Source organism: Silurus meridionalis, chromosome 8 (assembly GCF_014805685.1).
Source record: "Silurus meridionalis isolate SWU-2019-XX chromosome 8, ASM1480568v1, whole genome shotgun sequence".
Taxonomy (NCBI): domain Eukaryota; kingdom Metazoa; phylum Chordata; class Actinopteri; order Siluriformes; family Siluridae; genus Silurus; species Silurus meridionalis.
The window spans coordinates 17,842,026-18,130,383 of record NC_060891.1 but is presented as its reverse complement, the minus strand read 5'-3'; the positions used below and the strand labels follow the sequence as shown (position 1 = coordinate 18,130,383).

The 288,358-nt window shown below is 36.0% G+C and overlaps 8 protein-coding genes and 1 long non-coding RNA gene across 14 annotated transcripts; 4 read left to right on the top strand and 5 right to left on the bottom strand.

The window, feature by feature from the left end:
* Window positions 1–4,588: 4,588 nt before the first annotated feature.
* Window positions 4,589–18,544, bottom strand: LOC124389668 (uncharacterized protein C14orf132). The gene is made up of 2 exons (XM_046855080.1): window positions 18,194–18,544; window positions 4,589–6,010 (listed from the first exon to the last, which is right to left on the bottom strand). Exons 1-2 carry the CDS (start codon window positions 18,218–18,220, stop codon window positions 5,777–5,779), a joined length of 261 nt encoding a protein of 86 aa, XP_046711036.1. The 5' UTR covers window positions 18,221–18,544; the 3' UTR covers window positions 4,589–5,776.
* A 14,481-nt stretch (window positions 18,545–33,025) lies between these two features.
* LOC124389669 lies at window positions 33,026–37,763 on the bottom strand. Its single transcript, XR_006926607.1, has 2 exons — window positions 37,094–37,763; window positions 33,026–33,091 (listed from the first exon to the last, which is right to left on the bottom strand). It is a non-coding gene; the product is annotated as an uncharacterized LOC124389669 (long non-coding RNA).
* A 22,230-nt stretch (window positions 37,764–59,993) lies between these two features.
* Window positions 59,994–64,150, bottom strand: tmem151bb (transmembrane protein 151Bb). Its single transcript, XM_046855109.1, has 2 exons — window positions 63,478–64,150; window positions 59,994–62,991 (listed from the first exon to the last, which is right to left on the bottom strand). Exons 1-2 carry the CDS (start codon window positions 63,562–63,564, stop codon window positions 61,594–61,596), a joined length of 1,485 nt encoding a protein of 494 aa, XP_046711065.1. The 5' UTR covers window positions 63,565–64,150; the 3' UTR covers window positions 59,994–61,593.
* Window positions 64,151–65,381: 1,231 nt separating this feature from the next.
* sntg2 (syntrophin, gamma 2) lies at window positions 65,382–128,170 on the top strand. The gene is given in 19 exon segments (XM_046856230.1): window positions 65,382–65,482; window positions 89,037–90,779; window positions 98,706–98,843; window positions 99,743–99,799; window positions 102,238–102,295; window positions 103,228–103,271; window positions 104,818–104,859; window positions 108,113–108,200; window positions 108,564–108,655; window positions 112,549–112,676; window positions 115,492–115,621; window positions 117,392–117,430; window positions 118,205–118,321; window positions 119,063–119,134; window positions 119,264–119,473; window positions 125,038–125,130; window positions 126,078–126,188; window positions 127,222–127,325; window positions 127,327–128,170. Coding segments are annotated over 18 exon segments (1,617 nt in total). The 5' UTR covers window positions 65,382–65,482; window positions 89,037–90,710; the 3' UTR covers window positions 127,352–128,170.
* Window positions 128,171–129,785: 1,615 nt separating this feature from the next.
* tpo (thyroid peroxidase) lies at window positions 129,786–143,336 on the top strand. Its single transcript, XM_046855081.1, has 12 exons — window positions 129,786–129,938; window positions 130,232–130,320; window positions 130,912–131,002; window positions 131,084–131,244; window positions 132,456–132,588; window positions 133,418–133,547; window positions 134,869–135,072; window positions 136,862–137,374; window positions 139,628–139,886; window positions 141,388–141,558; window positions 141,696–141,933; window positions 142,219–143,336. Exons 1-12 carry the CDS (start codon window positions 129,934–129,936, stop codon window positions 142,433–142,435), a joined length of 2,211 nt encoding a protein of 736 aa, XP_046711037.1. The 5' UTR covers window positions 129,786–129,933; the 3' UTR covers window positions 142,436–143,336.
* A 17,338-nt stretch (window positions 143,337–160,674) lies between these two features.
* On the bottom strand, window positions 160,675–195,813 carry LOC124390133 (1-phosphatidylinositol 4,5-bisphosphate phosphodiesterase beta-4). 6 transcript variants are annotated; one of them, XM_046855870.1, is made up of 37 exons: window positions 195,739–195,813; window positions 188,882–188,970; window positions 186,996–187,076; window positions 186,792–186,851; window positions 185,317–185,460; window positions 183,704–183,783; window positions 183,414–183,467; window positions 183,166–183,247; window positions 182,887–182,987; window positions 182,533–182,590; window positions 182,104–182,212; window positions 181,655–181,865; window positions 180,896–180,989; window positions 180,629–180,708; window positions 179,494–179,578; window positions 179,311–179,401; window positions 179,050–179,139; window positions 178,698–178,795; window positions 178,061–178,205; window positions 176,987–177,071; window positions 174,258–174,382; window positions 173,352–173,403; window positions 172,025–172,127; window positions 171,479–171,643; window positions 170,867–171,071; window positions 170,567–170,655; window positions 168,431–168,575; window positions 166,676–166,734; window positions 166,493–166,558; window positions 166,193–166,308; window positions 165,933–166,005; window positions 165,655–165,830; window positions 162,393–162,494; window positions 161,893–161,950; window positions 161,695–161,781; window positions 161,542–161,578; window positions 160,675–160,846 (listed from the first exon to the last, which is right to left on the bottom strand). In XM_046855870.1, exons 2-37 carry the CDS (start codon window positions 188,963–188,965, stop codon window positions 160,764–160,766), a joined length of 3,573 nt encoding a protein of 1,190 aa, XP_046711826.1. In that variant the 5' UTR covers window positions 188,966–188,970; window positions 195,739–195,813; the 3' UTR covers window positions 160,675–160,763. The 6 variants fall into 6 exon arrangements, 4 of the variants coding, with proteins under 4 accessions (XP_046711826.1, XP_046711827.1, XP_046711828.1 ...); XM_046855871.1 differs by lacking the exon at window positions 195,739–195,813 and adding an exon at window positions 193,494–193,571; XM_046855872.1 differs by lacking the exon at window positions 195,739–195,813 and adding an exon at window positions 189,042–189,051.
* Window positions 195,814–199,856: 4,043 nt separating this feature from the next.
* Window positions 199,857–245,654, bottom strand: LOC124389665 (1-phosphatidylinositol 4,5-bisphosphate phosphodiesterase beta-1). Its single transcript, XM_046855076.1, has 32 exons — window positions 245,517–245,654; window positions 243,177–243,254; window positions 238,506–238,574; window positions 225,187–225,327; window positions 222,768–222,847; window positions 222,359–222,412; window positions 222,192–222,267; window positions 220,843–220,943; window positions 220,540–220,706; window positions 217,593–217,739; window positions 216,397–216,554; window positions 216,027–216,109; window positions 215,590–215,674; window positions 215,298–215,484; window positions 214,376–214,452; window positions 214,200–214,296; window positions 214,030–214,114; window positions 213,766–213,890; window positions 211,333–211,487; window positions 210,324–210,488; window positions 210,146–210,245; window positions 209,955–210,059; window positions 209,380–209,495; window positions 208,243–208,378; window positions 208,037–208,090; window positions 206,185–206,404; window positions 205,906–206,086; window positions 205,652–205,728; window positions 205,476–205,565; window positions 205,190–205,247; window positions 204,998–205,084; window positions 199,857–202,304 (listed from the first exon to the last, which is right to left on the bottom strand). Exons 1-32 carry the CDS (start codon window positions 245,613–245,615, stop codon window positions 202,104–202,106), a joined length of 3,654 nt encoding a protein of 1,217 aa, XP_046711032.1. The 5' UTR covers window positions 245,616–245,654; the 3' UTR covers window positions 199,857–202,103.
* A 3,586-nt stretch (window positions 245,655–249,240) lies between these two features.
* Window positions 249,241–260,464, top strand: tmx4 (thioredoxin-related transmembrane protein 4). The gene is made up of 8 exons (XM_046855079.1): window positions 249,241–249,657; window positions 250,049–250,164; window positions 252,898–252,943; window positions 253,597–253,725; window positions 253,909–253,954; window positions 254,654–254,755; window positions 255,143–255,206; window positions 257,524–260,464. Exons 1-8 carry the CDS (start codon window positions 249,476–249,478, stop codon window positions 257,748–257,750), a joined length of 912 nt encoding a protein of 303 aa, XP_046711035.1. The 5' UTR covers window positions 249,241–249,475; the 3' UTR covers window positions 257,751–260,464.
* A 764-nt stretch (window positions 260,465–261,228) lies between these two features.
* On the top strand, window positions 261,229–273,852 carry hao1 (hydroxyacid oxidase (glycolate oxidase) 1). The gene is made up of 8 exons (XM_046855078.1): window positions 261,229–261,407; window positions 265,217–265,368; window positions 267,806–268,061; window positions 269,438–269,613; window positions 272,745–272,836; window positions 273,263–273,421; window positions 273,514–273,582; window positions 273,717–273,852. The coding sequence occupies exons 1-7, from the start codon at window positions 261,247–261,249 to the stop codon at window positions 273,571–273,573; spliced, it is 1,056 nt and encodes a 351-aa protein (XP_046711034.1). The 5' UTR covers window positions 261,229–261,246; the 3' UTR covers window positions 273,574–273,582; window positions 273,717–273,852.
* The last annotated feature ends 14,506 nt before the right edge of the window (window positions 273,853–288,358 follow it).

Below are 288,358 nucleotides of genomic sequence, written 5' to 3'. Positions count from 1 at the left end.
TCAAGCAGAAAGACCTTCTTTGTCAAATGCACCTGTTTCCATTCAAGTATGCACAGAACTTTTTTCTTTGACTAGTTTATTGTTTTAGCTCTTGTATAACCTATTCATTAAATACTGGATACATAGAAAAATAAAACACTTTACTTTTATTATTCACACAAACATGTACCCTGTATTACAATGTCTTAACCGCATAGTTTTTAGTGGCACACATGAAGCCGTTGGGAATGGTGTGGGGCTTTTCATTTGGAAGTTGTGTGTGATATATCAGTGTATGATTGCTTTATTTGCTAAAATGAGCTTAAAAGAATTAATGAAATATTCATTAATTCATATTCACTAGTCATCTTACACTAATCATTGTTGTAGTACAGACTTGAGAACACTTGGTACAAGTTAAAAATACACCATGAATGAGATGCCAGTCTACCGCAAGGGCATAACACACATGTTGGCGGTAACAAATGTTTAAAGAGCAAACACACAGGAACAAGAAAAAGCTAAACTCCACAAAGCTTGTGACTAGAGTCTAACTAAGATGGAGCACTGAAAGTGTGAGGCTTCCCATTAATTGCCCATTAATGTAACAATGATACTATATACTGTTACTTTGTGAAAGCATAAGTGGTGCTAATGAAAGTTTTATTTTTCTCTTACAGAGGAAATGGCATGCACTCAGCTGGCTCATGTTATCTCTAAATGTGAAGAGAACATTATTAGCTGTTTCTTAGTGTTACATGCATTCGTTTAATTTGTATAAATGTTGTATGTTTTGCTAACAGCCATATGGTGCTTATGTGTAGTGTTTTCAGGCAAGTGACGTAGCAACCTTTACCAGGTCAATGAATTTTGTTTGCATTTGGTGATATGGGCTTTTATTTCAGAGTCAGGTAAGAAGTAAACACTTGACATAGTGACTCTTAGTCATAGTAAGACAAATATATGACAATGATACTACTCAAACAAAAAAAACATTTATTTTATTTGAAATGAAGGACACACACTGAGTATGTGTGCTTTCTGATAATTATATATATTTACTGTAGAACTTAAGTTTCCACACTAGTGATGTTTTTTTTACCTCTCAGAATGCAGAAATCAGCCAATTCTGCCATTCTTTCATTTATTTTTTTTTTTACCAAAAAAATTGTTATTTTTAAACAACTAGCAAATAATGGTTATTTACCGTTGGCAAACTTTGTGGGACACCAAAACTTTCCATTCCAAACACTGAACTGTCCCCATGTTTGCACAGGAAACCTCAGATGGGTGCACTTTCCAAGCACGCTGACACACAGGCACCTAATTATGGCTACTTAAAATAACCCTAAAAATACTAAAAAGAAGAATATGTAAGATGAAAAGCAATTTTAATTCTGCACTGAATCCGCATAAATCTGCATTTAAAGCTTAAAAACAGACAACTATAACTTTTAATGTTCCAATTATTTAATTCTGTCAACAGTATCAAAGAAAGCCTTTTTTTCCAGTATTTTGGGTCGAGCTGGTTGTAAATAGTTGTAACTGCATTGTGTTATTGTTTTTCCCAACACAAACTGTTTCCAATAAATCACACTAATATGTCTGTAAGCTTTCTAGGCGTCACCACAGGGGTAAGTTATGAGGCTCTGCCAACTTCCACAAGGGCAGGGAGAGCAAAAGTCAGCAAGATAGATTTAGCAACAAACAGAGGCAAAACACCTCTGGAGAACAGATTATCTTAACCCTATATGAGATATTTGCCAATTTTGCACTGTAAATCGGTTTTTGATATGACGTAGTGTATTAGCACTAGAATGTTATTTATATGTAAAAAATATATATAAATAATAAGTTAGATTCTTAATGTTTGGATAACTGCAACATTTCATTACAAATATTTGCCATGTACAGTAACTTATTTCCTTCCAAGTATTTAAAGGCTCTGTGATTAATCAAAAAGGAATGCCATCTGTGCAAAGAAGAATTTTGCATATGTACTAAAAACCAAGTATTAAAATGTGATGTTTAAACCCATATAAGTACAGGAACACATCATATGCGCTCATCTTTTAGGGTAACGACACTGTCTAAAGTGACATTCTGAAGTTATGTAAATAATGCTAATGTTATCATCATTTACAAAAATGATGCTCTATTAACCCAAAGTAGACACTTTGGATTAGGCCTGAATGACGTCAAATGCGTCTAAACAAAAACCGAGCCCAAATATTTGTGGCGTGATTAAAAAAAACTGTAGAAATTACTAATTTAACTTTGAGAGCTTCATCCTGTTTACATTCTTTATATTATAGTGCCCTCTGGTGGCTAGAAAAGGTGTCATTTCACACCATGTATGCAAAAGTAGATTAAAGGAGATTAAAATAACAAAAAATTACAAAACAATCAGAATAAAATTAATAAATAGGAGATTGCTGGGCAAAGTAGTCTTATTAAAGTAAAAAGTTATTTCACAAGAATAAATCATCTGCTACTTTACTTTTAAAATCAAAATGACTTTTTATATACAATTTGTATACTTTAAATTTTCTTTCGGCTTCTCCCGTTAGGGGTCGCCACAGCGGACCATACGCATGTTTGATTTGGCACGTTTTTACGCTGGATGCCCTTCCTAACGCAACCCTCCCCATTTATACATTTTTTAATTGATGTTTTATATTAGTATATGTATTTGTCACTCACAATGAAAAGAATAGTCCACAAAATTGTGTAAATTAGATTAAAACACATACTGATTACTTTATTAGCAACATTTATACACTTACTCAGTCACGTAATTTATTTATTTTTTTTTATTTCTTTTATTAGCCAATGGCGAAGCAGCAATTTAATGCATCAAATCGTGCAGATACAGGACAGCAGCTTTGGGAAATTAAATTGGGTAAAATGGTGAGCTAAATGATTTTGACCATGGCATGAATATTGGTGCCAGAGAAATGGATTTGGGTATTTCTATTACTCTTGATCTTTAATTTTCATGCACAACAGTCTCCCTCAGAGTTTACTCAAAATGGTGCAAAGAAGGAAAAACATTCGCTGAGTGGTTGCCCTGCAGATAAAACACCTTCTTGATGAGAAATGTCAACTGAGAATGGACAAAATGGTGAGTAGGAAAACATCATAGAATGTCGATTCTTGAGGGAGACAACCTTCAACGGTAAAGGACCACACAGGTTTCCACTTTTGTCAGCCGAGAACATAAACCACAGCAGTTTGCAAAAAAAAAAAAAACTAAACAGTTGATCACTAGAAAAGAAAAGCCTGGTCTGATCAATCTCAATTACTGGATACACATGGAATCAGAATTTTATGTCAACAGCAAGCATCCATGGACTCAACCTGCTTTGTGTCAACAGTCCATGTTGGTGGAGGTGGTGTAGAAATGTTTTTTTGCACACTTTGGGCTTACTGATTAATCATTGCTAGAATGCCACAGTCGATTTCTGTGGATCCCCTTATGGCCCGAATATTTGAATGCCTACTTCCAGCATTGTTCTTCAGTGATGTTTCCATCTTGCTGAATCAATTAAAAAACATTTTAAGCTATGTTGAGTGCAAAAGGAGACCCAATGTTAGTATAGAGACAATAAGTGCTCAATGAGTGTAAATATAATGCATTGTGTGCTGTTACAGATTACAGATCTATAACCAGGTTATGTAACATTTGTACATTTAAATAAAATATAAAATATGTAAAATATGTCTGTGTCAAGTTCAAAGATTCTCAAACTTTGTAATCATTACTGTTATTCAATTCACCACGCAAATGTGATTGTCTATAAATAACCTGCATTTACTGAAATTTTACATTGTAATATTAATATGAATATGTGCTGCATAGAAAGGGGAAGTTAAACATAAGTATTTTTGGTCACACTGTAAAACATCTTAATAAAAGTCAAATGGAATGTCTCCTTTGTTTCTGTCCAAATGAATTGTACCTTTGCCACTTCTCCAAATGTTGTATAATGTGTCACCAGCTGAGAAATAAGAGACTTTCTTTTGTGAAAAAGTACATAGAAGGTCGATTTTTAGTCTAAGCTCTGACAGATTGAGGCAGTGTGGGTGGCTGTCATTTGAGAGCAGCTGGGAAAAGATTCAGCTAAAAATTTTTAAAGAATCAACATTAATATTTAAATATTCATTTAATATTTATGACATAATTATGCAGGAATAATGATGACCAGTGTTAAGCACTGCCAAGATGTTTTCATGTCTAAAAATTTTTTTTTTTTACTTCATTCGAATCAGCTTGCAGGTAACCTACAGTAGTATGAACCACATTATGATGCAATAGATGTAAAGGATTGCTATGGTTCGAGAGAAATTCCTGTGTTATTACTGTAGGTCTGAGCTGACAGAATGTGTCCAAAAACACTGACCCACATTAGCATATGGAAACAAAAAACTGCCTGTACCTAGCTGTCAGACTGAAGACAGAAAGCAATGTAATGGTGCATTTCAGCAAGTTCCATGTTTTAGTGCACACTCTCTGCTTATCGGTATGAAAACTTTAGGGTTGTTTCTAACCAAAGCAGTCTATTAATTAATATGACTGATAATAAGAAGGAATTTCCACACCATGATCTGCATTTTAGGAACTTAGTGGCAATTTATTAAATGTGAAGTAAATCAATAACAACAGCAAGTGCATCATTTTGGCAAAAGAGGGCTGAGTAGAGGATGGCCTCCAGAAAAGAATTCCCAATAAATCACTTAAATCTTATAATCAATTACAATCATAATTTCCATTATGACTGAAGTCCATTACTATGTAAACAGTGTTGGAAGTGTTAAATTTCTTCTGTTACCAATAACGGTATATTACGATTTACCGTTTAACTGCATTTAAACCATTTCCCTTTGGGAGCCCATTAGAGAGCCAGAAGCCATTTAAGTGCCCTGTCTACATATCCCACCTAACCTTCTCCATGGCAACTCATTTTAAAATACCACTATAATTGAACATAATGCGCGTTTATGGCTTTTTTCCTGGGTGGTTCTCCTCATCGAGAAAAAGGAAACCAGCTGGATGAAAAATGAAAGGGTCAACAGCTAGGGCACCATCATCTGGAGTTTCCTTGGCTGAAGAAGAGTCATCAAATGTCCTTAATTAGACAGGCTTAATCACCATAGCAACAACTGGATTGCATAACAGATTTTGACTCACACAGAAATTGGATTCTAGAATAAGGAGCTTTGAATAATATTTACAAACAACTTGAAAAAAGGGTACCTGATGCAAAAATATTTAAATATCTACCTTTTAACATCAATCAAATAGCATTTTAAACATAAAGTGTTATACAAAGTAGCGTTGCAGGATTTTATACAGCAATAAATGTTTAACTGTTGAATTTTTTTTTAATATAGAACACATTCACCTTTTTATCATAATAACTAGACAAGTGTGGCTTTAGTGTTGTTAATTAATACACGAACCATTTTGTGTGTGTGTGTGTGTGTGTACACGCCCCCCTCTTCCCTTTAATGTGTAAAGATTTGCTGCCCTGTCATCCAAATAATTGAGGAACACTCCTCTTAATTGCTTCTAAGGTCTTCAGGGATACTGAAGTAGGTTCAACACATAAAGCCAGTTAATCCATATTCAGAATAAACAAACACTGCTCACTGAAGTGTAAGCTTCCAAATAATGTTGCAAAAAGTAAAAATGTTGTGTGCAAATTCTGATTATTATTGACCCAATGGATTTCATCACAACTAACCCCTCAGTCTGTACAGTTCAGTTCAAGTAAAATGTCTTCAAACGGACAGATCAGAAAGTGAACGCATAAACAACTCCCACTACCACAATGTTCCCAATGGTGGCAATGATCGCGATCCACAGCCAGATAGCATCAGTGGAGACCCGCTGGTGCTCATCATGTTGAGTCTGAACTAAGGTAATGGGAGCTGCATTGACACTGGCAGACGAGTTGAAGAGGGAATGTTCAGTGCTGTAGTCATCATTGGGTGATGAGTCCATAAATGCTCCTGTCATAACTGGGATCTGTATAAAAGAAATGTCAAAAAGGTTCAAATTGAACTCATGTTAGCTTGACTACTGGTACATAGAACATGCTTTTCATGCTTAAATAGTTAAACATAAATACACAGAATTTTAATCTACTAAATTCATTCATAGATCTGTGCTATGCTCACTGAGATAAAAGAGATACTTAATTGTCCATTTAGCTCAGTGTGTCATTAACAAGCAGAACACATTAAGTGAAGGACACATTTTGAGAACAAGTCATTTTATTGGCACAATCTCCATTTAGAAAAAAAAATACTATTCCATTAATTCTTCTTGAAAGACATTTGCATATCCTTATGAAACTGATTATTTAAGCTTACCTAAATCATATCAAAGAGCAGTTTGCAAATTGGAACACACCTTCTATATCAAGCATTTTATTTTCACACAGGCAGGGCCAGTGGTGTGAACTTATAAGTATTTATTGAGTAATTAATATTTCAAAAATAAATTTAAAGTAATTAATTCAAAACAATTACTGTCCTTAGGAAGGCTTAGTTCAATATCTCAAGCATGAGATATGATGGGACATGATGGGAAGAAGCACCTTAGGAAGGCTTAGTTCAATATCTCAAGCATGGGATATGATGGGACATGATGGGAGAAGCACAATCCTAACCTGGAAATAACTGGTTGACAGGATTAATTCGAAGTTATGGAAAGACTCTAAAAAGTTTTTTGGCATGAAATTGGATGACTCATCCTTACATTTAAATTCATGGCATGAAAAGATGTTAGTGTCCTTTGCAGGTTACTTGTAATCTTTTTTATAGTTTTATGACTTATGGCCAGCAACTACAGCAGTATGTTTTAAAAAAGTTAAAAGAAAAAAAAAAACAAGGAAAGAAAACAGAGGTGCCAAAGACAGAGAAATAACATTAGCAATACTGTACAGTTTATATTTTTTACATATCTGTACAACTAACACATTTCATGCTCATATTATAATGGCAAAAATAATCACAGTTTCACAGTGAAATGGGCTGATAGGCATTAGTCACTATAGGGGCTTCTTCAGCATAACCTTAACACAGAGTGAGTATGAAATAATTTTGATTATGTGAAGTATTTTTGAAAATGTAATTATGATTCAACTATTGTGTACAACAGGTAATGTGCCAAAAGACATGGTTTAACGTGCCTTAACCTTGACTAATGCATTGTAAGTTATTGATTTCTAACCTCAAAAATTGCTGCTGTATAGTTAGTAGTGTACAAGTACTGAAAGCTCACACCTTGCCCATGAATGCAATATAATTATTCTTATTTATTCGAAATCAGTATACAGTCATGCCATGTGTGGTGTTATTTTACAACATATTAAATTGTAACAGGTTGGTACTCAGCCTATGCAGTCTACATAATATAGCATAAAGTCTTTAAAAAGTGATCAAGTCATTTACTATGTTTGTTTAGGTTACTTCAATCTAAAAAGATATTTTAAGTTATCTTTTAGAGACTGAAAGTCAGAGTTTATGTAAACTGCTCTATCTGGGACTTGCATGATGTGGTTGTCTCAGTGGGCAAACAGTAATAGAAGTAATTACTATAAGTCCTGTGTGACCATCCGGAAGCACTTGAGAAATTATGTAAGAGTAAAGACTCAGACATTTACATTTTCAATACTTTTAAGACCCTCACAATGTTTAATTGGAAGTACTATACCACTGTTTTGCTTTTCGTTATCTCTGTTGTAACATGTATGACACTTGTTTAGGCAAAGGACTATTCGGTACACAGTATAAGCCATAAAACACATTTTACATTCTTCTTGTTGTTGTTGTTGCTGTTATTGTATTATTTGTTATTATTTATTATTTCACAGCTTAAATGAATTAATAATGACGGATATTATTCTAGGAGTTTAAGATGTTAAACATGGGATCAATAAAGAAGATATCAGGAGAGAACAAAATATTAACATGAAAATGTTAGTTCACTTTACTATTTTCACATAGCTACTACAACTAAGCTAATAAAGCTGCACATGGTTATTTGAAAAATGTAATAAAATTACTATATTCATCACACATACATAATGTTTTACATATTTTCAATATTTACTCATATAAACCCTGCTGTTAATTGATCAGGCAGATTTCCATTCATTCATTTATTTACATGATGTAACTGATTTAACTATTTTAACATGCTTTGAATGAGGCACAGCATTGCAAGCACCACTTCTAAAAAATTAAAATGCAATGGTAGCACAGTAAAAATTTCAGGAATGGAACAGGAAGAAAATTGGATGAGAGCCACTTTTTCTGATTCATTATGCCTTTTCAAATAATGCATGACAATATGGTTGAAGAAGTGTGCATGTATTAGATAGACCTCAGATGTGAAAGTGCTGCTTAGATTTATAGCCTGTCACTTTGATTATTTCATGCACATTGCCTACAGATTCAACCTTAAAATAACACAATGGTGGCATCCTACTACTGCCATTGTCACAACACATAAACTGAAGCACATTACTCCTTAGTCCTAAGTGTTCTACCTGCTCTGCATTATTCAGACACTTGTTCTTTCCCTAATATTAATTATCTGAGGAACTTAAATTAACAAAATTTCAGAACTATTTCTATATCAGCTGAATTAGTGGTGCTTTAGACACATGTGAAAGAGAAAAATGGGCATTTATTAAACTTTGGCTTAATTCAGTAATATTCCTAGCCCATTCTTCAAGGTATATTTGGTCAGTGTTATTTCTCAAAGGAAACATTTTATATGCCATTATGAATATTTAATATATGTTTTATAGGCTCTAAATTTATATCTATTTTAGCCTCTATTTTTTAAACCTGACACCACAATCATCCTTTTCACTTGTGAGCAACAAAACGTTACTTTGAATAGCATAATACTTTGAATAAACTGTAGTGTATAACCACATTCATGTAAATCTGTGAAAGCGCCTGTCGGTCCCTTTAAAAGTTCTCTTCACGTAGTCAGTTGTCTGAAGCCTGTTGCTAGGGTGACACGCTTAGCAGCAAAATAGATCTTACTGATAACTGAAGGAGGCAGACAAAAGAGAGTTGTGTGTTCTGCAGCACTTAGTCGATACTATTCTTTTGGATGCTAAGTCACAATGCCAGAACTGCAAATGCCCTTCTGAGTACTGAATACAAAAGAGATTTAGTGATGTTTGTTTAATATTACTGTTAGAATACATTACTTACATTTCATTTATTGTGTATTGAGTTTTTGATAAAAAATAATTACAAATAAATATACAAAATGAGAAAAAAAGTTTTAGTAAACATTGCCATACTTTTAAAGTAATACATATATTTATTGTTATAGTTTGCTTCATTGTAAATATTATTCTATGCTTTGGTAAGCTGCTGTGACCAAATTCTGGTACCAAATTATATTTGGGTTGAATTGTGACTGTTTTTATATATTTGGTTTGTATATCCCTCACAAGGTATTACTGCAGAACTCTGCAGAACACTGTAGCTCTGTCAAAAAATGAACACATGCAGGTATAAATTTAATGGGCTGGTATCTGACATGGTGAAACAATCTGGACCTGTTATTTAACAGAAAATGTGATTGTCTAATGTCCCCTCTGTAAATATTCTAAAATAAATGTTAATTCTTGTTTTTTGCTATTTTTGTTAATACATTTTGGGTTTGATATCAAAAGATAAATATGAATTATTAGATCAGAATTTTACAACAAGATGACATCTTTGAGCACGGTGCCTTCATTGGCAGCTCACCCAATTATTAGGTAAGCTAAGGTACCGGAAATGACATACTTAATATAAGTAAATCACACAATTTGGTCTCATATCCCTTACTTGCAATAACTACATCGCAATCCACTCACATATGCAAACCTTTTCTGAATTCTTCTATCATAATACCCTAAACATTGTCCTGCTGCATGATGAAGTTCCTTATAATTTGATTTAATGCACTTCATTGTAAATTGGTCACATAACATTTCTGTAGACTTCTGAATTTATTCTGCTGTTTTTTCATCAGTAAAGATTAGTGAGCCAGCAGCAGGCATTTCATCCCAAGCCATGACACTAACACCACTGTGCTTGACTAATGAGCTCATATGTTTTGGATCATGTGCAGATCCCTTTATCATTACTTTGACCTTTCCAACATTTGGTAGAATTAATCTTGGGTTTAGAGCTTTTGTGGCTCATCTGTCTATTTGTTTGTGACACATTGATCTTAATACTGATGGATTTTTGCATCTTGTGTTATGGTCTCCATATTCCTGCTCTTTTTTTAAAAGTACATTGTAATACCAATCACCAAACATATTTAAAAACTACATATCATGCATATTACTGTATAGAAGAATCTAATCCAGTCTAGTGAGTATTTCCCAACTGTGTTGAATGTTGTATTAAATGCTTGTTATGTGAATACTGATTAAGTCTCTAAAGGCTATGCAGGCAGAACAATTCTAAATGTGCTCTGATGGCATTATACTGTCAATGTCAAAGTCTTAACCACAATTCACCCAAGGCAAGCGCATACATTTTTCATGCAAATATGAAATGTGCGTGGGTGATCGTTATCTAAATGCACATCAACATGTATTTGAGGACAACCAGGTCATATAGCTGCTAGCTTAAAACTACAATAAGCACTAGGATTTCAAATTGCAAGGTCTAATGTAAAATTTTACATTATGATAGTGATTGCCTACAACATTAAATCGGGATCCATTTCATGTTATGTAAAGTGCACACACCAGTGGGGATAGAGGCAAGTCAGTGATATGCAGTAATGCAAGAGAAAATAATCAAAGTGTTTGACTTCCATTAAATAAATGTTAAGCTGTATGTTAATATTCAAAATACTGGTAATCAAATGATAATTTTAGCTTCTGCTGAAAATTGTTTGTTTCTTATAAAGCCTTGTACCCTACTCTAATCCAACATCTACATATCACTAAAAAATCACTAGAACTTTCTTTCTAACGGCATGGTTAGATTCATACAAACCATTTGTTATTAAAATAAAACTCTAGAAGCCTACAAAGGTAGTGTGGCTTTGTAGAGAGTCCTGTTGTACTGTAGAATATTTTACACTATTGAGCTTAAGGAAAATATATTATTTTTGGAGCTTTTGCTTTTGCTTTATTTTGACATTCCCTTCTAAGTGCAAACGTGGAAAAAAACTGTCAAAGCCAAATATAACATGCATTCTTTTTTTGGCCAAATGTTTTGCCCATCTGTCTATTTCTCAGTGTTTTTGTTTGAAGAGCCATGGAATATGATAAAAGAAACACAAAAATACAAGGCTATGCAGGCAGAACAATTCTAAATGTGCTCTGATGGCATTATACTGTCAATGTCAAAGTCTTAACCACAATTCACCCAAGGCAAGCGCATACATTTTTCATGCAAATATGAAATGTGCGTGGGTGATCGTTATCTAAATGCACATCAACATGTATTTGAGGACAACCAGGTCATATAGCTGCTAGCTTAAAACTACAATAAGCACTAGGATTTCAAATTGCAAGGTCTAATGTAAAATTTTACATTATGATAGTGATTGCCTACAACATTAAATCGGGATCCATTTCATGTTATGTAAAGTGCACACACCAGTGGGGATAGAGGCAAGTCAGTGATATGCAGTAATGCAAGAGAAAATAATCAAAGTGTTTGACTTCCATTAAATAAATGTTAAGCTGTATGTTAATATTCAAAATACTGGTAATCAAATGATAATTTTAGCTTCTGCTGAAAATTGTTTGTTTCTTATAAAGCCTTGTACCCTACTCTAATCCAACATCTACATATCACTAAAAAATCAATAGAACTTTCTTTCTAACGGCATGGTTAGATTCATACAAACCATTTGTTATTAAAATAAAACTCTAGAAGCCTACAAAGGTAGTGTGGCTTTGTAGAGAGTCCTGTTGTACTGTAGAATATTTTACACTATTGAGCTTAAGGAAAATATATGATTTTTTTATGGAGCTTTTGCATTATTTTGACATTCCCTTCTAAGTGCAAACGTGGAAAAAAACTGTCAAAGCCAAATATAACATGCATTCTTTTTTTGGCCAAATGTTTTGCCCATCTGTCTATTTCTCAGTGTTTTTGTTTGAAGAGCCATGGAATATGATAAAAGAAACACAAAAATACAAGACAATGAAGGCAAGCAATGAATCATATTTCTTCTGTCATAATCCAAACCACTCATGCTTAAGTGTTTTTTGACCTTATGTGTTGTGTTAAAAATCTTGCATCATGTTTTCCTATGTGAAAGCTTGCCTCTGATTGCATGTTCCTCAGTATTACATAATGCTTCAGTACTGTACCTTAAAGACTTTAGAGTCTACACAGTGCAGGAAATGCAAAACAACAGATTTCTCATTATGACTGTCATTTAACCAAATGTCATTAAAGTTCATTTTTCATTTCATTTAACACTTCAAAACTAATATGAATGTGACAATGGTTTATAGAAAAAGAGCTGCACAGACATTTGAGGACCATTACAGTGCACCATAATGTCATTCCTAGCACTTGGTTTAAAGGTTCAAGAAAAATAATTTAGTACTTGAGTTGAATGAAACATTTTCATTTTTGTATTTCATATTATTTTGATAATCGTTTAATCATAGGATTATATAGTTAATGCAGATTTCTGTTCTTCAGGTTTTATCGAGGAGATAACTGCACTTTCCAAATGAGCTTTGTAACTATGTCAGACAGCATCAACTTTAGACTGCATTAGACTGTTTACATTGAGGAGAAAGTGCTGTCCTTGGGTTCTGTGCCCAGTTAAGAACATTTGTTCTAAGGAAACACACATTGGTGGTGGGGGTTACATTTGGGCCTTTATCCAACATATGTACACTGAATTTTAGAACATATTAAAACACATTTAATATGGAATAACTTCTATTATTCACGTTTCAAGCAATAAACAACACAACAAAATACACATTGGCAAATTACCCCTGACTGTGTTATTCATAAACCTACATTTACAAATATTTTGAACCCCCCAGCCATGAATTTAAATGTTCAGCAAGCGTTACACAAAGTGTACACACACACTAAGAGTAAATTCAACACAATAACAAAACACAGTGGGGAGTTCATTTAATATTGCATGTAATCATTTGTGGGTATTGACAATACCAAATATGCAGTCAGATTTTTAAGGATTATGAAATGAAGGATTTGTTGCTTTTTTGTTTATTTTTTTATTAAAAATGCATACAGTGGAACGTAAAACAGGCAACGAATGATTAGGGTTGGATCGTTTGCCTTTAAATAATATTAATATATATATATATATATATATATATATATATATATATATATATATATATACCATAGATGTGGCATCGTATGAGGAAGTCAGGTGTGTCAGAGAAGTATGTGTTTGTGGTGCAGGACATGTATGTCAACAGTGCAAAGTAATGGAGAGTGTGTTAGAGAAGTGAAGAAAAGAGTGCAGGCAGGGTGGAGTGGGTGGAGAAGAGTGTCAGGGTTATTTGTGATAGAAGGGTATCTGCAAGAGTGAAAGGAAAAGTTTATAGGACTGTGGTGGGACCTGCGATGTTGTATGGTTTAAAGACAGTGGCATTGACTAAAAGACAGGAGGCGGAGCTGATGATAGCAGAGTTGAAGATGTTGAGATTTTCATTGGAAGTGATGGGGATGGACAGGATTAAAAATTAGTGTATTAGAGGGACAGTGCATGTAGGACGTTTTGGGGACAAAGTGAGAGAGGCCCGATTGAAACTGTTTGGACATGTGCAGAGTAGGGACATGGGCTATATCGGTAGAAGAATGCTGAGGATGGAGCCACTAGGAAGGAGGAAAAGAGGAAGACCAAATAGGAGGTTCATGGGTTGTAAAGTTGTGAATGTGGAAAGACATGCAGGTAGTTGGTTTGAAAGAGGCAGATGTAGAGGACAGAGTTTTATGGAGACGGATGAGTCGCTGTGGCGACCCCTAAAAGGAGCAGCCGAAAGAATACTATATATATATACAGGGAGTGCAGAATTATTAGGCAAGTTGTATTTTTGAGGATTAATTTTATTTGAGGATTAATTTGAACAACAACCATGTTCTCAATGAACACAAAAACTCATTAATATCAAAGCTGAATATTTTTGGAAGTAGTTTTAGTTTTAGCTATTTTAGGGGATATCTGTGTGTGCAGGTGACTATTACTGTGCATAATTATTAGGCAACAACAAAAACAAATTCATACCCATTTCAATTATTTATTTTTACCAGTGAAACCAATATAACATCTCAACATTCACAAATATACATTTCTGACATTCAAAACCAAACAAAACAAATCAGTGACCAATATAGCCACCTTTCTTTGCAAGGACACTCAAAAGCCTGCCATCCATGGATTCTGTCAGTGTTTTGATCTGTTCACCATCAACATTGCGTGCAGCAGCAACCACAGCCTCCCAGACACTGTTCAGAGAGGTGTACTGTTTTCCTCCTTGTAAATCGCACATTTGATGATGGACCACAGGTTCTCAATGGGGTTCAGATCAGGTGAACAAGGAGGCCATATCATTAGATTTTCTTCTTTTATACCCTTTCTTGCCAGCCACGCTGTGGAGTACTTGGGCGTGTGTGATGGAGCATTGTCCTGCATGAAAATCATGTTTTTCTTGAAGGATGCAGACTTCTTCCTGTACCACTGCTTGAAGAAGGTGTCTTCCAGAAACTGGCAGTAGGACTGGGAGTTCAGCTTGACTCCATCCTCAACCCGAAAAGGCCCCACAAGCTCATCTTTGATGATACCAGCCCAAACCAGTACTCCACCTCCACCTTGCTGGCGTCTGAGTCGGACTGGAGCTCTCTGCCCTTTACCAATCCAGCCACGGGCCCATCCATCTGGCCCATCAAGACTCACTCTCATTTCATCAGTCCATAAAACCTTAGAAAAATCAGTCTTGAGATATTTCTTGGCCCAGTCTTGACGTTTCAGCTTGTGTGTCTTGTTCAGTGGTGGTCGACTTTCTGCCTTTCTTACCTTGGCCATGTCTCTGAGTATTGCACACCTTGTGCTTTTGGGCACTCAGTGATGTTGCAGCTCTGAAATATGGCCAAACTGGTGGCAAGTGGCATCTTGGCAGCTGCACGCTTGACTTTTCTCAGTTCACGGGCAGTTATTTTGCGCCTTGGTTTTTCCACACGCTTCTTGCGACCCTGTCGACTATTTTGAATGAAACGCTTGATTGTTCGATGATCACGCTTCAGAAGCTTGGCTATTTTAAGACTGCTGCATCCCTCTGCAATATATCTCACTATTTTTGACTTTTCTGAGCCTGTCAAGTCCTTCTTTTGACCCATTTTGCCAAAGGAAAGGAAGTTGCCTAATAATTATGCACACCTGATATAGGGTGTTGATGTCATTAGACCACACCCCTTCTCATTACAGAGATGCACATCACCTAATATGCTTAATTGGTAGTAGGCTTTCCAGCCTATACAGCTTGGAGTAAGACAACATGCATAACGAGGATGATGTGGTCAAAATACTCATTTGCCTAATAATTCTGCACTCCCTGTATATATATATATAAATAAAATGTGCAGAGGTGGAAAGTAACAAAGTACAAATACTTTAGGCAAGTATATTAAGTAATGAAGTAGATTTTTCTGGTATCACTACTTCACTATTTATTTAGATGACTTTTAACTTTCACTCATAAAATTTTTACGTAAATATCTGTACTTTCTACTTCTTACATTTTCAAAACAGGATTGTTACATTAGTTTTAATCTCATTGGACACATGCACAATATTTTTTCTTCTCATTGGGCACCGTTTTCAGCCCATCAACCTATTTCCTGTTATTGCGTGGTTTTAAAATCTACCACTGGTGTATCATTTCATGATTATCACACACCACAGACGGAGGCTAGTTTACGAAGCTAACAATTAGCGAGGCAGAAGTCAACAAGAAGCATAGTTAAGGTGGATGAGACAGAGGTAGTCAGTGGTGTAAACATGACTGAGAACAGAGACATTCCTGATCACTTGATCATCATCATCTTTGCTTTCTTAAATTAAACATTTATTGAATAGAAAAAGCCTCTTCAATTAATGTACTTGTTATCAAGTTTTGGTACCTGTGCCTACCTGTAGCCTAAACTACAGCTGGTTGAAGACTCACTAACAACACAGTTCCAAAAATGTACTCATTGTCTTTGCAAATGTTATTCTTATTATCGCCTCAAAAGCAGCATTGCATCTAACTAATAAAACATATAAGGCTAGATTAAGAAAGATTGAGATAAAGGTCAGCCGTCTGGACATTTCATTTTTTGTTTTTTTTGGTAGGTGGGGGGGTGTTTGAGTTTAGTTTTAAGTTTTTGTTCTGCATTGTTAAGCTCCATTTGTACAGCTGTTTTTCGGCTGATTCTGTACGTCATTTTGGCGGCGAAGCTCGTCAGTGAGAAAGAGAGCTCTTTTCAGTTTAGCAACTAAGCACAGGAAAAAAGACACGGAACACGCCTATTGTCATTCGTACTCTTTTCTTTCCAACTTAGTAAACATGACTGAAAAAAGCTAGTGAGTAATGATCATGTCAGGTGTAAACACTGCTTGCTTTATTTATTTACAGTTGGGGCGCTTCCGGTATCCCGGTTTGGATACTGCACACAGACTACTGCCACCTGCTGGTATGGGAGTGTTATGTGTCCGACGCGCCTGCCTAATAATCAGCTTAATTTGCAAAAATGCCAAAAATTGGCCTGATTAATCGGTAGACCTCTAATATTTTATATATTAAAAAGTATATATATATATATATATATATATATATATATATATATATATATATATATAAATTATATATGATAACTATGTCTATGTAGGTTCTCGCTGTGTTTATTTAAAATATATTGATGAGACGGCAATTACAACTGCCTAAATACCAAAACTACTTACACAGTACTTACATTCATCTGTCTCTACCTCCTAGAATTACTAGGATTCCTAATGTCAGTTAATGCAGATTTCTGTTCTTCAGGTTTTATCGAGGAGATAACTGCACTTTCCAAATGAGCTTTGTAACTAAGTCAGACAGCATCAACCTCAGACTGCATTAGACTGTTCACATTGAGGAGAAAGTGCTGTCCTTGGGTTCTGTGCCCAGTTAAGATATACATATGTTTTAAGGGAACACACATTGGTGGTGGCAGGGGGTTACATTTGGGCCTTTATCCAACATATGTACACTGAATTTTAGAACATATACACATTTAATATGGAATAACTTCTATTATTCAAGCAATGAACAACACAACAAAATACACATTGGCAAATTACCCCTGACTGTGTTATTCATAAACCTACATTTACAAATATTTTGAACCCCCCAGCCATGAATTGAAATGTTCAGCAAGCGTTAAACAAAGTGCACACACACACACTAAGAGTAAATTCAACACAATAACAAAATACAGTGGGAAGTTCATTTAATATTGCATGTAATCATTTGTGGGTTTTTACAATACCAAATATGTAGTCAGATTTTTAAGGATTATGAAATGAAGGATTTGTTGCTTTTTTTTTTTTATTAAAAATACATACAGTCGAACGTAAAACAGGCAACGAATGATTAGGGTTGGATCGTTTGCCTTTAAATAACTATATATATATATACACACACACACACACACACACACAAAAATAATGATTAATAACACGCTGCACGTGCAGAAGCTATGCGCTGAAAGAAGAAGGAGAACAATAAAGAAAATAAGCTAAAAAGAAAAGTGCATGTGTATCTAAAGTTCAGGAACATAGAGATTGTACACAACAGTGTACTTGTACTACACTAGAGGTTAGATGAGCTTTTGTATAGAGAGACTCCGGTCCAATGTGAACGAGACCTCTTTTTATCGCATTGTGTACATATGGTACATTGAGGTTTATTCGTCTATAATTAATTTCAACGTCAAATAAAACAAGACTATAACATTAGAAGTTTACACGCAATACACCTGTTTTTTGGTCATTGTGTGAACAGGCTATAAGTGTTTACGAGTGCATTCCGTGCCACGCCCTCTCTTCCCTGGACAAAGTTAGCAGGTAAGTATTAACAGCACCTGTTTGTGGTTTTTGGAGAAAAACATTTTTATAAAAAAAAAATGTTTTACATACCTGCGCAGCCATAAATGAAAGATCCATGCTGGTGACTTTTGTTGATCCGTGAGGAAGTAAAGCGAAGTAAATAGAATGCGCCTGAATGGCGCTGTGTATCCGAGTGCACACGGAACACCATGTGCGAGTTCACTGGAGAGATGTGACTCTTAAAAACGTAAACATATGAAGCATTACCATTACCATTCATACACCTGAACAAAGCAAAGAAAATGAAGCACACACGTGCGAGGATCTCTCTCTCTCTCTCTCTCTCTCACTCTCATTCTCCCCCACCCTTTCTTTGTCTCAGTCTCTCAGCCTATTGTCTCTCTTTACCCCTGGTTTTTGTTGCTTAATATTTCAAGTTAATGTCTTACAGTTTACGAAAAAAGTCTCTCTCTCTCTCTCTCTCTCTCTCTCTCTCTCTCTCTCTCTCTCTTTCCCTCGTTTCCACCCTGTATAATACCATCACATTTGTATGTCCTGGTAGTGTTTTGGTATCCTAGGGTTAGACATTTTTCTGCCCTCTGAATCACCTCAGTTCTAGACATATCGTATCACCCACTTTCATTCTGGTAATATTTGTCTGACAACATGTAACTGCTGCAGATTTATCATTTTAACATTCATGTTGTCCACTTTCTGTTCTGCCACATCTCACATGTGCTTTTGGCCCATTGAAGTCAGTGTTTGATGAGCCATTTTGGGAGGAATTGTGCTTTGGGACTTGGTAGATATTGGTAATAAAATGATGTACATGATGAGCAACACTAGTTAATTAATCTGTGTCATTCATCAATGCACAGTTTGTGCCAAAGAAATTCCTACAATATAACACCACCATCAGAATCCTGAAGTGTTGGCATAGGTTCAGTGTGAATCCTGTGGTGCTTTTCTTCTCACTATAGGAATAAGAGTTCATGATTTTTCTCCTGTCAGTATGCCCATTCTCCTGACCTTTTGCAGTAACAAGTAATTTCAGTCTGCAGCATTGCCTCTCGCTAAAGCTTTTCTGGTTTTCACACCCTCTGTGTAAACTCTAGAGGCTGCTAATATTACAGATGGGTAGTTTCTAAAATCCTCAATCAGCCCATCAGACACAAACAACCATGGCGCTGTCAATGTGACAGTTATAAGATCTTAGTCTTTTGATCTGCTACAAGATTGGGTTATTGAAGAAGTGCCAGTGTACAGGAGATCCAAATAAAGAGCATGGTGAATGTATGCTGTCTATAATATTCAAACTATTTTGACCAATCAAAACTGAGCCACAATTCAAAGTAAAAGAAACATACAAAAAAATACTGGTTTTAAATGAATTTATGTAGTTTTAGGGAGGACAGTGGATCATAATCTTAGTCTTTTTCTCTTTTTGCTTTGCATAGCTTTCCTGTTACTCACTCTTCACCTACATACTTGATGTCTTTGGGGTTTTTATGTATAAATTTGTTGTTCACACTTAAAAAAGCAAAGCAAAAATAAATGTTATACTACTTAGTAAAACATATGCAGGGCCTGTTTACATTTATACAGATTTTTAAAGCAAGAACTGAAATGGGCTTTAGATTAGCCAATAAGCCACAGCTCTTATTGTTTAGTCTTACCTGCTCCTGTATGACTTAGCCCTCCAGATCATGTGACAATGGTCTTAAGGCACACCACACAGTGTGAAAGGTTAGTGTTGAGAACATCAGGGAGTCTTCCTGTCATTTCTCATTAGAATGCCATCAGTGGAATGCATTATTGTTCCTTATATGAAGACTTTGAAGTATATGTAAATTCAGTGTATTTTTGAGTCTATGATATTTTCTATGATATGAATGAGGTAAAGACTTGTGCCATCTCTGGATACCCTCCAGGTATAAAAGCAGCAAACACAGCATAAGCTGACGGCTGAGTGCTTTGTCTGTCCTGCACAACTGCCCTGGAGGGCCATTTGTCATCATACAAGAAGAATTGCATGCTAAGGAATAACATAAGACACAGTGCACAGTTCCATCCATCTCCCATCTATCTCTTTCTTGGCTCCTGCTTTTAGCAGGATAAATGTGCCCTGCCACACAGCAAAAATTGTTCAGAAATCTTTTGATGAACATCACAAAGAGTTTAAGATGTTGACTTGGCCTTTGATTTCCTCAGATCTGAATCTGATTGTGCATCTCTTGTATCTGTCTATTGTAACTTATCAGTGTAGAATGACATCCTAGTACAATAACTGAGCTAAGTAGGTCCCCTGGTGGTCTAGTGGTTAGGATGTGGCGCTCTCACCGCTGCGGCCCGGGTTCGATCCCTGGTCAGGGAACCAACCCCAGCCATTAGGGTTGCACAAGCCTTAGTGCCGGTCCCAAGCCCAGATAAATGGGGAGGGTTGCGTTAGGAAGGGCATCCATTGTTTAAAAAAAAAAAAAAACATGTGCCAAATCAAACATGTGAATGGTCCGCTGTGGCGACTCCTAACAGGAGAAGCCGAAAGAAAGATTAGTTTTACAATAACTGAGCTAAGTACAAACAATATATTTCATGATGAGACTGAATTCTAACCTACAAACAATTTGTGCATGATAAATATAAATTTAAAAAATAAGGTATCTCTTTGGAAACGCTTCATGAAGCTTAAAATCATGTTGAAATTTCAGGCTTCATTCACCTTTTCCAGGCTTCATAGGTGCACCCGTTGTAAAACAAATAAAACAACTAAATACAGACTGATGAAGCCATGTTACAATTTTTCCCATAGCTTGAATATGCACATTAAAGAAACATTTTGTAAGATATCTCTCTACATGGTGATAGTGCTTCTATGGTGTGTTGCTTTAATAAACCATACTATAACGGTAAGCATGGAACTGTGAGTAAAATAATAATCTAAGCACTTATACAAAGCTTCACCTGAAAGTGCCATATCTTCTCGATACACTGGTTTATTCTTTGGTATCCAACATAACAGCACATTATGCACTTCCTGCCAATTGATTTTTATTTTTGTTTTGCCCTTTTGGATTTGTCTGCTTTGTTCAATACAACCTTACTGTTGCATCCAAAAGTCTGTCTGAAAGATAAATTTATTGCAGACCTACAAACCAGAGAAACCATCTGTATGGGTTACTTTTGGCTGATGTGGTTGATGACAGCGTGCCAGAAGTGGGAAGTAACGGAGTACATATACTTGAGTAGATTTTTTCGGTATCAGTAAATTTTTATACAAATATCTTTACTTTCTACCTCTTACATTTTTAAACCAGGCTTGTTACTAGTTTTCATCTATTTGGTGAAATGTAAATATTTTTCCTTCTCATTGCGTGCCATTTTCAGTCCCTCATAAAGCCAAAACGAACTCCAATTATTGTCTTTTTGAATCGTACTGTCAGGATGTTTTGTTCTCTGCCGTCTCGGTCATCTCTCTTCACAGGCACATAAATAAAACAGCCTAAATCTCAGTAAATACTTGCCTCACACACATGTTAATGAATAGAAATGTCTAGTTTCCACAGGGAATATCCTCTTATTATGTAATCTGTATGAAAATCAGAAGAGTTACAGTTTCTTTGGTATCACCCTATTAACCGTCCGTGTGGAAACATAGCAAAGGTTCCGTTTGGTGTCTTGACTATTAAGGTAATTTAAAACACCATAATTACTTAAAAACATTTACAAGATTATTTTGTCTTCATGTTCTATGTTGAGTGTGGTTTCACTGATAATAAACATATATTGATGCTTTGTGCAAATGTTTGTCCATGCCTATGTTGACTAGAATATTCAAAATTCGAAAAGTATTAATTTAAGGTGCATTTAGAACTAAAATATAAAAATTTGCAATTAAGTTGTGATTAATCGGGAGTTAACTCATGGCAATCATGTGATTAATTGTGATGAAACATTTAAATCGATTGACAGCCCTAATATTAATATGATATGAGGTCCAGTTACCAGCATGACACTAAAACAGGTAGTAGTAATGGTTACTTTTTACTTAGGTACATGTCGGCACCCAAACTTCTTTACTTTAACTTGAGTAAAAAATATAGTCAGTACTTCATCTTTCACCAGCATCTTTTAAAACATGAGTATCTGCAAGCATTTGTGTACTTTTGCCACCTCTGCAGTGTGCACAAATCTAGTGTGCTGGTTGTGCTTTGGCTTAAAACCAACATGCACTAACACAGGCTTCTTGTTCTCCATAACTTTTATAGTCATAGACCAATCGTAATATAACGTCTAATAATCATAACACTCCTGCAATTTGTGAATGAATTCTTCTTTCTGAAATATATATATATAACTTTTTTATATTCATTTTTTACAAAACTGCATTAACTATTGTTTCAAATTGGCCTCCATTGTAGTATAAAATATAGATGTGTATAGGTCAATTTTGATTCTGTGATTTCTTATCACTCAAAATCCTAATGCAGGTTGTGTAATTTAATCATGGTGTGATTAAGTAGCAGATCACATTTATTTAGAAGGAGTAATGGTAAGAGGCCCCTAAAAGACTGTCAGTATTTGTTTGAAAAGGTCATTTAGATAAGGTCAGCTTGCCTCATCCCTCAGTCCAGTAACCACTCAACACTGATGCACACTCCTACATGGACAGCATAAACATTTAGAATAATGCACTTTCATCTAAAAATAAAAAGATTTTAAAAACCCATGCAACAGGATGAATTCTTTGGTGATGGGATGTTTAGGTTATTAGACAAAACACTATAAGAGTACCATAAACCCTATAAGAGATCTTAAAATGAGTCCAGCTCAACTTAATTTTGATTATAAATAATCATATAAATTAATTACACATTTCTACAATCCCCAAAGCTAGGATGGACAATTAAGTAATATCTTGATGACATCAGTTGAGAAACTTTCAAAGAAAGCTACAGTTTACATGAATCGAAATTGAATTATTCCTTTTCCAAAAGCATGCAAGTTACCATAATAGCAGCGAAGCATATCTACAAATTTCTCCACTAGATGACAGCAGCAGGTCACTTAGCAAAACTTTAGGTTGAACACTGGTAATCTTTAGAATCCACTTTCAGAAGCTATCCGAAGAACGCTTAAGTGACTGTTAATACAGGAAAAGTACAAAAAACATACATTTAAAAGTGTAGCATCAATTATTAAACTATTTTGAATAAAAAAGAAACTAGATAAAGAGAAACAATTTTTACAGCTCAAATAAAGTTCATTATTATTATCCCTTCTATGAGAACTATTAACATATTTTTGGAGAACCACCACAACTTTTTTTTTTCTTGTCAGTGAGGGTTCTAGATAGAATGCTTTTGGGAGGTTAAAAACACATTTATTCTTAGAGTGCAGAGTTTATCAAATATCCAGAATTTTAAGCTACACTTCAAATACTCTTTTTAGATAGTAAACACATTAACACACAATAATAATAGACACAAAAAAATGCATTCTGCATATTTTTGAAAGTATATTTAGATAAGTAAATATCCTAAACTTCTAATTTTTAGATTTGCTTGTGACTCTTTCTAAAAAAAAACAACTTACTTTGTGGTTTGGGTTCTATAATTAACTCTTCTTGGGCAAACAAAAAATCATTCAGTGTTCACAAATTATTGAATCAAATTTACAGTAATTTTTGTCAGCTTCTTGTTTCCATCTTGATATTAACATAAATTCTACAAAAAGTCCACAATTGGCTACTGTGTATAATAATTCAGACAAACTAGGTTCACTGGTTATAAACAGTATTCCTAATTACTTTCAATTATGTCTTCCATTTAGCATTTTTTGCACACCTTTGCTAGCATTTCCCAAAGGTTTTTTTTTTTTTCCTAAACAAATATATTGTCCTTGGGCATAGTGCCATGCTTAACTTTTTTCAACAAATACTTCATCATAAACACTTCTGGATCATATTTGTTTTGCTTGAAATATCTTTGTGAGCAACACATTTATGTTTATGATGGAAGACATTTGGATGACCTTTGCATGAATGGAGATTTTTCTTATCCACATCAGTTAAGTTTTACGATAGGTTACATGCTACACATAGAAAATGCATGTCAAGCATAAAAAATATATATATTACCTGTTGACACGCAGCATACCTATATACATTACCTTTTAGTCAACTAAAAAAAAAAGAAAAATAAATATTGACTACTCCATAATCAACCAGAAACAGAAACGCTGTGGTAAATTATCCGGTAGAGGGCAGCAACTTACAAAATAGAATCCTTTAAAGAGGACATGTATTTTCCATTTCCTCTGAGTCAAAGTTAATTACGTGCATCAAAAAGGTTTGAGTGGACTGGCCTGTGAAATAGTTTAGAGGTTTTAACACATTCTCTTTCTCGGTTATTTGTCTTTCAGTTGTCAACATACATCCAAGTGCAACGCCATGAACAGGCTTTCATGCTGACAGCTTTTCATTTCTTGCTGATCTTTTTATTTGATCATCTCTTATAGTGAGAAAACAATTCTTTTTACTTTTTTTCTTTAATTTCTGCTTCTTTCGGCTTCTCCCATTAGGGGTCGCCAAAGCAGATCATCCGCATCCCAGGTACCTGAACTCCTCCACCTCTTCTCCCTGCAACCGCATCACTCCGCTGCCCTCCCTCTCATTCACACACATGTACTTTGTCTTACTCCTACTGACTTTCATTCCCCTTCTCTCTAGTGCAAACCTTCACTTGGGAAGTAATGCCACGCGTTGTTCTATTGCGTTTTTGTATTTTATTGATGGTTTCTATAATTGCGACGTGATAGTGGTGGTATTAAGAGGTGAATTAAGTCGGGTAAGTCCTCACTGAAGGCACATGTACCAAATGCACGGCCCGCCACTGACCTTGAAGCAGTCTGTCATTCCAACTCTTCTCTCGGCACCCTGTCTTACGCTTTCTCTAAATCCACAAACACACAATGCAACTCCTTCTGACCTTCTCTATACAATCATGCATCTGTAGTGCTCTTCCTCGGCATGAAACCATACTGTTGCTCACAGATGGTCACCTCCTCTCTCAGCCTGGCTTCCACTACTCTTTCCCATAACTTCATGGTGTGACCGATCAAATTTATTCCCATGTAGTTCTGCACATCTCCCTTATTCTTAAAGATCAGTACCAGCACACTCCTTCTCCATTCCTTAGGCATCCGCTCACCTTCCAAAATCTTGTTAAACAACCTGGTTAAAAACATCACTGCCATCTCTCCTAAATATCCCCACCGTTCTACCGTCTGGTCCAACCGACTTTCCACTCTTTATCTTCTTAATCGCTGCTCTCACTTCCTCCTTACTAATCCGATCCACTTCCTGCTTCACCATCTCATCAGCTGTTAAACATACTCCCTCCATCTTCTCAACACACTCTCCTCACTAGTCAACACATTTTCATCTCCATCCTTTAATGCTCTAACTTGCAGCACATCCTTCCCAGCTCAGTCCCTCTGCCTGGCCAAACGGTACAAATACTTTTCTCCTTCCTTAGTGTCCAACCTCTCATACAGCTCCTCATATGCCTTTTCCCTGGCTTGTGCCACATCCCTCTTTACCTGCTGCCGCATCTCCTTGTTCTCCTGCCTACTTTTCAAATCACTCTGTTGATCTGTTTTGCCAACCTCTTTCTCCTTATGCTCGCCTGCACTTCTCAAGACTCCTTGTCTTCCTTTCTATTTCCAGAAGTCACACCAAGTACCTTTCTAGCTGTCTCCCTTATCACTTCTGCAATAGTTACCCAATCATCCCGCACCTCTTCACCACCACCGTGCTCTTTTCTGACCTCTTTCCTGAACCTTACACTACAGTATTTCTCCTTCAGTTTCCACCATCTTATTCACCCCTGCCATTTCCATTCTTTTAGCAAAATCTACCACCATCTTCAAGTCCACATTCCTCTCCTTAAGGCCATACCCACCCATCACCTCCTCATTACCTCTGTTCCCTTCACCTACATGCCCATTAAAGTCTGTCCTAATCACCAATCGTTCTAATGGTCCCTAGGTACACCTTCTACCACTCCATCTAACTCACTCCAGAATTTTTCCTTCTCCTCCATCTCAGAACCCACTTTGATGACATTTATCATCACCCCTTCAATGTCCAAGGGTAATGTTCATTACCCTATCAGAAACTCTCTTCACCTTCACACTTTACTACACTCTTACTGTACTCTTCCTTCAGAATCAAACCTATACCATTTCTCTTTCCATCCACACCATGATAGAACAGTTTAAACCTCCACCTCCATTGTTCCTGGCTTTACTTCCTTTCCACTTGGTCTCCTGAACACACGTCTACCTTTCTTGTCTCCGTCATATCAGCTAACTCTCTCTCTTTACCAGTCATAGTGCCATCATTTAAAGTACCAACTCTAACCTACACTCTCCTACACTTTTCCTTTTCCTGCTGTCTCTGTAGACGTCTTACTCCTTTTCTTCTCCTCCTTCAACCCACTTAGATTTTTACACCCTGTGTTATGTTTGTTATGGGCTTTTTCCCAGCCATTGTTATGTTTTGATAGTTTTAGGCTAGGGTAAGTTGGCCTTTTTGTTTATTGTATCTTCTTCTCTTGGAGTGTTAGGGAAGTAAATTGTGTATTTATTTTTTTTTGTAGGCTTAATTTAGAGCTAGTGGTGTGTATGTCATTTTGTTGTTTGCTTACCCCTGGCCTTTTTGTGTTTTTTGTTTTAATTGTTATGTGACTATCCTTTAGTACACGTCTCTCTTAGTACACTTGCTATTTGAAGGAAATCTATTGTTGTAGATGGTTGGGATTTCTCTAGTTTCCTCTCTTGTCCACTGTTAGTGGAGCTTTGCCCTTTCAGAAACACAGATGCACTGAAATTTCTGAGTATACTATATGCAATCAACATATTTGAACTTGCAAAGATTTAAGCTCTGTATTGCAAGGCAAGTACATTCTTTCTTAGCTCTGTAACTGTGTAATTGAAGTATTCTGCAGGCCATGGACTTGGACTTGCTGTGTTTTCAGGGTAGATTAGGCTGTGATTGAGTTCTAAGAGAGAAAAACAGCAGTGCTTGTACAAGTAGACACTTACCCTCCATTGATTTTCCATTGTAGAGAAACTTTAGCTCAGGAGTATACGTGCTGAGAAATCAGCCCTCCTGTAGCCATTTCTTTCTTTTTTTTCCCTCACCAATCTGATTCTGTAGAGTAAAACAGATGTCCTCTGGTTTAAGTTTGTCATGGTTACCATCAGCTGTTGTCTGATCCTGTATATTTGTAGTGCTAAAGTAAAAGCCATTAAAATTACCAAATACAATTCCAAATGGTTACAAATAATAAAAAAAAACCCAAAACTAATAATAATAATTAAATGATTCATACATACAGGTGCCAAATTAACAGTAAAAACACTGACTCTGAAATTCTGTGGGGGGACATTTTGCAGCCATGAAATTAAGTCAACTTCTTGCGTATCATGAAGTCTTTGAAAAAGTTTTGCTTTGTTTGTACACCATTATCCAATCCAGTATAGTTGCAGATACTTCATATTTATGCCAAGATGCACTGAAGCTTTTCTGGCAGCTTGTTCGTGGCCCAAAACTCTAACACCAAAGATATTTTTTATTCTTAATTTTATTCTTAATTATTTTTGGTATTTTTAACCCTTATTTTTTTAAGGGCTCTGCTTAGCAGCATATATTTGTTTTATATGTTTGTAGCACACCTCAAAATCTTAGTTTGGTGGTGAAATACAAACCTTATAAAAGTCAATGTAAGCCAGTAAACTTTTAACTAAAAAAGAAAAAAGAAAAGAAAACAACTGTTAATCATCTTGTTGCACCATATCTTTGGAAAGATTATTAACTGCATTCCTTTGTTCCTTCTATCAAAGTTCCCTCTGATAATGTAAGCAGTTTTCACACACATTTTCTAAAGCCACCCCTTCCCACAAAGTGAAAGAGTACAATTTAGTCAAGGTTACTTGTTTCAGTTTTAATTGATCAGTCTTAGACTTAGGCAGATGTGCCCATGTGATGGGGCTGCCAGATCCTTTCACTGCTGTAGCTGTCATCATCAGTCAGAGCGTTTCTAGTTCTGTGTTGAGGGCATGTATGGTACCCACACAGATGTTCCCAAAGAGTTTCTTAATCCTAAAGGGAAGAATGTGATGCACTGCTGGATGTATTTCAGTGAATATACCATTATTTAATAAACACTGTGAATAAACCAACTACCATTTTTGTTAAATGCATTGTTATGTGGCTGAAACTTAAATAAAATACCCTAGAGATCTTTAATCCTATACAAAAATAGATTTGCTTGGTTCTTTAGTTTTCTATATAAAACTTATATAATGACCTTGTAAATTTAAACTCACTGAAATGATGAATGCAGTAACACAAATACATGGCCTAGCTGTCCTTTCACAGAGAATCTGATAAAAAAAAAAAGGATCAGTCTCTTTGTCTAGCAGTCATACTTATTATTGTCTTTGTTTTGCAGCAATGCACTAATCCACAGTTTGTATTGTAATATACCAATATATTTTAGTTATAACTGACATCAAATATGCCAAAATGTATATTGTTATTTATAAATATTGTTTAAAAAAAATCCTAGTTTTTCCTGTTACACATAGAAGTCATCAAATTGAAAAAATCAAGTCAAATTTTTAATAAAATGAATAAACACAAAAAGCAAGATAACTGTCAATGCAAACTTTAACATTCAATACATTTACTGTAATCGTTTGTTTGATTGTTTTATAATATTGAATGATTTTGAGTTTGTTTGTAGTCACACTGACTATAATAATTTTAATGTCAAGGGATGTGCTCTAATGTAATGTAATTGAATGAATTAGAAATGTATTCTTTTTGTTTCACCTACAACAACAAAAACTTTAGAACTTTTAGATTTCTTTAATGCTAAATATTTCACCCAAATGCCATCATCAAAAAAAGAAGCAAAAAGGCTGTGTAACATTCAGCCAAACTTGCTAATCAGATTTGCTTCATCCTCGTCCCTTCATTTTCTTTTTTTCTATATGTTAGAGTTAGGATTTGTCATGGGTGTCAGCATCGCTCTAGTTTAGATCACAGGATTTATTGCAACGCTTGAATAGATGTTGAGGCCAGTAGAAATGTGTGCACTCCCTGTGAAATTTATGAGAGGTGCTTGACGCTGGGAGAAACCATTTCACTCTGTTAACTCTGCCAGAGAAAGTCATCGCCCATACTGTAATGTGCTTCAGAAGGGCCTGGCTGTACTGTTGGACAGGTAGAAAGCACACTGTAAAAACATCTACAAAAACAAATTAAACTTGCAGCACATTCGAGCTCTAATTATGTGCCTGATACAATGAGAGAAGCAGCTTCTATAAATAAAAATATGTACATTATATATGTATATATGCAGTTTTCTTTGAAATTGTCTGTCTAATCTAGTTGTTAATTAAATCATCCAAAATATCATTCGAATAGTAGACGTCTGTGGAATCTGTAAACATCTGCATAATGGATCTGGTCGAGGAAGATTTAAGTACAGATATGTATAGAAACTTGTATTTGCATTTTGATAGTTATGTGCTTAATTACAAGAAGCAGCTTACTGAGCTAAGCTGTGAATGAGAACTGAAATACAAAGAAGACTCTCTGAAACCCTAATTGCTCATCAGATGGAATAAACAAGCAGATTTTGTATTGTTTTTGTGATGTGACATATGGTTTTAAAAAACTCAACAGCAAATTTTTTCCATTTCTATAGTGGTTAAGCAAACTATAATTCCCAAATATATATTTATTTCTCTGGGAATAAACAACAAAAAACTACTTTAAAGTGCTGAGAAGTATCACAACAACCTTTCCATTAACTACAATTTTCATGATACACTTGATACACACACTTATGTTCATTTCAACAATATAGATTCAGACAGTGTAAAAAAAAGAAGCTCTAGCCATCCAGGAAAACGTATCGCATGAATTTTTATATAAATGCTGTGCTGTGAAAATTCTAGCACAACAAAAAGCTGCTAGGTCCTGTTTATTCATAAATGCCTCACTAAAAGATCACAAGTTTAAATCCAAATTTTCCCTTTCTGTTTTATTTATGCCGAGCAGGCAAGATTGGATTTAACTTCATATAATACTACAATAAATAAGCTTAATAACCTTTTGGTGTTTTTGAAGCATATCGTATTCTTATAAGTCTCAATTTAAAATCTATCATTAGTACATAATAGACCACATGCAAAAAACTGACAGATTCGAAAAGATGCTTCAGCCAAAGTTCTTCAAAACTACATGAAAATATTGTCACATCAGATACTACCTTATTATTTTATTATTTTAGACTCTTCATAGTGGATTCCTTTATGAAGAAATGCTCACAGTGATTGTTTTTAATGCCACTTTAGCTTTGCACTAATTTTCTACAAGATTTTAACACTTTTGTGCAGAATTGCAATAGGTGCTGTATCCAGGTGCTGGACCCTGAGTGGTATAAACTGGTTTTTAAGGATAAATAAATATATGATTAAATTAAAAACTAAACTAAATATGATTATTTAGACTGACAGATATTCGAGAAGGCTTATATTGCATAATGAATGGTGGGTTCATATTTGTTATTTCTATGCACTGAACAAATGCTATACATCTGCATACTCCAGTAAAACTGACAGAATGCCCACTCAACTCGATTTATTCAGCTGGGAAATATTCAAATAACAGTGTTTGTTTGGTTTACTGCCTAATCTCTGGAACTCACATACACGAGTTAAGCTGTTTTTAGTATGCCACTTTCCCCATCTCTCTCCATCTCTGTCATTTTGTCCAAACAGGATTATTCCACTTGGCCACAGATAGCAGGGAATTCTAATAGTACAAAATTATTTTGACACATGTGTGACCTAAATGATAAGAGAAAAGTAGTTTTCTATTGTTGGCCCTACTTTACCAAGAATACATTCCTATATCGTTTTCTATATTTCATATTGGACAAAAATTTGATTATAGAATGTTAAATTCGTATCAGTATACAATGGATTATGTCATGGCTTTTATTAGACCTTTTTAATATGGAAATATATAATGGAAATTAATGGAAAACATTCATAAAAACAGTCATAACTGAAGACTAAGTACATGTTTACTAAATTGTAGTTGCCTTTTAATGTTTTTACATGAACAGATCAGATATATCGATCAGAAAACGTTTCTGTGTCCTTTCCCAGGTAACATGAAAGTAGAAGCAAACTCATGGGTATTTGAAACTGATGAATACTTTCATGAAAAAAATTACATGATCTGAAATGTTAAATCCAAATTTAAACACAAATGGCTAATGACATTATACCATTTTTGCAGTTTAAGTACAGTCAACTGTATGCTGAATAAGCATTTGTATAAAAAATGTGAAATATAACTTTATGTTTGAAAGATTTACAAAGTACAATGTGTTCTTGCTTTTACGACGCTCAACTGCTATCAATGCTACATTGGTAAATTAACTTTATACTACAGACATATATATGTGGATTAATCAGTAGAATAGGCTATAACTGAGCAAATATCCATTAAATTTAATAGATTTTGGAGATGAGTAAATGAGTAGGTGTTCTGACTGTCGTACTAAAACACAGGCACTTCATTGAGTGACAAATGAGATTCTTACAAGAAGAACATGCATACATATATACTGGACATTCATTTTGCAAAGATGTTCTAAAGCATTGTGATTTTTTATCAATGCATGTTATACACTAATACTGTGTATTAACTGGTGTCAATGTAAACTTATTTCTATTACACATGTTTATTGAGTAGAGGTTTCTATGTCTTTCACTGAAATGGTTTATTCATCACAGTTCTGTGGAAATATGTGTAAGTATGAATGGAATGCAGGATTATTTTCCTAAGTAAAGGTATGCCTTGCCAAGGAGAACAATATATTGTCCACATAGGAAGTGGTTATGATGCAGACAAGGAAATGGAATTTATTATTTTTTTTTTTTACTTAAGGCAAGTAAAAAAGTTAGGTAGAGTAACATATATTAGTGTGTTAGCCAGGGCTGTATAGTTAAACATTAAGAGTGCAGTTCAATGTTTACACACACATTTAAAAAAAAAATTTGCCACTAGACTTTTTTTCTGCAGAAAATGTAGCTAAATTCAGTTGTAGAATTAAGATTTGTTTCTGATCACAGATCATCTATAATGTGACACATACTGCAATATATTATCATCACAAACAAATTGTTATAAATAGTGTAGCAAATATTCTGAATGATTCTTTGAAACTTTCATTAAAACTGCCAAGTGAGAGGATTTAATGAAGGTTCTTAACATACGTGTAAAAAACAACCCAAGCAATGTAAAATCTTAAAATTTCTGAAAAGTAGTATGTGGAAAAAGTCCTGTACATCAGCTTACTTTCAGCTTCCAATAATGTCACATCCATTTTTCTGATAATCATTTTGTGAACTGTTCTATATACAGAAATTCTAGTACCCACCATGGCTTGCAGACGTTGGAATGCTGATTACAAATTGAAGAAAGTAGTAAATATTTTACAAATAATAAAGTTCTCATCGATATCCTCTGATGCAGACCACAAGGGAATTGCTGTCCCACGATTTACTCTTGAGCCTCTGGGGGATGCTAGCATGGTGTTGTCTGTACTGTCTGTGATTATTCTGAGAGTCATTAACGTACGTTTCCAGACTGAACATTTTGGCATACATCATTATGATGTTCTGTATAGGTCCCCCACACAGCACTGTAGTTTACAGTGTTGTGTAGATGTACACAAAGATGATAACAACTAAGTTGAGGATAGTCCCAATAATGCCTAGCATGGCCAAAATGCTTTCCTCCTTGCTTTCCTTGTCTTGAATTCCTTTTTCTTCATCACCATGAGAAGTGTTTACCATTTTCTCTGAAGTAGTCTGCAGTTGCCTTCGTAGACCAGTCTGTTAAAGAAAAAACACAAAAACACAAACTGTGCATCAGTAAACCATGTTGGAACTGCAGAATGCTAACCCATTGATGATATTGAACTTATTAAATGAATTGAATAATAGTTAACAGTTAAAACCAATTTTATCTAACTATATTGTTTTGTTAATGTTGCTTATGCTGAAGTCAAGTAGTGCAGTAAATAATGCTGTGTTGGTTAATGTTGCATTGTAACTGACTATTATGTTTAGCACAATTAATATTGCTTATTTATAATCTTTTTTAATATTATTTTTCTTATTCTTAAATGGACATTTAGTGCCACCCAGATGAGTATGTGTTTTCTCTTGAGTCTGGTTCCTCTCAAGATTTTTTCCTTATGCCATTTCAGGGAGTTTTTCTTTTCCATAGTCGCCACCAGCTAACTCATTAGGGACAAACTTATACTTATAAAGAACATTATTATTCATTTTTCATCAGCACATTATCTGTGTAAAGCTGCTTTGAAACAATGTTCATTGTTGTGCTATACAAATAAAACTGAATTGAATTGAATTTCTATTATTTGTAGCATTGTAATATATCACAACTGTTATTCCATCATATTCTTATAATGGGTGATTTTGATTTGGGATATTTGAACAGAATAAATCAATAAAATGAATAAATAAACTGTGCTGTAACTGCATATCAATGCAGCAAGGCATGATATTTATTTCATAATTCATGATGCAGGTTTTAAAAGTGGTACAGTAAATTTGTCATTGTTGGTGCTGCACAGAAACAGATATATTTTTTACATGAACAATTAGCAAAGAAAGAAATTTATTCAGTCTCAGAAATCAGTTAAGTATTGCTTGTGCTCCGATGTATCATGCATGCTGCTCAGGTTTTCTTCCAGCTTTTTATAGATGATTTATTCAAGGCCAAGGAAAAGATTTTTCATCAAAAATATATTAATTTACATTGTCCACTGAATAATATATGCTCAGTAGCTGAATATATTTTGGAACCAAAGCAAATATGTTGAATATGCATTTGCTGTAACATTATCTTGGGGTGAAAAGTAACCAAGTGAACTTGCCTTTATTGTAACCTTTTGGCCTTTGACTGTCATAGCAGCTTCCTGGCAGAAAGACTTTTATATAAAATATTTTGACTGATTCAGAAAGGTTTGTGCTTAACATGGTGAATCTAAGTATAATCATTGTCTTTAATGCTATAATTCTACAGATCCAGCACCACTTAAGAACTTGTTTTTTTTTATGCTTATGTTCTTAACATGGATTGTAAACAAACAAAAAACACACCTAAGTTCCAACAGTACTTGGTAACATTTTGAAAAACAGTATAAATGTTCATGAGTGCTTTCATCCTGAGTTACCCATAACTGTGTATTTAACATTCAGTTTGCATTTCATGTATCATCCATCAAAGTGTCAGTTCAAAATGTAGTTTATTTTGTGCTTTGTGATGACTGCATTTGTTACCTATAATTAACACACACACACACACACACACACACACACACACACACACACACACACACACACACACACACACACTGATTGCCAAGGCTCATTTGCAATTGCAAAAGTGGTACAATTTAATTGATGCCTTGATCAATCTATGGTGGGAATTTGCCATGTTTGTTAACCACATCCTAGAGCTTTTGATCAAAGTCATAGAGCTGTTTGCAAAAATATATAGCCTTTGACCATCGCAAGCATCAATAATACAAATGTTTATGAACCATTAAATGTCATCCTTTTTATTTTAGTAAAGTAATGACAAACTGATGTACCCTTTTCTGTATTGTATGACTATAATATTTATGTAGGCAAAATCTGGGGTATTAATGTAATAAAACTAAACTATGTATTTATTAATTAGCCAGAGAATTATTTTGGTGTGAAATTGTCGTTTTGATAGCTAACTGAAGAGTTTTTTGTTGTACATATTTATCATCAAGCAAGTGGAGAGTATTTCCACTTGGTATCTATAGCAGTGCTCTGCCCTCAAACACTTCTAGGATGATGGACTGGTCTGTCCATAAGGGTAATGGTCTATTTTGTCTACAACAATAGATCTGCTGCTATGTATATGAAGACATGTAACCTATGTTCATAAAAAAATGGGTTCAGAGGAGAGCTACAGTACGTCAGTCTTCCCAAATTGTGAGTAGGGAAACTTCATTAGTCAGAGCAGCTGTTCAGTTATTAAAAAGCCAACATATAGTGTCCACAGGCTATATAATTAGTTCCTGTGTGCACAAAACTGTATTTATTTATTTATTTACTTATTTATTTCTATTACCTTTTTATTAAAACAAAGAAATAAGCTGATCCTCATAGAGACGAGCAAGAATGGACAGTCGACTCAACAGTGATGACATTTCAAAGGAAATACAGAGATTGAATTCAACAATTAATGTATCGATCTGTGTTAATCAATAATTGATACAGAGTTCTCAAACTTTACTGTGGCTTACATATTAAATTGGGATACACCTTGATCATAATCAAGTGAAATGTATCGCTAAGTATACAAGAAAAATAAAATGCTGATTTCTATAATACCAATATTCTGTTCAAACTGTACAGCTTTCTATAACTAGCTTTCCATAATATTGTACATACTATATAAGTAAAAAAAACAACAAAAAAACATTTTCAAAATCGTTGTACCAATCTGCACAATGGCATATTTTGCAATTCCATTATGACAAAAGTCAGATAGCAAAGCTTCAGACAAATAAGATTATAATAAAGCACCATTTGTTTTATCCAACACAGGCTTAATGAAGTGAATAGAATTAATACATACGCTGCATGCATGTGCTAAATCATGTTTCTGGAAAGAGTCTGTTTAACATGCATAGAGCAGAACCATTTGCAGTTGTGGTCAATATTTATGTACTAATCCGGCTTCTTTTTTTATGCACTAGGAAATTTCTTATATCAACCAATAAATAATAATAATAAAATCTACCAACTAATATTTTAAATATTATTTCAAATCAGATGACACTATGGACAAAAGAGACACCTTAGGCAAGAAGAGCACAGTATATACAGTGTATATACAGTACGTGTGTGTGTATATATATATATATATATATATATATATATATATATATATATATATATATATATATATATATACACACACACATATACAGTAGCTTTGATAAAAGTCACAGCTTAGAATAAACTTGATTGCCTCACCTTTAAGAGTGGTATGACATGCTTCAAGAGTGGCTGAACCTGTAAAGCAATTCCCACTGAAAGAGGAACAGATCTGTGATACTATCACAGCTGCAAAATATTGGGGGCAAAAGAAGCATGAGGGGAAAAAAAAAAAAAACTACAAATCTACAAAAAACGGTTTAAACATGGGCAGAATGGATTTTTCTGGAGCACTGAGGTGTAACATTTTTTGCCTCTTGGATATTTCAAAGCATATCAAATGTCTCAGTACAATAACCTGCTCTGACAGGAAAAGTTATTCTCGGCATTGGTGTTAAATGGAATGAAAATAAAGAACACCTAATATGTTTAGTTGTGCTTGCATGTATGTCACTCACACACACATGTACACAAAAGCTCACACAGTATTCCGCAGTTATAAAATATGGATCTGTATACAGAAGTTTTCTGCTATATAAAAATGCAGTTAAATGATGGATTTCAGAACACTTTTCAATCTAGTGTATATACATGTGAAATACTGTGGTAGAAACATCTGACAACTTCATTTGATTTTAAACTAAATGTGCAACTGTAATATTGCTTCACTCAAATGAAACCTGCTTAATCATATCTTTTATTTTTGTTTAATTTTATACATAGTTTATATTGATTTATGTTTTACACAAGATATTTCTCAACAAGATAAGCAGAACAAGATATTGTACATTTAGCTACCATTCATCACTTTGGCTTGATTGCACTTGTCCTGTAATGTGCCCAGTCCCCCAGGATAAACATGTTGTTACAGAATACATTCACTCTTACCTTGCACAGCATCAGGAGGAACATAGCATTGTGCATGCTGGGTGGGATTGCCTTCTTGGCTTTAGAAGGCATCCCAGGCAACTAACACACAAGTTAACTCCACTCATTCTGGATCTGTGAAGACTTTCCAGTGTGAAAGAGGTTTTTCAGGTTCAGAATCCCTTTGTTTGGTAGCCTCCCAATGTAGATCAGTAATATATGCTCTGTTTCATTTCACTTGTGCCTGTGTTGAGCTGTCACCAGTTTCTTTAGCACATCCTTCTTACCATCACTACTACTTCTTCTTCTTCTTCTTTGTTGTGAAATAAAGCTGAGTTAAGGATAATTAAAAGCGAGTGAAGGAGTGGAAAGGATGAAAGAGAACAATCTCTTTTGTTTTACTCCACCCTGTTTCCATTAACAAGGCAGAAAAAAGTATTTTTTTCCTCCACAGCACTGACACATCGTTTAAACTTAAATCCAAATTTCTTTCCTCTCACTGAACTAAAAGAGTTTCAGACGGCACTCAGTATCCATGACTAGAGCATCAAAAATAATTCACTTTAAGGAGAGAGGAAGAGGATGAAGAGAGTAAAGAAGAGTGATAGAGTAAATCGCCCTCCTGCGTGATGTACCGTGAGCTGTGTGAAGAGTGTGTGTTGTTGAGGGAAGTGTAGCTCAGGCGCTGACGCTCCTGCTGCTACACTCCAAAGGCAGCCGGCATCCCCAGCTCCCTCTGCTGTGCATATCAATGCAGCCCAGGGTTGCCTGGCAACGGGCGCAGGAGAGCCACGGAAAACCCGGGATACGAAGTGTGTGTGACAGCGGGGTGTGTGATGAGGAGGAGGGACTCCTAAATTGCTCTTCCTGAATTTCCCTATTCCCTCAGAATTATCTCAGCCACTAGGGCAAGACAACCATTAGTGGACATCTTAATTGGAATAAAAAGAAGTGGTGCTGGAGCTGGAACTCCTGTCTACAACCATCAAGTCTAAGTGAGACTGGAGGTTATAATGGATATAATGAGTCAAATTTTTATAGGAGCAACATTATCCCCAGCACAATTTATTCTCTTTCACAGGGATAGAACAAAATAGGTGTATTCTGTAAGGGAATCTCAGTGAAAAGCCTGTCTCTGGATTTTAAACAGCCACATTACTATGGTTAAGAATAGCATGTTTTATCCTCTACAAACAACACAAATTCAGATGTTTTCTCCCATTTGAATGTTATTCACCTCAACTGGGCTACATTAATGAAAACAGAATCTGTAAAAGAGAGAAGTTTTTTATTTTGTCTATATTGAATAAAAGGCCTCAAGTGCCTATATCAGTGTTTAAAATAAATATTATTTTTTTGGGTGCTTTCTTCAGAAATTAGGCAAAGCACAAAGCAGGAAAAATCACAAAACAACAATAACACACACACACACACACACACACACACACACACACACAAACTCACCAAACCCCTCCAAATTATTCCCAGAAACTCATGTGTTTACTTATGTTTACTGTAGATAAATGCTAAGAATTTAGAGCAACATTAATGGATGTTTTTTGATTAATGCTGTCTGCACATCACTGATCAAATTGAGGTTTCTGCCCCATAAAGTTTATACAAGTTAGATAACTTTGTAGTAAATGCTTAGTGACCCTTCATTAGATTACTGCCCTGATGCGATTACACAAGATTGTATGTCCACCATTTTTACATGGACAATATGTCATTCTGTGGGTGGGATATTTAGTCGAGGAAAAAAAGATCAATTGACTTGTTTGATGTTATTTCGAACACGAAGTGGCCCGGAATGGACAGCAATTAAAATAGAAGCATTTGCCAGGCTAAAATCACTTCCATGCATAATTTTATTGCTTGCTCTCAACCATGCCCTGCCTCAAATTAACTTACAGAGCTGGCTTTTCACGGACAGCACTTTTATTTTTTGCCAATTAAACAGACAGAACAGTCAATTTATTTCTGTTGTCTATTAACCAGGTCACTTACAGCTTCCTGTGTACAGCAATGAGCAAGCTCTCTCTGCTCTTTCTGTCAGACTAGCACAACTAATTGATGCATTAAGTAAATATGCAAGGCTTATGGATTCAATTTTGTACAAACAGTGCATGTCAGAAAAAGTTGCTGAAAATATAATAATATGACTCCTTTGAGATCTGTAGTAGAGAACAGGGAGACTCACCTGACAGTGCGTTTGATGACCCACACTGGGAAGACGAGTTTGCACGTGTTTGCAAAATAAAGACAACAAGACCTTGCGATGGTTCGAAGTGATGCGATTAGTCCTTTCCAACCAAGTTGAAAAGGGCATTGCAGACATTAAGTATTAGCTCAGGAAAGGAGGGGGGGACACCTCTAGTTCTACCATCCACAGCACAATTTTCAGTTGACCAAGGATAAAAACACTGACCTTGCTGTAAAAAGCTACTATAGCGGTTTTAGGCCCTCCTGTGCATCGATGAGAACCTACACACACAAGCAGTAGTTTTTATTTAGTGCAATTGTTTTACCTAATCACAAAAACCTGGTGAAATTTTAGTGCTTTGTTCATTTTTTAACTCTGATTTGCAAATTTTCTCTCCAGAAAGTGCCCAAATCTTGTGTGTGTTTGTTTGTGTGAGTGAAAGAGAGAGTGAGGGAGACAAAATATAAGGAAAACCAAGCCCCCATTTCCTGTCTCCTTCTCAGCTGACCTTGGCAAAAATGTCTGGCAGTAATGCATTGAAATGATCTACAAGAATTTATATGAATTCTGACACAAGCATTGCAAGTAGACAGGTCCTAGAGTGAATGTACACTTTAGAGTAATTGATATGCTTCTCTTCAAATGTTAGGAATCATTTAGGGTAAGAGTACCCATCACATCAGACTACTGAATTTTTGACAAAAAGTTTTTATGTATGTATTTCAGTGATATTGGCTTAGAATACAAATCAAAACCTCTGTCCATTACGAGTAAAAAAAAAAAAAAAAAAATTATAATAAAAAAACGAAGAACTTAAGACCCATTGTCTTTACCGGAAATCTTGCTCAGTGTTAAAATGAAGGACTACTGTTTTTGGCAAATCTGAAACACTGTATGACTCATTAGCTGTAATGTCTTTTTATCTACCTTGATCCTTCTATGTAAATAGCCATTGATGATGGCATGGCATTTAATGAAAAACAAACATACAAACCAACCGACAAACAAGGCAGAGTGTCTGCAAAAGCCTTTTGAAGAACAGCAAAAAGCTTTTACATTTTGACTTTTAGATTTTGAATTATTTGACTTGACCATATGACAGTTAGTTTCTAATAATCTTTTTTTTATTTATTTTTTTGCTTTCAGTTCAACCAATTATTTTAAATTTGACAGCAGAACTACTTTCGTTGTCATTCATTTCATGGCCTCTAGACCGAAAGTGAATTTCACTGGGTAACCCTGGATAACATCCTGTCTCCTCTTTACTCTTGGAAAAATTTACCTGACACTCTACCACATACTTAAAAAAAAAACATCTGTATGCCACTGCAATAAAAAACCCTGCTGTATGCTGCATTCTGTCATCATTCAATTTTTATGTAATTAATTAGACATTTAGTTCACCAAATACATGTATGAGTCTTATATAAATATAACCATATAGATTCAGTACACCAACTGAATGTTGAAGTTTATCTTCTTCAGCTTTATGCCTCATTAAAATGCCAGGCCATATTTCAGTTTGTTTTAGTTCAATGTTGCCCTGCGATGGACTCGAAGTCCAGCCAGGGTAAATACTCTTATCCTGTGCACAGTAGGATCCATACTGTATTGACTGAGACTTATAAACACTTATGAATTATTGTCAGTCTCTATTAATTGTTAATCTGTAGATGTATTTTTTGTAGCTACTTCTCATAGGACCATTTTTTATTTAAAGAATTGGTTCTTCATTTACATTTAAACTATTATGAAGCACTATTTCAATATGATTTAATTTATTCATGAAGCCTATGTGTTAGCCAAATGGATGGTTTTAAATCTCTTGACTTGACATTTGTAACACAGTTATGAAGCGTTACATTTACCTTCTACATCCTTTTCAATGTGGAACAAACAAATCGCGGCAACGCTGTTGTGTAAAAAACGCCTCCAAAAAACACGTGCATGCACATTCTCATTTATTAACGCACATCATGTACATTAAGAAATTTCAAGCATGTTAATATATTGCCGCCATATTGATTTTCGTTTATCTCGATCATCGGTTATCGCGATGCTTTTTGGGAACCCCCTAGGACATCGACATAACCGGGTTCCACTGAATATATATATATATATATATATATATATATATATATATATATATATATATATATATATATATATATATATATATATATTATAAAAATAAAGTACTGTGCAAACATTTTAGACACTTGTTTTAAAGAATGCTTTTAAAATTAAAAATGTTAAGAGTGCATTTTCATTAATGGAAAGTAAATAAACAGATAAGAAATCCAAATTATATTAATATTTCATTACATACATAAAGACATCAATTCTTCTAAATACTGTACACTTGCACACATTTTCTGAAGAAATTCAGCAGGAATGTTGTTCCAAACATCTTGGAGAATTAAACACGGATTAGGCTAGATGGATGTAGGCTGCCTCAAATCATTGTCTCTTTATGAAATCCCAGACAGACTCAATGATGGTGAGATCACAGTTCTATTGCAGCCAAAACTATTACTTTCAGGACTCCTTGTTTCTCTCTATGCTGAAGATGGTTTTTAATGACATTGGCTGTATGTTTGGAGACTTACATTTACAGCATTTGGCAGACACCCAGTTAAGCACATCTTACATCTGCTGTAAGTTTCCTTGGCTGACCACTGCATCTAAGGGCTGTAGTATTGCCTGTTTCTTTGTGCTTTTTTCAAATAGCTTGAACAGCACATCTTGAAACCCCAGTCTGCTTTGAAATCTTTGCCTGGGAGAGACTTTGCTGATGCAGTATAACTACCTTGTGTCTTATTGCTGTGCTCAGTCTTGCCATGGTGTATGACCTGTGACACGAAACACACCTTAGTAGCTGAGTTTGGCTGTTCCTCACCCAGTTTTAAGCCTCATGTACAGTATCTCAATAAAGTGAGTACATTCTTCCCATTTCAGCAACCATTTTAGTATCTTCTTAAGGGACAATACCATATAAATAAAACTTGAAAATATTTTAGTTAATGTGCAGCTTGTAGAGCAGTACAGATTAACTGTCGTCTAAAAATAACTCAACATACAGCCATTATTGTCAAAATAGCTGGCAACAAAAGTATATACACCCTAAGTGATAACAGTTGTACATCATGTAATCATGCAAAGCCACATGTCCTATTCATCATGTTCATGTTTTTGTCTGCCTGACAGGAACATACAAATTTGTTTATCTTGTATTAGAGCAGTTAAAATTTGGTGCTTTGAGTACAATTCTCTCATACTGACCACTGGATATTCAACATGACACACTAATGGGAAAAAAAACTTTGCGGATATGATATTGATAAGGATATGATAATTGGAATTGTTTCTCAAAAAAGATGGCCTAGGCCATACAAAGATTGGGAACACCCTGAAACTGAGTTACAGTACAGTGGCCAGGGTCATTCAGAGGTTTCTCAAGATGGGTTCCACTCGGAAACAGGCCTCGCAAGGGTTGATCAAAGAAGTCAAGTTCTCGTGCTGTGCATCAGGAGCAGAAGCTGGTTTAAAAGAAATCAGACCAGCATTGCTTTAGAGGTTGCAGAAGCATAAGGTTCGCTTGTCTATGCTCAGACCATACGCCACAAACTGCAACAAGTCGGTTTGCATTTGTCCCAAAAGAAAGCCACTTCTGAAGCCGGCTCACAAGAAAGCCCACAAACAGTTTGCTGAGGACGACCTGTCCAAGAGCACAAATTACTGAAAACATGTCCTGTGGTCTAATGAGACTAAGAAACTTGTTTGGCTCAGATGGTGTCTAGCATGTGTGGTTACCCCCTGGTGAGGAGTGCCAAGAAAATTGTTCCTTGCCTAAACTCAAGCATGATGGTGGCCGCATCATGTTCTATGTCTGCATGACTGTTGCTGGTACTGGGGAGCTGTGGTTAATTAAGAGAAACATTCCAACGTGTACTGTGACATTCTGAAGCACAACATGATGTGCTTTTTGAAGAAACTGGGCCGAAAGGCAGTATTCCAACATAACAACCCCAATACAAGGTGATGGAGTGACCAGGCATGTCTCCAGACCTGAAGCCTCTTGAGCACCTGTGGTGTATCCTCAAGTGGAAGGTGGAGAAGTGCCATGTGTCTAACATCCAGCAGCTAAGTGATGTCATTATGGGGGAGTGGAAGAGGATCCCAGCAACAACCCATGCAGCTCTGGTGAATTTTATGACCAGGAGGATTAAAGCAGTGCTAGATATCAGGGGTGTGTGTGTGTGTGTGTGTGTCTGTGTGTGTGTGTGTGTCATAATTCAATTTACAAGTTATGTGCAACACTGTAATGTTATGTGTAAATGTTTGTGTAAATGTGCTGTCTGCATCTTTTTTTGTGTGAGCTCAGTTATAGTTGTATGAGACCTAAAGTTTGTGTCAGAATGAAAGTGTTGTTGGAGATGGAACGGCATGCTTATGACCTTTTCTATATTTGGTCTACTGGGTAATAAACATGCACAGTTCACCATCTGCCACACAGCGCCTTTTATATGGCAGCTAAATAATCATTTCTGAAATGATTTTACCTTCTCTCTGCTCTTCCCTCAGCTTCAACTATGCAACTTTAATGCATCCTGTCATTGCATGTCGAATAAAGAAGCAATGCTGTTTGTACAGGCTCAAAAATAGGAAATAAAAAATATTTGCATATCAATCTGTCATGGTCAAAATAGCTGTACAGTAATCTGCCAGGTTCTAAATGAATAACACTTGTTAGAGATGAGGCATTCACACTCAAAATCTACCTTCTAATGGGATTTGTAAAAGATCCATGGTATTAAAATGCAATAAAAAAATCTGAGCTGTGCTAAAAGGATGTCTCTAAATATGGTCAGAATCTGGCAGCTCAACAATAGTCCTTTCCAGGAGAGGAAATGCATAAAATCCCTCACTTGTGGATTAGAGATTCTGACTTTAGCAGCGGTTCAAACTCCATTGTGTCAATAGCTCTGTTGGTGGAGTATTGACCTACAGATGAGACACGGCTACTCTGCTTTTTGTTGGAGGATATTTGAGGATGTGGGATACAACATGGTAGTTTTTCTCCCATTACCAAATCTCCAGCATAGATGCACAAAAGCACCACACTAGCCTGTCAGGGACTAGAGAGGCCTATGAGCAAGAAGCTTACTTTTGATCTGAATTTCAGTGCTTCTCAAATGAAAGGACTGAGCTTTGAGGTGAATTCACATAAAAAAAGACTTTTCAATCAATGATGATATTCATGAAAGTCAATGTGTTGCCTATAGAATGTCAGTGTGAAATGCATAAAAAAAAGGACAAGCTCTTTCTTGATGCCAGATATCGCTTTTCAGGTTATAGTGCTCAGCGGTATTTACATTTGCGGCATTTGGCAGACGCCCTTATCCAGAGCGACGTACAAAAGTGCTTTGAGTCTCTAGCAATGAATACATTTACACTGGTACGCTAGATTACAAACTTAAAATAAATATAACTCTTGAATTCTACAAAGCAAACTTTGAAAGTGCTAATTTAAGTGTTTCAGGAAGAGGTAGGTCTTCAATCGTCGTTTAAAGGACATCTAGGGGAAGTTCATTCCACCATCCCCGGTGCCAGAACAGAGCCTTGAAGTATACTTACCTGCAGCCTATGTCTAATTGTGCTAATTTCTGGGCCTCACATGTGACATTCAACAACTTTTCCAAGATTGTCACGTCACCAAAATCGTATCCTGTTCATTCAGAAGTTCTCTGCAAACAGTAACATTTGTTAAAATTCAAAGGGTACATTTGTTGTATGGGTGCACTTGTGTCTGTTCACTGCAGATGGGTATAAATATAAATTGTTCTGTTATATATAAAATTATTTCTTATAGTTGATAGAGTAAAAGGTATCATTATGTTCTTAAGAACATGTTGCTGATTGCAGTGTATCTCTGCACAGCCCTGTTAATTACAGATGTATGACAAAAGGGATATTCAAAAACTAGAGTCTTGCTGCTCATATGAGTATTAGCCTAAAAAAATACAATTATATAGTTCAGGAAGCAGCATTAACATATAGTTCAGTATTGAAGCATAACATAAAATGTGTCATGTTTAATGTGATGCAGTGGTTTAATTCATTCCTAGAGTTATTCTGGCAATACACATGATTAAATGTACATTATTAAGAGAACCCATTTGAAACATTATAGTGTTAAAAAGCACTATAAAAATTAAAATAATTTAAATTTCTGCTTGTCTGACCATAGTGCAATAAAAAAATTTAGACATTCATGTCTTACTTAGATATACTATCCATAGTAATTTATCCTAAATGTACTATCACTCATGGTTACTGACAAATATTACATCCATGATAACGTTACAAAATCTTCTCAAGTACAGTATGTGCAAGTCTTACACAGTGTTGGTGTGTATTTGTTTGCTTTAAATGAAATGCTGCAACAACAGTAGATATAGATAGAATATATTATACAAAGTCTGCTTTACCCAAGCCTTATTTTAAGTTTAAAACCAATGCATTATTTAAGAGCCTGGAATTACAGTCTGCATCAGCATTAACACCTTTGGCCCAATTATAATATAAATGGCATAGACAGTGTTTGGGAATAAAATTCAAACAATAGTGGCATCTTAATAGGAGACATACATTGAGACATCTGTAAATGTCAGTAAAACTATCATTGGGAGAAATTGTAGAAAATACAGTGGAGTATTTTGTGAACACATTGACAGGATGCTTTACAAGTCAGATTCCTTCCAGTTATTTCAGATTCCAGATTCCTACAGAATAATTATTTGTTTCAATATTCACGAAACCCTGAAAAATATTTGCAGACTGATTTTAAAGAGAGTTGAAATTTTGAACATACCTCTTCTCCTTCCCTTAATAGAAAGCCTTTGCAACTCTAGACACTCAGCAAAAATGTTTTCATCAGCACTTTTAAAAAGAATTCATTAACGTCTATGGGTTGTGATGAAAGTCATATCCTAAACCTATAATTTTACAATTTTACTGAATTCCATTAAAATGTTTATCTATATGAAACTCAGTCTGGAAGAGCTACAGTACTATGTTTCCTCTCAGCATACTAGATTAGAGTCAGCATTACTGTCATTCAGCATATACGATCCTCCCTGGGAATTGTTTTTTTAGAGAACATTAATGCCCTGGGTTACCTGATTAATGTCATACATGGTCTGGGCAAACGAAAGAATTAGACATAATGAACTGGTCTAATGAATTAGTGACTGTTTGTTTTCTCTCTGTCTACACTGACCCAAGAGCATTGCAACAGAGGAGTACTAAGTGAAGACACGAGCATTAATCAATAACACTAAGCCAATTAAAATCACTCTTCATTTAAGTTTTGATCTTTACTGATTTTCTTGCAATTCTCATCCATCAAGTTGGTAGACTGCATCCAAGGCTTCAGGCTTAAGCCACTAACCAATTCTGGTGCTCATCTGCAGCCATTTACACATTGCATTCATGTCTCAAGGTTACTTGGTACTCAGATCAGAGCATTCCTGTTCATTCCTGTTAAATTTCTAACTGCTGTTTGTGAAACTATAAAGTAATGGATCACATAATTCAAACTATAATAAAACATTGGGTCAAGCATAATTACTGTTTGAAATCCTGGTTAGCAGATAAGCATGCAAGCATACTGGAAAAGATAGGAAAGATAGACTACAAACGCCGAAGACTATATTTTGTTTTAACTCTGTCAGACAATAACTAGACAGTTGAAGATTTGGAAAAAAAAAAAATCTCCTGTACTTTTTCCGGTCTACAATTGTACAATTTGGTGAGTCTGTGGCCATGACAGGCTTAGTTGACAAGAAAGGAACCTGATAATCTTTCACTGTTGTCCCCCATGCACAGGTTAATGTGTCATGTGTTTTGAGATGCTGTTCTGTTTACCATTATTGTGAAGAGTATATTTGAATTCCTGTCTTATATATACTTACTTATATTTAGACTTCCTGTCAACTAACCCAATATAATTACTCTTCTCTGATATCTCATCAAGTTGTTTCAGCCTACAAAAGGTCTGCACACACGATGGTCTTTGTTTTTGCACCATTTGGAATAATATCTAGTAAATGTTGTATGTGTAATTCCCCAGAGATCAGCAGATTCTGAAATATATAAACATATAAACCTATCTGGCACTAACAAGCATTCAGCTGCACATGACTGAATGACTAGATAACTGCAAGAATGATCAGATGTGCTTGTTTTATAGGCAAAACAATGGGGCACTCTGAGGAACATCTGATTACAAAAAGGCAACAAAGCAATATGCTGTATGCTAGAAATACAAAGTGGTATCTCTTAAAAATATATTGTATTGACCCAAGCAACACAGAATTATTAAAATAATTAAAAGGAAGGCAGACGATGAGCGCTAAACTATCAAAGAAGAGAATCCACAGATCATCTAAATTGCTATAGGAAATAATTTTACTAAGCTGTCTCAGTATAGTGCTGACAAAAAACATGTTCAAACACAGATTTCAACTGATGGTATTGATGGTTTAAACAATTTGACTATAAAGGGATTAGAAGGGTTGGAAATTTAACAAGGATGACAGGGGAACGTTTAAGACGACTAGAAATAGAACCAGCACAAGGGACATGTTGGAAAAAGGGATAAAAAAAGACCAGAGATGAATGAAAGACACTTGCTAGTGAAGTAGGAAGTGGATCATGCTGACAGGTTGCCGAATTAGATTTGGCTGCGAGTTTAATAGAAGACTCAATGAGAGAAAAGTCAGAGGTTTGAAATAGAGTTTAGAGAGGTTTTAGTATAATCAAGTGTTGATTGAAGTAAGGGGAAATTGCATATCTTGCTTATCTTAGCAGAAATGAATGAAGTATATGACAAAAGTTTGTGAACACCTCACTATCACACCCATATACTGTATATATACTGGCAAAACATTCACTGATATTCAGGTTGTTTTATTTATGTAATGAGATGACTGAGATGACAGCGAGCGCACCCTGTATGTTTTCTTTATTTTACAAAAGCAGTGTTTAGCTGTTGTTATGAGTGTATACAAAAAGTAGACCCTTTACAGATTCAACTGAGTAATTTAAGTTCGTTTCGGCATTATGAGAAAAAAATGGCACAAAATGCGTGTTTGTCGACCTCAGAGGGTTAATTGTTGTGTGCACCATGGCGGTGCTTCATTTGAGATTTGGATCGTCAGTAAAACAAATGTTTAGTGATTTAAAAATTATTTTTCAATGTAGTTTAAAAAAAAACTATATGTATATATATATATATATATATATATATATATATATATATATATATATATATATATATATATATTAGTTTAAATTGTTTTTATTTTTAAGCTACACACAGTACCACATAATGACAAAGTAAAAACAGAATTCCAGAAATTTCTTTAAATCTTTTAAAAACAAAAAACTTAAATATCACGTACATAATTATTCAAACCCTTTGCAACAACAGGTGCCTACCAATTCTCTTGATTGTTGCTGAGATGTTTCTACACCTTCATTGGAGTCCACCTGTAGAACGGTTTATTGATTGGACATGATTTGGAAAGGCACACACCTCTCTATAGAAGACCTCACAGCTGACGATGCATATCAGAACCAAGCCAAGAGGTCAAAGGAACTGCCTGCAGAGATCTGAGACAGGTCAGATCTGTGGAAGGGTACAAAATGAGAGAGTCAAAAAAAATTCAAGTCAAATATTTGATTTGAACATGTTTTATAGATATATCATTATATATTAGACATATTCTCTATGTTTGAACTACTGAACCTTGCTAAAATATACAATTTGGTATCAGTGAGCACAGAACATCTAGAGGGGATTACTGAGAACTACGGACACAAATATTTAGCTTATATAAAGATATTTGAAGTCATTCATTAAGGTCTGTATGTATGACTGCAGAAATAATCATTATATTGGTTGTAATCTTAAAAGGAAAACACTTTTAAGTGTTTATGAAATTTTTAAAAATGGTGTCTATAAAAGCTCAGCAATGTGTCCCTGAATCAACTCATGTGCTGCTTTACCCATTATAACGATGCTTTACAGTAAATAAATGGTGTAATTAATTAATGCTAATTTTGCTGCATGTTCCTGTTGACAGTTTTGAGAGCTTTCTCACAAATAATAGTCAACTTAACAAATAACATGCTTACGTTTAAACTGTGCTGTATATTTGCAATAACTTGTCTGAGGTTTGTGAATTGCTATTTGTGAAATCAGAAAGTCAGTTAAAAAGAGTAAAATGTTGTTGTAATGACCAAAGTAATTGCTGACCATTTTACTATAAAGACATAAATAAAGTAATAGAGCAAAATCTTTATGCATTGTAGCTCTTTTTTATGTTTGCAGCATACTTGTTTTATGTGCATGGCGAAAATGTTGGTAATATCAATGCTTACAGCGGCATTTCTAACCCTCTTTGTCAACGTCAAGGCCTCCAACTTCCACTATCTTCCCCTTCAGGCACAAAATCAAGTTTCTGGTTCAGCAATTCTGATAATAATCTGACCTCGGCTGGTTAAGGTGGCTGAGTGTGTCCATACTTTCAGAGGGCAGGTCATGAATTCTCCGTCATTTTAATGCACTTCACATATGCCTCCCACTTGGATCGTATGAACTCTCTCCATCTGTCCTCATAAAACGTTAGGCAAGCGCTTAACCCATCCAAAGTGTCTGAGAAAGAAATAGATACTGGTCATCAGAGGAAAATCTGAGTACTGCCAATATTCACTGGCAATTAATTAACCTCAAAATATGATGTTGATGAATAACAGTTTATTTTTTATTATATGATACCTTATCCTAAGGCATTCATGTTTCTTGCCCAAGTAGGCCTTTTATTAGGAGATGTTGCTGTTCCCATTTTTACCACTAGGCACAATAATAATCTTATAGAGTTTAATGAGATGACCACTCTGTGCTCTGCCTCTACCTGTATGGATAGGCCACTACTCAATAATTAAATCAAAATAATAATAAGAGTTGCTGTATATGGCTATGTATTTTTGTGATACATGTTGGATTTTATCAAGCCCTGGTGCATTTCATTTCTTATTTTGGACAAAAGTGTAGGGGCATTTTTAACATTTCTGGGCTGATGTTTGCTCCTAGTCAGTCCCTGTCTAACATGTCCTTAGGCGACAAGCTTTCTCGGCTACAGAAACTCCAGTCCCAACAAACATTAAGTGACAGACGTTTTGACACTAATAGCTTTGTGGATGTTGATACAAGCAGGCACAGTGGCTTCATTATGCATCTGAATGGAACACCTGAAAAGGGCACAATGACAGTGTTGCGAGGCAGCAAGGAAATGTCTGAAATTTTTCACAAAAAAAAAAAAAAAAATTTACATCTAATTCTTCTAGAATGAAAGTGAAACAGTGAAACAGATTAAATACTAATCATTGTAATCACACAAGCATGTATATTAAGGCATTGTAATGAATCAAAAAAGTACCCAGATCAGTGGGTAAGACAAGCAATCTGTAGAATATTTTGATCTAAAATTGAAATTGTATTTATTGTTATTATTCATTTTTGCAACATTACTTACTTGAGATGGGAAAAGGGAGCATGAGTAAGAAAGGAATCAAATGTAGACTGCTAGCTGGGTCACAATGGGAACATGTTTAATGTACAGTAAATCTAAGGATGGTGAACTGTAGCTGAGCTGTGGTGAGATTAAGCTAGGTTTAGCGAGTTCCATGTTGGAGCAAGGCCTGGGAGAGCATGTACTTTTCCAGTCACAGCAGCCTGACTGGCTCAGACCAGCTCAATGATAGAGGGATGATTAATTATGGTGGTGATGAAATGTGATAGCTGTGGAAATGTCAACGAGATGACACCACTCATCAGTGTGATGCAGCGGGGAGGACAGATCACACGCAGACATCTGGAAGGATGCGGAGCAGCAGGCGCTCTCTGCCTCCGCACAGTCACTGTTTCTGTCCTGCGTTGCCTGTGCTTTTCTCTCCTTTCTGCTCATGCTCCTGAGAGAAAGCTATTTATACAGCTAATACCACAGCAGTCACTGTAATGACATTCTTAAGGCTGGCTCATCTGGCTAAATCAAAATCCATTTGTTGCAATGTGGACTTTAAATAATTCCTATATAGGCTCATTTACTGCATTTTTTCTTGACATTCTCTTACTCATTTGTGAAAAGAGAACTGTCTATAGCACACAGTGGTAATACTGTATATTTGCAACAAATACAAGCTCACTGAGCCTTGGAAAATCTATTTTTAGATTCGTAACATGGGCAAATCTTTGAAAAAACAGAACAAAACAAAAAGGGGAAACACACAGGCTGTCCCCAATGCATTGCTTTTCTTACCAGAATAAATTAAATCAATGTGATAGATCCCAGAGGAGCTGAGATTTGTCCCATCCTGTATTTGAGCTTACTGTGTGCCACTAGAGCGGTGTACTGCCTGTTTGTTTTAAACACAGTCTTGTTTTCACTGCACTTCTCTTTCCTCTGCTCAATTTCTGAAACACAGCTGTGTTCAAAGTCTATAAAACATCATCAAACATCTGTGGATAAAGCAATTTATTTGCTTGAAGCATATAAGGGCTGCTTAATTTAGCATGTCAATGCTCATAAGACCTGTGAACAGCCAGGGAGAGAACACAATAATGGCTGAGCAAGATAACTGAGTAAATAAATATTCAATTTACTTTGCTTGTATACATTTGGAAAACTGAATGTCAATGAAGCAGGTGTCCATATGGACTTACCTTCTGCTGCAAAGTTTCAGGAGTAATTTTTTGTAACACATCAGCAGGATTTTTTATGTCACTAAAAGTTTGAAAGGTTCAGTCTCAGAGATGGACGTGTTATGGATTTGTAAAAGTTTCTAGCTTAATGAGAGAGCTATAATTGAATATAAAGCATGTCTGTGTAGACAGAACAGAACTAAATCTTCATGTATAATTTTAGTAGCTTTATTTTTTTAGGCGAGATTTTTCATGAAGCATGCAACATTCAATTTATCATTTTGGAGATGTGGAGGGGGAAAAAAAGACTGCAGTCATTAGAATATAGCTGGTGTAAAAAGTAGAAGGCTGCCTACACACACAGTGGAGCTAAACCTGGCATTCCTGAAAAAGCAGTACTGTAGCTCTCAATCTGCTACATTTTACAGCACTTAGTTAGCCTAATACATTCTGATAAATCTTCTGCTCAACAGCTTTTTCCGCTGAATAACTTAATTGAATAACTGAATATTTTTTATTTTTGTTTCTGTACCTCCTTTAATTTAATGGGATGCAAGCAGATGTTGTCTTTTGATTGTTATCTTATTGATTGTAAAGTTATATACTGCATATAACAGTTGGTAACATTTAATTATTGTGTGTCTAAATGAAGCACATGTTTTTTAAATTGTTGCTGTATTTCCGTTGACATTGTGTGTAAACACATTTTTGATACCTGGCCAAGAATAGAAGCTCTCATGAAACGTGTCATCCCCGGAGTCCACACACCAATTTATAACAGGAATCGTGAACAATATACAAGGTAATGAACAAATCCACAGAATTTTTGCTATATAATGCTTTCATTCCTTTAATTATTAATTAATTAATTATTTATTTAATTAATATTTTAATACAAAATCTAAGGTAAGTTAAGACTAAAATCCAGACACATTTCAGACAAATGTTTTGAGCCTAAATGTAAAAAAAATAACTGTTCAGTTAACTGACTTCATAAGGTGAGCAGTCAACCTTTATTAAGCCACTGTTATAAGAATCCATCAAACTGCAAGCCATGCTTTTATTTATAGCTGAATATCTATTTAGCTATCTCATATCTCATGAAGATGTGCTGACTGTGAAATGCTTGTGTTGAGTAACAATTGTATACCTAGTGACTGATTAGTAATCAGGTGATTGCAATTGTGACCTCTGCTGGTGGGGTGAAGAATTTCTGGAAACCATATGTAAAATTTGTTGCATTACAAATGTAACTCAACTGACTCTGCAAACAAGTACAAGATTGCAGAAATGAAATTTGTGTGCAGATAGATAGAAAGATCATTGTGCAGACTAGAAATGAACATGAAACAATATAAGCATGCTGCCTTTCATGCTATTCAAGGTCAGAGCAAAATGCATAATTTTGATATTTTTCAAAGCCTTCAATTTCTTCTTTTTTGTTAAATAAGTCACCTTGGAAAAGACCACACCACTCAGGTGATCATGGAGGTGATCATAATTTTGTGTTGATTTGCATCACTCATGGAGCAAAGGACACAAACCAATTTTCCTTACAGCGTAACCATACCACTGGATTTCTCTTTAATTTGTCAGCCACCTGTATATTTATTTATTGCTGATGATTTTATTCTATGTAATGTGTTTAGTACATAAGAAGCCATGGATAGTGCTGTTTATATGGAATTAATTAGATTGTTTTAGCTTTTGTGAAAAGATGACCAGTTGTAGGGTGCAGTTTCTGTGGTCGTAGTAAAGTATCGATGTTCATTAATCATGCTGTAAAGCCACCAGATGCAGTTCTGTGAGCAGGAGCGCTGACCAGGGCATAGGACTTTTCCTCATCGTCTGACCCAGCACAGGGTTTGTCCAACACAGCACATTTTTAGACATTAGATGGGGATGCCCAGTAACTGGAGCACAGAGCACATGCGCCATGGAAGGCTAACCAGACAACTTGCTTACCGAACTTGGTACAGCGTCAGCAGACAGATGTGTGCTGAATAAATCAAACATCGTAACTGTCACGCTGATGCACTTGGGTGTTTAGCAAGCTGTAGCATCACAAAGAAAAATGACTTCTTAAAACTGAAATCTCTCAGTGGCAGTTTAACTTTACGGTGTATCTGCTAAAGCAAAGCATCTGTTCTGAGCTTTTATTGCACTGTAATGTACTGACTATAGACATAAACAATGCCAGCCTCACTTTTCCAGTAGTGCAAAATGATTTGCACCTAATATAACTTGACTCATTTGTGATCCGCACATTTGATTTGGCACATGTAGGATGTTTTGGTGACAAGGTGAGGGAGGCGAGATTGAGATGGTTTGGACATGTGCAGAGGAGGGACATGAATTATATTGGTAGAAGAATGCTGAGGATGGAGCCACCAGGTAGGAGGAAAAGAGGAAGGCCAAAGAGGAGGTTCATGGATGTGGTGAGGGAAGACATGCAGGTAGTTGGTATGAAAGAGGCAGATTTAGAGGACAGGGTGGTATGGAGACGGATGATCCGCTGTGGCGACCCCTAATGGGAGCAGCCGAAAGAAGAAGAAGAAGAAGATAACTTGACTATATACTGTAATAAATGTCGTGTTTAATAGTGAATTTAAATGAATACAGAAAGTTGTGATGAGAGTTGTGTTTTCGATTGTATTATATTTCAAGGATATATAGCATCAGCATTAATTCAGGATATTTCTACGATGCACAATCTTATATGTTATACAGAGGATTGGAATGAGCATATTATACTTATGTGTCTGAGAACAAACCACATGAACACTTTTTATCTTCTGTTTTTGTCTCTTATCTCCCTCATAAACTCTTTTTCTGTAAATACAATAAGAAACAAATACGGCAAAGAACACCTGGAAATATCACCAGTGTCCCCAGCCAGCAAGCAAAAGCAAGGATGCAAGAAAGCAAACACACTCTTCACTCTTTTTATTTTGATGCCAGAGCAGTGGTGTGCTCAGATCTAGAATTAAGCTTTATTAACAATAACAAAGAGGCAAAAAGTACAAATATAACAAGAAAATATCCTCCACATATCAGACACAAAATCCATCAGTGTTTGTAACCATAGATTTTGGCAGGAATGGTAGCCCATAGCATGACATAGCTTCAAACTAAATATTCATCAAATCATTGCATTATATCTTATACTGTATCCTATAAAAATGGTTCTGTACACAATAGTCTGCACTTTGCAGGTTTGTATTACATTTACTTCTGATTACGTGCTATAAAACACTATTTTAGCAGCCATGGGCCATTTTAGTCTAGCCCAGTCATGCAACACCATCATTAACTGTGCTTCTTCTTCATTGACAATGTTCATGGGGCGAACATGTGGATCATGCTCAGAGAAAAGCATTATCCATCCCCTTTGGATTGCATGATCTCACACATGCCTATGATTGTTGCACAATCATCTACTACTTTCAGCTTCTCCCATTAGGGGTCGCCACAGCAGATCATCCATCTCCATACCCCCCCTGTCCTCTACATCTGCCTCTTTTAAACCAACTACCATCCATAAACCTCCTCCTTGGCCTTTCTCTTTTCCTCATTCCTGGCAGTTCTTTTATCGATATACCCCATGTCCTACCTTCAACCAGTCTGTCATTCATACTGCACACTTCACTGCTATCACACTGTCCTCATACATGTCCTGCACCACCCTCACATACTTCTCTGATACACCTGACTTCCTCATACAATACCACAACTCTTCTCTTGGCACCCTGTTGTACGCTTTCTCTAAATCCACAAACACATAATGCAACTCCTTCTGACCCTCTCTATACTTCTCCATCAACATTCTCAAAGCAAATAATGCATCTCTAGTACTCTTCCTCAACATGAAACCATACTGCTGCTCACAGATAGTCACGTCTTCTCTTAGCCTGGCTTCCACTACTCTTTCCCATAACTTTATGGTGTGACTGATCAGCTTAATTCCCCTGTAGTTACTGCAGGTCTGCACATCTCCCTAATACTTAAAAACTGGTACCAGCACACTCCTTCTCCATTCCTCAGGCATCCTTTCACCTTTCATAATCTTGTTAAACAATCTGGTTAAAAACGCCAGTGCTATCTCTCCTGAAAATCTCCACGGTTCTACCGGTATGCCATCTGGTCCTACTCTTCATCCTCTTAATCTCTGCTCTCACTTTCTCCTTAATAATCCTATCCACTTCCTGCTTCACCATCTCCACATCATACAACCCTCTCTCTCTAATTTTCCTCGTTCATCAGCTGCTCAAAATACCACCTCCTTCCACCTTCTTGATAGTCAACACATTTTTATCTCCTTCCTTTATTGCTCCTACTTGCAGCACATCCTTCTGCCTGACCAATCGGTACAAATCCTTTTCTCCTTCCTTGGTGTCCAACTTTTTATACAGCTCCTCATATGCCTTTTTTTGTTCACCACTGCCATTTCCATCCTTTTAGCAAAATCTACCACCAACTGCTCTTCCATATTCCTCTCCTTAAGGCCATACCTACCCATCACCTTTTATTACCTCTGTTCCCTTCACCTACATGCCCGTTAAAGTCTGCCCCAATCACCAATCTTTCTTAACTATGTACACCCTCTACCACTTCATCTCACTCCAGATTTTTTCTTACAACCCACTTGTGGAGCATAGGCACTGATAACTTCACCTGGTCACTCAACACCAGCTCTATCACCAAGAAAGACCAGCAGTGTCTCTATCAGGTAGGCCATAGCATGACATGTGGTTTGGGAACTGCACCGTCTTGGATTGCAAGACCCTACAGAGGGTAGTGAAGACAGCTGAGAAGATCACCGCAGGCTCTCTCCCCTCCATCACAGACATTTACACCACACGCTGTGTCCGCAAAGCCAACAGCATTGTGGACGACCCCACACACCCCTCACACACACTCTTCACCCTCCTGCCATCAGGGAATCGGTTCTGAAGCATTCGGGCCTCACATCCAGACTGTGCAAAAGCTTTTTCCCGCAAGCCATCAGGCTTCTCAACACAGAACTAAACTGAAACTCACACACACATACACTCACTCAACTGTGTGTTACTGAAGTGTTTCTGTAGTCCTCCTTCAGGATCACACCTACACCATTCTCTTTCCACCCACACCATGGTAGAACAGTTTACACCCACCTTCAATGTTTCTGGCCTTACTCCCTTTCCACTTTGTCTCCTGAACACACAACATATCTACCTTTCTCCTCTCCATCAAATCAGCTAACTATCTCCCTTTACCAGTCATAGTACCAACATTTAAAGTTCCCACTCTAACCTCCACTCTCCTCCACTTCTTCTTTTCCTGCTGTCTATGTAAACGTCTTTCTCCTTTCCTTCTCCTTCTTTGGCCAACAGTAGCCCAATTTCCACCGGTACCCTGTCGGCTAACGATACCTGTGGCGGTCAGTGTTAACCCGGGCCTCGACCGATCCGGTATGAAATTCTTATTTGTGATCCGCATATTCGATTTGGCACATGTTTTACGCTGGATGCCCTTCCTAACGCAACCTTCCCCATTTATCCGGCCTTGGGACCAGCACTAAGAGTGCACTGGCTTGTGCCTCCCTAATGGCTGGGTAAGTAGTAGTAGTACTAAATGTAGCCTTTGCTTTCTTAATCATGGCTGTAAACATTCATAATAATAATCTTTTGTAGGCTGACCTCGATAATGGCTTCTGTCAACACAAATCTTTCATTAACCTTGCATGATTTTATTTGGCTTTTAGGGAATCTTTGCACATACCGCCACCTGCTGGAGATGTGTTGGAGCTACAATAAAGGGAAATACAGAGTGCTACACTTGAACTAGTATTATCTTTTATTAAAGCCCCTTACTATTCTTTTTTCTTTTTAATATAATGCAGTGGTAACATTTCACACAAATAATATTGAGTAACACCCGAACAAACATCTCTCTAAATAGTATTAAAAAAACTATCTGAAAATATTAATGCATAACAAACAAGACAATTATTATTAAAAAAACAAACAAACAAAAATAAAACTTATCTAAAGCTACTGTTCACATTCTGTATTTGTTTTTAGGTAGGCCTAACTGCAACTGTCCTAAACTACAATCAACATCTTAGTAAACAACCTTTCACGTTATAAAGGAGCATGCAACCATCTCTTCTGTTTGTTTCACTTCTTGCTGGGACCACACAGTGATATTAGGCTGCATATAGGGCCAAGCTCTGTCCTCAAATATGTTTTGGTCTAAAGCAGTTTGGGCACTGATCATTGACCATCATCCAACTCCATTGGGGCTTGGCAGAACAAGCAGCTCACCAATCTGCCCTATAAAACAAGAGTTTGTCAAGGTTCAATAATTCAAATGAATTAAGAAATTAGAAATGAGTTACTCTACACCTGCCATGTCCTCACTGCTAAAACATAAATACAAACAAAAGATGATGTGCCAAATGTGGTAATATAATAATAATAATAATAATAATAATAATAATAATAATAATAATAATAATAATATAGATGATTGATTTAGTTCTCTTAAATGAAATCTCTTACATAAATCTTCAGATAATTAACTTTTTAAAATGTACGTCTGTATTTACAGTATATAGCATTTATGATAATTGGCATGGTATCTCTTTATTAGTTAAATTAAATTTAACCTACTATTTAATAACACTGCCCAGTTCTAGGAAAAACTCAAATCTTTATTAAGTGATGCTTTCAAGGTCACTCAGTTGTTTTAAATCTCTATTGATTTTTCACTTTATTCTCTTGAGATATTATTACACTAGATTTAAACCTTTTGCTCTACACTTTGCTGTTGTAAGTGGGTTGACAGAATGAACAAAATTTTTACCAATCACCTAAAAAGGTTGAATGAATGATGAATGATATTTCTCTGCTGATTTCTCTTCAACAGAAAGATATTTAATGTGACCAGTGTGAGCACTAGAACTGCACAGTATGAGAATCCTTAACCCAGATGAAAGGTTGTTTTGAAGTGCAAGACTAAGTTTGAAAGATTTAAACTGATGTTTGCATATAAATAAAACATAAGGATTCTCATTATTCTCTACTGTGTTTATGCAATTAAATAAATGCTATAGATGGTTACGATTTTATAGTCAGCTTTTAATAAGCTATAATACATTTTACTAAGTCAATAAATTGCTGATTTGACAGTTACGTTGATAAAAATGTCATGTAACAATTTTCCCTATATTATCACATTCATTATTCATTGTTTGTGTTCAACCTAAACAATGTATGTAAAATGATAAACAGGTCAGTATATAAGAAACATTAAATCCATGTAATGTTGGTAACAAGGTATGAGTAATAATAAATACACAATATTTTTGGCATTAAAATTATTAGTAGCTAATTTAGATATGGTGCAAAAACGAATAAAGGTTTTCTAACATTCAGTTACGGTTTGCCCAATTCAATCTTTATTGCCTAATTATATCTTTATTCAATTTTTCATAACTCTTCTTCCTTGCCAGTAGGGGGTGCTGCAGCAACACAGGAGCAGTGTTATTTTTTGCAGAAAAGTCATGCCAATATCATACTAAACATGTTAGTATCTGGTAGAGTATTCGCTAATGTTGGAGTTATTTAATACTCAGCTGTCAAAATTTAATATAATTCTTACTAACATTCTAACTTTATCCTAATTCTATATAACATCCTAATTTGCTCATTCACTGTATATTCAATTTGTGTTTGAAAGTAGTTAAAAACAGTCTCATGCAAACAGACCAATACCTTATTGTTAGTGATATTGTACATTTGTTACATATATAACACTCATTTCATTTATTTTTTCAACATGAACATTTTCTACTACTACTAATCCCCAACCCCCCCACCCCCCACCCCATCTGATTCAGAAAATTGAGATGTTACTTTATTGCTATATGCCATGTTGAGCATTTATTTCTTCTAACACACAACTTGGTTTTACACAAGTGATTTATTGAGTGTTTTTACTGTCACCTTGATGTCATATTGGTATTTGATTATATTGTGTATTGTGTTTGTGCTACATAAAGGCAACATTGTGTGATTCCCACAGACCCAATCAGTGATATGTTCCCAGCCAGCACTTGTAGCTAGAAGACACTTTTCTGAAGGGTTCTTATAAAGCTAACTTTGTAAAGCAAATCATTATAACATCACACTTTCAAAAATTTCAAAAATGTAACCATTACTGAATGTTGTAGATAGATGTTTAGATTAAAGTATTCAGGCAATATAAAATGTAGCATATAACTAGTGTTAACAGTTTCCTTCTAAACACAACAGTCAAAGCACCGATGATACATCTGAATCTGGTATTTCAATTTGGGCAAATGTTTTTGTCAGCAGGTTTGATGTACCCCATCCATTTACCATGGACCTGATACAACTAGTAAAGTCTTAATAAAATTCAACCCTTAAGTAAATGACATTGGTTGAGACTGGGTACTCCAAATGATTAGCTGTTTGAAGTTCAGGAAGTTGGAAGTGCCCATCCCATTCCCCCATTGTGCCATGCTTTGTAATGCACTTATGTCCAACAACACATTACTATCCAATGGATTCAACCATTGCCCAAGTTCTCACTTTATGAATGTACCACAAGTTCCAGTCCAGCGTGTGATTTCAGTCCTCAACCTGGGTTGGTCTGTTACTTACAAGCAATTAAAAAAGGTACAACAGTCATACATTCCATTTAAAGTTGTGTGTGTGTGTGTGTGTGTGTGTGTGTGTGTTGAATGGCATAATATACTGGAGGTTAATTGTTGCATAGCCCAAAATGTCAATTCTGCAGATTTAGATATCCTGTGTATTATACTTACTATAGATGACAGGTGGGTACTAGCATACCATAGCATATTATCAAGTTACATCACACCGAAATTACACACAACAGATACCTCTTGTATACAATACATTGTCTTACATGAGTGTAAACCATAAATGTCTTATATGGTAATATACTGTACATCACTTTAACTTTCAAAGTAACTTGATCTTTCAAAGTAATTTGTTCGATACACATAATTTGGTTTTTACATGATCTAGAGTGCAATATGATTATGAAGAAAGGTTGTCCAGTAAAACATAACTTTGTGATCAAAGTTAAAAGCACACTGAGAGGATATTTGCTTTGTAAAGGATGATGCCTCTGTATTTAACAAGACAAAGAAACACTTGTCTTGCAACATTACATAAGAATCTTGCAGCTATAATTAGAACCATGTAATAGAAAAATTATTACTTCTCACATAGGACACTGATTATTGCTGTGAATGCGATGATGATGTAGACAAATTGCCGAATATTTGATTACATTTTGGTAAATATAGTGCTGTGGACATTCTTAGTTCAACATAAACACAAAGTCTGTCTTATAACAATGCACCAATCCCAAAACAGCCTCTGGCCTGTAAATGTTGGGTCATGGACACTGATTCCTGAGTGACAGGTCAATTTTGAGTTTAGTGTTGGTTCGTTCATATCTATTTGTTCTATCCATTATTAATATCCCTCAATGGTGCATCAGTGTGCCTCATAAGGAGGTCTCTACACATGAGCTGTTTCTGTGGAAAGATCTGTGATTGGGGCAGCTCTCACTGCAGTGGACAATGAGAACTGGGAAGTAGAGAGCATCTTGGTAGGCTGGAGGGTCATCCTCAGTTGTGGTTATGTGTCCAGAAAGACAGCGCGTGTTCTCACTGGGACTCTCGGGTTCATCCAGACTGCCGCTCCTCCAGAAGCAGCTGCGGCGTGAGCCATACAGACGACCGAGTGAGAAACGGCTGCTGCTAAACGGAAGGCGAGGGCTTGCATTGCAGATGCTCAGAGCACTACGAGAGAAGACTGAAGAGCTGCTGATGGCTCGGTGGCATCGTTCACAGTTCTGCCTAAAACCTCCTGGGCGCTGGGCTAGATCCATCAGACCCGCCTCTGAGTAACTGGGCACAAGCTGTTGGTTGGAGCGGATGTGCCATTCTAGCTCAGTGCTGTCAATGGTATTGACCCTAGGAATGTGCCTGCAGTATGGATGCTCTTCACATGGTGTCATTGGGATGTACTCTGTTCCAAAGAGCTTTTCCACTCGGTAGTGAACGTAAGCTGTGCGGTACTCTGTTAGCACCCTCAAAGGCCAAGAGAATGTGAGGAAGGCAGCTGTCCAGAAGACATAGTTAGAGATGTACCAGGGGTGGTTGTCTGGATTTGAGAAGGCAATCATATACTCTTTGAAGTCTACATTCTTCAGGTGCATTCCTTCCCGGGCCTCCATGTAATCATCAAGACCTTCATTGTCAGTAAAGAATCTGGCCCGCTGAGTAAGATAGGAGTTCTCAGACTCCACATTAGCAAAGCTAAAGCACTTAGTGAACCTTAATTTGGTGATAGGTGATTTATCCAGGCCAACTAAATGCTTGGAAACATCCTTTACCCCGCAATGAACATAGTCAAATTCTGCTTCAGCCACATGGGTGTTCACCCTCTCATGATACACTTGAGTGGTGGTGTAGGCATCGCCGTTGCGGTAGCGCGTTACTTGTCTTGTTCGCCGGACATAATGGTAGCTGATGGCTTTCCACCAAATACAAGGCTTGGCCTGTTGCATTTTCTGCACCCTTTCATAGATACCTTCTGCGTCCACTTTGTACTGCAGCTCGTTACGTGCATGGCAGTGCCAACACTCCACCAAGTAAACCACATAGAGCATGACAAGGAATGCTAAAGGGATGTAAATGTAACCATCAGAGCATGGACTGTCATGGTATATCATGGACTTTCCTTTGTAGGCACTGTCGAAGCTTAGCCGAGTCACCTTGGTAACATGGCACCACACCATAGCTCCCATGCACCCGTACATGAGCATGGACAGCAAGAGGCATTTCCAGAACACTTCTCTGCACAGGGACTTGCTCAGTGACTGTTTCAAAGGCCTTTGCTGCATGAAAACACAGGGGCAGAAAACAGCACACATTGATTTGCATAGTTGAAAACAGATAATCACTGAGCTCACTAAGCGAGCTGTAAAAAGCAAATGCCTCAAGGTTCAATGCTGATATTAAACAATCAATAAATTGTAATCGTTAATAATATATTTTCGCATGGCAGATTCAGAATAATGCTGCAAGATTAACATAAATTGTGGCATACATTCGATGCAATAAAGGATTATCACATCAACTATTACACAAACACAGGTGTACTGAAGGATGGAGCCTAAATCATGCATTTATGCAAAGATCATGTATTTGCTCATGTGTTTACAGTAGTGGCTTTAGCATGAATCAGCCAACCATGCAGGCTGACTGGCCAATTTCTTAATCTTGCATGAATGAAACTGGTTCAGGTGTGTGTAATAGTAAATCGTGCTATTTGCTTACTACTGGTGCAGCATGATGGTGGTGCATGAGTCTTGTTTTCCTACCTCCTCTCTCGGGCTGTCTGCCTCCTCCTCTATCGCGGTCGCAGTGCTGCTCTCACTGCCTGTCGCAGCCGAACCTGGCGGGGACATGATGCAGGGATGCGCCGGGGAGCACCGATTACAGATCACACACAAAAAATGTATAAAAAATAAACAAAAAATCCGAAGTGCTTAAGTGTTTCTTGTAAATGCCACCCGGTTCCTTATTAATAAATTAAAAAAGGTTATATGCTTCCTTTTGCGTCGCGTGCCGCCCTCCAGCAGTGTCAGATCTTCGCCTGATCTTGATTTACCAGTTCATCTCCAAACGAATAACTGGTACAAATGAAATAAGAGGAAGCCCATTAAAGGGCATTACTGCACAGACAGACCTTAGCCATGCGTGTTTCGGCTGGAGGATGCGTTGGATTCAGGATGCAGCATTAGTGCGCCGCCATGCCTCCGGTGTGCCAGAGAAGACGCGTTAAGACGGATTTCAGACGCCATTAAAGAAACGACGGACAAAAGATTACCCTATTAACCGACTTGTATTCATTTACTAGGATTGATACGTACCAAGCGAAGGTTATTCGGGTTATAAGATACTTAGGTGCTCGGATGTTGGTGGAGGATGGGGAGCGCGACCTTGTGCATGGAGGGTGGAGGACTCACTCTTCTCGTTCAGCCGACAGCAGATGTCGACAATTGGGCCAAATTCAATTAAAGGAATTGCTGGGTATAATCAAGCAGCCGTTATGTTATTGAACTCAAATGAAAAAAAAAACGCTTCATTATCGCCACCAAATCCCCATCTATCTTACCCCATCATACCTATTATAAAACTTTGTCTATTGTTTGCATTCAAAGTTAGTAATTATCTAAATGCATTATGATTAAAGGATATCTAAACAAAACTAAACCTTGCCAACGTTTCAACGTTTAACATAGTGTGCAAGGTCAATATACTGTAAAATATACTGTAAAATATGCCTTTAAAATAAGGCAATTACACATTTTCTTTATAATTACCTATAATGCCTTCAAAATGCATCAATTGTAATCAGAATTACAGTTCGTACAGTTTTATGAAAATAATTTCTAGTTATACAAGAAAACGAAACAAATGTACTTTTTGTGCCACAATTTTCTCATTTACTTTTGCTGTATTTTTCAACTCTCCTTGGTTTAAATGACAGTAAATGTCACTTGACTTTCAGTGAATTTAACCTTGGCGTGGGGTGGGGTGGCGTGGCGTGGGGTGGGGGGTAGAAACAGGCAAATTTAAGTATATTATTGATGTGGATTTATGACTGTTTATCTGCTACACGTGATGAAGCCCATCGACGGGCCTAATGACAACCTCATTCTTGTCGAGCAAGTTAATATTTCGTACGTTTTTAAAGATTTAAAACCCAAAATCTTATTCACATTTGCACATTTGATATACGTGTATACTTGTATAACAATTAATTTAAGATTTAAAAAATGTTTGGTACTCAAGTATGTTTAGCGAATAAATAAATGTAAATGTACATTTCAAAGTTAAACATCTCACTTCTTGCTCAACTACTTTTTGCTAAATCAGCCGTTTCTTTGTATTTAGGAGCGGATAAAATGTAACTGGTCAATCACACGGCAAGCCACCAATCAGAGTAGAGCGCGCGCTGTTTTGAACTTGCTTTGATTGGCGGTTTCAGGCGACGTGGGCAGCCGCCCAGAGGGACGCTGCAAGATTTTCTTTTCTTTTTTCTTTTTTCTTTTACTGCTCATTTGCACGGTCGCGTGGATTATTATATCTTTGCAAGGTCAATGAACCCGGAGTGTGCACCCACCGCCCAGAGAAGACCCCTCACTCATACACTCAGAGAGAGAGAGAGAGAGAGAGAGAGAGAGGGAGGGGCGGGGGGTTAGGTGACGTCATGTCAGTAAGAATAGCTGAATCCAAATGCAAAATAATGGTCTAAACCCTCAGGAGCCCAATTCAGAGAATAAGAGGAAAGGAATAGGGGGAAACATGCGAAAGATGAAGGTGTGTATGCAGCTCAATCACTCATCTTTTGTTATGATGATAGTATATGCGAACGCATTTAATGAAATTGGCTAATAACTAGCACAAACATATAGTTTAGCATAAGTTCAACAGAAAGCAAAAGATTTTCAGAGGAATAAATGATGGAAGAAACTCCTGACTTTAATTTTCCACAACACCCTTTGTATAATGTTTTTTTTTAAAGTTGTTGAAAAGATTTTGGGCTCATATAATTTATTAGATATCAACTAGTGTTTAATTTATTAATATCATTCTATTAAAAGATCGGTGTGCTAAGAGTAACATTACAGTCTTTTTACATAAACTGAGTTAATTAAGCAACAGTCTTATGAAAAAAAAATGATAACAGGACATGATAGCCAAAATAATTAATAGAACTTGGATACTTCAATACATTTAAAGGGAGAACTTTTACTGGTGTAATATTTTACGTACTGTGTCTTTACTTTTATTCAAGTACATGCTTTGTGTACTTTGTCCACCACTGATTATAAATCAAAAAATTAATAAAATAACACAAAACTAAGAAGGAACAAACAGGTGCAAAAAAAGTGCAAAAACACAGCACAATAACACTATCAAATCAGCACAGACTAGGAATATGTCAACAGCAAACATTTGTAGAATCTATCACAGTTTATTCAGCAAGTCTGCTTGGTCACTAAGAATTTAATTATAAAAATAAAATGTTCAGCACATATTTATGACTAAAACAAATGCCAGAAAAAAAATTGTAAAGAAAGAAAAAAAGAGTATTGAGAGATGTATTTAGAAGTTTTGTTTTCACATACAAATAGCTACAATCAGTAACAATCTGTTACTTCTGTTTCATGAGTCAATTAAAAACCTTGGGGGCCAAAGCCATATGCTGAAGTTATACTAATAAATTATACTATAATTGTCCACTAGGTGGCAGCATCACTTCATTTTTATTTGTATCCCTCTATAACAGCCGTCGTCAGTTATTCAGCCCTTAAATATATAATTTGGTACCACAGGAACTAAAGGTACATAGAGGATAAATAAGCAAGATAAATATATAATGTATTTCATTAAGCACAATTTGAGGCTATTGTGCAAATAAAAGTACACATTTAATTCATTTGATAATTTTAAATTCTTAAAGTTACAATGATGTTTCTGTCACCGAAATATTAGACTGTGGTATGACTTCACCAGTGGTGGGCCGTAAGGGTGCAAAGCGGGCTCTGCTGGCCTAAACACTATCAGAAGCACTGACCTACATTTACAACCTAAACTATAATATTTGTTTAATGAAATTGTATTAATTTATTCCCAACAGTCTTTTCTCTTCATTTTAGCATTTTTCTTGGCTGCACTGCTTCCAGTACGTGTATGTGGATGTTAGATTTTTTGTTCAATCAGATTTTAGCCTCTATGTGCTGCCATGTCAATCTTATCTGCCCAGGGCCTTCAGAATCAGTAGTGCTGGCCAATGTACCTGAGACTATATTAGCAACGGGTCTGTTTGTTTAACCAATCAGATTTCAAATTCGCCTCACAGGGCCAGCTAGCATCCAGAATAGTGTCAGTATTATTCTGTCCTCTGATTGGTTGGTCAGAGCGAAACTGTTACAGCCAAATTCGACTGGCAAAACATGTCTGTAGCGATCTGCACACAACTATTCATCAGATTTAGAGTTTTTTACACCCACAATGTCTGACGGTAGAAGATCAATTGATTTAGTCTCGGACGTACTTAAAAATAAATTTTCAAGAAAAGCTATGCATCGTGAGGAGAGGTCGGCCAACCCTGAAGCTAGCTAGCTCGTCTCAGCCTGGGAAAGTGTTTGCCACTTCCAGACCAGTGCCTAAGAGCCGTACCTCTTGCTTACAGCCTCTGAGGAGCGTTGCAAATTATGTGAGTTTGCATTACGAGTATGCATCTCTGGTGAGTAGTTTGAATTTTATTAAAATGTATTATGTTTTTGTCATGTTATTAGACAAATATTGATTCTGAACTGCTCCAGATGATGTAGGTGGTACAGTTGTGGTTATCGTTTAGAGGTTTGAAGCTTGTTTTAGTAAAAATGGTATTAACACCCCCCCCCCATATGCTAAATGTCTCTCTATGTAATGCTACGCGTTGTTATATTGCGCTTTTGTATAGTATTGATGATTACTATAAGTGCGACATGATAGTGGTGGTATTAAGAGGTGGATTAAGTTGGGTAAATCACCACTGAAGGCCCAGGTACCAAATGCACTGCCCGCCAATGGACTTTACCATATTAATTTTGAGGTAAAGCATACACCTTTGTGGATGGCAGGCTTTTGCTGGACATAAACATTTGCTTGAGTAATCATCTTTTTCAACAATGTTACAGGGTGAGTTTGCTGTAGATCAAGATTTTCATGAAGTTTAAGCAAATCTGTTTGCACAGAAACAGTATTGGCTGACTGGCAGACTGTCTGTGGTTTCACTGAACTTTCTGTCACATTATTGGCGAAGAAATTTTAACTAGGATTATTTTTTGAATAGATGTGGCTTTTTTTTAATCAATACCTTTCTAAAACAGAAGCTGCATTTTGGATTCATAAAGGAATCTCCCCTCTTGTGTGACCACGGAGGTTAATAAGCCTTAAAACATCTTTACAAAACTCACTTTTTTTATTATAAAACTGACCAAAGATTAGATTAAAATAAGCTTTAATTAAACTGTGGTAGCTTTTATTATAGTATGGCTATAGTATGTTGTTCATAAGTCTCAGCCAGGCTCCAGTTCACACTGCAGTGAAATCTGAATGGAGATTTAGACGTATTTTCTCTGCCATTGCATCTTTTTTATTTTCCATCAAACATGGCATCTATCACTTTACTCATACAATCTTTTATTATTTCATTTGCAGAGAAAGCTTTCTTGTATTTACCCAAGACCAGGGCCTCTCTAAGTGAATTCTCAATTGCTGGCTTTTGCTTATATTTTAGTTCATTTATTTCTGTGGACCTTACCATGTCCTGTGAGGATTTATTTGTCAAAATTTGCATGCTTGATCTCATCACCGTGCTTGACGTTATTATTAAAGCTATTAAACTTACCGCCTATTCACATATGTTTGTTGTCATATAAACTGTTTTCCAGGCCCTGTGATTGGACGATAACACATTGCACAAATTTTCACACAAATTGGAAGCGTTTTCCCCCATTCTTAGATTTTTGTAGTCCATAATCAAATCAAAGGTTTAGACTATTGTCACTTTCATTTTTCATGAGTAATATTAAATTGCTGGTCCCTTGGATTTAGGGAGACTGATTTTTATAAGTATGGCTATAGCTCCAATACAGTGCCGTTCTCAAATGTCGGCAGCCTTCATGTAAAATGAACAAAAAAATTCATTCATTATTCATTATCCTGGTCAGGGTCATGGCAAATTTGCAATCGATCCTGACAACACTGGGTGCGAAGCCAGTTTTCACTCAGATGGGATGTCAATCATGAGCCATCATGCACACACACTTTCACACAAACATTCAGACATATTTTGATACTTGGGCCAATTTAGCATGACCAGTCCCACCAGCTGTATATTTTTTAATAGTTGGAGGAAACCTAGAAAAGGCAGAGGAACAAAAATACAATGTTTCCAGATTACTGACACTTTTACAAATAGTATTTTGTGATCCCTGCTTAGGACAGAAGTGTAGCATTGTATTTTCTGCCTGTAATGTCTAGCAAATTTGTTGGCATCTATAGAGGAATTGGGTTCCACTCTTTCATGTAGAACATGGTAGCTACGGGTCTACATAAGATTCTGAGTTTAATTCCCAGTACCACCAAGCTGATAATGTTGGGTCCTTAAATTAAATCATAAGAAAATTGGCCTGAGGATATCTAAGATAAACATTAACATTTTTATGATAACCTTAAAGGTGGAATTCTGGGTGGGATGTTCAGATCTTGAGTCTTTCTATGACCAATATTTATAGCTACCTATTTTTTGTAATTCAACTATGAATAGCAATCTGTTACACATGCAGGAACTAAATGTTCAGAGAGATCAAATCTCAAGAAGAATATTGTTCAAAGAAAACCCATTTCTGAAGTCCATGTTAAGGGAAGAGGCATGAATTCATGGTATAAAATGGCAGTTCTTCAAAAATAACTTTTCAAGCATATGGCAATCTGGTCCAATTTAAAATGGTTTACTTCTTGGAATTCGATATATACAGGTAGTCCAATACTTACGATCGAGAAACGTTACGAGGACCCCATCGTAAGTAAAATAAAATCGTAAGTTGAAGATGGTACTATGACTGTGACAGCCTTTCTGCTTCATGCTGATTTATAATTTGTTTTTCTGCTCTAAACTAAAATTTCAGGTTGTAATTTTTTGTTTCATAATGATTTTTTTCAATACCTTTTTAGCAAGCAGAAACAAGCAGAAACTAAACATGTGCGAGCACAGACTTGAATATATTGAGCATGTTCTGATAATATTTTTTAGATTGAGGTATTATGGATTTAATGATTCATGGAGTGTTTGTTCTTTGCAAAAATTACATTCAGAACTCACTTTTCATATGAGAGAAAAATTCAAATTGAATTCCTGCATTTGCATAAATTTTTTTATAAATATTTTGTTTAATATCTATAAAAAAATAAATCCAGTTATTATTATTTCTTCTCCTTGACACTATAAAATAATGATCTTGAAAGGTGATGGCATCCCCCAGTGAGAAAAATGACTATAGAAACAACAAGGAAGGAAAATGCCACACAGTGACATTTTCTGCAGTGAAAAACACTGTACATACTGTATGGATATAGGTCTAGGTCTTTTACAGCAATAACACCTTTCTCATGTGATTTCTACAGCAAACTATAGCTTACAACTAGTTTTCAGCTAATTGTAGAATATATTATTGAGCTGTCAGGGAAAGTTCTTTATACAGACGCTGAGCCTAATCTTTGACTAACTTGCAGTGACAGAGAATTTCTCAGTGAAAGGCCATTTTTGCTGCAGAATGATGGTTTTTCAGTATACAGCAAGCCAAGCCTTAGTCTATTCCTCTTCACACAGTTTTAATTGCTATGCCAGGCAGCTAATCAATACAACTATACTAAATGCAACAATACTGACTCACTCTCAGCAGTGAGTTTTCATTATTTACTGCCTGCTCACTCGTGTAATAAGAACCACTGATATTGGTTGAGTCTTTCAGTTCCCAGCTATTGTGCAGCTGCCATAAGTCTTAACTCGTACCAATTTCAGAATGTTTTTTTTTTTTGGAATCCAAGTTCAAATAGCACTCCGTCACCCCTTTCTGCGTGAGCCTCTTTCTTTGTTTGGTGTGAAATTGAACTGCAGTGTCATTTATGTGTATTTGATGTAATTCCACCTATAAGAAAAAACCTTCAGATACAAACAAAGAAGAAAAAAAAAACACAATCCAGGAAAAGAGATTAATAATCAGTGTATGTTTAAAATGTAATCAGTGGCATAGTATATATATATATATATATATATATATATATATATATATATATATATATATATATATATATATATATACATACACTATACATAATAATGTGTTAAATGCCATTGTGCTATCTCTATACATCTGGAGTTAAAACATCCCTTTATGTCTTTTTTATGAATTGGATGTTTCCATGTCAATCTATAAGGGATGGTAAGTTCTACATTGGAGCATATTTGCATATTTGCCATGCAATGCTAAAAGGGGGGTTGATGGGTAAGGATGGCATCTAGATGTGTAGTGACAGAATGATGAGCAGTTCTCTAAAAAGCTCATCATGCATATCTGTATTGCTGTGCGTCAACTATTCTTCTGCCGGATGCCAACTGATTTCAGATTAATTTTGTGAATATAATTCTTTAATATAACTGCAAATGTGGCATTGTGCAAATGCAGCATTATAATGAGCACAAAGCATCCCAAAAGTGCTGATATGCAGTGCAATAAGGAAAAAAATGTTCAACTGCAGCTCTTCTTGTGAGAAGGAAATGCATGCTCCCACGTAAGGATGTGTATATGTGTGTGTGTGTATATATATATATATATATATATATATATATATATATATATATATATATATATATATATATATATGGAGAGATAGAAAGGAGAGATCTTTATAAATTCATTAAAAACTAAAACAACTATTTTTTTCTGTTTGTTAGTTAATTAGCTAAACTGTTCATGTAGATAATGTGACAATTACTGAAATTTTATTAAAGAGGCAGTAATGGATTATTATACTGTATATTGTTTTAAAAAACATAACAGCTACACCTGTTTTTAAACCATATTTTTTGTTGTTTTTTTTGAGAAAATCCTTAAAAAAACATTTGCACAATCACATTGTTACTCTACAGTACACAAACATTTAGTCAGTGATCTGCCTGCTCACTTCCTCACTGGAAACAGGGCTGGGCTGGATATAGCACATATTCATCTGCGAATAGGTTGATAGGTTTATTGATATACCATGGTGTCAACATTTTGATAGGAATGCCACTGCATGACAGCTTCAACCACAGCTTGACATGTTTGAACTCTGTGACTACTGATAATGCATGTCATTTGCTGGCTGAGATGATGGCCAGGAAAAAATGCTGTTTCGTGAAATCCACTTTCTGTCTGCAACTTCCACTTGTTCCTTTTACAAGTTGCACATGCTACTAGCTTCTTTGAGATCACTGTTCTGCAAGAAGTCTGATCCTCTAAATAATATTAGCAAGACTTATATATCCTTCTTCTTCTTCCACTTCTTTCGGCTTCTCCCTTTAGGGGTCGCCACAGCGGATCATCCGTCTCCATACCCCCCCTGTCCTCTGCATCTGCCTCTTTCAACCCAACTACCAGCATGTCTTCCTTCACCACATCCATAAACCTCCTCCTTGGCCTTCCTCTTTTCATCCTTCCTGGTCTCTCCATCCTCAGCATTCTCCTACCGATATACCCCATGTCCCTCCTCTGCACATGTCCAAACCGACTTAATCTCGCCTCCCTCACCTTGTCTCCAAAACGTAAGACTCCTATATCCTATATAGGGTTTATGTTATCATATTATTGGGGGAAACCTGTTTCCTCAGGTGTCATACCCATAATTTCAAGGTGAGTAGCTTGCTGTTTAACAGACAATAGTTCTAACCTGATTCCCTGGTTATGGCAATAAAGCTCCAGGTTGTCAGAGACAAAACCATGGCCAGAATGAGGGCAATTGGCAAAGAATTCTGCATATTTGAACATGATGCAGTGTCATCCATAATAGTGACAGTGGTGGAAATGCGTACATCTGTCGTGCACCAATGAAAAAACTAAAGAATTCTGGTCCAAAACCTTAAACCAAACTAGGCGAGTTGTTTGTTTGTAAACAGACTGAGTTCGCTTTGCTGTAAATGTTCCAAATTAACTGAGGCACTTTTTTATGGATTTGCCAATCTCTGACTATAGGTGTGCTGAAAGATAGCACATTTATTGTCTGATTATATACATATATGCAGCATTTATTTTCATTTTACATTCAGCTTTTTCTAAACCCAACCCACTTTTACCACTGGGATTACTCGTGTTAACTAACATCCATGAGAAAGGTCTATATACAGTATGTGTGATTTGTTGCTACTCATAATATTTTGACTGCCTTGATGATCAAGACCATTATCTTTTCTGTTAGAGTTGTTTATTTTAAAATTGAATTACACTGTAAGTGCATTGATTTGTGAGATCAGGAACTCTTTCTGGCTCATTACTTGCTGTTGGCATAGCGGAGTATACTCAGACCTCAGGTATTTCAAGGACTCCAGGGCAACTTTTTGCACAGTTGCTCTAGATAGTTAATCACCATAGATGACATTTTGTTAGCATATGGGTGTAAGGTTTGCCCAACAGGAAGGACCCTGAAATGATTTGTCAGTCTGTTTAAGTGGGGTCATGTGCCCAGTGTCCACAGTCTATGGAAGCAGAAAAATGCTAGTAAAGCAAAACTTTATTGTTTATACCAGTGGTCCCCAACCGGTACGTGGGTCAATTGGTACCGGGCCGCACAGAATGAATACATAATTTACATAATTTCCATTTTATTTATTTTCTGATTCTGAACGATGTTTTATTTTGGAAAATTACCTGATTCTCTTCACCACATCTGTCTATGACTCACTCTTGACGCATGTCAAGATGCTCGCCTCGGTTACATGTCTTACCTACATCCGCTACCTTTTTGAAGGGATTGCTCCGGCCGCTAACACATAATACATTACCGCTAAATTAAAACCCCCAAGCTAGCAAAATTAACAAAAAACAACACAGTAGATTCATGTTTATTATTATATTTAAAAAATACCAGTTTTTATCCCGGTCGTATCATTTTATTTTGTTGTATTTATCCGCCACACCTTAAAGGCCGGTCCGTGAAAATATTGTCTGACATTAAACCGGTCCGTGGTGCAAAAAAGTTTGGGGACCGCTGGTTTATACTTCCCTGTCTCCAACAAATGCCAGCATTTACATTCACCTGAACATTAATGCAAATTGTTTACCCATATACCAAAAATTATATGTCAGTATATACTTGTCAGACTATACTGTGCATATTCACCTTATTCACAGGAAATTGATTTGGCTTTATTCTTAGCCAGAGATACACAATATTAAGCTTGTCAGTTTAATGAAAAGACACTAAGCACATGTTCAGTATTCTAAATCATCAGTCATAAAGATATTTATCATTTTTTGGAAGAATGTGCTCATTAAAGAAGGTGCAGCCAACCAGCAACAAGTGATGGTGTTCAGGCACACCTCCAGTAAGGCACAAAATTGGTCTCTTGGCAGCAGAGCACAAAGCTGCAAATGGACAGTAAGACTAAGGCATGGGTGAGACCTGAGGTAGCAAGGTGCTCCAGCTGAGATAGGACTAACTCGAACAGCCTGCTGCAGCTGATAAACTGCACATGCTCCTACACCAATCAAATCCCAATCACTGCTAATGGCCACACAGCCCACTGTTGAAAACTGCTCTGAGTTTATTTCAGACTGAGGACTAATCTGTTGGATTTACAGACCCTGGTTTAGATGATGCAGTCCATTTGCATTCTCTGTCACATAAGCAGCTCTGGACACAAAGTATAAAATGTACTAAACAGCCACCTTCATCCTATAACAGAATGTCAGTTATGTCAGAAAAAAAATATCAATTTGATTCAGGATAATTTGATTCAGGATTTAAAAATAATAAATGTATGGTGATTGCAATGTGATACTCTCCTGCTTTAGTGAGCTCTGCAGAATGGTCAATTTGTTGACCATTCAATGGTAACAATTCATAAGATCTTATTTAAATGTGGAAAAACCCTGCTTGCTATAAATGCAACAATATTCCAAATACAAAGTCGCAGTGGAGCTGCAGTAGTGCTGCTGCACTGTTGCACATACAAGTAATTTCAAATAATTAAAATTAAAAGAAAACTGTAGTGTAAGGTAGATAAAGACCTTTTAAAAATAAAAAAAGACAAAGATAGACAGGCTGTGACAAAAGAAAAGGAACTAGGTGCAGACCTGCACAGACACATTTTAATAGGTGTTCCATTTGGCAGGGTGTCCTTTTTGCAGCCTTTTTGCCTTAGCAGATTTATATTTTTCCTGTCAGACCCTGTGAAAAGGCTAACAATGCTCAGCATATTGCTTCAGCTTCAGACAGTCTGAGTCCATCTTTGGTTTTGTACCATTATATTTCTATTCAGTTAAAAGCTCTGTTACATGTTACAAAGCAGACATCCACTTAAAAAGAGTAAAGGCAGACTACAGTGCTTTTTTAAAGCGCATTCATGGGCCTTTAAAATCCCCCTAAAATAAATAAATAAAAAACCCTGTCAACCATAATCAAGCACCACTTTTTAGCCACTTGTTAATAACCACATCATCTATTCCACAGTGTTATATAGAGTGTTGTATTAGTGAACTAAAGAAAATCAGATGATGAAATGAACAATGTTCATTTAAACTGACTGCCAACATTTACGAATCCGGTCTGCATAGTGTTTGATAGCAGGAGCAGCAATAGAGGGAATAGTAATGCACACAATGGACCATGATGAGGTGCCTGAGGTAGAGGAAGAAAGTGATTAGTCTTCGCACAGCTCTACTGAATTACAGAGGGAATAAATACCTCCCTGAGAAGCATAAATGCAATGAAATAAAGAAGAACAGGAGAGGAGAACCCACCTTGTAATTTTAAGGGGAAAGAAAAGCTGTCTTGCTGATGCTGGAAATTATCATGATGCTTGGCACAATTCGCATGAGTAATTGCACGATTTCATATTGGCATTTATTTACAGTCTTTTAATAACCAATAATTTGTTTTGAATGATGCACTGAATTAATTCCAGTCCAGTCTTCCAGGATTTCCCTGTGCTTACTCTTTTGTTTTTTCGTGCATGACTGATTTAATGAGGGTTTGTAGAATGAAGGTGACGTGGGGAAGATCTGTAACAAGATCTGAATTAGGAGCTTCTTAATGAGCTAACTGAAAATTACCATTAGCCACAAGTCTTATATGCCAGAACAATTCTTGTAAAACATCTCAACACGTTTTATATTATGGGAACAGTCTCAGGGTATAATGCTTTCTGGTAGTAAAGCCAGATAGTCACAAGCATCATGAAATGAATAATAGAACTAATAGCTTTTGTGCTGAGTTGATCAATCATTAAACACAAGGAGCACGGTTGTGAAATAATTTACTAAATCTTTACTTGAAATTTGTAGAATAGTAGGATTTTGTGACACCTTCCTTATGTATCGGTTATATTGTTATTTTTATACTTGCTGGTTTTTATACTATACTATGGTAGGTATAAACATCATAGTGGCTGTTTTCGCATTTTGTGCTGTATATTAGGACATTTTTGAGCTCTATGAAATTTTAACTCATTGATGAAATAGAGTTACCTGAAATGTACACTTCAAAATATGTGACAGATTGGCCATATGTATAGTCCAGGTTCGAATGGTTTGCATTCTATGCACAGATTGCGAATTATAATGCTTCCATGACCTAAAAATCAAATATTATACTCTTGAAAGCAATGCCTCTTTATAGTTATGGTACAGTGGATGGTGCAGTTGGTCTCATAGCTACCATGAATGCATTACCTCTGGCAAAGTTTTCAACAACCTTTATGCTTTTTGACACCTCAGATTTCTCACCAGACTGTGAGAGTTTCCTGGACGCTCCAGCCCCCATTTGAACACGCTCCTAACCAGGAACGACATCTATTTACAGCTGCTCAGGTGCAAGCCAAACAGGGTGGCACTGTTGGATAGGATGCCCAATTGGGTGCTAAAAACTTGTGCCCAGAAGCTTTCACTCATCCTTCACTTTATCTTCTTCAACTGTCTCCTCTGCAGCAATTGCAGTTTAATGAAAACCATCAATTACCATCAATGTTGCAAGGAAATTCAACTAATCTGACTTGTTTAAATAACCTGTATTCATTGCTCTAAGCATTAAGAACTTTCTGGAGAAATGAACATGAAACAACCTGTTTATTGTTTTTTTCTTTCACATTTGGATCCCTACCATTTTTCAATCAAATCTCAAACAGAGACACAGATGACACTGTGACCCAACTTTGTATATTCATGGCAGTACTAAAATTACTGACCAAATCAGTAAAAGTTAATAACCTACTGACTCACATTTATCTCCAGCATTGGAGCACAGCAGTTTTTTGTTGTTTTATTATTAATATTATTTTTTATTTTTTTACAAATTGTACACAAATAACCAATCATCTCTATGTATTTAAATAGATGGACTCATCAGTAACTTTCTCTTGGCCTAGCAAAAAATTCACATGGTTGCACCACATGGCATAAAATTCTTTTTTCTTTATTCTCACTGTAATGGGAAGGCAAAAGGCAAGAAGTGTGCACCAACAATTTTATAATACTGGATGCATCTATCATTGCTATCATGTAAGGACAGAAAGTAGTGACAGAGAAGGAAAGACTAGAGAAAACAAATCATTTCACTTTTAACAAATGTGTCACATGAATTTGGTGAAAGAGATGCAGAACTGTCTTTTACCCCCACGGTTCATTTCAATGTTTGACCAACATTTTTTTACCTTTATGTTTTTACAGGGTTCAGCAAAAATTTGAAGTAACATAGTATAAACATTAGATAATGTAAATTTGACTACTGTAATTTCCGGACTATAAAGCGCACCCGTATATATGAATTTTACAAAAATTTTATTTTTAACATAAATAAGCCGCACCTGTCTATAAGTCTATAAGTATGTCTACTTTACACAGGCTTTACTGAAAGACACGTTACACACGGTGTAACGGGTAAAATATGTTGTGCTTCCTTTAGGAGCATAGCGGTATTTTGGGAATAGCCTGCCACTTCATTCTTCCGGTATTACTGCGTGTGTCCAAGACGAGGATTATGTCCTTATTATTTTCTGATGCTCATTTCAAGTTTCTCTGACTAACCCTTAATGCTGTTGCCAAGAAAAATGAAAAAGCACAAGTTTTGGAAAGCTGTCTGTGCTTATATGATTTCTGTTGCAATTGGAGTTAGCGAGCTCTCCCTTCACCCAGACTCAACGCTTTCAGCGGCTTGTATCTACACAGTAGCCTACCAAAAAAGTCATTGTTCACTGTCTTCCTCCTTCCTTTCACAACTATTTCTCTCGGGAGTTTATCTTTTGGCATCGCCGTGCATTTAAAAAGCACCCGATGGAAGTTTTTTCTCCCGATGCCGTGCAGCTCAGAACACAGGTGAGGTGCGTTTTTTTGTTTCCGTTTGGAAATTTTATTGGTCTAATGTTATGGGGTTCAGTTTTTGACTTGAAGTTTGTGAAAACGGGAAAAACCCAGGAAAAATTCATAAATTAGCCGCTCCGTTGATTAAGCCGCGGGGTTCAAAACGTGGAAAAAGTAGCGGCTTATAGTCCGAAAAATACGGTACATTACATGACACCTTTTATTTGTTAGTTTTCTAATTCCATTGGCAACATGATTAGTTTTGGTCTTATTGAGTATCTTTGGTAGCACTCACTTTTGCCATCAAACTACAAATTTGCCATGGCAGCCAAAAGACCTTGTCAACAAATGCAAAAAGTTGCTGTATCGACATTCCTCCTCATCCTGCACTAGACACATTCAGCTAGTCTTATTATATTGAATTATTTGGTTTTTAGAAAATGCTTTTTTCTTCACAACCTAAAAAGCTCCTAAAATTCACTTTGAATTGATGTTGAGGTTTTTCCATCTAAACAATTTATCTGACCTAATTCTTGTAGCAATAATAAGACAAGCTTATGCTATTGTAAATGGCCCAATAGCTGCATTTACTTAGGGCTCCTCTTTTTGGCTCCAGTTAAAGGATTTGTGGAAAATGACTTGTCTGTACAAGGGAATAGGCTTTGTACCTTATATTTTATGTGCTCTGTACAGCTCTTCCCCATTAAAGCTAAAATATCTGCCTCTGTAATATGAGGAAAGGTAAAGAAACCCTTCACTGAAATTATAATTTACTCATTTCTGTGATATTTGTCTTCCCATTGTGCTGAAAAGTAGTCTGCTCTTTGATGGGGCAAGTATTTAAATGTATTAAATAATATGCACATATCCAATACAATTTTAGTTTATTTAGAACAAATGTGACCCATGGACAGATGTTACCTGGCTTGAGATTTTGTCTAACGATTAATATATACTTGTACTCCAAAGCATGGAAAAATATTAAGCTTTTAATTTTCTTTTTTTAAACAACAAATCATTAGTTAGAAAATTAAACAATTGCAATCCTGAGCCATCCTGTTTGTGTAAAAGCTAGAAGCAGGGAAATTAACTGATATACGTAGTTTTCTTGTACTTAAAAGTAGAATTATGAAGATTAATAAAATGTTTGATGTAATTTTCCAAAAATATCTTGTTTGTTTTTTTATTAAGAGATTAGTCATTATTTGGTTACCTGCCATAACTGAGCTCACTCCTCTAGGGCCTGATAACAAACACAAATAAAACTAGGATTGATCGAGCTGGAGTCCATTTGACCATTTAAAGAGTTCTGTTTTTCCATTTTGGGCAAAATAGACAAAACAATATGTTTGTTTATTAGATATCTAGTAGTGTGTTAATTGTCCTAATTATAATTATGAATTATGGTTGTTAGTGTTTTGCAATTACTTTTGGCCCCTGAAATAGGGGGAGTGCATGTGTCATATGCTCTAACCACTACATCATTCATTTAGTGTAGGTGTAAATACCCTAAAATTAAAGTTGATTAACTCTGAGTTAGGAATACAAGTGCACTTATAATGCTCTCAATAATGAAACCAGCCAATTAAAAATAACCTTAAAGGGCATGGTGCACTACAGCCCCTGTTCCCTGCTGACCCACTGTCTAACACAGTTTTCTTTTTTCTCACCATACCAGATGCAACCCACGACAGGTGGATAATTAGCTCCCAAACTGTCTCTATGAAAAACTGCACTGCTTTACTGAACTGGTCAGGGTCACAATGTACTCAAAGTCTCAGTACCACTGGGCTCAATATGGGAATACACCCAGGGTGGGCTGTCTATTGCAGGGCACCATTTACACACACACATCCTAGCATGTTTTGGGAGGTGGGAGGAAACCAAAGCACCTGGAGGTCACAAGAAACAATAAAAAAAAAAAAGAAAAGAAAACCAGGCTCTGGATCAAACCAGGCACCTTTTGCTTATTATGGCAATTCTTATAAGTTTTTTATTAATTGTGTATTATATACGCACTATATTGTAATGACTGCCGTAGGCCCACTGATCACACATTGATCTTTTTTCAATCCAGCCATGTGGGGTATATTGATCCTACAAAGGCATTCATGTGGAATAGCGCAGAAAATAAAACACATTTAGTGAATGAAAAAGCACACCTCCATTTCTTGTAAACTCTCACACAAAAACCTGACCCCCCTCCCCTTCATAACAACAGCTCTATTAATACTCGAATTTCCTATAGTGCTCAAACAACTGAACAAGCTGTTTAGTAGTACAAAGCTCTAAAAATGTTTGTGTTCTGTAAGAAGGGAGTCTTTTTAAAAGTGTAATGAAAATAATGTAGTCTGTCCCCATTTTGGACAGGAATAAGGTACAGACACAGAATAAATTAGTCCTGTCTACAAAACAAATACACTTATTTTTAGTCTGTGAAATGTCATACTCCATATGCGAGCAAAGGTGTAGCTTTCTATTGCAAAAGCTCTCTTGGAAGAGGCTACCCATTTGTGACCTGTCACATTAAGGGCATGTAGAGCAGTAATAGAAACAGAAGATCTAAACAGAGCATATTTTGGGTTCTGTACACATTCAGATGTTATGTTTCAGGCAATAACGCAGTCTGTTCGAAGCTGCCCTGTGCGCAAGACATATACTGTATGAATGACATATTAAAGAGTTTCTGTTTTTCATCAAGCCCATATGAGAATTTAGACTAATTTAAATTCAGCTCTTTAGGGTCAGTTCCTTTCAGCTAATATTCTCTAAAATTCAGTGAATGAAATTTCACAGTGGATACCCTGACTAACGCTACAATGGCAGCAAATGCCAGCCTGATGCACAATGATTTCCCATGGCTGTATAGATGTGTGGTTTCCTTCATCCATAATAAATAAGTTCAGGATCTAAGCTTTTGCCTTTTTTGAAAGAATTTTCTCTTTACCCCTACTCACTGCTGTTTGATGCTACATACTGTATGTACAGGGTGTTACCACCATGCACAGAGGAAGTTTCAGATGCGAAGGCTCCATTATCAGCAAGGTGTACTAATTAAGGAGTCGCTGCAAGGGAATTTGCATTTGCCTTTATTCTTTCTGTTCTCTCAGAGGTAAGCACAGTTCTCTGGGTAGGCCAATACTGGAATTTAATACACTTTCTAGCTTCTTTCTGGAAATATTGTGTATAGTCTCCTGTGCATGGGAATTATGGTTAGTTTTTGTTATTGTTTTGCAAGAATTCTATAATATTTACAAAGTTAACAAGAGGTTGTGTTTGGGGTGTTAGATTAGATTAGATAGATTAGTTGGATTTATTTTAAACCATGTTGTAGGTAATATTCAGATATTCTTTTTAACAAACATGACAGTCGGAATTGTTTTATACCACTTATACTATAGCAGTTTGCCAATTTTAACTAATAAACAATGGCATAATTTAAACCACTTGTAATTCCATTTATTATTGTAAAACATTCACAAGACTAGTTAGTTCTTGTTATCACTTATGTTATAGCAGCTTTAAACCGTCTTTACTTCACCAACCTTTATTATCTCTAATATACTGTAAAAAGCCCACAAACATAAAAACACTGCTTGCCATGTTAAAAATCTTCTGCCCTACACAGAAAGTTTTTTGCACTTTCTTTAGAAAGCACTGACACAGCATTGTTGTAGTCAATTCATAAATATTAAATAAGTGACACTTCTTTGTTACATAACGTTTTCATGATTTTTTAAAATTATCATTATAATTTCTTTTTATATATACACAGTGTATATATATATATATATATATATATATATATATATATATATAAAATCCTTATTTGCAAAAAGAGATTATGTAGTGCATCCCTGTGAATGAGCAGTTATTACCCTAATATAGAGTATGAGTATGCATATTTAAATAAACTAGCATCAGGCCACCAGGGCCAGCAAGGTCTTCTCTGATGCCCAGAAATGTATCAGAATCACTGACTTACGTATAATATATCTTTTTTTTTCATGAATATGTATTACATTTTTTCCAGCATTCCACTGTCTTTATTTTATAGCGTTCCTCTCAGGGGTTTTAAGTTACATTTTTTAGACTTTAAAGTCTGCCTTGAGCTTACACTGTGAACACTGTGGGCATCCTGTATCCTACAATCCATGTTGCTTGAAGCTGTTGCTTTAACCAATCAGATTTCGATTTGCTGACTCCAAGGCTGATAGAGGAGAAGAAATGTATTCTGTCACAGATATCCTTACGGAGACATTTACAAGACTGAATTTCAAGAAAAGATGGACATCTTGGGACAAGGTCTGCTTTTATTTAAAATCTCCAGGAAAACTGTAATTCACAGAAAGAATGGGGTAATTTTGGAGTTTAATGTCCATGTTTGCAGGCGGTGCAGTTGTGGCTGCAGTGAAAAGAGGCTTTTTGAATTGTATTAATTGTGTTTCTTGGTTTAGCAATGTCATTCATTCTCGCTGCACTCCTGTCTTTGATGCAGTGCTCTGTTATACTGCATTGCTGTATAATATTGATGCTTTCTAAAGCCATGGAGTGATAATGATGGTATTAAGAGGTGGATTGCCTCATTTAGAACACCACTAAATGCCTGCTTACTGCATGGCTCGCAACTTATATAAACCACTAATTTGAATTACTGTTAACAAAATGTTTTTTAATCTATTTATTTGCCTTAGAGGACATAGTGCATCCACCATGCAGGTCCCTGTCAATAAACTCCTGACCAGCCACATTTGAGAATTTAACACTGTTGTTGTATGTAGATTAAAGAGTATGGTGCAGTATAGTCAAATAAAATGTAATAATATATATTTATCATATATTATATATTTAAGTATTATTGTTTAAGGTTCCCTGGTGGTCTAGTGGTTAGGATCATCCGCATGTTTGATTTGGCACATTTTTACACTGGATGCCCTTCCTAACGCAACCCTCCCCATTTATCGGGGCTTGGGACCAGCACTAAGCACCCTCACTGCTGAGGCCCGGGTTCGATCCCCGGTCAGGGAACCAACCCCAGCCATTAGGGTTTCACAAGCCTTAGTGCTGGTCCCAAGCCCCGATAAATGGGAAGGGTTGCGTTAGGAAGGGCATCCAGCGTAAAAACGTGCCAAATCAAACATGCGGATGATCCGCTGTGGCGACCCCTAATGGGAGAAGCCGAAAGAAAGAAAGTGTTATTGTTTTATTATTATTATTTAAGTATTATTGTATTATAAGTTGTTTTTTTTACATTCACCATTTCATCATTGTTATGTAAGAGCAGCTTATATCAGGCCTTGACTTTTTATTTCACAGAGAATTCTCTTTTTTATTTAACAAAAGTTCCAGATTGTGATCAGTCAGGAAAAAACATATAGAGCATTGAAAGCAATGAAAGAACTGAGATAATGTTCACCACAATAGAGAAAAGTTGCCTCAAGTAAATATAAAACTTGCAGAAATGCCTGACATGGTGAAAGAAGATCACAGAGGTTTCACTTCCACATAAATACAAGCTAGAGCCTTTTGGAACAAATTAAGCTTTCATAACTGTGTACAATAAAACATTGGTTTATTTATATTGTCAGTTTTTTGCAGCTCTTCACGCCTGTCTAAAATGCAGAAATCACCTCCCACATGTAATGCAATACAGAGTAAAGTGGTATATTACTATTCCCTCATAGTGTGACTGAACATTTAAAATCAAAACAAAAACAAACACTGATATGGAACCATGACTGAAGACCTAACAGCTGCCTTTAGAAAAAATGGGCACAACTGTACAGGAAAAGCCAAACTGTTCTAAATAATGTAGTTTACATTTTTAATGGGAGAGACATGATATAAAAAATTAACTGGACATTTCTGACCTTTAAAATATATAAAATACTTTGATACATTAAAAAATAAATAAATAAAAATAAAATCTTGAATTGGCCATTGAAGTAAAATGTTGCACAATAAAAAAAGAGAAATCAAGATATAATTTTAAACTGATCGACTGTAGAGATTTCAATTCAGATGATGCAACAAAAAATGCTGTTTAACTGTAAACTAGTAAATATGCTATGATTAACTAAATGTGGTCCAGTTGTAATAAAAATAATACAAATAATAGTTTAATATGATTTGTATTATGCTGAAGTATACAATTAAACATTGAGAATTGCCATACTGAAAGTATACAGACGAGCTTATAAATGACTGTGTTGTGTAGTGAACACTCTAAAAACAGTCTGCAAAAAGCAAGATGTTGATTAGCCATTGTAGATTGGACAATGTTCCCTTTGTGATGAATCAGTGAAATTGCTGTCTCTTTTTGAAAATCAAATGAACCATTTTCAAATTATAGCATGCTGGTCCAACTATCCTGATCATATATATTAGGTATTCTTTGTATTCCTCTGAGGCCTTGCTTACATGCATGAAAATGCAGTAATACTCAAGGATCATTGGGTTACACATCCATGTATTTCTTAATGACATTTTAGGAGTAAATCATGCATGAAGAATGGTTCTCTTTGCAGAATGGATGTCACCATTAAAAAAAAAAGTGTAGGACAGGGTTTAAGATGAAAAGGACATCATACACCATGACTAAAATATTTTACCAAGTCCCCCCACATCTTACAGGAGTCCAGAGTGTGCAGCTGCACACAGATTCATTTGTATTTTATCCTAGTCTCTGGGACTAAAATTTAAGGAAGTAATAAGACTGCAAGGGTTCCAATTTTTCACCAACTACTGTGTTTCATATAGTGTACTGTTTTAGCCTTGTGCAAAAGAATGCTAGAACACAGGGAAATATTATTATAAACTTTTTATATGTTCTTCCTTGCAGATTAAAATGTGTTTCATGATAATTACTGCCACATTTAAAAGAAAGAAAATCCTCCTGCTCAGTCAGTTTGATATTATTTAGACCAATAATATTAGGCAATTATCTCATAATTGTACATTTGTAATTTCAAATGTCATTTCATGTGATCCAAGTCACATAAAAAAGCTTTTAAATGGTAAAGTAAGCAAGTTAATATACCCTATCGGTTCAATAATAAATTTTACGTTTTTTTTGGCTGCTGTAGTACCTCAATACAGTTCCAAGTTGAACCTCTTTAGGATAAATATTTTTTCTTTTCAAAAAGCCCAAACAGAATATTGAGCTCCCAAATAAACAATAAGAAAAGACTTTCACAATTATGTTTTAATATGAAACAATATTTTGTAATGTGCTTTGTATTATGTAACAACTTAAAATATTCTACACATATAGGTAAATAAGTAGTTAATAAATCAGCAGCTTGTTGTTGTGATGTAACCCATTGAAAATCATAGCATTTGTTACAATCCTGATTGGTAACATGCATCTATACCGATACTTACAGAACTATTTTCTTTTACTTATACCTTATACATTCTTATACCTTATAATAATCAGTTAATAATTGACAATAGCCAGGCAATAGCATGCTTTAATTTTTTTTAGATATATTTAATGTTCTGGAAGATCTAGAAAGAAATATTAGAAAAACATATTTGAATAGGAAATAATATAAACCAATGCTTTGTCTTGCAGGCAGAACTACTATGGTGTTATCATACAGAGTAGCAATCCTTGCACAACTTTCAATCGATCAACTTTAAGTACCTGAGTGATGTTCTGTTTTTCAGTTTGAGGCAGATAAAACTTAAACCTGAATCAATAGCTATGATTCTTTAAAGGTAAAGATAGAGGAAAGAATATTTTTTTCTATAGACACATTAGTATGCTATGACAAATATTTCCTACAATTTATACATGTATATAAATAAATGTACAGGTTTGTATTTGACAGACACTAATAGAAAGGATGAACCACAGTATCCTCCTATAGCTGAGTACAGACGAAAGCATTATTTATCTAGCAGTGTCGGCGTTTGCATCTTTCTTTGTTTGCCATGACAGCCCCAGATATGTCTGTGGATTATGAAAGACAGTGTACGATCACAGCAGCATTCCAGTAATGATCTCTAAACCTTTAAACCATAGAAGATCTCTGTCTTCCTGTATTCCTTCACCCTGTGTTTTCTTTACTCAATAAACTCTCACAACATTGATGTGGTATTGTTTAAAAATGAGTAAAAGGAAGGCCTGTTCACTCAAAGAGCATAAGCAAGTCTGTTTGCTCATCTAATCAACAGTATGCTATGACAAATTCTTTTTTTATTTATTTTTTATTAGTGCAGAGGTGTACTTATTTAGTCTTGTTATTGCCTGTCACTTTCTAAAGTTTTTTGTTTTTTTGTGGGTGGGATGCCGTCTGGGCACATCCATGCAATTGATACTGAATTTTGATTCAATCATTAAACGAGTGACTTTCTTTCCTGCTCTGTAATCCCTTGAGATCAGCTGCATTGAGACCTCTTGGTACAAAATGTCTGTACTAACAAGGAATAATTGAATGGTGAATAATAAGTTGAATAAATAATCCAGGAACAATTACAGAAAATGTGTTGTTTCATGTAAACACTGCTTGAATGCCTCATATTAATACTGCTTTCAGATGATGCTTTTCTTTTTTTTTTCTTTTTTTTATTATCAGTATAGACACCTTAATAGACTCATTAAACAAACTAATTTAAATGCTGTGGCAACTCTGACACTTTATATAAGCATGACAATAAGGTTACAGGGGCTTTTTAATTAAGAGAGCACTGTGCATGTACATAAAAGCTCTTCATGAAGTTTCTCATTGCTCATTATAAAGTCTCACATTCTCATGCATACATTAGGAAGCATCATTATAATACACAATGACTAATCATAATGCACTTTTCTGCCTTAGCACACAATACTAGAATTAAATTAATTACAGACTTGTGAAGAGGACAGGTTTGCTGCATTCATTTTATGTCACTAGTAAGCCAAACCAATATGTACTTTATAGTCTGTGGACGCCTGATTATAACATTTATATGTGCTTTATTAACAACCCATTCCACTTTTAATTCCTATTTGCTGTTATAATAACCTCCACTCATCTTGGAAAATGTAACACTGAATTTTGGACTGTGGATGTTGATATTTGTGTACATTTAGTCACAAGGACAAAATGATATCTAAAGGTCCTGATGTAGGGTGTTCAGTGGAATTGAGGTCAAAGCTCTATAGCAGGCCAGTCAAGATCTTCCTATTCAAACCATGTAAACCATTTCTTCAGGGGGTTTTCTTTCTGCACAGAAGCATTGTCATGCTGAAATAGATTTTGGTCTCTTAGTTCATTGTAATGAGTCAAAAGACGTCCTATATATTTGTTTGCCTCCAAATTTGTGGTAACAGTTTTTTGAAAGAAGCACATATGACTGGGAAAAGTCAGGTGTCCCAATTGTATATTTTGTCTATATAGTACATCTTAGTTAAAATATGTAGGGCTTTTTTCAGTTTGATTATATAAAATGTAAACAAAGGTAAGTACCTACTTAATGTTTAAATCACTGTTTGCACAGAGACTTACTTTGAAAATAAAGCCAGACTGAGGAAACTGTATACTGAATATACCAGAATAAACTCCTTTATTACCTCTTTGGCATGCTGATCAGGTGTGGCATTGCATTGTATTCAATATTTTAGTGGCCAGACATTAAAGGGTATAGTATTTCATTCATCTGTCAAGTGATTGCTAATTAGCATATTGCTAAGCCAACCAAGGCTGTGTCTTATGACCCAAATGAAATGTGATGAATAAAACTTTTCTTGACTGTGAGTTGTTATTTGGATACAAATATTCTTAATTGTCTGCCACACCCCACTGATCATACAGAACAAAAAGATAATTTACTTGAAAACACACTTCTGATTTTTTTTTTTTTACTGATTGTTTATTTGTTTCCTTTATCAGGAATGCTCTTGGCAATTTCTCCTTTATTCTTACAGACCCAAAACAAGAGCCACAGTCCGCTAAATATTAAATGCACACAACCCTTCCTCCCCAAGCAACAATATTTTTTATCCCAGATGAAATTGGTGGTCTTTCACAAACAGACCCCTGCTGACAGTGTAAATGAGAACCTGCTTGGCAAAGCCCAGGTCACATCCCACAGCCCCTGGTTTTGAGAGGCTGTTCTGAATCCCCACCAAGCCACATCTATATTGCTTGAAATAAGCACAATATATAAAAGACAACAATGAGGCCAGAAGAAATGGAGAAAAAAATCAGCATTTGAAGAAAACGTGAAAAGAGTATTAAGTTTCTCTGCTGCATTTCACAAGCTTTAACCTCAGGGGTATGTTGCAAACTCTACAAAGATCTACAGGAGAGTTTGAAAGCAAGAATATGCTCTCCAAGTGAAATGATGCACATTTTTAGAAAGTACTCCTTGGCACTGGTAAAGCTTTTTCAAGGTTTTGAGGTCAGATTTATGATATGTCCTGCTCTTTACAGAAGGAAAAAATAAGCTAATAAATGTGTAAAAATAAGTTTTACATTCTATAAAATGTTTCATAGATATAAAAAAGCCAAATAGCAATCTTAATTATTGAATTGTAATATGCATCTTAATAAAACACTTTTTTGAGTCTTTAAGAGCAAAGCAATGTTGCTTGATATTTTCACTGCTGTTAAAGACATAAATATTCTATTGATGTCCATCTCTCTATGCGAGTCAAGTGTTTTTATCAGTGTAAATGAGTTGGGAGCAAGAGACAGGGTTTGGAGGGAGGAAAAAAAATTATGCTTTCATGCTAAACTGTTGATGCGGCGTTCCCTAAAAATGTGAAATATCTTCCCCAGGGTGACTCGCATCCTGACATGCAAGGAATAACAACCATTGCGGAGGAGGTGAACAAAGCTGCCTCACAGGCTCAAGCGAAGGTGTCTCCCACCATTTCAGTTAACCGCTCTGTCATGCTGCATTCCACCGAGCATATCAGGATGAGCGTGGTGCAAATTTAGACCCCGCATGCCTCCTTCGCCCTTGCCAAACTTGAGCCTGTGTGGTGTGCACAGGCCCTTCTGTTAGTCAGCCCATGTGAAATGAATGTTTATCAGCCAGGCTGTCTAAGCAGCAGTGACCGGCTCTTTCTGAAGCCAGGGCCGCTGGATCTGCCTTTGGCCTTGTTCCCAGCCACGCTTTGCATCCCACTTCACATCACACACAGAAGGCGCTGAAATGCACTTTTACAGCAAAGCATGTACATTGCAACATTTGACACTTGTTAAAGGTCTTCAGAGAAATGAGGTGGATGGCGAGCTTTGATTTTTTATTTATTTTTTTCAATCAACAGTAAAACTTGGACACCCGTATTATTATTTATTTTACACAGAGCAGTAACCAATTATGCTGGAATTAGATTAAGCTGAATGAGCTTGAAGTAGGTAAATTGTCTCATTGTCTGCGTTAAGATTCTGCCAGCTACTGTATAAAGTGTAAAGAATTAAAAGAAATGGCCACTTGTACTCGATTTGACCTTGCAATATAGCAAAACCTTGCTGAAAAGTTGGCTCCCATCATTTATTATTTGCAATTATCATCATGTTGAAGGTCATTGCCATAATTCATCCAAACATGAATTACTACAGACACTTACAGAACATCTGAATTTGTTTAGGATGGTCACAGTGCACTATAAATCGTGGATGCCTCATTTACGCACAGCATCTCTCTGTGTTAGTTTTACAATAGTAAAAAAAAAAAAAAACAGCACTGTTGTATCGTGCGGCTTCATCACACAGCATTTAACGCACTTCATTTGATAGCTGTCTGGTATAGAGATTGCTTGTGTTCTCTAGCAATACCCGTCATTCTCTTCGCTCATTCACTGCCTTCTTAAAGGGCATCGCGTCACGAGACCTGATGCACCACCTCAGAAAGCATCCAAACCGACGAGACGACTCAACGAATTACTCCGGCTATAAAGAAGAACAGGCTACGACTCCAGTATGCAGCCCAAATTCGCGGCTTGGTAATGCTTCCAGGGAAATGTTCCACTTACGACGAGTTTCGACTTACAGGGCAGTTCGACGTCACGCACGCGTTTTGAGCGCGCGCTGAGAGTCGCAGCGTTGTGAAACGAGCTGCCATATCCTCCTCGTGCCCCCTGTATCCATCTCGAACTCTGTTACGCGCGCGCAACTAAGGACACAGACGCCTCGTCTCAAACTTCCTGTCTTCTCGGAACTATGTCTCTGTCTCTCGCTCTGTCATTAAAGGTGGAAGTTCTGGTTTCGGTCTAGGCTATGCCACTACTTCTGGCTGGAGCAGGAACTGTACAGACCGCGCTGTGAGAGGATATTTCTCAACCTGTGCCCAACTTGGACGAGGCTGAATCGTTTATAAATGAGTGCGATGCTCGGCTCCGGGGGAAAGTGAGCGAGCCCGTGTTTCCTCTCGCCGTGTCTCCGTCCTTCATCTGGATAGATGTGTGAGCGACGTGCTTTCGGCTCGGTGCAGCGGCTGCGCGGGAAATGAACGCGGCCGGCAAACGGCGAGCCGATCCGCTCGAGCGCCCCGGCAGCCTCTGGCTCCCCACATGGGTGAGGAAACCTGGGCTCTGTTCCTTCAAACACGCTGAAGCAAGAGCTACTGATCAATCAGCATGCTCGTTGATGAGGCTGATGTAAGGGCTCGGTAAACATGAGAGAAATATAGGATCGGTATTGCAGGTCCCTGTACTCACACATAATGCAACTTTGTAATGCAGAGGGAACCGAAACGCGTTCATACCTTCATGCCATTCGTTTTATTCGCGTTATAAAAAAAAGCGCAATGCAAAGCGTTGCTTTTAAGTGATTATTTGTGCAACATATAACCACATTCAGTCCATGCCTTGTACACTTTTGCACTTCTTATGCACTTAATGCAATTATCTAGAATGACCTAGAAGGCAAAATGATTTTTTATAATGTAGAAGTTTCATCATGTAATTAAAAAGTAAAAAGCAATGACTGTTCTATCAGTTATTATTTGTTACACAGTATGATTAGGACTAGTGTACAGCAATTTGTTTGTTTTTTAATCAGCCTGGTATTTCTGTTGCTAGTTCTGTGGGTGTTTAATCATGATCCACTATATATATATATATATATATATATATATATATATATATATATATATATATATATATAAAATGTGTGTGTAATCTGGATATGTAATTTCACACCTCGCTCTCATGCAGAATAGATGCAGAGCACAGCATTTTGTGTTGGATTGCTCTTTGGTTTTCATTTTCATCTCTTTTTTCAAAAGATCAGATGTGAGTATTGACTATTTCTCTCCTAAAGTCATTATATAGCGTAACGTTTGTAGTAATCATGAAGTTTCCCTACAAAGAAGAAAACCACATCATAATAATTGTCTTAGTCATATTATGGAATCGGATTGTCTGTGTTAGGGATGATTTTTTTGCTGATCAGGTATGCTGTTAGTGTTGAGCAGGTAAGTGAGTATTGAAGATTTCATAATTTTGTCATAGCTTGTATAATTTCCTATATTCTTTAAAAACATCCTCAATGTTCATTATTTTTTTGTTTTTTTGTCAGTTTTTTGTTAGCTTATAATACATCTGACAGTGGTGATAATAAGCTCTGAGCTTTAACATTTAAATGTCAGAAACTTCAGAAAAAGACAAAGCAGCTAATTGCTCATGAACCTTATCTGTGCTAATTTCTCCTGACAGCTGTGCATGGAAAGGAAGTGAGATGTTGCAGAGGTTTACATGAATATGTCATAGGATCTAACAAGATACCTTTATAGGCCTTGACCCAGGAAGAACAGAAACCATTAATGTGTAAAAATGTCAAACTCATTGTATAGACCTTTATGTGTAATGCTTCTCTCATATGTATGTTCTTAAAACATTGCAATGTTAATTAATTAAAAATACACAGCCATAAATATACCTATTTTCTCATGGTGCTACTGCTCAGGAAAAACTCAGATAGATGTTCCAAAACTCAGAAATGTGTTACTTTCAGGTCATGTTAATGTAGCAATCGCTCAGATTAGACTCGCTAATTACACACATTTCTCACGATGCCATTTCTCCATAAACCCTTACTAGTTTATGAGATCTGTACTGTTTGATGACACTTATTGAACAAGTTAGTGTTGCTATACAGACTTTTCTGTAAATGGCTATTCAGTTTATAATGGAGATGTCTAATATGTGTCTGAAATGCTAAAAGGTTTGAGTAATGGACTTCTGTCATATTCATTTTTTATCTGAGCTAAGGTTTTAGCTCTTGTGTAAAGGGTGACTCATTGTTATTTACAATGTGGCTGAAACAGCAAGATATTGCAAGACAGCAATTCATAAGACTAGTCCATAGATTCCATAAGAAAAAAAAAACTGTGAACATGAGTGAACTAGATTTGTGTTTTGTGATGTAGTCACATGGTTTATATTTCAGTTTTTCAGCTTTTTTTATCTACCATGCTGATTAAAACACAAGCATCTGTGTAATGGGCAGCAACGTGTAATAACACATCAGAAATCATCTTTCTATGAACATTTTATTCAAGCAAATTTTACATCTGTCACATACTGTTCTTCCAGGAAAACATGCACATTTTTTATTTTCAGATATTAATCATATGATGGCATATATCTTCAGCAAAATTTTGATTATGCCATGCAAGTCTGATGCATATAATAAATATACAAAGATACAGAAGCATGACAAATATAACAGTAGATGAGCAACCAATATGGATAGGATTGTACATTCTATCGTTTGTTGATCTTTTTTTATAATAGTGGCCTTTGTGGTCCTAAAACTGCAACAGCTTGTAATATGCAAAATGGCACACATCCAAACTATAATTTTTGTATTGTGTTCTGTGAGCACTGTAACCTCATCTCAGAGGTTCTAGACAAGTTTTCTGTGAGCAGTTTGATGAATCATACCACTGGCAAAAAAAATAAAAATAAAACAATATCAACTGATTGTACCTCCTGTAGTCTCAGAAGCACTTTGCTTGCACAGCTTATGCAGGACTTCTGCCTGAAAATGTTTCTACTTATTTGAGCTTCTATCTCTTTTACAATCTGCCGGATTGTAGAAAATGTGAAGCATCTACTGGTACTCCATAAAAATAGAACAGAACACTCTCTGGCTTTATTCACAAGCAAATTTTAGGTTTGCAGAAGTATAAAAACCAACAGACTATACTAAATGATTTACATAAATAGAAATAACATTGCTTCTTAATATGAATTTCTTTACTTTCACTATAAATGTTTGGATGGATTGTGTATTGCATTAGTCTTATTTGAGATTCAATTTTATCACCATGGTCTTGGACAGTGTTTGAGCAAATGAAACAAGATTATTTTTCAATGTTATTTTATCATCATTTCAACACAGCTGCCTTTTCACCAATTTAAATACTGACTAATATTTAATCACGACTTTATTCCATTTTTTTTGTCTTTTTTTGTCTGAAATTACATTTTATAAATCAAAGGTCTTAAGTATTGTACTGGCCTTATTTTGATATTAGAATCAAACCACAGATTATGACTTGTGCATGCACATCTTGCCAGAAATAGAGCCAGGATTGAAAGTTATGTAGTAATCAGTGCCAGGGTGGTGTGTCTTTACATTTACATTTGTGGCATTTAGCAGATGACCTTGTCCAGATCGTCTTTACCTTCACAGAGGTGATAATTTTCCTTTAGCTTGTCCTAAAATGATATATTCCTTGTATAACACATGCGTTTCCCAAAATTGCACTCAATCATTTCATCACACTTTTACTAACCCTAATTATAACTTTTTTTTTATCCTGGTCAGGGTTGCAGTGAATTTGAAGCCTGAGGTGGGAAAATACAGGCAGGCTATCACAGAGCACCATGCACACACATTCACACACTTATTCACACATTGAGGCAATTTATTTTGGCTATTACTTGTTTTGGGAGCATGTTTTGGAGGTGGGAGAAAACCAGATAAGCTAGATGATGGGATCATGGGATAGGTACTCTTTGAGACAGCACCACTCACCATTATCCAGAGCTTAGGTACTGTATGCTTTGCTATGTTGCTACTCCGCAGTGATTGTTTTGGACACATGGCACATTTAATTTTATTATCTGTCCATAATTATATTAAATATGTTCCTCTTATCAATTTATAAGAGTTGTAAACAATCTTTCCTTTTCATCTTTTTTTCTCTCTTTTGAATTTTAATAAGGCAAGAAATGTAGTTTGTCAACTGACTGATAAACACAAAGCTAAACATTCTCTGCCCTGAAGCCACTCCTACAGCTAAAATCTTAAAGGAATTGCTTTGCTTCAAAGGCACTTATACAGTCTCCTTGAATAAATGTTAAATAAATGTTTTTCATATACAATGTTTTTACCATATAACATCCATAGAAAAGATCAATGTACTATTTGCTTTAGATTATGTGTATCATCTGTGATGATCATGGTGACATGGTTCTTCGAACCAAGCATTTTTTTTTTAAGATAGAAAAGCTATACATCTCTGGATACTATACACTATTTAAGTGAGTTTGAATCTTTTAAGATTACTATTGTCAGATCCCTACTGTTACTGAAAATTAATTGAGAATTAAACAGTGATGTGGTATGCATTATGCTAATATTAACTTGCTGCTGGTGTATTGGTATATCTCGAAACATACTGATATAGTCTTAGATACTAGCAAATTAGCTCCCTAAATAAAGCTGGTCAACACTTACCCTGCAACAGGGCTAAGAAATAAAAAAGGAATTGGTTTCCTTCAAGCAGAACCAAGCTGAGAAGAAGAGTCCAATGCCAAAATGACATTTCTGAACCAGATAGAAAAAAAAAAACAAGTTGATTATAGTAGTTTTTACATGCATTATAACAGGTTATAACATTATAATATGTTCATTTGGGGACATGTTTACAGATAGAACATAACATAAACTATGAAATATTATCAAAAACATAAAACTATGACATATTTATTCATTAAATAATTTATTCATTAATTAACTCATCCCATAATCATGGGTGAGAAGCAGCACAGTTTATCATGCATATATACACATTCACACCCTTTTTCACAGCTAGGGCCTAGTCGATATACTTGATTTTGGAAGGTGGGTGGAAACCTTAGAGGAATCTTACACATGCACTGGAAAAAACATGCAAAAGTGCACACAGTTTGAGCTCAGGATCAAACTTGAGACCCTAGAGCTTGTTCGTAACTTGACGTACACATATTATTGTTTGTCAAACAGTAATGATATTTGGAAGTTCACATTATAATAAATTGTCTAGCAGATTAATAGCCCATGCCAAATGTAAACAGTAGATCATTAAGTGTGCTGTTTCACTGGTTTGCCCAAATTATCTTCAGTGACTGTTAATTTGACAATTTCAGATGCAGACTTGTCACAGTACTTTCTAAGCTTGCTAATATTTCAGATGATAAAAATCAGCTCTATTAATGTAGTTTACAGACCCAATGCAAAGGCTCCACTTCTGCATCATTTTTCCCCAACTCACTATTTTATTTTATCCGTGTTTGAAATTGTAATACCCACTGATATATTTTAAGCTTTATTGTGCCATCTCTTTAGAAAAAGTTTTAAATGAAAGAATATTTTTTTAATTAAGAAAAACAATAGTGAAAGGTGAGAATGCTGGTGATTAATATGACATTTATTTGTTATGTTTCTGAGGCTGATATTATGAAAATGGCGATGATGCCATTTAATTATGTGAAGTATGCATATCATTTGTCTTTGTCAGGATATCATTTGGATAGCGCCGAGTCTTGGATGATTAGGTTTTGCACATGAGGCAGGATGGCTAGATACTTTTCTGTTGTCTTTAATTCAGTATATTGGATTAGGAAGAAAGTTCTTTTAACTTACAAACTGATTCAGTGCTAATTACTGATGTATCATCTCTGACAACTTTGCAAAGTTAAAGATGGGTTATGTTTCTCATAAGCAATGTAGCATGTCTTAAATGACAGTTCTATTGAAATCACATTAGGAATAATGCTTTTGGGAAAACTTGTAAATTCTAGTTTGTTATATAGCCAATTTTAAGTGTTTCAATATTCTAACTTCATTCAGGTGATTACTGTGCTTCAAAACCATTTGCCACAAGGTTTTTTTAGATTGTAAATGATCTCTATTTGCTGACTATTTTTTTTATTAGAATTAGACCAGAATGGAAGAGTTGAGATAGATCAATTCCTTTTCCCATCACTTTGAAAAATCTCTACTGCAGTTTTCCTAGAAAGCCCACCATCTAATTCCAAGTTCAAGCTGATTTCTCTTCATTCTGTGATTAACATCTTGTTGTACAGTTGTACAGCAGATGCTGAACAGATTTACACCAACTAGTTTTAAGTGACTGTATCTTTTATCTGTGAAAGAAATCAAGTTTAAAAACGGTGAAGTAGGTGCGATGCACTTCATCCTGAAACTACCTTTCACTACCAGTGACTTTATGGATTAAAAGGAGGGTTTTTAATCTTGCAGTACATGTTATATTGACTATTTATCATCTGTCCCTGCTGTTAGAAAAAGGCAATATTTTGGCTAAGGATCTGTGAGAAGCCGACTTGGAGGAGTAGAAAATTATCAGTGTTGATCTCCAGGCAGCAGCTGACCTCCAGTCTCCTTCGCAGTAATGCTTTAATTGAGGTAGCCCTGCCATCAGATCTCTCTCTCTCTCTCTCTCTCTCTCTCTCTCTCTCTCTCTCTCTCTCTTTTGGAAGAGAACCACTTTTGACAAACCTGAAAGAAACTTTCCTACAAAAGTCAAAGGGATGTGTTTTGTTTTCATTTTTTTAAGCAGGTCAGACCTTCTACTTTTCAGTAATGAAATCATGAAACCCTCAGGCAGGACTACAGAGATAAAAGCAGGAGCAGAAAATGTCAATAGATGCATGCATTTTTCGCTTGGTTGATTTTACCACATCCACCCCTCATCAACTCTCATGCTTCCCATGCTGCATTTCACAGCTATTGAAATGTGTAGTAATGAAAAATAGTGTGCACGCTATGCATCAGCACAGAGAACACAGCATGGTCTTTTCTCTTGGGTCCTGATCCTGCATTTTTTATACTTTATAAACTTTTAAGTGAAACATAGATATATCAAACCTGACCAATGCTGCAAAATGTTCCATTCGCAACCTGCATTTGCAGCTTGGCAAATCTTCTGATATCATTACTAAAATTAATACAGCCTGTTAATTAGACACATTTCTTAGTTGTGATACGTGTGTATGGGTCAGCGGGGCAGAAGGGTACCGGTAGTTCATCATCATTGAATCATGCACTAATGTACTGTACTCGTGTCTTAGTTACGCTAGCCATACAATGTAAATCTCAGGAGGCTGATGAAGTCTGGTGCAGATCCCAAAGCACATAATATTTCAGGGTACTCATAGATTCAGGCTCAGATTCTAAACATTGATTAATTATCTTGTCCCGCTGGAATTAGAGGTGAAGGTACTCGACCTAAATGTGCGAGTCTCTTGGGAGAAAAGGCCCGAGTGCTGGGCAGAGAACTAGGCCAGGACAGTGTAACTGTAGACCTACACCAATTAATGTCACCCTCACATGGGTCAAAAATATGCACACAATGTGTCTGCTAATAGTTAATCCCTTATTGTTTACTTTGCACACTACTTTTTAATAACAGACATTTTGTATTGTATTTTTTAAGCAAGGTCACTAAAGAAGAAGAGGAAATCAATGACAGAACATGATTTTGTATATTGAGCCATATATTTCTATACATAGTCATATTCATCTATACAGACTCTATTTGCTTTTGACATTGTACTCCCTAAATTTACCCTCATAAATATTGTAGATTCAGGACTGAAAATCTACTTTCATGACCAGTACAGACCTGTTTGGTACAGACTTGTTTGTATTTTGCTCACGTATTGAGGAATATTTTTCAATTTACCAGCTACAGGAATGTGCGCTTGGGATTAATTTCTGAGTCTAAGTAAATTAACTCGAAAGCTTTATGCTATCTATCCTTAGCACCTTCTTTTTCTTTAAGTGGTAAAGACCTGAAAGCATTTTTTATTTAGTATATGTTCAGTTAATCCTTCGAAAGAGCTGTTTCTTATCAGAAACATAAAATCAATCCCGAGGCTGGAACTTTTCCAGAGACAAAACTTGTAAACATGTTTGTTTTATGGAAGATATTCTTATTTACAAATGCCATTCTCACTGAATTAAGACATATTTCAGAGTCGATTGAGGCGTTGCGGCTGTCAAATGTCCTTTGTTTGCTTCTGAAATCCGAAAAATACCGCTGCTGAAAAATGTGGGATCAGCAGCTATTGAGACTAATACAATTTAGAATGTTGCAAGGCGGTTTCAGATATGAGAAAAGCCCATTTAAAACACAGTTATACACACAGACTCATTTAAAATCATTCAACTAACATTGAGTTTTCCTTTCCTTTCTGTTTACAGACAAAAACTGGACTCGCCCTTTTGTATGATGAAAAGACCAGTAATACCTATGACATCCGTTTAAAGTTAACTAAAGAGATATTGACCATACAGAAACAGGATGTGGTCTGCATAGGTGGTGGTGCACATCACTTAAATGTAAGTACTGAGGCCTTGAACTAAACAAAAAGATTTAATTTCACAGATGCTTGAGCTGATTTCAAATTATTTCTCCGGGCAACTTTCACATTTTCAGCTTTTTAAACACTTTTCAGGACCAGTACAGTTTAATGGCAGGATGATTGTGCTATAGACAGATTACAGAAGATCAGCAGAAGAGGAGGCATTAGAATTTTTCTGTCAAAAATATTCCTATGTGTGCGTTTGTAAGCATGGCTCACACTGTCTTTTTAAACCACACACCAGTTGGTTTATTCTGTATGCCATTCTCCCTGTATATGTAAGGTGACAGAAACACAATTTATTATGCAGTTTGTATACTGAGTTAGTAACAAAAAGTCAAACCTCACCACTTCTACAGTATTTACATCCACACAATTATATATAGCAATCTCTTCAAAGATTATTAATGTACTTTTTTCTTTCTAAAATTTGCTGCCACTTAGGATGGTTCATGGCCTGAAATCTGTCTTGTTTTGTTCTGCTGTGCAGGCCATTTTTTTATACTTGCCCCCCTCACAATACTGTGGTTGTGCTGTATATTGGGAATGGACTGTAGTGCTGTCCTGTTATGTTCTGTGCTGAGTTTTTATTTATTGTACACATTTGGCTTATATTTGTTACACACTGCACAGTATATAGTCCTATCAGTAGTGCTGTTATTGCTATTGCACCACGGACCTAGAGGAACAAGCTTCTCTTTTCACTGTATATTTGTATGGGATGACAGCAATATACTTAAAAAAAGTATTATTAGTTTGAGATTGTGAATAGGATGTGCATAACCTGCTACAGTTATTGAAGCCTTTGTTAAACATTACATTCTGAATATCATGTTACCTTTATAATCCTACCAACTAAATTCCCCTTTTTTAAAGCACAGAACTGTTGTACTCCGAAGACAGGCAACTGGAGGCCTTGGTTTGAGTATCAAAGTAGGTTCACTTCTGTCTGTTTTTAGAATAAATAGTTATATAAAAAAAATTTTTACTTTGGGCTGTATTCACAGTTGCAAATACATAGTGTGGGGTTGATATTGAAATTGTGCACTGTAGTATCTGAACTCAAGACATACAAGTACAGTAGATTCTGACCTTAAAATTTTTCTTGGATTTTATATGCTCAATTGAGCAGTCCATCACAACTCTTTTACTCTTTTACAATTGAAATGTATGTTTTGGGATATACAGTACAGACCAAAAGTTTGGACACACCTTGTGTGTCCAAACTTTTGGTCTGTACTGTATATATATTATATATACAGTACAGACCAAAAGTTTATATGTATTATATATACAGTACAGACCACAAGTTTGGACACACCTGCTCATTCAAAGAGTTTTCTTTATTTTCATGACTATGAAAATTGTAGAGTCACACTGAAGGCATCAAAACTATGAATTAACACATGTGGAATTATATATGAAATTATATACATAACAAAAAAGTGAACTGAAAATATGTCATATTGTAGGTTCTTCAAAGTAGGCATCAAGAGAATGCCAAGAGTGTGCAAATCAGTAATCTAAGCAAAAGGTGGCTACTTTGAAGAACCTACAATATGACATATTTTCAGTTGTTTCACACTTTTTTGTTATGTATATAATTCCACATGTGTTAATTCATAGTTTTGATGCCTTCAGTGTGACTCTACAATTTTCATAGTCATGAAAATAAAGAAAACTCTTTGAATGAGAAGGTGTGTCCAAACTTTTGGTCTGTTCTGTAAATGCACTCCAAATATATGGAAATGATAAAATCGAATTTATATTAAATATATAAATAACAATAATGTATTGTATTGCTGTATTCACTTGAATATTAAATGAGATGCATCTTTTATTTTTTTGAGGAATGAAATGTATACGAATAAACCTATGATATAAACTTGAAAGCATTTATGCTTGATATGCTGAAATTATAGCATTTTCTAACTCAGAGGTTTGTATTTATTAGATTAACAATAAAAAAATCTAGATATAAAAGAAATCCTTTTTCGTTGCTTCCAAGTGGATCAGCAAAAAAAGTGTTCACCCTATAGGCAGTAGATCCTGAAATCAAATCACTGATGCCACAGCCATCCATGGCAGAGATGCAATAAAGTTGGCCATGCTTTTGGAGTGGGAGGGATGGCATACTTAGTTTCTCCTGTCAATCAAAGTGACATTCGTGGGCATCTGTGAGCTCATGTCTGTGGAAGAGGAGTGTGTTACAGCAGCTTGAAAAGATGTTTTTGATGCATTAACATGTCTCAGTTGATGCAACCTTTAACATGACATTTAGTGTTTTCAGCCTGCCTAAGCTTTTTACTTTCTGGGGGATGTACTGGATCAAGGGCTGTTTTCTAATTTGAGGGGGAGGAATAACTAGTGGAAAATATTAAGACAAATTTCCAGTGTTTATTTGATAATCAACACCATTTGTGTATAACATATTGGCAATACTGTACACAAGACTCCTGTTGAATGTTAATTTGAATCCTTGCTATTTTAATATGTTCTATTATATTTCTATTATATCTTTCACTTTATGTATTTTTAATTTGTTACATTTACAGCAGTTAGAAACAAAAATGCGATATGTTTTACTCCACTGCATTTTAGGGGGATTTGAAATAGAGTGTTTTTTGTTTTTAGAGCTGGTGGCTTAGACTTTATTAAAAACCATGACTATTGACATTTCTACTCAAGAAATATTGGAGGCATGAAGTACATGCAGGCCTTTATATTCATAGAAATGTTTTAACATAAGCATCTGTGTAAGCTGCTTCTGAGTACAGAAAACTTTGTTCAACTTTTAACTTTTAACATTTTAACATTGTCCCGAAGTAAATATCAGTGTACATTTTAAATGCTGTTTTAAGTTTTTAAAAATGTTCAACTTTGAATACAGCCCTATATGTGTATATGTTTTTTTTTTTTTTTTTTTTTAAATGTTTAGTTTTAAAGCATAATTGTTTAACTGGGTCTGTATTTAGAACTGAGTTCACTTCATATTTTTAAATATGGTTGAATTGAAATTTGCCATAATAAGTATTAGAGATTTATAAGCTATAAGTGATTGGACATTGGTTATTTAGTGTATGACATAAACACTTTGTTTAGACCACATAATCTTTCATATGTTTAAAATGTTGAGATGAAATTTTGGAAATAATCACTAGTCACATACAAGACACATGGTGTTATGTATGCATGGATTTTTGAAGATGAAAGAGAATGCTGTAGTAGAGATTAAAATTCATTATTCCTTCCAGAAGAAACTTGGATACGTCAACAGAGTTGAATGATTCGCTCGGTTATGAAGTGTAGCTTGTATAATTAGTGGGTTGTAGGAATACTAAATCACCTGGAGGGAGTTTTATTTATTTCAGGGAGGAGCTGAGCATAAAGTGCCTGTGGTCATTTCGAAGATTTTCAAAGATCAAGTAGGTAAGACACTATTCTTCCAATTGTTGTACTGCTAAATTGGTTAATGTTTAAAAGTGATTACTATATGTTACCCTCCCACTATCAACACTGATTATCTCTTTTCGTGTATATAATTTCGAGAGTCTGCAGTCTAAAGCCAAAACCCATTTAATCTCTTGAGAGAGACTGTTTAATAAGTGTGTAATTAGAGTCCATATGCTTATACTGATGCATGTGCCAAGTTGTGGACCATATGATCTTTGAGCCATAAATTGCCTCATATATAAGCATGCAACATTAGTTTTCTCAACCCAGATATGATATTGTCCATGTCTTTTTCATTTATTTTCTGAGTCAGATCGGTCTAATACACAGAATCAAAAACTATCCGTGTGCCTTAATAGTTGATTGGGCGGGCATATATAAAGTATCATTTACAGTATGGCTCACAATCGGAACCCTATAGAGGGACTGAGTAAGCTGTTCAGACTCATCAATCAGAAGAAAGAATATAAAGCAATGAGCAAAACGATTACCCATAGCATCAGATCAGCATGACGCTGTATGCATTGTTTCAGTCATACAAACATGCCATTACTTAGTCACATTTGCAAACCTAACTCAAAGACTTGATGAGGATTTTTGAAACCTACACCTCAATGACTTCTGCTAAGATGATATAACCAGTCGTAATGTAGTCTAACTGAGCTGTGTATTTAATTTCAGAAAGCTCAAATGTATTTGTTATTCATGATGGAACAAAACGATACATTTCAGAGTTGTATGCATTTTGGATTAAAGCCTATTTTGTGCAGCACTCTGCTAAGGGCTACATTGGCAGACTTCTCAGTCACTGGGGCTGATTGGCATTTCCTTCACATTAGCACATTTGAAATGACTAATTGTATCCTAATGTCTCCATTAACCTTTGGCACCTTGTGTCTGGCCTGCAGCTGATCAGACGGGGATGCTGTTTATCGGCGACGCTGTGTTACAGGTTAGTGGAGCGAGTGTTAGCTTACTCTTATTCTCCACAATTCCCAGGGCCAAAGGTGCATGTCAGAGCAAGGTGCTCTCTGCATCCTGATGATGTTTCTCCCTGATTCATTTTCTCAAGGTCAGCTACAGGTTTAACCTTTGATCTCATTATATGAATCTGAAGAATAAAAGTAATGAGACTTTTGTCAAGTGCCCTCTTACTACCATAACAGAAAAAGAAGACATTAAATGAAATGTTATACCATTTTTTTCTTGTATCCATGTCCTATTTTGCTCTAGGCTAATCGTATTAAGCTGTGTTCTGTTATTAGATATGATATGTAGAGCTCTCTTAAATAAACAGTGATCTAATCTTACCTATCTGCAATCACTGAAAGGACATAAAAACACATAGAGGTTGTTTGAGGGTATTATGTACTTTACACATTTATGAACAAAAAGTATGAATTGTGTGTAGACAAACTTATTCATTGATTCTAATAAAATACTTGCATATACAGATACAGCTGTTATAGGTGGTTATAGATTCACATGGATTATTGTGGATGTAGCCCTAGAATAATAAATATATATGGACTTGTAATAAAGTGTATGCAATAAAATGGTTTATTTCAGGACTTTACAACTTCTAACAGCTAGAGATGTACTTTTACACCTCAATCCCTCAAACTCAAAGAGCAATTTGCAATTTTCAATACTAACTGAAGAAAGATAATGTCTCCTCTATGATAAAATGTCTCCACTATGATATTTCCGGTTTGTTGGATTATTGCATGTATTGTTGTAAGATTATTTTATCATGATATATTTATATTTAACTATGATGATTATGTAGCATATTTAAATAGAAAGCAGGAGACAATTTATTTAGGACCTCAATCTTTTATTTTTTCCTGTTCTAACATATTTATAGTAAAGATGTATAACATCTTTTTTATACATACTGTACATATGCTTAGCATAGCAAAGCAAATCAGATTTAAATAATTCTGATGCATTTATAATTTTTTGATTGCTCGAGCTGTGGATTTTGTACAGTTTTTGAAGTATTCTAATTCATGAATTGATACCATTCATAAAGTTAATACTGTTAAAACAAATAAGTGGAAACACTTTAGTAATGCTTTTGGCGAGAAGTCACCTGGCTTATAAGCAATCAGGAAAGGTTTCTTTTTTCACAGCACTTAAAAAAACAAAGTTATACCCACATTGTTTTATAATCCCCACAGTGAAACAGTGAACTCCCTTTAGTTTCTGGTTACAAGACTGCTTTTTTCTGCTTTTCCCTTTCCTGTAAATTTTGCTTTATCATATGGGCCATCGGCTCCTAACCTACAGACTCACATGCATCTGTTATTATTAATGTGGACTCTTAAATGAAAAATATATTTAAATAAAACACAGTGTTACACATTTATGGACTGTGAGAAAGATGAATTTCTACTCTTACTCTATATCATATTGTAGACTACAGTTTGCTGCTTTGACTATAACAATTAAAAAAAATTAAACTTTGTTTTTAATGAAAATGTTGTCTCATGCAGATCAATGGCATCAATGTGGAGAAGTGCACACATGAAGAGGTTGTAAGTATTCACTCATCATGTATCATTATTCCTGCCTGTGGTTCTGAAATGACAGTGATCCAGCATTGATTTGAGGTGCCTGACTAAACCATGTTCAATCTTTTAATATCTAAGAAATATTTATCTTTTTCAGTCTGAGCATATACCATATCTCCTTTAGGAAGAATGTAATACCTTAATCTCTCTCTCTCTCTCTCTCTCTCTCTCTCTCTCTCTCTCTCTCTCTCTCTCTCCTTTTTTTTTTTTTCTCTCTCTCTCTCTCACTACAAACAGCTGGTCTCTCTTTTCACATTCAGAAGTCAAAGACATGATTAATGATCTTATTCTCAGAAACCACAGGCTAACAAATTCAAGCTGTTTCAGCTCTTAACGATTTCTGTGTCATAGATTGACCACTGATATTTGAAGGATTAACAGCTGATTATTATGTGTGACTGTATGATAAAGGAGAGACAGTGTCAGATTCTAAACATTTATATTAAGTATATATTAAGCTTGAGGGAATCCATGATTGACACAATAAAATATAGTTTTGTGTTGTAAATAAATTAGTTGCCACTCAGATGTACAGACAGGCAACAAATTAAAGTTAAAAATGGTGGCTCAGTTATACTGAGGGAGGCACTTTTGCTGTCATGCTGTGGCTCCACTTGACTGCTTAAAGGGTAAAGTTACTGCAAATCAATAGAAAGTTATTCGGACTGATCACCTTTATCTTGTGATGATACAGTTTCATCCTGATGCCAGTAGTCTCTTCTAGACTCCACCTCCATCCACAGGCCATGAGAAGCCACTGATATATCTGTTAAAGATGAAAAGAATGTAAAACATATGCTATAGCCTTCACAGTCACAAGATCTTAAACTCTTTGAATATCTATGGGAGAGTTATAACTAAATTTGTGGACAGTGTTCTTCATTGCCATTAACATAACACTAATCAACGGTAAATCCTTTAGGAAGAATGGTGCCAAGTCTCAGGTACATTTCTTGAGTGTTGTTGAATCTATGCTCATTAAAATTGTTCTGGAGGATTGTGGCCCAACACCTTACTAAGACTCTGTAGGTACTTTTATTTCCAGTCTGTAAATTTATGGCTGAATGTATTTGGGTCTTCTCAAAACTGTTGCAAGCACACAGTTATTTAGAATGTTGTAGGTTTAAAATTTCTTTTGGAAAGGGACAAAACCAGTTCCAGCATGACAATGCCCTTGTGCACAAAGCGAGCTCACTGAATAAATAGATTTTTTAGGTGGATGTGAAAGATCTTATGTGAACTTACATAAAACTCAACCCCACTGAACATCTTTGGGAAGATTATGCATGCTGACTTTGTGTCAGGCCTGCTCGCAAGACATCAGTGTCTGACTTCCCTAAAGCTCAGTGGAAAAATCCTCACAGCTGCACTCCAAGATCTAGTTGAAAGCCTTCCCAGAAGAGTGATCATTATAACAAAAAGAAAATATTTAAATAACACATATACACCCATATGTGATATTTAAACATTCCGTTTCAAAATATTAAGTGTGTGTATACTTTATTCTCAACAGCTAATTCATAGCATTTCATGAATGAGAAATCTAATTGGTTAAAATTGTGGTTTTCCAGTCGTCAATTTTGTTTGGAAAAAAAAAAAAAAAGTACTCAAATAGCAGCATCAGTTTCCTTTTTTCCCCCCAAAACCCCGATTATGTAACAGAGGAGTCCAAGATGTTATAAGTAAGTAAGTGCAAAGGCAAAAAACCAAGATACAGTTCTATAGCCAGAGTCAAAATGCAGGAGAATCCATAAATCTTAATACAGTTAGACAGCACAGAGTGAAAAACCTGAAGACAGCAGAAACACATCTTGGAGAAAGTGGAACTAGAAAACAGATAGAAAACAAGAAGGACAAAAGTCATGGCTTAGAATTGCAGTAAACTTGTAAATATGAATTTGCAAGGATATATATATATATATATATATATATATATATATATATATATATATATATATATATATATATATATATATATATATATATTGAGGGCATGAGATATAGATAGATAGATAGATAGATAGATAGATAGATAGATAGATAGATAGATAGATAGATAGATAGATAGATAGATTGATAGATTGATAGATTCAAAGCATGAGCTTAGCAACTAATTATTATTTTATAAGCATTGAAAAAGGTTTTATGTACTTTTAAATTAGGTAAGGATGCCACATTAAGATTTTGACAAAGTTTTTAAATGAATCTATTATAAATTATCATTTGAAAACATTGAATTATTAAGTATGAAAATAAAAGTAACAGAATATCAGTAACAACCATGCAATCAAGCAACCTAAATAGGAATGAAGCATAGGCCTGGTCAAACATTAATTTTACAAACTCTAATAGAGGTTTTGGATTCCTAATATTCTCTGAAAAAAACCCAACACTTTTCTAGAGTTTAGGATTCATTCAAGAAAAAAGCTCTTCCACCAGGTTGAAAGTGATCCTAGGGATTAGCAGTAAGCCTGCATCAGCTGTGCAAAGTGGTTGGGAGCTGCTATAATGCTTCAAGATATCACAAGATATGCCGTAGCAATGCCATTAAGGGCTTTAAATGTCAAAAGCATGACTTTATAGTCAGTGTGATTTGGGGTGAGCCCTTTGTAAAACTGCTTGACAAACTACTTCTTATTAATCATTGACTGAAAAATTTACTTGACTAGATTTAATAATTTTTCTATGTTTTTGATCAAAGACTTAAGAAGTTTCGCCAAAGAGGACCAAGTGTATCGGCACATTCTGAAAAGCATTTGGGGGTTGTTTTGGATAAAAGGGAGCAGTGTGAACTACTCAAACTCAGACTTATCATATTTTTGGACAGTAGTTTTAAATCATGTGCATAGTGAAGCTACCAGAGACTGTGGGGGTAATTACATGTCTAAGCAGTTAACTCCCTCTCAGTTCACACGAGAGCTTAGCTGAGGGTACAGAACTCTGTAATTATTAAAATAAGTCATATTCAAATCTGAAACTTCATGAGAAAATTCATGAGGTTGCGTTTTGATTTTAATAAATGAATTTATTCAAATGTTGAAGTCCTTTTAAAAAAAAACAGTTCCATTTTATGCATTTCCTTCACCAATGTCAACCTTTTGTCATGTCCACTGTCCTGCAGTGTTAAGAGGATATTATTCTCTATATCCGTCTCCCATAGTGCTCTCATTGCCTCCCTTCTCTTTTCGTCTCTCACTTACTTTTGTTTCCTGGGCAGGTTCATCTCTTGCGAACTGCTGGAGATGAAGTTACAATCACTGTGAGGTACCTCAGGGAGGCACCAGCCTTTTTAAAGCTCCCATTAGGTGAGTTCATACTGTGTGCCTTCACAAGCATTCGCAAGCTCTGCAGGGGGTTACAACAGCTCTAAGCTGATGTACAGCAAAGTCCTTAAGGAAAATATAGTGCTGTTCTGGATTTGGCAACCAAATCAAACTGTGTTCACCTACAGTTTATACTAATGGGTCTTTTATAATAATTCAGAGCTGTTACAAAAATTTTGACATGCAAGAATGGTTTTATTGCTTACCCATTATTAAAAAAATAAAAATGTGTCCATTTGGGTAGATTTACTGGTTAAGCTGCTAGTTTACCAATCACAACTGATTACAGTAGTAAATCTAGATCATGCACACAAGCAGTGGGTTATGTATTGATTTTTTTTTTAGGCTCTCCAGGACCGTCCAGTGATCAGAGTAGCAGAGCATCCTCGCCACTTTTTGACAGTGGCTTACATTTAAATGGGAATTTGAGCAACACAGTAAGTGCATCTCTCTTTACAGTGTTCTGGCAGTAAGTTCTATATAATTGATCAAATGCAAAACAGTGAAAAGGTTGGAGAAATGTCAGGATGTAAATACAGCATTAAAAGAAAACTCCACCATTAGAAACTTGCATATTAATCAAGCATTTTCATATCATACTTAGTCTGATATTAGTTGAATGTCATTAACATTTAATGAAATTCTGACTCCTGGATTTTTGTCACATGTTGGTTTATTTTCAACCTTACTCACAATGTTGTTCAACTAGCTGTTGATAATAGTGCCAGTGAGAATTAGTTTAAGTTTTTAACTAAAGTGACCAATGCAACAGCGCTATAGATTTTTAATCTTTCCACTCCTAATCTGTACACTCTGCACAAACACAATATGATCCAAAGCTATGCTAATGCTGTTTCCACTGTCATTGTCCTTGTCATTTTCTAGATCTCTAACCAGCTGAGCAAAGTCTCTGACATAAATTAGTCTGACTGCACCGTCTAGCTACAGTACATTACTGAATTTCTCATTAATATGACACTAAATTCTGCTGGAGCTAGAAACTGATCATTATCTCTTGTGTTTCAGATCATTTAAGTATTTTCTCCTATTACACATAATATAAACATAATAATAACATAACTGCACTACCAGTGCAAGATGCCAGTATGGCAGACAAATGCTATAGAGCACCAAACAAACAAATTACCACCAGAATCACTAAACATATCATATATTTCATGTGCAGTCAGATTAGTCAATAAGAATTATTACCACTGCCATTATGCCATGTTCTATTTATACCATCTGACTTTTTTATGGCTTTAATAAATAGCAGTGAAAAATCATGGGCTGTTGTTGGCCAGCATTAGATGCATTATTTTTTTCCCCATTGTTGAGAGGTGTGAATATGATCGCTTGCTGAGATGCGAGAAGAATTATCACATGTACAGTATCTCAGAAGACTATAATCTACCAAGGCTCTTCAAGGCTTTAGCTGTGGGACCAGACACCTCATCTATCCCATAATGTCACATACTAATGTTATGTAAATCTCAGTGCTCTTACCATGTGAGTTCATTTCATCTTTGTTTGTTAAATGGAATTAGACAAGCGACCTACAATCGCCTAAAATCAGCAGGCCATAAGGATTGCTGTGTTGGCATTGCTATAGGGCAGGGCAAGTAGGTATCAAGCAGTTTATTATCAAACAAACAGTGTCACTTGAAGATGAACATGCCAAGCCTACATGACTCAGTGCCTCAAAGAAACAAACGATTCATCCACATGAGCAGGAACACATGAATGAACATGTTGAATATGTATTAATCAGCTCCATCAGCTCTGTTCTTTAGAGGTACTGTACGAGCATCCCTTTGAGAGCATGAGGGTGTGTGTTTTAATGAAGCCATCTGGATGAAATATGCTAGTTATGACAGATGAAGAAGAATGAATGGATGGCAAGCTTGTTTTCTTGTTTCTCTTTTCATACAAGACAAATGCTTAAAAAAATCTGCACAGCTGGGCTACACCATTATTAAACTGTCACTGTAGCCAGGTAGTGAGCCTGATGGGTATAGAGTCGAATGCATCTCTTCTATTGATGCTGCCTCTTTCCCTTTTTCTTGTTTTCACTAGTTTTGTGTTCAAAGAACAATTGTATTAAAACATGAGCTGTGGTTGTCTAATTGCTGAATCAACAAAAGCGTTCTCTAAATGAGGGTTTTTTGTTAATCCTGCTTTACTCTTGATGCTTGCTTCCCTGCAGGTGATTAGAATTCGCAGAGCTTGTCATTCCCAGTATGCGTCTCCGACATTGAGTTGATTGACACTGTTTTGCTTTCACAGCACCCGGGGATGAGCACTGATTCATTTACATGCCTTCCAATAATTAGTGTTACATCTCTCGTTGCCTCAGAAATATCTTGTGGTATGGCAGGCAGCCTGATATGAAGGACAACAATGTCAGTGGTGCTGGAATTTGGTCCATGCTAGAGAGCAGACACTGTCACCATAATTCATCATGACATGGTGACTATATTTTATTCCTTGTCATCTTGGACTTTAGCATAGCTCGACATGAAAGTCAAATCAGGTTTAATTATCAAGCCTTGGTGTTCATCAACAGTGTATCTCGCATGAAAATGCGCCTAAGATGTTTGCCTAATTGGCAATAGCACCAAACTTTTGATTTGATAACCAGTGTCGGAATTCACTTAGACATCCCTCATTAATGTAGTGATGTAAAGTGATGAAATGCTGCAAAGAACTTTCATTTATATACAACTGCATATATAATCACATTTCCTTACTAACATGTTTATATTTGAGTCTGGTGGAACTACAATCTGTAATCTATAACATTTAATTTCATGGTGTTGTTCAAATTAAAATACACCCATATGTATGGCCCACTAGTGGTATCCAATAAGAATGATCTACTTTGTTGGAGCATTTTTAATTCACAACACAATATTTTGTTCTATCGCAGTTTATGAATGTAACCATGCTCTATGCATAAGCCAGAGCAGAATTTAAGGTTTTTGGGTTCTGAATGTATTTTCTTAGACTTTAATTTGCAATTTATCGTCAATAGATTGTAGAACTGTTTTAACGTTTTTTTTTTTTTTTTTTTTTTTTTTAACCCTTTAAACTTTCTGAACCAATCAGAACCTCTGACTCATATTCCTCATTATATGCAGCACTGTGCAATAGAAAAGGTTGTCTGAAGCCAGAAGCAAATGTGACAGCCAGAACCTGCAGAACTGTGGCAGGCTCTTCAATATGCTTGGGGAAAAACTTACCAGCAAGAACTGTTCCACAATGTACCAGAGAGAAGTGATGGACTTTAAAGGCGTGTTTTTTTTTTACCGGTTTACCTTAATATACAGTACTTTCAAAACTTCTAAACGTTTTCATTTTGGCAACCAAATACCCCATTAGCATTAGTTTGTTTAGTTGCTCTATTCGCACAGTACTCTAGCACCGTTCAGCTGTTCTGGTAAATTTGTAGTAGTTACAATATGTTGCTACTTTGTAATCCACTATTTTATGGTTTTAAATTTGTTTTCTTTTCTTGTAGATGATTTCTAAAGTAATAGTACTTCAGCTTGAGAACAGCCCTTCTCTTCTCTTTCCTCCTCTGTGATTTAGTGTTGAAGCAGAGAATTGTGCTCTGTGGAAGTAATCATTCGAGGACTAGACAATCTCCGCTTTTGAGTCAAGTTAAAGTGCTAGAGGTTTGCACAGAGCCACAATTTATTGGTGGTTTTAAGAAAAATGTTAGTGATGTCTCAAAAAGCAAACACAAACCTTTTTCATGGAGGTAAACTACACTGGATGATTTACATCCAAATCATACAAACCAGCAAAACTAAATATGAACTTGCATATAATTACCTATAAAATAACCTGTGACTGTTATTAAGTGGCTGTCCATGAAGGTTTATTTTTTAACACAAATCCTGCATTTTTATGGCTTTAGTCATATTTTGATCATTTGTTATAGCTGTTTTAAATGGCTAGATATTTAAATAGCATAGCACATGCCAATTTGTACCAATCTTTCTTCTCTTATTTATCTTGAAATGCTTCAGAAAACTCATGCTATTAGCAAATTTGCAGTAAATATATAAAGTGCTGGCCTGCTTTCAAAGTGTCAAAAATGTTCTCATTTAGCAAATACTCTAAGATGGTGGTACAGAAAGAAGGCAAGGTTTATTATCTAAAGGCTGCATGCGGCTTCAGCGATGCTACTGGAGCGTGCGACCCAGTTGTTGTTTTGCACTGATCAAAGTGCACTGAAGAGGGGCGAAGATGAACTGCCCCTCCTCTCATGCTCATCCTTTTGCCTGTCTTTCCACTTCTTATTTCTCTCATTTATTCTATCTAGGCTCCGTCTTCACCCTCCTCACCCTCGGCTAATGAACCAAAGTACGAGAAGCGTTGGCTGGACGCCGTCTCCCTCCCCCTGTCCATGGCTCGAGTCTCTAAACACAAAGCTGGAAGCGATAAATTAAGGTGCGGTAATCCGTCGTGATGCAATTCCACATCTATCGTGTGGCACAACCTGGTCGGTTTGTTGGTTTTGCAGGCATTTTTCATCTAAGTGAGCAAGCGTTAAGTCCAATATCTATGCAGAGGCATGCTGTGTCTGAAAAGGTCACTGATGCAGATCACGAATAGAGGGGCACTGAGGTTTATAAAAAGTAGCTCTAACTTTGATAAACTGCTGTTGGATTTTATGAAAACACCATATTATTTCTATTGAAGTAGCTCTCCCAATTAATTAAGTAGAAAAATAAATATTTCAAAAGATTGCATTAATGTTTTAAGAGCATAGTGTCAATATATGCACTGTAAGCACCAATTATAATTAGGACTGAAGCCTCTGAGTATATTTATATTGTTATCATGAACTAATTTTATTTAGACCTCACTCCCTCCAAAAAGTAATCTCTTATTGTTATTGCTTTGCTCCAAGCATTTGGTGCGCTGGATGCCTTTGTCCCTACTGTTTGACACCAAAAAGTTAGCTTGAAATGAATGTGACTTGTGGGCTTCACAAACTTGCAAATATACAAGCGTATATAATCATAATCAATTATTTATGTAATGATTTACATTAGCAAGGGAATAACGCTCAATGCTTTCAATTATTTCTTATAAGAGGACATTTTTTCATTTTTTTTTTTATGACACTGGATACTAATCAGCAACCCCTCTTTTGAAAATCTTTTTTATATCCAAATCTAACACACACCTGCTCCTCATAATCAGACTACATAATTGCATGAATCTGGTCTGTTGGAATAGGTTGTTGATCATTGCCCCAGGCTGTATAATGCATATATTTCCTTTTTTTTTTTTTTGCCCCTAGCTAGATTTGGCTTAAATTCTAATATCCATGCAGATTCACTTCATCACTATTATGTTCAGTAGATCAGAAATACAGTAGATGTATTAGTTTGCTTTAGATCCTTCTCATACTTTCATTTCTAAACAGTGGCCTATCACCTGATAAGTGTGTTTTATTGATTTTTATCATTTGAAAACTCCTTTTCGAGGCTCCATAGAGAGTTCACATCTCCCTTTATTTTTTAGACCAGCATTCTTATGCCTTCCTACACCTATTCCCATCTTATTTGTTTCCACTCATTCTGTCATTCATTCCTCTGTTAGAGCCCTTTCACAATGCATGGCAAAGCCCAATAAAAATGCATTTCTCCTGACTAATGGATTTTTTATTGTGTTCTGTCACTCACACAGACAGTTTCTTGGTTTCAAAGGACTTGACTGCAGACTCCTGCTAGTTCAAGCAGAACATTACATTCTCCAGGCAATTTCTATCAGAACCAGACCAAGCAGAGAATCATTCTACTGTACTCATGACCAGTATTAATTTTGGCACATTGAACAACAATTTTCTGAAGAGCATATTAATGTATGAGTCCATTTTAATGACACATAATGGCATTTGGTTGTGGAAGTATGAAGTCTGGAAAAAACATTCCTTAAATGTATATATGTATGGAATTATGTGGTATTATGTTTTACTGAACCAAACAACAAATATAAACCTTATTTATTACAATATAAACATACTAACAAATGAGAAACATTAAACTCATCATTCTCAATTTCTTTGATTCTCTGACCAACAAATACTAAAAATAAATAACTTGTATGCTCTGTTTATTTAAAACGATCTAAACCTGCTCAAAAGGAGAAAAAATTTCTTAGAACTTATGTTCTAACTATTCTCATAGCTAGCAGCTCTAGTTTTGTGGATTATTTCTTATTTCTTAATGACCATAAGTTTCATTCCTGTTATTTTGTGGATAATGTCATTAGAACATTCTAAAAATAAACAGTAAGTGTTGCCACAGTCATTACACTGTAACATAACAAATTTTGATTATTATCTTATGTTTACTGTTTTAAATACTATATTACAAGAGGAAAATGCTATTGGATATGTGTATGACATAGAATTAAAAGTAAAACTCTTTACTTATTATTATATTAGCTTTTCCCATAAATTTGAATGGATATTGACATTATTATAATTTTTTTTTTTATCTTTGTAACTCTAATGCCAGGACTTTAGGGGCGAGTGTAAAGGAGGAAGAAGTCTTTGAAATAGAGGCAGCATTAGAGATTTCGAGCTGCTAAGCAACAAGGTGTACTTATTAGATCTAGAAATTATTTTAATTTATTATTAATTTTGGAATTTGACAGATTTTTGTCCTGGTGACTTTCAGTATCTTGCTTTGTTACACAATATTCTGTGGGGATTATGTATAATATGTTGTTATGTAAAAATGCTCAATCACAATACAGAGTATCATTAAAATCAATAGATTGAGAATAATTACAACTGAAAAGTTCTTTCACTAATTCCTTTATTCTCATTAACTGTTAGACTGATCATTGTTACTGTGGTGTACATTCATACACACCTACATATTTTTTGCCAATATACTTACTTCACTTATTTTGTTAAATACAACAGATATAACCACAATTTATTTTTTGACTATTCGATATGAGACCATCTGAGGACATTTATTTATATACATAGCATATATTATTCTTTTAATTTAATTATCTTAATTTCCTTAAAAAACTATTACTGTGGTATCTGTGCTCATCTCATATGCCACATTATCATCTGCCTACTTATGACTGTATCTCGGTTTGCTACAGAGACCTGCTCATCTGAGACTAGTGGATTTTTCTGTGCTTTATATCAGGAAATATATTCAATTTCACTCTTTTCCCCATGCTTTCTCTCTCCCTCTCATTCTCTCGTTCACTCTCTTTTTCCAACCAGGTCAAACAGTTTTGAAGTATTTGCCTTAGATGGAGCATGCACCAATGTTCTACAGTTTTGCACTGCAGCAGAAAGTACAGATTGGCTTCAAGCAATATCAACCAATATTAATGATCTGACCCAGGAGTGTGTGAGTATTCTGTAGCATATACAACACTGATGAGTATGCTTATTGGATAGAGAAAATCTGCACAAATATGCTTTCTCCTGAAAATATTAGTATTAGACAGTGGCAGCTCAGTGGGGTGAATATAACAGACATTCTCTCATACCAGACAATTACAGCTAATTCTCTTTTTCCACTCACTGGCATGTGGTAGAGGCTGGTGATGAGAGAAATTGTCGATTATAGCAGACAGAAAAGGTAAAAGCAGCCCATTATTCTGTTTGTGTCGAACCTTAGACACAGGAAGTGAGCAATAACATTGAAAGGGCAAAATTTCAACATTACAGCCATTTTTATGTGGTCCCCTTATAGTGCTACTAGACAGCAGAAATGCCTACAAATAATACACAGTTCCATGGCATACAAACTTTATTCTCTATGCCGTTTTTCACAATCTTGTGTGCTTGTGCCGAATTCCCCTGTTGCAGTGTTCAAAACCTAGAACTAAAATCCTACAAGAATGTTGCCTAATGATCTCATTTCCTGTGTAGCGTGTTAATTAGAGCACTGATGATCTAGTGGGCCTTTTCTATAGCTGCGCTCAAACATGTTCTGATTTACTGCCACACAGCTGCCTGGCTTACATGCAATTACTGCCCTTACGTCAGCTAATTATGGATCCAAACACTGATTGCTAAATGTTCAATTAAGTGATGATTGTATATGCAAGTGGGAAACGGAACTCTGACTTTGGTGACCTATAACCCATAAATAGAGTGTATGAAGATCGGCTTTTTACTTCTGGCTTTGTGGGATTAAAAAGAGGTTAGTGACCCTGACCAACAGTTCAATGATGCTTAAATTATTACATGAGAAATTAACTTTGTTAATATCTGCACAGTTTCCCATGAAAAAAAAATGGGATGGTGTTAATCAGACAGGTTTTCAGTTTTCAGTGGAATAATGTACAAGATTTTATGAAAATAGAAAGGTGCTGGGGTTTAACCCTTTTTGATTTTTTTGTAAAAATGACGTTTATTGTTTCCACCTAATTCCAAATTGTATCATTGTAGTGTACGCAAAATCTTCCGCAAAACTGGCTTTTAATCAAGTATCTTAAAATTGAGCCTTCTTTCTAACGGATCATCTAGAAAACATGGGCGTCACATGTGTGGCAGCAGTGCTTTATTCCACTTGTAACACTGCAACTTGCAAATGGTTACAATTTTGGATTCGGTAATAAATAATATGGCATAATATTTAATAATTTATCAGAACAAACACATTGATAGAGGGCTGCTGCTGCAGAAAATAACTGAATCAGAATCAGCATCACCTTCTGACCAATCAAAATTGAGAATTCAACACTGCTGTTGAATAAAGAGAGATATTGAAATGGTAGAAAATAGAGAAAAAATAGAGAAAAAATATTTAGCTGTCATCTCTGAGAAAACTCCCTTTGACTCCATGCTATTACAAATAATCTAGATTAATGGCTGATTTTCCTGATTATATGATTATTTAGGATGATTTATATGATTTATTATTATTAAATAATAAATAAAAATCATTTAATTAAATGAGCATGGTCAAACCTATGAGTAATATAAAAGTATATTTGCTCATAATATAACCGACCTCAATAAACTTTAAGGATTCTTTGTTACTGTATAATCTTTTCATATACATTTTATTTTAGTTAATGGATATTTTATAGTAGTTACTGATCAGTGTATCTGGTGTTGAGAATAGCTGTGTGAGTCAGAATAAATAGTAGACTATTTTTATTTTCAGATAAAAACTGCAAACAAGTACTATTCTGCTGATGAGCAGGTACGTGTTTTTACTTACTCAATACACATTCTGTGTCCAACATGTGGGTCAAAGTTAAAAAAACATTTTCATCCTTCACTATGGCACAACTAGAATTCATAAAAAATGCTTTCAAGTATAAAACACCTATTATGTTAGAACTGTAATGCATGCCATTATTCTGAACAATTTTGCTCCTTTGAACTTTCACTCTAATTGTATAATTTGTTCCTGTGAAGAGCATTGATAGAATGGCAAGTAAGAATAGGGTTATGTGTAATTCTCTTATATTAATATATTTATATACTGTATATATATTTACATTTATAGCATTCGGCAGATGCTCTTATCCAGAGCCACTTACATTTTCCCATTCATACAACACCTATGAGGTTAAGGGCCTTGTTTTAGGGGCACAGGAGTGGTAGCTTGGTGTGGCTGGGATTTGAGCTCGGATCCAAAGTCCAATACCTTAACCACTAAGCTACCACCTCCCCTATAATATATGTTTTCATGTAATCACAAAAGAAAATCACTTTTACATTGTAACATTATTTAAAAGTTTTAATTAAATAACTTTTTTTCCATTATGTTTATGGTGTTTAAGTTGTTTTTGTATATGTATCTGTGAATATGATATTATTTTCAGTTGCTGATAAAATATATAAAAAAATGATATATTATGTACAAAAGCTGATGGGGAAGATGTTGATGTGCCTGCAGTGCTCAATGTGCAAAAGTCTCTATGCTGTTTGTGGAGATTGATTTTCAGCCTGCAAATGTTTCTCTGTGCAGATCATCCATATGGGTTGGGTGTGTGAGCATCTTCACAGGAATGATGCCAACCGGGTTCAAAGCTACAAGTTCCTGGCATTGAAAGGCTCCTCTCTCTACATTCTCAGGGGCCCTCCTGTATGTCCAGAACTCTGTGAAGTAAAAGTCCAAACACTCACTGCACCAATTATAAATCATAAAGAGTACAGCCCCACCCAAGGACACTTTTAAGCCAAAGGGATAGGGCAGTCAATCATGTGTTTGGCACTGTTCCTTCTATAAACATCTTTTAGGCAGCTCTGGTCCTTTGCAGATCCTTCATAGTCATATATAATGAGTCCATTAGTTTTAATGGATTGTAGAGAAGAAAAGCTATTACCAACACTCATAATAGGACATAAGTTATTTGTGGCAAATGTTTTATCATTTCGTTTCTTCCCCTGAAATGCAATCTTGAATTGCTTTTGTGTTCTAAAACTCTACTTCAGTAATACAGTATAAAAAAGCTGGTTTGGCAAATAATTATTGTTCAGATTTATTATTAACAATGGTATAGATGATAAACATATGGATGGATTTGGATTATAAAAAAATAGTTAGTAATTTATTAAGTTTAATGATAAATCAGTATATCTGTGTCAGTTAAATTCTTAGTACACACTCAGAATAAATTGTTATGTAACTGTTTCAGCTCTGTGGGTCATGCAGAAAGATATTGAACCAAAATGCAAATTTGCAGATTTGCTGAGCTACAGTTCCACAGAATATCAAAAAGGTCTTAAACCTGAAACCGCTAAGCACCACAGTGCAGAATTTTATTTTACTGTACTGTGAATTTTGAATAAGAACAGTGCAATGTTGCTTTTTTTTCTTCCACAGGCTGGTGCGTCAGAATGGGCTCAAGCTGAGGCCACATTTAACCTCTGTGAGGTTCTCTTTAAAGTTCATAAGGTACAATGTTTATTATTAGCATTTTATGCCAGCAGTACTATGTGATAATAGCTGTTCTGTTCGTAAGCAACAGGATCACCATAAATTATCATGTAGTGTATAATAAATTGACCGTGTTTCTCTGTATAGCTGTGGATAGCGGAGGACTGCTGGATTCAACCGAAGCTGTGCGTGGGCCTGCAGCAGGACTGTGAGCTGCGGGACAGCGAGGGGTTCAGCTTTAGTGTGCTGGTGGGTCACGGACAGAGCTTCTGCTTCAGTGTGGAGCTGGGTACAGAGCTGGCACTCTGGGAAAAAGCCTTTCAGAGAGCCGTTTTCATGGAGGTGCAGAGAACAGGGGTAAGTGCCATGGAGTTTGTGCAAAGAAATCTCAAGCTGGTGTTTAATGATATGTATTTTATGTAAATGCTTGGGGGACTTTGGTGTAGAATGTCTGAAATAAACAGAGAACTATTAATAGACCTTCAACATAGAAAAGTCATGCTTCTATATAAAAAGAGTGTAGCTGCATACAAGGACAGTAAATAATACTGATTATTAGTATTTTGCCCTGAATGGATCTAAAGAATGTGTATGAGAGGGTGCCAAGAGAGCAGTTGTGGTATTGTATGAGGAATTCAAGTGTGGCAGAGAAGAGGAGAATGCCGAGGATGAAGTGCCAGGAAGAAGGAAAAGAAAGAGATTTGAAAGAAGAACATGTAGAGGACAGAGTAGTATGGAAACGGACGATCCGCTGCGGTGACCCCTAAAGGGAGCAGCCAAAAGAATAAGAAGAACTATTTTCCCCTAAAACAGTTTCATGCTGGAATTTTGTGATCTAAATTTTATTTAGTAATAGATTATGGTGAATGTCACAAAATAGATCTTGTGTGTGTACTTGAGTACAGGTAGCCCCTGACTTACAAAACAGATAGGGACCGGAAAAGTGTTTGTAAGTCGTTTATTCGTAAATCGAGAATAGTGAGACTCTATGATGCATTCCGAGGAACCCTGAGATAGGTATACCAAGTGATAAATTTTACATATTTTTTTTAAGATAAATGCAGTCAATTCTAAATCTATATTACAAAGATGTATATAATTATTTTACTGACCTTAATGTCCACCAGCTGGAGCAATATTTTTGTGTTTTTCTGCCATGGTAAAAATGAGCAAAAACTAAAATCACAACGCAAAAATCACAACACACTGTACAGAATACATCATACAATCAGAACTTTGTGCAGAAGAAAGAGGTACGCATGGCAGGGAGTACCTCTTTTTTCTGCACAAAGTTCTCATTGTATGATGTATTCCGTACAGTAATCTTACAGTGTGTTGTGATTTTTGCGTTGTGATTTTAGTTTTTGCTCATTTTTACCATGGCAGAATGGTTTTTCTGTGGCCGTGTTCGTATCTCCATTAGTAAGTTCGAATTCGTAAGTCGGGCATTCGTAGGTCAGGGGCTGACTGTATTTACAAAATAAAACAAAGACCAAATGATATAGAATTAACAAACAATAAATGCATCAATTCTTTGATTGCTTCAACAAATATACCAATAAACAAAATTTACATTCTTCCTCTTAAAGATTTTGACACAATTTATTTGTTTTGCAGTCTAGTTTTTTTTTTTATTATTATTTATTAACCAATACTGACTCAACAGAATACACCACACACATGACACCAACGAAAGGCCAACATTGATGATCAAAGCTCTGACTCTTTGATATTTTAGGTAGATATTTTGACATAATCACAATATTCAGATTCATTATAATTAATTCTAAGTTGTAAGCATATGTTTATTAAATGTGATATCAATTCTCAGTTTCTTGATATCAAATAATTTCACTCTCAGAGTTGATAGTGAACAATGAACCATTTTAATGGTTAATAAACATGATACAATTAGGAAACTTCAATGTGTTTTGGTAATGTTTATTATATTGATGTTACTATGTGTGAGGTTTTCTTTTTGCAGTGAGAAGCAGACAGAAAGCTTATTTACTTGGATGTCGATAAATGTCTGTGTACAGTATGTGTATATTTGTCAGTTGTGACAAATCTAATTAAAGTAAGGCCTTTGATTAACCTAGGCAATAATTACAGCTTTTTTCCTTTTGATTTATATGGTATGTCATGCTATTTTAGGTGCAACGACCTCATAACATAAAAAAACATTTGTATTACCAGTGCCACAACACAATCATTCAGAATAAATGATACAGTTAGTTTTTCCATTTACAAGTGAACCATTGCTTTTAATTATCCTGGCAGTCCAGAACAGAAGTCTGGAACTGGAGGCAAGCCTGCTTTCCCCTTGTGATTTGTTCCTTTTTGAACATTATTATTGCTTTAATTAAATTTCACTAAAGAAACTGTTTTGTAAGACTTACCCTCACTGAGCCGTTAAATTGCCTTTGCTGCACAATGGCTGGTGGTAGCGTCGGTTTACTGACAAACTCCAGCAGGATAACTTTTGTAAAGTGTGAGCTGCCTAGACTTCAGGAGGTGAAGGATGTAATCCTTAACCATTCATTAAGAACAGTGCTCTTTAAGGCCACTGAAGGGCAAACCCTGAACCTAAACAAAGACCTGCTTTAAAGGATAGACTGCACATTTAAAATTAATTGATGATGTTAAACATTCCACTATGTAAAGAACTTCTAGTAAAGACCTGTGCTAAATGGGTAATTGGCATTTCTTTCACATGACGGCACTTTACAAGATGTGAATAACTGAGCGTACAGAACTACAAGAACTACAAGGTTGTGTGAAGGAATATACGCCGGCTTTCTGGTGTTAATAGTCTTTTATTGAGATATCACAGGGCTCACGTGGACAGTAATGAATGGTCTTTTCTTTTTCAGGCTTCAGAGGAAAGCCACTTAAGCTGCCTACCAAACCAGCACATGGCAGTTAGAAAATTTTAACATCATAACGTGTTATGTGAACATAAATCGAAAAGATTTTTTTAACTAGTCAACCAAGTTGCATATTATCATAGTTTATTTTCATCCATTTTTATCCGGCATGCTTATTAAAGTACATCTTCAGATGTCAGGTCAAGGATTTAAAAAATGGCCAGCAGTGCATGATATAATATTCCTTATTCTTGGAATAGAAATAGAGGTTGAGAAAAGGCAGCTCGAAGCCTGAGGGCTATGATGCTCGGTACCCTTAACTAGAGACATTTATAAATAATACAAAGAAAATAAGCTGTCAGAAAATATTTAAATCCATATAATATAGCACAAACACAAATACAGCATGTGTAAACCCTTGCATATTCCTTACTGTGGCTTCGCACCAATGTGCTTTACAACCCCAAGAGATTGTCTGCCTCCTTCTCTGTAAAACAGTGTTTTTTGCAGCTTGCTACGTCTGTAAGAAGGTAGTACTAGAGGTTTGTGAAAAAGCATGACAGATATAATAATCACATTATGTTCTGTGGGGTTTTCAAGTTCCACAGTGAGTTCAGGAGCATGATCTCTTCAAGTTCTCTTTCCTTCCCCTTTAAATGTGTGAATAGATTGCAAGGCCAGCTCCAAAGTATTACAGTTGAAAAGTTCACATTAGAATTAAAAGTTGAATGAGGAAGAAGCTGCTCTTTCAGATTGTATTAATTGAGATTAAACACTTGGTGCCCTTAATCCAACCAACGAAATCCCTTTTATCAGTATGCAAAAGTGGAGTCTTCAGCGGCTCAGCTGCAAGTAGTGTCCCTATTTGGATATACATGTGTCTAAGGACATTGTTGAACAATGCATGAGGCTGCTTTTGTAAATCTACCACTTTCGTCATGTCACAAACATGTTACTCAGTGTAATTATTTCATTCCGCTTAATTTCATGGCTGACTTAAAAAACAAAATGCTGTTTGGTTTCTGATAGTCATCATAGATACTTGAGATGTTGATGAGTTTATTCTGCAAGTTTGAGCATGCCCAGTTTAAGGATTATCCCTAGGTATTTATTATATTTTTCAGAGAAGGCTTGTGGGTTTCTCAGTGCATTACACAAAATGAGAAACATTAAAGAAGGAAAAAGTATTCCAGGCTTATTGTTGCAAACTTGAGGCATTGCCCTGTGTGGGGCTAGTGAATGTGATGGAGAATTTCAATTAGTGGTTTATCCTCTGTTCTCTAGCCAATTAGTCAAACCTCCTGTGGTCTGTAATAAATGCTATGCAGTTCATACATATACAGCTTAGGCTGCAATACAAAAAGGTACAGTGTAAAATAAACATGAGCAGCAAGGAAATAAAAGACCACTGTGTTTCCATCCAGCTCATTTCAAACATGATGCGCTCTCTGGTTTTAAGGTCAGCACATTACACAAAAAGTCCATCAGTGCACTTTTTCTTGTTTCTCTGTCTCTAGCTGAAGTCAGATGAGGTTCAAGGAGGTTATTGCAGTTACAAACATGTATGGCTCTTAGTCTTCAGCATTAAGAATACAGTGTTTTTATACAGATCAGATCTAAGCCTCAGTCAAGCTGACGGGTAAATCCTAAAGCACTCCTCACTATGTGTTTTTTGAATTCCCAGAGGAAGCTCTGCAATTAGCTCTGTATAGTCTGCACTTTGCATGTCACACATGCTCACACAAGGCGACATCAGGCTTTTCCTGTCAGATGAATGTCTCTTGCCTTGTAAAGCATGGCAGTGGCATCTGGGAATGAAGCACGCTTCAGTTTTTGCTGACGGGCACAGCGATCAAGGCCATTAGCAGTCCATCCCTGTGCATAGGAAAACTTGAATATGAAGTGCACCCATATACAGCATGCAAAATAAGATGCTGGATTTCAGAATGCTAACATGCCTGTACTGATGGAGATGTAGGTGTTTTGACATTCATGATGATTGCTTTCCATTTGCAAGGGAATAAAACCATTGGGGTGGGGAGTGTCAAATATGCAGCAGAAGAGAGCTGAAAAGGTTTCAGTAGTGGACAAATGCTTTTAGAGACCTGCAACTATAATAGACTACTGCCAGTGTGGCATATGCTTTATTAGTTTTTATCTATGATATTAAAATGAAAAGTGACAGGAGTCCCGGTAAATGTGTAATAAAGCAACACAAATCCCATTAGTCAGTGAAATGAAGCAACATCAGGCTTGTACATTTTAAAGGCTTCACTTTAAATTTAACGGATTTGTTTCTGTTACCGGATGACCAGATCACTGAGAGACCATAGAAACTCCCCTACTGACACCTAATGGATTCTAACCACTGGCCACTAACACCATAGTCACAAATTTCATGCATACAAATGTTTCCTCTCAGTGAAGGATCTGATGTTTATTTACAACTGAAGTAGGACAGTTGGAGGTAATAAAACGTGCTTATAGAATTCTAGCACGATGCATATTAATCGTTTTGGCTAAACAAAAACTGTCCGTTTCTCTGACTACAGTATTTATGAAGTGAGATGTTACTAGTCAACAAAGAAAAAAACTAAATCAGGGTTTTTCCAGCTATATTGAGTCCGTTTCCTTCCATTGCCATTAGCATGTCATTGCTGGAATACAAGAGGAATGTCTCAAATAAAGCAACACCCTCTGGCAGTGTGTCCTCTAAGACAGATTATAACTAAATTGTTCAGTAAGAACAATAACTAAATCGCTCTCTATTGACTTCATAATATATTCATTAGATTTCAAACCCGTTGATTTTTCTCATTTCCCTCTCTGCTAAAGAGACAAGTTCTGGGCAGCTGTTGCCATAGCGACTAAAGTCTACCTGTCCTCCTCCTGGGGAAAGTGACAAATATTCACCTATTTACATCAGCATGAATGAAACACTTAGATAATATGGGCAGGCAGTAATGACCTAGTGACTGAAGTGCTTTTTTTGATATGCTGTGTTTCAAATCTTCAATGCTTAACATTAACTGCTAACTTTTTTTTACTTTACAGTCAAAAATCTACATGTGCAGTAGCCAAGGGAAAATACTGTGCTTTACAGTCGACTTTGAATCTGGCTTCTCCTGCTCTGAGAGCATTTCAAAGGTAATAAGGACTAAAAATATGCTGGTCTTGACTCCATCTATACTTCGGGTGACACAGGCCTATGTGCGACTTCAGGGTTTAACATGTGCTAATTTTGGCCAAAAAAAGAAAGAACCTTCAAAGTTTTCATATCCATCAGCTTGTGTTGAGAGTAATGTCTAATTAAAATACATTTCCAGGCAACATTACCCTTATTATCAAAACATGGTTGAATTAAATGACTTATATTAGATCTGGATTATTATAAGCTTTACTTATATACCAGTCTGACAGGCTGTTCTAAATCTGGCCTACATTGTTAATGGTTTGAAACTAATTTGCATAAGAGTAAGCGTGTGCTAGCTGATTGGTTTTGCTCTAAAAGGCGGCCACAAAGACTGGCGATGACGAATATGCAAACGAGGCCTGATCGGGCTTTTCAGCAGCTCTTAATGAGCTGCTTTCTCTACAGACTCCAGATGTCCATCTTTGTTTAGGACTTAGAAGAGATCTATGCTCATGGGCTGGTACATCAGTCCATTTGTAAAGTCCCTCTATATGAGCCAGGCGATTAATACAATCCATTTTGAATAATAAAACAAGGATGTAAAGGGAAAAATGTGAATACAGTTAGTATCCAGTGGCAGCTGAGGCAAGCATAAGTACATATTTATTTTGCATATAACATCGAAATATTACTGCCTGAAGAAACATCACCTTTATCCGTTTCAGCTGTTAATGGCTTCCACTTTTAGTTTTTTTACTGAATATACAATTCCACACAAGTCATAGACAGATTTCAGGAACTGGGGTCAGAATTGGGCCTTTGTGAGTTTATCAGTCTCAGAAATACAACAGCAATTCACGATCCAGCACACAAATTTATTTCAAGACATTTGACATCTTAATCTCAGCTTTATCATTTTTGGTCTGTTTTGTTTGATTTATTCTAGTCTTGTCATCCACAGAACGTCATTTGGAGATATAAATTTTCCCAACTGAAGGGTTCTTCAGATGATGGGAAGACAAGAGTAAAACTATTATTTAAAAATTCAGAAAACCAACAGATAGAAATGAAGGTAAGTCTTGTGTTTGCAGGCAGAATTGCTACTAGTGCCATAAGACCTACAGAATAAAATAATATGTGCAGAAAAAATGTGTAAAGATTCTGGTTATAAATGAAACAAAAAGTTGGTCATGTGGACCTTTTTTATTTTTGTTTTACTGTGCAATACTGGTGAATCATCTCAGATCTATAATCCAGCTGACTCTCTCACTCTCACACTCTCTCACTCTCTCACTTTTGCTACTGTCAAGCAGTTCCTGACCACACAGCTGATATTATTTCACCTTCACATACTCTCCCTAAGCCTGAAATTGGTAAAAAAAAAACGTTTTTCAGCTTTTGTTTTAGACAATTAAATAGTTCAATGTGTGCTTTATGGTAAAGTGCAAGCAGGGAAAAAAATCAATGTTGGACAAGCCTAGCATGTATGGGCCATGGCCAGCATTACAGACAAGCAACACTAATCCTGTGGCTGAAACAAGGCATTTATGATCATAACCTGCTGATGAAGCATATCACCGTTGTCTTAAGAGATCTGTAAGGTTCAAGCACTAGTTTTAGAGTTTTAAAGTTACATGGTTGCTGGCCCTGAGCAATAATAACCTAATACAAGACTTTATAGTATCCAAGTTTAAACCTCAGGTGCATTCAATTGAAGTAACAATAAAAAAAGGAATGTTTAGTTTCTGTGTTGATTATCTGATTTTGATGTCAATGATATTTGCTCATACTTTTTCCATTTCTAACTAATAATAAAGGTATTATGATTTTTCTACCTCATTTTGTTTGATTGGTGTTTTGTCCATTCAATGTTAATTTTTTGCAGAGCTTTATTTAATTTTTTTCTTTTTTCTGTTAAAGCAAGAATACTTGCTTCACCAGAAATTTTGCACACATAAGTAATATGGGAATATTGAGTATAATTAAAATATTTACTACAATTTGATTACATTGCATTGCTACATTGTAATTGATTCTTGATTTCATATATGCAATTGTATTTTTGAAGATCTGCTGACTTTCTTCTTTTTCGATGATCTAATCAGGAACTGGAGTTTGCTAACCTGACAGCTGTTCTTCACTGTATCCACTCCTTCATTGCTGCCAAGGTGGCCTCAGTGGATCCACTCTTTGTCAACAATCAAAGCATTACGAAAGTACATGTACAACAGCTAGAAACACAAATGTTGTAAGGAACATGTACCATCCTGTCTGTGGTTTCATCTACTATTTTATGCACAATATCTATGAATATATCTAGTTCTTGGTATTTTTGTATGACTCTTCTAAACTAAATATTGAGAGAAAAAGAACTTTTGGATTAGATGATATTTTGACATGCACTGATCAATGGTTTGGTACTTGATTATTCAATCTTCACTGGTCTGCTTAAAAAATTATGTTGATTCATGTAGCAAAGCAAATGTTCACATTTACTACATGGCATTATGGGTTTGTAAATGCATGCATTGCATTCAACACTTTACAGACCATTACGGGTGAACCTCGTAAGAGGTTAATACTGTAATATAAACTTCAGTCCTTGTGTTTTTATCTAAAACTATTGACCGATAGATAATTATCCCTAAATCAGTGTACAGATTTAACTGTTAAAATCTCTATATTTTTTTCATGATTGCAATCTTCATTATTATACTTTGATCTTGTTTTTATCAAACTGCTGCACAGTAACTGCAACAAAGCCTCAACTTCTATCAACTTTAGCATGAAGTGAAAGTCACATAATTTTGTATTGGAAGTGTCCATTATTTTCACCTTTTCAATTTAAAATTCCTTGATGAGGACACATTTCGCAGATTTGTAGTATAGGCATTTGATTAAAATAGAAATTAGATCTCGTAAGGTCGCCAACTACGTTCATACAAAAGTTTCTTTCTCTTTCTAATCTATGATCAAATTGAAGGCCCATAATTTGCCACATTGTTCTATATGGTGTTATTCAGTACCTTTCCAAATAAAGGAGCAGTTAATTAACTGTTGACAAAAAGGTGTATGATCTCTTTTGTGCTCGGATTTCTTTTGTGTCCAGAGAACTGATAAAACTTTTAGATGTTTAAAACTGACAGGTCTCTTTGTACCGTCTCTGCTCATTGTTCATTGCTATGCTGATAATTAGGGCAATTACAGACGATAAACAGTAATGTCCCATGCAACGTGAAATTAAAACTAGGCTACATTAATTGTTCTGCCTCTGAATTGCCTCTTGAACTGATTCAAAATTTCTGAGAAATAATGTGCATCATTAAAAAACAAATTCTGTGTAATTGATCCTATTTCTTAGATTTAAGTTGGCATTGCATGCTGAGAATAAAAGGATCATCTAAAGCATTTTAGTGTAAAGCAGATTCTTTACAGAGTGAATACTAAAGCAGCAGTACTTTAAGGAATTTAAGAAACTCCTGCAGACTACTAGGCAAAACTTGGAAGATTACTACAAAGTGAAATTTTTCTGAACAGAAGAAGGCTTAAATGAGATGTGTTAAAAAGAAAACTGCATTTTTCATTTGCATTTTAACCTCAAAAGAAATGACAAGACCATACTAGGTGGAGCACTTCAACACAAGTCCTTTACTGTTAAATTATGCACACACCTTCACACAGGAAATGCTTCTGACTGAAGAGCTTGCAATCCACTTCTCAGGCTTTATGTCATATGATGCAAGCTTTGTGATGTTAAAGTGTACAAACGACAGCAGTGGCACTGGTGCAGAGTAACCATAGTTCCGGTTGCCTTTAACAACAGCTGAAAAAGGATGTAAATACTTGGATTTTAAAGGGAAATCTTGTCAAAGTTTTAGATGAATGGATTGATTCATGCATAGGTGAAAAATATCTTGAAAGAACCCATTACAAGTCAAAGTCTCTTATTCTTGTATTCAGCAAGCAATTGCTACTGTATATATCAGTCAAATGATCTCACTTAGGAATCCAATCAAGTTCATGAGTGTAAAAAAAAAGACTTTCAAGAATTCAGACATCATCTGCAGTGATCTTTTCGTTCTAGTATTATAGATATCCATGTGCAGCCATAGGTTAATAAGTAACCAGACTATAGTGTTGACCTTGTCGATGAAAACCCCTCATCCCACCTCACTCTCAGTAAAATCCTTCAATATGCTTTTGTAAGCAAAGACTCCTTGGTATGAATGGCATCTAATTTTAAATAGCATGTTGAGCAAAGTTTTGCTGACATTATAATAATATTAACTGGTAATATTTAACTAATTAACCTGGCCATACTTATCTAGCTTGGTCTAGCCTAGCATGGACTAATATTGATAACCTGAATTTGGTACTCATGGATTTAAGTTGCTTTATGCTAAAAAAATCATCAACCATCTTTTAAAATAAAATTAACTTTTCCACATGCAAACACATGTGGCATAACATGTGGTTAACCTAGTGGCAAATGTGACGTGCATGACAGTGAAGTGTGTATACTGTACACACTACACTGTCATGCACGTCACATTTGCCACTAGGTTAACCACATGTTATGCCACATGTGGTTAACCTAGTGGCAAATGTGACGTGCATGACAGTGAAGTGTATACTGTACTTGTTAAGGCTTCTACCTACGTAAGCTGTACACTTGAAAAGCAACTGAAATGACTACAAAATCAAGTTGCTTTTGTATGGAGTCAGCAGGGTATGACTATGTCTGCTCAGGAGGAGAAACCTCTAGAACAGAGAGATGAGTGAGTACATACAGAGAGCAGGCTATCACACCAAGAGACATGCAGTAAGGAGAGCCTAATTTCTGCTTATTCATAACATGGTTTGTGTAGTCAAATATTCTGTGTTAGATTTTCATTGATGTTGAATAGTTTAGTCTACATGTGAGGCAAAAATTATTATTATAGATATTTTAATAACATTTCAAGTTTAGGAATTAGGTTTACCTGTGTGAATTGTAAAAACAATAGCAGAACTTTAGCAATAATCATAACATGCAGTATGCTCCCAGACTTTTTATTTATTTGTTTGTTTAGTCCAAATTTTAGTATAAGGTGTTTTTTGTTTGTTTTGTTTTAGCTCTCTACCAATGCTGAACTCTACACCCAGGCAGCTACTTTGCTGCATTTTGCTTTTATATATATCTGCAGATATAACTTCATCTGAACGTAGGTCATGTTTTATTCACCTCTTTGTATATACCTAATTTATTTCTATTATACATCTCTGTTTATTTTACATATTAACACTGCAGCTAATATGCAACAGCAGCATCATAAATAACCACATGGGGTACAGAAAAGTTCTCTGTAACCTGCGTGATAAAACGTGCTTGATGATTACTGCTGAGATTATTTATCTTCCACCTGATGTATTATGGATTATTTGGGCTTTGCACATTCACATTCTATAAGAGATTGAGTTAAAAATGATCTAAAAGAAATTCCTACCGGTTATTATTTATATACACTGGAACAGGCAGGACAAATTATATATATATATATATATATATATATATATATATATATATATATATATATATATATATATATATATATACACACACACACAGTTTCCATATACTTCTTAATATTTGATAGCAGGTATTGTACAGTATACATTTAACATTTTATATAAAAAAATACCTAAACAACTGAATTTCAGATTATTTATGTTTTATAATTAAATCATGATAACTGAGCCATTTCATTGTATGTAACTGGATTTGTATCTTCAGCATAAGTCTTTGCGTTTCTCAGAAAAACAACACAAGTCTGAAACTTTGCTACTATCCTCAATAAAAGAGAGTCTTCAGATGGTTGACAGTGCATTGCATCTGACAAGAGAAGGGTAAACAAACAGTGTGTTTTAAAGTAAATGCTTATTATAATTTGTGATTTATGAAATAAATTGATTTTTTTTTCTAAACAGCAGGAATCACTCCCAGCCATACTACATGCAGATGTTTGCTTTCTCCAGACAAGCAGCAGCAAGTTATGAGATATCAAATGCAGCAGAGGTCTTTCAAACCACTGTGTTACTTTTGAAGAAAAAGGAAAGTAGGAGGCAAAAAAGATCTGTTTCTGTTTCAGGTAAGATTCTGGTTTAAGAATACATAAAATCATTTTATGTGTTTATGTTGTAGGCTAAATTCAGCTATTATGGGAGACTTATAGATTTTTTACCTTTCTGTTTTGTTTTCTGAATTTCTGTGCCATATCCCATCACAATCCTATGATGATAATAAAGTTACTATAATGCATCCAATATCAACTGACTTCCCCCTGTGTCACTGTCATTCCTAATCCTACTACTTTATACAGAACAGTTTCTGCTGCTATTCCAACAGACCTGCTTTTTCTAATAAAGAGAACAAACTGTTGTTTTCGGATTAGGACTAAAAATAATTAGGAAAACAGATATCCAAGTTGGTCATCATTATATTCAGTTATATAGTATTTTGTTGCCATTGTTTTTGAATTTTTTAATTCAGTGTTTAATTCATGTAAGTAAGGAAAAAACATGACAGGGCTGACTGGAACAGAAAAAAATAGTGTGATAGTGTGATGTGAGACAGCACAATGGGGAAAGATTCAGTATTATAATGTCCTATAGTGTCTAATTTCACAGCAATTTGCCAGCGAATAAAATTTTCAATTTGTTAATAATGGACAGTTAATAATCACAGTTAATGTTATGTGAGACTAGATCCAGTTATTGCTTATAACAGCTATTCTTTCATCTTTTTAACTTGATTAGACAAAAGGCAGTTTGTCAAGTTTCTCTAACTGGAGAATCCTCTAGCCTTAAGAATTACACATGGCAAAAAATCTACTGACTGCTACAGAACATTGAAGATTCATTCTATAGATGTTAAGTCAATGTCTCCTTAATGAAAAGTTGACCAAATCAATAGTTAGATGATGATGTTTTTTTTTTTTTTTTTTAAATAATCTATAGTCTAAAAAAAAACATGTTTCTTATTTCACTAATATTATGTGACATGTCTGCTATAGAAGCCCCTGTCAAAGAGCTGTTACTGTAAAAATGATAATGTATAAAAACTTAAGAAAAATAAGATATGTGCATATAATATTTGAATTATTGCCAAAAGAGTCGTGTATAAGTGCAGCATTACATATTTATTGTACTAGCTTTATTTAGCAGAAGTGAAAGGTCAGATTTATGGAGTGTAACTTTAATTATTGAGCATACTAATGCATGTTGCTTAAATAAAAAAAGACCATTTACTCAGAAACAAATTGAATTTAAATGAGTTGATTAATTAACTCAATATTTTTAGAGCTTCTTTCCCTGGAGGATGTGGAACTAATAGCAAATCTGTCTGGATGTCCTCCACCCCTACAGCCAGCCAGCTGTCCCATAGGAGGAGATTCAGAGAAATACCGCACCATCTCCGGAGTGTGCAATAACAGGTAGCTGGCTACACTCTTAATAATTCATCCATAACACACTTCACAATGCTCGTCTCTCAGGCTGTTTTGAAACCATATTAATCAGCCCTGTGCTTGCTCTCACGATAACCGGACCCTGGCATTTTGCTGAAGCAACAGGGCCAAGTTGATAAGATGAGCCATGACAGATAGGATAGGTCAGGGCTTGTGGAGCAGATAGAGGGTATTCTATTTGCAGCGTGAATGTGAGAGCAGCTATAGCAAAACACTAAGCAGCATGAGAATCACCCATTTCTGCACCAAATATGTCCAGCTCACAGAGAAATGCTTGAAATCAATATTTAAAGCTGCTTCTTTGGTGTGTGGGATTACATAGTTCAGGCTTGGGTTCTCAATAATACAGAACACAATGTATGCATTGTATCATTATTTAAAAACTAGGTTTATTAGAGAAAATATGCCCCTTTCCCTTTTTCTTCACTTGATTAAAATGATCTATGAGAGTGCAAAGTGGTCCAGCTGTAATCACATACTTGTATGTATGATTATAATTATTATTTCTATACAAGCCCAAAATTAGGCCTCCAAATAGAATAATTACTCATCCCATCCTAGCAATGTGATTATACATAATTGCTGAAGTGGACTTCTACAAGTAAATATTAAATTGTTTTTACAAAAATACTTTAAAAAGCCTTATGTATATATGGAATTATATGTATGTTTTATGTCACTCACACTCTTTGCAGCACAATATGCAAATACATTTTGTTTCTCCTCAAAACAATGTTGTGCATGATATGTCATGAAGCATTTCGAATGTAACATACAAATGCACTATGTTATTCAGAAATAAACCTCTTTGGGGAGCAGCCAACACGGTTTTGGCCAGATGGCTCCCAGCAGAGTACGAGGATGGAGAAAGCCAACCAAAAGGCTGGAACATTGGGCACCAGTACAGCGGCTTCCATCTTCCGCCTGTAAGCTAGACACACTCATGCTTATTTAATCATGAAAAAGAAACATGAAAAAGTTTATTAATATTTAAGAGTATTCAAATATTTAAAAATATCACAAACAAATTTTAACAAAACATTTATAAGAGCTGTTGATTAAACTGTAATTGTAAGCCTCAGCATTTCACTTTGCTTTACCTTGTTGTCACTGACACCAATTTATCAACACAAGCATTTTACTCTTCTTTGGGTTTTCTGACACTTTATCCTTAAAGTTTCCACCCCAGCTGTTCTATCACTTTTGGCACCTGGCGTCTGCCATCAATTTTGTATAATGTGTCCCCCTGAGGAACACCCTGCAAACTAAAATTTAATATATCCCCGAAAATACATCCCACTGGGCCAATTGTATTACAATTTCAGACAGATTAGGTAGTAAAAAAAATACTCGGGTCTTGATGGCTGTTAATTAGACATTTCTTAGGTAGGGTGATCAAAAATAAAACAAAACAAAAATATTCAGAAGAAGATTTGCCCAGAACTTGTTCAGAGAGTTTAAGACTTGCCAAAAACTTGCTCTATATGTGGGTTTGTGAGATAAATTGTTCATATTATGATTATAATAGATAAACGTGGGTGTATGTCTGAAATGGATGACTCAGGAAGTCAAAAACGTGCTGCATTTTTTATGTGATGTGAGATTGTGTTGTGATGTGAGATTGGGGAATTACAGTATATATGTATATGGACTTTAATTAGAATAAAATCAAAACATTTTATTTGAATGAGTATTAGGATTTCTTGACACTGCTATAATAGAATGCAACTGTCTTCTGCCATGTGCTTAAGAAACATTAAACTTTGATCACATACAAAGAAGGACTATTTCTCATATGAACCCAGTGAAAAGTGCTGTCTGATTGCACTTTTTATTGTTATTTGTATTATTTAGTTATTATTTATTTATTTTTTACAAAAGTAAAACCTAAAATAGGAGGGTTTTGCCTCAATCCTGTAGAATATAGCATTAAGGATTACGGATTACACAAGATTTAATCTTCCTTACATTCATACATTTAAAGTGTTTCAGCCTCGAAAAAAAAAAAAAACCTCTCACTGGCTTTTCTTGGTCATCTCTTAACTTAATGGAAGTCTTAGTGTCCACATTAAAATGTATGAGACAGGAAGAATTATTTATTTAGATATGGGCAGAGGCCTGACAGCTGAACAGAGAGGCTAAAAAAACAACACAGAAAATTACTAAAGCATTTTTTGGTCTAGGAGCTGAGGGGATTAATCACATTAATCTTGTCTGATTTAAACATCACATCAATCATATTTTAAGGTTCGAGAAGTCAGCAACAAAATTATGCAAATCTCCAGTCAGTACCGCTTAGATGAGGCGTATTCCCAGATGCTGGTGGACTGGGGTCAATATATGGACCATGACATCTCCTTCACTCCTCAAAGCACAAGCAAAGCTGCCTTTTTGGAGGGACTCAACTGCTTACACACGTGTGGAAATTTCAATCCTTGCTTTCCGATTCAGGTAACAAGCACACACAAATGCCAGCAATCAGACAAGCAAAAAATGCCACAAGGTGGTTTAGCATCAATTTTCAAAATAAAGTACAATGTATTTTGGAGCAATAGTTCTCAAAGTGGTCTGTGAATTATAATAATGACTATCAAATAATTTAGAAATAAAACTTAGGTCACATGGTTTTAATGTAAAACCCAGAATACTTTTGGAGCATATTGAAATATAAAAAAAGCCAAATACCCTATATATATATATATATATATATATATATATATATATATATATATATATATATATATATATATATATATATAATCCTTATACAAACAGTTAAATGATCCTTATAATTTTAAAATTACAAAATGTAGAACAATGTTTATTGTCAATTCCAGCCTCCTACTGTGAGGTATGAATGTATATGCCACAGTTCAGGGAAGGTCATTTGAGATGTGCTTAGTTAGAGCATAATCAGTATTTGTAAAAGGGGCCACAAATTAAAAAGTATATATCTCATTGATTGCTTTTTTATCTCTGTCAAACCACAAACACTGGTGAAAATTGCAAGCTGCTGGGGTGACTCTTTTTAGACAGGGATACATTTCAGACTCCTTTAGGGCAATGACCGCTCATAAAAATAGAGTGGGAAATTACAGAGCAGTTTTATTTGTAACTAATCTCAGTATTCCCAGCCAGAGGCAAGAAGGGGGGAATATAAAGATACACCAAAAAGTAAAGTTTATTTGCATTCATGCTGACCTTGTGCACACACCAGTCTTCATAACACCAATTTTATGATATTCTTCACGATAAATGATCAATAAGAAGCAAATAAAAAACACATTGCTGATACATATGGTCATGAAGGGCACAGTAGGATGTAAGTCTCCTGCTGGTCCCCAGCAACGGCCATCCAAATAGTGCACAAAATTTGTAAACCAGTGGCACAGCTCAAAACAAATAATCAATCTACAGTATACTAGAATACTAAAACTCATTGTACATCACTGTAGATGTATTTCTCTGAGCATGCTGTTGAGATCAAAACCAAGCACATCCTCAGTGTGCTAGCCTACAGCACCGAGAACTGCCCTTGAGCAGCAGAGCTATTTTAAGAACTGTGCGCAAACTGTGTTCCAGAGAACGACTTCATAGCAAACTATAGAGTGAAAATGAAACAAATGTGACTGGCCAGTAATCTCTGACTGGAAATGACCCTTTGTCAGAAGTGTTGCCCTGAACCTCTAGGCTGGAGTTATGCTAACTTAGCTGTGAGTTGGGAGCTCATTTTCAGAATCCTCAGCTCTGAAACCAGAGAGGATTAAGCGTTTTAGAAGAATACAAAAAAGAGATTTAGTGAAAGCTGCATTTAAGGAGCTGATACTGTCAACACACAGTTTTACAGTGCTCTAAATTGGCACTAATAACACTGCTGTGTGGTGCTCATTGCATTTATTTATTTCTGGTCAAGCTACAGTACACCTGCATCTTATTATAACCTTTGCAAGTACTTTTTTTATTTAAATAGCAGATTAAAAATATTTAAATGGCATGCTTCAGAGCACAATCCCTTAGCTGCCTCATTTAACAAGTGCAGATATAAGGGATATTTAATTCACTTCAAAGGATGATGAAGAATTAGATAAAGCATTGTTTACATAGTTGAAGGGCTAGGATGGACAGATGTTTAGTGACAAGAAAATTAGACACTAAGAAGGTTTCTTTAAAAACATTATGTATTCTCTGTGTCCTTGTATTTATCTGTGTGTGTGTGTGTGTGTGTGTGTGTGCATCACAGATTCCTCTGCATGATAAACTATTTGGAAGTAAGAGCTGTTTCCCATTTTTCCGCTCTGCACCAGCATGCCTAAATGGCCCGACACACACTCCGCTCCCACAACAGATGCTGCAAAGACAGCAGATGAATTCAATCACTTCCTTCCTCGACGCATCTACTGTCTACGGACATGATGTTGAATTAGAGAAAATGCTCAGAAACCTCTCAAGCTCTGAGGGCTTACTTGCAGTTAACAGTGAACACACTGATGCTGCAGGTCATGCTTACCTGCCGTTTGTCAATAACCCCACGTCTCCATGCTTCCAAGAGCCAGGTACAGGCCCAAGAAACCGCCTGGAGTGTTTTCTGGCTGGAGATAGCAGGGTAAACGAGATTCTGCCTCTTATTGCTCTTCACACACTCTGGGTGCGGGAGCACAATCGCATTGCCACACGACTGAAACAACTGAACACACACTGGAGCTCCAATACAATCTATCAAGAGAGCCGGAAAATTGTTGGAGCTTTGCATCAGGTATGAGAAATTTACAGCATTATCTTCCATTCATGTCAGCGAGGCAAACAGCTGGACTGGTGTTGAGAAAAAGTTTATCATATCTGCATCGTGCTGTGGCAGGCAGAGGGAAACTGCCTGTTTGTATGGTTGAACTGGCAAATCTTCAATACATTAATTATAGCAGAAATCACCAACATTAATATCAATTTAACATTGATTGAGTATTAATTTAAGATAGGGGTGAAGTTTAAGCACTATTGCTCAGAACAGGAAAAGCCCTGGGGTGTAATTAAATCTAAATTATCTCACTGCTGAAGTTGAACAATGACTGCAATGAAACATGACTTCTCAAGTTAATTTATGTAAAATATATTCCATAAATTACTTATGCTTCACAAACTTGACCTCTAACGACTGATTACTAATGATGAAGCTCTGCATATTTGGGTCCTATTCTAAAAGTACATGCCTTAGCTTTACAGAAAGAGGCAAACGAATTCATCCATATGCCTGGTACATTTCACATATCACTCAAATGCTAATTACAATTAACAACACATTTTTCAATAAGGCATTAGAGTATGGCATCATGCATTCATTCCAAAACACTTGAAAGTAACAGCTTGTTTACAGCTATAATACTGCACAAGCTGATAGATGAATGTAGTAGAAATCTCATTCTAGACAGTTGGCCAGCTTTATTGACAGCAGTTTGGGAGGAAAGTAGACCTAAAACTTTGGTTGTGCAGCTTTAAATCCTTTTTAGAGATTTTAACAGTCCTCACATGCTCTGTAACCCATCCTGAGACTGCAATATTGCTGCTTCTCTGCTGCCAGTGTTCTCATTCTTTTATATGTATTATAACAGTACCCAGGAAAATTAACGACCGTATAATTAGCAAAATCATTTCCATAATGGATGCTGAAGCTATTTTTCCTTTCTAAATGCATTGTTCCATTTAGACCACTGCAGAATTTCTAATGATTCAGAGTGCAAACAGCAGGGGCAGCTGGTATAAATGGACTAGCAGGGCTAAGCCCTTTCCCTCTCTTTTAAAGATAAAAATCAGTTTAATGATCCGTTTTTGGCATCCACATCAGAGTATTTGCCATTACATCTTAAAGCGTATTATTTCGGATCCTTTTTTGGACCCAAGCTCAACAGTACCACCAATGGTCATAAAAACATAAAGTGGCATTAGAAGCAAGACTGGGACTGATTCTTTCTAGCCCATGCAACATACCAGTAAAGTCGTGTAAGGTGATTACACAGAGTTTGGGATAACCGTATCAGCTCAGTTGCTGAAACAATCTTCAGCAATGAAAAAGCACAGATTATATTAGACCTAATATCACTACCAACCTTCCATGGCAAACAGAACGATGGTTCACCACACGCAGAAGAGAATACATTTATGGATTAAAGGCTGTAAGCCACAAATCTAATGTCCTTTTGAGCAGTCTGTGCTGGATCGAAGAAATATTTCATTGCCTACAGAAGGATCTATAAGGTTGAATGCTGCTCATGCCCCTTAAATTAAAGTGGCAGAGAAAAAGACTCCTGAAGTGCTATGAGACAGAAGTAGATGAGATGCATCAAGCAGAGTGTGCACTGTTTTAACAAAGTCCCAGAAGTCCCAGAGGGACTGACTTCAGAAAAAAAAAAGTTTCCGGTTGCCTGGTGGTGAGGTAGTTACATTATAGCTTAATGAACAGTAAGTTTCAATATACCCAACCCTGCTGCTAAAGAGACAGTGAAGGGAAAAGCTTCAGGACAGACATAGTAGACTCCATTTAAACATCTGCAGCAAGGATTGTGGAGGTCAGCTTAGCTATTTGGTTTTTCTTTTTCTTTCCTTTTTTTTAAGTAAACTTGCATAAAGTGTGATAAGGCCAGATGAATTTCGTTGTGTGATGGCACAGGGGAAAGAAATACACAATCTTATCTAATCTCACACTTCAGCATGTCCCAAATTGCCATCTTATACACAGATTTCCAGTTGAGCACATACATAGCATCCTAGATAGCAAAGTATTCTGATGACTTCAGTGAGCATACCCAGACCTGAACTACTCAAATGAATCACTATAAGGTCATCTGGAATTTTTGCCTTTTTTTTTTCATTTATCTCATGTCACTTGGAACACCTATACATTTTAAAACCTGGGAAGACTTAGGTCTTATCGATTAAAGTGTATTATCGCTTTTCTCAACTTCTGCCAAAGTATACCTTAGATCTGAATCTAAGGCTGTGTGCTCTCTCTTTACAGATCATCACCATGAGGGATTATATTCCAAAAATCATAGGAGAAAAAGCATTTGATCAAATCATTGGACCTTATGAGGGTTACGATGATACTATAAATCCTTCCATCTCCAATGTGTTTGCGACTGCTGCATTCCGCTTTGGTCATGCTACCATCTCGACACACATTAGGAGACTGAATGAGAGCTTCCAAGACCATGAACTTTTTCCTTCCTTAAAACTGCATCAAACATTTTTCAGTCCATGGAGAATAATCAGAGAAGGTACATATTCGTATTGTTTGCTGATTCTTTGACATAGGGTTATCCCTGTCACTGGGATTTTTTTTTATTCAGAAAACCAAATCTACTTCAAAGAAAAGTCAGAAAATAAAAAGTAGAAAGGCACTCTCTTCATTTATTATCATGTTGATTCAAACAAATAAAGTAGAAAACTATTTTTTTATATAATAAAGTCAAATATTTATTGCTCACATGCTCATAAACAGCCAACCTTCAAGTCGTAGTAGACAATTAGAGGAAGTACTGTATGATGTGTCTCCACTCTGGAAAGTGACTCATGGATGTATTTTCAGAAGAAGATATATTTCTCACTTCCATATAGAAGGTTTTTTTCTGACTACAGAAGTATTACAGTATATAACATTGAGAACTCTGAAGGTTCTCCTATAGAAGTTGATAGAGGCCATTTGGAATGCAGTTTAATGAATATGGTAAGAATCGCAGTTTAATAATGAACAGACCTACTGAGCTCACAAAAACTTCCCTGGGCTACCATGCAAAATTTAGAAGGTACAGTTCATGTGACATGATTCTGAAAATTTAAAAAGAAAATAAATGTAAGTTAATAAGCTATGGGCTGGTCCCTGAAGTATTGATAAAACATAAAACAAATGTTTAAGTTTAACATTTATTGTTACTAATCTCAGGGGTGAAAAATACTTGTGTGAATGTGCATCATTAGAATTATTATTTTACTTGAGGATTTTCATCCTAATTGGAAAAATGGAAGCATGTTTCACTATTTAGCTCATATTAAACACATACATAATTTATCCTGTTTTATAATGTGCTAGACTAGAACATATTATATTGGCTAGGCAGCAAGTTGAAGTCTAGCAAAATATTGGTCATTTTATACATTAAATATATTTTCTTCTGATGATCAAACTGTGCAGTCTTAGACATACACAGGCATACAACCAGTCAAGACATTTGAAAACTTGACCAACTTTCCTTGAGAAATTATAATTTTGATGGGCACTTCACAGTAAATGCCTATCACTTAGTTTAGAATGACCCTACAGTGGGTGTGTTTCCAAATTTTGGGGGGAAATCAGAGGAAACCAGACAGGGAGAAAACAGAAAAATCAATAGCGACCTGAGGTCAGCTGGGACCCTGGAGCTGTGAGCTCCATTGCAATTACAGAGACTATAAAACAGTAAATAGAAAAATGCTGTTCCATTTGCTGGTTTAATAAATTATATATATATATATATATATATATATATATATATATATATATATATATATATATATATATATATATATATATTATTAAAGTAATGTATTTAATTAGAAAGGGCATTAGTATTACAGGTTTTGGTGTGGAAGTATAATGGTGTGTTGGTGTGGAAGTGTTTTACTTATATTTTGAGTAGATGAATATAAAACAGTTTAGGCTAATTTAGCTGAACATATATCTTGCTTATAACTGCATGTAAAATTTCAAGTATAAACTCTCTGACCAATTCCTTACTACAGGAGGCTTGGATCCAATATTGAGAGGTCTCATAAGCCAACCAGCTACCAGACAAAACCAACATCGTCTGATGAATGAGGAGCTGAGGGAGAAACTCATGGTGCTCACTATTCCAGAGGCACTCGATCTGGCAGCTCTAAACCTCCAAAGAGGACGAGATCATGGCCTGCCAGGTGACTGAACTAAAAAATGAAAGTATACAAGCTGTAAATTACAGTCTGTTGTATTGTTAGATAAATGACAGTGACTGTACAGACATGCTACAAACAATACTTAAGGCCAAATATCTACCTTTTTAAATGCGTTTCAGGTTACAATGACTGGAGGGTGTTCTGTGGATATGACAGAGTACAAACTGAAGCAGATCTGAAGGATGTGATACATGACAATGCTTTGGTGGAAAAGATAATGGATCTGTATGGGCATCCTGATAATATTGATGTGTGGCTGGCAGGTATGGTAGAGGATTTAGTGCCTGGCACCAGGACAGGCCCTCTATTTACATGCTTGATCGGAAAACAGATGAAGATGCTTCGAGAAGGTGACAGGTAACTTGTTTAGTCCATTGTTGTTGTAACCAGTGAATAGGTCAGTCTGGAAGCCTTGTCAAATCATCATGAGAAAAGAAAAACTCTCAAAAGTGTTGTCATAGATAAAGTTCCCTTTTTTATAGATCAATTCAAACGAAAAAACATTTTATTTTTCTTTATGCAGCAAAATATAGAAATCTATCATTCAATTAAGACTTAGAATTAGAAATTGCCTTTGGTAAAGTTGTCACAAAAATGATGTGATGGTCTAAATCACAAACAGACACACTGTATGTGTTTCAGGTTTTGGTGGGAAAGGCCAGATGTGTTTTCCCAGCAGCAGAGACAAGAGCTACAGAGACATTCACTGTCTCGAGTCTTATGTGACAACAGTGGGCTGACAGAGGTTCCCAATGATCCCTTCAGTATAGGAATGTATCCTGAACACTTTCTTCCATGCACAAGTATAACTTCAATGAAACTGGACGCATGGAGGGAGGACCCTGACAAAGTTAACTGAGAAATTAAATAGTACAAGAGTTTTAAAAAAATCTGATGTATATACATGAGGAGATTGAAACAGGTATGAGGACTATTTTCTCAACACAAGGTCAAAATAAACATTAGGATTCAAGCTTACAGTCACCTCTATTAGATACATTGATTTAGGTCTGTAAAGCTAAGAGTGAGGTTTTAATATAATGCAACTATGGTTTATCAATACAGTACAAGTCATCACTTTTATTGTTCAGTGTTTGACTGAATGTAGGGTCAACTTATTGTTGAATAAAAACTAGTTTTATTTGTCTTAATGTACTCAAGTTTTAATTAGAGACAACCTTTTTAGCTACAACTCTGTCATCTTGAGTCTGATATGCATAGCTTTCAGATTTCCAATATTTGAAAAAGGAATATTGCATTGTATATGTATAAAGGCCTGTACGAAGCTCAGCAATGTGTTTCAAGGCAAGTGTGAGATAAACACATGCATATTCATACATTGTTAAACTGGTTGTGCATTTTTTTTTATACCCAGATCTTTATGACTGATTAGAGTATATATGATTATGATTAGAGCATATGATTGGTCCATTGTAGTCTAAAGTAATCAAGTGTTTTGTCTACCTCACAGTCTTTGTCCACCTCTATTTTAAGAATATTTTCAATGTTTATTTGAAGTGCATATGTTAATGTTATTTAAAAAAGTTATGACACAATAAAGATTGCCTCCAAAAATTACCAGCTGGGAAATTATTGTTCTGTAATACTTTTGAAATGAGCCATAGCTACAGAACCAGTGAGACACTCATTTGTGCAACCATGCAATGATTTAAATTATATTTGTTGTTATTTTATGTGGCTATATTCTGCACAAAGGATGAAGTAAAGCTTGTTAATAGTAACCTAACAGCAGGAATTAAGCAATGTAGCTTATATATTTTAGTTTTTTTAACATGTCCTTGACAATGAAAAGTCTCTGATGATAATTATCTTCAGTAGTAGTAGTAGTAGTAGTCAATCACTTATGATTAGCTCTGATGTAAAAACAACATAGATAAAGTAACTAAACGTTTTCTTCGACTGAAAAGCAGAAAGTTGACAAAAATATTAAATTATAGTTTATATAGAAGTGGTTCATCTAACATTTTTTATATCTTGTATTGGCTCTGTGGATGCTTGAATTTTTAATGCTGTATTTGATATTGTTGTTTGTAATATATTGTATATTTCTGCATCAGTGAGTTGACTGTTATTGACATTTGTTGTCCTGATGATTCCCTTATCCGTATAGCTATAATGTTAAACTAAGGAGGCGAACACCAAACATGTCCTGGATGATGGACTGCATTTGGCAGGAAAGAGATAAATTGGATAATTAAATTTTTTGTCTGAACTGTAGAGGATGACTTCAATCAGCAGTGTTAAAAATCTTGCCAGCTCTCAGGTGAGATAGAGAATGAGCAGTTAATTGCAAATCAACACACAGAGTGTTACTTTGTTTGGACTTTAAGCAGGTTTGTTAATCCTGAACACTGACTGAGCCAGAAACAATTATGAAACCAAGATGGAACTTTTGCTTAACAGCCCTGAAACAGAACAAAACCAAAAGCTGAAATAAGGCAAACTGAGGATTATACCAGCACCAATTCATGAATCCTAGCTTACAATGTGTCAAATATCATGATCAATAATATTTGTACACAATAATGGAAGGTTGTCAGAGGCTTTCTGGATGAACAAAGTCTACAGCTTTCGAGTATGACCTTGACAAGTTCTTATAATCCGTACACTAGATCGTTATTGAGCAGCTCGATTACAAACAGTTCCCAAGATTCTCAGTGTGCACTCTAAATGAGTTTTTCATGGGCTGGCAATCTTTTCAACTATGGAGTTCTGCCTGATGACAAATATTGATCCATTAGAGAAATGTAGCTCTGCCAGAACAATGAACATATTCACACTTGTTGCACACAGAAATGAATCTTTATAATGAGTAAATAAACAGTTATCTGCAAATAGATTATAATTTAAAGCCTAGAGCACTATGCAGGCATTTTCCTATGAAGCATTTGCTTTATAAGATCTGAATCTCAGTTTAGTCTGTATTTTGTTTGTACAAGCTGCAGCACTTGTCATTCCCCTTAGTTCCAGATATGAAATGAGAGACAGGTTTACTTTAGGCTGGTGCTGGGACCTTAAAGGTCATGACATGCTCTAGCCATATCTCTAGTGTTTATTCAATCTACCTCTAAAACCAGGCTATGAAATAGGCTGCCACTGCGATGCTGAGAAGTGAGATATTGTCCTTGGGGAAAAAAGAGAGGGAGGAAATGGATGTCACTGCACACAGCATTGCAGTCCTCAGGCCACTAAAGGCACACATACAAATCTCCCAAAAATGAAGGGCTCTTCACTGACAAAATATCTCTTTCCTCCTGTGTGATTGCCAGCAAAAGGTATCCAGCAAATATCATGGCATATCACACCCAGAGAGCCTTTTCTTACCAACATTCTGTTCAGTCATTTCATCTTTTTTGGGAGGCTTAACCACTGAATAGAAGTGCATCTGTTGAATTCAGAACTAAGAGAAAATTCGTTGTATGCCTGTGAATCCAAATACCAGGGTTTAACTGCTTACTGTGCTCTAAAATGAATTTAAAAAAGCTCCAAGCAGAAGTTTCAAATATATTACATAAAGCATTATGTATTAGTCATTCTTGAGTCTTTTGTCCCTTTAAGGATGAATTTTTCTGACCCTGACCAGTGTGGATATTTTCTTATATGTGTCTAGGTGCTGCATTCCAATTAATATTGATTATTGTATTAGAATTTATAATTTTAACAGTATTGTTTTGTTGTTATTAAATTATTATACAATTATGTGTATGTACAAGTATTATCAAATTGTTTACTTCTGTTCTTTGCTTTGCAGATATATTCTCACCCTCTTGTAGTTAGAACCTCTGCATAATTATTACTTATATAAAGTGATATTTTGACATCACTTTCAAAAACTGACATCTCATTCTATTGCTATCCTGGTGAAATCTCAAAATATGTGTTCTTTTTTCTGCATTATCATGGCGCTCTATAGAGTCCACTTTGCTAAATCAATAAAAAAATATTATGCTAGTTTGTTATATAGCTATTTAAGTTATTCATTATCTGGACACAATTTAGAATACTGTATCTAAACATGAATGAGACAAATTACCCTTAAATCCTATTACCTAATTCTGGAGAAAAATTTGGCTCTACTTCCCAGTGATTGATGCAGCAGTTTAAAACTGTAAGTATCTCACTGAGTCTGGCTCCATGGCCCCCGAAAATACTGCTTGCAGCTTTAATCTTTCGTTTCCACTCTGCTGTGTTTCATCCTTGCTTCCCTAAGGAGAAATGGACACATAAGCATAACATGGAAAATGTTCTCATCTGTCATTTACATAAAGTTTTATCACAGTGCGAATTTTACAAAATGTAGGAATTTATAAAAAAAAAAAAATACGAAATGTTGAATATACTGAAAATGTTATGTTTAAGATTTCTAAGTAACTGTTAAATGTACGCAATATTTGTGTTATCAACCATATTAAGTTAAAGGTCAGATTGCTTGAGTCTCATCTCTACCACTGAAACGTGTTCACAAAGCACTCACACGGATGTATTTAATGTAAAAGTGATCATCAGATTTTAAACAAATGTTCATGCCAGCTTGAGTGCATGCTGTCATTAAAGCAAATGTGTTACAAACCAAATACAGAGAAATTCTGAAATTCATCTTATTCATAGTAAATTGGTAAAGAATTTTGGACCCCGCTGTATATACTCCATATAAATACATTCTATATAAATTCATATTATAGGTTTAACGTATTGAATGTAAATCTACATGCTTCAATAGACGGCTGAGAAATGTGTTTTAAGATTCTGCCTTAGCAAACTAAATACACCCAATTACAAGATCACAGTCTGTACAGTTAATGTAATTAAGTAATAGAAAGTGTATTTGGCTTAAACTGATTACTCCTTAGAAGACTCTAAATTTGTTTAGTATAATTGGTGGGTGTTGTTTGTGTGATTTTTCCCTCCTTTCTGCAGACATAAATGATTTAGACAGCACAGAAAGGCATGCATGATGGGGTTTATCTGACTGTCCAATGGTGTCATCATCACAGAGAACTGAGGATGCCTCAGCTGTGTTTACTCAGGGCTGATGTCAGAGTAAAGACATGCAACAACCAAAGTTTAAAATAATAATAATAATAAATAAATAGTGTAAGTGTAAAAAGTGTAAGAATTCTAAAGACTTATTTTTATTTATTGGATTTTTTTTTTCTTCACAAAATACACTTCCCTGGAATTTGACAATTGAGAACAAATCTCTATTAGAGATGGCTGAATTGTCTTTATGAGTGACTGCTCCTTGTTCTCCTTCATGGTCTATGCCTAGATACTCAAATCTGCAGCAGATGCACAGCGGTACAGAATTTTCACAGCTCTATACTCCGATGAGTGAGCATGAGTCCAAATGGATCAAATCATCTAAATACAAAACATTGCCTTTTCTCATTGCTAGCTGAAAATTCTGCATGGATATATTCAAAGATATGCAGGCTACATTTACATCGCGACCTAGAAACAAGTCATGTTAAAATGCAAAGTCTCAAGTTTTGTCAAATGGACACAACAGGCTTATATACAAAAAGTAATATCTTAATGTTTTTTTTTTGTCAGATTCTAAGATAATGCTATAATAGGATGCAGTTGAAGTAAAGTATCTGACAGTTTCTTTTAGGATTCTCTGAATTACGTGGAATTTTGCACTAGCTGGACTAATTCCATGTATGATACGCTATACAAATACAAGCCTCTTACCTGACAAGAAAATTGTCAGTGCTGCACAGTTCATGTAAACTTTGAAAATGCATTATTTATTTACACATTTCGTAGTGAGATTTATTAATGAATTAATTTATGTTTTAAGATAGATGACAAATAAACTTTTACCACAAATCACTGAAACTTAGTATTAAAACTCATTCTCATGTCTGCATATAATTTAACAGCGGCATAGAAATGTACTCGAAGGTATTTTCCATATATATGGAAAATATTTAAACTTCATATCTTTTATTATTTATATCTCATAATTATTTACACAAAGCTACAGTATGAATAAGTTTGAAAGCAATAAACTCAAAGGAAAAATGCTCAGTTGCTTATATCCCTCTACAGTATACAAATACTACTTAGCAGTCTGCCTTTATGAAGTGTAATATTTTTTCATAGCTTACTACATCATTATCAAGGACAAATTCATGTCATGTCTCCTTTGACTTCTCATATTGTCTGTTCTATATACAATACAAATCTGTAAAAGGCAAACATAAAACTGTGTGCGCTCAACAATCTGCTGTTTAAATGAAAAAGGAGATTTCTGTGAAACCTTTCTGTATAGTTTATAAAGGGTAATTGTTTATGAAAGACTCTAAGTGAGAAGGTATGATAATGAATAAAGCAATACTGAAAGCCATAAATCATCACAGTCTATGTATGTAGTAAATAGAGCAGATCTGTTGCTTCTTAAGGAGAACACAAGCACAAAAAAGTAGCAAAAACCCTCAGTGAGACATTTTAGGCACTTGTGGTGCATATGGTGTATATACATCCTAAAGTTTGGATATAAACATTTTTTTTTAGTTCTGTATTTTTTTTTTAAGAGCCATATGTAGAGGAGTAAGAATCTCATGCTCTCCACATGTCCTTTGGTTTGGTCCCAAAACATGCCAGAAGGTGAATTGAGTATTCTACAGTATATAGCCCCTAGGTTTGAATTAGTGTGTGAATGTGTGTTTGCATGGCCCCTGGCAATAGACTAACATCTAATCCTGTGTTTACCTGCCTTACGGCTAAGGTTTCTGGTATAGTCGCTGGATCTACTATGACCCTGACCAAAATAAAGCAACTTCTGCAAATAAATGAAGAAATATCCAACCAGAGCAACGATCTAAACAACCCACAATGATTTACTTTAGAAGATGTTATTCTAAGTGTATTATTGACATACTGTAGAACTCATGAACATATGCATACATGCATCATGCATGATAATGTCATGAATTAATCCCGAGTGTATCTGGTATTTGCAGGTCTTAATACATTAATTACTTTTAAGCAAGATTTGCAAGATTTGTTACAATTAGATGCCTAGCTGTAAAATATATTTAGTGCCTTCTGCCAGAACCTACAGTGTTTTAATTATAGTTAGTCTTAGCAAGGACCATCATGACAGATTTTCACCATTTTGAACTGCCAAGTTACATTATAAGACTTTAAAAAGTAGAAAAATATATACAGAATTATGAGATATATTATCTTTATCATATACACTATTTGGCCAAATGTATTTGGACACCCACCCTTAACCCACATACAGTATATGGCTCTTTCCTAAATTTTCCAATAAATGTTAGAAGCACATAATTATTTAAAATGACTCTGAATGCTCTTACAATAAAAATTCTTTAGAATTTTAGGGCCCAAACCTCCAGCATGATGGTGCCCCTGTGCACAAATCAAGGTCCATAGAGACCTAGTTTACCAAGGTTGATTTGGAAGCACTGAACTGGCCTGCAAAGAGTTCTGACCACAACCCCGCAAAGCACCTTTGAGATGATTTGGAACACTTACTGCACTCCCAACCACCTTCCCTGACATAAGTGCCCAAGCTCACTAACACTGTTGTGGCTGAATTGGCACAAATCCCTACGGTAATATTCCAAAATGTAGTAGAAAGCCTTCCCAGGAGAGTTAAGGCCGTTACAGTAGCAAAGAAAGTGTAACAAGGGCAACTCCATATTAATGCCATGCTTTTGAAATAAAATGCTTACTCATATATAGGTGTTGTGCTCAGGTACCCACATATATTTGGCTATATAGTGTAAATGTTTATTCTGGTTTTATTGGATTTTGTGTTGTTATGTTTCATCAAAGCACATCAATATTTTTGCTTTCAAAAGAATAATCTGGCTGTGCTGGCCTGTCTAAACTAAATTCAGAAGTCATGTATCAGCTCATGTATGCAGAACAGCCCAGGGCTTTATGAACGTTTAAAATAAAATTCATTATTATTTTCTAATGTGATGTCCGTGTATAATGATCTTATCACAGCTTGTGCATGTGAAGTAAAGAGGCTTATGTCACAAGGTTGTTTAGATCATTGCTTTGAAAGTTTTTCTTCAAGGGTTTCTGTCATTTGTTCAGACATTCATTCAGTTTCTGTAAGCACATATTCTTGTTCAGGGTTTTGGTGAATAAGGAGTCTATCACAAAAACACTGAGCTTGAGGCAATTATACACCCTGGATAATCATTTCTTTTGACCGAAAAGTTCTACTAAAATTTATAGCTGCACAAGAGATGTGTGCCACAGGTGAAAATTTCCTTGAAATAATGATTATAACAAGCACTCTCATTCCTTCAAAAGCACCCTAATGCCTGTCAAAGCACTTTATGACATTTGCATTTCACAATCATTCTGTGATCTTTTCTCATCCATTTCATCACCAATAGTGTTTCATTTTTAAAGCACATTATTTTTTATTCTACTTACAGAGGAGTCAAATTTATCTCACACAAAAAAAGAAAGAAAAAAGGTTCAACGCTTAAATGTGCCATAGCTGAAGTGATAATTGTACATTAGCCTGCCGCCTACCCCAAAGGGAACTGGCAGAATATATATCTTCATGTTTGCATGAGTTAAAATGTCAAACTTTAATCACCAGGCAAAAAGAAATAATGATGAAGTGCTTTGAACCTAACTGAAGTTTCTTTTCCTGTGAGTGGTGCGCATGCTGTAATTTTAGAGCACCTTAGTTCTTCAGTTCTGGCTCTTCCACCACCTTGCCTAGACAAATAAGTTCACTTCTCTTTTTTCTCCAAGCATACACCTCTGAGGGGCAAAGTGAGAGTAAGAGAGAGGGAGAGAACGAGACAGCCAAAAAAATGACATCAGGTCTCCACCATTCACCCTGCTGATTGCCTAAATAATCCCAATTCACACAGCATTAAGTGAAGAAGTGAATGGTTCAGAGCTCTCTCCTCTCAGTGATACTTCACACAGTCTTCCTGTTCCTTATCTATTTTATTATTCACAGTGATAATATTACTGACTTATAAAATATTTGCAGCACTCAGAGTGTGTGTCAGGGTAACCTACTTAACCTTAGGCACTGCTGGACAGATATGTTTTATTCAGGTAACCCAGACATACTCAAGTTGGAGTTCTATCAGTAAAGTTTAGAGTAAAGTAAAAAAAAAATGTTTTGTAAAATGTGATGATTAAAAATGCTCAGAACTTCAGTCTGTGTAAATTAATGAATGCACTAGAGTCAGGATAAAGAGTCAACTCTTCTTACCTGTCAGGGGGTGTGGCTTTAGAGGGAACACTGATGGCGGCATTTGAGTTTGAAAACCTAAATAGTAATAGTATGAATAATAATTGTTAAAAGAAATCAGATAGTCAAATACACAAATAAGAAATACATAGACATAGAAATAGTCTGCATCATTTATTATAAATGAGGAAGCTGTTGTGAGAAGCAATTTCGAAAGTTATTTTTAAAAACTAATATATTTTACTTTACTTCAGTTCGAAATTAGACAGCATGCAAGCACACCATTTTACATAATATGTTACATTATATAATCATGTTTATTAGTATTTCCAAAGGCACCAAATTAAGCATAAAAAATAGATATATTGCACAGTCTAACACCAGAAGCTGATGTTATTGCTAAATATAATATTATACTTTGAGGTCTGATAAAAGCTTTTTATTTACCTGCAAAATGACTGTATTTCGCTAGCATGCAACTATTTTTATATATTCATCTTCTGTAACTGAGAGGATCTGGTGCTGGTTTCTGAATCCTGAACACTGGGCATGAAGCTGTAAAAAACTTTACATGGGATGTACCTCCATCTCCAGTACACACATTGTTAAATGCAATTTTGCATAGTCCACATATGTGCAGGTTTTAGAAGAAATGAGGGGAAATAAACCTGGAGACATGAGTAGAAAATATGAAACTACACACAGAGTGACCTGAGCTCAGTAGTAAACCATAGACCCCTCAGCTGTGAAGCTGCAATGCTGCTTACTGCACCAGTACCTCCCAGCCTGGAACCAATTTGCTCTGAAGCAATTAAAAGGAAGAAAAACCTTACCTGTACATAAAGGACATTTTGTTTTCACAGGCATTACAGCTGGAGGAAGAATCTGTCAGTTCTTCTGTTTGCAAAAATAAAAATTTTGTCAGTTTCATTTTCACATCCCTTTTAGATTGTTACCAGTTTTACTTACAGAGTGATTCAAATATCTTCGTTTTATAAGCTTTCTGGACAAACAACTAAGTCACATCCACAAATAGCGGCATTGTACAACATTAGGTTGTGCAATCAACAAATGCATCTTGGCATTAAAGCAGATGCTCAGGTGCTGGCCAGATTGATTGTGTTTTTATGTCCAAACAGAGCACAATGCTGACACTCCCAAATGTAAGGTGCACAGGGCCAAATCCGTGTGTTACTTATTCAGTCAGCATGATGAAACATGAAGACACATTGACTGGTCTGCAAAATTGCCAGACCGCAATTTCTTACAAAACCTGTGGGATTATACAGAACATACTGTAAAACTGACAAGACACCAAGGGAGTTGTTACCTGAGAGGATTAGCATAGCAATGGAAGGTGAATTGAAAAACAAAAGACACATGCAAAATAATGTTTTGTCTGGGGGGATTATCTATTGCCTGCTACTGCTGTTAGTTGCACATACACAAAATTGATTATTCTGAGAACATTTGAATTTTCTTAAAGTCTTTTTTTTTATTTTCTTAAAGTGCATTATATAATTTCATTGTTTTTGAGGTGCAAAGAATCAAAGATCTGTGCAAACTGTTTTAAAAACAGTTTTTTCCCTTGTAAATATTAATACAGGTTTACTTGATATTATAACTTGATTTAATATATAAATAAATCACTAATAAATAGATAAATAAATAGAAAAATTAAATAAAGAAATTGTGATTGTGAAACACTGATTACTAAAATCGGTATTTAGTAACAACCTCATCTGGCAGTTTGCCAACACATTTTACAGTGAGCTAGAGTTTTTCTATTGCTGTTTTAGGATAATTTCACCTTTCCCCTTTCTTGCAGAACAAATCCAATTCTAATCTATTATTAAGCCATCTTGCAAGTCAAGTAGCTGTGAGGGCCACTGTAAAAAAAACTTCAACTTCAGGATTTTTTGAGGTATGTTTTGAATAACTGACCTGTTTTACTAACCAATCTCTTTTCAGCTTTAGTTTCTTTAATGTCTGCATTATATTTGCTCCCAAAGTTTGCTCATATTTACTTAAAACCATCCTTCATCTACCTGTGCAATGTTTCCTGTGCCACACAAACATATCCCAACATTAAGGGTGGTGTTCTTTTTCTCAACACTACTACTTTATTTTTATCAAACACTTTTGGTGATTGTGGTCAAATGGTCCTATTTTTACTACATTTGTGGACAGCACTGGTTTACAAAATGCCTTAGGATCATCTATCATAACTATATTTTAAGTTTGTGATAGGTTCTAGGTAGGGTTTCTTTTTGATGACTCCATGCATACCATGTTTGTGCAAGCAATGCTGCACAGTACTATAGCACAACTCCAGCTAAGGTGTCAGTGAAAGCATCTGCATTATATTTCTAATGAAAAGTAATAAAGTTTAAGTTCAGGGAGATTTAGAAAGATATAAAGAACCCTTAGTATTATCTTTCGAGGATGTTATTTGATTAAAAAAAAATAATAATAAAAAAATTTTATATATATATATATATATATATATATATATATATATATATATATATATATATATATATATATATATATATATAAAACACGGACTTCTCTGTGCTGCAACCAGAAGATAAAGTCATTAGCTGTGGTATAATTAATTGCAATGTTGTAGGATTTCTGGCTGTAAAATGTTACATCTTCATAAAACAAACCATGAGGGAAGTGCAACTGATCACAGTCTGTCCATGAAACCCACACAGGATCAAGACTCACATTCTGTGCTGCTTAAAGTTTACTACAAACATTGCTTACTGTGGGAGACTGCATTATTTCCTTAGGAGGAATGGTAGACTCCTTAGGAGCAGTGGTGGACATAAATGGATTTCTTTCATGCCAGAATCCATTTTTTTCCCCCTTTTTTTCTGCAAGGATCAGGAATTTTTCACAAATTATCTTTCAGTTGCACACAACAGTATAGCTGCTAACCAAACATCTATAACCTTCACTGCTCAATACCAAAGAAACAAGTTCTGGCAGGAAGCCCAGTAATTCCTAAAAGCCTAGTTACACATACAGCATAACAATTATAGAGAATATGTGTAGTACTGCACTATAGACATCCTGTTGAGTACAATTACATCCCTGCTCTTTTCACTTTTCTCTGTAGTAGCGGAACATGTAGTTCAAAGAAGTTAAAAGAGCATATGTACAAAAGTTCTGAAGAGAAAAGTACCATTTAAGATGACCTGCTATTTAATAACAAAGATACCCAGAATTCACAAAGTGCTGGTGAAAACAAAAACACAATGTGCTTTTATTTTTTTATCCCCAAGGCACACAAAAAGAGAAGATTTTTACACACATGCCTACATGCTGTGAGAGAATAGTTTTTATTTATTATTATTAAGATTTTTAATGTTCAAGATATTGATGGGGTTCTGATATATTATCAGCTGGTGTTGGATAAGTAATTGTCAAATTACTAAATGTTTAAAAAAGCTTGTTTTTTTTTTTTTGGGGGGGGGGGGGAGTGTAATTGAATGTAATCTAATTTAATAAAAAAAATCCTAATGTATCCTTTAGTATAAACTTATTTACACTTCTTTTACCCTCATTTAATTAATTGTTATATATATATCAAATAATAGCAACAATCCTGTTATATTTCAAGCACTGTAATTGTTGAGTGAGTATTAAAAATTGATAGGCTACAGTGAAGGATCAGAGTTTGCCATTATAATTGAACATTATAATGTCTGGTTAAAAAGTTACCACACAAAGACCTAAGCTTCACCAGTCTTGCAAAGATTGGGTTATGCTATAGCGCAAAACATCTAATTTATAAACAGCAAAAGAGATCATGTGAAGGAAAATATAATTCGAGAAACTTACGATGAAAATAGAACAGTAACGATCATTGTGTGAGGGCACATGTGAGGTAGAACATTCTGATGGATGAAACAGGAAAAAAGAGTGTGGTGAAAAAGAATTAATTGACAAGAAAATTGGTGGATAGGAATAGTTTAGTAAGGGAGAACACAGTGAGATAAAACTGGATGAAGGAGAATGTGGTGTGTGGAGAAGAACAAGGTGAGGAAGAACATGTTTTGTGAGGGAGAAAATAAAGAGGGAGATCTTGGTGTGTAAGAGAGAACATGTTGGGTATGAACAGGATTAGAAGGAACACAGTGACGACAAGCTTAGCCTACTGGGCCTGAACACCTCCCTCTGCAACTGGATCCTGGACTTTCAGACAGGGAGATCTCAGTCAGTCCAGATCGTAAACAGCATCTCCAGCACCACCACACTGAGCATTAGGGCCCCTCAGGGCTGTGTGCTCAGCCCACTGCTGGTTACTCTGCTGGCTCACGACTGTGTAGCAATGCACAGCTTGAAACACATCAAGTTTGCCAATGACACAACCGTGGTGGGTCTCAGCAGCAAGAACGACAAGTCAGCATACAGAGAGGAGGTGAAACGGTTAACAGCCTGGTGTGGAGCGAACAACCTGTCTCTGAACATTGACAAAACCAAAGAGATGGTGGTGGACTTCAGGAGAGCACAAAATGGCAATTCTCCACTGATCATTGATGGATCCTCAGTGGAGATCGTCAAGAGCACCACATTTCTTGGTCTTCTATTTAACGGATAGCCTCACCTTGCCACTCAACACCAGCTCCATCACTAAGAAAGCCCAGCAGCATCTCTACTTACTGAGAAGGCTGAGAAAAGCACATCTCCCTTCCACAATCCTGATCATGTTCTACAGAGGGACCATCAAGAGTATTTTAAACAGATGCATTAATGCCTGGTTTGGGAACTGCACCGTCTCGGATCGCAAGACCCTACAGAGGGTAGTGAAGACGGCTGAGAAGATCATCGAAGGCTCTCTCCTCTCTATCACAGACATTTATACCATACACTGCATCCACAAATCCAACGGCATTGTGGACGACCACACACACCACACACACACACACAAGCATTCAGGCCTTCGCAACCAGACTGTGCACAAGCCATTTAAGCTCCTCAACATAAAGAACTAAACTGAAACTCACTCAATCATCTGTGTGTTACTGAACAGTACAACCTGAACTCAACACACACCCATTACTCATCTCAATTCTATTCCATTATTTACCGTATTTTGCGGAATATAAGCTACTTTTTCCCACTCTTTGAACCCTGCGGCTTAAACAACGAAGCGGCTAATTTATGGATTTTTCCTGGTTTCACAAGCTTCAAGCCAAAAAACTGAGCCCCAAAACATTAGACCAATCAAATTGCTGAACGGGTTCAGGTGAACCAATGAAACTCTTTATATTAAATCAGATGCGCTCCCACTGAATCGGGCCGCACCACATCATAAATATGGTTCAGGTTCCTCTGACGTTTGACCTGCCGCTCACTCGGACTGTCAACAGGAAATGCGAATCATTCGTCACTCTGAAAACAACCGAGCATGAAAAAACGCACTTCACCTGTCTTCTGAGCTGCACGGCATCGGGAGAAAAGCTTCACCGATGGCGATTTTAAAATGCACGACAATGCAAAAAGAAAAACTCCCTAGAGAAATTGTTGTGAAAGGAAGACAGTGAATAATGACTTTCTTGGTAGGCTACTGTTTAGATACAAGCCGTGTAACAGACACTGTCTTTCATTAAAGCCTGTGTAAAGTTCATTAGATTCAATGTAGACACCTGCGGCTTATAGACAGGTGCGGCGTATTTATGTTCAAAATAAACATCTTTGTAAAATTCAGTGGGTGCGCTTAATAGTCCGGAAATTACGGTATTTATTTATTATTTATACTTAAATATATTATACCGTTTACATGCTGTTTTTTTTGCGCCTCTCGACTGCTGCTACTGCTGTTTTTGCACTGCTTTGTGTTTGTTTACATATACTTTTTGTTCATAGTTCTGTGTATAGTAGAAATGACAATAAAAACCTCTTGACTTGACTTGAAGGAGAAGAGATTATGGGAGAAAGGTGTGAGTGAGCATACCGTATGAAGTGTAAGGGAGAACAAGTTCAGGGAGAACATAATGTGTGAAGAAGAACAGGGTAAGGGAGAACATGGCCTTTGAGGTTGAACATGGTGTGTGAGGGAGAACATACAGTACAGTGAAGAACAAGAAAAAAGAAAACAGTGTGTGTGGGTGAGAGACAACTCTTTTTTTTCTTATACTCTCAACCCTGGAACACGACAGATGTAGAAATCCAACATCGTTAAATTTTGTGTCTTCAGATGCTCAGTCTAGACAAACTCATTAAGCTGAATGTGAGTTACTAAAAAACAAAAAAATGTTATCCAATAAAAACAGTGAATCAGACAAATTTGACCGGAACACAAGAAAAAATCAAGGGAAATTCGCATTTACAAATGAGCAGAGAAACGTCAAAAAAGAATCATAAAGAAAAGAAAAGCATATATTCAGATCTAAAGGAATGATGAAATTGAAGGCAATCAGCTGATTAGAATAAACCAAATGCCCTCGGGACAGAAGGCTGATTAGACCAACCGTAGAATGTTGAGTCCAAAAAATAGAAAGAAAAAAAAAAAAAGAAAAAAAATTTAAAAGAACAAAACACTTTTTGTTTCATGCTTTTAATTACCTGTAATGTAATATGGTTTAAAACTACTTTTTAATTACTTAAACATCTGAAAAATATATGCTAATATCACACTCAGTCTATCATGGAAAGATATAAAAGCAGCCTTTCTGAAAAGATGCATTAACTCATCCAATGGTAGTTTCATCATCCACAACACGACATCATCAGATTCACTGTTGCAATGTTTTGTCACCGAATTTCACTGCACATTACTTTTATTAAAAAACTGCTATTAAAAATATTCACTAAAATTTTTTATAATGCCTCATAAGTGGAGTTACATTATTTTAAAAGGTTACTTATGGGTTCATTGTGTTATGTGGTTGCTTGGGAAAAACCTTCAGATGTTGAAATTATGACATTTTTTACTATGTGCAATTTCCTCTAAATGAAGCATTTTACTTTTGGATGTATCTCAATCAAGAGTACATTTGTAGCTATTAAAGTCTGCATTATAAAGTCCCTTAAAAGTGAAATTGGAGAATTGCATTTAAATATTCAATTCCGGTTCCACTGACAGACAGCACACTTTCTGAAAAAAAAAAGGGTAATTTCATAGCTTGCATTTATATCAGTTACAAACTGAAGCTATTACACTTAAAAATGATCAAAAGCTTGGCTGGCAAGTTAGACTGAAAGCATAGGCAAGGCTATAAAGCAAAATAAACATCTACATCATTTTGGTTTTGTCATAAGCAAAAAAAGGCAGTATTGGTCAGAAAATACTTCTTTATCTATTGGTGGCTTTTGGATATTTCAATGGATAAAGCAATAAATTGAGCTAGACAATAACAAGATGAAATCATTCCAGCCATATGAACTAAATCAAAAACGTGAACAAATTAATTAAAAGATTGCAGAAATATAAACTAGCCTGGAAGCAGCGGCGGTTTGTCTGAGAAGGAACATATATTATCCAGTTATTATAGCAGTTCAACAAATATAAATTTTCACCAAGTACTCACTAAGACATGGATACAAACAAGGTAGTTTATGACTGGGTTGCCAGATAAGGCTAGTTTAAAATACCATCCAATTTACATCTTGCATTAATATGCATCCTGGGTGATCGATCTTTAAGTGGACTACATTAAGTATGGGAGAAAATGCGTCTCAGACTCTTGGGGATTTTTATTATTTATTATTAATGCATTATTAATGCAAATTCAAAAGCATTTCAATGTGTTAATGCCATCATTGTGATAGTGTTTGAAAATGGTGGTAACTTTCTTCACCACTAGACTAATGGCTAAAGGCAATGCTATAGAAGCAAAGGAAGCTGTTTTTGTTTGTGTAGCTTTTTTCTATTGCCTCATCTCCAGTGTTTTTAGAAGTTTTGTTGGAAGGTAAAGATGTTTGAAACAGCCTGTATCTGACATGAGAAAGGTTTCTCTGAACATTTTTGCCTGAAAACAAAAGTAGACTGATGTAATAAATCATGCATGATCTGATCACGAGTGGTCACTGGAGAGAGATTCAAAATGCCAGGTGTAAATAGCTATGCGTTTCAGCTGTCCACTAGACAAGCTCCATGATCGGATCACTGGGGATGTTAACACCAGGTGTGAACAGGGTCTGTGGCCACCAAGCTCCTGTTTTAGAGCAAGCATTGTTAAATCTAATACATTTCTTTTAAAAAAAGGCTTTGTGTAAGTACAGTACTGTATGCAGTAAAGTACAATTTCTACTAGATACTGTACATTGCAAAGATTGTGAAAGACAAAGGGGGATTATATGGATAATGTCCGTATGTAAAAACAAAAAAAAATGTGTGTACCACATTGACTTTGTTTCCCCAAACAGAAAAAGAAAGAAAGCACACAGATGAAAAAAGAGTAATGTGGCTCCCTGTGCCAATGCACATATAATTCAGGTCTTTTCATTTGCTGTAGTAAACACAGTTTACCAACAGTCTAAACTGCTCAAAACAAGTGCATTTTGAATGATTTTATGTTGTCAAATAATAACTTAAAACACGGTTACTCTAAATCAGGGGTGTCCAATATTTTCCAAAAAGGACCAGTGAGGGTGCAGGTTTTTATTCCAGGCAAGTCACACCAGATTCCACCTGTTTAGATCTTCACTTTCAATGGATTAACAGGTGTGGCCCTTGTTTGATTGAAATGAAAACCTGCACCAACTCTGGCCCTTTGTGGAAATGACTGGAGACCCCAGCTAAATATTGACTAGATAGTAGTCTATGGCATAAGGCCTCTTATGCTATTACTCTTTTATTGCCCATTTTTTATTAATGCTGTCCAACACAAAATATAATCACTACCTGCTCTGGTCTGGCAGCAAACTTTGTAATACACTCTAGGTACTCTCCAGTTTCAGTCTTTCAGCAACTGATGTTGGTCAGCAATAAATTCAAACTTAAATGACCAAAACAATTAATTCAACTCCAAGAACCTCTTGGTACCTCAAAGATCTTGGGTATTTCTGAACACATTTTTCTTCAAGAGCTCTTAAAATGCTGCAAGTGTTCTCATAAATATTCATAATCACTGCTGTGCCCCTCCCCCACACACATTTCGAAACACTTATTTTCAGATGTGCATGCTGAATCATTGTATTTAAAGAATGAGACATTGACAATGACATGTCGAACAATAGAAACCCACCAGACGCAAAACTGGGGAAACAGGATTCTAAAGGCAAAAAAAAAAATCTGTAATATTAAAGAAAAACTGAAGTGCATGTAGAAGAGTAAGGGTAGAGAAGTAGGCTGAAAATTTGGGTTATTATTAATAAAATAAATGTGGAACTAGGAATACATTTTCTTATTTGTTTTACATTTTCTAATGTACAATTAGAATTCTGAGTAGAATAGAGTAGATCACTGTACTGCCTGCGATTTTCCATTATAGTTTTTTTCCCCACTTTTTACTGGCCGATTCTCTGTCATTCATATTTATAATATTTGAATTGTATTATATACAATAATAAAATGAGACATTCAGCTAAAAACAAACAAAAAAAAAAAAACAATGCCCAGTGTCACCAATCCCTCACCCTAAGAGAATATTAGATCACCTATAAAAAAAAAATACAAAATAAAAAAAAAAGAAATCCAGAAATGAAAATAAAAAACAATCTTTCAAGTACAAGGGGTGCATATTAATAAAATGGTACACAACAAAAACATATAATTGCATTTAGATAATATACATTAGTAAAATATATTTATATAAAATGTATACAAAATGTTTTATGAAGTAAAAAGACCCACCCACCACAAACATGCTTATATGTAGAAAATATATGCAGAATACAATGCAGAATACAGAAAAAATATTTGTATGTTTATTTGTTTTACACATCTGCAGCTGTTTGTGCGTCATGTTTTTTTGTTTACAGAGCTACTGTTGTCTCATGTGTTTCGGGAGTTTAGGGCACTACTGGGACCTTTTTCACTTCTCGGTTCTTCTTGTGCATGTGCTGTGTAATTTTGGCCTAAAAAGGAACATCATGCAGCATTAGCACAAACAACAGATGTGCACATAACCCTATAAATTGTTTCAGTAGCCTTTGCATCATTCATATGACAAAATGTAATTTTTATTTAAAGCATTCAAAAGGAACCCAAGTCACTGGCCTTTTGATTTATATTAGTATCAGATTCCTACAAGTGTGAGTTTCTTAACACTTAATTCTCCACAAGTTTTTAATCAGGGGCTGCTTACACTAGGGCTGAAATGTCTAAAATGTGAAAAACACTTTAGCCAATTTGCTTAAACCAAAATGACTTTCCTTCAAAGAAACCACATTAAAAGATGCAAATGAATCACAGACGTTTGTCTTGGCAACAATTTAGCATGAGCATGACGGGTATGTCTGTGTAAACACAAAACCTGTGTAATTCTCTCCTCCTTACTGAACTCCTTTATGGCTGCACATTTCACAATATATTCACTGGGAGCCTTTTACTGATTGATTTTATGATTTCTGACACCTTCAATAATCACGACATTTACAGGAGAACCGCTTTCTCTCTATGATCAGCTTGATTGGTTCAGCAGTCTGAGAGAGTGTGAGGGATGCAGTAAAAACTTCATAGGCATGATGTATTGCACTTTTATAGACAGAAATAAAAGAATCATGAGCGAGGAGAAGTATTGTAAAATTGATTTGTGAATGCAAGTACCTACCGTGGCACGGAGATGTTGAAAGGTGAGACTTCAAGAGCTAGGGTGAAAAATAAAACAGTAATAAAACCAATGAAAGAATTGGTGAATAGATAATAGTGTCAATTAGTTGGGAATGATCAGCTAATTTTGGATGATCAACATAATCTGCAATACCTTAGCATGATATTTATCCAGCTGATCGAGCTGTTCATGCTGGACTGTCTGGAGCTGATCAAGTTCTTTGGACTGGCTCAAGGAGAGCTATTCATACACATTATAAATGTCATGTAAGACCATTTAAAACAAGCATTAAAAAATGTTAATATTTTATTTTAAAGATTCACCCATTTGACTCACAAAGCTAAAATATACCTTTTTTCTTTCTATAAGAAATTTTCTTGTGTTGTTGCTGTTCAGTTCTCGAACTCTCCTGCAGACACAAAATACCCCAAAACAAATCTAAGGCTGATAATAAACAAAATATATATTGCTAAAAAAATTTGTCATTGTTGAATTGCTGTCCAGAGATGTTTGAAATTTACAGAAGGAGTCTCCAATATTAGAACTATAATGGAAAATTTGAAAGAGGGAAAAAAAGAGAGTATGAATTAAAAAAGACTATAGTAACAGGAACTCATTTGCAAAACAGACATTATATTATACAATATTATAAGATAAGAAATAGTCTATTCTATAACTGATTATTTCAATACAATTCCTAACACATGCACTATGAATACATTTAAACAGCAGACATCTTGAATGCTAACCATTAATAGACATTGAAATGCACTAAATCACAAGTTTGGCACAAATGAACTTTTTGTGACTACACGTGACTGCTTGGGCTTTCTCATTACCAGGATCATTACCGTTCTCTCTCAGCCTTGTTTTTGATGCTTTTGTCTTGACTGATAGCTTTACTGTTCTCCATTGATGACTTTGCTTGGTTAGCTCTCATCTCCTTACTCTGTCTGAAAGAAAACATAAACAAGTAATGAATGGAGCCATTTGTTAGATCAGGAGTAATATCAAAATATAATACCAACTTGCTGCAGGACATCCAGTTTCCATTAACATCCCATGCTGCGTTTTATGGATAATATTTTCTACCCTGTCCCATAATAAACAAGTCTGCAGTGAGGGGGAAGAGGTGTATGGACCATAAAAGCTTAATATATTAAATTGGCAAGACAACTTAAGAAGATTCATACAACATGATAAATCAGAGCTGCCATCTATTTCAGTGTTGCAGCGTGATGTTTTAATGAACTACATCCCTAGAGAGAGAGAATAGCAAAATCCTGAGGTTTAGAGTCACCTTATAGACGACAGACTTGATTTGTGAAAAAAACACCCACAGGCAGCATGAACAGAAAAGGAACTCAAAGTAAAGAGGCTGACCTGAGGCTATTATCTGGAACTGTAGGAAGGCATGAGGCCATCGCCAAGTTTGTGAATAAATGAAGTAACCCAGGGACACATTGTACATGAGGTACATGCACAAATCTGCATTATCTTCAGACATTGATTAACTGAGGAATGTTGAATGGATAACTGAGTGTGTCAAAGAATTAAAAGATTGGATGACGTAACTTTCTATTATTAAATTCCGATAAGACAGGGATTTCGCTCATCGGCCCAAAAACCAGTACACAGAAGCTCTAGCATTCCAACATGCATTTAGAAAGATGTACTGTAACTACTAGTTCACCAGTAAAAGACCTGGGAGTTTTTTTCAGCAAATTGTCTTCCATCATATCAACCATGTTACAACAACAGCCTTCTTCCACTTTAAAAATATTGCTAAGCTAAGAAACATGCTTCAAGCTCGTCCACGCATTCCTGACCTCCAGACTGGACTATTGTAATGCATTAAAAAACAAGCTAGAGTTAGTCCAGAAGGAGCAGCCAGAGTTCTCACAAGGTCGAGAAAATATGACCATATAACCCCAACTTATCATCCCTACACTGGCTACCTGTTAAGTTTCAAATAAACTACAAACTACTGTTACTTACAAAACACTAAATGGTTAGGCTTCCATGTATCGTTCCAGCCTTCTAAAACGTTACAATCCATAATGGTCTCAAAACTCTGGACTTCTAGTAGTTCCTAGAATAGCAAAGTCCACTAAAGGTGGTAGAGCATTTTCACATTTAGCTCCTAAACTTTGGAATAGTCTTCCTGACAGTGTTCGGGGCTCAGACACACTCCCCCAGTTTAAGTGCAGATTAAAACTTATCTTTTTAGCACACATCACATCATTACCTTGTGCTCCAGTACATCCGATCAAATGAACATTATCATCTTGTGCTGTTAATATCATGAACAGCAGCTATGCTAATTCCTCTCCACTGCTTCTCTTTCTCTACCATCCTGAGGCATCCTGAGGTTGCTCCAGCCCCAGTCACGTCCCACCTCATGAAGATTGTGGACGTTTAAAGAAGTAGATGCCGAACTCACAAACATCCCGAACCATCTAGAGACATAGCAGCGCCAACTGGATCCCACTTCATGTGGAGTTTGGACACTGGACCTCCTTAAGTGTTTAAAGGCTCTGGCATGGAGAAGCTGGTGTTGGATCTATGATGATCGCAAATGTTGAGCTATTTTATGAGTTGCTCAGTAGCTCCTAGTTTTATAAGTACAAATGACTGTTCTACAGTCTTTTACATCACTCATAATCTTACATTCCAGTGCTCATGTTAGTTATCACTCTTAAGTGTTCTGTATTGTTTAAAGACTATAATCACACTCTTGATGTCACCCAAATGAGGATAGGTTCCCCTTTTAAGTCTGGTTCCTCTCACGGTTTCTTCCTCATAACAAAGGAGTTTTTCCTTGCCACAGTCACCATCAGGGATAAATGCACACCATTCACCTTAACTCTTAAAATTTTGTAAAGCTGCTTGTCTGTTGTGTTGTGTGTTGTGAATGTCTGCTGTGAAAAGTGCTATAGAAATAAACTTGACTTGACTATTATTATTATTAATTTGAGACCTTGAAAGTCTAAACACTACTCCTCCTAGAGTTTTTAAACTACATGAACCAAAGTCAGGCGTGTGCTTTGACTTTTCTGGCTGATCAGAGTGACAGTTTTCCCATTACAGGAGCTCAAGGGAGGTGGTAGCTCAGTGGTTAAGACTCTGGGTTAAGGACCAGGTCAGAGGTTCAATCCTAATCATTGCCAAGCTGCCATTCTTGGGCCCTTGCACAAGGCCCTTGTCCCTCTGTGCTTCAGAGGTGCTGTATCATGGCTGACCTGTGCTTTGACCCTAGATTCCTAACATCCCTGGTATATATGATAAAAGAATTTCACTGTGCTTTAATTTACATGTGACAAGTAAAAATCAACTTTACCTTAATTTGTAGGCTGTTATAATGCCTCAAACTTTGAACCTTTTTTTTTCTAGACAGAGACTTTTGGGTTTCCCATTGTGAACAATCGAGTATCCCCCCAACACACCCATAAACGTACATCAGAGCCTGACTGGAATGTGCAAGATTTCTCTCCAACTGTCAAAACTCTTGCACACCTTCATCCACAATTCCTGAAGCCCCTCTGCTCTCCCTCCTACTCTGTCAATGCACCTGTAACATTGACTCTCACTTCAACCATCTCTTCATTCACCTCTCTATCAACCTACCAGTAGTACAAACACACTCTTTTACTTTCTCTTCACATTTCTTTCTATCACTCTATATGCCTATATCACTTTTCAGTCCTCATATCATTCTAATAATAACCCTCTCTCCACCTACCTACTCTCTCACACCATCTGACATTCTAGCTGTATCACTCTGTCACCTTTCTTTTCACCAGTAACTGTCTGTTCCTCATCCTTTATTTTATGATTTCTTTTAACTTCAAGCTCCAAATCTCCAAGCTTACGAAACAGTTTTTAACTTTTAGGCTGACTTTGTTAAGCCAACATCAAAGTTTGTTGTGATGAACTTTTTCTAGTTCATCACAGCACTGATATTCAACTTGCATGAGAAACTTCAGTAAAAATCCACATTTATCTCAATACAGAATATCTCAAATGTTAAAGTTATCATAATGACCCTGGAATGGTACTTCTTTTGAAGAAGAATCCACAATCCAGGTAAACTTATTGACATGAATGGCTCACCGCTCATGGAGGTTCGCAAGCTGCTGTGTCTGCTTTTCCTGTGTTATAAGCATCAACTTTCTGAGCAGTTCACACTGCTGTAGCATATGCTGGTCACTGAGGTCCTGGTTCTCAGCATTGTGGGTTTTCGTCATCTCAGCTAGTTCCTCTGCTTGAGCAGCAATAATGTTCTTCACCTGTCACAGCAGGACAAACCACTAGCTCACTGAGCAGGCAAGTGCTTTGCAAAGCGAAGAGCAAACTGCTTTGGAAAGACAGGAATAAACAGAATTCAGCACCTTTGTTTTGTGGTCTGTGGTCACAATCTTTATCCTCTCCTCCAGTTCCCCTCTGGTTTCCCAGTTACATTCACTAAGGAAGTATGAAAAATGAAAAAGACTGCAGTTTTGTTTTGTGAACATACCATCATTAAAATACATTCTGTGCTGTCCTATTATAATAAATAATCAGACTGATTGGTTATTATCATATAACCCAAACTATATGCATCTAGGATAGTGTTGTCCAATGCAGGATGCTGCTGCTTATATAGATCTACCTGACTCTCTTGCTACTTTTTTCTAATTGCTTTTCCAGTGCCCTCTTTTCTTTTTCATGTTGTGTCGCCATCTTTTCCGTCTGAGTATAATGAGATCTCTGCAAGGCAGTGTATGCCTGCAACAGGTTAAAAAAAAAAAAAGAATCATCACATTTGAAACATTCAGGACTTTGTGTACTCATGTCCCTGATGGCACATTTAGTGAATAAATATTACAAATGAAAGTACAACGTGTCCGTAAAAGAACCCATAATCCAATTACTACAAGTGTTGGAAAAAGAAACCGAGGTCTTTAGTCACCTCTGCATGCTTTCTCTCCAACGCATTCACCTCCTTCAGCTGTTTCTTTTCTAGTTTCATATATGCCTGGAATTTAAAAGGTGGAATGCAAACATTAAATAAATTATAGGTTTCAGTTAAGTTAATTCAATAATTAACACAAACAAGAAGCAAACTGTCTAGAGGCAAGTACATTTTTTGTACCTTCATCTGTTTCAGGTCATCAATGGTAACTTGAGGCATGTTTAAAGGTTCAGAGGACACTGTTAAGATACAAGTAAATACAAGTGAATAGTTTTACATAAAAGTACACTCAATGTGTCAGCAAATACCTTTAGTTCACATTTACTTTACATTCACATTTACTTCACTATTCCTCTTAAAATTTTGCCCATAATTCACACCCCATTAAATTGTGTAAATGCAGAGAATAAAATAAAAAGTGAGCTTTGGTATCAAGAAGCCAGCTTTTATCCCACAGAAATGTATCTCTGGATTTACAAGCTGCAAAGCTGTCCCTGGGTTAGCATGGATACCTGACCTTGAGTCAGTGACCTGGATTATTCTGTGTATGCGCCGTCATGTCAAACTTCTCCAACACATTAAATGCTTTAAATCTGCCATTCAACCTTAACTTAGATAGAACCCTATAATAGTAAGGTCATGGATTAGATTTCTAAATAATTATGCAAATTGTTACAATAACAAAAAATACACAGATAGAAGAAAAGAAAGAGGTGGGAGATTGTGTGTATATGTGTTTTAGAGAGAAAACAGAGAGAAAACAACGACCGAGAAAGGACATGAGTAAAGGAGACAGACAATGTTTTTTTTAAAAACTAATTATATTGAAAAGAAAAGAAAAAAAAAAAAAATCAGGCAATGTTTTTCCAATTTCCAACTGTCCGGATTAGGTGAGCCTAGGTGTTCTTGGTAGTCAAGAGTTGAATTCGAAATTGTCTTTAGCTGTTGAAGCTCATCCTCCTCAACCCTACAGCTACATTTCCTCGACTAGCTTCTTGTAGCTGCCTGCATTAAATTTAAAACAGTGACTCTCAACTACAAAGCCAAAAAACAAAACCAGCACCCCTGCCTCACAGCTCTTACTGCACTACACTATTTTTGCTCCAATACTCAACCACTGCTCAACCATTCTCACCATTTCTCAGGGTACAGAAGAGACATGCTTCAAGACTCTTGTCTGTCCTGGCAACTAAGTAGTGGAACAAACTTTCACTTGATGTCCGAGCAGCTGAGAAACTTTAAACCTCCCTTATTGGTTCTTAAATTAGCACTTCTCCTTGATGTATGTAATTAATGTAAATGTAATGACTGGTGTATTATTAGTCTGTGTCCTAAAAAAACGTTTTAGAATGTGTGTAGTGATAGAGACTTCGGACCACTTTTGTATCTCTGGATAAGTGTGTCTGGCAAATGCCATAAATGTAAATGTTTTTTGCTCACCACACATGGCTCTTTGAAGTTTTTTCTTGTTTGTTTTAAACGACCCTGTTGTGTATAAAAGTCCCAAGAGATCAACTCTTTTTTACATACTCAAACCAGCCATCTGGCACCAACAACCATGCCACAAGCCACTGAGATCACATTTTCCTCATACTGCTGTTTGATGTGAGCATTAGCTGAAGCTTTTGACTTGTACCTGCATGATGTTATGATGTTATGGGTTGCCCTGCACTACTGCCAGATAAATGAATTCTTACATAAATGAACGAAAGAGCAAGAGTACAGGTGTCCCTAATAAAGTGGTCTATGACTGTATATTATTGCCCATAATCTGGAAAATGTATTTTTGGACCAATTGAACCACCTACAAACACCTAGTGCATTATAGAGTGAAACACATAAAAGGCAGCTCATGTATTTCTGAAAGTAATAATAAAAAGCAGTTAAAGAAATATGGATAAAAAAAAAATAATAATAAATGGGTATAAATTTTACCTATTCTTGGGGGAACGCTCGCATTCTGTCCTGATGATGTAGGGTGTCGCTCAGAAACTTTCTGAGGTGACATGGCCTTTAGATGATTTGTCTTTCCTCTCTTAGACTTTTTTGGGCTGTCATTTGGCACCTCAGCTATCTCCCACTGCACACACAAGTACAGGAATCAGTCTCATCAATGATTACACTTTGTAGCAAAGAAAGTTTTTAATGTCTATCACATCAACATAAACTAAATTCATTCAGAGCATTTTCTTAAACAGAATTCAGTGACAAATACTTTTTTGCATGACAAATGCTGCTTATGAATTGAGTGAGATTAAAATAAATGCACTATGAATAATATAGTCTCCATGGCTCTTATACTTATATAGTATTATTCTTACAGAGGATCATACACCTAATGAAATGAACAAAACACCTCGGCCTTGTAATGATCTTCTTTAGTGGTCAGTGAAGACCAACACAGAGAGAATATGTATAAAAAACAAGAAAAACAAACAAAGAAGACTTGCAATACTTAAACTAATCTAACAAGCTCATGTAGATTTCCTTTACAATAGAAATTTTTTGTTTCTGTCCACACAAACCAGTGTTCAGTCTGACCTACTGCAACTTCCTGGAAAAGTCTGCCATTAAAAAAACATTTGACTATGCAACTGATCCAGAATGCAGCCACAAAATTAGTTTTCAACCTTCCTATGTTCTGCAAAACCACCCCTCTGCTATGTTCCCAACATTAGCTTTCTGTATGTGCCAAAAACAGGCCAGCATCACGCACCCGCCGATCTTTATCCACTGCTCAATTGGTCCCTCCATAGAATTGAATAGAATAGAACAGCCTTTATTTGTCACATTTACATTACAGCACAGCAAAATTATTTTCTTCCCATATCCCAGCATGCTTGAAAGCTGGGGTCAAAGCGCAGAGTCAGTCATGATACGGTGGCCCTGGAGCACAGAGGGTTAAAGGCCTTGCTCAAGGGCCCAAGAGTGGCAGCTTGGTGATACTGATCAGTAACCCAGCACCTTACCCACTGAGCTTCCACTTACCCCATATCTCAAGGTACTAGAAGAAAAATGCTTCAATACTCTTCTCTGTTTTGCCACCAAGGTGGTGAAGCTGAGTCACTTGCAATCCTCAAAATTATGTCTAAATACATTTACATACTTCCAGAGTTTCTTAAATGAGCACTTTTTAAACTTTGCTTTCTAACCATTTTCTCTCCCAAAATAATTTTAAACAGATGGTATTCTTAGTCTGTGTCTTAATCAACCTGTATCAGAATGTATTTAATGATGGAGACTTTGTAAGTCTCTCTGCATAAGGGCTTCTGCCAAATGCCACAAACGTACATACTGTACAGTATAGTGTTGCTGCTGCATCACAGTGCCTAAAATGGGGGTCAGTCTAGACACTATACAAACATTATTAACCAAATGTTCCTCAACAGCAACAAAGAATAACTAGCTTAAAAACATGGCCTAAAATATGACCCAAATTTATTATTGCTATAGAAATGGAGATGAGCTGATACTGATTATGGTTTTATTATCTACATATGAACTTACAAATAAAGGGAAAGAACAGATGAGAGTAGGTTATAGATATATATCATATTACAGACACTTATTGTTTCATTTTAAATCCAATGTGCAAGAGTATTGAGGTAATAACAAACAAGTATCATTTTATAATTGAGCATGGCATTGTTGCTCAATTATTTACACATAATGTGAGAGCACAATGTGTACTGTCAGATAAATAAATTATTTCTCCTTGATTAGGATGGATATGTGCAAAAACAACATTGCGGTGAAAAAAAATCTAGGTTGTTTAATTCATTCTCACACCAATTGCCTCTATAGTTCAAACAATCAAAAAAAAAAAAAACAACAACAAAGCCTGGTTTTATTTTCTTCTGGTCCAATGTTATTTTTTAGTTAAATTAAATGTATTAATTTAATTAATTAAATTATTTTTCTATATTTAAAAATAATAACAAATGTGCTAAATATATTAATAATGAGGAAATATAAATGCTTATAATGTAGAGTCAAAAAGTGCACCCTAAATGTAGAGTAATAATTAATAAGCATGGCTGAAATCCATGCAGTATTTATGGAGATGCTCACCGTCTCAATGCCCATAGCTCTCATTTGGTCTGTTCTCTTTTCACAAATGGATAAGAACTTTTTCGGGTCAGACAGGGCATCCACAATGGCTACAGAAGAAAAAGAATGAATGGAACTGCACACCTGACAATTTAATAAAATATATATATATATATATATATATATATATATATATATATATATATATATATATATATATAATTAAAGCTAACAAACAAAATATGGATTATATGAGGATGGTTAATTGTACTTTAGCAACAAGAACTGTTGAATATGCCTCCTACACCAACCCCAAATTACCTCCAAATCCATCAGGTACGTATGTTTTGAGGATAATGTTGCAGAAGATGGTGGGTAAGGAAAGAGGATTGTTGCCCTCATTTCTTAGGGAGATGTGTCTATAGCCAGCCTGTAGACCGTCCAGGGGGAGAATCCTCTGACCAATCAGCTTATTGTTGTCATCATACACCGCTATTCTGAGCACTGCGAGGTCCGGAAGGATTACCTTTGGGTTGGTGGAAAGTATATTATTCACTGGGTGGGTGTGATGGGAGTGTGTGTGTGTGTGTGTGTGTGTGTGTGTGTGTGTGTGTGTGTGTGTGTGTGTGTGTGTGTGTGTGTGTGTGTGTTGGCGCATGAGGAATTTCACTGATAAGCAGAAATTCAACGTGCAGTGGAGCAAAGATACGAGGACAGCAAGTCAGAGTGGCAGAGTAACTCACACAGTTGCTTTCCTGCCTGAAGTCTTAAAGCTTTCTGTAGATTAAGTTTAATGATACCGTAAAGATTTTAAAATGAAGCAATGCCCTGAAGCCTAGCTCAAGACTACAGTATGTGGAAAAGAGATGGCTGAAATAAATCCAGATATTACAGATATCTAAATTCATAAATCTGGACATAAACAGATATTACCTTTCTAAAAACGAATGGTTCTTCATTGTATACAGGGTTTAGGCCATTGTTCAGCACCATCCTCGTGCGAAACTCCTTGCGAATGGTATCTGTGGGCAGGCCATACATATCCACCTCCACATATGTGCCAATCTTTTTGTCAGACAAAAACTGGCCTGAAATTACCTACATCAAACATAAATGGTAAACAGGGAAGAATTATTCTCAGACATTTAATGAAGATGGTTCAGGCTTCACACCAGGAGCAAAATAATCTAACAAATGAAGCTAAAAGAACATGACACCTGGATGCAGAACCTGAGGAGAGCTGGTACTTTTATGTCTTTCCTATAAATTCAGATTCTTTCATGCCTTTCCTCTAAAATCTGACTCTTTCATGTCTTTTCTCCAAACTCTGTCATCATGAACCTACGCAGTTCAGCTCAAATATGTTCAGGATGTCTTGTCTTGCCTAGTCAAAACTTTTTGCCAACTTTTATTGGAGTTTTGTTAATCTGGTCTTGAATAAACTAAGATTTAAAAACACAATATTTTAAATAGATCAACCTGGACACTGCAAGTGGCTGCTATCACTCCATCCACAGGGGTTTCAGAGAAAGGGTCAAATGTGCGATCTGGCCGACGCATGAAATCTGGTTTCAGCAAATAACTGCAAGGACAAAACATTAAGTAACCTGTCAAAACCCAGTTTATTTCCATTATAGTTCAATTGAGCCATTAGCTCTTGTCCCCTTAAAGCAATGATCCGATTATTTAGTTCAGCCTTGTCTCATATTCAATATATAGTGCATACAGATGTGAAACACTTACTGATATTATACTACTTTGCCTTGATAAATGTGTTATGTTGAAGGTTACACAATACCATGACATTAAAACTTTTGTAATACTATTATTTTATGTAATGATCATATTATAACATGTATTCATATATTAATAGCACAATAATTAATTCACATTAATCGCTTGCCTGATAAAAAAAAATAAAACACACAACCAATGGTCACTACACAAAATATAGAGTATCCCAACGTATGTGGACGCCTGGATTCACACACATGATTCTTTCCTACAATTCCTACAACTGTGAACTTTTTTATTTTAATTTTTATGCAGTACTATAAAGAATTCTCATTCACTTAAACTAAAGGCCCATACTAAATGTTCATGCAGGATGATACCCCTGTGCACAAAGTGAGGTTTATAATGACATGATTTGCTAAGTTTGATGTGAAAGAATGGGAGTTGCCAGCACAGCGCCCTAAAGACTTTTAAAAGAAATTGGAACAGCAACTTCTTCCTACTGGCCAGCCATCAGTGCCAATGTGCTAATGTCTGACTTGGTACAAATCCACTCAGGTGCATTACAATGTTGTTAAAGGCATTCCTAGGAAAATAGAGGTAATTTTAACAGCAGAAAGACAATAAATATACAACGTGTCCAAAAAAATGATCATACATAAGAACTATGTTGTGTGTGGAGGTTCACTTAGTTTTCCATAATACTTTCAGTCTTTTGAATGACTTTCAGTCTGTTGAGAAGTCTGGTAGCAATTTTGTGGGTAAACATTTTCAGTCTTTTCAAATACTTCTTGGACAAAGTTTATAATGAGATGTTCAGCAAGCACATATGGGTACAATTGGTCAGGTGTCTACATACATTGGAGTTTTTATAATTGCACTGTGATAGTAAAACAGCAAAAAAAATACCTCACAATCAGACAGAAAACCCAACATTTCTGGTTTACAGGGCTTAATGCAATTAGTAAGTAAAGTAAATATTTTAGGCCCAGAATTAAAAGTAAGCAAAAGAAGAATTATGTTAACTTCCAGACAATTTTCTTTAAATTTGACAAATGACTTTGTCACATACCCACATGACCCATTGTACTCAAACTTTCCTTGGTTCAACTGCATTGCCAAATCTAAAAAAGAAAGGCAGAAATTTTGTCAGACACCTAACAGAACAGTAAAATCATTTTCTTTACATATCCTAGTTGCTAGAAGATTGCACTGAATGCAAATATATACAAATATACGAAGCTAAACTCTTGAAATCTGATACAATGCTTTAAAACAGTGGTCTTCTATGATGTATTTGGACATAAGACATTGCCTCAATGGGACTGGCTTCCTTTAGTTTAACAGTTTCAAAATTTGGTTTAGCTCAGGCTTCGTGACATTTCCAGTGATTTCCCAAACCCGATTACTTCCTGACTCTCAAACACAATCTGGCATATTAAGTCTCAGAAGACCACAGTAGTACAAACAGGTTTCTGATTGCAGAGGGCATTCATCTGGGCTTCAGCTCCGCACTGGGCTTCTGAAGAAACTCGGAAATGTGACCACTCCAGATGTCTTGGAATGACTACTGTGAGCATGTGTGAATATGCAAAAACATGGCTTCTCCACAAACTACTGTAGTCACTGACTAGTGATATGTTAAAAAACAAGTACACAGCAAAAGCACTCTGGTTGCACAAATTTGACCAAACAACAACCTCTTAATATTGCTATAGCGGTTAAGCTGATTAAACTAAAATCACATTCTGGAAAAACCTTCATGATTGGAAATATACCTGACTGTTAATAGCTTTGCCACTGGTTCTAGAAATAGAAGGTATAACAATGTTGTACAACTACAGCAAGCTTAAGGCACTGGAGCAGTCAGGCCCATTCTGGCATGCTGTGGAAAATAATGGAAGTGGTTTTACATCTCTGACAGTATGTGTACTGAGGGGGTTGTTACACCAAGTGACAGTGGTGCTATTCGCATTACCTGGGGTCTGGAAGTTCAGTGCAACCATCTGGCACCCGGCGTTCCAAAATATCTGAGGCATATAATTACTAGAGTCCACTCTGCCTCCTTTGGGGTAAATCCGACTCATCTGGCGCTTGTTGTAACTGTGGATCTCAGTCAGGGGAAAAACATGAAGGTTTTGCAGAATTAAAGTAGAATCTGTGGATTGTTTGTAGATCAAAACACTTTTGGAAAAAAGAGTAAATGCCACAGGGCACATTCACACTAAAGGCTTTTGTTTTATAGACCACAAGTATCCTCACTTTAAATTCTTATTTTTGAACACAAGTAGAAAGAACGATTCTGAACTTTTTTTAGTGATACTTTTTCAATTAATGCAGTCTCTCTTTTTTGTAAGCCATTCTTACATGTTTTAGAGGACAATGGGCATTTATTGTCATAACATTGTCATTGCTCTTCAATAATTTTAAATGCTTTAGATAGACAAACAACCCTTAAGGTAAATGACTTGTCTCATTTATATAACAAGCGAGCATTTACAATTCATTGAGCACTCGTGCCTCTTGGTGATAAGATAATATATTTTAAGTCACAAGCAAACTTTTGTAAACACACCAATGAGTAGATTTAAATCAAAGGAAACCCGAAGGAATATTTTCTTCACAGTACACTAATCCCAATTTACCATAGGACATGATATCTCTCTTGAGTTTCATAATCTGCAATGGGAACACAAGGTTCAGACAAACCAATAAGTCAGTCGCACACAACTGTCTTTTGAGAAACAGGCAACAGATCTCTAAAGTTGCCAATCTTCAAGCTGTTCCTCAAATAAAACATAATTTGCTGTAGCCTGTGTGAAAGGAATGACACAGATAAACTCGTATAGAACAACCATCACTAACAGATGGGCTACAATCTACACAGTCCAGCATCTGCATGGGGTTGACTTGAAAAATACTCACTAAAGTATAAGCAGAGTTGGCAAGAACCAGGGAGTAGAGGGTGCTGCTAAGCTCTTGCATATGTATGCTAACTGAATGTATGCCAGCACACAGTTCAGTGTATGAAGTACAAACTGGCAAATAATAGACTCAAACTAGCTTGCAGTTTGAAAAAACATACATTCAGTGATTACAGTGCTTGTGAATCTTTTGGGTGATTCAGATTATGTGTCAAGCACCCTGCTAGATTGTTTATGGTTAGCAAAAAATGTATGTAGGTGCATGTAAAACAAACATTCTATCATTAATTCTGTTAAAATTCTACTTAATTCACAACATCTCTGCTGAAAATGTATGAATACAGAACTGATGGCTACAATTAATACCCAAGGCAGTAATAAGTAAGTAATTTCTTTTTCCTAGAGTAAATATTAACTTATAATTATCCATTTCATTTGAAGTGCATTGTCAAACCTTGTTTATTAATGATTTAATAAAATAAAAATAAATAACATTTTAATTTGATAATTACACACACACACACACACACACACGCACACTAAATATATATAACAGTTTATATAAAAACCTACCATTTATACAACAGAAATATGCTCAAATTTGCACAAATTATGGTTTTCTCGCTAAACTATCGTGTTTTCTTCTAATACAACACTTTCCTCTGTAATTAAATGCCCCAAACATGTTAAATAAGAGTATTTTGCAGTGTTACAGAAGGAAAAAATGTGATATCTAAGATTCTTGTCTCTTTAGCAGATCAACTTGACTTATTATTTGGTGATATTCATACAATTCATATTTTACTATTAGTAATTCAATTATTCAGTTGCTGAAAAGTGCAACATGCTGCTGATCACTGATCACTGTAAGTACTTGCCTAATGAGAACTGACTTTCTGATTAATTGCTGAGCCAATTATAGTCAATGTTCTGGTTAGTTTTCTTGTCATGTGTGGACATCAATCTAACGCCATACTGGCCTATGTAAGACACACAATAATTCAGAAAAATGTAAGTTAACATGGCTTTCATTGTAATAAACCATTTGCTATACACAGTTCTCTTTGATTAGTAGTTTTCAATAAATTCTATACATGTTTTGAAATCCAAGACTCTCTTCCTCAAGTCTACTTTTCTGCTCTGTTGCTCAGCACCAGAGGCTGAAATGGACACTACTGGACTGTTACATTCTGTGCCACATCTTCAATATTGGCACATGTACCCTTGTTATAAGTGGAATGGTGCTCAGAATGTAACCACATCTGTGTTCAAATTTAAATTCTATTGAATGATTTTGCACAACTGGCAATACTGGATACTGTATATCATTAAGATACCTTCGTTATGCAGAAAGTAGTTGTTGTCATTAACTAAATGTTTTTGTTGCAATTCTTTGATTAAAATAATAGCTATGTGGTCTAATTATAAAAAAAAGACATATAATTAAAAACAGGTTTATAAGGTGTTTTTTTTGGCCAATTGCGCTGCAAAGGTTTTACCGAGTGATTATTTAGGAATGTTCTTAAATAAAACATTCTCAAAACTGTCTCCTGCTAACGGAATATTAAAGTGAGTCCTGAAATAAATAATTTATAAGCATGCTTTCAGCTGACCAATGGTAATTCATCTCATGTGGCATCGGGGATTGTCTATTTTGGTTTAAGAGCTTTAATTGAAAACGGGTTTTCATTATACACTTGAAACCACAATTTCCACAAATTATTACCCAGAGACTATCATTAGTGGACAAGCTGTTAGCAGGGGAAAAAAAAGGCAAGGATACTTGACAAATTCAATAGCGTTGGTCCGTAAGTATCCCAGTCCTACTGACTCATTGAAGGAAGACATGTTGTAGTAGATGTTCTTCTCTGCAGAAAATGATAAGAAATAGTATAGCTTTAGGGTACACTTTAAATACCAATAACAGTGTTAAAGAAATAAAAACATTCCACTTTTGCCATCTTATCGACCAGTTTCATGAGTGAATAACCGGAGGCTTTTCTTAAAGCTTTAACTATTTATCAAATGTGCACATTTTGATTCTGAAATAAGTCGTAAACTATGATGCATATTAAGCTCATAACATTTATCTTGAAATGTTAAGACATCATATATTAGTACATATATACATATACACACAAATAATTACAGTTCTTTTGTGGAAAACATTCCACAGATTACTCTTAAGAAGCAACCTTAAAATATTTCATGATATATAATTTTGTTGTCATTAGTCAAACAAGTAAGCAATGAGCTGCCTGCCTGGAGCTAAAAGCATGCTGGAGACCTAGCAAATATGTGTAACTATTTTTGGTCTTTTAAAATGAAAACTGAACTTTTTTTCACTGGCACCAAGTGCTACATTTGGCAGAAACCCAACACTACTTATCATCCTAAGTACACCATTCCTGCTGTAAAGCATGGTGTTAGTATCATAATATTGCAACTTGCAAAGGCTACTTTGTGTTAACAGGAGCTAGGAAACTATTTAGAGTGGGCGGACAAATACAGAACAATCCTAGAAGGAAACTGTTCCAGTCTGGATTAAATGATCTCCTTCTAACATGATGATAACACTAACCACATGGTCAAAACTTCACTAGATAAGTTCAGAACCAAACTGAAGGTGTTCGGCAAATTTGCCTATAAGATTGGACAAAGTGTTCAGGATCCAGATGTGCAAGCACAAAGCTAAGCACAAAGGTGGTAAAACAGTTTTGCATCTTTAAATGTTAACAGACATAGTGTGTTTAGCATTTTAGCCCATTTCAATTTCAGGTTGTAAACAACAAAAAAACAAGTTCCTGCCAAAATGCAGTAAATAATGCATATGCTTGTATAATAATGCAAAACTTGCCTTCAGCTTCCTCAAAACCTAGGAATTTCACAGCCTGAGCATAGTTTATAACACTAGAGAGGTAGGGGTGAATATTTGTGGTTGCTGCAACGTAAGTGTATGATTGGATCAATGCTTGCTCATCAGCCACATTTGTTTCACCAGCCTGCATGAGAGCATGGAATTCAGATTTAAGACAAGTAAAAATCATATATAATTTCAATGGCAAAATAAGAGCATGCGGAAATAAGAGCATGTTGGTAATACACAAAAAAAACAAAAGACACCAACAAAGCACATTTGGACTTCAGTGCATATCAAATCATATTAAATGTTGATATATATATATATATATATATATATATATATATATATATATATATATATATATATAGAGAGAGAGAGAGAGAGAGAGAGAGAGAGAGAGAGAGAGAGAGAGAGAGAGAGAGAGAGTTTGTGTGACTTTGAGAGAAAATCATGAACAATTTTAAAACTATTATATTAGACAATGACAATGTTTAAATGGAAATTTTGATTTATAGTGTGTAATGTTCATTACATGTAATAACTTTAGTCATTATTTGCAACAATTCTGAAGTTGGCTCTATGTAAGTCACAAATTGGAAGAAACAATATGCAGTAGAAAACAGAGAATAACCTTTCTAGCCCCAAGCATATTTCCTTCACTATTATTTGTCTGGTTAATGACAAGACTTCCACATATCCGTTCAGGATGAGCCTCATCCACAAGCTCTGCTGCACACATAAAAAGATAACAGAAATATTTTCTTCAGTAAATGAAGCCATCAAATACTATTATTCATTAGCACTACACAGGAGGCTTCATTTTTCTCAAAGTGGACCAACAGAGAGACTTAAAGTTTCAACATACCATTATATTTCCCTGCATTTGGCTAATGGTCTTACTGTATCTAGGGTAGTCTAGTGTACATTATAATGAGAGTATGTGCTGTGCATTTAAACAGCTGGAGAACCAGCAGTTTCCAGACCAGAGGCAGGATCTTCCTCATTCTCATCCTCTGACATAACAGTGTTTGTCTCTCCAGATTCCATATGCTTCCTGAAGTGCTCCAGTTGCTCTACCAAACAGCAATCATACATATTTAGAAATATTGTTGCAAGACATCAGTTAAAAAAAAAAATTACATTATACAAAATAAATAAAATATAATTCAATTAAATTAGACTATTAAGTGCATTTTCTGCAATGTATAAAAAACAAATATTGAAAACATAAAACAAAAACATACTCTTTTCAACTTCAGGCTTTAACCTTCTGTTCTTAATAAGGATTTTTCCTTTAAGATCATTCGGTGAAGGCAAAGGCTGTCCAGGCACCATCTAAAAATATATTATATAATTTTATATATATATAAAAAAGAAAGCTATTAGCTGTAATTACTAATCATCACTCTTCCCTCTAAAACACATACTGGGAAGTCTTCTAAGGGTTGCTTGAGGAGTATATCTCCAAAAATATCCTCACAGTATCGGGCCAACTTATATTGTTGATGCCTCCTATGAAACATAGAGGAAAAGTTTGCATTATAAATCAAACATGACTTACAAAACTATGTTTAAAGTATGCATGTGGATATGATGAGATTTTGGTATGCATTGGTATCTAAATGTAAATAGATTGAAATATACACTTTCTTTGATAGGAGCACTTATACCCCTGCTTATTCATGCAATTATCTAATCAGCCAAGAATGTGGAAGTAGTGCAATGCAACAAATAAAAATTATCCAGATGCAGGTCAAGAGCTTCAGTTTATGCTCAAACATCAACACAAAGTTTCAAATGTGATCTTAGTTACTGACTTAATATGTTTCATTCCAGAAACTGTTGATCTCTGGGGGATTTTTACACATAGAATCTTTAGTGTTTACACAGAATGATGCCAAAAACATTCAGTAAAAGGGCAATTCTGAGGGCAAAAACACCTTGATGATGAAAGAGGAAGGCTATGGTAACATAAATAACTCCTCTTTACAACTGTGGTGATCAGCATCCAGGAGCATAGGCTATAACAATGTAAGACCAAATGGATAAGGGTATATTTTAGTCAGCCAGAAAAAGGAATTTAAGGCAGTCCTAAACACAAGATCACCCAAACTGGACATCGTTCATCAACAGACAACTTTTGTGGTAAAGAGTAGTTTTTTGTTACCATAGCCTAGCTGTCAGCTATGACCAAAAAAACATGTCTGCAGATCTGCTACTCACTGAATGGGTTTTCTTACACATTCTGCATAAGCTCTAAATAATACTGTGTGCATAAAAAATACCATAAACTCAGCAGTTTCTGAAATACTCAAACCAGCCAATCTGCCACTCACAACCACCCCACAGTCAAAGTCACTGCAGCCACATAATTGTCTGATTATATAAATCTATGAATGTGCATGAAATACATAGTGTAAATGTACTGAAACTGAATATGTGGGTTATAAATATTTGATTAATTTGATTTATAGAATTTTTTTGTTATTAGTGTAACAAATATATTTTGAACGTAATATCTTTTAGCCTGTCTTTTTGGATATAAAAAAAAAACATACGTACGAGCAGTGGTTCTCAAATGAAAGAATCACAGGGTATTCGGAAGACACAAATGCAGTTTCTTTGATGGCCTGAATGACGTCCTGGAAAAAGTCATTCATATGCTTTTTTCATTATTAGAATGTAGCTCTATTCACATAATCTTAAGGCTTTTAAATAAGCAATGTCAAGCAATTTTTTTGGGGGGAAGCAATGTTGCTATGTCATAATCACTTGAGTACAATGAGCTTTTCGTAAGATGCCTTTGATGCACTTGGCATGATTATTCACCTTGAAAAGCACATCTGTACACATTGCCTTGCCATGAGTGATAATCGGCTCTTGATCCTCTCCTTTTCCATCCCAGCAGTCCAGCTCCACACACCTGCAGTGAAAAAGTAATATGAGTAATATAGACATTGGCACACACTAAGCGGTGCAGTACCTCCCAAATGCTGAGAGGACTGGAATCCATTTAATAAATATTTGAAAGCTGTACTATAAGAAACTGTATCAGTGTTAAACCAATACAGACCATACCATGCAATTATTTTTGTTACATGTGGTGTCCGATTTATTTTTTTTATCCTAATGCACTGAAATCTTTCTCATGGCTGGATCGGGAAGTTTTCAGAAGGTTGAGATGGAGTTCAAGAGGAAACATGGCAAGCACTTCAAACAATATGGTTGCCAAATTGGGAAAGAGGACCGTTTGTTTACAAAGCTAGGTCAATAAATAAAGTCTATAAATAAAGTTACATTTTGCATAAATAAGTATGAACACTTTTCGGACACCAAAAGCCATTATTCATAATATAGCCATAATTAAAATATAAAACATCTAAAACAAAGAACATTTTGCTGATAATAATTTTTACACACAATAAAAAATGTTTATAATGCAACACTTTTTTCTGTCTGTTAGTAAATCTATATATTGAGATACATAGTTGTGGATCACAGAAATATCATGTTATGTCAAGGTTACTTTTGTTATGTTGCCCAGCCCTATTTTGAAGGCAGACAATTAATTAATATTAGATTGTGCACCTGCAGCCAGAGAGCAGGACTTGCCGGTACATTTCCACAGAAGACTTTCCACCAAACTGCCTGCCAGTCAGGTATGTGTTGTGAGAGGAGCTAATGAAGTAGTGTGAAAGTGGGTGGTCCATCTCCTGATAATGCTCCAGTCGATCAAGAAACACTGGAGCATTCTCATCAGACATCAGATACCGGCAAAAGCCATCACATGACATCACTCCTAAAAAAAATAATAATAATAATAATAAATAAAAAGGGTAATATTTATGTGTACCAAAAACATTATTAAGATGCATGAAAATTCAAATGAGAAGGTCTACAGCCTAATAAGTACTAATGAACTTCACAAGGCAAGAGATACAAATATTTGCATCATCACTATCTGTAACTATAATGATATCAAAAGCTGGAAAAAAGCCTGGCATGTGCATACTGTACATGAGTCCAACATCCTTTACCTTTTATTCTAAGATTCTCGTCAGTCTCATAGGTTTCTATGATTTGCCGTGCACGTTTGGTGTCATAAAATGGAAAGAGTATCTCGTTAAGACAAGGGTCTCGTTGGTTCTGTGTGGAAATAACAAGGGTTTCTGTTTTTTTATTGAAGCTGCTACAGAGACTCTGGCTAGCTGTAAATGTCTATAGAAATGCCAGTTTGAAATAGAACCACATCAATCACACCACTTGCTTTGGAGAGCTTAAGAAAGTGAAAAATGCAACATAAAAAATGTGCAAAAATCAGTCAGCAGTGTGAAAAGGTTACATTTGTGTCAGAATAAGAGAATTCTTTTTTCATAGTAGGAATCTAAAGTGGAAGAAGTGTGATTTAACAACTAAGGGAAAAGGAAGCCAAGGTGGGAGTAAGTTAATATGCGAAAGCTTCTTACTTCATTTAAAAAGCTGACTAATTGCTCTATGTTTAAATAATCACTCTTATCTCCACAGCTGAAAAAAACAAAGACATTACATTACACAAAAAAATAACAGACATTGTTTCTGATAATGAATAATAATACAAAAATAAATAAATCAGTAACCTTGTCATAAAAGGTTTTTTTCATTACATTTAATTATTACAAGTTAATATTCCAAACTTTTGAGGCAGACAAGGGGACACTAGATATTGCAGAGATTTGTAACAATAAACAGCATTTGTTTGGCTACATTGTCCCTTTAATTAATTAAAAACATATGTGAATATGTTTGGGCTACAGTATAGCTTATTTAAGTGGCCTACTCACAGGTTTTTGAACAGTGCTTCAAGGTCAGTTCTGGGGCAAATCTTCTGAGTGAGAGAGTAAAACTTGTCAAAGGTGAAAACATCAGGCTCAATTTCATCATTCTGGAAAAAACAGGCAGAAGCTATCTGTTGCCAAATAGTTACGTCTGTACTTGTAAAATGGGTTAAACTGCATTACTGACCAAGTTACTGAAAATCAGTAGATTATGAAAATACCAAGTTTACTATACACACTTAAATACACAAAATACTGTTTTAGTGAACATTTTTTGAATTTCACCTTTCCACTAGGCAGACCAAGGTCTTTAAGTGCCTGGAATATAACCTTTTCAGTTTTGCCAGAAGCAAAAGTTCTTGTTATGCTGTAGAAGGGAAAAAAAACGATATTACATCCAAAAATAACTTTACCGGACTAATCACACTGACGCTTCTCAGCATGACCACTTCACAAGCAGCAGGACACACTCTACGCATGACTCATTTATTTGAAGCAGAAATCGCATTAATCAAATAGTTGAGCATGTGTACCTTCTCACTGGGATATTTCCACTCACATTGGTCAAAGATGACAGCTTCATCCAGCTACCAAAAGAAGAATGGCTTTAAATAACAATCCAAACACCATGTGAGCAAATAAATACTGAAGCAGCAGCGGAATCACATGTGATGATGTTTGATACAGAGTGGAGTGTTAAATCATAGCTCTAATTGTGATGCAGGCTTAAAGAAAATGTAATTAAATCATGAAAAACTATTAATTAAAAAAACTGTTTGGGTGGCTTAATTGATCTGTTTGCCACTGGAAGTCTGGTACTCACTGTTTCTTGAGACAGGTCATCGGGCACACATTGTTTGCACGAGTGTTATGAATCAGCAAGCGCAAGCTGTCAGTCCATTGCTGTGAACAGAGTGGAAATGGGTAGCTAAAATTAGCATATGGCAAGAGAAAACTTCTCCAGCAAGTGCAGCAGTGCAGTGAAAGTGACAAACATAAGCAAATAAATAAATACCCAGCCAATCAACCAAAAACTGAATGAACACACAAACAAACTGAAACCCATAGAAACAAACATGCAAATAAATAAAAGATGTCAGAATACCCTTGTTGTTTAAATATACAGTTTGTTTATGTTTTAATTATTTATTTTCAATATTATTTCAAGAAAATAAAATCAATATTTGGTGTGACTACACTTTGGCTTCATTCAATTGCCATTAATCAGCTGTAGGTGAACATGTCAAACCAGCAATCAAACGCTACAGATTTTATTTTAGGATTATAGGAATCTTTTTTTTATTTGTTTAGACGACCAAATCTAGGCCTGAAATCGCACAGTCATTTCACAGGTCTTACACCATGGCAAGCACAACTATACTCAACTATTCATGAAAACCATTGGAATTGCAGAAAAATAACAGTGGGTGCCCTAGACTAATGAGTTATAAAATCTGTCTCAAAATCAAAGTCAAAATAACAATAAGTGTCTGCATAAAACAGTGAAGCATGGTGGAGGTTCTTGCATGTTTGGGGCTGCATTTATGCAAATGGGTTGGACACTTGATCAGTATTAATTATGTCCTCAATGCTGAGAAACACAGGCAGATACTTATCCACAATGCAATACTAACAGGGAGGCATCTGATTGGCCTCAAATTTATTGTGCAGTAGGACAATGACCCCAAACATACAGCCAATATCATTTAGCATCTTCAGTAAAGATATAAACAAGGAGTCCTGGAAGTAATGTTTTGGCCACCACAGAACCCTGATCTCCACATCAAGTATGTCTGGGATTAGATAAAGAGACAAAAAGATCTTAACCTACCAGTCAAGTTCATTCAAAAACTGTGTGCAAGTGTAAGGAATTGATGCTGTTTTGCAGGCAAAGGGTGGTCACACCAAATATTGCTTTTTCTTCTGTTTATTTATTTTACATTTTGTTAAGTGATAAAAAAATAAAACAATTAACACTTCTATTTTGTTAAACATTCTTACTTTAAGGCATTTTTTTCACATCTGCATAAAACAATTTTGACAGTACTAGGTGGGTGGGTAATTTTGACAGTGGATGGATGGATGGATGGATGGATGGATGGATGGATGGATGGATGGATGGATGGATATGAAACTATAAAATGTACATTTGTGCTTTGATGTGAAAAACGATGCCAAAGACATTTCTAGATGGATATTTTTTCCTGCATTCTTCCCTCATTTCCTCCATCACATCATTGAGTTACTAGGCAGCTATTTTTGCCAAAAATACCAGGAAACAGATGATGCCTCTTATAGTGCTTTAGTGTAAGGTCTTTAAATGTACTGGTACTTCAGGTTAGTACTCGTCCTTCCTTGAAAATAATCTTAAGTGTAGAAGGGGACATCGTTTACTTCAGGATGAATTTTGTGACTTTTTCTGAGTGGTTAGGTTACCTTTGCAATGCTAATGGTGGGTGCCACTATGTACATGAAGCTTAGATTAACCAAATCTGTGCCACTGCATACGCAGATGATTCTGCCCTCTAAGTCACTCTCAGACTTCCCGATGGTCTCGAAAGCTGACAAAATCTTTGGATCCTACAGAGACAAAAAGCATAACTGAATACACAATGTGCAGTGCTATAGATAATAAATATTAAAATACAGTGAATATATGAAATAAAACAATTATGATTTAGATCAGGGATGTCAAACATGTGGCCCATGGCCATTATCATCCCAATGAAAGTTCTAATCTGGCCCACAAAATTAATTTAAAATCCATGCCAGCTGCCACCAGTTTCCACAATGCTACTTCCCAAAGGGATTCGCGTCTTAGAATGAATGTGAGTAGCAGGGCAAAATTCCTTTTAGATATCCACAGCAAGCAAGAGGTGAGATATTATGTATGACGTACATATATAAATATGAAGTCTGTTTTTGCACTGTGTTTTTGACAGTTTTGACCTTGCATGTGGGATTTGTATATACATTACATGTTGAATGTCAAACTTTGTATACAAAGTATCTACCCTCATACCTATCTACATGTCTACGCACCATCCTATCTACCCACCTACCTATCTACCTGTTTACCCACATACCTTCCTACCGGTCTACCCACCTACCTATCTACCTGTCTACCCACCTACATACCTACCTGTCTACCCAAATGTCTATTAACCACCTACCTATCTACCTCTCTACCCACCTACCTATCTACCCACCTACTCATCTACCTATCTGTGGCCAAGGCTTCAAAGGAAAAAAAGGGCATCTGGTCTGATCCCACAGAAGGGCTACTGTAGCACAGATCGCTGGCTATAACAGAAAATTGTAAGAACTGTGGATGCAGTCCAGTCCAGTCAGAGTGCCCCTGCTAACCCATGTCTACCACCAAGCATATGATCATGTGAATAGTGAGGTTAGTGTGGATCACTACATTATGGGATGGTACCAGAAAGTCACTGTGAGGTAAAAAAATGCTGGAAAAAAATGGTTGCAGACAAAGTACAAATCTTCATAGTAATAGCATTCCCTTATGGCAGTGGCCTCTTTCATTCATGTGCAGAAATAATAATTTAATGACAAGAATGGTCTGAGAAACATGACAGAGATGACTTGGCCTCATATTCCCCAGAACTCAAACTGATCCAGCATCAATGGGATGTACTGGACATGTACAAATTTGATCTTTGGAGATCCCAGCTCACAATTTACATCTTGGTGCTAGATACCACAGCACATCTTCAAAGGTCTTGTGGACTTCATGCCTCAATGGGTCAGAGCTGTTTTGACAATATTATGCATTTTAATGGTACAGCTGATTGGTGTTTGTGATATAGCCTGTTAACTAAAATGACTTTGACACCTCTGATTAAGATACTTTAGGCAATAACACCAAAAATCAGATACATTAATGATTTTACCTTAGGCACATTTGTGTTCCGTATACTGTTGATTAAAGAGCACTCCAGAACCTGGCCTTCCTATAGATAACATAACAAAACATCAATATATAATGAAAAAGCAAAAAGCAGTACACGAGAATTGTAGGCTCACACATTCAGTGTTTCTGCAAACCAGAGAAATTATCATCAAGTATTGTATTATTCTAAGAGTTGTGCTAATACCTTTCCTTCACTTTTCCATGTGATGAAAAATGCAAAGGCATCCACTCTAAAAAGACAGTGTGGCTCAAAGACAAATGGATCCTAAGAGAAAGATAAACACAGGACAAAAAACATTGTTTAGATAGTTATGGGCAAGTAATATATGCAATAAATCTCCATACTGTGTTCTAAGAGAAACAGAAATAATATAATAACACTAAAAGCAACAGTATTTCACCAGTATTTCACAAAAGATTATATAATGTACAAGACAGCAGACGAGAAGCATTTTAAAATCTAAAATAAATAAATAAATAAATAAATAAATAAATAAATAAATAAATAAATAAATAAATAAAAGAAGAATTTCTTAATTTCGTTCTAAATAAGTTGGTCCATATTTGCAAAATGTCATTTGTTAGCTTTAAATGACAACTTAGATATTTAATTCATCCATTTACAAAGCTTCAAAAGCAATATTTCTGCATTCTAAGCCTTTTAGCTGAAGAAAAGTCAGTGGGACTAAAAGACAGCACAATTTCTAAGACATCAATTTGAAATTCTCTGCGCATGTATCCTTCAGTGTTATCTTATTATTCTTCTCACCAGACAAAAACTTAATGGAAATCTAAATAAATGTTTAAAAACATCTTTCTACAAGACCTCCAAGAGGAAGATCATGCTTACAACTGTACAGGTCTTTTTCTTTAATTTTAACATTAACAGTCAGGTTCTTCTTTTTCAGATTTTATTCCAGTGTTTGAATTAACTAAATGTAATGCTACCTGCGAGGCACTGTATGAAACTTGTAAGTGATTTACATTACTGCATGATACAAAACTACTGCTATAAAAAAAACACTGAGCTGAGAAGCTAGTGAGTGGTTAAAAGTAAATAACACAAACAGTATGTCCTGACGCCTGCTGTCCTGATGCCTGCCAAGTTTGCTTTTTGTTTAATTTGTTTCCTAAAACGACTTACAGAGAAGAACATTTATAAACTGTTTTAATAATTGTTGCTTGTTTAATATTACAGTGTAATGTCAAACTATGTCAGGGTTCCATGAACATTTGATGCATGAAAAAATGCATCTTACTGGAAATTTGTACTGGATCCAGTGGCCTTTTATTGACCTTGTTTCTGAGGTACTGTGGGAAACTCTTAAACAGGCAATTTAAGATTATCTTGTAGTGCACCAACACAGTTTGGAAGATGTTTAGAGGATATTTTCTAACTAAACAAACACTGCTCAATTGCATTTTTTTATATATATCAGTTGAGAAAGAACTCCCAAAGTGATCCATGGTCCTCATGGGAAATCCATGCTCGGGTTTGACAGCTTTAGTCCGGTCACTCACACGCTGTACGTGAGAATAACAGCCTTCCAAAAATATTCAGGCCAAGATAAACTAACTTGGACTGACCAGGAATTCTCAAAGGACTTTTGAGAACACAGATGTCTTCAGCTATAGATGACTTTGAAGATGCAGAATGCACGAATGTCTGCTTTGGACTAAGGGCCTCAATATATTTGCATAGTTTCTTAGAGTCGATGTGTCAGAGTACAAAACAAAAACTGCTGGTATAGAATATCCACACAGAGCATTAATGTCCCTGGAGATTTAACAAACTCTGTTCAAATATTCAAGCTGACTATTTTTAGTACATGAATACCTTATTTTCACATAAGGTAAAAAAATTTAAAAAATAAATAAAAATAAAAAAAGCTTCTTAAGCAGTGCTGTTAAACCATTAAAGAATTAAGTAGGGTTCTGCTCCCCAGACATTGTGGACATTATGTTCTTAGAAAATAAGCATCATGCAGTTGAAACTTGTGTATATTAAATAAAAATTTGTCCAAACAAATCAGCATGATCCAAAGAAGAAAAAGCAAATAATTTCCTTACCTCATCGAATCGATCAAAATATTCCCCCTCCTGCATAATATGAGGCACCAGCCTCTGCCAGTTAAATTCATAAGCTTTGGCCATTCGTCCTATAAGACAGAAGAAGATTAGGCAACAAAAGAGACAGAAAAAGGAGCGACTAACATCACACAGGACGTACCAGCAGAGAATACAAACCAAGGCTAGCATCCGTAAATACAGGGAATGGGAGGTGCTATAATAAATTGCTGCTGTAATAAATAAATATGTATTTATTAATTATGAAAGAATAATTCAAACATATTTATATAATATATTTTTCTCTTAAACCTGCTTGAAAATACTTTTCTTACCTAAACTATTTTCAAACCAGCTTCTAAAATTTTATAATTGCTTTTTCTAACCAGAAACTAATGCTGCCTTTAACTAAATCATTTTCCTGTTGCACAAATGAGGCTGCACTCATGAATTACATTATATACAGTATAGATTATATACTGTATGCGTGGCATGTATGCACAACTCTGGTGCTCCATTTTCTCCACTTGTTAATGATAGCTTTTACAGGGTTTCTAACATTTTAAAAATGTTAAACATTTCTTTCCTAAACAATTGCTTTCCACATTAAAATCCTATACATTCTTTATATGCTGTGTTTAATCCAAAATGACCAAACTCTTTATTTTAGCAAGGCTATAGATTAAAGCTGTAATTCAAAAAGAACATGCTTAGAAAGGTTCAGATTTTCATAATATATAATTCACCAAGGACAGATCCTACACAAAAAAAAAATGTTTTAGGATATACATTTATCATAGGGCAGAACATACACCAAAAAAAACTAACTAACAAATGCACTAAACACAACAAATGGGAGGGAAAGAGATTTAAGCAGAAGACTATGTGTACAAAATTATTTAAATAACTAGAACACTCACAAACACCAAATTCAACTCAATTTGATGAGCTCTCTCATGACCTTAAATGACATGCCTTTTTTTTTTTGCTTGCAGATTTTATTGGCCAGGAAATAGTGTTGTTTCTTTAATAAACCCCACATTCTTTTTGCTCACTGAAAAAAAAAAACAGCTCCTTTGTGCTTACTAAATTTGGATGTGTGTTGTGGTCAGCTAGCAGCTAAAAAGCATATCGAAAAAATGGACCAAGTGGTGTCTATTACAAACATTTCAGACCGTTAAAATCATGAAAGCCTTCAGCACTGGAGAGTCAAGCTGATCATTATGGAACATGTATGCTGTTCAATCATGCGTGTGTACAAGTCCTCATTGGTATGGAATTAAGCTCCAAATAATGCATGCTGAAGAAGCAGCTGTGGCTCACTTTTGATAAGCTCCTGAAGAAAAGAGCACAGACTGAAGATTACTTCAATAACCTTCTTCTACTTATCCCCTCTGTCCTTTCTGTTTCACTGGCTTCTTAATTGTAATGGACATTGGTTTAGTACTTTTCTCTGACTGGACATCTTAAGTAGAACAAAAAACTGCAGACATGTGCTTAGAATTGAGGTACCTGGTTCCTTAATCAGCCAGCAACACTCTCTAGGGTCAGTACGGTTAAAAAGCAGTATTAAGCCAAGGTAAATGACAAAACAGTTTGCTGGTATACACTTACATCTTCTAGCTCTTACTTCTTAGGCCTGGACTGTAGCAGAGCTTCAAATGCTCAACTCACTTGTCACACTTCACTTTAAATGCCTTAAATCAATCTTGTAGACACTGGCTATGTTTCCTGTGTTCTAGTCAAAGTGAATGTCTCTTGGGAGAATATAAGAGGCCTGAAGTGACAATCTCAAGTAAAGAATTTGCTGACCTGGCTGAGGCTTGTTCAGAAAAGAAAGCAAAAATGCATTTAGCGATGTGAGAAAAGGTTAGAATAGCTCTCGTCTATTTTGGGTTTATCTGCAAGTAAAAAAAAATACAAATAAATGATACAAATGTATTATCTTCAGTGAAGGTATAATGATACTAGACCAAGATGGAGACATTTACATGTATGGCATTTGGCAGACACCCTTATCCAGAGCAACTTACAACTGAGCAGGGAGGGTTAAGGGACTTGCTCAAGGGCCCAGCAGTGGCAGCTTCGTGGTGGTGGAATTTGAAGTCATGACCTTCCAATCCAGCGTCCAATGCCTTAAATACTGAGCTACAACCTCCCACAGACTTTGACACAGATGTAGATTTTGGAGTTGTGTGGGTGTGAATATGTTTAGCAAAGTTAGTCATTTTTGACAAAGGCAGTCAGATAAGCAATCAGGGATGGGGTGTACTACAATAGGAAAAAAAACTGTAATAGTAACCCAGTTCCAGCACATCAAGAAATAGTTGATTCCTCCTATACTGCAGTAACTTGCAAATATAAACATTTTTATTTTTGTTTAAGAATGAGACCATCTTTTTGAGATAGATAGATAGATAGATAGATAGATAGATAGATAGATAGATAGATAGATAGATAGATAGATAGATAGATAGATAGATAGATAGATAGAATCAGAAAAATTATCTGACACTTTTTATTGAATATAATAATAAGATAACTGAATAACTGAATGTTGTCAAGTTTTATCCAGGTTACAAGGTGCATGGAAAAGCAGTATAGTATAGTGGGCAGTATATAATTTAAAAACCCAAACCACTGGTGATGATTTCAATTTTATTCAAGTTCTAAGACTAGCATTTTACCTGAAGGGTTCTTCATCTCATTTACAGAGCAATAGAACATATACAGTAATGAGCATAGAGAACTTGCTAATAGCCCATCTTTGGGAATTAGTAAAAGCCCCAAGAGCTAACTGCTGTTACAAAGCCTGCTTTGCAGAATGTATTAGCATTAGACTTGCCTCTAACTTCTAAGGGAGGCACTTATTCAGTTATTGGTGTTGAGTGCAATTTCTGAGTTTTTCCTAGCATGCAAGAGCTGAAACATGTAGATGCAAATCTATACATCTCCTCTCAAAAAGCACACAACCTCATTGGAAAAAGATGATTTGATTGGAAAGCTAGAGAATTAAAAGGTTTGGGGAAGACTATAATGGAATATACCGTCCTTTGATCATTCTTGCTCTCCTGATCAAAGCAATGTCTCACTGTCCTCTTACAGAAAGAAAGAAAATTGCAAACCATTATATGGTTCAAGACAAAAACATTAACAGTCTAGAATTTTTGATAGGTTTATTTTAACAGAACGAGGCAGAATAAAAAGAAATCCATAAAATAACATTAAAAGAAAGGTTATAAATTAATTTGTATTTGATCAAGTAAAATAGGTATTTGATCCAGTACCAACCAGCAAGAGTTCTGCTTCCACAGACTCAAATTAGTCCTGTCACTTTTAGAAAGAACTTCAAATATCAACTTATGTGTACAAATGACAACCGTCACAGAATCAACTCTTCTATTCAAACCTCTCTACCACCATGAGAAATACTAAAGAGCTGTCAAAGGATGTCAGGGATAAGATTGTAGACCTGTACAAGGCTGGAATGGGCTACAAGACCATCAGATTGTTGCCTTGGCTGTATGTTATTGATCATTGTCATGCTGGAAGACCCATCCACGACCCATTTTCAGTGTTCTGGCTGAAGCCAGGAGGTTCCCACCCAAGATTTAATCACATTCTCCCAAGCCTTCTCTGAATCATTCAGGTGTTCATTGGCAAACTTTAGACACGCCTGTTCACATGCATTCTTCAGCAGAGGGACCTTGGTGTTTTACCAATGGTTTTTATGGTGACTGTGGTCCCAGCTTCCTTGAGATCATTAACAAGCATCCTTCTGTGTAATTTTGGGCTGATCCCTCACCTTTCTCAAAATCATCCTCACCCAATGAGGTAAGATTTTGCATGGAGCTCCAGAGTTTAGCGATAATCCTATATTTCTTCCATTCTCAAATTATCATGACCACAGTGGTCTCTTTCACACAAAGCTTCTTGCTGATGGTCTTGTAGCCCTTTCCAGCCTTGTGAAGGTTTACAATCTTGTCCATGACATCGTTTGACAGCTCTTTGGTCTTGCCCATCGTGGTTGAGAGGTTTCAATGAAAGAGGGTGATTCTGTGACAGGTGTCTTTTATACAAATAATGAGTTGATATTAGGAGTTCTTTTCTTAATGTGTGTGTGTGTGTGTGTGTGTGTGTGTGTGTGTGTGTGTGTGTGTGTGTGTGTGTGTGTAATGAATCTATATAATAAGAGTTTCACTTCTTGTATTGAATTACTAAAATAAATCAACTTTTTAATGATATTCTAATTTATTGAGATGCACCTGTACATACAGTATACACACACACACACACACACATACACACACAGACACACAATTTTAATTTGTCTGTGGTTTTGCAAGGCACAAAACTCTTTCATGCTGTAAATAATGATAATTCATTTGCAGACATGTAATTTCTATCATTTTAGTTCAGCCAGTGGGTTAAAATAAAACTGGCATCACCTGATATCGCCTCTGTGACTGCTAAACATTTCAAGTCTACTGGTATGCAGTTCCCTCCCTCTCTCATAGACTCAAGGCCAAATGCAGTAAATACGCTGTACAGATTCATATTCTTCGTGCAGAATCTAAGAAGCTGTGAATAAAGAAAAAAACCCTGCACAGCTTACCCTTTGGGTGCTCCTTTAAAGATTCATAATCTAGAAAACAAAATTCAAGTTCATTTTTGCCATCAGAGAGTATGCATGAGTAACAGGTTGCTACAAGCAAGCAACTTCCTCTTGTGAGAGCCTGCACCTGAAATCTGTATGTGAGAGGGAAACTAAAACAGGGTGGAGCATGAATAGGTATGTTCCTGCTACAATGTCAATACTGACTATACAAATTTAATACTGTTATAATAAAGCCCAGCAGAAGTAGTCTTATATTATATATATATATAAATAAATATTTATAAATATTTATTTTTAATATTTTTTAAACGCTCTCAGGATAGTCTTGTTTTTTTTTTCCTAGTCTTTGCATTTAAGTACCTGACTAACATTAGCTGTCCTGATCTATTCCAATACACAAACAAACTAGGAGCTGTATGCACAGTATTTAAAATGATATAAAAGTATAACATAAACCATCTTTATATATTTTACATAGTTTATATGCTTTATTTATCTGCCTTCTTTTTTTCTTTGTTTTATTTTTCTCCCCATCCTATTTCCTCATGCCGAACAGTCTTATAAAGCACTTCACTGCATGTCGTACTCTGTATGTGTGTATGTGTATGTGACAAATAAAATTTAATTTAGATTTGAAATAATAATCATGAATATGAATATATAGATTATTTTCAGCAGTGTTGCCTTGCACTTCTACAGTCCCTGATCCTAAAACCTAAGGTCTTTTTCCTCCAAAATATGAAAGTACATGGATTTTTCTGTGTAACATTGCCCTTAGCTCTGTGTGTGTGTGTGTGTGTGTGTGTGTGTGTGTGTGTGTGTGTGTGTGTGTGTGTGTGTTGTGCTCTGAAATAAACTGGGATTAAATTTAGGCTATATTTTCTCCATATGTCTAGCAGTCTGACCAGAAAAAAGTGATAACCGGGGATGAACTAATCAATGTATTTACCTTTATTACACCAGACTCATTAAGATGAACATTTTCACACTCAAGAGAGACCTGTCTCTATATAGCAAAGATCCACTGCTTTTTCCCCCCAATGGTGTTTAGAGATTACTATTCTGGAGCTGTACTTAAAAAGTAGAAAAGTACTTGCTTCTGAATGAACTTAAGTATGGGCTCCTTATAAAGATTCTCCTGCATCTTTATAAGGAGAGAATGGTTTAATATTGAATGATGTACTTTCATTCAATATCGTTACAGGCACACTGGGAGAGTGTATTTTAATTTATTTTAAAATTAAGATATTACACCATAAAATGTAGTGATTCCCAAAATAAAAAAAAAACCTGATAAGTTCAGATACTTATAAAAATGTGCTTAACTACAATAAACCATTCAAAAATACTTACTGTTCACCATTACAATTTACACACAGGGGCATTTAATGTACAACAATTTCACTGCTTCTTTACCACACTCTTTATGAGAGACTTACATTTATCAGTGAATAAAAAAAGGCTCTAATTTCAAATCATTTTGGAAAAAAAGGAGCAGAATTAAACAAATAAATGAATGCAGATCTGTTGATGAATGGATTATGTTTATATATAACAAAATTAGATCACAATTTTAAATGGCTGCAAAAAAGTTTGAGAACTTTCCATATATACAGCATATTTCCACTCCAAAGCAGCACGAGAAACAAGAGCAATACAGGACAGGCTGAATTCTGTCTCCTCTGATAACACAAGCAGGAAACATTTGCATATCTTGGGTTCCTCTTGGTAATGGCTGGAACTGCTCTGCCAAGTTCACTTAGTAACACTAACCTGAATTACAGAATCACTTATCCTCATGAATGCTCTTTGGGGAAAACGTTCAAAAACTAGGCAAACCATCATGGACCATCATTAAATATTGTGATAGTGAAATAAACCAGATTTGCAGGTTGAAATAAAACTGGCTGGAAATTATATATATATATATATATATATATATATATATATATATATATATATATATATATATATATATATAATTATATTATAATATAAGGCTTGCCTCTTCATGAAGCTGAATACAGAAAACAAAAAACAAACAACATGCAGCCACAGCTCAAGTGGCTGTCAGCATGTACACTTTCTGTTGATGATGATGTAGGTGATGATGATGATGATGACATTTGCGTTAACATGTCCCAGATTTTAAGCAAGTTTGTGAAGTTTAATTATAGTCGGTGAAGGCTGAAGGCGTGTGTGTGTCACTCCAGTCTGAGCTGTGTGAGCAAAATGCACTCACCCGCCGCACCGCGCCGCTGCCTCAGAGGAAAACTCGCCCTGTGTGTGCGCCCGAGTGTGTCTACGGCCCTGTCCTCATTTCCACACTGGCGGCTTGCTAAAGTGCACTTACATTATGTGTTTTAAGAGCGACCCGGAAACAGCGCCACCCATCGGTAAATTGGTTTAATGCACGTGGTTTGGTGACCTTTAACGCAGAGGTTTTATAAACGACGGTGACTTTGTTTGTTTGTTTGTGTGTGTGTGTGTGTGTGTGTGTGTGTGTGTGTGTGTGTGTGTGTGTGTGTGTGTGTGTTAAACTTTAATAAAGTAAAAGCATAAATGCCTAATCCACTAGAAATCTTAACTCATCACAGATGTGTTGTTCTGAGATATCCCAGGAGATTCCTGTACACCAGCTGATGGCAATATTGAAACTAAATCATTGTATAAAATCACAAAAGTGTATATTAGAAGTGTGTGTAATACAGTTTTATGTGTGTGTGTGTGTGTGTGTGTGTGTGTGTGTGTGTGTGTGTGTGTGTGTGTGTGTGAGAGAGAGAGAGAGAGAGAGAGAGAGAGAGAGAGAGAGAGAGAGAGAGAGAGAGAGTGGAGCACAGGCAGGTAAGAGCAATATCACAATGTCAGTACTGGCTATATCAGTAGTGGCTATACAAATCTAATCCTGGTCTAATGAAGCACAGGCAGAGATGGAAAGTAATGAAGTATAAATTGTTTTTACACAAATGTGTGTACTTTCTACTTCTTACATTTTCAAAACATTCTCATTACTTTAGTTTTAATCTATTTGATGACATGATCAATATTTCTTCTTGTAATTGTGTGCCGTTTTAACCTCATCAACCTATTTCTTGTCATTGTGTGGCTTTTTCAATCTCCCACTAGTGTATCATTTCCTGGCCATCACACACCACAGATGTAGACTAGTTTACAAGCTAACAATGAGCAAGCCAGAAGGCAACAAGATGTTTGGCTAACGTGGATGAGACAGAGGGAGTCAGCAAATAAACAGAGACATTCCTGATCACCTGATCATCATCATCTATTCTCTGCTTGTGTTCTATATTGTGGTTGTACAGCCCTGAGAAATTCATTTGATAACAAAATTAGAATTTTCTTTCTTCTTTTTTTTTTTTTTTTAGTTTAATTAATACAAAGGTTTAGGAAAATATATAAAAGGTACTGAGAACATTTACTGAGATTATTTGTTTCAAGTGCTTTTTATTTATTCAGACAGGAGAAAGGAAGAAAGCTGGGGGGCAGCCAATATAGATTTTGTCTAGGGCTTTCACAACAGCCCTGAGTAATAGTTATGGCAACCTTTTACTTAAGTACATGTCAAAGCTCATACTTTACTTTTAATTAAGTTAAAACATGTAGTCAGTACTTTTACCAGAGTCCTTAAAAACATAAGTAATTAAGGACTAATTCCACCTGCTCCAGCACAAACTCTGACCAATCCCACCCACTCCTATAGAAAGTTTAGTTTAACATATCTCTTAATTCTTCCACACATCGGAAGTCTACACTGCTCCTGTGCATGTTTCCTCTGTATGAGATGAGATCAATCTGCCAAACCAATCCCATATCTGCTTTACACCCTAAGGGTGGAGCCTCCATTCTGTCACCAGACTGTTATCCCTGGAGATAAGGTCTGCTCACAGATTGAAGTGGCCTGAAACATAAGTTGCCAGGAGGGACAGCAGGTGAAGACTGCTCTGTGAAAATAGTGAAAGAAAGTGTCTGTTCTGCATGCTTGTGTGACACCACTGTGGTCCATCTTGATAGGGATGAGATGATCCTATAAGGAAGGCAGAAATGCCTGAGGGCCAACCAAAATGTCATCACCTCCAGATAAAGCATGTGGGATTTCTTTGTGTTGAGCATCGCTTTTACTCTACTGTTTTTCAGAGCCATGTAGAGGCAGGTGTTTGAAGTCATACAGTGGGGCATGAACCCAGATTGTTAAACACCAACGAGCCTTCTGAACCTGCTAAAATACAGCAAGTGCATATGGTACAGAACAGAGCAAACCGGACATATAATACATGATTATATGGTTTTAAATTTAATATAATGAAATGTAAAACACACACACACACACACACACACACACACACACACACACACACACACAAAGAAACAAAAGCAAATACATGTCTCAGTGGCATGTCCGCGCGCTACAATACAGCCACGTATCCCTTAGCAACCGTGCGCTCGAATCAGGAAAATATTGCGCATGCACCTCCATGTGAGACACGAGCAATTTTGGAGTAGGGTGTTGGCGCCCTCTGGAGGATGACGACCATGTTAAAAAAAAATCGAATTATGGTTAAAACAAAAGCCATCTTTTATCACGTTTTCCCTCAGAAATAAACCGCACTGATGCAAATTATAAGGACCCAATTTTATTTATAAGGATAAATGTTATGTTTGAATGATTTGGACTAAAATAACCAATGAACCTTACTGGCCATTATACACAAATCTGCAGCCCTGCTATTCAAAATACGAGTAATGCCTTTGTCAAACGTCACAGTTGCTACGTATTTATGCAGTTTGCCCAGCATTATTGGACAACACGTTTTAATTTAATACTTAAATACTGAATGATTGTAGTGTAGACTAATTAAACCACCTGCTTATAGGGTAACACATGGATGGATAGTGGGGGTTATTAACAGGTCATTGATCATTTAAAGTGTCTTAGGGTTTACTCAAGTTTGATCCAATAACAAACTTCAAATAACAATAGACAAAAAAATGATTTGTCAAACTGGTTCATGATCATGACTGTTTTTGCCAAATGATTTTATTTATATGATCCTTTTATAAGCTGAGCATGCATGTTCTCTGGGTTGAACAGCAGAAGAGATCTTTACTGGTTTCTATCTTTGTGAAATTGCTCTGAAAAACGAAGTTGCACTTTCATATCTTAAATCATGTTCATATATGTTGACATTTACATTTCCAACTTGATAGCCATCATGATAGCTGGAATCTTTCTTTGATTTCCAATATTACTGTCACGCATGTCAATTATGACATTATTATAGAGATACAATCTAGGACATGGATTTACCATGACATTGACCTGGATAAACCAGTTACTGAAGATGAATGAATGAATGAACAAATGAATGAACGAATGAATCAACAAATGAATGGATGAATGAATGAACACTAACTTGGTTCACTCTTTACTTTTTACCCCCACCCACCTCTCCCATAGAAAAAAAACCCCAAATATTCAAAGTAGGTGAGAGGAGATGGATGATAGAGAGGTCAGTTCAACTTTAATATAAATTGGTAATTTGTCACCTACTTACAGAACCCTGTTATCTTGACACTGCAGAACCTCCTGCATGCTGACTTTACATGGGATTTTTTTTTTGGCAAAGATCCTCTGTGAAGCATCTTCATAACTAAAATCTGCTATGATCAGAGGTGCAACACAACAAAGTTGTGACCCAAAATGCTCCGAGACTCAGAACCCAGACGACTCTCATCGTTTTATTTGTCTTATTATCTTGAGAGAAAATAAAGAGGCTGCTGATGGAATGACTGTTTATAGCTGCTATAATGGAAGTGACAACAGGAACTAATAATTTAAGGCACATTTAATATAACTGGATGAACAAAAAGTATGTTGTTCTTTAATAAAAAAAAATGAAATTATATAAAATATTAAATAAAAGAAAACTAATAATTCACCTAATTGTAGTAGTTATTTAGGCAAAATACAAGTTGAGGAATGGATATAAAATTGTGTTATGATCAACAGAATCTACAAATTTTAAATGTTAACACACAGTTAATATCTATTTCATGGCTACTTAGTTGGAAATATTTTGAAATATTGAAGAGAAACACAGAGGCCACTTTAGGTGCTGGAACACTACAATTAGATGGTTGTAGACACACACACACACACACACACACACACACACACACACACACACACACACACACACACACACACACACACACACTTTGGATTTGAGTTGTATACTTCATTATATGCTATTCATTGTGTACTGTATAAGTATAGATTCATACTTCATTGTATACTAAACACAACTACTTGGTGATTTAGACACTTATGTACTCTGCAACTTCCACATTTCACAAAAATGTTTTATTAAAACCATTGCACAGCACAAGCACAACTTACATTCATTATTCATCTTTTAAAGATGCAGATACTATAGTACCAATAATACAGTTCGATGAAATCAAATGTTAGTAAATATTTGCTTTCCAAATGATGTCTGTTTGTTGAATGGAATTGATGTTAGAAATAATTAAAGTGGCACTCAATAGAACACACAGTCAATAGTTTGCCATTTAAAGAATTTTAAAGTAAATCTTTAGTATAAACATTTAAAAAGTGCGTGCACAGTTTATACAAAAAGAAGAGCTCTATACATCAACATTTTACATTCCACATCTAACACTGAGAACATTCAAAGGCACAGAACATCACTTCAAAACGATCAAAAATTAGTCCAGTCATAAAAGTATTTCAAGTAATTTTACATTGCAAAAAAAAACAAAAACAAACAAAAAAACAGTTTGGTCAAATAAAATAAAACAACAGCACAGAGTCATTGTGTACAAAAAAATCATATGATGTAATCCAATAAAATGGTTCCTATGTGTAAACACATGGACAATAACTTAAATCAGATTTAAATACTGGTTTAATAGCATTTATAGATGCAGCAATACAACCATGGAGTTTTTTGCCATAGTTTTTAACATATTGCATTGCATCTAATGACAACTGAATGACAAATGAAACTGGATCATCATACTGTATACATTATGAAATTAAACTGTTAGTCAAGAGATCAAAATGGGTTTGAGGGTTCATGTTAGAACCTGTCTGTAATAGGCAATTGTTTGGCACTTTAATGTAGTGGTCCATAGCAGTCATATATTGCAATAAATACAGAGCATGGATATAATTAACACACATACATGATTGTAAGAATTAAGTCACCACTTAAATTAAAACCTAGCTCTAACCTTAATGTAACAAACCTATATAAATAGAGAGTGAAAAGGACAGACATGCTTTAATCAGAGCAACAGAGGAAGTATGGGGAAGCATATTTTGGAACAAAATCATCACAATACTTCACTTGGCATCACTGAATCCATGCTTCACATCCTATGGTCAACCGATGGAAATGGAAACATACTGAAAGAGGAATCTCCCTCTAGTAAAAAGATTGCATAATAATACAAATACCTCATGATCTCCAAAGTGCATTTCCATAGTTCTCCCCTTCTGCATTAAGATATCAATATCTTGACTTCATTACCTCATTACTAAATAGGTAAATCTGATATAATACTGTATATATTTAGCAAAAAAAAAAAGCACTATAATAATTTAGCATATAATGAAATAGAAAAGGAATGCATTAACAATAATTGGTCGTAAATTGGCTTCTTAGTAAAATAAATAATTGGGAAAAAAACAGTTAAATCTGTGTGAAATATGTAAAAAGACAACAACAAAAAAAAGAATGTCTTAACACTAATTACATCACATAATAAGTTATACAGTTGAATTTACAAAATGCACAAACTGATTGCAGATGCACCTTTTCATGCATTTCTGAAAAATGGTTACTTCTATACTCTTCTGCAGATTAATCTTAGATAAAATAAAATAAAACAATGTCAGCAGCAAATAATAAGAAAAAATATAACATTTTATTAATTGCAAGCCATCTGTGCTTACAATAATATTAATAATTAAATAATTAAATTCAAAATATTAATAATTAATAATATTTTAAATTAATTCCAGGTACTATAAAAAAAATGCTAAATTAAAGCTACAGTATATGGTACCTGCCCCTGCATGCCCATATCTCACACTCACACGCACGTACACGCACACGCACACACACACACACACACACACACACACACACACACACACACACAAACAAACAAACAAACATTATTCAAGATGATTATTTACTGGCCATAGACATATGCTAGGGATTGTGAATCATGTGCAACACACCATTAACCATAACTACAGCTAAACTAAATATCATGTAAAATGCATTTGACTCAAAAAAAATCCAATTAGTACTATTTTGAGAACTCAGTAAATTGCACACATAATAAACAAATGGTTGATGTGTTTCAATTGTTCTAAGTGATTTCTTGCCTGTTATCCCTTTTATCCTCCACCCACAGACATTCTTTGGAACGTGTTAGTGACAAAGATGTCAAAACTTAATAAATAAATAAATAAATAAATAAATAAACACTTATCGATGGCAAAATGAATTAGGAAGAGTGCCTGTAACATAGTGGAATTCTTAATGCGTCACTCTGTTAGTCTTTCTTCTCGTCCTCCATATCGTCCTCAGACTGCGCTCCCTTATGGCTGAGTTTCTCCAGTGTGCTAGAAGAAGGCAGGGACTCTTGATCGTTCCCGTCAGTCTTTCGCTTTGTGGTCTCCTGCACAAACTCCTGGATCTCCACTGGCAGCCGACGAAACTTGTCCTGATACTCCTGATCCAGTTCGTTCTGAAGCTGCGCATAGATCAAATCCATTACAAACTCAATATCTACATGCTGTTAAAGAGTTTCCATGGAAAATGCCAATGGCCTTCCACAACATTTACACCTGACCTAACATTTACTCAATAACGCATGAATCAAAATCATCGCTTCCAAGCTGACACCCTAATCACAAACTTTACAGTCTGTAAAAGGTCACAATAAACATGTCAAGTCGATAATACAGCCTTTTATAGGATCAGCGTTTGAGAGGGTGAACTGTTTACCAGATGAAACCATTACAAAGTGTTATGGAAATCAGTCATCGGAAATAATTAACATTATGAATGATGTCTGGTTAAAATGGCATAGAAATATAAAAAGAAATATAAGAACCATTTGGTTTATAAGACACTTTTTAAGAGTATACTATAGCACACTGTATTCTGTGTAGAGATGTTAGTATACTACAGTACTGACCAGTATTAGTGACTCTAGATAAATATGTAAAGAAAGCCTGAAAATCCCATTAGATGACAATAATGCTGAATTCAACTCAAAATGATAAAAAAAAGACTTTATGAGTAATTTCTTTTGCCAATAATATCCTTGGACATCCTCTTTTCTATTAAAATATTGAGGATTTGTACATAATTACAGATAAGTCACCAGACTGCAGTGTGGAACATGATGAGTGCTCCTGGCCTGGCCTAAGTAAAATGTTTTAACATGTTGGATTATGCAAACATTTGTATAAAATTATGCATTATAGGCTAAATTGTATTCTTAGACATCATGAAAATTTTATTTAAAATGTTAAAGCAAGGCTAGCTTATTTGCCTGTTAGATGTTTCCTCTACTAATGCCAGGTTAGAGTAGCGATTTCTGTAGCTAACATTGCCTCTCAGGAAGTCAGATTCTAGGAATGTAAATATTGACTGTTGGTTATCATCAGTAATTTATCTCATATACCCTGTATCTACACACCCTGCTGTTCATCAATCTACCGGTCAATGAATATGTATGTATGTATGTATGTATGTATGTATGCTATGCAGACAGCTTGAGACAGCTTGGTATCAGTGACTTGCAATTCGAATGACTAATCCATTTTCATTGGGTGGATAATGTCACTGTAAGGTGTATTTAACTAGCTGTAACTAGCATGCATTACTTGTTAAACAGTGGTCAGTGTGTGTTTTTTTGCTGTTATGATCCTAAATATTAGGTCAATGCAGTGCACTGCATTTGCCAATTCTCTTGTACCAGTTTTTCTTTACATAATTGCAGCCTTTAGGGTAAACCTAGTGGTGGAAGTTGTACAACAAGATGTATTTAAGATATTATAGATATGTCGATGTGTCAATATAACAGCTGTGTATAATTTCTAATTAAAATGCACCCTTGTTTTACTGTGTTTTTTTTTTTTTTTACAATAAAAAAATTACATTTACATTTATTGCATTGAGCAAATTCCATTTCCATGTTTATTTTTACAAATTAACAAATCGCACACCCTGATATATACAGCATACTGATACTTTTGAGCTACTTTTCAAAGGCAAAGCAATTTGTTCATTCTTAATGGCATCATTTGGTGAGAGCAGCACTGGGAGCAGATGTGCTTGTAGGTGCCCTGAGGCCTACAGGACCCTGGGGGGAAAGAGGTACATCCACAGAATACAAAATACAAAAGTACTGAACTCCTAAAATATTGGTGTGTAGGTTGTATTTAATTTAAATTCTTAATGTTTTTGTCATGTTATTAGACAAAAATTGATTCGGAACTGCAACAGATGATGTAGGTGGCACAGATGCAGTTGTAGTGTACAGGTTTGGAACTTGCTTTAGTAAAAATGTTATTCACCCTCCATATGTGAAATGCCTATCTATCTATCTATCTATCTATCTATCTATCTATCTATCTATCTATCTATCTATCTATCTATCTATCTATCTCTCTCTCTCTCTCTCTCTCTCTCTCTCTCTCTCTCTCTCTCAAATTAGCCACCTTTTGCTTAGATTACTGATTTGCACACTCTTGGCATTCTCTTGATGCCTACTTTGAAGAACCTACAATATGACATATTTTCAGTTCACTTTTTTGTTATGTATATAATTCCACATGTGTTAATTCATAGTTTTGATGCCTTCAGTGTGACTCTACAATTTTCATAGTCATGAAAATAAAGAAAACTCTTTGAATGAGAAGGTGTGTCCAAACTTTTGGTCTGTACTGTATATATAATATATATAAACTTTTGGTCTGTACTGTATATATAATATACTGTACTGTATATGAATCCCAGATGCTAACCTTCATCATACAATGATTTCTTCAATAGTTATGAAAGTAATATTGCTTCAGTGATTCTGGTGGATGTCAAAATCAGTGATTTTGGTGGATGTTTGCTGAAGCTAGCTGTTGTGAAGGCTAAAAACCACTAAAAATTAAACACACACAAACACATACACACACATAATAATACATTACACAAGCACAATCAAGTCTTTCATGCTAGTACAAAATAGGGCAATTTCTGAGGTCTCAGGTCTGAGGTTTTTTACCCACATCACTTATTTACAGCTATGTTTTCAAAAAGTGTCATAAAAGCCAGAGGTTTTCTTCTCTGAGCAGTAATTTTGTTTTGCCAAATATGACAACTTTAAAAAGTGCTTCAACAACCACACCTTATAACATATAGTTTCAAAAATGATGTGCATACCTTTGGTTTTTCTTCAATTATTTGTTGAAGAATGTTCTTATGGTTCTCTGCAAGCTTTTCATGTCGTTTGGTTTGAGCGTCTTCCAGCTGTCCAAAGAATATAAACCACAAAAACAAATCAGGTTGAGGGCATGACAGCTGTTTTTTTTGCCTATGAACTCAGCCACCTCTGTGTGAAATAATATTTCTTACCCTTTTAATATGTTGTACCACTTCATTAACATACGACCTGTTGATCTCCAACTTTTCCCTATAAGTATAGACATTTTATAAAAAAAATTAGCAATTTAGATTGAATTCTGTTTATACAGAAAATGTGTCAGCTTTTAACTGATATTAACAAATATGGACTTTCACTGCCACCTACAGGACACTATCTGCCTTACTAAAATTACCTCATATGTAATCCAAAATTTAGCATTTTGTTTTTTTTTTGAGATTCGACAAAAGAAAACAAACTCCTCTTCTTACTACTTACTCCTCTGTCAAGTGTTTCTCTTTTGATTTGGCTTCATTCAGCTTCTCCTGCCTTTTCTTGTCCATTCTCTTTTTCAGTTCTTTCTTTTCTCTGTAAACATTAAGACAACAGTAAGTCCTGTGCTGGGACTAAATGAGAGGCAGTGCTTTTTAATGTTTTATTCACATCAAGCTTACTTTTCACACAAGTCTTTTAGTTTCTTCATTTGGCTGCTTTGACTCTCCTCAGTAAGCAGGGTTAGTTTCTCCATTAGCTGTTCAATAGGTACGATAGAACATAGTACATTTTACGTTCAGATTTTAGAAGGTGTTTCCATATATACATCTATTTATACTTTATAAAAGAGATTTTACCAAAGTATGTTGTGTATCAATAAAGATCCTGATTTTGAATTGTTTTGCCTGTAGAAGATATTAGCGCATCACTGTACCTGCTTGATGTGTTCTTTTTTCAGGTACTTTTCACTGTAGTACTGTTCCTGACGGAGGTTCAGGAGCTGCTGCTGCTGCTGCTGTTTAAGCTCAGACAGTTTCTGCCCACTCTCCTGGTCCAGAGTTGCTAGCTCTTGCTCAAAAAACGAGGCTCCGTGCTCCGGACTGGAAGACAGACACCTGAGAAGCAGAGCTCAAATCTGTTCATCCATCTTCAAGCTACAGTATACATATTTGCATTTTTGAGAAGGAATCTTAAGCAGAGAATGGAGACCTACCTCTTCTTACCATCTCGTTTTGCAGATTTTTGCAGCACAGCTCGTCTGCGGAGGTAGTCATGCTGGAACTCGTTGTACTTGGCTGTATGCTCCTTGATCAGTTCTGTGGTTTTTTTGTGATGCTTCTTCACCAGCTCCTTCATTTCTTTGTAATGTCTTCTCTGCTCCCGGACAAACACCTTCTGTTGCTTTAGCTCCTCTAATGTGTGAGCTTCCATCTCTACGATGGGAAATGTTTAATTCAATTCAAATTTAAAGAAGTGTAGGAAACATCTATCAAACTGATTTTGTATGACTACCGTAATTTCCGGACTATAAAGCGCACCCTTATATAAGCCGCACCCACTGAATTTTACAAATATTTTTATTTTTAACATAAATAACATCAGTTGTCTACACTGAAACTAATGAACTTTACACAGGCTTTAAAGAAAGACAGTAAATGAAATATGTTGCGCTTCTATTAGGAGCATACTGGTATTTTGGGAAAAGCATGTCACTGCATTCTTCCGCTATTACTGCGTGTGTGTGCGTGTGAGACTGAGGATTATGTCCTTATTATTTTCTGATGCTCATTTCTAAGTTTCTTTGACTAACCCATAACGCTGTTGCCAAGAAAAATAAAAAAGCACGAGTTTTGGAAACCTCTCTGTGCTTATATGATTTGTGTTGCAACTGGAGTTTTAGTGAGCTCTCGCTTCACCCAGACTCAACGCTACAACGGCTTGTATCTAAACAGTAGCCGACCAAGTAAGTCATTGTTCACTGTCTCCCTCTTTCCTTTCACAACTACAGTGGTACCTTGACCTACAAGTGCATTAATGTACGAGTTTTCCGAGGTACAAGCGGTCACTCGGTCGATTTTTTTGCTTTGTTACGCAAGCAAAAAATTGAGGTACGAGCTCGAGACGCCGCTTCTAGATGGCGAAGCGAATCCAGAAAGCGAGAATTGTGACGAAAATTAAGATAAGCAAAGAAGAAAAAGTTACAATTTTAAAGTTTAGGGATACATAGTGTACAGGAGTGATAGTAAAAAACGAGTTTTTCCTCCGCCTATCGCCTCTACCCCCCTCCACACACATACACACACACACACACACACACACACACACACACACACACACCCCACCAGCGTTTTCGTTAGTTCAAGTCATCTCATCTCCAAGGAAAATACACTGAATAAAACCTTATTATATCTTTACATACTCTTTCTATTATGTTTTTATACAAGATTTGATATTTAGAAATGTATTTTCCAATTTAATAACATGAAACATAAAAACGGGGGTTTCATTTTGAGGGTTGGAACGGATTAATGCCATTTTAAGTATTTTCAATATGGAAAACTGATTTGATGTGCGAGCAAATAGAGATACGAGCTTGTCCACGGAACGAATTAAACTCGTAGGTCAAGGTACCACTGTATTTCTCTGGGGAGTTTATCTTTTGTCATCGTCGTGCTGGAATGGTGAGGTGTGTGCGTGGGGTGAGGTGCGTTTTTTCGTTTCCGTTCAGAAATTTAATTGGTCTAATGTTATGGGGTTCAGTTTTTTGGCTTGAAGTTTGTGAATCCGAGAAAAACCCAGGAAAAATCCATAAATAAGCTGCTTCGTTGTTTAAGACGCGGGGTTCAAAACGTGGGAAAAAAGTAGCGCCTTATAGTCCGAAAAATACGGTATGTAGATTATTTATTAGTCAGGTAAAAAATAAGGTAAATCTAAATCTATTTAATGAAAAGCAAAGATTTTATAGGGGTTCAGGCAAAATTCCTTGTAATTAAGTAATTTTCCTGAACAGTGGATGTAATAAGGAATAGCATGACATTTGAAAGCCATTGTGGTGTGTAACTGACCAGTGAGGACACTGTGTATAAGATCTTCAGCCTTCGCTGCAGACTTAGCTGTGCCTGAAACAGACAAACAACTGTACAGATCATGTTTGTGAATATGCAAACAGATTATTTTCACTCTCCTAATATCCATGTAATTTGGAAACTGAAAATGCCATCCCGCTTTCAGTTGTTTGAAGATGTGACAGTACTGCATTTGGTGCTGTTACCTGTGGACTGAGGCTGTGTATTGAGCTGTGACGCTGGTTTCGGCGTCGCACTCAGAGCGTGACTCAGGCCGTTCTCCACAGGTGCAGGCTTAGGCTCACTCTTTGCCTCTGAAGCCTGCTCAACACCTGACTCAGCCTAACAAACAAGAGTTGACAAAGATGACTCATGCTGAAAACATATATAAAGACTTTGGCCCTTGGTTTTTTTTTAACAATGCATTGCAATACTGTCAATCAGAAAAACATTTTACATAATAAAGTTTCATTAATATAAACAAGTAAAAATTATTTATCTTGTGTGTGTGTGTGTGTGTGTGTGTGTGTGTGTGTGTGTGTGGTGAGGTGTCAAAAAAGTGTCCACCCATGGACGTGAAAGTTAAAATCCTCATGATACCTCAGTCATCCATGGGTCAGGAAGCCCAAAAGGTTGTGCTGTCTAAGAGGAAGATATGAGATACATTCTTCCCCATTTCAATCATAGCAATAATAGGCATCATAGATATTTTTGTAAGCTTATATAAGCAAAAGAGTGTGCTTCTGTATGTGGATAAATTCACAAGTGCGTTATTCTGCCCTGTAACATGAACATGAGTTGCAGTTCTGAAAGTTGTGGTTGGCATATGGCTTGCCATATCTCAGAGGAAGCATGTGTTAACTTTCACACTCGTCACAAGGAAGCTGTTGTATGTCACTGGAGAAATATTGGGTGGGGTTTTTGCAGATGATCAATTAGGAATAAACTTGGGAAAAACAATGTCATTATTTGTAAGTAATGTAATTTACAAACATAATGCCATTTTGTTACAATCACTGACCACTAAACTGAGTGGGCACATATTACACCCTGACTGTAAATGTAAACACATAGGTCAAAGATAAATTGTGCATTTTTGCCTTGCTAAGGTTGTTTAATTTACCAGAAAGTATTATAAGTATTATTTTGGCCCACTCTTCCCTTTTTTATAATAGTTTGCATTACAGTTCTGACATTAAATAATTAAAAAAATATAAAAAAAGCAGTAAATTAAGAGCTTTAATTCCCCTTGATATTTTGTTAAACCACATGAGCACTGAGTGAACCTGCAGTGAACTATGTAAATCTGGGTGTAACAAGGTTCAGTTATACAGAGACCCCACCTCTTTGGCATCTTTCTCCTCCTCCCCTTCTTCTAATGTCAGTGCAGCCAGCTGCTTGGATCTCTGCTCCATTAAGTTGACGTATCTAATGGGGTTAGACAGGGCCTCTATGACATCTGTTCCAATAAGAAACGCACAGTCAGTCATCACAAGCATGGCAAATTTCATCCCAACTCTCAATTCATCATTATTTGCATCCACAATGGCATCACAATTTTTTTTTTCTGCTGTCTCAAGAATGTAATCTGCCTCGGAGCTGACGTCACTGGCGACTTCTGAGGGGCACAGAGCGCTCCTCGAAACAAGAGCGATAAATGCTTTTGAAAAGGCTAGACCCAATTGTACTTGTACGCCCCAATAGCATTAAACATCTGAAGAAAAGTCACATGTGCCGAACAGGAAGCACAAGTCCCGCTAGTCTCGGCATTTCACAGCTTTTGTATCACACATTTAGCTCAGGGCTGCATTGCTTAAACCCGAGACACTGTGATTATGGTGGAATTTCACATTTGCACAATAGGGGAAGAAAGAGGGCAGGTAATTATGATGTGCTAATTTGATACTACTCTACATACCTGCAAAGGTGTCTGGCACATAATCTTTCACTTCAATATACACAAATAGAGCAGGAAGATTGAGAGGCTGGTTTTTCTCATTTCTCAGTCCAATATACCGGTAACCTATAACAATAAAAAAACTTGTGTAAAAACAGTTTTAAAATATAATTGCATTGAACCATAAATCCAGTTTAGCGGCAAAACCAGACCTGGACGAATGGCCGATACTGGAATTATTCGATGACCTATGAACTTTCCACCCTCCTCAAATACAGCTATTCTAATTGAGGCAAGAGTAGGCAGAACCACCTGTAAAAAAAAAACAAAGAAAACATTGGTCTAATGGTTTACTTAAAGTTGCTTGGCCTTTATAAATGTTGAAACTACCTTTTTAAAAACAATCGGCTCTTCATCCCACACAGGATTGATCGCATTGTTCTGCGATGTCTTTGTCTTAAATGCTTTCCGTCTTGTGTCAACCGGGAGGCCAAACATGTCAATCTCCACATACACCCCCACCTTCTTATCGGTAAGGAACTGTCCTGATATGATCTGATTGGGCAAGACAGTAAAAGTTGCATTTATTCAATATATATTTATAATAATATAATACAATACATACACAATCCTGTAACTTTATCTGTTACCTTGTTACATTAAATACTGTATGTATGAACATGTAACTAGGACCTTCAAAAATTCAGTACGCATGTGCAGAACATGTTTCTTAGGTCTTTGTCTCATGTTATATTATATATCTTGGATAATATTCCAAATACTGACATTTTCACATTATATAGTCGGTCGCTTATGACACAAAAACACTTGCTTAAGAATTAGCAGTCATAGGGCAATAATAGAATTAATTAAAAAGCATGTTTGTTTGTTTTTGTACTTGATTTAATAATTCTTCTACCCATTCCTCAAAACGAAGTTAAGCTACTGTGTGAAACAATAAAAACAGACAAAAACTAATTAAAAAATAAAAGCAAATAGGAAACATTTATTAAAATAGGAATTCAGAGCCAGAACCAATAATAAGGCATATACATATTTTGCTGATCTCTCAGCATGTAGGTAATATTAGAATTACTAATCGAGTGTTGGCAATGTATGTTGACAGATTGTCAATCAACTCCGACTTCTGAAAGGACACAGTATCCCCTAGCTTGTGATGATGTCATGATCTGAGACTTAAGCCTCAGTATCAGTATCAGTATCAAGAAGACACTAAAAAAGCTTTGCTTTTGTCAAAACCCAGAAATCTACCTTTCTAAGCAATCTAATAATCTTTCAATTGTTAATTTTATAAAATTCACAAAGGGTCTTCATTTGTACTAAACAACAGTCACAAATGTTTCTTTTGAAATGTAAAATTAGTCCACATAACACTAACCTTTATTGATAAAGTATTGGCTACAATACCATCCACAGTGCTTTCTGTGAAGGGGTCAAAATGCTTATCTGGTCGCCTCATGAACTCGGGTTTAAGCCTGTAGCCACTCTTCCCATTATACTCATACATGCCCAAGTTCAGCTGCATGGACAGATCTAGGTAAGCAAAAGAACACACACAGGACATTCATGAAGACATATTTAAAACCTTTCAACAACAATGAATTGTTTAGGTGAAGGGGCTGTGGCAACACGGGCATGGTAAAGCATTAGCAGCTTTAGAAGCGAACTGGCAGGTGATGTGATGATTCTCAACTGTGTGTTATTTAGGTGAATTTACTTATGTGTTTCCTTTGTCTTTTTAAGAGAACTCAATAGAATAACAGCTAAGCTGAGCTGAACTGTTTTTACAAACAATAGAATTGCTGAAAAGCAATTATAGAGAAATAAAAGGAGGAAAAGGAAATCATAAAGCTCCATAAAAAAGGTTGCTAATCTTCCAAGTTCTCCTACCCACATACACCGTATTCTATAGTGATGCACAAACCCAGTAGGAGATACAAGATGCTGCCATGGAAACCTTCCTGCTCTAAAAGATAGTTAAATCCCTTGCTAGCCTCCACCAAATGCCATATCAGGCTCCCCTCAAACTGCATCATGACCAACAGCAGTGTTTTAAAGCCATTGTTCAGGAGCAGGCTGAGAAATGACGGATGATCCAGGTATTGCAGCATCCACCTGCTCCTCTAGCAGTAACTTCTCCATCCATGGCTGCTTTCATCTTTGTTTTATTATTATTATTCTAGGAATTTATAGGGTTGGTTTTTTTTAGCATTTCCGTCTCACAAACACAACCAGTTTCACTCTGCTGAATTCTCACTCTCTCAGTCACACACACACACACACACACACACACACACACACACACACACACACAAACCAGAACTATCATAATTCCTGCTAGTTCAACTTGCCCCCTCTTCTTTCACAGCCAACACTCTAACCTTAAAGCTACTTACTGGGAACTTTTATTGGGAATTCTATTAGGAACGGTTTAACGGTTTTTGATTACTGGACCCTATCTGAGGAGCCAGGCATGGGGCGTTTTAGAACAGGAGACTGTCTATAGAACTGATCAGAATTTGGTGGTGAATTTGTCTCAAAGGGCCTTCATGGTTGTTTGTAAATCTCTAACTAAAGCTTCTGTGACAGACAAAATAAACTCTCGCTTCAAAAAAGGATGAAGCACATACAGTCAAGAAGAGCGACTCTAAATTGACCATGTGCAAGTCCACAATTTTAGAGGCAACTTCAAGAAGCTGTGGCCAGGAGGCTGTCAGTGACTGAATGGTAATCCTAGAATATACAAGTAGACAGTAATGAGGGAAGCTATTAAACTGAAGAAGGAGATTTTCACATTAATCACAGAAATCGTTCCTGATTCAAGCTCTTTGAGCAATAATGGGGGAGCACTGACCATTTTATTTTGGAATAGTGGATCAGCTCATCACTGTGGTCTTTGCACATTTTTGAGGGAGTGTGGAGTATGCTTAACCAGTCTGCATGTTTTTCAGCCAATTTGGCAAAGGACTACGATCATGTGCCACAATTTGTCGTGGGAAATGTTTGGATCCCTGTTTCATGCAGTCTGGTCTTGTATGAGCACAGTGATAGTGGTATTTGCGTTCTTTGAATTAAGTAGATACCAGTTAATTTGGGTGTAATGCTTTTTCAAAGGTATATCTTCTCTTTATTCCTATTTGTAGTTTATAGTGACAAAATGTTAAAACACAGCCAAGGTTTGAAAAGGGTTTAGTGTCCGGGAATAAAAGTATTATCCCTGGTATTGATGTTGGTATCCTACAAACATCAGAAGTAAACTCACTTGAATTTTGCTGAGTGCAAAGCAGTAGGGATTGTAATCAATAACTCCTAGTCTATCCCAGAAATGGGTGGACAAGATCTTTTTTACAAGCAATAGAAAGTCGGGTCAGTGTAAACCTGTCAAATGGATTAGGTCAGCAATTTCACAATCGTTGTATTGGTTGTGGTGATAAGGAGAAGCTTGGAATTTACGCAATTTAATTTTCCAATCACTCCATGTTTCTATCTTGTGAGCGGTGGCTAACGAGCAATGTCATGGCCAGCAATGCAAGATAGCCTCAAAGAAATAGTGCTGCTTTTCCAAATTAACAAGAGCCAGATAATGTGCTTTGGGCACCTAATAAGAATATTAAAAGTCAGAGAAAGGGCTATACCTGTGTGAGAGACTATATTTAACAATTAGCTTGGGAACCTATTGGGACCACTGGAATCTGTGGCTGGGAATAGGACATCCAGACATCTGGAAGCCTGTTGCCACCTCGACCCCCTCCCAGAAAAACAAATGTAAAGATGTCCATATAGGATGACGTGAACCATAGACTGTTTTTACCTATTGTCTGAAAGTTTAGTGCCACCAGCTGGCAGCCTGCATTCCAAAACACTTGTGGCATGTAGTTGGAGGAATCGACTCGAGTGCCCTTGGGATAAATTCTGCTTAGCTGAAGCTTGTTGTATCTTAGAATCCAGTTAAGAATATATAGACATTCTTTTAACAGCTACAAACACCTCAATAGTAGGTTATTTATACTGTAATATTTATGTATAATTTATACTGTAACTTTTCATTGCAGAATTTATCGAATAGAAAAGATACTCCACAAACTCCACAGGAGTCTTGGTTAGCTGCTCCAGGGCCTTTGTCTCCACAAATGATGACATCTGATAACTACGGGAGACTTCTGAAAACACAGTGATGGAAAATACATCAAATACACTGGATTAGGCCAAATGAATGAGTCCAACATGACAAGTAATTCTGCTCACTTTTGGAAGTCTCAAAGGAGTGGAACTTAGTGGGTTGGATGTAATTAACTAGAGTGGACATTTCTTCAGTCGCAAAAGCCTCAGATCCTGCTGTGCCCTGTGAAGAATCCATACACAAACAAATTAGCTGCCAATTCTCCAGACTTGCTATAAATGTGATAACTAAGTCTACTTACCTCATCCATGGACTTCTTACAGTCATCATCGTCATCATCATCTTCTTCATCATCATCTGCTTCTACCTCTGCGGGAGCTAACGAACACCAGGGTTTTAGAACAGTAAAACATTATTGACTTAAATAAAAAGCCCTGAGTTATACTTCTGTGGGTGCCTATCTGCAATCATCATGTCTGAACGTTAATATGCATCATACTTAGATGCAACTTCAGTAAATGGAATAGGGAAAGAGGCACTACTCTCTTGGCTAAATGCAGTTAAAAAAATCTAATGAAGTCAGATATATTCATAAACATTCATACAGTCAGTGGTTGGAAATCATATCTTCATTCTAATGAATGTGACTGAAGCTACTGTAGTGTTAATAGAACTGTGTATTGAATTGATTATCAAATGGAAACCATGCCAAAAATCTCAGATTTTAATTCATGCACCTTCACGCATGCAACATTTTTACTTTGGTTGCCTTACTACTGTGTATAATTGCATTATAACACCTTATTATGTCTGTAATGTGATGCTGAGCTGTACCTAAGCATATTACATCATATACCGAGCCTATGTAAACACTTGCCTACTGTCAGGTTGTTTTTTTTATGCATTTCTGTCAAAATGCAAGTTACATCCCATGAACAATGTGTTCCTCCTAAAGATGAAATAAAGCCACCAATGGTTAATTGCATACACATCTGGTAGCATTGCATTAGCATACCTTGCAACCTTAGCTATGAAAGCAATAATATTTCATTAGCATAAAATAGCTATATACATTACAACCCACCAGATGGCACTGTAAGGATAACAAACATGGACACATTTTTGTGCTTTAAAAGTCACTTCTTAGATCAGTCTTCAGCATTCTTTTGCATCATCAAAATACTTTTAACAAAAAAATCAATAAAATAAAATATCATATTTACCTGCAGGTCCAGCGCTGGGTGAAGATGGCTCAAACACACTAGAGGAGTCACTGTTGGTGTTTGAAGCTTGCTCTGACAGCTTCTTCTTTGTGCTCCCGTCAGGTGGTTTGGGGTGAGACTTTTTGTTCTTGATAAGGATCTTTCCAATGAGTTCCTGTGGACTGGGCAGTGGAACCCCTGACTCAAGCTAAACAGACACAAAACCAAACATTTTCCTACATGCTTTAGCCTTATTGTAGACTTTGTGTACTACTGTACTGGTGTGAGAAGGATCATAACGCCAGTTACATACTGGATATTTCTCAAGAGGCTCAGTTAAAAGGGCATCTCCAAAAATCGATCTGCAATATTCTGCCATCTTGGCTTGTTGTTTCGGACTGTAATTATAAACACAATACAACACAAAATATATATATATATATGATTACATTTTTTTTTTGTATTAAATCAGCCAAGCAATGTCAGAGGCATTTACAAATTGTGATACTTTACATAAATGTTTAAATCAGCTACATTTTCTTGCATACAGCAAAAAAAGGAGCAGCAACAGCATGTGGCATTTCAGGAGGGACAAGTGAAAACAAATTGTGCATTACAGACTATGCTATAATCATTCTACTCCTTGTTGCCATAGTTGCACTCAGCTCTGTGTGTGCAGAACATTGGCACTCCAAGGCCAAAGGTAAGAGAGGCTTGTCACATGCAAGGTAGTGTGGAGCTTTCACTCACGAGTCCACATGATTCTCAAAAGACAGGATGATGGGGAAAGGAGACGTTTTAAAAGCACATTCAGCAATGGCCTCAATTACTTCCTGAAAGAGAATAGATTGAATATGAATAGGTTTTAGAAGGGAGAATATAATCACAAGCTAAGAGATAAAAATCTAACACACTTAAGTTCCGCTATCCAAATGCAGTTAATTTCCGGGTGATGAACTCATTCAACATTGCAATTACATTAAGAAAGGAATTAAGTTAATAGGACACCACTGAGCTAAAGACACTCTGGGGTAAAACCAATAGAAAACTTGCATCTTGATCAGTTTAAGATGAAACTAAGTGACAGTGCAAAGTTTATGGTTTCTACAGTGTGTATTACCTTAAAGGAGATCTCAGAGGTCATGGTGAAGCCATGTGTGATAACAGGCTCTTCTTCAGCGGTACGGCCTTTCCAGCAGTCCAGTTCCACACAGCGACAGCCAGACAGCAGCACCTGCCTATACATCTCCACTGAGGAGTTTCCTGCTAGCTGCCCCGCTGGAAAATACACACACGTACACACACACACACTCCATTCAGAGTTGATAATGACATGAAGAAAAAAACAACAGAAAAATGGAAGGACTACATAGAGTTTATGTATGACAGTACTTATGACTTAATTAAGACAGTACTACTGGGTTTTATTTTGTTTAACACACATGTTCTGTGACCAAACTGATTACTCAAACATTAGTGATATTGTCCCAAACCATTTACATTTTGTTAGAGAATTAGGATTTAATTATGAAAATTATTTGGGACAACCAATCTGCAAAGTCTGAAATGGTTGGCAATACAAAATATTTGTAGAAAATATTTATATAATTTGAAATGCAAGCTTTAACCTACTGTGGTCTAAAGTCATGTTCCTGGGAAGTGGTAGCTTATATATTTCTGATAATTGTGACTGAAGCTGAAGCATGGTTAAGATTTTGGACTTTGGATCTGAAGGGCATGAATTCAAATCTTAGTATCACCCAGCTGCAACTGCTGGGCCCCTGAGCAAGGCCCTTAACCCTTAACTGTTTAGAGATAATTGTAAGTTGCTCTGGATAAGGGTGTCTGCCAAATCCCAAAAATGTAAACATCACAAAAAGGTCGTAGTAGATTAAATGTTTTGTATTGTATTAGTCTAGTAAAACTATGTATTCTGACTTTATCTGACAGATTTTTTCAACTATTACTGTGGTAAATTGTACCACAAATGGCAGAAGTTTCTGAGAAGATTTCTTAATAATTTAAAAATAGCTACCCTCTTGACTATACCTTTTAACCACATGAATGCACATAGATTTGTTTACAGTTTTGCTTGTCTGGAACTCATGTCTAACAAACATTGCAAATCTAATATTTCATATTAGAAATATTGTATTATAGTTAAAGGAACCTTTTGTGTGTTTGTGTGTGTGTGTGTGTGTGTGTGTGTGTGTGTGTGTGTGTGTGTGTGTGTGAGTATGAGTGTATGTATTTAACAAAAGTGTGAAATAAGGATTTAAGATTCTATAGAAGTGAAATCCTGTTTTGTGAACATACCTGTGAGATATGTGTTATGAGATGAGTTGATGAAGTAGTGTGAAAGAGGGAAGGTCATGTCTTCACTCTGGTCCAGTTTCTCAGGTGGTAGTACACCATTCTCATCACTAACTAAATACCTGGAGAATCCCTCGACTGAAATCTGCCCTGTAAAACAGTTCAGCACATGTGTTTACTCTATGTCCATAGGTCATATTTAATCTTTAAAGCAGCTTTTGCAAAAATAACAGTTCAATGTTGAAATGGCATGCCTGTTACAGTGCAACAGCAGCATTGCTGACTGCAGAAAAGCTGTTTAACACCACTTTAGCACCTAAACTAGCAACCAGTCTCATCAGTAAAAATAAATGTTGGAATTGCAAACAGTCATCAAATTAAACATGAACTGTACGATTCCTATTCCCTAAACAGACTATGTGCATGTAGGGAAGACACTGAAAGAAAAGTGTCCCTTGTGACAAATTCTCAGCAGTAGTTTACATTAATTAAGGTCGTTTTTCACAGAGCAACAAAGGTAATTAACTGTAGTCATTTTTATAGACATGGAGGGATTTCATATCAACTTTACATGAAGAATTTTAGTGGGATTGCTGCTGTAATGTTATAGTGAGCCAAATAGCTTTGGCTTCCACACAGCAGAAACACACCACCTTGCTCTCCCTGGAAAAAGGAGACAAGCGAATTTCAAAGACTGCAATTACTGAGCTCTGCTGAAAGTTAGTAATTGTCTTGTCAGTGTGGAGAATAAGCTAACACTGTGCAATAAAGATAATATTTATGGCTCGCTCTATTCACATTAGCTTAAGGGCACAAAGATGCCACCGTCTGAATCAATAAATTTTCGCCAACATGAAATCACCTTTGACACTTGGTAACATTGGGTCAACGGGGACAATGTCTTTTCTAACATCTCTGTGTCTAAACCAGAAATATGTATAGACAGAGCACAATATTAGTCTGGAAGTGTCTTGTGTAGAGGACGCGTATGCCCTGTAACTATTTCTCTTGCCTGTCTCAGAGCGTGGGCTGAGAGAATAGCTCATAATCTATATGACAGCGAGGTGTCATGGTAGCTCTGCAAGGTAAAGAGCTTAATGATCACTCTCATCTATCCTCATCTCCAGTTGCTCTGGGCTGAACATGTCTAATCAATCAGCTGTCACAAAGCTAACTGCATCTCTCATACGATCATTCCAGTGATCGGATCCCCCGGCTGTGTACTGGATTATATAAATAAACTGGCTCAGCCGCAGTGTCGGAAGGCATGTTCAAGTGGATCTCAGGAGTCACTGTTGCTATGGTAATGAAACAGAAGAAAAGGTAGAGAAAAATGTTTTGTGCTCCGAATAGAAAAAAAAAAAGATTTTATTTTTTATTTTATTTGATTTAAAATTTGAAGCTAGGATTCAAAGACAGTGAACTGTTCTTCAGAAAGAACAAATGACTGTGGAGTGCTATTGTGTGGGTGTCAATCACATGACTGAGCTCTGCGCTACTGTGGCATTGGGTTCCTAATAAAGCGATCTGACAAAGGAAAAAAAGTCGATGGAATGAATGTGCTTAGTAAAAAAGCATCTCAGCACAAAGCAAAGCCCAGAATATTGTATAATACAGTACAATATAGTTCAAAAACTATATAAAAATTAAATTATATTTTATAGTGATGTATTGTGGATGTTCTTAGAATTTTAGAAGGTTTATTAGGTGTTTTTAAGCTTTCTTAAAAACGTTCTTTTACCTGTTTGTATATATTCTTCCCTGAAAGTATATTAAGTATACTTTAGAAGTTAAACTCTTGAACTCACTGAACTCTTTAAAAAAATAATTATGTTTGCTTTTACATCATCATCGTTTGGATTAAACACATACAATCTAACTCAATTTGGATATAGCCTTGAAACGAGGAAGTTAGCAAACCATCCTGACCTTGCTTCTGAATAAAAGAAAATGTGTACCATCATTCAATTTATCCTTTACAATAACATACTGATAAAATGCACCTGCTTGATTCCAGTTATTTTGCAAATATGGACATTAGTCATTTGTAAATGCCAAACATCATTGAAAATCATTACTGGTAATAGCATACACAATATCTATTGGTAAGATCAGTGCAAACACTGAACTCTGATTAAACAGGTCACAATTTCCCATCAGTGTGAGAAGATTTCTGCACAGTTGCACCTTGTTCTCTGTGGAATAGGTGTAGTGAAACTGAGGCTGTAGAAGTACAATAAAGTTAAATACATGTAAAGACATGTTTTTGTCAGTTATTGAGTACAAAGCCTTCTAAGTGGCACTGTGATGAGCATGATTTCACCTCCACAACACACAACACTGAAGGTAAACTAGATGCTCAACTTTGAACCCACTGCTAGGTGTCAGTATAGAGCAGTAACATGCAAAATACTATTGATTAATGAATGTAGCAGGTGGGGGCATGTTTTAGTAGGGGTCTGCACTGGGAAGACAGCGCTTTGAGTATGAGTCAGAGAGGTAATGACCTCTGACGTTTCTCTCTCTCTCTCTCTCTCTCTCTCTTCCTTACCTGTGAGCTGTGTGCATTACAACTCTAATGGAGATAGATCACTGTAGAATTCTAAATGCCCTAGCCAAATAAAGGCAAACCACTGGCTATGCTTTATGAGCCCTTTATGATTTCCTGTACACTCATGAAAATAATTGTAGACAAATATAATAAAATCAGGATCTTATGAACAATATAAACACTGCTGAAAAACAATGGAACTGCTCTGATGTTTTAAATAACTATATTACATATTCTGCTAAAAAGCTTGACTTTTGTAGCATCGCCCACAGCTAACTGTCAACCCTGGACAGTCTAGGCTTATATGACATGACAGCACATCAACCAGCTGAAGGAATCAATAGACAATAGAGACAGTCTGAACATGATGGTTGAGGGTCATGTGTTTTTAGGACTGACCTTTTTCACTCATGCTCGGGTTGGGCTCAAATTTCTCCATAAGCAGCTGTGTTTGTTCTGTCTTCAGTGGAGGATACAGGATTTCATTTAGACGAGGATCCCTCTGCTTATTGTTAATGAACTCAGTCATCTGCTCCATGTTTAGATAGTTCTTGCCTTTAGCTCCTCTATAAACCAGATATTGGTGAGATTTCGTTTCAGAAATATGGCTTTACATAATGCTCAATCAAAATTGAAAGATGAAACAGAAGGGCATAACAGAAAGCTGTTTTACCCTGAAATGTAGCACATCACTTTACTTACAGATCTGCAAAGATTTGGTTGATTTCAGGTCTGGGACAGAGATTGGCAATGAAGGATTTGTAAAGCTCAGGAGTTAGGTCCTCCAGGGGAATGGAATCATTCTGTATGAATAAAAATGGCAATCAATTGCTGATCAATAGTAACATGTTTAACCTAACATTCCAGTTACCCTTCTAACCCTGAGCAGAATCTTAAGAGACAGGTACAGACAAATTCATCAAATATTCAAACTAATTACAGTTGCTAATTAGCAGCCTATCCAAAAAAGTCTAAATGGGATCAAATTCCATACATACAGTTGAAGGGAAGCACTCATTTCATTAAGGAATCAATATGGATAAAGACAAAGATTCTCCTTCGGATTACAGTTCCCATGGCAACAAAAATCATGTGCTTGCATTTTGGTTTCTGTTTTAGTCTTATCTCTGTTCCTGTCATTGGCGTGCTACCTAATTGTGTCCACCTGTTCTGTGTTTGGGCCCTATTTAATTTCTCTATTTGTATCATTCTGTTTAATACTCATTGCGGTGTCCTACTGTAAGCCTTGTTTTCTTGTTCTAGTTGCCCTTTTGGGTTGACCTATGTTTGTTTTTGTTTCCTACAACTATTAACTTGCAGGAAACTAAACAAGCAATTACTTACTGTCCAAGTCTGCAGACAATCCAGTTAATTTGACTTTAAATCAATCAGACCATTTGAACAAATCTAATAATAAACAATGTTGTCAGACTGCAACATTTTTGAACAGTAAACATTTGAAATATGAAAATGAGGTAGATGATCCAGAAGGCAGTGGCAAAGCTCGAGGTCGATTAATGTTTTGGTGGTCAAAAAATTATGAGAACAAGGAAAAAAGAGATTAAAGTCTCATGTAGGTTGTGAATCACAGAGGCAGTGATGGAAATCTCTGCAGTAATAACTAGTAGCCTTTAAATCATGAACTGTGAGCATTTTCAATTGATATTTTACCATAATCAAAAAAGAAAAACGATAAATAGCTTTCTGTGTTGTTGGAGTTATAAGAACACTAAAATTATTGAAAATTGACAACTAACAAAGAAGCTTCTGTTATAATTTTTGTTAAGCAGTTAAGTAGTTAATACTAGTTATCTGTTTGAGTGTGAATTAATTTTTTTTGCATTTATAAACAAATTTAGATCCTATAAAATGTAAAAGGTATTACATGGTCATTAAATAACAATATAAAACAAAATGATATTGAAAAATAATCCCACCATTATGTTTCTATCTAGTTATTGGTAAATACGATGGGATCACTTCCTGTTAGAATGTGCACTTGTCCTTTCTCTCAGTAGGATCCTGGAGTGATTAGCCAAACATATGCTTACCCTGCCTGATGGAAGATTACAGCTCTCCAGTGCTGTCTCTATGCGCTTCCTGTCAGTCGAAAACACGCGAAATATGCTGCACAAAAGAAAAATTCAAAACAGAGTTTTCTTATAATTTATTCTTGAAATATGCTGAAGGAATTTATAATAGTCAGGCAGTGACTTACTTTTTAACAGGAATACGTCCTTCTTGGTTTGGCTGCAGTTTAAGTCTTGTGTATCTGATTTGATAAGCAGCATGTTCAGTGAAAGAATAAAAAAAAAAAGTAATATTACATTTTCACATGATATTGATACTGAATGAGTTAATATTAAACACTGCATAATTGATGCATGTTTTTTTAGTACTTTTCACTGTTTATAGTTTTAATTACCATAAATGTGAATTCAACCCCTTTTTCGTTAGTAGATAAATGTGTTTTGATGCCTAGACAGAAATCTATTGTGAAGTCACTTTGGTGTGATGGTGCCCTAAGGCTAATGCTTAGGTGTGAAAAGCTCATGGCAAATGTCATGTTACATCTGAAGCCATGAGGGATAAATGTAGACGACATGAGCCTATCTGCGGGTGCTTACGCTTTTTCCAGGCTGGACTCTCGATTCATGTTCTGAGCCAGCAGGTTGGATGCCAGACTAAACAGCTCCTCTGCCCACTCCTTCAACAAAGAACAAGGGACAATAATACAATACAGTCAATACCTATTTATATATAAAATTTTCACCTATACATTATATATATATATATATATATATATATATATATATATATATATATATATATATATATATATATGGAGCAGACATATCTGTTTAAACATTATTTACTCAAAATAGAGTTTTATTAAATATAAAAGAGGCAAAATTTCTTTACGATGTCCTTTCTTTACGAAGATATATAAAAAAAATTGTACCGAAATTTTTTTTTTAACCAGTAAACATTTGTTTTACCGTCGAGCCAAGTCTTAAATCAGCACCAGAATCCGCCATGATGCCCACATCCGGCAATTAACCCTCGGTGGGTCGTGACATTTTTTTCCTTATAACTGTGAAACAAACTTAAATTAATCTGTCTTTTTTAATTGTACTGATAAGAGCAGTACATCATTTGACTGTGTAAAGGGCGTACTTTTATTTGTACACACTCATAATAACAACAAAACGTGCTGCTTTGTAAAATAAAGAAAACAGAATACTTGCCTCACAGACATAATAAATATATGTATAAAAAGCTTGAAATGTCTACATAAACTAACTTTTGCTAAACATAGCAAAAGTTCTGTTTGGTGTCCTGATGATTTACGTAATTTAAACACCATCATTACTTTAACACATTGACAAGAATATTTTGTCTTCATGCTCTATGTTGAGTATGGTTTCACTAATAATAAACACACATTTGCATAAAGCATCCATATTTGTCCATGCCCATGTTGTTTTAGAGTATTAAAAACTTGAAAAATATTAATTGAAGTTACATTTGGAACAGGTAAAAATGTGCAATTAAGTTGTGATTAATCATAAGTTAACTCATGTCAATTATGATAAATTGTCATGAGTTAACTCATTAAATATTTTAATCAATTAACAGCCCTAATACACACACTCACACACACACACACACACACACACACACAACGTTTATCATTGCACTACTGTATATTCCACCCATAGTTATTCTGTATATACTGTATCATGCATACATTCAAACTTATATATCTATATAATGTCATTTGAGCATGTTATCGTGATATATATATATATATATATATATATATATATATATATATATATATATATATATACACACACACCCTTATATAAGCCGCAACCACTGAATTTGACAAGGATTTTAATTTTAAACATAAATAAGCTGCACCTGTGTATAAGTCTACACTAAAACTAATGAACTTTACACAGGCTTTAACGAAAGATAGTGTCTGTTACACGGTGTAACGGGTGAAATATGTTGTGGCTCCTTTAAGAGCAGAGCGGCATTTTGGGAATAGCCTGCCGCCACGTTTTTCCAGTATTACTGCATGTGTGCAAGACCGAGGATTATGTCCTTATTATTTTCTGATGCTCATTTCTAAGTTTCTTTGACTAACCCATAACGCTGTTGCCAAGAAAAATAAAAAAGCACGAGTTTTGGAAACCTGTCTGTGCTTATATGATTTCTGTTGCAACTGGAGTTAGCGAGCTCTCCCTTCACCCAGACTCAACGCGTTACAACGGCTTGTATCTAAACAGTAGCCGACCAAGAAAGTCATTGTTCACTGTCTTCCTCCTTCCTTTCACAACTATTTCTCTCGAGAGTTTAGTTTAAAAAAATCTTTTTTCCTCCCGATAACGTGCAGCTCAGAACACAAATGAGGTGCGTTTTTCGTTTCTGTTCGGAAATTTCATTGGTCTAATGTTATGGGGTTCAGTTTTTTGGCTTGAAGTTTGTGAAACCGGGAAAAACCCAGGAAAAATTCATAAATAAGCCGCTTTGTTGTTTAAGTCGCAGGGTTCAAAACGTGGGAAGAAAGTAGCGTCTTATAGTCCGAAAAAATACGGTAATCTAATCTAATCTATACATACAAGGTATCTTCAAAAGTGAGTACACCTCTCACATTTCAGCAACTATTTTAGTATATCCACTCTAGAGACAATGGTATAGAAATGAAACTTGGATATAGATGTGGTATAGATTTACTGTCCTCTGAATATAACTCAACAATACAGCCATTACTGTCTAAATAGATGGCAACAAAACTGAGTACACCCTAAGTGAACATGTCAAAACTGTGTTCAAAGGGTCAATGTTTTTGTGAAAACCATTGTTATCTAGCACTGCCTTAATCCTAATCCTAAAATAGAATTGTAACTGTAATATTTTTGTGGCTATATATATATAAATATAAATTATATATATATATATATATATATATATATATATATATATATATATATATATATATATATATATATTAATTAAACTTAGCGACTTTATTACCTTTGCCACTTCCTCTTGAAAGGCCATGAAGTTTAGGTATGTAATGTTGACCATGTCTGGACCTGTGACCACAGTCAGCATCTTGTGTTCTATCCGCCCCACCAGATTCCCAACTTCAAGTAACTCTCGCATTTTGGCTTCCTGGTGAAATATAAAAGCATGAGGTTTTTATCTACTTACACATGCAGTTACAAATAAATGAGATATTCTAATCATTAAACATAACTCATTTACTGCTTGCTTAATGTGTGTAAAAAAAAAAAACATATACTATATATATATATATATATATATATATATATATACACACACACACACACACACACACACACACATACAGTGGTATGAAAAAGTGTTTGCTCCCTGATTTTTTATTTTTTCATATCATCAAACTAATTTAAATATTAGTAAAAGATAACATTGAAACACAACATGCAGTTTTTAAATGAAGGTTTTTATTATTGAGGGAAAACTAAATACAAAACTACATGGCCCTGTGTGAAAAGGTGTTTGACCACTAACGCTAATAACTGGTTGGGCCACCCTTAGCAGCAACAACTGCAATCAATAAATATATATATATATATATATATATATATATATATATATATATATATATATATATATATATATATATATATATATATATATATATATATATACAGTGTTGGGCAGTAACGCGTCACTGATAACGCGTTACTTTTGACAGTAACTAATACTGTAACGCGTTACTTTTAAAAATAAAGTAACGCCATTACCGTTACCATATGGTGCGTTTCCCGTTACTTTTTTAAATGAATGAATTTCGGCTGAAGTGTAGCCTACAGTCTAACCAGTTTACAGCAGGACGCATTGTAGGATTGGTAGATTACCGGATTACCCTCTGTATACACGAAGAAGACGCACTGTGGGCGTGTCTCCGTTTATTCAGGTCTGTGCGGCAGTAATGGCGAGTCGAGGCGAGAGCAAGACGAGTTTCTCAAAGTGGAAATATGCTCATTATTTCACTTTAGTTGAGTATAAAGACAAAAACTTTTAAGTCAAATGTAAGCTGTGTCTTTCTGGTTCGAAGCTCATATCTACTGCGATAAACAGCAACTCCAATCTGTTGAAGCTCCTCCAGGAACTCCATGCTAGAAGCTAGAAGCTAGAAGATAACCCGGTGTTCTGTTCTACATTGTTGATAGTTTTCATACTTAAGCTGTGAAAGGAACATGTTTAAGAGCACACATGCAGAAGCCACTTCAGTTTTTGAATCTAAATATGTTATTCGGCTTGTTTTGTTGTTTATTTTAGAAATCCTTGTGATATATTCAGTTTGCGCTGGTCTGACTTTAATAGTGTTTAAAAATTACTTTGTGTTTAAGTCAGTTTTGTGTTTGTAGACCATAACGCATATAAGGGCATTAATGGGAACATTAAAGAACGTTCTTTAAAAAAGTAACTAAAAAGTTACTTTTAACAGTAACGCATTACTTTTTGGTGTAAGTAATCAACAAAGTAACTAAGTTACTTTTTGAATGAAGTAACGAGTAACTGTAACTAGTTACTACTTTTTAGGAACTAGCACAACACTGTATATACACATCAATGTTCATATTAACCCCACCAATAATACCAAGATCTAGGCAGAGGTGGGAAGTAACAAGGTGCAAATTCTTTGTTACTGTAATTAAGTAGATTTTCCGGTATCAGTACTTTACTATTTATATTTCTTTTTACTTTCACTCACTACATTTTTGCACAAATATTTGTACTTTATACTTCTTACATTTTTAAATCAGGCTCGTCACTTTAGTTTTAATCTATTTGGTGAACCCATTTCAGCCCATCAACTTATTTCTTGTCATTGCGCAGCTTTTTCAACCTATTACTGGTGTATCATTTCCTAAGCCTCGTTTAAGAATCTAATGACAAGCAAGGCAGAAGGCAACAAGACATTTGGATAATGTGAATGAGACAGAGGGAGTCAGCAATGTAAACATGACTGAGAACAGAGACATTCCTAATCACCTGATCATCATCATCTTTACTCTGCTTGTGTTCTTCATGGTGGTTGTTAAACATGGATACATTCATTAGGTAACAAATTTTGAAATTCGATGTAAGGTCCAGTTACCAGCGTGACACTAAAACAGGTAGTAGTAATGACTACATTTAAAGTACATGTCAAAGCCAAAACTTCTTTAACTTGACTAAAAATGTAGTCAGTGCTTCAACATATACAAAAACCTTTTGAAACATGAGCATCTGTACTTCTACTTAAGTGTAGGATGTGTGTATTGTTTTGCCATCTTTGATTTGGTAGCGGTCTTTGCATGTTGCCAGAATAAGGTTACACAACTGGTTTAGTTACACAATTATCTAAGAGTAGTTGTTTTGTTCAATTTGAAGGTTTGGTTCACTGTTGAATCATTTCACTGTTCACTGAGGCAGTGATCATTCAGGAAAACTTTTTTTTAAGTGTGTATAAATCTCTTTATAAGAAATATGTACAACTTCACTAAGACTTCATTTATAGACTATTTTAGTTTAGTTATCAAGTATTCTACTGATTATTCCATTGAATAACCGAGTAATCAAATAAGATTTTTTTTTTTCCTTTTTAAAGAGCAATAGTAAATATACAAAAGAAAATAATTAAGCTTCTCCTCACCCCTCACTTTTTCTCCCTATTCCTCTATTTTTCATTCTGCAGCATCTTCTGTGTTCTCCTGTCCAGTTTAGCAGGTGGTGCATCAGTAATAATAGTTCATTGGGGAAACACAGTGCTCTGTGTGTATTTTATGGATATTCATTTCTTTATTCTTAGTTTGTCAATTGTGTAGCATTTAAGACTTTCTATTTCATATTATTTAATTTCTCTCTATAGCCATTTGTATACATCTGAGTATTGTAGGTCCCCAAAACCATGCGCATTAATATTAATCTGTTCTCTTAATGTTAATCTTTTGCTCTCATAAAAGTCTCCTCTTTTCTGGGAATGCTTTTTAATAAATTTTTAAACAAGGCTGTAAAAGATTTTTGTGGCCATTCAGCCAAAAAATGATATGAGGTTACTTGTGGTTAAATCCATTGTTTCTGCCCATGGTCATATTGCCCAATTCTGCAAACCAATCAATAGGCATTGCAGTGTTCCTTTCAAAGCATACTCATAGAGCATTTGCTGTTGTGACTAGTGCATTCCCTATGGCATTACCTTGACAGAACAGCGATTTGATCCTCAGGTCACCTCATATTGGAAAACAACATGTAAGAAATTTCTGCTAATAAGCATTACATAAAGACATGCCACTCCAGGAACATGGGTTCCTTAACATGGGTCTGTTCCACATAATAACATGGCTTATGTTATCTATGTCTATTACCCCTGGCAGTTTGTATAAAAATTGCATGCTAGTATTTGTAACTTAAAACCCCAGCAAACTTCCAATGTTTCTGTGTCAATAAAAACCAATGACCCAGTGAAAACTCAAGAAAAAGGAACCAGTGGCTGCATGACTGAAGCATTTATTTCAAACATTGTTCCATTTATTGAATTGTGACTTTGTTGAAAGGTCTCACTCACTCAAGATAAATATATTGCTTAGTGTTGTACATTTTATCAAATGGAGTATGACTCGCTATTTAGATTGGCAGGAAATCGATTCAATTCTTTCCAGTGTATACACGGTTATTAGATAAAATTTTATATGATTATTTTTAAATGTGTTTTGCTCTGGTCTGATATTTGACTTTTTAACCTTGCCGCCCACCAGCAACCCAGCTTTGCCCTTGCTGTATGACGTCACACTGGCCAACAGATGTGTAGCCAGAAAATAATTACAATAACATGCAATATTTCCAGCTGAGAAGTATTTTCTGTGTGCTGTCTGAGGCACAGCCAAATAAATGACTAAACCAATATGATTCACAGGAAAGGTTTGGCGCACAGATAACTGAATCTAGACAATATGGAAAATGTCTCACCATTCTAATTTTACAACACACTGCTAGTAGGTAGAAAAGGTCCTGCATTTTTAATTTAGCACAAATCCATATAGCCCATTTATATCAACCCTTACATAGTTACTTACTTTCATCATAATTGAAAAAAGGCTTCAGCACTCTTTAAAATCACACAGTGAACATTTCAAAAGAAGATAAATGATTCAATCCAATTTGCTACCCAAGGTACCAGTACACTTTGGCCACAACAGTGGTGTTTGCTCCTACTCATCATGACTCATAGATCTGTTCAAGCCCATGTTGGCATCTTTGATATATCTAGACCTGGCATTTAGTCCAATTTTACTCTTGAATTCAATGCTAAGAAATGGCATGAGAGATTTCATTTCTTGGATTTCCCAGCCTGGTCCAAACTCTTTATAAACATTTGTTATTTTTATACTGTATCTTTTAGCATTACTAGTGCCCACACATTCTGAAGGGCTTTCTCCATGAACTGTGGAATTTTAAACAAGAGAAAACAAAATTAGAATTTATTTTCATGCCTACTTGAACTGTTGCTGTCAGGTTAATAGTCCTCCACACACAATCACTCTTTATTAATTGTGCAATTTCCAGTGTCTTGATGATGAGCTTGCTTCCTAGGCAGTGTTGTCCAATTTCAAAACAAAAAAAGAAAGAAAGAAAGGAAGCTCCATATTATCATCAGCGACTCCATGAAATTTGATTAGAGGTGCTGAAGGACTTAGGAGTGGGGAGTTTGTTAATCTCTTGTAGGAAATGAAAGATGTGCCAGCATCTGTCATCTTTCTTAACTTTTTAAGTTGATGGCTAAGGATTAACATATTTCATAATTAAGAAATACGTTATGTTTTGTTTTAGACAAAAGTTACTTAGGCTAAAAGGAATAAATTGCATTTAGAATTCTATACATATAAATATTGCAAACAATACAAACAAAAATGACACTAATAATTATCAAATTATATTTATTGAAAAAAAATGGAAACAGAAAGAAAGTCTGAACTTATTGAACTTGTTATGCTAAATTGTAATGAAATGTAATGCTAGTTTTACCTGCTTTTCATGTACATCTGACCCTGACAATTGAATATATATAAACTTAACCATGTTGTATTTTATACTTTCCACACACCAGCCTATATACCTGCAGGAAGAAACACTTTTTCTTTCAATCATTATACTCCAGTCCTCCTCCCACCATCTTGATCCACCACCCCCACACATAACAGATGTATGGTAATGACGAGTCTCCTCAAACATTCGCTCTCTCTGTTCTCCAAGTGAGAATGGCCTAAAATGCATATTCATTATACTTGGCGCACTGAGGAGGAGGAGGACGTCTTGGATGCGATGAGTCAGCTGTGAATGCGGGGAGGGCTGCAACCTGTCTGCAGTGAAATGCAGTTGTTTGTATTGTCACCTTGTCCTCGCTCAGCTCCTAGCCATGTTGGATGCCCTTTCTTCCCACCTCATTAGCTCCCTTTGCCTATGGCTTTGGTCACACATGGGGAGCTGTTCCACAAGAGTTTCTATGGCAACAATCCATCAAGACTCTGCTGCCACTGAGAACAGGATTTGGCCAAATGTTTAGCCCACGGTCTAGCAAAGTAAAGCAATACTGTGCCTCTGAGTTGGCTAGGATCGCAGGCTTTGTACTGAAGGTATAACATAGCGGTTATACCTATATTTGCTTACTATTACAAATACATGGTACTGGGAGAATTTATACAGTATAACCTAGACTAGAACTAGAGACGTGGCTAATAAGTAAAACGTTTGTCTAAAGATGCAGGTGAGGACAGATGTTGTTTGAAGGTTTTAAGACATTTCATTAAGGAATAGACATTAAAAGGAGGTGAATATTTATTTTACTCTCACCTTAACCAGGAGACTAAAAAAGCTGTCTTATCCAGGTCCATTGCCAGTCCAGGAGAGACTCATTCTCATCCTGAATCAAATCCAGCCCAAACATTACCAAGTTTACTGCTGACTTATAGCTCGCTCTTCCTGCTCCGCCACCCTTCAATGTCTATGTAAATTATTAATTTACATAATCTTCGAAGTTTTTTGCTTATTTTCTATGAGCAAATTATGATCATTTTGCTTCAGTTGTTTTCACCATTTTTACCCTTTTTTTTGCTCTTTATTGTTCTAATTGTTTTTTTTTTTCATGATTGTTTAACTTATATAATTGTGACCACAATTATGTTGATTTGGATTGTGTATGTGAATTTTATTTATGATTTTCCCCTAATTCTCCCTAAATTCCCAGCACTTGCCATATCTCACACATTATACTAAGCAGGAACGAGGAAGGCAAACATGTGCTTGCTCTAAGATACATGAAGTCAACCTACATCTTTTCAACTTGCTCCTCGTGCGCCATTACAGGGCAGCATGACACATATGGAGGAAAGTGCTATCCAACCTCTTTAACATACATGACCTAACAGACCCCTATGACTGGCTAGTGCCATTGAGAGATTATGCCACTCCACCCAAGGGACTTTTGCTTCCCTTGAACGCCTGGCAGCATGTAGGCAGATGATATTTTGGAATACAAAAAAATTATGTTCATGTTCAAGATCTTGCTTTACAAGCATAATAAAATGTCATAGAATATACAGTGCCAAGAGTCCTGAAGCAAAATATAAGTTGATGTGGGTGTGTAGTCCTGAATGAAGGTAAGAAAATTAAGTACGTGCAGAGCCGTTTGAGGTCTGAAATGCCAGGAAAAGACTTTTGAATTCAAGAACGTAAATATTGAGATCCCAGACAATGTGTCCCATGAAATATTAAAAATGTCTACAAATAACTACAGCTTGCTTGAGTAGGTAAGGTCCCTGGCAGCAATTTGATCAGTCCTGTTATATTAAGTTTTAGTTTCAGATGACATCCAGCCAGGAAAAAGAAGACAATCTGAAATCCTCTATGAAACTTGGAAGGTAAACAGAAGAAAAGAAACGCTATGAGAATTTGTGTCAGCATATAACCTTGATTTATTATATTAGGAGAACAAAAGTAGACCCAGAAGTGATCCCTAGAGAACTCTAGTACTGATGTTGTATTGTGATGAAACTAAAGTAATATCACAGTGGCTTGTAGTGTATAAATGAGCCTGCTAAAGCTAAGTGCACATCAAGATTTTAGCTCCTATCTTTCTCTTGCCAACAGATTATTGATATCTGCAACAGCCTCCCCGAATCGCCAACTAATCACCATGCTTGTCTTTTAAGACTTCTCAGGAAGTGTGAAGTTCCGTGCTGTGATTTCCCTCGTCTGGAGAAAGGCACAGGTTTCTCTGTCATTTTAAATATATTTTCAAAGGTATTACTAAAATATCTCGTTAGCTAGATGGATAAAAAAAATTGTAAAGCTGCATTTTAGACTACGGAGGGTCAATAAAAATGCCCAAGTTGTTATATCACCTTTTATTATAGATTATAGCTGTATGTTTTATACGTGACAGGGCTTGGCATAAAACAATAAATGCAATAACAATGGAGAGATTGAACAATGAATAAATAAGAATGCTTATTTATAATGCAGGCATAATAATGAAACCCATGTTTTCACTGCTAAAATATGCTAATAAAAGGACCTGCTGCCTGATTTTGTGTAACAGTATACAATTTACAGTGTGTCTCTGCACCAAATATTCGCTAAATTATTGAACTTAACTTGGTCCGCTGTGGCGACCCCTAATGGGAGAAGCCGAAAGAAAGTTATTGAACTTAACTTGCTAGATACAGAAAGGCACATTTGATACAATGAACACATTTCAGGGGTTTCTATCTTGTCCTCGTTGCATGTCTTCTACTCAAGGTTTATTATGCTTTGTGGTCAGAAGTCATAAATGCCCATATGAAACCTCCCACATCTAATTCAATTTCAAGCACAGCATAAAAGCAGTGATTAGCAATAGTCAGTATGGAAACTCTTAAAAATGGCTAGAATAAAAACAACCATGCGAAAGGCCATGCTACCTTTAGTTAAGGAGCCAGAAGAGGAAACCGCTAATGCTTTGGCAAGAACACAACTGTTTGTTTTATGATTAATCCCTAATATCTCTAATAAACAACTGCATATCACAAGTTTTATTTTTATTGACGTGTTCTAGCAGTTAGTGTATTAAAACTGAGAGATTTTGGAAGCACTCACTCTTTGCCAGGGCGCCTACAAGGTAACAGATCAAGTAACGTCTAAGCCTCATCAACAGTCGTTTGCTACTCACTATTACAGCGACATGGAAACAGAATGCGAGTGTTAATTGTGGTGTAGTGTGAGAAGCACGGCAATTTGAGTATTTTGAAAGCCATGTAGTGTCCACTAGGCATAGCAAATCATAATTAGCATCTGACCAATTCAGAACACTCCAGATGAGTGTGTCTGCAGGAGATTTAATGAATCATCCAAATGATCCAACAAACAGAACTACTTTTGCTCAACGGTAGGGCCTGGTATAGGCATGACCGAGCTGATAGCCTTTGCCATCTCACTAGTTTTGTGTCCCTTGTTTGATACCGAGACTGAATGTTCTGTCTGCAAGCATCACATGTTTGCTGTGTCTGTATGGGGTTCCTCTGTGATCTCCAGATTCATCCCAAAAAAAGGCAGTAGGAGGATAGTGTACTCTAATGTGTTCGAGTGTGTGTGTGTGTGTGTGTGTGTGTGTGTGTGTGTGTGTGTGTGTGTGCGCACGTGTGCATGGTTCCCTGTGAGAGATGTATTCATGCATCACACCTAGTCTTGCCGAATCCACCACAAACCTGACCAAGATAAAACGATTACTGAAGAGGAACGAATGAATAAGGAGAGGGCGGAATTTTGTCATATTGTGCATCTCTACGCCAAAGTAAATTAGCTGCCAGCCCTCTATGACAAAGAGATTAACTAGGTGTGAGAAAACAAAGGATTCGCATTACAAATGTGCCAGTGCAGAAATTGTACATTTGTAGCAAACAGCATGAATGTTCCCAATATAAAACGCAGGTTTGGCCAAGCAGAGCAAGCAAAATATAGGTACAATACTAAAGTTAGGGTCCTAAAGCCTCGGCCTGTTTTGCTTTGACATCCAAACAGGATTTTGTACTCTCAACTCTTCTAGAAGCGTGTCAACAGATGGAGCAGTCTGATTTCATGGCAGTGGTGTTGAGCTGATAATCCTCCCTAAGGCAGTTTTTGCTTGAGAAAAGTGAGCAGGAACTAAAAAAGAGTCTCTTCCACTAAGATCAAGGTTTTATACTCAGTTCCGTAGGCTGCTTGCCTGTGTATGGATGCCTTAAAACCCAAAGAAAAAGTTGTTGATTAGGTAAGTTATTGTATATATCAAAACAAGCACATACATTATACATGGATATTTTGTTTACATTTCTGGCACTTGTGAAACTGTTTCTAGAAGGCCATATGTCCATGGCCAAAAGCAGTGCCACTAACAAAGTGCCAACAGCTTTTCAACAGATGGCTACATATAAACAGCCCACTACTTAATCCTAGAAAGTGGTTTGTACCACAGCCTTAATTTCACACGTACATGTGATACATTTGGAAGGTAAATTACTTATTTTCTTTGCAACTATCTTTTCAAAAATACATTTAAAGAATGGTTGTTTTGCTAAAAGGATAGAAATAGCACTGGTGAATATGTATTTTAAGAAGAAGGAGGAGCATAGGGTGACATATAAGAGTGGAGGAAGGTGAACACAGGTGGACTATGTTCTATGTAGGAGATGCAACCTGAAAGAGATTGGAGACTGTAAGGTGTTGGCAGAGGACAGTGTAGCTAGACAGCATCGGATGGTGGTATAAGAAGAATAAGAATAAGATGGTGGAAACTGAAGGAGAAAGACTGTAGTGTGAGGTTCAGGGAAGAGGTCAGACAGGGGCTCAGTGGGGTGAAGAGGTGCTGGATGATTGGGAAACTACTGCAGAAGTGATAAGGGAGACTGCTAGAAAGGTACTTGATGTGACGTTTGGAAAAAGAAAGGAAGACAAAGAGACATGGTGGTGGAATGAGTAAATGCAGGAGAGCATAAGGAGTAAGAGGCTGGCAAAACAGAATTGGGATCGACAGAGAGATGAGAAAAGTAGGCAGGAGTACAAGGAGATGCGGCAGCAGGTAAAGAGGGATGTGGCGAAAGCCAAGGAAAAAGGCATATGAGGAGCTGTATGAGAAGTTGGACACTAAGGAAGGAGAAAAGGATTTATACCGTTTGGCAGGCAGAGGGACCGAGCTGGAAAGGATGTGCTACAAGTTTGAGTAATAAAGGATGGAGATGGAAATGTGTTGACTAGTGAGGAGAGTGTGTTGAGAAGATTGAAGGAGTATTTTGAGCAGCTGATGAACAAGGAAAATGAGAAAGAGAGAGAAGGCTGGATGATGTGGAGATGGTAAGGCAGGAAGTGGATAGGATAAGTAAGGAGGAAGTGAGAGCAGATGAATAGTGGAAAGTCGGTTGGACCAAATGACATACCGGTAGAAGCATGGAGATGTTTAGGAGAGATGACAGTGGAGTTTTTAACCAGGTTGTTGCAATTTTGGAAGGTGAGAGGATGCCTGAGGAATGGAGAAGAAGTGTGCTGGTACCGATCCCTAAGAATAAGGGAGATGTGCAGACCTGCAGTAAGGGCACCACAGGGCATTATCTGCTTTGAGAATGTTGATGAAAAAGTATAGAGAAGGTCAGAAAAAGTTGCATTGTGTTTTTGTGGATTTAGAGAAAGCGTACGGCATGGTGCGCATGTTGTGGTATTGTATGAGGAAGTCAGGTGTGTCAGAGAAGTATGTGAGGGTGGTGCAGGACATGTATAAAGACAGTGTGACAGCAGTGAAGTGTGCAGTAGGAACGACAGACTGGTTCAAGATGGAAGTTGGACTGCATCAAGGATCAGCTCTGAACCCTTTCTGTTTGCAGTGGTGATGGACAGGTTGCCTGACAAGGTCAGAGAGGAGTCTCTTTTACTATGATGTTTGCGGATGATAATGTGATTTGTGGTGAGAGTAGGGATCAGCCTGGAGAGCTGGAGGTACGCGTTGGAGAGATGGGGAATGAAAGTCAGTAGGAGTAAGACAGAGTACGTGTGTAAATGAGAGGGAGGGCAGTGGAGTGGTGCGGTTGTTGAAGACGTGGTGAAGGTGGAGGAGTTCAGGTACCTGAGGTCAACGGTGCAAAGTAATGGAGAGTGTGTTAGAGAAGTGAAGAAAAGAGTGCAAGGAGTGATTTGTGATAGAAGGGTATCTGCAAGAGTGAAAGGGAAAGTTTATAGGACTGTGGTGAGACCTGCGATGTTGTATGGATTAAAGACAGTGGCATTGATTAAAAGACAGGAGGCGGAGCTGGAGGTAGCAGAGCTAAAGATGTTGAGTCTGTAGGAAGTTCTGGAGACAAGGTGAGAGGTGCGATTGAGATGGTTTGGACATGTGCAGAGGAGGGACATGGGGTATATCGGTAGGAGAATGCTGAGGATGGAGCCACCAGGAAGGAGGAACAGTGGAAGGCAAAGGAGGAGGTTTATGTATGTGGTGAGGGAAGACATGCAGGTAGTTGGTTTAGGCAGATGTAGAGGACAGGGGGGTATGGAGATGGATGATCCGCTGTGGCAACCCCTAATGGGACAAGCCATAAGAAGAAGAAAAAGATTTACAGAATGTTTGTAGCTCTCTGCTGACATGGCCATTGTCACTGTTATGAACATTTGAAAATACTCATAATTTGAAAAGGAAACGAAAATTGTCAAATTGTTTCTGAAAGATGTCTGGCTTCTGGGTCTGCTTATATTATATATCCCTTTCCTGCAATATCAACAAGTTTAATGGCCTTTTTAATCTCCCACTTTGCGACAGTTTTTATAAGAAGAAAATATTAAAAACAACAGAATGGCTTTTAGGTTCCCTCTCTATATAATGACAATGAAGCTGTGCTCTGCAGTGCAATCGTAGGCTGCTAATGCATTAAAACCAAATGGTTTTCTATTATGGTTTTACTGCACCTCCGGGAATAGGAGTAGCGATTAGAAATGAGAATCTCATTGCTCCTGCCTTGAGCAACCACTCAATTTTCATTGTAGCCAAGATTGCTTTCGAGATGATCGATTACATAAAAGTGAAATATTTTGTATCTTTCTCCAACTGTGGCTATCTATTTTAGTTCTAAAATATGTGAAGACAATGTTGGTAAAATCTCCCTCAAGCAAAGCAGCTTCTCTCAATCATGCTTTATATGTCAGGTGCTGATAGGTGCTGAGTAATACATTTGATCATTTTAGAAACACTGCCCCACAAGACATCTGAAATCACCTGATGTAATTCATTCTCTTTTTTCAAACCGCTTCGACCTTGGTGTATATGGCTGGATGGATGGCTCGCAGTGAATGAATGTGAAACATGAATGTGAAGCTGAAAGATTTATTTGGTCATCTTTGCCCCAGCCACAGTAGATTTCCACTGACTTACATTCAGCTGCGTCTCATGTTGACATCTTGCAGCTCTCCCTGAGAAATCTCCCTAAGATAATGTGTACACAGTTGGCAAAATACAACTAAACAAATTTATATATATATATATATATATATATATATATATATATATATATATATATATACGGCTGCCAGTTTGTGAGTGGAGGGTGAAGCATATACTGCTGTGTTCGCCTGCAATGCACAACTTTTAAAGTTTTCTATTTTTGTCATATCACATTGTAAGATCAAATAATATATATATATATATATATATATATATATATATATATATATATATATATATATATCATATATATATATATATATATATATATATATATATATATATAAATAAATAAATATATATAATGATATAAATATATATATTAGGGCTATAATATATATACTAGGGCTGTCAAAATGAATGCATTAATAACACGTTAACGCAAATTACCTTTAACAGCACTAATTTTATTAACGCACAATTAATGCGGTGTGCATTTCTGTTTGACCATTTTTATAAAAAATGTAAATAAATAAATATAAAAGAAGCGAAATGAAACCCTTGCTATGCTATATAAAATATAAATAAAATTTATATTGTTATTGACATAAAGATCATCCCTTTTATTTTAGATGCTTTAAAATGTAGATCCAGATGCCTGCCTCTGGCACTTTGTCCCAGACTGCATAGCCCATTACCCTCTCTGAGTGATTCTTATCACCCACAAACCCAATTAATCTATATTTAGATTGGCAAGCAGGACATGCAGCAGGTGGAATAGGTAAGCCTCCTTTTTATCAGGGTAGTAATTGAAAATTAATGAACAAAATATTCTAGAAAAAAATGAAAAATGTAAGAATGTATAACGCTGGTTGGAGATTCTTACCTTCAGTGTTTTAGTACATTTTCCAGTTCTTGCATCCTTGATATAGGTGATGTCCAACAGATCAGTTTCCTGGTATAAATAAAGACACAAAGCAACATGTTGATTATACTTATCTCATATGTTTGGCATGCAATTATATAATAATTTATAATAATTATAAAAGTAAGCCAAATTCCAACTTAAACAAGTTAAATAAAATAACACAAAGAATACAGAATAAAAACTCTATGTACAACATTTTAGGTAAGAGTGGATCCAGTTTTAAAAAGTACACTGTAAAACTGTTCCTGAAGAAAGCATGCAATTACTGAGTGCTGAACTGTTTCCTACAGCATTTCCTACAGGTGATAGTTATGCCTTCAGACTACTACAACAAAACTGTGTGCAGTTCAACTACATCTTCATGGCTAAAAGCACCAAACTACATTTTGGCATTGTAAGTAAACATTAAACACAAAAATGAAAAAACAAACAAACAAACAAAAAAACCCTTCAAAATGAAACTGAGACTGGTAAGATTTTATTTGTCCTTTTTTGGCTCACTTAAAAAAGAATAGTGGTCTAATTATAATAACAAGCTAATAACTAATAATATGTATATTATTATTATTATTATTATTATTATTATTATTTATTTTTTTTTTTTGGGGGTCATTTCACATGGGAACTTTTTTCTGTAAGACATTTCTGTGAGTTTTGTGTGATGAAACACTAGCAATTAATTCTCTAGAAAAGTCATGATCAAAAATGGCTAAAAATAAAATTGTTTTAAGGGTTGATCTCCCATAACTAAACAAGAAAAGTCACCATTTACCTATATACCACTCTGTATACTGCTATAAGGTTTTTTCCTATCAGTCATAAATCTTGATTGTTCATATGTATGAAATTATGAGCTTTAAACAAATGAACAATGCTTCTGATTGTATCATTAATGAAAATAAATCTAAAAGTCTATTTTTCATATTCATGAAAACATCTTACAGCATCACTCTGAAAAGTATTTTCCCAAACAAAGCATTAGACATCGTTATAGACAAGTACAACAAATTATGGACTCATTTGTGAATAAAAAAAAATTCTTTTGAGTAGGTTAACCTGAAAGTGTCTACAGTGTCAAATATGGTATGTATTATTAACAATAATGACCAATAATTTATCTACATAACTAACGTGGCTTTATTTTAAATGTTCCTGCCGTTTAGATGAACTAAAATTCAAACAGCTGTAAGCGCTTCAGTACTGCCATGGCAACAGGACAAGGAGGCTGCCTATAGAAGGGACTGTGGGTCACCGACACACTTGAATAAAACTGGTGGAAGGTGAAGTCACAGACTATATGATTTGACCTAACAAGACAAGTGTATTACTTGTTTAGAAACCACTTAGACTGAGTGATGCACTCAGTATGCCAGATAACTGATTCTACTGACTTCTTCGGCTCAGAATAACTCACGCAACTGATGCAATGGCAGCGGTCTACTGCTACTGTGCACTAAATGAATGTCATGTTTGTCGTGCGTCTCACTGGCGACAAGCCAACCTGCAGTCCTCTAAAAATAGAAACCTGGGTTGATCATGCGACCATTGGTTTGCATAACGCTACTGCATACTATTATTTTCCTGCCACTAGTAACCGGTTATGATTTTCTTTCTCATTCTGTGCAATAGAAGAAATGTATAGCAATTCATTGTAAGCTGTGATTTCCAGAATGGATTGCACCATTATTCTGACACACTCATTTCAGGGCATCCCGTCACCCCAGAACATAATGTGCTTGGCTTTTATCCTTGAAAGCGAAATTGCATAAAGGATATTCATTTGGATCTCATTAATGTGTACAAATTCATATTCATTAGCATCTGGAAATTAACAGCTCAATTCAAAAAGACGGATAAAACATTCAGTGATGGAAACCTTCACTTCAATTATAATTCAACATGATTCTAAACAAACTGTTTTCGGTGCAGATTACCAAGGCCTTGTAGTTTACATTTCCCTGATGGACTAATTCATATTGATTTTACTGGAGGGAAAGTGGTACATATATCTAGCTTCTTCAGAAAATGGAGAATGGGAAAAAAGTGGCTCCAGATTTATGATGAATTGGAATGTGTAAGATCATGCAATCTATCAAGAGAAATGTATCTATCATTTGAATTTTTCTAAAATAAGAATGTGCATCAGAATTGGTTAAATGCCTGTACATTTGTAATTTTATTGAGTTTATTGCTTGGTTTTAATTTAGTGTTTTCGTGGACAGTTTGGTGTAAACTTTTATACAGTATGTTCAAATCAATTTCCTTGAATTTCCTAGAATAAATGAATCAGTAAAAATGGCCCACATAGAGATCACTTTAAATTCCTTCATTTATCAGTCTTAAAAAATATGATACATATTTTAAAAATATTTATTTCAAAATACATATTTTACCTGCACTGACAAAAAACACACTTAAGGTACATACAACACATGCAAGAGTAGCCTTCAGGCAAAATGAGGTGCAATAATGCTCCCTTCTAAACACAAAGTCCGTTCTTCAGTACACGTATGACACATTTTTTTTAATTAAACATATGAAAACATGGGGTCATGTGAGGTGACTCGCGTTAATTACTGCTGTGAAAGGCGAATTCTGATAATGTTTTAAAAGAATCAAAACAAACCTCTTCAAACTGTGGTCAATGCTTTGAAATTTAATTCAAGTAAAAAAAAAAACTACCACCATATTCATTTTTTTTTATCATGTCCATGCATGCTTTGGGAACAAAGCACAACAGCGCCTTATTACATGATGCACTGCAACCTGAGCCACTCGCAAATCTATTTGCATCATTTTGAAAGCAATTACTGCTGAGTGCAACGTATGAGAAGCTATTCTAATCACCATCATGTGATTCAGATTCATGAATAACATGCATGAGTTTTTATTGCATTGTAGTGATATATTAAATGTTTTGAAATGTGCACAGTGAATACTGTGAGCTAAGAAGGTGACTAAATACTGTTAAAACTTTTTTTATATTTATATTTTTGACAAAAATATTAAAAACCTCAATTATTAAATATTCTTCAATGTTTTAACACATCTCAGGGCCCAGTCCTTTTTTTAAAACAAGTTTAGTTTTTTTGCTGGCAATGGCTTCATTTTTCTCTTAAATCAGTAACAAGGTTGAAAGTAACAGAGGTTGTTGACATAAAATTAGCAAATACTCAAAAAGTAGTTCATTCTAATGAGGCCATTATGGAAGTTCTAGCAATTTATTTGACCTTTCTCATGTGAAGGACACAAAGATATATTTTACCTCTTTTCCCTTGCATTCATATTTATAAATGCAAAATCACTGACAATTTGTGCTGCAATCATGGAAACCTTTTATTATAAATATTTTCTTTTAACAATATCGAACATTGTAAAGGCTTTTTTTGTTTCTGTCAAGATATTGGGTATCTTGACATAGATATTAAATGTGTGGAGGGCAAGATTACACTCTACTTTATTTTAAATCTCACAGGCTACTGTTTTCAGGGATTTCAATGCTGAAATATATTCACACAAAAAACAAAAACTACAATGAAAAAAGTATATTTTCTGACCAATCATGCAAAAACTAAAAAATAAATAAACCCTAGACAGTCATACATTTGCTTATAAAAAACTCAAATACCTTGAAACTCATTACAAATCACACTGGCTAAACTCCAGAACCACCAACAATTTCATGCTACATGATTTGGCTGAGATTCTAAAAATGCTTTGATGTTCTCAAATGTTTATTTCTTCTGAGGGTAAATAAATGAACCTGCACCATTTCCTGTGCACTTCACCATATTTATAATATAAAAGTCCAATTGTGACAAAAGCATACACATGGCTGGATGCTACTCCTGCAGTCCCCACGTCTCACAGGCCTACCGCCTTCTGTGTTTCTGTGTTTACTAAGATTTTATGAGACAGCAGTCTAAATAGCTCATTTTAGGAACAACACCTGCAGAGAATCTAATGATGACAATCCATGTAACAGCACATCAAAAATGATTCCCATGGCACCTTTTAAAAAATCATTATTATTGTAAAAACCTTTTCATTCACTAACCCTCTGAGTTTTCAAAATATGTGAATTTCAAATAAGTTTTCACAATTTCTGCTGTATTCCCATGACTCCCAGGCTATCTGGTGGTATGCCATCCATCTGGACTTTGGACACTTTCTCCAAAACATGTCCCTTCAGGCAGGTTTTCAGTGTTATATGTGTGTGAGGCACCATATCTAAGCTAAAATTAGATATTGTTATCAAGTTCCCCCCTGTACACTTTCACATTCAGGTCCACAATTCAATTGCCCAATGTCATTACAAACTGAATCAATAACTAAGATGCATGATACATCATATAGTGCATCATAATCTGATTGATGATATTGTATACTGAATCACCATGCTGTATTTTGAAGCATCATATACAATCTCATCATATACTGAATTCTCATACAGTAAAATTGTTCATCATACAGTATACTGAATCATCATATACTAAATCCACATATACTAAATCTGGCCATATGCACACTGATAAGAGATATGTACTTCACAATAAAAAAATGTTTTGCATGCATTGAAAAAATGCATGTTCTAATCAAAACATGTGCTAGCCACATCAGGAACTGTACCTTGTTCTGATCTGTCCAGTAGAGAAAGTATCCCTGAGGATCCACACGTAAGGTCACTGGGGTCACTGTAGACGAGTCCTTAACAAAACAAAACAAAACAATTTGACATTTGAAATAGTCGTATTGTAAATATATACTTCATGGCTACTCAAATATAAAAGGCTAAAACCATAAGCTGTAATACAGCCAATTCTTAATCATCTTAAAAATCAACATGAAATATTATCATTATAATTAGATTTAAGACACTGTGTGGTCTCTGATTCTTGGGATTTATGAAAACGTCAAGTTTGAGTCAGCCTTTGCATAAGTGTTTTAAATATTCATTCATTTTTAATAACTTCCATTGGTGCAAGTCACAAAATCCTGGCACCCAGCATAGAGCTCACCTCCTCCACAATGATTAGAGACTGCAATGTTATTTTAACCTTACATGTAGCTTTTCATTTACATTGAAACTAAATGCTAGCTGCAAAGCAAATGTCTGTCTGTCTGTCTGTCTCAAGAGGAACAGGGACACTTTCCACCCTTTTTTAGTGCCCATGGTGTATCCTTTACAGCTCTCTGATTGTGTTATTTTAGACCTTTGGTGAATCTGCCCACATGCACCAGCACATCTAAGTTGGGTGGCAGAGCGCATCTTAGCTAAAGTAAGGGAGCCAAGAAGAGGGGGATTAAAAGCATGAAAGTTGCCATAGCAACAGACCAATATTTTTCAGTTTTATGTGTAGCTCAAGCTTTGAACTGCCTACATTTTCTGCGTGAGCATACCACAAACCTTTATTTATTGTCTCCCTTCTGGCAGCTCGTAAGATTTTGCGGGTGTAGTGATGAATAAGCATTTCACAACTATGCAGCTCACCATAAGAACCTGCCTCCTCTTGTTGATCACAGAAAGACGTGAGAATGCATGAACGGGCTGCACCATCTGCATTGCATGCACTTTGTAGAGGTGCTCCTTGTAGAAGGAACAAGCAATACCCTTAGGAAGTGATGGAATATTCACTTTATAATTAAAATATCAATCCTTTGTTGGTACACTGATGTAGTTAAGCACATTTTTAAAAAGTGCATGTGTGTGTGTGTGTGTGTGTGTGTGTGTGTGTGTGTGTGTGTGTGTGTGTGTGTGTTTCTTCTAGACAGTGTAACTGGTGTGTTCTGATAAATAATGGATCAGATGCTAGTACCACTTTTCCTACTTTTTCTTTTCTCTACACAATTAATATTCTGGGATTGGCTCTAGGCCAATTTCTGACATCGTCTTAGAAACTGAATTAAATCTATCCAAGCTTACGTAAAGCCCTGGCAGTGTGATGATGATTATGTATTTTAAAACAAGGCATGCTTTATGTTTTTAATGCATGATACCTTGTGTCAGTCAGTGTAGCATACATTCACAACAGTAATCAATCAGATCAGATCATAAAATCTATGAAATGCTATACAATCAAGAGCTTCAAGACTAGTATCGAGGTTGTATTTGTGCATCCTGTTCAAATACCAATCTACTCCATTGTGTACATCCAAATTAGCTAGACAGATGCTCTATTGTGCACATTCTATATATATTCCCAGTATATTGGGTTATTTATAGGAATCAGTCGGTAAGACATAGTGTTATATACCCAGCAGTCTCATGTAAATTTGACTTCATTTTTTTAAATACTTTTTGTTTTGTTTTTTTACACCCAAGCAACATGCAGTGCAGTTCTTGAGTTAAGTTTTTTTTTTTTTAAGAGATCCAACAGGTGAGCAGATCAGCATCCTCATCCTCAGCGCTTCTCTATCATTAACAGTGCAGCACTGAGGGACTGCATTACACTCCAGTAATTACTCAACCCACAGCAGCTTGCGCGATCCTTCCGGTCAATACAACTGTATATCTTAAGAAAAATGCCTTTATTTTTAAACTAAAAAGAAGAACCCACATCTTTCCCTCAGCCATGCGTGAATGACACATTATGTAAAAAAAAACAAACAAACATAGAAAGCAATTAAACGCTGGGTTTACAAGGACATTTAAGCAACAACAACCTTTGAGGGTAGTGGCGCGTGCCGATTGCATGGAGGAAACGAAAATGCAGTGATCATTTCAGTACATCAGGCTGTTTATGAACACTCAGATTTCTGAATCCGTGTAGAGCACGCCGTGTGGCGCGAGCTCACAGATCACCGGATGTGCGAGTTGTCGAAGCTATTCTTGAACAGTTGTCTACGGAGCTTTGGGTTTCGCACATTCGAGATCGGAATGATTCAAGTTGCAGCTTTGTTTTCATAAGTCAGTGAGCACGGAGGGAAAAATCGCAGCGATACACGGCGCACGCCGTTGCCTTGACTTACCTCGTCCCATTTCATAAACCTGCTGCCTTTCTTCAGACTCTCCGGCACGCACACCGGCTTGAGCTGCAGCGCGTGAACCCCGGGCTGTGCTCCGGCCATTCAGCATGCACATTTACCTCCAAGACCAGAAAAACAAACGAGGGAAGAAAAAAAAACAGGAGACAGATCGAGGTCTTCTATCTTCTTCCAGTGCGGTGACTGAGAGCTGCTCGGAAAATGACTGATGAGATCTACATGCGCCCGATCATGATTAATATATATTTTTTATCTCCCCTGTTATTGTCTTTAATATTTGTGAACGATCTTACTTGAGATTCCAACAGACACCGGAGATGCGAGAGGTATTAAAAAATGAGCAGCTAAAGAAGAGCGCTCCTGAATGATGGCGAGTAAATGGGCAGGGGGGGCTGGCAGCATGAGTGGCCTCCGCACATTGACTCATTTGCGGCACTTCAGCGCTTCAACACTTTGCTCGCTGGGATTCAGCGCCTCCTAGTGCGTTTGGACAAAGCGAAGGTGAGGAAAGCCTGCAACCTGTGTAAAGAGCCAAAAATAATAATAATAATAATAATAATAATAATAAATAAGACGGACCCGCATCACACTGCGCCTTAAATATCTGATCCATTTTACCTTGACGCATGTGACACAAGTGACCCCACTTCTATCATCGATATCAGACCACCCGCTGACATGGCAACTGACTCAACTCTTTACACGTTTTTCTAGCACCCTGCTTACTATAAAAATGGTGTGTGTGTGTGTGTGTGTGTGTGTGTGTGTGTGTGTGTGTGTGTGTGTATATATATATATATATATATATATATATATATATATATATATATATATATATATATATATATAAAATATGTGATTTTCTGTATTTTTTTGTCTAATTTTGTCTCTCATAGTTGAAGTGTACCTATGATGAAAATTACAGGCCTCTCATCTTTTTTAAGTGGGAGAACTTGCACAATTGGTTGGCTGACTAAATACTTTTATGCCCCACTGTATAATACACTTCTACAATACACTTAATACAATTCACACTTCTTTGTTCATTTTTACATCATGAGAACATTATCTAAAATATAATTGTGTGATTGGCTGCAATCTTCCACCTCTACAGGACCTGTACACCTCCAGGATCCTAAAGCGGGCAACTAGGGTTGTGGCTGACCCCTCTTACCCTGGACACAGAGTTTTTGAATCACTCCCCTCTGGCAGGAGGCTGTGGAACATCAGGACCAAAACCTCATGCCACAAAAACAGCTTTTTCCCATCCGCAACTGACCTCATCAATAATACCAAGGACCCACTATCATTGCTGACCTGCTTCCATACAGACTAACATTACAGCAATATAAACCGCACACTGTTCATTTCATATGTGTTGCAAGAACATGATCACCCTAACCCTACACCTTGAAAAAAATTATCATTGGACTTCCTCACTTTACATAACCTGCACAATTTCTATAGTTAATGTTTTTATCTTTATTTATCATTTTATTTTCCTATTTTTGTAATAGTTTTTAATATTTTTATAGTACCATCACACCATAACAAATTCCTTGTACATGCAAAGCATTCTGATTCTATTTCTATACCGGTGATCTTTCATGCTCTAATGTTAGTATCCGACAATTAAAGACACACAACCTAATATTCAAAATGAAATATTTATTACAAATTCTTTACACAGTGACTTTACACATCTTCATATAAAAGCATCAGGGCATCTGACCTTCACATCTATACACATCTCCTTGAATTAGTTTGCTGCAAAATTGTTTTGAATGCTTTTTCTGCTGTAGCTTTACAATTTCTTTCTATACAATTTTACTTCAAGGCCCAAACAAGCATGACTATACATGCTATACATATTTGCACAAAGCAAGGGGTCCAGAAAGATATGGAACAACTTGAGTGTCGTACAGAGAGCGCTGACCTCAACCACACTTCAAATCAAATCAAATCAAATTTTATTCATCACATACACATACATACAGGGTACGACATGCAGTGAAATGCTTATACAACGGTCCGGCAAGAGGGGAATAGGGTGAGAAGTAAAGAAAAAAAGCAGATAAATAAAGTATAAAGTATAAAAACTATATAAAATAAAATATAAGAATATAAGTTATAAAGGATATATAAAGATATGTATGTGAACAAAGAGAAAAATGTATATACAAAAAAAAATCCTTATGGCAGTAGACAGTGAAACAGTAAACAATGTGTACCAAAGTGTAAACAATAGACAATTTTAGTGGTGGGTTGTCCATAAAGTGTCCGTGTGCATTATGGTGTGGTGTAAGGGTTCGTAAGTGTCCGTGTGCGGTATAGAGTGTCCATAAATCTTAAAATCTTAAAATCTTTAGAATAAATTGAAACCCTGAGTGTACACCAGGCCTCCTTACCTTACAAATGTTTTGTGGCTGAATATGCAAATCCACACAGCCATGTTCCAGAATCTGGTGAAAAGTCTTTCAAGTGTTATAATAGCAACAGGAGGATGAACTCTGCAATGATATGGTCAAAAAGCACGAATGGGCTTGATGTTCAAAAAAGTTGTGGTATTGTTTTATTTTTTTATTAATGTGATGCAGTTACATGCAGGGCATTATACATCATTTATTTTGTCATTTGTTTTGCTGATACAACCAAATATATTAATTGCAGTTGGGAACATAAAACTGTGCACAACCCAAGTGTAGATTATTGCTGCCATTATTTCGTGCTGGTACTGAAATAAAGTGATCTGGTTTACATTTACATTTACATTTGTGGCATTTAGCCACAAATGGTTTAGGCCATGGTTTAGGCCATGTCATGGTTTAGGCCATGTCTACTTGGGTTTAAATCCAAATGAAAAGTAATTTTAAGTGTGACACCGGCACATATAAAGTGTCAATGCTTTGCCTCTGTAACATTCACTGGAGCAAACAAAATGTCACGTTTTATTACCAATATACCAGAAATTATTTTTAAGTTGCTGTCATATGTTTTAAATGAGAAAAAGACATTAAATGATATGCATAAACTAATGTTATATATATATATATATATATATATATATATATATATATAGCCTAACAGAAATGTTTAAATCCTAAAGCAGTTTTACAAAAATAAAGAGGTTATAAAATGTTAATTTATACGTTTAGCGCCTATAAGTTTATTTCTAATGAACAAGCCAGCGGCAAGGAAATACTCCCTAAGATAGTAAAAGGAAGAAACCTTGAGAGAAACCAGTCTCAAAAGGGAACCCATCCTCATCTGGGTGTAACCAGATGTCCGTTAATTATAGCTTTATCATTGTTGAGATGTGTGTTTACTGATGGGGCTTAAATGCAGAACTGTTCATGAAAACTGTAGTCCTGCTTTAGTGTGCTTGGGTGTGTAGTAAACTTTGTGTTTATAGTATATAAAGATTTTTAGATCTTTGAAATTTGAATTTTACAATACTAGAATCAATGTTCAAATTGAGGAGGGGGGTTCCGGGACCCCATAAGGCATTAGGGATTCCCCATGACAAGTAATAAATAGACTTGGGGGTGGGGTCCCCAAGATTATTTTAGTTACACAACTGGAGACCCACCCATAAGACGACTCCATTCCAGCACTGTACTAGATACAGTAGATCTTTTATTAGGGTAATAATAAGGACCGTCAATATTGTTTTCTAGCCAATCAGCAGCGAGCGGGGGTGTGGCCTACAAACACAACTGGAGGATTCAAACTGAAAGTGGCGCGTTTGCTAAAGCTTAGGCGGGACATTCTGATGCCAAACGACATGGGAACCATTACAACCAACCCGATAGCACCACATTGAGTTCCAAAGTAACCAGAAATTTGCACAAGGCGCGTTAATACTGACACTAGGGTCTACCTTAAAAAAGGAGGGCGAGGCATTTCAGGTCTCTGACAATCATACAAGCATATGTGCTGGCAATATGGCGGGGCGAGGGCGTTCACGGCAGCTGAAGCTTTTAGGAAATATGTTTTGGTTCGGTTCGGTTTTAACTGTTTTAACAGCGCAGCTCCAAAATGTCTGCGCCCAGCCCGAGAGCAGCGTGCTGACAGTCGCTGATGCCAACTGGACCCTTATTCTGGAGGGCGAGTGGATGTTAAAATTGTGAGTAGGGTTATCATTGCTTATTGATTATCAGTATTAATCAGTATTAGCCTGACAGCACAGGTTTAATCACGGATTGTTTTAGTTATTGGCACCACACGCCCACGGTGGCACGGTTTTTAATTTTACATCCACAGAGCGGAAGTGCTGTAGTTTGTCATATTGTCACTGATCCATTTTACTGCAAATAATATTGCATTCGTGCAAGCACTTCACATGCATGAGCTAGCATACCGTGCTAGTTACTATAAATCCCATGTGTGCATGTTATAGCTAGGGCTATTGTCTCATCTTTCTGAGGGTATTATTGTATAATTGTGCACACTGCTTTCTGGTTTAATGTGAGAACATTGGCAGCTGGTGGTAACAGGGCTGTTTTGTTTGCCCTCAGCTACGCCCCGTGGTGTCCAGCATGTCAGCACATTCAGGCGGACTGGGAGGCTTTCGCCAAACTGAGCCAAAGTCTTGGAATCTTTGTGGGAAATGTTGATGTCACACAACAACCAGGTTTGTCATTTCATTACCTGTCGGGTTTGCAAGCAGGCTTATAGCAGGATAAGAGGACAGGCCTCTGGAGTTTCAGTCCTGTCACTGAACTGTGTGACTGAGGTTGCCAGATTGGCCACATTAACTCTTTTATACTCTGTGTAAATGGGACATGCTTAATGTTGCCGTTGTGATCTGAGGGTTATGTTTTATGAAATTCATAATTTGAGGTCAATGGTTAATATTTTGAACCCACAAGATGATGATTTTACTGTGTACTTCGTCAGCTATATATGGTTGAAAAGACAATAAAAGCTTCTTGACTTTACTTGACTTGACTTGAGTATGGCACTGGCACAGAATATCATGTTGCGGCCATGAGATACCAAAGTAATGGAGATGTGTTTACATGACAGTTTTTGTTCCACAGACAGTCATACAAAGTTCTGACTTACTGAGCCACTGGGGTGACATGGTGGTTATTTATTTCAAGCCTTAGCTACAAATGACTCTATTAAGGATATATGTAAATAGTATCAGCAGTCATCGTCATGCTTAAGTTTCTGTAAACATAAGACTTACTCATGCCAAAATTAATTTCAAGCCTAAAAACTTTGTTGGTATGAATAACCTGTTGACACCTTATAAATAATCACAATGTCACTTTAAAATGCCCAACATGTAATTTTTGTTTGTGAAAAGACATTAAAACAAGCGAACACAAGTCAAAAGTGATATTTTATTTATGCATTAAATCATATTTAACATTGGAATGCTATTTCTTATGAACTTATATTGCTTGCTGCTTTATGTTAACATTTTATTCTTTGCTCAATTAAAAACTCCTTTACTTATATATCACAATACTTCATGTCTTGATGCAGTATTGCAATATGTGGTTTTGTGAACAATGCACAATATGTGGCACTCCATTAAGAGATTTATAGTTTATGGCAAAAAAAAAAAAAAAAGTGAAACATCTGTTTCTAAAACAAAATCTATATCATATTGTTCAGACTTAACCTAGTGTACTGTTGTAACTCTATGTTTAGGATTACATGAGATCATCCCCAATAATCAATAGCTGTGGTTTGTATATGTAATATAATCATTATTATTTTTTGTAGGACCTTGTGATGGCCTTATTATTAAAAGCATGCTGAATTGGCTTTTTATATATATATATATATATATATATATATATATATATATATATATATATGTTTACATTTTGCAGGGATTTTTGTGACAATAATCTTTCTTTTATTCTTCAGACTGCCTTCTGTGGTTTGTCATGTGACCTCCTCAATATCTTTTTTAACTTTTCTTTCTTTCTTTCTTTCTTTCTTTCTTTCTTTTTTTTTTTTTTTTTTTGCTTACCAGTGATTGAATTTATTAGGCAATGTAGCAGGTTGTGTGAAGTTACAAGGTTTCTCTGTCACCCACTTCTGTGACTAATTTTATCCTTTTTCAAAATTACTCTGTATTGTTTGTAGGTCATCTTTGTTGAAAACAGACACTCAAAATATATTGAGCATTATTATTGGGAAGGTTATGGGCTTATTTTGGTCTTCTCATTGTGGGCCTTATTAGTTGAGCTCATTAGTGTATTACAAACCTTACATTACTATGCTCAGTTAAAATCTGATTGTTATTTTGAGGCTTATTTGGTCAGTTAGACATTGTGGTCTACTTATCAGTGTGTGTGTGTGTGTGTGTGTGTGTTTAAAATAGAAAGCTCAGGTCAACTGCGTGTTAAAACCATTCGATCAAAATGACACTGAATAACCTTGGTAAATACTAACCTGGGGGAGGAGCAGTGGGGGACATTTGTGAAGGACATGGAAGTGGCATACAAATTCGTAACAGCAGCCCAGTGATGGTTGTTTTGCTTCAGACTTAAAAACCAAAGGCAAAAAAAATGTATATCTCACCCTGATTATACAGTATAAATTATTCTGTGTTCAAATAATTGATTATTTTACCACGGTGCCGGAGAATTCTTGAATCCGGTTGCTCAGAAGGCGTTGATAAAAATCTTCTTTCTCACCGCACGGCTCTGGCAGTATTGTCGGCTGCCTGGAGGTTTCTAACACCCTTATTATAATAAATTATTGTTCCTATAGTAACACACAATTCATCCTGTCTTCTATTGCAAATAATTCTTATAATCATAAAGTCCAAATAACTAAGTAAAATGTGTTGTTATTTAACAAGAGAAACACAGTGTAAATGTTTATATTGTGAAGATTTTTGTATACAGGAAGTCTTGTGTAGCTAATATTGAAACATAGGCCGTATCGCACTAATTATTTTCTTGCAACAGCACACTTCGTTGTTCATTATTTGTTGTAGCTCAACCATTATAATACCAGTAAGAAATCCTGAGGAACACATGTGCACATTTTGAGGTGTGAAAGAGAAAAGGAGGAAGACGTCCTTCTTTTATTGTGACATGATGTCTCTTAAAGCTGCCTCTAACACACTGCTTTTATAAGATGAATGTCTGCAGAGACCTCAGCTGTTTGGTGAAAATAAAAGCGCTGCTTCAGTTCACTATCAAAAATCCGAGTTACTTTACTTGTATTACGTTTTTCCCATTGAAGCAGTACGAAACTCCCACACTCAGGAGATGAGCCTGTGGAACCTGCAGCTGCACTGCACAAACTGCTATATATATATATATATATATATCTCTGTAATAATTCTCTCTGTCTCTATCTCTCTCCTGCCCTGTGGTGTTCTTGTCTGCAGGCCTGAGTGGGCGGTTTCTGGTCACCTCACTACCGACTATCTTTCAGTAAGTCTACAGAGATTGCCGTTTTTAATGATGTATGATGGTCACAATGCAAAGCCATTTTACTTAAATTGAAAAAGTGCTTTAAAAGAAACCAACCTGATTTGGTAACGTTTCGTTTCAAATAACGTATGTTTTAGTGTGTAGGATTTACTATAAACACTTTATAAGGTAATGTAAGGTAATATAACGCAGCAGAGAAAGTCTTTAAGTGTTTTGGTCTATGAGGTAAAAGCGTGTGTGCCACAGCATGTACACTACTAGACTAAATTAAAACAGCTGGCACAGAATTACATAATATTATTTGTTACATCTATAAAAATTAGTGTGCAATATGTGGTTTGGAACAGAGCCTTGAATTTTCTCTGAATGTGTATTACGTAGCACTCAGTCTTTAGTTTCTTGCAGTTTTAATACAGGAAGTAACGATTAAACTAACTTACATTTATTTGTTAAATGGAAGAAATTGTCAGGTAGCACACAATGCGTTCAGAGTGTATAAACAATACACCATTGGCTCACTCTCCTTAGGGAGAGCGATCACTCATCAGCCTGCTTTGTTTTCAGTTTATATCAGCTTGACTGGCTCTCTATGGATTATAATCACACCTTGTTTTACAGTCTGTGAACAAGTGTTCATTTACTGTCTGTTGCAGTGCAAAAGATGGAAGTTTCAGAAGATACATGTCATCAAGGACCATTGACGATATCCAAGCTTACGTCATTCAAAAGAAGTGGGAAGCCGTAGAGCCATTGCCAGGATGGAAATCGCCATCATCCATCTTGTAAAACACACACATTCCTTTGTGCATATCTTATGTTAGAGAGTTTTTAGCATTTAGATGGTCTCAGTGTACTGAATGAACAAAACAGAGATGTATTTTATTTATTGTATTTTAAAAAAATTTGCTGTTTTTACCATTTTATAGAGATATTTTGGATGTTTTTGTTTTGTTTGTTTTATTCAGGATGTCGGGCATGGCTGGTCTGTTCCGGCTCTCTGTGTGGATTCGGGTAGGATGTTTATATATCGTAAAGAAAAAAAGAACATCATCAAAAATGCTGTTGTAAGGGGAAAAATTTTGTGCAATGCAGATCACTGCAAAGTTGTTTCTTTTCCTATAACATCATCCCCTGAACTGTTGCAGCAGTTTGATTTGATTTTGAGTTTACGTATGCTTTCATGCATTCATTTATGCATTTATACATACATGTCACAGACCATCTGCTAGACAAATTCATTCCTAAAACAGTCATTGAAACTACAAAGTTCAATGTCCTTAAACCTTCCCAATGTGAAAAGCAAAAAGGAACAACTGACTGTAGTGTGTTTTTTTTTTTTTTTTTTTTTTTTTTTTTTTTTAAATACATATTCAAGAAACATGTCTAATTGGATTGGATATATTTTAGGTTTTACGTTGAGCATTAACTCGGCAAGTCTGTGTGAAATACAGATTAATATAGGGGGTGAAAAGCATGCTAGAGTGAGCACATCATATTAGTATAAACTTGTCGCATTTATATTGCAGTTGGTACTAGTGTGATAGTTGCTGCCAGAGTTTTCTACAAGATTTGGGAATCATGTACCACAGTGCTGCGGGATAAATTTCCATTTATAAACCCTTCGAAATCGAGAATTACCTAGACTGTCATTTTTGTGCCAGAAAATCATCTTTGGTATATTGTTTTTTGTTTTTGTTTTTTCCAATCCAGCAAATACACACCTACCTAACCAACACTCTTGGGATTCCATCGTGGGGCTCTTATGTAATCTTTGCCATCATCACGCTGTTCCTGGGCCTTCTCCTTGGCCTGGTAAGTTAAAACTACTGAAATTAAGCTTTGTGAAATAAAAATGGCTATGATGCATGGTCCTATTGTTTAGTGACGGTTTTTCATGCATAACTTTTCCACAGGTCCTTAAAAGAACCCTTTTAAAAGTTTCTTTTGTTCCCCTCTGCATTTATGTTCGGAAGAATGTACCGTTTTATGATCGTTCTATCACCTAGCAAAAAGATAATGACTGGCGACATTAGGAATTATGCAAGAAAATAAAGGTGTTCAGCAAGAGTGTTATACAACTCTTGGTTGTGTAATCATTATCTATTGTATTGCACGATTGGGAATAAAGTGGGTGGAACTGGAGTCTTACATTGTAGAACTTTTGCCAGTACTCCTAAATGTTCTCTGCATTTCTAACAGATGCTGGTGCTGATCGCAGACTGCATTTGCCCATCACGGCCAAAGTACAAAGAGGATAAGTCTGGTAAGGTGGATAATATAATTTGCACCATATGTTAAAATTAATGGTATGCTTACAGGGGCTACTTTTCCTATCTTGGTACAGCTGTATCCATTTTTAGATTTTTTTTGTAAATTGATATTGTCAAATGAGTCCAAAAGCAGACTCGTCTGGGTCTAACAACATCTTATGCTGAAAACCCAACCACTGTTGATTTTAATATTATTTTGCTGGCACATGCTGGTAATGCCACTGGCACCTTTGTAAGATTGACTTAGCCAGTCTAAAACCATTCACTTTTCCCCTCTGATGACTGTTGTGTTGTCAGTGTGCTTTGTGTTACAGTCTGAAGTTCCTCTTAATTAGATTTTTATGGATTTCACAATGATTTGGCAGACAGAATGTTTCTGTAGACCTCTGAATTCATTCTGCTGCTGCATCATAAGTTACATCATCAGTAAAGATTAGTGAAGTTTGGATTAGTCTTTCCAGAAGCAGCCATGCAAACTCAAGCTATAACACTCCCTTCACCATGTAGCAAAGACACCTGTATCCACACTTTCGGCTTCTGTGCCGGTTACTTTGGTAGCAGTTAATCATATTGGTCAAGAAATTTACTTTTTTGAATATTTCAATTTGGTCTTCTAACTCTTACTGCTGATAAGTGGTTGGCCATTCTGTTTTTGCTCAAGAATACTGCTTTGAACAGTGGATTATAATACCTTTACACTTACACACACACACACACACACACACACACACACACACACACACACACACACACACACACAGGGTTTCTGCAAAGTCATAAACTTTCTTTCGGCTTCTCCCGTTAGGGGTCGCCACAGCGGATCCTCCGCATGTTTGATTTGGCACATGTTTTTATGCTGGATGTTCTTCCTAACACAACCCCTCCCCATTTATCCGGGCTTGGGACCAGCACTAAGAGTAGCGGTGAGAGCGCCGCATCCTAACCACTAGACCACCAGGGACCCTAGGTTTCTGCAAAGTCATAAAAAGCCTAAAATGTAAAAAGGTCTTAATTTTCCAATGTCCATGTAACCCTACATATAATGCTCATTGATATGTTCCCACAGCACTTCCGAATAGGTTTATTTAAGTTTTTGCGGTGGTCTATTTCTTTCTTTCACTAGTCCAAATATAATTTGCTGTATTACTACAAATGAGACCAAAATGCAACCACCAATCACCTCTCTGTTATTGGAGCGCATTTCTTTTGGATTATACATAAAACGTATTTTATCTTTAGGCTATGGGAAAGTGCAAGTTTAGCGGTTTAGAAAAAAATGAATTTAGGACTTGGTTAAGACCAGTTACTAACAATGTATTTGTGTGTGATTCTTGATGTTGTGATATAGGTCTTAAATTTTATTCTTGAAATGGTCTTAAAGTCATAAATTGCAGAAACCCTGACACACAATTTGTTAATGATTTTATAAATCCAATCCGTGGGTTCCAATAAACAGTGCCAAAAAAAACCCCTAATTTTTAAGCCCAACTATATTGTGGTGACTGACTGGTTGTGCTGATGCAGCACTCTTAAAGAGAGCTGTATATATTTTTTTTCATTTTGTCATACTTGTATTGCATATCTTTTTTTTTTTTCCTTGCCACAATTACAATATAACATCTGATAATAGACACCATGCATTTCTGGCCAGTACACTGAAAGAGATGGTACGTGTGTTAAGTATGTGCATTTGAAAGCAGCATGTTTGCTCTGCACTCTACTTATCTGGGTAAACTTTGACCTGCAATTTTTTGAACCTAAAAAGATGTATGTGTAGTGTAAATATAGTTTATTTGGTTTCAGAATTTTTTTTTTTGCTGCGGCTAAATACTGTAACTGTCACAAAACACATTTTTGTTGCTTTTTAACCTTGTTGATAGACAAAGCATAAAATATTAAATCACTATTTAATAAATTGCACCATGAAGACTGTACACTGGACAAGTTAATTTGATTTGTATTTCTTTTGATAAAATGCTGGAGTAAAAGTGTAAAGAGCAAGATTTCATACTATTGCTCTGATCTAGAAAAACATATTTCTTTATTGTCCACCATTTTTAGTTGTGCAACATTTGACATGGATTAAACTGCAGACTGAAAAATAATAAAACATATTGATATCAAACTTTAGTCAGCCTACATGAGATACAACACTTGTTTGTTTATGATTAGCAATTAAAATTTGTTAGCATGGATCCATCCAGTTGTCTTTTTTAAATGATCAATTCAGCTTCTTCTCTCTGCCTGCAGTGTTGTCACCTCTGAAGTTTGACCCTTTTGCTCTAACCACTACTGTTTCTGTCTGTCCAGTTGTACTTCAAAAGGATGATGGCTCTGAGGATGAAGTGGACGACACTCTGATAGAGGAGAAGCACACATCTGACTTGGACAATGAGAGTGAGAGGGTGTCTGGTGAAGAGGAGGAGTTCACTGAAGAGGAAGGAAGCCCTGGCACTGAAGCTGCAGCTGGTGGCAGTGCACAAGTTACAATGAGGAAGAGGAAACCTCAAGGTTCAAATAGTCCAGAAGCTACATAACACTGTACAGGCTGGAAATCTGAAATGCCCTTCATACCAAAATACAGAAACTCCACAGCAAAGCTAAATACAGCACTGTAAGTGCTGAACACATTTCTTCTTTCTGTGTTTTTCTGTTTTTGTCAAAGCCCACCTAGGTATTCCAGTATTTTTGTGTATAAATTACGAGAAATCTTTTGCTTATAAACAAAACTATTTTGTCAAGTCAAATAGACTTTATTATTTCAACCATATACAGTGCAGTATACAGTGCAGTACACAGTGAAACGAAACAAAAAAAAAAGTTTATCCAGGACCAAGGTGCTATTGCAAACAACATAAGTTAACAGTTATCATAAGTTATCTGCCAAGGATCTATTTCACAGCAAATGATTTATCTATCTATCTATCTATCTATCTATCTATCTATGAATCTTTAGAAACTTGTTTAATATTTGTATTTTGCAATTTGGATGTACATTTACAATTATTGCTGCAATCGTGTTTTTACGCCGTTGTTGATTAAAATGTTTTTAGTTTTTTTTGTGGCGCGTGCATGCTTTTACATTCCAGGGTAAAATACTGCTTTGTAAAAGCGATTTTAGTGAAAGTCAACGAAGGCATCTGATGCAAACGGCACTCTGAGTGTAAGGAGAATCATCATCGTGAATTATAGATTATTGCAGTGGATTGTTCCACATCAGGGGTTTTCACTTTTTTTTTTTTTTTTTTTTTTTGCAGTCGAGGAAACATTTAACTCAACAGATTTGTTAAACAGATTTCAGGATTCCAGGATTTGAGCACAGTATTTAAACATGTACATGTGTATTGTAACTGTTATTAGATTGTTACTGATATCATTTTCCAGGCAAACTGTTTGGTAGTGGTGGCTGCTGGTTTCCACCATTTGTAATAAAACTAGAACATCACAGACCCTCTGGTTGTGCTTTACAAACCATTTTGGATGACATTAAGAATTGTGGTTTTGTATGATGCTTACGGAGTTGTTTCATGAGTTAATTGCTTAAGTATTATAAAATAGAATCAGAGGTTTAAATGGAACTGTTGAGAATAGAGTCCTTATCCAAATAGGTTTAATGCATTTGATGAATTGAAATTGAGACAATGTAGTTGAACAATCAGAATGAAATAATCAAAAGTATTTTTTAATGGTGATGTCAGACCTTTACTGTTATTCCAAGTAGGCTTGTGCGATTTTGATTTTTACCCTGCTTGCTGCTTAGGCAAATCACAAGAAAGTCTTTAGAACCAACAGGAAGCCAAGTATTTTAACCATTTCCGGTTTCAGGCAAATGTAAAACGGTGTCGTAATATTCTCATCTGTGCAGTCAGAAACATCTTGCTGCTGTTGAGCTTAATCCTTCCTAGCAGAATCTGACTCTCCCTTATGCATGTCTTTAAAAAGCTTACCAACAATGCATAGTACCTCTAGATTTCTGTTTTTCTAGGTTATTCTAGATCAATTACAGTTCATTGTAACATTTAGTACACCATAATCACCAGAACTACACCAAACCAGCAACAACAAAAGAGCTTTGCAATAATACAGAATTTTATCAAATGATGTGAACACTTTGTTGGCGTATTTTTCAGCTAAATCTTTCTGAATCCGATTTGCTTTTGGAGAGTAGCCAATTCCTAATGGCATATTCTCAACAAAAAAGTCCTGTAAGAACAGTATGCAGCATTAGTGTGTTTACTCTGTAACGCATGTACCTGGTAATTGGAGTCAGTCTGGCAGTTCTACATTTTGTTATTATTAGTTGGTTATTATTTATTATAATTATTTTAAATAATTTATCCACACAACTAGCATTTAATTTTTTTTTTGCCATATTTAAGCACAGTTCCCTGAGGGAAAGCATACAAATGATTAGATTTAACCCTGAATCTACCTGAAAAGTTTTTGTCAGCATTCCTGATAACTGTAGTTAACTGATGTTAGTCAGGTTAAACACAAATGTTCTATTTTATTTTACATTAATGAAATCAAAGCATTCTCCATTGAACTTGACAGAAGGTCAGGGAGCCCCACAAACGTGAAAGGAGGTATGGCTTGGTGGAAGGGGGTACTTAATACTGGAGAGTTTAAAACACCTGCACAAATCGTTCCAGATTAATGTGTTAATTGTCTCATTCCCATTTTTCATGCTGCTCTTTTGGCATATTTGTGAGTGATAACTTGCACAGGAGGTATTCTGATCGATTTTGGAGCTCCAGTTTAGAAAAAAAAAAAAGGTATGTTGTGTTTTACAGGTCTGTTTATATTGCAGTGTAGTCTCATGTTTTACACAGGCCTCTTCAATTGGATAAGTAAAGCTTAAAAAATAGTGTTTGTATTTGTTGGGTTTTTATGGATGTTTGATCGGATTAGCATCTGCTGTTTTATTTGTGCGAATTTTGCTAAATATATACACAAGTTATTTCAAAAGCAATGAACATGGATATGATTTCAAATTTGATAGCACTTAATCAATTACATCGACTTTTTCCAGTAATCCTGAAGAAGTTCAGTTGACATAGATATATGCAATGTTTGAGTGTTGCTATGGCAGTCTGTTGTAAACATTTTATACTATTGACTGTTGAAATTTGGTATATAAACTGTTAATCGTGTTTTTGTCATACATTCTATACCAGTGTCATGTTTTATACTATACCAAAACATACACATGTTGATGTCATCTTAGAGATTAAACAGACATTCAGGTCAATGTGTGGTGCAATAGTTCATTGTGTGTGTGTGTGTGTGTGTTTTGGTTAAATTATAATGCATGTTTAAGATGTTTTAAAACTTTTCTCAAAAAGTCATTACCTGAAAAACCCTCTTATAAATCATCTATGTTACACATTTATATAGTTTCTGCTTTGATTAAAAGTTCAGTGGAAGTTTAGATAATGTCCTCTGACCTTATAATGTGTGGGATAGAGCGATGAGAAGAGCACTGCAATACTGTTACATAAAGCTGCAGAGGAGGCTATATGTTGAGCAGAATCTAAACCGCTAGGAATATTAACAGCCTTGAACCTACACAGCAATGTGGTGCAGCATGTGTTCAAAGGGAAATCTTTCCTCATGGGAAAATATATGCCTATTAACCTGATTAAGAATGACTCATTTTAATCACACTTTCACTCACTTGTAATGGGTTCATTCCCTAGATGGTCTTTATTGTATAAAGATTTAAGTGAAGGCACTACTGCAATGTGCCACAACCGCAAAGAAGCATGTGCCATTTTTAATGAATAAAAAAAAAATGTAATACAGAAAACGCAAGGTATTGATATATTTTAAACTATTTGAGCTGTTTAGAGCACATGTATATATTATATACACTGTACATGTATATAGATTTTTAGAAGGCTAAGCACACTACAGCTATTTCAGCCCTCAGTAGATAAACATTTGTTGTGAAACACCAAAGTTTTTTGAGTTAATTATTTACACGCAAGCTGTTGATTTTGGGGAAATGTAGCAGGGAACAGTGAGAGACAGATGAAGGGTCATCTCTCAGGAAACATGTCTGACAAGCCTGTGTGTGTGAGTGATTTTGAGCACAGAGCCAAAAGAATCTTACCCAAATCGGTATTTGATTATTATTTCTCTGGAGCAGATCAGCAGGAATCACTTACTGAAAATATTGCAGCTTTCAAAAGGTATGAGTTGGTATAATGGCTACAATGCTTGCACACAAAAATCACATAATTGTGCTTTTTTGAAGATAAAAATCTGAATGATCTCTGGTTAAATGGAAAATCTTTTTTATACCTTTGTGAAAATGCAGGTGTACTTATTGTCATTTCTCAGATCTGATTATCTGCTCAAAATGCTGTATGTTCGAATGACATAAAAAAAAAAATCCATTTTGTTTTTAGCTATTAACCAATTTTTTTATTTAGCAAAATAAAAGCAATTAAAATGTTACTATATTTTGATAATGCAGCTCTATTATAAGAAACAATATCAAATTGTTTATTAAGGGCATGTGGAAAATAATTAACTTATACAGTATATTTGATGTTTCAGATCATCAAACTAATTTAAATATTCGTAAAAGATAACAAGTGAACACAACATGCAGTTTTTAAATTAAGGTTTTTATTATTGAGGGAAAACAAAATCCAAAACTACATGGCTGTTAAACTGTGGTTTATCACACCTGAGTTAAATTTCTCCATCCACCCCCAGGCCTGATTACTGCCACCCCTGTTCGCAAATCAAGAAATCTCTTAAATAGGACCTGCCTAACAAAGTGAAATAGACCAAAAGATCTCCAAAAGCTAGACATCATCCTGAGATCCAAAGAAATTCAGCTGAGATTTATCAGCTTTGGGACTCCAGTAAACCACGGTGAGAGCCATTATTCACAAATGGCAAAAACATGGAACAGTGGAGAACCTTCCCAGGAGTGGCCGGCTGACCAAAATTACCCCAAGAGCACAGCGACGACTCATCCAAGAGGTCACAAAAGACCCCACAACAACATCCAAAGAACTGCAGGTCTCATTTGCCTCAGTTAAGGTCAGTGTTTATGACTCCACCATGAGAAAGAGACTGGGCAAAAATGGTCTGCATGACAGAGTTCCAAGATGAAAACTTCTGCTGAGCAAAAAGAACATAAAGGTTCGTCTCAGTTTTGCCAGAAAACATCTTTATGCTCCCCAAGACTTTAGGGAAAATACTCTGTGGACTGACGAGACAAAAGTTGAACTTTTTGGAAGGTGTGTGTCCCACTACGTCTGGCGTAAAAGTAACTCCGCATTTCAGAAAAAGAACATCATACCAACAGGAAAATATGGTGGTGGTAGTGTGATGGTCTGGAACTGTTTTGCTGCAGCAGGAAAATGATCCAAAACACACCAGCAAGTCCACCTCAGATTGGCTAAAGAAAAACAAAATGAAGACTTTGGAGTGGCCTAGTCAAAGTCCTGACCTGAATCCTATTGAGATGCTGTGGCATGACCTTAAAAATGAGGTTTGTGCGTGAAAAACCCCCCAATGTGGCTGAATTACAACAATTCTGCATAGATTTCTCATAAAATCCTCCACAGCGCTGTAACAGACTCATTGCAAGTTATAGCAAACGATTAATTGCAGTTGTTGCTGCTAAGGGTGGCCCAACCAGTTATTAGGTTAAGGGGGCGAACACTTTTTTGAACAGGGCCATGTAGTTTTGGATTTTGTTTTCTCTCAAAAATAAAAACCTTCATTAAAAAACTGCATGTTGTGTTCACTTGTGTTATCTTTTACTAATATATAAATTAATTTGATGATCTGAAACATAAAGTGACAAACATGCAAAAGCAAATTGAAATCAGGAACACTTTTTCACACCACTGTATAAGTTAATTATTTTCCACATGCCTTAATAAACAATTTGATATTGTTACTTATATTGGAGTTGCAACACTTTTTCACACCACTGTAAATAACACTGTAAATAAATCTGCTATTTTGGTAGTAACAAAAGCTCTGTGACTCAATTGAGTTGTGCAAAAAACAGGTAAAGCCCCACTATTTAATAACAGACCAATAACCTGGGCTGCTTAGAAATTTATACAAGTTATATTCTGAAAATCCAGTTACAGTGTATGAGTGCTACAATGCACATAAACGTCCTATGATGGAAAGATATTACATGTAATCTATCAAAAAATACACTTCTACCATGCTGTGTAGTGAAGTTCCTACTGTATGGACAAAAAATCTTATCTATTTGCTGTTATTTGCTGATGTTCAACTACATTTTGGAATGAGCTTATGGAGATTTGTGCTCATTTAGCCAAACGGTTGTTAATAAAGTCAGGTACTGATGTAGGGTGAGGAGGCCTGGGGAGCAATCAGCCTTTCCAATTCATCCCTAAGTTGTTCAATCTGGTTGAGGTCAGAACGCTACAGCAAACCACTCGAGATCTTCAACTCCAAACCATGCAAACCAGATCTTCATGGAGCTGACTTTCTGCACAGAAGCATTGTCATGCTGGAACAAGATCCCCCTTTTCAAGTCAAGGGAAAATGTATTGCCACTGCATCCAAAGGCATCCTATACAATTGTGTGACCTCAACTTTGTAGTAACAGTTTGGGGAAGAACCAAATATGGCTCCACATAGTGTATATACATTTACTTGTATAAGTATTAACATACAGTATGGATGTCATAGGTCAGAAAGTGTTCTTTTGCCCCAGGTTTCCATGCTTTTCTCTCCTGTGTGGGTAGTTTGATGTGCTTCAGCTTCAGAACTGAGGAGACAGAAATGTCCTAAAGCAGAGTCAACAAAAACAAAAAAGCCTGGCATTATGCACATAAACCTTGTGCTACATTATTTATAGTATAATCAGGAACAACCATTAAGCTTAGGGTCCAGGGAGTGATTATGGAAAGTTAAAGTAGCTAAGTAGTAGTTAGTCAGCTCTGGCCAGATCACCCTGACTACATCAGCTATTAACAGTGACAGGCAACAATTAAGAGCTCTGTGTTGGTGCTCTGTTTTTTCACATTAATGTGTCTGCTTTAAACAGCTTTGTTCCTGCTTTATATAACAACTAAAATGTCAAACAGGAACAAAGTACAAACAGATAGGAGAGGACAGTGGGCATTGATTTACATGATTCACAAAGATGCATGGTTTATTTCCAACTCGCTCTCAGTATTCACATCAAAGGCTGCAGATTCAGCTTGACCCCACCCAGGATGAAGAGACAAGGAGAAAGAGGTGGGAAAAAAACAGAATAAGATGAAAAGGAATAGACAAGAGAAGGGGATGACAATGCAGAGATGGAAAAGAGGAGATGAGGGTAAGAGATGTAAAGTGAAGGATAGGAGACAGTAATATGAAAAGAAAAGGAAAAAAGAAGAGGAATCTAGAGAATGATAGAAAAAAAAGATTAGCAAATGACAAGAAAACAGAATAAGAAGAGATTACAGGAGAAGGAGATGAGAAATTTATGAGGTGAGAGGAGAAGACAACAAAAGGAGATGAGAAACGCAGAGGTGAAAAGAGGAATACAACAGAAGAGAAAGGATTAGAAAGGGTGAGGTGAAATGAGGAGAGAAGGGTGTGAGATAAGGGAGATTTGAAAGAATGAAGATGAGAAAAGAAGAAAGGAAAATGTAATTTAAACAAGAGAAGAAATGTACGAGAGTTTAAATTGTCGGCGAGTGAAAAAATAGCATCGTCAGCTGGAACTAGTGTTTAAAAAATGTAGAGAAAAAGAAAGAATGTGAACAAAATAAGAAGACAAATAGGGATTGTGTGTGTTTGTGCCAGTAGCTGTAGGGCTTGGGAAAAAAGTGATAGATTTGAAAAATGACCAGATGAACAAAAAAAAGAGTAATGACCTGATGAGGGAACTGATGTAGTGCAAAGTATGCAGTTTATGTACTGAGAGACAAATTACACTGAATCAATGATTAATGTCCCCCTACCTCTTCATCATCAGTGTATTTTCTTCTTCCTGTTGTAGGTGGCGCTTGCTCCCACGTGTGCTTAAAGATGTGTCCCAGGTGGACATGTCTACAACTGTGCTGGGACAAAGTGTGAGCATGCCTGTGTGTGTAGCACCCACTGCAATGCAGAGAATGGCTCATCCTGAAGGAGAGATTGCTACTGCCAAGGGTGAGACATGCAGCTAGAGGGCACTGAGTAATGGACTCTATATTGTAATCATGTAATGCACCACGTGGTGGCGCTCTAGGTCTGTGTTAGACATGATTTTGCGGTTGGCGCTGCAACTGTACATCACACAAATCACGGGTGAATAGTTCATACACTGAACTCTGTTACGGCAAAGTCGTAACAGTTATATAACCTACAGGTCAGTGCTACTCTTACAAAATATTTACACCTGCACATATGAATAAGAATATACACAGATCGTTTATATAGGCTTCATGTAATGCATCCCACATGAACTTTTCACAGAAATTCTGTTTATTTTTCCTGTGTTTCTATTTGCAATAATTCAGCTCTGATCACAAATTATATATGTGCTGTCACAGGTGTTTCTTTTTACTTTCATACCCCTTGCGTATGACCACATATTACTCATACATACATACATACATACATACATACATACAAAACACGTGAATGTGAAGTAGAATTATATATTGGGAAAATATTGTAATGCGATCCAAAAAGCTGTCTAGAAGATAAAAAGACATTGTGAAATGTATAGTAGGCATGCAAGTTATTCAGTATTATTTACTGTCTATTAGGCTTAAAATGGATTTTCTCATTATACTGCATTGGTCCAATTCTGCAATGACACTGCAACAAAATAATCTTACACACAATGTCTGATTAACAGGGGCTCAAGTGTGTCTGTACTTCAAGCCATTTCACTATGATTAATGGGTTCCTACATTTCCCACAATCAGAGTTGGCAAAAGTACACATCCTTCACTTGAGTAGAGGTACAGATACTCATGTTGTAAAAGTCTCTGGTAAAAAGTACTGACAATCTATTTATTTTTTTTACTCAAGTTAAATAAAAGAAGTTTGGGCTCTGACATTTACTTAAGTAAAAAGTAGCCATTAATACTACCTGTTTAATGTCATGCTAATAACTGGGCGTCACCTCATATTAATATTAAATCGCGATTAATCGTGTGTTTGCCATGAGTTAACTCACGATTAATCACAACTTAATCGTACATTTTCATCTGTTCTAAATGTACCTTAAATTAATACTTTTTACGTTTTGAATACTCCAATCAACATGGGCATTGACAAATATAATATATATACTTCACGCAAATGTATGTTTATTATTAGTGAAACCATACTCAACATAATCATGAAGACAAAATATTCTTTTACATGTTTGAAAGTAATTATGTAAATAATCAGGACACCAAACGGAACCTTTGCTATGTTTTCGCATAGACGGTTAATGAGGTGATACCGAAGAAACTGTACCTCTTCTAACTTTCATATGGATTACAATTTAAAACAAGACAATACAAGCTTTCAACATTTCACTGAGATTCAGGTTGTTTTATTTGTGTGTCTGTGAAGAGAGATGACAGAAAGAGATGAAAAAGAGCACACCCTGTCTTTTCTTTATTTTACAAAAACACAGAATCAGAATCAGGTTTATTGACCAAGTGTGTTGACAACCACAATGAATTTGGTTCCAGCTGTTGTTGACTCTCAAAAATACAGACATAAATAACAATACATTTAGCTTAGATTATACGAGACATAATTGACTATACAAGTACAGCGTTTTGTTATTATGAGTGTATAAAAGTAGACCCTTTACAGATTCGAATAATGTATTGCTGTTATCTGTATGATGAAAAAAAAGACAGTAAATTAAGTTTGTTTTGGCGTTATGAGGAAAAATGCCACAAACCATGGCGGCACGTTTGTCGACACCAGGGGGTTAATTGCCGAATGTTTGCGTCATGCAGATTTTGATGCTTGATTTGAGACTTGGCACATCAGTAAAACAAATGTTTACTGATTAAAAATTATTTTCCAGTCATTTCATTTATTTATTTATTTTTCTGAGTAAAGAAAGAATGTCATGAATAAATGTGTGTTGCATTGAAGGTTTCAATTTCACCTCTTTTATATTTATTTATTTTTAATAAAAATGGCCAAACAGAAATGCGCTGCACAGTCTGAAAAATATTAAAGTTCTGATACCAGAAAAAATATACTTAAGTACAGTAACAAATTATTTGTGCTTCATTAATTCCCATCTATGCCCACAATGCAGTTTGACTGATATTGGCATTAGTGGGACACAGCTGCTGGTGCATCTTCAAAGCACTACAGCTTCATCAGTCTTTTAATCAGTTCAGATTTCTCAGTTTCTTATTTATACACACTGCTCAAAGACAATAGGGTTCCTTTCATACTATCTCCATCAATCGCCACTAAGTGTTATTTTGGTTTTAGGAGCTAACACTTTGGTATAAATTTGGTAATTATGGTTTATAGTACTTGGGCACTAATCACCTGCTTTTCATTACTTTAAGCTAAATAAGTGATATTTATTACTTGTGTTTTACTGTTTCTTCTCACTCTTTTTTTCTTGAAGCTTGTGTGTCTGCTGCCACGGGTATGATGCTGAGCTCCTGGGCCACCTCCACCATAGAGGAAGTAGCAGAAGCAGCCCCAGGCGGCGTGCACTGGATGCAGCTCTACATTTACAAAGATCGAGCGCTGACTCAGTCTTTGGTCAGAAGGGCTGAAGAGGCAGGGTATAAGGGTATCTTTGTCACAGTGGACACACCTTATCTTGGCAAGCGGCGTGATGACGTGCGCAATCGCTTCAAGCTGCCCTCTCATTTGAGGTAAAAGTGGAGACGACTACACGCAACATTTTAGTGCGCCATGTACAGGGTTTCATAAGCTTTTGTAAACGTACAAATGGAGTACTTACTGCAGGGCACACTGTGCACAGGGCCAATCTACCGGTTAAAGGAATTTAGCAATTGTGTTATCCAATCTGTTTCCTTTGTGAAAAAACTTTCGCAGTCTTATTTTGTGCTCATTCAAAATAAGGAATTATAGCAGAGTATGTGTTTACTCAAGGATAATACATGAGTGAAATGCTATTTGTGTCTTACTGATATTACATCTAACAGTACTCACTGTCCACTTTATAAAAATGTCTGATAAATCGATCTCTATAGAAAAGCCAGTGTTCTTGGAGAAGGAATAACACCATGATGGACTTCTGTTTGGAAGGTTGTGACAAACAAGTAACCACTTCTAGGCCCTTGAACAAGGCTCTTAATCCTCAACTGCTCCTTTGTATAAATGAAATAATCGTAAGTCATTCTGAGAAGGGTGTCTGCCAAATGCTATAAATGTAACATGGATATTAGGTATCCACATTTTAAGCATCTGGTAATACTGTGCTAATAAACTTGTGCAAACTCTGTTGCACATTTAAAAGGAAAACAAATTTTTTATTGTTTCATCTGGCATTTTCATCACAGGAACATTGTAAAAAGCAATACTGTTGCCTTAGGTGACATTTTTTACCCAGTTTCTTTAAGGGTTGCAAGCATTGGTGCAGCAATCAAAGAATGATGTTTTTTCTGTGAACCACTTACAGTTCATACATGTCTACTAACATCTAATGAGATGCAAGTGTCTAATGTTAATATTCTTGTAAGATATCAGTCTGAAATTTGGCCCCACACAGACTGCTTTGTTTCTCTTGAATAACTGAACTGTGGTCCCAGAACAGACATATTTATGGAACAGAAATCAGACGTCTGAAAACAGCGAACCCCCTCCACACACCCCTTACATCCTACAGTAGATTAGCAAGTCGCTCATGGGGATTAATAGGAACTGGTTAATCTTTACTACCCCTCATTACATTAGGCTAAACAAAACAGCCTGATAAAAGCAAAGCTTCCTGTCCTTCACTTCTCGGTAAATTTATTGCAATCTGAAAAAGCTAAAAGTTTTCATAGAACTTTTTTCACAGAAATCATATATTTCACAAAAGTAATAATTTTTCCAGCACATTGATACAGAATTTGTAGGCTTTACTGTGTTTTTTAAGGTGTGCAGTAGCATCAACAAGGTGCTATTGAGTAGCAGGGCTACCAGTTGGCTTATTTCCCACCCTGGCTTTTTAAACACTGACCAAAAACAACACTGCAAATTAATGTGATTTAAAAAAAAAAAAATTTCACTCTTTCTTTTTCAGGATGGCCAATTTTGAAACGCCTGATTTAGCGTTCTCATCAAAGGAGGGCTATGGGGAGGACAGCGGCCTGGCAGTGTATGTGGCTCAGGCTATAGATCCCACATTGAAGTGGGAGGACATTGCTTGGCTAAAAAAAATCACTTCCTTGCCTGTGGTGGTTAAAGGAGTTCTGAGAGGTGAGTGCTCCAGCTGGGATGAGTGATTAGAGTGTCTGCACTCATCCGTCTGTGGCCTTTGGTCTCTGGAAACAAGCCACTGATATGCTGTCAAAGGGATTTGCATAATCCGATCAAAACGCTAATGATATGTGAGCAGTGTGTCAGCAAGGGTGTGTTAATTAAATGCAATGTGTACCTTTTTTCATAGCAGGAAACATAAGCAGCGAAGTTTGCAGTTCCTACATATAATGACATCCATATGGCTTAAACCCTTCTTATCTTTCTTCAAGATCATCTTTTAACTTTCAGATCTCACTCAGCCTGGAACTTGAAGAAGAAATTTGAATGATGTGGAAAGAGAAAGTGCAGTCATTGTGGGAAATGGCATTATCAATGACCCACATACTTAGCACGGACACAAAACTCTTTAATGCCAAACAATCCCAGCTATTTATATATCTTTATATATCTTATACACTGAACAAAATTATAAATGCAACACTTGTGTTTTTGCCACATTTTTCATGAGCTGAACTAAAAGGTCTAAGACTTTTTCTATGTAAACAAAAGGCCTATTTCTCCTAAAATAATTGTTCACAAATCTGTCTAAATCTGTGTTAGTAAACACTTCTCCTTTGCTGAGATAATCCATCCAACTCACAGGTGTGGCATATCAAGATGCTGATTAGACACCATGATTATTGCACAGGTGTGCCTCAGGCTGGCCACAATAAAAGGCCACTCTAAAATGTCCAGTTTTACTGTACTGGGGGTCGAAACCAGACAGTATTTGGTGTGACCGCCATTTGCCTCACGCATCTTGTCCCTTTACAATGAAAACTGGGATTCATCTGTGAAGAGAACACCTCTCCAAAGTTCCAGACGCCATCGAATGTGAGCATTTGCCCACTCAAGTTGGTTACAATGACGAACTGCAGTCAGGTCGAGACCCCGATGAGGACAATGAGCATGCAGATGAACTTCCCAGTCACAGTTTTTGACAGATTGAGCAGAAATTCTTTGGTTATGCAAACCGATTGTTGCAGCAGTTGTCTACGTGGCTGGTCTTAGACAATCTTGGAGGTGAAGATGCTGGATGTGGAGATCCTGGGGTGGTGTGGTTACACGTGGTCTGCGGTTATGAGGCCAGTTGGATGAACTACCAAATTACCGGAAAAAAAACCCTTTGGACACGGCTTATGGTAGAGAAATTAACATTCAATTCATTGGGGAAACAGCTCTGGTCAAGTCAAGTCAAGAGGCTTTTATTGTGATTTCTACTATACACAGTGGTACACAGTACACAGTAAAAACAAGACAACATTCCTCCAGAACCCTAGTGCTACACAAAACAACATAGAGCTACAACACAACACAAAGCTACATAAAGTGCATTGAGTGCAACCTAGTGCAAACAGTGCAGACTAAAAACAATACAGACAGGATGTGCAGACAGACAGACAAACAGACAGACAACACAAAACAATACACATAACACAAGATAGCGCCGACCAGACATTCCTGCATTACTATGAGGACAATGTATAATTATTTTGATTTTCTGAAATTATTTATAAAAGTATAAATTGTTTAATAATTACAAATTTAATTAAATTACTGGAATTTCTGATTATCATTGATATACTAAAACTTTCTGTAAAGAGATTTTTATGTAACAATTATGGAAGAAGTCATGTATTGGTATAACAATAATCCACTTAAGGCAGTAACAGTACCTTCCGCATCACAGAGTGGGTAAAATAAGTATTGAACACATCACAATATTTCTCAGTAAATATATTTAAGTGCTATTGACATATTTTAAGCAGATGTTGGTAAGGACCAATAAAAACATAAAAAAAAAATCAAACCATACATGTGTATAAATGAAGTTATGTGTAATAATATGAAATGACAGGGAACAGTATTGAACACATGATGAAAGAGAGGTGCAAAAAGGCATGGAAAGACACCAGCTGAAATCACTCAGTAATTAGAAAGCAATCCTGCCCTTGTCAGTGCAAATTAATATCAACTGGTTCAATCCTAACTACTGGCCTATATAAAGGTGTCCCATTACCAATGTGTCATACAAGAAACATCTCATGATGGGTAAAAGCAAAGAGCGCTCGCAAGACCTTTACAACCTTATTGCTGCAAAACATATTGATGCCATTGGTTACAGAAGGATTTCTAAACTTCTGAATGTTCCAGTGAGTACTATCAGGGCCATAATCCAGAAGTGGAAAGAACATTTCACTATAAACCAGCCATGACCAGGTGCTCCTCGCAAGATTTCTGACAGAGGAGTGAAAAGTACATCAGAAGAGTTGTCCAAGAGCCAAGGACCACTTGTGGAGAGCTTCAGAAAGACCTGGAATTAGCAGGTACAATTGTTGCAAAGAAATGCAAAGTAATGCATTCAACCACCATGGCCTGTCTGCACGCTCTCTTTACACAAGACTCCACTGCTGAAGAAAAAGCATGTTGAAGCTTGTTTAAAGTTTGCTACACAACATTTGTACAAGCCTGTGAAATACTGGGAGAATATAATTTGGTCAGATGAGACCAAAATTTAACTCTTTGGATGCCATAATACACACCATGTTTGTTGGACAAATGGCACTATGCATCACCTCCAAAAACACCATTCCAACAGTGAAGTTTGAAGGTGGAAACATCATGGTTTGGGGCTGTTTTTTAGCATACAATTCTGGCAAACTTCATATAATTGAAGGAAGTTTGAATGGAAAAATGTACCAAGACATTCTTGATAAAAATCCGCTGCCATCTACCAGGATGATGAAGCTGTTATTACCAACAAAGGCTTTTGTATGAAATATTAAATACATCATGTTCAATTCTTTTCCCCTGTGTCATTTCACATTATCACACATACCTTAATTAATGGATATATATGGTTTGATTTCTTTGTATGTGTGGATTGCATGGGTTGTTACCTACAAATTTCATGTCAATAGCACCTTTAGAAATATATTGACTGAGAAATGTATGTTCAATACTTATCTTACCCGCTCCAACTTCCAACAACAGCACACCCCTTTTTGCATTATTCCTTACATATTATGCAAAGAGAAATGTTTTGAACCTAATTCCCACATATTGTTTATTCTGAATTTGTGCTGCAGCGGACGATGCCAGAGAAGCTCTGAAACATGGCGTTGATGGCATACTTGTGTCAAACCACGGAGCAAGACAGCTCGACTGTGTCCCAGCCACCGTAAGTGCCTAGCGAAAGAGTAAACAGTGCTTATTCTTTAGAGATCCACAAGCCGCATGTTATCTCTTCAGTAAACAACTGTGGTCTGAAAATTACATCTCAGTTAGCGTTGCCTGGGTGTTGGTTCTTTAAGGTGTGACACTGCAGCGTGACTAAAAGCTTCTGATTGTAGGTATCACACAATTCTCATGCTGCATTTTTGTCCACTGGCTATGTTATTGGTTTATTTCATCATAGCAACCTTCATAGACTGTTTATTAAATGTCAAAAGGTTTATGGAAACAAGTCTTTTTTATTGCTCTGACGTCTTTGTGGGACATATTTTGTAGTGCTGCATGCAAAAATGAAATGCAAGAAAGGATAGGCCAAGCAAGCCATAATGTGCATACTAAATGTGCAACGCAATGTGTCCGTGTGTGAGAGCAGATTGATGCCTTGCCTGAGATCGTGGAGGCAGTGGGTGGCAGGGCAGAGGTTTACCTAGATGGAGGCGTACGGACAGGTACAGATGTTTTGAAGGCTCTGGCACTGGGGGCAAAGGCTGTTTTTATAGGAAGACCCATTCTGTGGGGCCTGGCCTGCGAGGTGAGACAGAGAACTGCGGCTGAACTTTTTCCAAACAAAAAATTTTACCTTTTCATGTTTGATCACAAAATAATATATTTTGCTGGTATTAGGGTGAGAAGGTGTCAGCGATGTGCTCGAATTGCTACGAGAGGAACTTCACCTCTCATTAGCTCTTACAGGTACTGCTTTCCAGATCGTACAGGCTGTACATTTATCCAAAGAGTAATTGCAAACACTAACACAGTAAAAGAAAACTGTTGGGGAGTCACATTTAATATTTAATTTTTAAATGATTTGTGTTGCCATTCTTTAGGATGTCGATCTTTGGAGGAAATTAATAGGACCATTTTGAGAAGATCTGAGCAAATCTCAAGGATCTGATGACCTGCTTGAAGTTGTCGTAAAAATCTAGGTACAGGTTTAAATCTTGTGCCCCCGATGTATCGTGGAATTGCATTTGCCACATGACTAATTTGTTCACTGATTTTCCCGGTCTCTTGAGGACAGCACGATAGACCAAAAAACTTTGAATTGAGTTTTATGTAAAAGTAATAAAATGTATTAATAAAAATATAATGACTATATTTTTGCAAATGTTTTCTGTGTGTGTTTAACGTGGGTAAGAGGATGATTTATGGCTTAAACAATAAAAAGAGATCTTGAGATCTTATGTGACAATAATATTGAAATTCATTTAGTCAGGTCATTATTTTCAGTATTTTCTTTTTTTTAATCTCAATAATGTTCTTGTATATCGTACTGTCCCTTGATGTCACATAGTCCTTAATTCCTGACTTTATTAAAACTGCCAGCCTACACTCATTGCTCATTCTGATTCGTTTGTTTTTGGTTAACATTAAGGGAACTTCATGACATGTAACCATCTCTGCCCTGTTGCTGCAGCATGTCTCTCATGAATATGTAAACTACCTTGACTATGCCCACAAAGCAAACTGGTTTGTATGAAGTTCAGGAAGGTCACCCAAACACTTTGGGATTTCTTTACTAGCTCTTTCCATGGCTGAGCCACTGCTACTGAATGAAGCCATTATATGCATGGTTCGGTGCAGGAAAACAAACTTTGTCAGGACTCTGTTCATTAGCACCTAGCACTTTGTTTGAACCTCCTCCGTTTGCAGGGGCCACAGCAGGGAACTCTTCCCTCCTGCCGAAATCAAATGAAATATACAGTTTATGGGGGTTTTCCCACAACAGGCCCGGGATAGGGATGAAACGAAAAATCCTCCACGCCACATTGGACAAATTTAAGATGAGATTATTATTTTTTCGTTTTTTAATACAAATATGGCCTGCATGGAGCACCGTGTCACTCGTTATTGATTAGATATGTTTGGTGAGAAGAGATATTTGTCAAGGCTGTTGATTCTAATTGCAGGAGTGGTGGTGTGGTGGTTTAACTGAGGAAACACTAATCCTTTACGGCTGATCCTTCGGTCGATTATGAGTAATAATATTATACAGATAGGTGACATATTAAAGGAGAAACAATGTTGACTCTGGAGTCTGTTTGTCAGTTAAAAAAAAGCAAATCAGTTCAGCAATTTGTATCTAGTGCAAGATAATTTGACCGATTACCTTTATCCTATGATGGCATTTCTATCCTGAATGGTCATTGTCTTTTCTAAGATGACTCCACCCCAGCCACAGTGCATGAGAGTTCAGTGAATGGTTTGATGAATTTGAAAATTATGTAAATCATATGGTATGACCTTCACAATTTGTAGACCTCAACTAAATTTAGCAGCTGTAAGAATTTTTGTATTGATATGTTGAACACTGAGTACCTCCTTGATTAAAACACGAAATGAGGAAATATCTTTTTGTAAGGATGGTGTTCATCTGTTTAGCAGTGTTTAAAAGATATCCAAGGTTTATTGAAGCTTCTCTAGTGGTGCATGGTGGCCCAACATCTTCCTAAAACATTTTATGTTGGTTTGTGCATGTGTGTGTGCATGTGTGTGCACGTGTGTGTGTGTGTGTGTGTGTGTGTGTGTGTGTGTGTGTGTGTGTGTGTGTGTCTGCACAATGTAGTGCCATTGGCCTCAAGCCCAGCCTATATGCTTTAGGTTTTTCAATAGTAAGGCCTATATAGCAAAGCTGTATGGGACAGGGTGTGCCTTGTTGAGTCTTGCAGTTGTAGTGACAAGACACTGGTTTGGTCTTGCACCCTAGAGACCTGCAGAGGCCTCAGAGTGCCGTTCCACTCGTCACTCTGCACTTGTGTGTACTTTGAGCTCACTTCTGCTCTCAGTCCACCTGATTAATGTCTGCAGCTCACTCAGACTCTACAGAAGAGAAATTTGGAAAAACATCTCCTCGTCCTGAAGCACATATACAGTAACTGCTCATTATAAAGAATAATATCTTATTCTTATATCTTAAATTATTCAAATTGAAATTATAATGAAATGATTATATAATTATATCATTTAATTATGTGATGAAATATGATTTATTACAGCACATCCGCACGGCAGTTATGCACAATTTTCTAAATGCAGATCATTTATTGAGGAGACTCCAGGAGAGGGCAATGTTTCACTTCTTAGCTGTCAAAAGAGATCTTATGGTAATCAAACTCATTCTCTTTATATACAACTTTGTACACTGACCTTATCACATTATCTGACGTCAAGGTCTTGAAAGAAAATCAACACCAGCTCAAGGCAGATGAGGAAAAAAAAAGAAATGTGCTGAGCTATAAAGATGACTCAGTCAGCATCAGCTGTATCAGATCTCACTTTTGATGGGAAAATAGTACACTCAATCGGCCTGGTCTAGGTGATGCAGCAAAATGTTAATGGCCTGGAAAACCATATCATTGTGCAAGTCACTTTTCCTCATACTCTCCTTAATAGTCATCAAGATACAGTAAGGTTCTATAGCACCTGATACAACTGACAAAATGTTAAGGCATTCATACAGTATATTATGTTTAATGAAGCATTGAGCTGGTAACAGGTTTGTTTTGTGTCAGGACTCTACATGGTATTTTTTTAATACTTCACCTCACAAAACATCTGCTCACATGCTTTGTTTTGCTTTTCTAAGTATAAGAATGTGCAAGATTTTCGAAATTACTATTTAAGTTGTACCAGGTGAAGAAATATGACTACACGGGAAAGCAAATTTGATCCAGAGCAAAAACACTCAGTGTCTTTTAGGCACTCAGTGACAATTGCTCTAAATTGTCCATTTATTTTTTGTGCTGGGCCGGTGACAGTACATGTTTTCAGATATGGACCTCACAGCTGCAGCCAGTTAATAACAGCTCCATGTGCAACACTGTAGCAGTGCAAAAAAAAAAAAAGGAAAAAAAAAAGAGAGAGAGGGGAGCTCATTCAGTTTGAAAGAGAGAGAGAGAGAGAGAGAGAGAGAGAGAGAGAGAGAGAGAGAGAGAGAACATCTGTTGACATCAAAAATTGTAGAACCTTGGATTTTTTTTTCTTGCATTGTGGTATTTTACTACCACGTGTCCCAGTCCAACATCTGGCCCTGTTGTTTTATGAAACATTTCCCACAGATTGTTCTGTTGTGTTTGCCAATTCGTGCACATTTTGACCAAGATTTGTAGAGAAAAAAGAATCAATAAGACATGAAAGTAAGCAGATTTTAAGTGATCTGTTATTCTTACATGTGCAAGTCTGTTTGATATCCATCTAAAATCTAATAACATCTAATATCTGTGCATGATCATGGCTAACACTATTTCTTTTTTTGGCTTGGGATGTGGCCTGTGGTCAGCAGATGTTCGGCAACGATTTGCATTCCTGTTTGCTTCCCATTTACCAACAGATGTGCAGATGGTCCAGAAAATATAAGAGTGTGTGTGTGTGTGTGTGTGTGTGTGTGTGTGTGTGTGTGTGTGTGTGTGTGTGTGTCTGTCTGTCTGTCTGTCTGTCTAAGTATATGTATGTGTTTTGTGCCAATTCAATCTGTCTGCCATTAGCTTAGCATCTGTCCATAATACAGGTGGAATGCTTTCATGCAGCACAATGTCTATAAAACTTTTTCTATTTTGATCTGTTGCTATGTTCAAAAATCTCGCAGGAGTTCCCCCGACAAAAGTTGTAAACTGGAAGAAAAACAGATCCCACTTTAACTTTAACTTGTACGGATCTTTGTTATTATCAGCTTTCTAAACTTTCGGAAATTAAGTGTGGCTTGGATACCACTCAAGATTTCAAGCAGGAAGAGAATCATTTAAGAACAAGGTGAAGTCATCACACACACACACACACACACACACACACACACACACACACACACACACACACACGCACACACGCACACACACACACACTCTATGGCTAAACATTCGAGCCGTGCATATTTGAGAAGACGAATCATTCAGTGGCCCGCACTGATATGAGCACATAAAATATTTCACTAACCAGCTTCATTTAACAGCCTATTATCAGGTGATGTTGGAAAATGACTGTGTGGTCTTGGTAAACATCAACTGGAGGTGATGCAGGGAAAGATAAAATTCACACATATGACGGTGTTGGAACCGTTAAGCATGACCTATATGCTAGCTTGGGGCCATGACGTATACGCCTATTACCTGAGTTTTGGTTTGGCAGAGGTACTGTCGCTTCAGTGGAAAGCACACAACATGTATCCACAACAACAAACAACGCCGGGTGCGGACTGTCTGTAAGGAAAAACTGAGTAAAGTGTGTAAACATTGGCTCTACCACCATTCTGCATATAAACAAGGGAAGGTAAACTGCAGGAAACATAACATCAGAGTGCGTCAGTGTCATTTTCATACAATTACTTTTTTGCCTTTTACAGAGTATGTTAGAAAAGAGATATCAAATAATTCGTTTGTTTGATAGTAATTTACATGATAACAGAAAAACAAAAAGTTTTATTGAATCTAAAATTGAAAACACTTTTAAGAAACAATTTTCTTTAATAAAATAAACAACAAAACAACGCAATTTTAATCAGGATTTGATTTAAAAGCCTATATTGTTTAGATCTAGTTTTATGTCATATGTTGTCATTAGCTATTGGCAAATATGGTTTTATATTTTTTTATTTATAAAGCCAAAATGTATTTAGCAATGAAAACATTCAGACTATTCATGTTAAACTAAATTAAAATGATTTGCCAATGAAAATAAACACCGAATTGCTCATGTGAACTAAAAAGAACGAGTAGGTGTATGTGCGTGCGCGTGTGTGTGTGTGTGTGTGTGTGTGTGTGTGTGTGTGAGAGAGAGAGAGAGAGAGAGAGAGAGAGAGAGAGAGAGGACAACCTCCTTATTTGGGAGCCATTAAACTCAATGTCAGAAATTACAGTGGTCTTGCACCTGCACACAGACCTTCAAAGTGGGACTCAGCCACATCCTTAGCTCAACAGCATGACTGTGTCTTTTTTTTACGTAAAAGCTGGCCATTTACAACACAGGTGTATGAATCTGACAGATTGCACAGCCCTGAGCCTAGTGCCAAACAAACAAATCCCTCTGCCAACCTGGCAGGGGAACAGCCTGCCCTGTTGCACCAGCATGCCTGAACCCTGGACTGGGTTAGGGAATTTTTATTTTCAGTCATGCCCTTTTCCTGCATTTCAAACAATGTAAAATAATTGCTCTATTAAGGGTTTTATGAAAAAGCCACACATAAGCATAGTGAACAACCCTCATCAATACCAGGAATTATACAATTTAAATTTTCCGTAAATGATGTGGGTGCAAAAGAAGGGAAAAAATGTAACTTATAAAAGTTTGAATAGAACTCAGATAGGGCTGCAAAGTCCTGCATTTAAAACCAACTGAGCTGAGTCAGCCACTGTCGTCTTTGTGTACACCATAAAACCATAATTCAAATGGAAAAGTAAGGAGCACACCGCAAATATTCTACTTGGACAAAGCAAATGCATGACATGGTTAGGGTTTAGGGTGTGCATGTACAATCACAGGCTGTCAGTGATGTAAACTAAAGGTACAGTAATGCACCTCACCGGATCGACCCATTCAACTGCTACTGCTTTTCATTTCCATTTGAGCAAATTCCACAATAATGAATCCCATCTGTTCCAATAAAGGACTTTTAGAATTGCTCTTTGCATCTTGGCAGCTGGCTTTAATGGCATGCTCCGTGTGGTTTATTAACAGTTCATGCTCTTTAACTAGAAGAAAACATTTGACATCCATTACTGCGGAACTCATTTCTGTTTTATTGTATTTTCGTGTGCATGGTAGCAAACCGTGTTAAATGGTACGCAAACCTGAGCCAGACGGCACACTGTGGTGGTGACTTGATGGTCAATTAGGTAAACCATCTACCATCTACAATCTGTAATGACCATTCTGTCTTTTATTTTTATATGCTAACACTGTAAATTCTGCACTTGCATCCCAGACAAAAGCATTGCTTCAGAACGAAATTGAGAACTGCAACAGTTAGAACATGTAACTGTAAAAGAAATAAAGAGCCCCATGGCTTAGAAAAGACATCACTGTAATAATTGTTTAAAGCTGTAAAAACTACCACATAGTAAATGTTATTAACTGACACTGACAGTCACAGTGCTAGCACACAGTATATTTATGAAAAGTGATGAAATATTCATCTGTTCCACTCAGCACTGAAACTATTTTAGTTAATCAGAGGTGATATTAGAAGCACATTGATCAGAATTGAATAATAGAGTGAATGAGTGGCATCATCTGAACCATAAAAATTGAGGATTTTGACAGGTGCAGTCTAGGCACACTATCCAACCTGCTTCCCATTAACCGTTTATTGTGTATAGTCTCTAAAGGTAATTGGTCGAGACAGTCCAATCAGAGAGTGTGGGTGTGACTTTTAGAAACCTTTCGTCTCCATATGAAATGCATTACAGTAGATTCAGAGAGAAGGTCAACAATTGGATTGAATATGGCAACAAGTCAAAAGACATTACTGGAACGTTTGTTCGAATAATGATTCACTGTTATTACAAGTGGTGAGGACGGGGAGCATCTAAAGAATTATGCTTTAACATTTACTTCAATGACTTCATGATTTTATGATCCTTATTGCTTAACTTGAGTACTTAGGCTGGATGGGTGTTTAAAGCTATGTCTAGTCTTCAGCAGTAGAATTGGTGACAAGAAGAAAAACAGTCTATTAATGAAGGTGTTGTTACCTTTTCACTGTCTGTGATTAAGCTTAGTTTGATCCTAGCTGAGGATATGAAAAGGTTGATTACCATAAAAGGTCCCGATTTCATTCTGCACAAGGACATTTTGTTGTCTAACGGTGGCGTTCTTGTTTCATGGAGCATAACACTATTTTAAAGAAAGATTTCATGGAACAGTTAACAAGTTCAAAGAATCCCAGTGTCCAATGCTATACAAGACAAAGCACTGCTACCTAGAGCAATGTCCTGTCCATAGAGCCTGGACACTTTCAATAACAAAAACAACAGGACTGTACACAAATGTAAGCAAATTTAATTTGTTTTATATATATACAAACTTAAAGCTGAAATACTTAAGGATAAACTTTACCCTGAAACCTTTAAAATGCTTTTGTTTATATTGCTTATAATAACTTACTAATTCTGGTGGAAAATGTGCTACTGAGTGCTGTGTCTCTGTTATTTCCGGGAGAAGTTAAGAGTTGTCTGGGGGAAATTGCTAGCACACTTACAATGATGTTTAATGGAATAAAACAAATGTTTACTGATCTGAAACATAATACAACCCCAAATCCAAAAAAGGTGGGAAGAAAGTAAAATGTTAATTAAAACAGAATGCAATGATCCGCAAATCTCATATCCTATGTACGGTTATGTTCATGTTTTTGTCTGCTTGACACAACCATACACATTTGTGTATCTTGTATTAGAGCAGTTAAAATTTGGCGCTTGAAGTAGGATGGGTAGGATTTGGCGCTCAAAGTAGGAGGATTTGAGAATTAGTGTTGTTGCTCTCCACAAAGATGACCTAGGCTATAAGCAGATTGGTAATGCCCTAAGACTGAGTTACATTGCAGTGGCCAGGGTCATACAGAGGTTTTCCCAAGAATGGTTCCACTTGGAAAAGGTCTCGCAAGGGTTGATCAAAGAAGTAGAGTCCTCGTGCTGTGCATCAGTTGCAGAAGCTGGCTTCGGCATGAGTGCTGCAGCATTGCTTTAAAGGTTGTAGATGCGACACTGCAACAAGTCAGATGCATGGCCTTCGTACCAGAAGGAAGCCTCTTCTGAAGCTGACTCAGAAGAAAGCCCACAAACAGTTTGCTAAAGATTACATGTCCAAGAGCATGATTTATTGGAACCATGACCTGTTGTCTGATGAGACTAAGATAAACTTGTTTGTCTCAGATAAAGTTTAGCATGTGTGGTGGGGCCCTGGTGAGAAGCACCAAGATAATTTTGTTTTGCCTACTGTCAAGCATGGTGGTGGTAGCATCATGGTATGTGGCTGCATGAGTGCTGATGGTACTGGGGAGCTGTGGTTCATTGAGGGAAACATGGATTCCAACATACACTGTGACATTCTGAAGCAGAACATAACACCCTCCCTTCAGAAAACAAGTGGCCAAATATGTCTCCAGACCTGAACCTTATTGAGCACCTGTGGGGCATCCTTGAGTGGAAGGTGAAAACGTGGCATGTGTCTAACATCCAGCAGTTCCATTTTCTAATTATGGGGGAGTGGAGGAGGATCCCAGCAACAACCTGTGCAGCTCTGGTGAATTCCATGCCCAGGAGGATTAAAGCAGTGCTAGATAACAATGGTGTTCACACAAAATATTGACACTTTGGGCACAATTTTGACGTTCACTTAGAGTGTACTCACATTTGTTGGCAGTTATTTAGAAAATATTGGCTGTATGTTGAGTTATATTTGGAGGACAGTAAGTCTGTACTGCAATACAAACTGCACATTGACTAAAATATATCCAAGTTGAATTTCTGTAGCATAATCCAATGAGAAGATATAATAAAATGGTTGCTGAAATGCGAGGGGTGTACTCACTTTTGTGAGATATTGTTGATGCAGTTTTTCACAGATCAACATCTGCCCAGGTTTTTTCCAAGAGATTCTCTTAGACACCCTTTTAATACCCAATCATGCTACTGACCTCTTGACAATTCACCTGGTTATTAGAAAAATGGTTCCTCCAGCTCTTTCTTTTTAGTGACATCTACTTTTCAAGGCTTTTGTAGCCCCATCCCGTCCTTTTGAGACATGCTGCAGTCATCAAATTCAAAATTACCTTTATTTTATTATGATTTTTTATTAAAAATGGTACATTTCCTCAATTTAAAAATTTTATATTTGTTTTCTATGTTCTGTTGTGAATAAAAATCTATTTGCATTCTGTTTTTGTTTACATTATTCTCAACTTTTTTGGAATTGGAGTTAAACATTTCCTGTTAGCTCCGGAAAATTAAAGATCAAAACTTTCTTTTTTGTTAACAAAATTTTACTAATGGCCTATTAATGAAATGTAAAATTTGTGAAGACAGCATACATTGGAGTCAGCTGTATTTATTGCAAATTATCGATTCCGGGTGATTATTTTGTTCATTTAATCACATTATGGCTATACACCTACACTTAAGCCCACTGTTTTTTTCTGAAGCCAAAAGTCCAATGGCAGCATTCTCTGTTGAAAAAATAAACTGTAGCTGGCAAAATGTCTACGCTACATCAATATTTTCACACTTTATATTCTGGACACACACGCGTCATGTGAATATGTCAGCTTGCATGGCTTTATAAACTGCTTTGACTATTTACAATTGCAAAGTTATAAAACTGCTTCCATGTGTGCAAATACAAAAGCCTTCACACTGACATGCTATAAGCGAATCCCTGCTCTTTATATTTTTATACATTAAAGTGGAGCCATTTTGGGAACAAGAGGTTCTCGGGTCTCGTGTGATTGGTTTATTTAAGCTTATAATACTACAGCATGGCAGTGGTCGCCTGCCTTAGAAAACAAATAGCTCTTTAACTGCTAGTGAATTTGAATGATGTAAAGAGAGGAAAGGTCTTCAGAAAAATGTGTAGTAATTGCTTTAAGAAGCACAGATTTCTAATTCCTAATTGTGACTGATTTGTGACATGGATGTTGGTAGTCTGCCTTTAAATGGTAGATGGCTTTGATTGATATACAGACGTTCAGTGTAGCCTTACATATCAAAATCCTAGTGTGTTTGGTCCAGGATTTCCCATTACCTCAAATCGTTTTAGCTCTCTTCACCTTTCATGCACTTTGTCTGGAGGGGTTACATTACATTGCATTTAGAAGAACTGAAGTACAAAGTACAGCGTGGAGAAACAGGACTGGGGCACTAGGGTGCAAATGCTGAGAAGCTGAAGTGTGAAGTATCAGCACCTGGACTAAAAGCATAAAGAGCCACATTCATGTGCATGACGCAGTGCTGCTGCTAGGTACATTGGCACTGTGATGCTTACTTGTTGGCTACTCAAATGAGAATTAACCACTTAGAGTTCCAAGACCCTTGGTTGGTCCAGCTTTATACGTTTCATTAGTTTCAGTGGAGTTAACAAATTTCCAAATTAATTTTTCAGTTTAAATATTTCAATTATTATTAATCTTTCTTTTTTTTTTTTGCTTCAGTAATTGTGAATGTGTTGGAATTTTGCTTACAGAGTTTTTCTAAATAAGCTACCATTCCTAGTGCCAAAGAGGTTAGATATTTTAACTGAGTTTCAGTAAAAAGAAAACACTTGATGTGCGTACATATGCATATGATAAGCTGGAGAGCCTGGAAAGTGGTGGCTTAGTAGGCATCGGACTACTATAAGCAGATCCTGAATTCTAATCATGGCAACACCAAGCTGCCATTTTTAGGGCCCTTGCGCCTTCAACAGTTCATTTGTATACTGTCTGTGTTGTAAGTCATGTTAGATAAAAGTTTTAGGCAAAGGAGTTCAACTGAATCTTAGAAATGACAAACTAAAGTGAACAAACATATTCTCAAAGGAAAGTGAAATTAAAGACCGGTCAGTGTTTTAGGGACTAAATATTTAATGCTTTGATTACATCCTATGCTAAGAAATGTTTATTAGGTATGTTCAGGCTATATTTAAAATCAACCCTGCAGAACACCTTGATAAACATTTTGTACTACAAAGACAAAAGTCCAGTATAAATCCAGAATGGCTTTCATACACCTCCATGCATCATAGATACACATATTATGATGATATTTCAAATATTCTCTCTTATTTTTATTTTATTTTTTTATGTTATTTAACAAATTGGCATAATATTGCACATTTTTTTTTTTTTTTGCAAAAGATTTTGTCATGGAATGTTATATACATTGTGCTGATATCACATCAAATGCTGTGTGAAGCATTAAGATCTTTAGGTCTTGAGGAGGCACACCAAAGCAATGCACAAGGAACATGGTTTGATGTGGGTTTGACCAGAGCTTTCTTGCAAATCAAAGAGCTGTTTTCCTTTGATGCTAAAAGCTCACTAATTAGTGTGTGTGTCTCAGATGCTCAGGATTAACCACTTCCTTTAACCTTTTGAGATTTATTACTCATTGGGTCTATCTCAGGTTTAAGAGAACTTTAAAATCAGTTTACTTTCAGCCCACCACTGTGACTTTGGTCATCCCATCACATTAGATTAGCAACAGGTCTGAAAAGGGTATTTACTATGGAGGTGTGACTCATCTGTAGGAATGTGCATAAAATATAGCAGTCTAAGGTTCTTGGGTAAAGAAAGTTGTCAAGACAGATGTCAGAAAGATAGAGCAGGAGAGAGAAAGAGAGAGAGAATAAATATGTGTCTACAGCTGCACCTATTATTTCTTGTCGTTCTCTATTTATAATTTACACAGTGGGCCAAGCAAGTCTCACATAAAGTTCTCAGGAATTCTAACAAAAGCAGTAAAATTTTGCTGAAAGAGCAAATACTATACTCTAATAATATTCAGAAATATAAACACCATTAATAATTTACCTTTTTTATATAAGCTTTCACATGTAAATCCAAAACAGTACAAATCATGAAAGCAGTGAACCAGACAAACAGGCTTTGTCATTTCCCAGTTTTCTCAGTAAGGATTTAGGAGTAACTGCCAAAGCCCAAATGACCTCCATCACACACCTGCAACTAGGAACATCTAGCAATTATCACAGCATCTCTCCTGATATCCTGAGGGGAAAAAAACACTCACCATTCTCTTTAGAACCCTTTAACCTTTACCAGTGAACATAAACTAATTACATTCCTGATGCAGTGGAAGCCTCAGGACATCCATGAATGGGAATCACCATTGACGACTTAATTAGCGTTTGCCGATCTGGAACATGTAATTCCACTAGAGCTGCTCATGTGAATGCCTTCTCATTATCTCAGTTCTATGGTGAAGTGCCCTGCTGAAAATGGCACTTGCACAGATAGAGGTGGGGGCCTAGGAGGGAATGGGCTGACATTCATATTACTCAAAATGTCAGCTCTGAACCTATGAGAGCAAACCCCCTGCTGCCCCTTCCCTCCCCTTGTACAATGGAAGCCATTCTTCTATGTCACTTAGTGATAATTTCAGCCCGTCAAAACAGCTTGTGTTTTAGCAGCAATGTGTTAATGGGTCCATTGCTGGGTGTGAGAGTGTTCTGAGCCACACACATCAGATGTAGGTCAAGGGTTAATGTGGAGCCTCTGATTTGGGCGGCTGGGATTTTTGCAACCTTTCCACTGCGACGGAAATAAGGGCAAAAAGGATGGGCTTGATAATGTGATATAATTAGTCAGGCAGTTTCTGGGTCAGAATCTGGCTGGCTGGCTGACTGCAAGATATGCAGCAAGTGAATAAGAGCAAATGGGCCACCTGGACCTCAGCAGGAGCCAGCAAAAAGCCTGGGCATGTAGGGCCAGCAGGTGGCCTTGGAGCAGTTTGCGTCGAGCATGAGCCACCATGCCAAGCACTTCATTAGGATTCTGAATTAGATGAATTGTTCACTCTATGGGTCAATGTTACCTTAGAGTAAAGAGTGTTACAAAATAATTCTTATTCCAGAAAATAATAACTACAACAAACATGACTAGTGTTTGAGCAATGGTTTTTGCGAATTTGAAAGATTGAGTTTTAAAAAAACCTTAAAAGCTGAGCGAAGCAATTAACCCTCAACTTCATTCTAATCCTTTATTTTTCCTGTTTAGGGATTGTAACTGGTATTTGTAAAAGGACACATTTTAGATCGAATTCACAATTTATAAGGACATGTCTATGCAATTCGTGTGGCCATTAACATGCATTTTAGGTTGGCCAAAAATTCTGCATAATACATTAACCAACAGCTGATTTTAATAGCTAATTGTTAGTAAAACTTTTCATTCCATCTGGTATCACGTAGAATTGTGGTAATTGTGTAAAATTATATGTGTGCATTTGTTTTCATTGCTATTAATTGGTTTTTATTTTTACAGTGGTCATCTTTTGCAATCAACATACACTGAAAACTTGTCAACTACTTAAATTAAAACCAGCTTTTTATGGGTTCTTGGGTAGTATTTCTGTAACGTGTTTGGGTATCTGGTCTTTAGAAAGTGAATATTAATTAAATTCTTCAGGAAAGCATTTAAAATGGGAAACATGGATATCAAAACATTTACGTGTGTTTTCCAATAATATGCAAAGAAAGAAAGAAAGAAAGAAAGAAAGAAAGAAAGAAAGAAAGAAAGAAAGAAAGAAATTGTCTAATTTTGCCTCTAGCCAATTCTGATAACGAGTCTTCGACTAAAAACATCTACTAAATAAATAAACAGTGGTGCAGTGGGTAGCATGGCCATTTCGTAGCTCCAGGGTCCCTAGTTTTATCTGGGCTAAAGTTACTCTTTCAGGTGATTAACTGCATGAGCTGTAAAAAATGTTGAAAGAAGAAAGGTATCAAAATCTAAATATACTTTAAGTAAATGATTGGTACTGACTAATACTAAACAGAGAGTATATTTGTGTCATAAAATTAAAGACTGTCCTTATATACTGTGGTATCCTCTAGGTGCACATGACTAGTAATCAAGTGAGTGTGAATATGACAGTGTGTGTGTCTTGGGAGTTGTAGTCTGTGGCTATATTTATAGGCTGCATGTTGTATTTGGAAATTGTTACCAGCACTGAAATGACAATATAGTGCATGTATATTTAAAGTATGGTGCCCAGTCTACTGCAGTTGGCACAGTAGAGATAGTTGCACTCAGTACACATCTACTCACATTTTCCTGAGTGGTGAGTCTATAAGTAAAAGGATTAAAGCCAGTTGACAATATGATGTTGGACCACAGTAACACTAACAGAGCCAAACCAAAGTGACACACTAAACAAAAGAAACACATAATTGTTGACTTTATAGGTTTCAACTGGTTTAACAAATGTGCAATGTGTTCTTTTTGAACAAAGAGGACTTTATTAAAACTATTATGCACCTCTACATCTAGAGTTCAAACAGAGTGTAAACATAGTTTAGCATAATTTATGGAAACCCACACAAGCTGCTATCTATTTCATCCTAAAAGAAAGGAAATAGTTTCTTGGTATTGTTAAAGTACACCTGTTTGCTGTGGCTTGAACTGGAAAAAAATAAACACCACATCAGTATAAATATTTAAACATTACAGATTAATACCACCACACCAGGCACCATGAAAAAATACAGACAAGGACAACAATATATATAATATATATCCTTCCTAATGCCTAATTGTCATTGTTGCTGACAGTAGCAAGTTACAGGTGAATATGATGTGAACAATGGTGTCATGGTTATAGTCGAGGGTGACAGGGGTCACATGGCTCTGGTTTCAGTCTGCCCTTTGCGACAGGAAAGGGGATACATCATACACACGATGGCACACAAATATGCAGCCCAAATACCAGCCCTCATTGCTGACAAGTATTTTTCGTTATTGTATTTCAATACTTACCCAACAATCATC

Coding starts and splice junctions, on each gene's coding strand:
- LOC124389668 (XM_046855080.1), bottom strand. CDS start 18,220: ATGGATCTTTCATTTATGGCTGCGCAG. Junction 6,011..18,193: donor TTTCATTTATGGCTGCGCAG/GTATGTAAAACA, acceptor TCTTTTATACAG/ATCCCAGTTATGACAGGAGC.
- tmem151bb (XM_046855109.1), bottom strand. CDS start 63,564: ATGTCCCCGCCAGGTTCGGCTGCGACAGGCAGTGAGAGCAGCACTGCG. Junction 62,992..63,477: donor CAGACAGCCCGAGAGAGGAG/GTAGGAAAACAA, acceptor GTTTTCATGCAG/CAAAGGCCTTTGAAACAGTC.
- tpo (XM_046855081.1), top strand. Junction 131,003..131,083: donor TTGCATCTGACAAGAGAAGG/GTAAACAAACAG, acceptor TTTTCTAAACAG/CAGGAATCACTCCCAGCCAT. Junction 139,887..141,387: donor ATGGAGAATAATCAGAGAAG/GTACATATTCGT, acceptor TCCTTACTACAG/GAGGCTTGGATCCAATATTG.
- LOC124390133 (XM_046855870.1), bottom strand. CDS start 188,965: ATGGCCAAAGCTTATGAATTTAACTGGCAGAGGCTGGTGCCTCATATT. Junction 178,796..179,049: donor TGAGGAAGATCCTGCCTCTG/GTCTGGAAACTG, acceptor TTATGTGTGCAG/CAGAGCTTGTGGATGAGGCT. Junction 166,006..166,192: donor AAAAGTAGCAAGAGAGTCAG/GTAGATCTATAT, acceptor ATACTTCCTTAG/TGAATGTAACTGGGAAACCA.
- LOC124389665 (XM_046855076.1), bottom strand. CDS start 245,615: ATGGCCGGAGCACAGCCCGGGGTTCACGCGCTGCAGCTCAAGCCGGTG. Junction 238,575..243,176: donor ACTGGACAGATCAGAACAAG/GTACAGTTCCTG, acceptor TATTTATACCAG/GAAACTGATCTGTTGGACAT. Junction 214,115..214,199: donor CTCCTTTGAGACTTCCAAAA/GTGAGCAGAATT, acceptor CTGTGTTTTCAG/AAGTCTCCCGTAGTTATCAG.
- tmx4 (XM_046855079.1), top strand. CDS start 249,476: ATGGCGGGGCGAGGGCGTTCACGGCAGCTGAAGCTTTTAGGAAATATG. Junction 252,944..253,596: donor TCACTACCGACTATCTTTCA/GTAAGTCTACAG, acceptor TGTCTGTTGCAG/TGCAAAAGATGGAAGTTTCA. Junction 253,955..254,653: donor GGCTCTCTGTGTGGATTCGG/GTAGGATGTTTA, acceptor TTTCCAATCCAG/CAAATACACACCTACCTAAC.
- hao1 (XM_046855078.1), top strand. CDS start 261,247: ATGAAGGGTCATCTCTCAGGAAACATGTCTGACAAGCCTGTGTGTGTG. Junction 261,408..265,216: donor AATATTGCAGCTTTCAAAAG/GTATGAGTTGGT, acceptor TTCCTGTTGTAG/GTGGCGCTTGCTCCCACGTG. Junction 269,614..272,744: donor GGTTAAAGGAGTTCTGAGAG/GTGAGTGCTCCA, acceptor TTTGTGCTGCAG/CGGACGATGCCAGAGAAGCT.